This window comes from Bos taurus, chromosome 27 (genome assembly GCF_002263795.3).
Source record: "Bos taurus isolate L1 Dominette 01449 registration number 42190680 breed Hereford chromosome 27, ARS-UCD2.0, whole genome shotgun sequence".
Lineage (NCBI taxonomy): Eukaryota > Metazoa > Chordata > Mammalia > Artiodactyla > Bovidae > Bos > Bos taurus.
In genome coordinates this window covers 24,210,559-24,415,491 of record NC_037354.1, presented here as the reverse complement: position 1 = coordinate 24,415,491, position 204,933 = coordinate 24,210,559, and the positions used below count along the sequence as shown (strand labels likewise).

General features: G+C 42.7%; 1 protein-coding gene, 1 long non-coding RNA gene and 1 other non-coding gene across 3 annotated transcripts; 1 reads left to right on the top strand and 2 right to left on the bottom strand.

Annotated features, from left to right (window-relative positions):
• The first annotated feature begins 41,898 nt into the window (after positions 1 to 41,898).
• On the top strand, positions 41,899 to 147,774 carry LOC132344053 (uncharacterized). Its single transcript, XR_009493139.1, has 3 exons — positions 41,899 to 42,058; positions 144,718 to 144,991; positions 147,004 to 147,774. It is a non-coding gene; the product is annotated as an uncharacterized lncRNA (long non-coding RNA).
• Positions 133,672 to 179,720, bottom strand: LONRF1 (LON peptidase N-terminal domain and ring finger 1). Its single transcript, XM_002698692.7, is given in 13 exon segments — positions 133,672 to 135,018; positions 137,391 to 137,543; positions 141,781 to 141,943; positions 142,057 to 142,215; positions 144,672 to 144,793; positions 147,776 to 147,890; positions 149,700 to 149,796; positions 149,897 to 150,137; positions 150,674 to 150,823; positions 153,790 to 153,912; positions 155,160 to 155,278; positions 178,946 to 179,000; positions 179,002 to 179,720. Coding segments are annotated over 13 exon segments (2,322 nt in total). The 5' UTR covers positions 179,668 to 179,720; the 3' UTR covers positions 133,672 to 134,859.
• Positions 173,360 to 173,431, bottom strand: TRNAC-ACA (transfer RNA cysteine (anticodon ACA)). Its single transcript has one exon. It is a non-coding gene; the product is annotated as a tRNA-Cys (tRNA).
• Positions 179,721 to 204,933: the final 25,213 nt, after the last annotated feature.

Sequence of the window (204,933 nt, the reverse complement as noted above, 5' to 3'; positions counted from 1 at the left end):
GACCCCAGCCCTTTGTATTGTACACAGTCAGTGCTTAACCAATATGTTGATGGTATTGAGGACAATGCATGGTTTACAGTGGATGACTGGGACCGCTGCTTATGAGAAGCGATACCCCACTCATCATCCAAGGCCGTACAGCTAGCAAAGCACCTTCACGAGCCTCGTTGCATGCCAGCGCTCACCAGTGGTTCAGGATCTGCAAGGTCAAAGCACAGAGAGTTTAGAGAGACTAGGTGACCTGCCGGAGAGTACTTATGGCTGGGGAGTGACAGCACCCAGGCTGGAGCCACGTCTTCTGTGGTCAAACCCAGCATTCTCTCACCCACATTCCTGAAAAACAGCACACCCCAATTCACACAGGGACCCCCAAAGCCTCTGTCTTTTACACCTAAGGGTCTTTCTGTTTTTCCACTTCAACAGTGCCTATAGTGAGCTCCACAACTAATATCCAAAATTGAATTCAGAGCAACATTTTACAGTTTCTCAGGCATGTCACGCCAACACTATCTGTCTCTCTAAAATGTGTAGGAATGCGGTGGGCTGTAACAGATGCACACGAGTTTTGTGAGCACCGTTCTCCATTGAATTACCTTAGATGCACTCCCAGAATGACAGCACCCCCAGAGGAAGAGCATTCTATCTCCCCCACCTTCTGCTCAGCCCTGAGGTTGCCACGCTCCAACCCCTCCCCTGCACTGAGGCCGGGGAAGGGGAGGGGGAGAGGGGGTGACATGGGGAATGTCCCAGGCAGATACTCGCATTGAAATGACTGTGACTTCACATTCCCTCTCCTGAGGCGTCTTCCTCCCTCGGGCTTGTCAGCCTGGCACCCAGCCCCAGGCAGGACAACTGGTCAGAGAGAGCAGTGTGGTTTCTCAGCGAGAAGGCTCCAAACACCAAATTCTATCTCGTGCCCCGAACCAAGGCTCCATGGGCAGAAAGGAAGCACAAGCTTCACACCGCTCAAGCTGCTTATTGTTCACCCTGCATTGAGAGAGTTCAAGGCTGAGTCTGAATGTCACTGAGATGCCAGCTCGATGGCACGGAAGGTGTCTAACGTGGCTGTCCCAATATGCCCAGCACCGAACCTCTGAAATGGGACTCAGCCTAGGTGAGTCAGGGCTGCAAGGTTGGACACGTGGCATCTTAGCAGGACTCCAGGCAGTGCATTCACTGAGTTCCTTGCAATAAAGAATTTCATGGGACTTGGGTGTGGAGTGCACTGTTCTTCAATGCTTAGGGAAAATGTAGGATGAAATTTAATGAGAACCACCTGAATTCGTAAGTGTACATAAGTTTACAAATCATTTGTTTGTGGTAGTTCTACTTTTAGTTCTTAAAGGAACTTCCATACTGTTTTCCAGAGTGGTTGGACAAATTTATGGATTCCAAGAGGGGAAAGAGGTAGGATGGACTGGGAGATTGGATTGGCATATACACACTACTATGCATAAAACAAATAGCTAATGAGAACCTACTGTATTACACAGGGAACTCTACTCAATGCTCTGTGGTGACCTAAATGGTAAGGAAAAGCAAGGAAGAGGGGATGTATGTATACATATAGCTGATTCACTTTGCTGTACAGCAGGAACACAGCTGTAAGTCAATTATGTATGCATGCGTGTGTGCTAGGTCACTTCAGTTGTGTTAGACTCTTTGCAACCGTATGGACTGTAGCTTGCCAGGCTCTTCTGTCTGTGAGATTCTCTAGGCAAGAATACTGGAGTGGGTTGCCATTTCCTTCTCCAGGGGATCTTCCTGATCCAGGGATCGAACCCACATCTCCTTTGCATCTCTCCATTGCAGAGAGGTTCTTTACCACTAGAGTCACTTGGGGATCCCCATAGAACAACTATACTCCAGTTTAAAAAAAAAGTTCATCAGTGATTTTTTTTTTTTAATGAATACACTTGAGCAAAAATTTCCTTGATGTAGTGTTCTGTTCAGGTTTCCCCAAAGTTGGACCAGCTTTAAGACACACTCTATTTCTTGGCAATGGCCCAAGGGTGCCTTCCTTTTGAGTTGCTTCTCAGTGTGATGTTCTTAGAACAGGAATTCAGTTTTCCAAAACAATTTCTCAGTCTTTCTTGGAAAAAGACTCCATAAACCTCATGAACCTAGCCTGCTCGAAAACCTTGCCTGGCATCCCTGACAGCTAAGCTCAGTGGAGTTCAGATCTCTGCCTGGGTTTCTGTTCATTTCTGGTCAGAAGGGTCTGTGAGTTCAATTCTCAGCAGATTATTTCATCGGTCTTAATAAGGGCATGTCAGGGCTCTGGCAGGAAGAATCTGGTTTCAGAAGCAACTTTCCTTTGAAAGTGCCAGGGAAATCGCTTCTACCCAAACCCATGAGGATCACATTGCAGGAAGCGAAAATGTGATAGCATGACATCTTGGCAGACAGGCTTCTTTCCTCTCCCCCCAAAGCCTCCAGACAAATAGCTCTCAGGGAGGGGGTATGGGGGAGTGATGTCTACATCAGACGCTGCTTGTCACTCGGTGGGTCTCCCAGATGGGGAAGTGTTTGCTTTGGCTGAGAATGACTATCTTCTCTGCATCCGGAGTCAGGGGCTGACTGCAAGACACTCTTTCTGGCTGTAGCTAGGCGGATTGTGGGTGCCATGCCTTTCCCCAGCTCCCCTCATCCAGAAAGGTCAGAGGAAGTTAATACAAAGGACCTAAGAAGAACTGAAGATCTCCAAAGTGGGCAGAGGCTCCCAGGTGTGCCATTTTAGAGATCATAAAACCTCTGAGTTGATAATGTCCAGCTCTTGGCAAAATCTAGGATCTTGCAGGATGCTAAAATTAGATTTTTTTTCTTTTTTCAAAGAACACATAGGGGCTTCCCTGGTGGCTTAGTGGTAAAGAATCCACCTGCCAATGCAGGAGACCTGGGTTCGAGCCCTGATCTGGGAAGATCCCAGGTGCCACAGAGCAACTAAGCCCATGTGCCACAACTATTGAGCCTGTGCTCTGGAGCCTGGGAACCATACCCACTGAGTCCACAAGCTGCAACTACCGAAGCCTGCATGCCTCAGAGCCTGTGCTCTGCAATAGGAGAAGCCACCTCAGTGAGAAGCCCACATCCTGCAACAAAGAGTAGCCTCCATTTGTGGCAACTAGAGAAAAGCCCATGAAGCAAAGGAGACCCAGCACAGCCCAAAATAAATAAATAAATAAAATTATATATATATATATATATATACATATATAGATGTATATATATATAAGAATGCACAAGAGGTAGAAACACATCCATCTCCTATTTAACTCACCCTTGCATCCATAGATCTCCTCAGAAAATTTATCTGCATTAAAAAAAGTCAATGAGGAACTTCCCTGGCAGTTCAGTGGTTAGGACTCTTCGCTTCCACTGCAGGGGACACGGCTCCGATCCCTGGCTGGGGAACTAAGATTGGGCATGCTGTGCAAAGTGACCCCCTCAAAAAAAGTCAACGAAGCACAAGATCTACCTGCCACAGTCCTGGATGGGAAATCACTTTTTCTCTCTGTCAATCACTGAGCTGTAATGGGATCCCCACTGGATGCCCTGAGCTTAAGTAATGTCCTCAAGTCATTGCTTTTTTGATTGATAAAAATGTATGGCACTATTCAGCTACTAAAATCTATGATAATCTCAGAAAGTTCCCCAAAGTCACTTTTAAATCCAGGTGAGATGCCCACTCACCTATCCAGCATTCTTATAAGGAACAGGGTAGCCATTTGGGGCGGGGGGAGGAGGCGGTGGGAAACAGAGTTCAAAGACGCGACCATGTCCTATGACTTTTATCCCTGAGACTGATAGAAGCCAAGAAAGGATTATGGGCTTAGGACAGGGATGATCAGGCAATGATGGCAAAATAAGTTAGTTCTGAGTCAGGGCTTGAAAAAAGTTATGGTTATTTTCTTAGAGCATTCAAAGGGCTGGAACTTGGATAATTGTGTATATAAAAAATATAGCATTTAAAGTTTGCATACCTCTTTCAAACACATCTTTTTAAAATCAGTAGTTTTCTAGGCACCTTGTCTTGCCGCTTCTTGTTCAGATTCTTCAAGGAGAATGACTTTGTGCATGTGTATATGCTCAGTCATGTCCCACTCTTTTCGACCCATGGACTGTAGCCCACCAGGCTTCTCTGTCCATGGGATTCCCCAGGCAAGAATACTGGAGTATGTTGCCATTCCCTCCTCCAGAGGATCTTCCTGATTCAGGGATGGAGCCCGAGTCTCCTACATCACTACATTTCTTATATCCTTCAAAACGTGACTCACAGGGCAGCAGCATCTGCATTCCTGGGAATTTGCTACAAATGCAGAATCTCATGCTCCACCCAGAACCTACTGAATCAGATACTGCATTTTAACAAGATTCCCACATCATCTGTGCGTTAAAGTTTGGGAAGTGCTGCTGCACTCCTTTTAGCCCTTTAGATCCCCAGTCTTGAAGCAAAATAATTATCATACGAATGTTTTACTTTTTAAAAAAAACTTTATTAAAATATAATTCACATACCATGCTATTCCCCCACGTAGAGTGTACAGTTCAATGTGCATGCATGCTAAGTTGCTTCAGTCATGTCCGACTGTTTGCAACCCCCTGGACTGTAGCCTGCCAGGCTCCTCTGTCCATGGGATTTCCCAGGCAATAATACTGGAGTGGGTTGCCATTCCCTCCTCCAGGGGATCTTCCCGACCCAGGCATCGAACCCGTCTCTTAAGTCTGCTGCACTGGCAGGCGGGTTCTTTACCACTAGCGCCACCTGGGTAACTTTTAGTAAATCCATAATTTTGCAGCCATCACCACAATCAATTTTACAACGTTTTTATTATTCCATAAACATACTCCTATAGGGCTTCCCTGTTAGCTCAGCTGGTAAAGAATCTGCCTGCAATGTGGGAGACCTGGGTTCTGTCCCTGGGTTGGAAAGATCCCCTGGAGAAGGGAAAGGCTACCCACTCCAGGGTTCTGGCCTGGAGAATTCCATGGAGTGTGTAGTCCATGGGGTCGCAACGAGTCAGACATGACTGAGCCACTTTCACTTTCAAAGATATTCCCATGTTAGCCATCACTTCTGAAGCCCTTGTTCCACCCAAGGCTGGGTAACTCCAAATCTACTTTCTCTCTTTATATTTGCAGTTTCTTAAAGCCTGGTTAAAACTATAGCTTTCGGAGGACTTCCCTGGTGGTCCAGTTTTAAAGATTTCACCTTCCAATGCAGGGGGTACAGGTTGGTCCCTGGCGGGGGAACTAAGATCCCCCAAAACATAGAACAGAAAAAAAATACTGTGACAAATTCAATAAAGACTAAAAATGGCCCATACCAAAAAAATTTTTTTTAACTACAATTTTTCTTTCTCTGTTTCTCAAGTCCCACCTCACTATTAGTAATCACTTACAAATATATGTATTTTTTAGTAATCAATCCATTTAAAATCTTTCGGGGAAAAATTTAGCCCACAGGTTACCTTAGAAGATAATCTGTGATGTCTTTTCCAGTTTTCTGGTTCTCGGGAGGCTATTTCCCCTTGAATAAACAAATGATGACCTCGTCTGTTTGGTAAGTAGTCAAGGTTTCCGTCCTTTCACAGATGTTAGGAACTTTATTATTAGTGCAGGCCCAGCACAGTACCTGGACATTTAGCCTGGGAATTCACCAATTTATTTTTCCTGTCAAATTTTAACCATGATTCTTCCTTTAGACAGTCCAGTGGTATGTTGGGGTCTGTCTCTTGGACAACTGGCTCACTCAACCGGAAAAGGCACTGGACATGACTACTGTCTTTAAGTACCAGCCAAACTCAGCTGAGGACTGTGCAAAGGACAAGCCTTCCTGGCTTCCTGAACCACTCTCATCAGAGGGACACTGATGGGAAATCAGAATCTGGCTGTTTTGGGCTGGAGCTCTCCCTGCAGTTCACGATCCTGGGGTAACATTTGAGTCGGCTTTATCTGTGCCTTGTAGGTGCTCTGAGGGCCTTGTCTTGGGAGCTATGAGATGGTTCATGATAAGCTGTTAATGACCGGATACAACCATTCTTTTAACTCATGATTAGAGTTATTAAAATGTATGAATGAGTAAGATCCTCTACAGCCACTACTGGCAGTTTGTCACGAAATCGGAGCCTCTATCCTGTTCTCCTTCTCACCGTCATTCCTTGGAATATTTATCTACAGTCTTTGTGTTTAGCTGAGGTATTTTTCTAAGAGTTTAAAGGTTTCTCAAGATGGCTGAAAGGAGAGACTCATTGAACCCTTAACATTCATTTTCTCCTTACACTGAGTCCCTCTGCACTCAACATCAGGTCTTTCTTAGTTCCTCTCCTCACATTACCTTTCTCGCTTAGCCTCTTTGGCTTTCTCTTGATTTTCACCTTCCATGAGTGGGGAGACAGTGCCACTTGTTAAAATACTGCCCTGAGAGGTCCCCCATCTGAAAGAATCTCCCAGCTGATCTACATCCACTGTTGAGGTGGTCAGCCCGCAGGGGACACCATTTAATTCCTTTCTGAGTCTGTCTACCAAGCAGAGCTCAGACCTGAAACCCTAACCCAGTAGTTAAAACCCAGATAGGAATTTCTCCACTTGGGTCTTTCCTAGGTACGCCATGCCCTACTTTGGCATAACTGAGCTCTAGTGATTTTTTTTTTTTTTTTATTATAATGCCACCACCATCTAAATGCTTATGTTCCTTTATGGTCTTATGAGTGATGGCAGGGGATACCATTAACTCCATTTTAAAAAAAAGGAGGGACCTCCCTGGCAGTCCAGTGGTTAAGACTCCAAACTTCCAACACGGGGGTGTAGGTTGAATCCCTGGTAGGGAAACTAAGATCCCACAGGTGCACAGCAAAGCCAAGAGTTAAAAAAATAAACAAAAGTTTTTTTTTTAAGAGGAAAGCTGAAGGGCCTCAAAGTCACCACATCACCTGGTTACAGTGGACTCAGCAGAGGCCTAAATCTTCGGCTTTCTTTGAAAGTTTCATCTGAACCACAAGCTTTCATTATGTCTTTGGGGCCAATCTACTCTTTTCTGTGGCTCCCCCGCTGAGGGCTCTTTTTTTTTTTTTTTTTCACACCTGAACTGGAATTTTCCACAAGGACCCCTGAAGATGGAGAAGAAACATTCACAGCACCTACACCCCACTGCCCCACCCCCACCCTCTTCCCCACAGTGCCCTTGGCTTTCCGGTGTCTTTCCCAGCCTGGCTGAAGAGGAGGGTCCCATGGCAGCCTCTGCGCCAGCGGCTGCCCTGGGACCCAGAAGGAGTCCTCTTGTTCCACAAATGATCGCTGCACGGCTCTGCACAAAGTCTCGCCTCCTGCCCTCCTCCGTGTGGACGGGCCGAGGCCTCCGGGAAGGCGCGACGGGCCAGCTCCCAGGAAAGGTGCCTACTCAGAGCAAGGGGGGCGGGCGGGGAGGCAGGTGGGAGGCTCGGGAAGCCGCGCCCGGTGCCCGGGCAGCGGGCGGGTCCCGGGTGGCTGCTGAGGTCAGGCTGGTGGAATGCTCTGGTAACACCCTCCAGGGCAGAGCAGGAGGTGAGTCAGAGGGATCCCGACCCTGAGACTGAAGACGAGAGCCAATCTGCTGCCCAGGGCCAAGGGAAGGAGGAAACGGAGCAAGCCCTCCACCTGCACCCGGTGCCCGGGGGGGGCCGGGGCGGGGGCGCGGCCCTGAGCGCAGGTTTCATCCACCGAGTCCCACGCATTCTCTTCTGGAACAAATGGAACATTGGCTTGCTCCTTGGATGGGTTTGCCTTTCTGGGGCCCTTCGGAATGAGTGGAAGAAAGCCACTCGCCTCCTCCAGCCACCTCCGTGAGGAAGGAAGAGACCTTTCTGTTAAGGACAGGGCGGGGCCCTGCCTTGTCCCAGCACATAGTAGGCCATCATCCACGTTTCCTCCCTAGGCCGAAAAGTGGGAGGTCTGCCCTTGCACCACTTTCTAGAAGTCTCCCCGCCTTAAGCAGTTACAGGGTCCCATTTTCTCAACAGAGTGAATGTGGAACTCAGGGCAAGTAATTCACTGACTTGGAAAAGGTACCCAAGGGCTCAGCACTTCCAAAGACGGGATCTGACAACTGGGAGAGGGCTGCAGGGGAAGTCTAACTGTGGAGCACAGTCTGTGACTGTAAATCAAGTAGCTTCCACAGGCCCTACTGAGACTGACGGGCCGCATGGACTTGAGGCCTGGAGCTGGGGCAGGTAGGAGCACTCCACAGCTAGGAGCACTGGGCTTCGGTAGGAGCACTCCACAGGTAGGAGCACTGAGCTTCGGTAGGAGCACTCCGCAGGTAGGAGCATTGAGCTTCGGTAGGAGCACTCCGCTTCGGTAGGAGCACTCCACAGGTAGGAGCACGGAGCTTCGGTAGGAGCACTCCACAGGTAGGAGCACTCCGCTTCGGTAGGAGCACTCCACAGGTAGGAGCACTCCACAGGTAGGAGCATTGAGCTTTGGGCCCCCCGGTCTGAAGGCTCTGAAGCCACTGCTGAGAGCAGGCAGCACGTGAAGGACAGAGTGCAGAGATGGAGAAAGAAGCCCTCAGAATGAAGCGAGGTTAACTGGCTCTTCCTGCCCACAGCACTTGATATGCTTACAGCCTGCCCCATTCTCAGCACCTCTCACCCTCCTGGGAATAGCCAGTTGCATAGTCAGGAAGGGTGAACAGGGAGCCGTGAACCTGACCTCAGGCCTGTCCAGTCATGAGGGTGAGGCGTAGCAGCCCTAGCTGAACCAGCTAGATAGACGGGGGTTCGGGGTGCAGCCCCATCAAGTGGCTCATTCACAGGAGGTGGACGTTGAATCCTTCCTAACAATTTCTTGTTCCCGCTGTTCTCCCTAACTTCTTACAATGTGGCAGCATTTTACTGTCCTAGGCTTACAAGGAGCTTTACTTCCGACAGCCCCTCACTCTTTACACATGGACAATCCCACCTCTTATCAGCTTTTCTCTCCTCTGTCTGCTGACATTCAGTCTCTCATGGAATCACCATTGGTTTGGTTTGGTTACCAGGTGCCAGGCCCTTGAGCAGGCCTGTGGATACAAAGTCCCAGGGCTTCCAAGGGCTCGTATTTGACTTGGAGAAATAAGCCCAGTTCATCAAGAAGACCCTAGTAAGTTCTGTGCTGGTGGTGACAGGAACGAAGAGTGGGGATAGACAGACAGGGCCCCAGTGAGGAAGACGAGGTGGAGGGGAGACTTCACAGAGGCTAGTTAGAACCACACTGTGAGCTGTGTTGGGAGCTAGAGGATTGTTTTTCCAAAGAGGGACATGGTCCTCATTTGGGGAAGAAGGAAGGGATGCACAAAGGCCTGGATTTGAGAAGCATGTCACGTTTGGAGAGTGACAGCAGCTGAGGGTGCTCTGAGCTGGCTGAAATGACAGGGGACCCGGTGAGTAGCAATAGGGCTGGGACTTCACTTCCTGACTCTCCATCAAGTCATGAAAGGCTCATACAGTTCCTGAATTGGAACGAGCACAGGATACCAGTCCTCTCATCCCCCCCGCCCCCGCCTCCTCTCCACCTTTGGGATAATTTATTCATACGTCTTGTCTTCTGGATCCTGCCTCACTTGTCACAAATCCGGCTTATCCTTGATTTGACTCTTAAGCATCTCCTACCCTTCCATTTTTGCCTAGGAAGGGAAGGAAAAGCTGAATGACATTAGTCTCTAAGTGAATGGGAAATCGGCCACATAAGGAATCCTAGCAAAAGCGCTAAACAAAAGCAGGAAGGATGTTTCAAAGGAAAATCCTCACATAGGAAGTAGGGAGACAAAAATAAAAAAGAGAAAGGGAAAAACAAACTTAGGTCACCTGTGAAAACCATTCAGTTAGCTAATGAAATACAGGATATGACCAAATGAATTACAATAAGCTAAGGAGATAATCACAGCCAACACTTAAATAGCAGTCACTCTATATAAGCCCTTTCTTAAGCATGAAACCGTTATTAACTCGTTTAAACCTCAGAGAAACCCTATGCATTGAATACTATTATTATCCCCATTTCATACATGGGGAGACTGAAGCACAGAGAAGTAAAGGAAGTGAAGAAGTAAAGAATGGATACATGCAATGGATAAAAATGAACAGTCTGCATATATTATAACAGAAGTTCACAATGAGTAAGTTTAAGAGGTTTGGGAAAATTCTCCCCTCATGCTCTTCCTGCTCTCCCTAGGGAAGGCTGCATTCTACAGAGCATGTGCCAGTTTAAGCCTGAAGTGCAGTCACCGCTCGGTATCCTTGGTGCCCATAGCAGACTGGTTCCAGAACACCCCTTGGATACCAAAATCCATGGGTGCACAAGTCTTTTATAAAATGATGTGGTATTTGCATATGACCTACATACCTCCTCCCATATATTTAAATCATCTTTCCATTACTTATAATACCCAATACAATGGAAATGCTATGTAAATATATAGTTGCCATGAGGTGTGGGGCAAATTCAAGTTTTGCTTTTTGGAAATTTTGAAAAAATTTTTTGGTAATATTTTGACCCAGGGATGCAGAACTCGTGGACACAGAGTGTCTTGGGTGGAGGAGGTAGAAGTGGATAGTGGGAAACCATGGCTTGGCAGGGAACAAGAGCACGGCCAGGACAATGGCAGCCGCAGCTTGGCACGCTCAGCAGGAGTGTGGCCAGGTGCCCAGTGCACACAGCATGGCACCCAGGGGAGGCAGCAGGTCCCAACCAGGACCCTCAGTTCAGTCCCTCAGTCATGTCCGACACTTTGCGACCCCATGAACTGCAGCACACCAGGCCTCCCTGTCCATCACCAACTCCTGGAGTTCACCCAAACTCATGTGCATCGACTCGGTGATGCCATCCAGCCATCTCATCCTCGGTCGTCCCCTTCTCCTCCTGCCCCCAATCCCTCCCATCATCAGGGTCTTTTCCAATGAGTCAACTCTTCACATGAGGTGGCCAAAGTTTTGGAGTTTCAGCTTCAGCATCAGTCCTTCCAATGAACACCCAGGACTGATCTCCTTTAGGATGGACTGGTTGGACCTCCTTGCAGTCCAAGGGACTTGCAAGAGTCTTCTCCAACACCAAGGTTCAAAAGTATCAATTCTTCAGCACTCAGCTTTCTTCACAGTCCAAATCTCACATCCATACATGACCACTGGAAAAACCATAGCCTTGATTAGATGGACATTTGTTGGCAAAGTAATGTCTCTGCTCTTCAATATGCTATCTAGGTTGGTCATAACTTTCCTTCCAAGGAGTATGCATCTTTTAATTTCATGGCTGCAGTCACCATCTGCAGTGATTTTGGAGCCCCCAAAAATAAAGTCTGGCACTGTTTCCACTGTTTCCCCATCTATTTCCCATGAAGTGGTGGGACCAGATGCCATGATCTTAGTTTTCTGAATGTTGAGCTTTAAGCCAACTTTTTCACTCTCCTCTTTCACTTTCATCAAGAGGCTTTTTAGTTCCTCTTCACTTTGTGCCATAAGGGTGGTGTCATCTGCACATCTGAGGTTACTGATATTTCTCCCAGCAATCTTGATTCCAGCTTGTGCTTCTTCCAGCCCAGTGTTTGTCATGATGTACTCTTCATAGAAGTTAAATAAGCAGGGTGACAATATGCAGCCTTGACGTACTCCTTTTCCTATTTGGAACCAGTCTGTTGTTCCATGTCCAGTTCTAACTGTTGCTTCCTGACCTGCATATAGGTTTCTCAAGAGGCAGGTCAGGTGGTCTGGTATTCCCATCTCTTTCAAAACTTTCCACAGTTTATTGTGATCCACACAGTCAAAGGCTTTGGCATAGTCAATAAAGCAGAAATAGATGTTTTCTGGAACTCTCTTGCTTTTTCCATGATCCAGCGAATGTTGGCAATTTGATCTCTGGTTCCTCTGCCTTTTCTAAAACCAGCTTGAACGTCTGGAAGTTCATGGCTCACGTATTGCTGAAGCCTGGCTTGGAGAATTTTGAGCACTACTTTACTAGTGTGTGAGATGAGTGCAATTGTGTGGTAGTTTGAGCATTCTTTGGCATTGCCTTTCTTTGGGACTGAATAAAAACTGACCTTTTCCAGTCCTGTGGCCACTGCTGAGTTTTCCAAATTTGCTGGCATATTGAGTAAAGCACTTTCACAGCATCATCTTTCAGGATTTGAAATAGCTCAACTGGAATTCCATCACCCCTACTAGCTTTGTTCGTAGTGATGCTTTCTAAGGCCCACTTGACTTCACATTCCAGGATGTCTGGCTCTAGATGAGTGATCACACCATCATGATTATCTGGATCATGAAGGTCATTTTTGTACAGTTCTGTGTATTCTTGCCACCTCTTCTTAATATCTTCTGCCTCTGTTAGGTCCATACCATTTCTGTCCTTTATCAAGCCAATCTTTGCATGAAATGTTCCCTTGGTATCTCTAATTTTCTTGAAGAGATCTCTAGTCTTTCCCATTCTGTTGTTTTCCTCTATTTCCTTGCGTTGATCGCTGAGGAAGACTTTCTTATTTCTCCTTGCCATTCTTTGGAACTCTTCATTCAGATGCTTATATCTTTCTTTTTCTCCTTTGCTTTTCACTTCTCTTCTTTTCACAGCTATTTGTTAGGCCTCCTCAGACAGCTCTTTTGCTTTTTTGCATTTCTTTTCCATGGGGATGGTCTTGATCCCTGTCTCCTGTACAATGTCATGAACCTCCATCCATAGTTCATCAGGCACTCTACCAAACAAAACCCACTGTGGTAGCTGAAACCAGTGGTGAGACCTGGCAGCTGCTGAAGTATCCAGCAGAGCTGTGTCCAAACAGAAGTGAAGTGCTTGTCACTCAGTCATGTCTCACTCTATGCAACCCCATGGACTGTAGCCCACCAGGCTCCTCTGTCCATGGGGATTCTCCAGGCAAGAATACTGGAGTGGGTTGCTATGCCCTCCTCCAGAGGATCTTCCCAACCCAGGCATTGAAACTGTGTCTCTGCGGCTCCTGCCTTGGCACGTGAATTCTTTACCATTGTGCTGCCTGGGAAGCCCAAGTATTATAAGAACAAACTCCAAGGAGTCCCTGAAAAAAAAAAAAGTGACAAAAGCAATAAGTACAAGTCATTACTGAATTTGTAACCTCTAATTAAAAACAAAAATCATTTAGCCTTATGGAGAAGTATTTGCATTGTTAACTTAGAATTTAACTTAGGGATTCCCAGGTGGTGCAGTTGGTAAAGAATCTGCCTGCCAGTGCAGAAGACGCAAGAGTTGCAGTTTCGATCCCTGGGTCAGCAAGATCCCCTGGAGGAGGGCACAGCAAACCACTCCAGTATTCTTGTCTGGAGAATCTCCATGGACAGAAGGGCCTGGCAGGATACAGTCCCTGGGGTCACAAAGAGTCCAGCGCAATTGAGCATGCACACGCAATTTAGAATTTAGGCAAAATCTGTGTTTTAACAGAAAAAAAATATTCGCAAATAATAGCTTCCCTAAAACGAAGAAACATATTTTAGGTCATCATGATACCAACCTAAAAAAGAGTTAGTATTTAAACAATCTTTCTTAGGAATGCTTGCTGTTGTTGGTTTCCTTAAAGTTTTGTAAATACGGATGCCTCTTTTCTATTTCCTATTGTTTGAATAATAGTAGTGTTTCTGTGGATAAAATCCAAAACTCGACAATACAAAAAGAAAGTTCATGGCATTTGGGTCAAGATTTGCTCCTCACCTCTCCCCCCGACCCCCGATTTTGATTCACTGTGGTCTTAGAGGCATGACCTTGTCTATTAATCTGAATTACATTCTGGTTTCTGAAAGGGCAGCCCTCTGAATGGCAAATAATAAGACAAAAGCATTTAATCTCTGTGGTCCACCTGTGTACCTGCTTCACTTTGTTTCAGGGGCTATGTGTGCAGAGATTATTCAGAGTAATCAGCCTGGTTATACCTAATGCAACAAATACTATCCAACTTTAACAAAATAAGAGTTTTACACTGTCTGGCTTGTTCTTAATTCTTCCCTAAGGGCCTATTTGGTTTAGCATCAAATATAAGCTTAAGAGACTCTAAACTTGAGCTAAACAGTCACTCAGGGGGATTTAGAGATGATCTCTTTACACAGCAGAGGGTTAGCATATGTCTGACATCCCCTGCAGACAGCACATCATTACACATGTCCTACACCCCTGATTCCTAATATTGATTATTTGAAAGCCAAATGAAAAACAGTGTTACTATACCCTCAAAAAATCAACTTGCCTTGTATAAAAGTTTTGGCAAGACAAGTCTTTATCGATTTATGCTGAATAAAGCAAAAATAGAGGATGAAATTTGTAGTGATTACATGATCACATCAAAGTTTGTGTGTATGTAGCCATGTACGTGTGCATACATAGGTTTATTTGCATCTATCTTAAATTTGCATAGCACAAGTGAAATGAGTTAACAGGAGCTCAACAGGAATCCCAAATTTGGTCTTCTAAGACCCATTCTAGTGCTCTTTGCTGTACCCTGTGTTGTACCCAAATGGTAGCAGAAACGTGCACAACAGAGGAGGAGAAAATACAGGATAATATTTATCAGTCTCAGTCCTACCCATTGACTAATGATTAAATATTTTTGCATAAGTAGTAAACCAAAAGATGCATTTTTTCATGTATTTAGACTTAATAAAATTGTTTTAACAGTTTTAAAGAGACAACAAGTTTAGAGAAATAGAGAAGGAGAAAGAGGTCCCTGGTAATAAAGATAAAGGGAATGAGGGGGAATAACTCTGTCTCTCTGTAGTGGAGCAAGTGGGCTCATTGCTGGTTGCATGAAGACCAGGCACCAAGGCAACGGTAAGACCATTCTCAGAGAGAGAAAAGGCTGTTTTGCAGGGCAGCCAAGCTAGGATATGGGGGCAATGCTGAGATCTATCTCCCTGATCAGATTTTGCATGGGGTATTGTGGTCATAGGGAGCAAGGAGGGTGGGCATGCTCAGAAACGACTGGTGGAAAAAAGAGTTGTCTGTGCAGGTGTGACTGTCTTTGCAATTTGGGGGTGGGGGTGAGGGTGTTCCATGTGTTCCATGCTATGGATTTTCAGCCCGTGACATCCGAAGTTCACTATGGGTTATTCTAGTCCCTCAACGTGCCTGCACCGTGCTCAGTTGAAAGGGTGTTTAGCAAGTTGCTTGCACTCCTGTGCTTTCCCTGGTACTCTTGGAGGCAGGTTTGAGGGTTTCAGTTAATCATTTTGTTTCTGCCTAATGTGCCTTGTAAGTTACAGGGTATGGTTTCATCTCTCTCTTTAAAGTTGCTTTTCTCCCAAGAGATAACAAAACTGTGTAAAGAGCTGCTCGATTCCAGACTGTGTCCCCATGAAGTTACAAACTGAAGAAGAAGGCTTAGAAACAAAGTGGGAAATGGGAGAGTGTGATTAGGAATGTTCAGGAAGACAGAGGACCATCAGCAACAGAAGGCTAGTGGACTAGATCTGGCTCAACTGGAAGGGTTTTCATGTCACTGTGAACCAGCAGAGGCAAAGTCACTTTCCCAATTTATTTCCATGCGCTTTTAATATTTGCTTCAAATGTGCTTTTTAATATTTGACTTATTGCTTTTGCAGGGTAAAATGCAAATATATGTATACATAAACACATTTAAATGCCAGTGATTGATGGTTACATTTTCTAGAATTAATTGTTTCTGTGTTCATAATGCGTGGGTTCATATCAAATTGTTAGGTGGAGAGAGAGAACAGAGGTTGTATACCCTGCTTCATTTACAGAGGAGGGAATGGATTTGGAAATCACATATGGTTTGCATATGCATAGCTTATGTAACATTGTATTTTTAAATGTGAGAGTGTAACTAAGCTGTTAAAAACTATTTAGACTGTCTTGGGGTTTTTGTTTTTTTGTTTTTTGCTTCTTCTAAGTCCTAAATTTTCTGCAAATGAAATTAGTAACCCTGGTTGCAACTTTATTTCCTCACAAATATGTCAGCTCTTTCACTAGGCAGACCTCTTGTCCTGGTAAGAAATGCTAATGATAGGGTAACAGCAACCAAATAAAAGATTAGGTGCTGTTAGGGAAAAAGTATTACTCATAACTCGGTATACATCCTGTCAATTATCCTGCCCTGATGAATAGTATGTGATGGGAAGCCAGGAAGTGATAAAAAACCTGCCAGCCTCATCTCCTTGAAGGGGAAGTAGGGCATTGAGTGATGGCACACAGGGCACCTTGTCCCCCACGCCACAGCGCCAGGACAGGGTCCATTCATCACCCCCACGGCCTTGGGACAGCCTCTGCTCTGTTATTAAATGTGGATATCAAAAGGTTTGACAGTCAGGTCTAAGTATATAAGCCAAGAGTATAAAGAGTCCAAAATGAATGTCTTGTCTCAAACCAAAATATTATTTAAGAGAGGAGAAGAATAATCATGTAAGCCAAAAGAGTAGCTCTGTTTAGATATCTTTTTTTAAGATATCTTTATTCCCTGCGACTTGTGGGATCTTAGTTCCCCTACCAGGGATTGAATTTGGGCCCTCAGCAGTGAAAGTGCGAAGTCCTAACCACTGGCCCACAGGGCAATTTCCTGCTTTGACGTCTTTCATGCACTCTCTTTTTCTAGTTTATAAATAACATGGTCTAATCAATGTACTGTGATTAGTTCCCCGCCCCCCCGCAAAGAATTCTTTTCACATCTCTAAGTGTGTAGATGGGCAGTAAGCAACAATCTTAGAATAGCAAACCCAGAATTGCAGATATCCTGATGGCCTTGACATCTGGGCCTCCCAGCTGGCACTAGTGGTAAAGAACTTGCCTGCCAGTGCAGGAGACACAAGAGATGTGGGTTCAATCCCTGAGTCAGGAAGATCCCCTGGAGAAGGAAATGGCAACCCACTCCAGTATTCTTGCCTGGAAATCCCATGGACATAGGAGCCTGGCAGGCTACAGTCCATAGGGTCACAAAGCATTGGACAAGGCTGAAGCAAAGCAAGCAAGCCAGCAAGCAAGCTTGACATTTAAATTCTCATCCAGTGAAGGGACGCCTATAATAACCTGGAAATGATCCAGATGCAGTTACTCTTTGAATATTGCCAGTATTATGGGCAAATCATGACCTAACCAGGCACATCATTCTGTTATCAAACAAATCTACTTATTAGCAAGTCCTTACAGGATGGGGCTGGGTTTTGAATACTGCTATGAAAATCTGCATGTCCCTCACCAAGTATCTGTGTGTACAAAGGAATGTGATGGGAGCTTTGTTTTGACCGAAAGAAGGAGGTAGAAAGGGGAGACAGAGCAGTGACCGTGCAGAGTTTCCCACGTGGCCTGGTGGGAGCCCCTCTGGAAATAACAGTTAAGGGCCAGAAAATGAAACAGTCATAGAGAGATTTCTTGTGGCTTTTCTTGGGAGAAGGGTTCAGTGTTTTAAATGAGTGCATCGCACACACAGCCATGCATCCTAAAATCCTTCCTCCCCATCCTTTGCCCCAGGGTCTCCGCTACCGCAGGCTCCCTGTCCCCCGCTCTGCACTCTTGCCCACTCCACCCGACTTTCTCATGACTCTTCCTCACTCTTCCTCCTCCTCCTCCCCTCGAATCTGTCCTCTTTCTTCCTGGCAGCGCCTGCTCGACGTTTCACACGTGCTGTAGAAGACAAAGGGAGATTGTGAGCACTCACTCCTTCATTTGTGGCGTGTGTTCATCACACCTTTTAGAGTCTCATCACAATAAAAATTTAAGTTTATGTGAGACAGCTTGATGACCCCATTTTGAGGCACACAGGGGAGCTCAGAGGGAAGGAAGAGAAGCACAGGGGCTGACACCACTGAGCGTGGTCCTGGGACGGCGCTTTATTCCCACGAGGTGAAATGGGCATCTCCTGTCATGGTTAGTCTGAGGTGTGAAAACGGTAAGATGCCTTGTTCTTGGTGCGTTGTGAGACTGACTGTCCTGTGGAAATGGGAAAGCATGTCAGATGATTCATCTACTAAAGGTCAGAGAGGTCGCTTTGTTGGAGATGGATGGCGTTTGTAGAGATTTGTTTGGAGATGGCTATCAGTGTGTTACAAGCTCTACCCACGCCTTTTACCTCAAGCGGCGGAAGGGAAGAGGGCATTTGAAGGACCACTCAGAACACCTGTCCCCCATATCTAGCTGGACAGAGTGGGCTTGGATTTGACTCATGGCTGAGGAATCTAAGGTCCAGAACTGCCTGGCCAGCTGTTTGGATGGCAGCGTGCACAGAGATTGCCAGGATGAGGGCTGGCTGCTCAGTTGTGGTGCGGAGTGTGGATTGATTTGTGAGTGTGTTTGCGGGCCTGACCTGGTGCACCTAGAGCAAAAGAAGGAATGAAAGCTTTCCTTAGGACCAGTTCAGACGGCCTCCAGGAAAGCCCTGGGCTTCAGAAGAGGAAATGTTGAGGGGCTCTGCTCTTTCCAAAGGCCTGAGAGGGGCATGAACAGCCACAAAATAAAGTCCTTTTGCCATGGTCAAGGGCAGCCCAAGGCTGGGGAGATGAGGGACTGGCAAAGTGAGGCCAGGCCTGCAGCCTGCAGTGCAGGTCTATGGAGCATGGCGCACTGCTCTTTGATGTGTTATAATGCAGATCAGTTGCGACAGAGACCCTAGGGCCTGCAAAGCCTCATACGCTTATTAATGCTACGTGGCCTTTTACAGAACATGTATGCTGAACCCTGGGAAAGAGTCTCAGAAACTCTTAGAAGTGCCTCAGGAGGGAAAGAGGGAACTCAGAGAGCGTGACACCGCCTTAAAATGTTACGGTTCAAGTGAAAACTCTCCACTGCCTTTTACTCCTTGCTGTCCCTGCACCAACTTAACCAAGTCTACATGCTTCTGATCATCAGTTCAAGGTGGGGGTGGGAGGGAATAGGGGATGGGGTGCATTCCAGACCCACAGGCAATTCTCCATGGCCAGCTGGGCGTCCTACCCGTCAGGTCAGCCCTGACTCTATCCACCTGGAAACAGTCGCAGATCACATAGACTGGGGGTTCAGTCCTACAAAACTGCCCGCCCCCCTCTCCCAGCCTCCAGCAGCAAGTCCAGTTTGTTCCTGTGCTTCTGACCCACCGGCTGCAGATCTAGAGTTCCAACAACCCCCTCCTTGGGTTCAGTTAATTCATTAGAATAGCTCACAGAACTCAGAGGAATATTTTACTTACCAGACTACCTATTTCTTATAAAAGAATATCCCTGGAGGAGGAAATGGCAACCCACTCCAGTATTCTTGCCTGGAGAATTCTGTGGACGGGGGAACCTGGTGGGGTGAGGTCCATGGAGTCACGGAGAGTCGGACACAACCGAGTAACTAACACACACACACATAAAGGAAAACAACTCAGGAACAGCCAGGTGGGAGAGATGTGCAGGACCAGGCATGAGGAAATGACTTGCAGCCTCCATGCCCTCTCCAGGTTCACCATTCTCCCCAAATTTCTATGTGTTCACCAGCCCTGAAGCTCTCTCTTTTGGGGTTCTATGGAAGTTTCATTAGATAGGCATGGTTGATTAAAGCATTGGCTTTTGACAATTGATTCAATCTCTAGTCCCGCTCCCTTTCTTGGGGTAAGGTAAGATGGGAGGAATGTGAATGCCCATCCTCTGATCACATGGCTGGTTCCCTGGCAACCAGCCCTCATCCTTAGTTGCATCCAAAAGTCACGTGATCAACATTACAAAAACACACCTTATCACTCTCATCATTTAGGAAATTTCAAGGGTTTTAGGAGCTCTGGGCGAGAACCAGGGATGAAGACCCAATATATATTTTGTATTATAAACCACAGCATCGCAAGGTCGACACCACTGCGGGAGGAGCAGAAAAGAAAGGAAATGACTCCGCCCTCCTTTCCCATTTGAAGGGGTCTGACCTTAGCAGGCCCAGCCTGGCTGTACAGCGAGGGGAAGGAAAGACAGTATGAGATGTTTACTCTAAGGTGGATTGAAGCTTTGCTTATTATGTAGGTCTGGACCCTGCAAATTACTACATCAAGAACCTGCTGATTAAAAAGTAAATGTATTTTTCTTTCAGAGGTAAGGGAAGAACTTCCACTGTGGAGCAAATATCCTGAAACAGTGGGAGACAAAAAATAAACTCAGCTCTAAGATAACATCCCAAGAGTCCTGCCTGTTCAGTATATTTTCTGGTTTTACACGTATTCCTGCAGTGAGGAAAGCCAGGCTCCAGATGTGGCTCTTGCATTATTTATATTGTACAGGGCAGTCCTCATTGTGTTTTTGGCATTCCTTTTTCTTATCTGTGAAATAAGGAGTGGACCAGCCCTAGACAAATCCTTTCAGCATTGGTAATCTGTAAATCCTTCATGATCAGTTCATGCTTATTTGTGACTCTTTAGCCATGTTGCACAGGATGCCTGCTGTAGCCTGGGGGTAACTTGTATATAAATGCCCGTGGAAATTATCCAGTGTGTCCCTTACCCTCACCTCTGAGAGTCCCTGAGTGCTTCCTGACTATCCATGCCTCTCTTTAACCCTTAGAAAGAGCTGACGATGAGAAACTAGGCATGAGAGTTTACATTTATATGGCTAGGAGCTGGGCTTCGTGGGTGTCTTAGTGGTAAAGAATGTGCCTGCAGTGCTGGAGACACAGGAGAGTAGAGTTCGATCCCTGGGTCGGGAAGATCCCCTGGAAGAGAGTGTGGCAACCCACTCAAGTACTCTTGCCTGGAGAATCCTGTGATCAGAGGAGCCTGGTGGGCTACAGTCCCTAGGGTTGCAGAGTCAGACACGAATGAAGGGACTGAGCGCACCCACGCACAGCTAGGAGTTAGATTCTGTTTTCTGTTTCCTATGGCTGTGGTGTCTAAGGCTAAAATTTCCTCCAGTGCTTTTGTTTTTGTCTTCCCTACTGTCTTTGGATTTCCCAAAGGCTCCTTAAATAAGGACTTGAGGCTTGCAGTTCTTAATCTGCATTCCCCTGTTATTACCCAGGAGCCCTATCTCGTGGTCACAAGGTATGGGGGAGGGGAGGCACTTATATAGTCATATAATTAGGTCTCAGTCTTTTACTGAGCCTGCCTTGGGTGTTTCCTGTCCCCCACATTGAGGACTAGAAGAGGCTGGAGATGGGTGCTTCTCTTCACCATGGTCATTGAGGCTTTGGTAAAATAGTTTCCCTTGAAGGCAGTCCTTGTTAAAGAGAACAGAATGTCCTGGTATCTTTCAGAATGCTTATTTGTCCCTCCACCTGCCACAAACACAGGGGGTTTTTCTCCAGTCTTCACAGGAGAACCTGGCAGAGCTCCCGGAGGTAAAATTCATGAAAGTGGGGAGGTTTTCCCTACGATTAAGACACTGGGAGTTTCTAAGCCTCACTGGGTTAGAAGGCACCCACACTGAACCTCCAGCAACTTGTCAATTACCCCGTCAAGCATTCTGCCCCATGTTGGCTGCAGCCATCTGCTCCCTCGCTTGTGTTCCAGGAGGCTGTGACCTACTATCTCCACCTGTCTGTCTTTCCAGTTTTAGTGGCGACAGCTGGCCTGTGACCTCAGTTCTCTGATGATCTAAGAACAGTTGTGACCCTTCACTTTGTTCAGCCTTTTTTTTTATTACTGTGAAGACAGGAGTGAGGACTTTCATGCTGTGCACATATATGACCAGAAACCATGAGCCCCCTCATTTATCTGGGTAAATAAACTACATGAAACTATTGCCAGTCAACAGTTTTGTTCTACAAACATTTTGTTCTACAAAATGGCAACATCTCATAGGTTCAACCAAACTCAAACAAATAAAGAAATGTAAGTACAGGAAAATTGCCAAATTTGAGATTCAGAGTGCATTGTTATAGGCAGCCCTGAAATTATTTTAAAGACGTACTATTATATTTTGCATTAAAATCCAGTTTTGTAAACCTTGAAAACAATTTTTCAAATACTGCTTCATAGAGAATCTCATTCTAAGTCCTTTAAGCGATACCTGACACATATTTCATAATTATAATCACTTCCAGAACTTTCACTTTGTACATATTTTCATATACATTTTCTCACAGGTGGGTACAATCGACATGATCTTTAGGTATCTAAGTCTCAAGAATCAAAACTTCATCATGGCAGTGGGGCCAGTACCATACTGCTATCCTGTGATAGATATTTGTGGAGAATGTGCATTTGCAAACCTTAATCTATGTATACATCCAAGAAATGTTATTATTTTCTTGTTGCTATTTAGTCCCTAGTCATGTCCGAGTCTTTGCGACCCCATGGAGTGTAGCCTGCCAGGCTCCTCTGTCCATGGGATTCTCCAGGCAAGAATGCTGGAGTGGGTTGCCATTTTCTTCTCCAGGGGATCTTTCTGACCCAGGGATCAAACCCGTGGCTCCTACCAAGTCTTCTGCATTGCAGACAGATTCTTTACCACTGAACTACCAGGGAAGCCCCAAGCTTGGGATTCCCATTCAGAGGGGACCAGCAGAAAGTTCCCCTTCCATCCATACAAGCGTCTCCGTCCCCTCGCCAACACACTAAGAGCCCAGGAGGCCTGGGTGGTACTTGGAAGGAAGAAGATGCACATGGGCCTCTCAGCAGCTCCTGGTGTCCCGTCACATAGTCCTCTGAGCCCGTGGTCCCTAGAAGGGAGCTGCTGCGCACACCCGGACTGGGAAGACCTCCTTCCTCTTTTGCCACAAAGCCTGGGGCATCTAGTTACATGAGACAGACTCCCCCAGAGGTGTGGAGGTGCAGATCTCCAGGACATTTGGGATGATCAATCTATAGGAAAATAGGGAAGGAAGGACCGAGGGGAGGAAGCAAAGAAGGGAGGAAGGAAAGAAGGAGATAGGGAAGAAGGGAGGAAGGAGCAAACAATAATAACAGAAAGCATCTCTCTCTTCTCTCTCTGGGACACAGAACACACTGACTTCAGTGAGCACCAACCAGCTCCTGCTTTTCGCTCTGCCCAACGTGGCCTGAGGGCAACGTCGGCATTCATCTTCTAGGAATACCTGTGGCAAACCGAAAGAAGAAACACATTGAAATGTTTCAGCGAATGACCCTGCCACACATCCAGTATGTCAGCTAGGAAAACCAAACCTACCCACAATAATGTCTTCATCTGATTTGAGGCAGTTTAATCTTATATGCAGAGTACATCATGAGAAACGATGGGCTGGAAGAAGCACAAGCTGGAATCAAGATTGCTGGGAGAAATATCAATAACCTCAGATATGCAGATGACACCACCCTTATGGCAGAAAGTGAAGAGGAACTAAAAAGCCTGTTGATGAAAAGTGAAAGAGGAGAGTGAAAAAGTTGGCTTAAAGCTCAATATTCAGAAAACGAAGATCATGGCATCTGGTCCCATCACTTCATGGGAAATAGATGGGGAAACAGCGGAAACAGTGTCAGACTTTATTTTTTGGGGCTCCAAAATCACTGCAGATGGTGATTGCAGCCATGAAATTAGAAGGCGCTTACTCCTTGGAAGGAAAGTTATGACCAACCTAGATAGCATATTAAAACGCAGAGACATCACTTTGCCAACAAAGGTCCATCTAGTCAAGCCTATGGTTTTTCCAGTGGTCATGTATGGATGTGAGAGTTGGACTGTGAAGAAAGCTGAGTGCCAAAGAATTGATGCTTTTGAACTGTGGTGTTGGAGAAGACTCTTGAGAGTCCCTAGGACTGCAAGGAGATCCAACCAGTCCATCCTAAAGGAGATGAGTCCTGGGTGTTCATTGGAAGGACTGATGCTGAAGCTGAAACTCCAATACTTTGGCCACCTCATGTGAAGAGTTGACTCATTGGAAAAGACCCTGATGATGGGAGGGATTGGGGGCAGGAGGAGAAGGGGACGACAGAGGATGAGATGGCTGGATGGCATCACCGAGTCGATGCACATGAGTTTGGGTGGACTCCGGGAGTTAGTGACAGGGAGGCCTGGCGTGCTTCAGTTCACGGGGTTGCAAAGAGTTGGACACGACTGAGGGACTGAACTGAACTGAATCCCTGAAAATACTTTCCTTAATTTCCTCAGATTGAATATTAATTATAGGAGGTACATGAGAGATGACACAACACGAATGAATCAGCAGAGAGATACTGAAGATCAGTGCGTGTCTTCTGGGGGAAGAAGTCATCTGAAGACAAGTGCATTATAACAACACATGATTCAAGGAAGTGGGGGAAATGTGATGAATGTTGCCTTGAAATTAAGACAGAGCTGTACACGTAGAATGATCTTTTTTTAAGTCAAAGGCACAATTTGGATAAAAAGAAGACTCCGAGGTGGTCTCAGACAGAAAGTGGCTATGAACATGAAAGCACTGAGGACAAATAGCAAGGAAATTAAAAAAGAAAAGGAGAGTGAAGTCTTCAGTATAACTCAAACAGCTACTTTACTGATGAAACTATTGATATTATACTGGAATTGGCATTGACTTTGAGTTTGTAGGGTTTGATAAACATTTCCTTAATCTGGATAGGAGCTGCTGCTGCTGCGGCTAAATCACTTCAGTCATGTCCGACTCTGTGCGACCCCATAGACAGCAGCCCACCAAGCTCCCCCATCCCTGGGATTCTCCAGGCAAGAATACTGGAGTGGGTTGCCATTTCCTTCTCCAATGCATGAAAGTGAAAAGTGAAGGTGAAGTCACTCAGTCATGTCTGACTCTTCGTGACCCCATGGACTGTAGCCTACCAGGCTCCTCCGCCCATGGGATTTTCCAGGTAAGAATACTGGATTGGGGTGCCATTGCCTTCTCTGATAGGAGCTACTTTCCACTATTTCAAGTTTCCATCGAATAATCTTACCTAGAGTATAAAGTTATCTAATACTGAGGACTTCCCTGGTGGTCCAGTAGTTAAGACTTATCTTTCAAAGCAGGGGGCGTGGGTTCAATCCCTGATTAAGATTCCCACATGCCTCGCGGCCAAATAACCAAAACATAAAACATAAGCTATATTGTAACAAATTCAAAAAAGGTTTTAAAAAAGCCTTTATCTAATAACACCAATCACAGCTAGTCATCAGTGATCAGTATTGCAGTGTTCCACAAGACCTAGGGACTTCTTTTCATGCCTTTATTTCTGTATTTGGCAGGCACTTACTAGTTATCATAATTACTAAATTATTCAGTAACCCAGGAATCCACTGAAGCATGTGATTCTCATCTTACATTTCCACTGGAAAACGGCCTCTGAATTCTTGCTACCAGATATGACAAAAATCCAGTCAAAGCAAAAATCTGTTTTGGAATGCTTTCAGGGCATCGGGGTAGGGTAGAAGAGAGGCTGTGAGACTGAGGCGGCCCAGCTGAGACACTGAAAACATTCTTGCAATAAGGTAAGGCTCTGTGAAGGGTTAGATTTCCTTGAGCAAGCTGATACACATTCACACACAAAACACAGAGACCAGACCAGCTCCATTTCTGGAACTATGGCAGACAAGGTATTCAGATAAACCTCTAAGTATAACTTACCTAAAAATGCTAGATGTCTATCAACATAAGCATATGTGTAAGAGTAGACAGGGACTTTCCTATTGATATTTATTGAGTTCAGTACCTGTCTATTTGGGCTTCTTCAGTGGCTCAGCGGTAAGAGAATGTGCCTGCAATGCAGGAGACGTGGGTTCAGTCCCTGGGTCAGGAAGATCCCTTGGATAAAGAAATGGCTACCCACTCCAGTACAATTGCCTGGGAAATCCCATGCATAGAGGAGTCTGGTAGGCTATAGTCCATGGGATCGCAAAGAGTTGGACACAACTCAGCAACTAAACGACAACAATGAATAGATGGATAGATGATTGCTAGGCATGTATATCCAGAGAAGGCGATGGCACCCCACTCCAGTACTCTTGCCTGGAAAATCCCGTGGATGGAGGAGCCTGGTAGGCTGCAATCCATGGGGTCGCTAGGAGTGGGACACGGCTGAGTGACTTCACTTTCACTTTTCACTTTCATGCATTGGAGAAGGAAATGGCAACCCACTCCAGTGTTCTTGCCTGGAGAATCCCAGGGACAGGGGAGCCTGGTGGGCTGCCGTCTATGGGGTTGCCCAGAGTCGGATAGAACTGAAGCGACTTAGCAGCAGCAGCAGCAGCAGCCATATATATCAATAACATTTAGTCTTTGGAAAGGTCTTTTTCCTCAGTTATGTGCCTAAGATGGAAAACTCAGTGATTTATTCTCTGAATTAGTGCATGTCCTCAATATCTTTCTTTCACCTTAACAGGTAAGCAACTGCAATGCCTGATATAGAATTCTTGGGAGTTTCTTCCAAAATCTAAAGGTACAAATTTAGATTTGCAGTGTTGCAGATAAGAAGTCCAAAAACAGTCAAAAAAGGAAAATCCTGGAAACTTGTTTTACCAGATTATGCCTAAGTGTGTGTGTATCTCCTCAATCCAGTCAAGAAGTCTGAGGCTTTTAACCCTAAAAACTCAAGTCTTTCTTTAGCTTAGGAAAATTTTCTAAGTTATTTAAAATGATTTCTTCTACTTCTTATGTTCTTTCTTTTTCTTTTATAATAGGTACTATTCAAATGATAGATGTCCAGCACCTATTTTCCAAATCTCTCTCCATTTCCCTCGTGATTTCCATCTCTTTGTGTGTTTTGCTCTGTGGTTTGTGGTGCTGATGGGCCCTAACCTTCCAGGCCGTGAATACAGTCCTCATCAGCTACCATCACTTTTTCTATTCATCCCTTAAATTGGTAAGGATTTTTAAAGCTCTGGGAAATCTTTTATTTTATCTGTTGTCCTATAATTTTGTTCTTAAGTACTCTTTTCAGTTTTGTTTTTTAGGAATCCATTTGTCTGCTGCAGCAGTTCTTTTCAACTGGGCATAAGATCTGAGTGTTCTTTCTGTGTGTCCTCTTTGGCCTCTGGACACCTTCAGAGCCAAGATCCTTCCAGATCCCCTTCCCGTGATCCTGTTGTAGAGGCTCCCCCTCTAAGGCATGGAGAGGAAGAATCCTTGATCTCTCCTCATCCTGAGCTCTCCCAGCACCTATGGCAGGGAAAGCTTGTCCAAACCTTTTTGTCCCTTTAGGGAATCCTGGCACACTCAAATAGGACAGAGCAGACCTTAGGGTTCCGCACAACTTAAAAAAAAAAAAAATTATTTATTTGGCTGCACCTGGTAGCTCAGTTGGTAAAGGATCCGCCTGCAGTGCAGGAGACCCCGGTTTGATTCCTGGGTCGGGAAGATCCACTGGAGAAGGGATAGGCTACCCACTCCAGTATTCTTGGGCTTCCCTGGTGACTCGGCTGGTAAAGAATCTGCCTGCAGTGAGGGAGACCTGGGTTCGATCCCTGGGTTGGGAAGATCCCCTAGAGAAGGGAAAGGCTACCCACTCTAGAATTCTGCCTGGAGAATTCCATGGACTTATAGTCCATGGGGTCGAAAAGAGTTGGACACGACTGAGCGACTTGCACTCACCAGGTCTTAGTTGCAGCACTTGGGATCTAGTTCCCTGACCCTAGAACCCAGGCTCCCTGCATTAGGAGCATGCATGGAGTCTTAGCCACCGGACCACCAGGGAAGTCCTAGTTCTGCACATCTTAACTGACAAGCTCTGTTCCTTTCTCCAAGTTCACCAAGCTCAGTACCACTTCTTTTGCAAAGAAGCGGGGCAGGAAGCGGTCCCCACAGAGAGCCCAAGCCCTGATTTACTTCCACCACAGGTCCTGGCTCTTGGCAAGTTCTTGGATTTGGGAGTGGAGGGGAAGGAAACCTCACTGAGATCACCATGTTCTGAAAGTCCTTGGCCCGGGGGTTTCTTTCTGTAAAATGAGGAAATTTAGACTCGTGTTAAATCATACTTAAGAACTCTTTCAGTTCCCCAAATGTATACATCAGAGATTAGATAAAATGTATTTGTGACTATGATAATTTATAGGATTAGAACATGTCATCAGAGAAACCCTTTAGGGTAACTGTTTTTAAGAAAGAAAAAGGTTTTGAGCTGTAATGTTTTTATGAAGAACCAGCCATTTGGAAGATAGGAGATTGAGCATGGCACTGGATGGTGAGATCCTCTGAGCTTTCAAATCTCTGATCATATATTGAACATAAAATGTTTTCCTCCTGTAACCTAGGATACAGATTGTCAAATGTACAAATCACCTACAGTGCAGACTTTGATTCAACAGGTCTGGAGGAGGGCTGGAGATTCTGTATTGCTTACCAGCGAGGCTGCCCACCCTTGCTTGTCTGTGCTTGACATTTCTGTAGCAAGGCTTGGAGGATTTGCAATGGTAAGTAGACCTCTGGTGGCTGTTAGGGGAAATGCACAATCATTTTGTCACACAGCTATAATTTTTCTGAGTTTCCCTGGTGGTTCAGCTGGTAAAGAATCTGCCTGCAATGAGGGAGACCTGAGTTCGATCCCTGGCTTGGGAAGATCCCCTGGAGACGGGAAAGGTTACCCTTTCCAGTATTCTGGCCTGGAGAATTCCATGGACTACAGTCCATGGTGTCGCAAAAAGTCGGACACAACTGAGCGACTTTCACTTTCACTTTGTAACTTGTCTGGGAATGTTAAAAAACTTGTTACCCCCCAAACTAGCAATTGATCTACCTCTAATTGACATTGTAAAGGCCAAGTCAAGATGGTTCATTAATTTAGACTCTATTATTCTGAAATTCTGTGTCATTCCAGACAGATCACGCTGTCAGCGATAATCAAAGAAGGGATGTATGTGTTTAGTCTATTAAGTCCTAAAGAAAATGCATCAAAAAATGAAGAAGCCAATGCGTTACAAATGATTAGTCTTTATTTTACTAAATTAAAAAATATTCTCTAAGTCTTTTAATTTGATTCTCCTGTCCCTGCCAAGGGTTGTCATAAATTACACTTCTTATGAAGTGCTCCCTGATTCAGACTCTTTTCTGAATCAGACAAGCCTACTCTTTAATTAGGAAAAATGAAAGCAGTTTTATAGTAGTTTTCAATTTCTCGGTCTTTTGGCTCCTTTCTGTCTATGCTTCTCAAGCAGAAAATAAAAAGTAGGGTGCTGTTTGACTAACTATTGTCAGAGGTTCAAATTAAACAAAAATCTACAAACGTTGAAAGGTATCCAGTTTGGGGAATCATTTTTTCTATTTTTTTTTTAAACTGTCTTATTTTGAATGTCAATAGACCCATTTCCTGGCTTTACTAAATAAATAGATAAATGTTCCAGAAATTATCTGTTGGGTTTTTTTATTTTTTATTTTTTTTGAGATAACAAAAGTAATATCACTCTAGGAAGAAAGATAAACATCCTACATCAACACATGTTTATTCTCACACTTGAAGCTCATCTCATGGAAACAAACTTGTAAATTTATACTAATACCAACTTAATATTGATATAAACCTCTGGCTTCATACACAACTCACTATCACTAGTCCTGCGCTGTTACTGGAAAATGGTCCATTGGCTCATGAAAATTTTCCAAGTCTGGTTATGTTCCAGTGTCCTTGCATTTGGACACCAAATGAAACCCTAAAGCTGGTCTTTTCCTTTGCTGGCTTCCATAGCACCAGCACATCCATTTATGTCGTAAGAGTTATACAGATCTTATCTATTTTAGGAAGTTACATATGATTATTTAAGCCTTTTATTAATCAGCTTTATAAAAACATCTAGAGTTATTACAACTAATGACCTAGACCTGGCAGAGCATTTCAAAGACACCTGTGGGGCTTTAGGGGCTGGGTAGGTTTTCTCAGTAAAGTTTTGGTGAGAAGTGCAGATAATGATTAATTACAGATATTTCCATATCCTTAGAGTCCCCAGAACCACACAAAATTTCATATACATCTCTGACTCAGGGATCCACATGTGGTTTGTATACATAACCAGACATCACCTGGCAAAGTCCCTGATGACTTCAATTCACTAAATGAAAGAAAAAAACTCTATTGTTCTGCTCTCTACTCACAGCACTTCTGACACCAGACATGTGGCTTTTTTTCCCCCCACATCAACCAATTCTCTGACTCCAGCTGGGTGACCTACAATTCAATTCCGGTCTGACACCATCTGCCTGGAGTCAGAGCCACAGGTGAAGGGACCTGTCTCCCAAGACAGACCCTACTTCAGATGCTCGTCTTAAGTAGTGAGTCCCCAGGTCACTCGTGCTCCTAGTCAACTTGGCTACAAATTGGGGGTTCCAACGATCCCCTCCTCAGGTTCAGTAATCTGCTATAACATCTCACAGAACTCATGGAAACACTCACAATTACTAGTTTATTATCTAACAAAAGAACTGGTAAAGGATACAAATGAACAGTCAGATGAAGAGATACACAGAGCGGGATTCAGAAGGGCCCCAAGTGCAAGAGCTCCTGCCCCGTGGATTTGGGGTGTGTGAAGCACAAGGTTGTATGACGCTCTCCTACATGGTATGCTTGTGTGTGTGTGTGTGTGTGTGTGTGTGTGTGTATGAGTCACTCAGTTGTGTCTGACTCTTCGTGCCCCCATGGACTGTAACCCACCAGTTTCCTCTGTCCATGGGATTCTCCAGGCAAGAACACTGGAGTGGGTTGCCATTTCCTTCTCCAGGGGATCTTCCCCACCCAGGGATCAAACCCAGGTCTCCTGCATTGCAGGTAGATTCTTTACCATCTGAGCCACCAGAGAAGCCCCTCCTATACGATAGTTCAGGGATTTTTATGGAGGCTTCGTCATGAAAACGTAATTGATTATTAACCCAGTTTTTCTGGCCCCCCTCTCTTCCCTGGAGGGTGAGGAGTGGAGGTGAAACTTCCAAGCTTCCAGAACCCTCCTCTCTAATTGTCTTCAGGGCGAGGCTGGCAAATACCTCAGCTGCGTCCTTCAGTAGGGATGAGGTAGAGTAATGAGGCTTCTCTGTCTCTGGAAGTTGTGATGCAATCACAGACAGGTAAACACGGAAAGTCAAGTCCCCGAAGGAATGCAAGTAAGAGCCAAAACCAACATTCTAAACTAGGTCAGCAACCCCAGGGGCAAGTAACCAGTAGAAACTAAGGTAAGGCGCCAAATGGGTTAGAAAAACAAAAGAGAAGAGCTGAATGAGAGTATCAGATTGTGCCCAAAGAGGCAGCATTTTGAGGTCAGGCTGACTGCACTGAGAAGCACTTAAATTGTTCAGAACTGGGACTTCCCTGGTGGTCCAGTGGTTAAGACTCTGTGCTTCCACTACTGGGGGCACCAGTTTGACCCCTGGTTAGGAAACTAGGATCCCACATGCTCTGTGGCTCGGCCAAGAAATGACAATAAATAAATTGTTCAAACTAACACCAACTCCCCACCCCCACGAGGCTTTCTCCTACAGGGTCTCCCTAGATTTGCCTGGAAGAAGGCTCTGGAGAAGCCTGGAGCTTGCATTTCTAAGGTGGTAGGAGGTTCCTGTTGTCACAGTGGATAAGCTACTGGAGCCCTTATTGGGATCAAATGCTCAAGGTCAGTTGTTGGAGGTGGACTGGGGGTTGCAGGAGAGTGGTCAGGATGTTTGCAGTTCATGGAAGCTGAGGACAGGAAGCCATGGCGTGTTGGCCTTTGACAGCTTTAAAGGCCCAAGTGGAGATCTGGTTTTTCCTCGGGTCTGGAAGATTCTGAAGGAGACCCAGGCATTTTCCATTGAGATGTCCTCTTTCAGGGATGGGCAGCTATCTATTTATGACTTATGTTGACCCTCAGCACACTGCAGGGTTTTCTAGAGAGGTCTTGTTAGGTGTCACAGCTCCTCCTGCCTCCCACCCCCGAGTCCCTGTCACTGGTCAGCCTGTGGTCAGAGTGTGGGGAAGTCCTGGGGAAGGAGCACAGTGGATTTTTATAGCAAATGCCCTTGAGTTGAGTTGAATTCCCTGGTTATTTTGGTTTCTCTAGAACTGCAGAAGCTTCCCCCTACTGCCCTCTCATCAAGTTAATATTGATTAATTATTTGTAGACTTCAAGCCCAGTAAAAAGTACTTGATGTGATTCTCCCTGAATCCTTCTTATGTTCTCCAGTAGACCCTCCCCAGCATCTAGCACCCTCTTCTCCAGAGCCCTGAATCTGTCAGGTCCCGCAGAGCAACAGTCATTGTGGATAATCACACAGCCCTTTACCACCTACTTGGAGTCGTCTGTCTTATTTAGGAAATGCTGTTTGAGTTTTCCATCACTCACAGCAAATCTAATCCATACCAACTAGCATGGTCAGCAGGACTAGGCTGTGAAAACTCTAAGATCAGGCAGTGAGAACACTTAATCCTGTGAGAATGCAGGAAATGGGACATTTCCCTAGCCTACTGCACTTGAAATTTTGAAGTTATTGTTATGACTTTGTAGGGAGAATTTCTAAGTTCTGCTTTCTATAGGGAGACAGGGGGTCAGCCCTGAAGAACTGGGGTACACTTGCCAGATTTGAATTGTACTATGATTAAAGGAGGGGGTGTTGGTTTGTGTACCTTGAGGGAGATGAAGCTGGGTGACTGTCCACGTGCTCATCTGGCTTATCTCATCAGATTGCTTTGATTGCAATGCTCACAAATTCTCAACTTGAAGCCCCAAATCATGTCTTGACCCCAAAAGTGTTTAGCATCAAAAATGAGATCTGGAGGCAGATTGTAAGGGCTGCTTAATATAAGGAATTATTCAAGTGAGGGAATGATATGACGAGTAGTTTATTTAATACATACATGAGTAACACAGGGTGTCCATTCCCACTAACATTAATGTATTCTTACATCAAATATTCATGTAGTCACTTTATTTGAGAAAAATTTTAAAAAGCATCCATGAAATTATGTTGCAAATTGTCTATCCTTTGACTGTATACCAATTTGGGTTTTCCTGTGTTATATCCTTTTGTGGGAGTTTTTTGTTTTTTTTTTTCTTTCTAAATTAAGGATTGTAACAGAATTAATTCTAATGCATTCTGATGCCATTCTTCATTGTTAGTCATTGTCAGAAAATTATAAATATTCTATGTTAGATACTGCCAAATGTTAAGCATCATAGTTCTACATGAATAATCTTTTGCTGATAATTACTAGTGAGGCTTATGCTTTACTGCCTTGCTGGGGTTCGTGGAGGTTTATTGACTTGGAGCTAATTAAATTGTTGCCTGCTGCTTTTGAGATTCCGCCACAGAAACATGCCTGTCATTAGTGCAGCCTTTGGGCAGGAGGCCTGAGTTGGACTGAGACCAACTTAGTGTTTGCTTAGTACCTAAGTGCTTGCTGGGGGTGGAGGTGGGGAAGTGAGATGGAAGCACAAGGGTGAAAGTCGTATACACTAAAAACCTAAACATAATATATGTGTGTGTGTGCTCAGTTGTGTCTGCCTTTTTGCAGTCCCCTGGACTGTAACCTGCCAGGCTCCTCTGTCCATGGGATTTTCCAAACAAGAATACGAGAATGGGTTGCCATTTCCTCCTCCAAAGGATCTTCCCAACTCAGGGATCAAACCTGCATCTCTTATGCCTCCTGCATTGGCAGGAGGCCACTGTGCCGCCTGGGAAGAGGCATCTGAAGTGGAGGTTCAGTTCAGTTCAGTCACTCAGTCGTGTCCGACTCTGCGACCCCATGGACTGCAGCAGGCCAGGTTTCCCTGTCCATCATCAACTCCCAGAGCTTGCCCACACTCATGTCCATTGAGTCCGTGATGCCATCCAACCATCTAATCCTGTGTCGTCCCCTTCTTCTACTGCCTTCAATCTTTCCCAGCATCAGGGTCTTTTCCAATGAGTCAGTTCTTCCCATCAGGTGGCCAAAGTATTGGAGCTTCAGCTTCAGCATCAGTCCTTCCAATGAATATTCAGGACTGATTTCCTTTAGGATGGGCTGGTTGGATCTCCTTGCAGTCCAAGGGACTCTCAAGAGTCTCCTCCAACACCACAGTTCAAAAGCATCAATTCTTCAGTGCTCAGCTTTCTTTATAGTCCAACTCTCACATCCATACATGACTACTGGAAAAACCATAGCTTTGACTAAACAGACAGTTGGCAAAGTAATGTCTCTGCTTTTTAGTATACTGTCTACGTTGGTCATAGCTTTTATTCCAAGGAGTAAGTGTCTTTTAATTTCATGGCTGCAGTCACCATATGCAGTGATTTTGGAGCCCAAAAAAATAAAGTCTGTTACTGTTTCCATTGTTTCTCCATCTATTTGCCATGGAGTGATGGGATCAGATGCCGTGATCTTAGTTTTCTGAATGTTGAATTTTAAGCCAGCTTTTTTGCTGTCCTCTTTCACTTTCATCAATAGGCTCTTTAGTTCCTCATCACTTTCTGCCATAAGGGTGGTGTCATCTGCATATCTGAGGTTATTGATATTTCCTCCAGCAATCTTGAGTCCAGCTTGCGCTTCATCCAGTCTGGCATTTCGCATGATGTACTCTGCATATAAGTTAAATAAGCAGGGTGGCGATATATAGGCTTGATGTACTCCTTTCCTAATTTGGAACCAGTCTGTTGTTCCATGTCAAGTTCTAACTGTTGCTTCTTGACCTGCATACAGATTTCTCAGGAGGCAGATCAGGTGGTCTGGTATTCCCATCTCTTTCAGAATTTTCCACAGTTTGTTGTTATCTATACAGTCAAAGGCTTTGGCGTAATGAATAAAGCAGAAGTAGATTTTTTTAAAAAATTCTCTTGCTTTTCTATGATCCAATGGATATTTGCAATTTATCTCTGGTTCCTCTGCCTTTTCTAAATCCAGCTTGAACATCTGGAAGTTCATGGTTCATGCACTGTTGAAGCCTGGCTTGGAGAATTTTGAGCATTACTTTGCTAGTGTGTGAGATGAGTGCAATTGTGTAGTAATGTGAACATTCTTTGGCATTGCCCTTCTTTGGGATTGGAATGAAAACTGACCTTTCCCAGTCCTGTGGCCACTGACAAATTTGCTGGCATATTGAGTGTGGCACTTTCACAGCATCATCTTTTAGGATTTGAAATAGCTCAACTGGAATTCCATCACCTCCACTAGCTTTGTTCATAGTGATGCTTCCTAAGGCCCACTTGACTTCACATTCCAGGATGTCTGGCTCTAGGTCAGTGATCACACCATTGTGGTTATATGGGTTATGAAGATCTTTTTTGTACAGTTCTTCTGTGTATTCTTGCCACCTGTTCTTAATATCTTCTGCTTTTGTTAGGTCCATATCATTTCTGTCCTTTATTGTGCCCATCTTTGCATGAAATGTTCCCTCAGTATCTCTAATTTTCTTGAAGAGCTCTCTAGTCTTTCCCATTCTATTATTTTTCTCTATTTCTTTGCACTGATCACTGAGGAAAGCTTTCTTATCTCTGCTTGCTATTCTTTGGAACTCTTTCCTTTTCTCCTTTGCCTTTAGCATCTCTTCTTTTCTCAGTTATTTGTAAGATCTCCTCAGACAACCATTTTGCCTTTTTGCATTTCTTTTTCTTGGGGATGGTTTTGATCACTGCCTCCTGAACAATGTCACGAACCTCTGTCCAAAGAAAGGAAGAAGTAAAATTGTCATTATATGCAGATGACATAATACTATATATAGAATCCTAAAAACTCCACACAAAAACTACTAGAACTTAAAATGAATTCAGCAAGGTAGCAGTATTCAAGGTTAGCCTATAAAATTGGTAGCATTTCTTTACACCAATGAAATATCAGAAAGGGAATGTAAAAAAAAAAAAAAAGTACCTTTTAAAATCACACACACCACCAGTAAAATACTTAGGAATAAACTTGACCAAGGAGGTGAAGGACTTATAGGCTGAGAACTATCAAAACTTTAATAAAGGAAATTGAAGATTATTCAAAGAAATTGAAATATAGCCCATGCTGTTAGACTGAAATAGTTAATATTATTAAAATGGTGGGAATATAAGTTGGTACAGCCACTATGGAAAACAGTATGGACTTTCCTCAAAAAGCTAAAAACAGTATATATCCAGACAAAACTATAATTCAAAAAGAAATATGGCAGTACTGTTCACAATAGCCAAGACACGGAAACAACTTAAATGTCTATCAACAGATGAATGAATAAAGAAGATGTGGTACATATTTACAATGAAATACTACTCAGCCATAAAAAGAACAAAATAATGCCATTTGCAGGACTGTGGATGCAACTAGAGATTATCATACGAAATGAAGTAAGTTAGAAAGAGAGAAATACTGTATGATATCACTTATATGTGGATCTAAAATATGGCACAGATGAATCTGTCTATAAATCAGAAACAGACTCAGACTTGGTGAACAGACTCATGGTTCCCAAGAGGGAGGGGTGGAGGGAAGAGGTTGACCAGGAGTCTGGGGTGGGCTTCCCAGGTGGTAAAAAATCTGCCTGCCATTGCAGAAGACACAAGGACCTGGGTTCCGTCTCTGAGTTGGGAAGATCCTCTGGAGGAGAAAATGATAATCCCCTCCAGTATTCTTGCCTGGAAAATCCCATGGACAGAAGATCCTGGCAGGTTACAGCCCATGGAGTTGCAAAGAGTGGGACCTGACTCAGCACACACGCAGAGAGATAGAAGCAAACTATTACATTTAGTATGGTTAAACAAGGTCTTACTGTATAGCACAGGGAACTAAATCCAATCTCCTGGGATAAACCATAATGCAAAAGAGTATTTTTACAAGATTGTATATGTGTGTGTGTAACTGAGTCATTTTGCTTTTCAGCAGACATTGGCACAACATTGTAAGCCAATTATTTTTGTTGTTATTGTTTAAACCTTTGAGAAACCTTAAGTATGGCCGACCATCCCTAACTCGACCTTAAGTGTGATAAGGGCCTTGACTCAGCTGAGCGTCTGCTCTCCATTGCAGGAAGGGCCCCGGGGGTCCCAGGCTCTTGTGGCCACCGAGCACCCACAGAAGAGGCGCAGACCCCCAGAAGGCCCGGTCTGCAGCCCAGCTCCTTCCCGGGATCATTTGGCGCCGACTCCCAGAGCACGCAGCCCACCGCGCCCACCTGCGCCAGCGTTCCCCGTGCGGGACGGGAACAGGAGTTAAAGCCGCCCGGGCGCCCAGTGCGCTCTGCCGGCCGGCTGCATCCACGCGCCTCGCGGCTGGGTTTCTTCGCTCTCTTAGCGGCCATGCGACGCCTGGCTCTCCTTCTGCTCCATGGGTCCGTGCTGGCCGCGCTGGGCGGACTGAGGGGGCTCTGAGACCGGTGAGTGGAGGCCCCTGGCGGGCGTGCATCTCAATCAGCCGACTGCGGGGCGGGGGCGGAGGAGAGCTTGGGGCCCCCTCGCTAGGTGTGCGTGGCGTGTCCCCCGTCCTGCAGTAACCTTTTATCCGGGAGGGCGAGGCTGGACTATCTGGAGGGCCCCGGGCTTCTCAGCCCTTAACTCCTTAGCAAACCTGCCTGGTGGGTGGGCTCAGCGGACAAACTGTGTGTCTTTTGCTTTCTGGCCCTCTGTGGGAATGGAAGGCCCCCTCGACAGCTTCTTCCTAGATTCCCCACGGTCCCGCGAGTGGGATTGGCTTTCTAGCCCTTGTCACTGATGGGCCCGCCGCCCAGGTTTAACCAGGCCTCTCCGGAGGCTTGGCACCTTGGAAAAGGGTGCTTACCTGCAAAACAGCCCTGGAGTTTGTTCCCAAGGGCGGTTAGCAAGCAAGTTGCGGCAGCACTTGTTAATACCACTCAGGTGTAGGCGGACCCCAAGGCAGAGAGAGCTGTGCCAGGTCCCAGGGTGACTGAGACACCCTCAGCTCCCGTAGGGTCGGTGGCTGGTGGCTGGTGACTTAGCTGGTGCAGGAGCTGCTCAACGTTTGTCAGACCACCTGGCCTGCCAGAGTGCGTCTCTCCTGACAGGTGCTCCTGTTTGGCCCTCGTGGATGGAGGCAGGCTTTAAATCCTTTTTTTTTTTTTTTCTTTTTTTTAACTTAGACACTTTCTTGGTCAAGGTACTCTGAACTCATTTGGAGGAGATGGCCCTTCATCTCTGAGTTGTTTGTCCTCCAGTAGGGATTCTAACCCTCAGGGGTTTTGCCTAACCTGCTGGAGCATCTCTGCTTGGCGGGAAGCTCTTACCTGGGATTTAAAGTTACTTGTCTTTTTCACTAAGCAGTGTTTCCCAAAGCCTTCTGATGGGAAGACATCTTAATGACGTCTGCTGTAGAACAGCAGGTGATCTGCTTTGTATATTGTACACAATATGCTTTGTATATTCACAGACTATGAGAAAGCTGCTGCTGCTGCTAAGTCACTTCAGTCGTGTCCGACTCTGTGTGACCCCATAGACGGCAGCCCACCAGGCTCCCCCGTCCCTGGGATTCTCCAGGCAAGAACACTGGAGTGGGTTGCCAGTTCCTTCTCCAATGCGTGAAAGTGAAGTCGTTCAGTCGTGTCCGACCCTCAGCGACCCCATGGACTGCAGCCCACCAGGCTCCTCCGTCCATGGGATTTTCCAGGCAATACACAAAATGAAAGTGATAGCTGCTCAGTCGTTTCTGACTTTTTGTGACTCCATGGACTGGAGCCCACCAGGCTCCTCTGTTCGTGGGATTTTCCAGGCAAGAATACTGGAGTGGGTTGCCATTCCCTTCTCCAGGGGCTCTTCCCAACCCAGGGATCGAACCCATGTCTCCTGTGTCTCCCACATTGCAGGCAGATTCTTTACTGTCTAAGTCACCAGATATGTTAGTAAAATTTTAACTTAGTCACAGCAAGCATGTACCTGAATCTGAAAACTAATGTTTGAGACTCATCTACAGATGGTATGTAGAATACGTGTGCACACTGGATCTCCAGACTGAGAATCCCCAGGGCAGAATAGTGTTCCAGACGGGACTCGCCTAGCTGTGCGAGTCTCTGAAGGTTGACTGCAGGCCTCACTGGGCTCCTTCTGGAAGGATCTGATAAAAGATGGCAAAAGAGTCCAGGAGCATATATTTGAGTTTATGCTAAGTGACTCTGGACTCATTAAATCCTTGAATTTTCCTTTTAGAAACACTTGTTCACTGGGGCTTCCCTGGTAGCTCAGCTGTTATAGAATCTGCCTGCAATGCAGGAGATCCTGGTTTGACTTCTGGGTTGGGAAGATCTGCTGGAGAAGGGATAGGCTACTCACTCCAGTATTCTTAGGCTTCCCTGGTGGCTCAGCTGGTAAAGAATCTGGCTGCAATGAGGGAGACCTGGGTTCGATCCCTAGGTTGGGAAGATCCCCTGAAGAAGGGAAAGGCTACCCACTCCAGTATTCTGGCCTGAACCACTTATTCACTAGCCTCACTTTATAGATAAGAACTGAGGCGATAAGTCTCTGAGGTGATATGTTAGTATGTGGTCTAACCAAAACTGCAACCTAGTAGTCTGACAGCTGAGCCTGGGATTGTTGACCTCACCTGCTTTCAATTGAAGGGTTTTAATAAAGTTAAATGGGATCACTTGGATGCTATGTGTGTCATTGGCAAAGTTGTTCATTAATAACCAGTACCTCCCAAGTCTTTCATTTATAATGCAATTTATAAGCCAGCCTTTTAAAATGAATTATTGAGTAACTTGCTAAAAGCACTATGCAGGTAAGGTCTGGTCGTTACCGAGGAAGGTGTAGTCTACAAGGTGGGCTTCCATTGTCAACTCCCATCATAGGACTTTCCATCCCACGTGTACACATTGTCCCTAGGTTAAGACTGCTGGGTCGTCACTGTGTCTTGTAGAGACTTCTACTGAATGAGTCAGGCAGTTTGTTTTCTCAAAACCAAGGATTGATTTTTTCTTTTTGGAAGTTTGGAATGAAATAGTAAACTAAATACAGTCAAGCCTTCCTGGTGTTTCCCTCTGAGTACCATACCCTTAACAGGCTTATTTTTGATCATTGATCATTCAGGGTTGATAAACACAAGTTCATGATTCGAATAAAACTGATAATGTAAATCAATGACCTGCAAAGAACTGAAAACTTATGTGTAACCAGGCTGCTAGAGGCTTTCTTATAAAGATGGCACACAGGACCCCAAACCCTAATTTCACTTGAAGCTATATCTACACGTCTAAAAGTAAACTGAAGTCAAGTGCTTTGAGCCCAGACCTCTAAGCTTGCAACTCTTCATACTCTGAGTCTTTAAGACTAAATCAGACCTGGAGGAAGAGTAGTCATATCTTTCTAAGCACAAGTGCAAGTCTGAGCCATTCTAAGAGGACAACAGAGAGGTAAATGACAGACCTCCAGTAGCAACTCCACAGCATCAGAAAGAACGGTCCCCAAGGCAAAAACTCCAGTATCAGTGGCAAATCTTCATGGGTTAGGGTACTGAACCCCCTAGCTTTCCCCTAAGTGGTAGTTGAAGGAAAGTTTTTCGAGGAGAGTGTTGACTACAACTTATCGCAAAAAGGTCTCCTGGACCCAAGGAAACCAGGAACTCTAATGGCTTTGCTTCTTGATTATCCAAAGCAGAGGAAATGCGGTGTCACATGACGAGGCAAGCTGCATGTGGTGGAGGTGCATTCCTGTGGCCTGGCTCTGCAGCAGAGAGCCGGAGTGCCTGGATGGGGCAGACGAGCAGTGCGGTAAGTGGTCTCACAGCTGTGCTGTGTTATGTATCATGCACTCACCCACACCTGGCCCTTATTGCTACATGCCTCGTTGACAGCTGTCAAGGTTTCACCCTCTTAGAGGTATTCTAAAATGTTTGGAGTTCTGGGTTGTCTTGATAATGTAATTCCAATGTCGGAAGTAGCCTAACCTTAGCAATCAAAGGAAAACTGGTTTAACTCTACTGTGTGCAGTGGGAGCTCGGCATCCCTCCAATTCCCATCAGATTTGGCCAGAGGAGCCTGGTATACAGCATTTTGGGGTCCCCTCTGGAGCACCCTCCACTTTTGTTGAATTGCTGAGCTTGTGGGTATCTGCACTTCATGTCCCCACCTATTCTTAGGTGCAGCAACACACATGCACTGCTCTTCGCCTTCAAATTCCTGCTCGTTCTTTATGGATCCATTCAGTTCTTTACCAGCAACTTCTGCCTTAGGAATTTCACTATAAATTCTAGGCTACTTGTCAAGGTATTTTACTTAGGCAATAAAAGTTCTATCTTTTGTCATGCTCCTAAGACTTTTCAGGAGAAAAAGCTAGGAAAGATTTATGAGGAAAATGTAACTTTTTAAGTAGATATTACCAGTTAAATTGTAAAATTATAAGAAATGTATTCAGTATATTTTATTTATTTTATACTTTAATCTCTTTTTTACTGAAAATTGTTTCCTGACAATTTTTTTAAACTTTTTCTCCATTTTTTTTTTGTTGTGGTACATTTTTAACTGTACAGTTCATTGGTATCAAATACATTCACAAATGCTACCATCACCATCATCCATCTCTAGAAAATTTTTCATCTTGTAAAACTGCAACTTTTACCCATGTTTCCCATCAAATTCTATATAACCATTTGCTATATCCTACAGTATATGTGAAATAATCTCAAAGTGGTAGTACAAATATTTCTACTAGTACTGACTATTGAATCATTTATGTTTTTGCTCTTTTTCCCCCTTAAAATGTAACCCACATAAGAATTTAAAATCAAAATATTGTATTGGAAAGTCATTTGAAATGAGTTGTTTTCTCTTTTAGTTATGTCACCAGAGTGATATATGGTTATATTCATTTATTTTAGCTTTTTTAAAAAAATGCTTAGTGATTAAGTTAATCTTATGAACATAATAAAGCAATTACATTACCAAGAATAAAAACTTTTATGAGGTATATTCAGAAAAATCCTGCTTCCATTCCTAGCCCCTCTTTTCTGTTTCTCTATCACAATGGGTAACCATATTTTAATTTAAAATTTTTGTTTTGTTTTATATACCTTTATAAATAAAGTATATAAATACACTCACATAAGAGGAAGTATAATAGACATACTCTACTTGGTTTTCTCCACTTAATGCATCTTGTATATGTCATATTCATATGTAGGAATCTATTTGGTTGTTTTTATTGCATAGTATACTTTTGTGTGGATATATCACAGTTTATTCAACTGGTCCCTGTTGATGAATGTTTTGGTTGTTGCTAATGGTTACCTTTATGAGTAATTTCACAATAATGTTGTTCATAAAAAATTCCATCCCTAAGGGAAATTCTATTGCTGTTAAAATAATTTATTATTTCACCTTGCTGGATGAATTAAGGCTCATTTGATTATGAGTCATAGAACCCAAATGAAGCTAAGGTAAGTAGGCTTAGTAACTTATTGTAAGGATACACTGGTTTCTAATGGAACTCAAAGAAGAATGGGACACCTGGGCCTTGGGACAGTGTCTTATAGTTAAAAACACCTATTTCTGGGGATCAAAGACAATTCCTCCAGAAGGGGAAGTCCCCATGAGTTGGCCAGACACCCTCAGAAATGTCTATAAGGTGACCGACTGAGCCCACAAGATCTGAGTCCATCTTCTCAAAGAGGTAAGAGTTCAAGTGCGTTATCAACTGTAGAACATATCACATACACAGACCACTTTGATGTGTAATTATTTTCAAATTTTTACAAGTCATTGTTTTACTTAAAAGCAAATACTTTTTAAATGTTTTATTTTAAAACTTTATCTCATTTTGGAGTATAGTTCACTTATAATGTTGTGATAGTTTCAGATGTACAGTAAAATGATTTGGTTATACATACATCTATTCTTTTTCAAATTCTTTTCCCGTTTAGATTATTACAGAATATTGAGTTGAGTTTCCTTTGCTCTACAGTAGGTCCTTGTTGGTCATCCATTTTAAATATAGTAATATGTATATATCAATCCCAAACTCCCAATGTATACACCCCCCACCAAGCTTTCCCCTTTGGTAACCATAAGTTTATTTCCCAAGTCTGTGATTCTGTTTCTGTTTTGTAGGTTCAGCTGTAACATTTTAAAATTCTTCATTGAAGAATAATTGGCTTAACAATAGTGTATTAGTTTCAGGTGTATATGTAGTGATATTTTTATACGTTATAAAATGATCACTCTAATAAGTCTAGTTATGATACATCACCATACAGATATTATACTTCTTGACTGTAGTCCCCATACTGTGACTCATTTATTTTGTACTGGAAGTTTGTACCTCTTAACCTGTCTCACCGATTTCCCTCATCCCAGCTACCCACTTCCCTCTGGCGCCCACCAGGTTGTTCTCTGTATCTGTGGGTTCCCTTCTGTTTTGTTTGTTCAATTAAAATTTATTGGAGTATAGTTTATTTACAGTGTTTAAGTGTACAGCCAAGTGAATCTGTTATACATACACATATATCCACTCTTTTGATTCTTTTTACATGTAGGCTGTTACAGAATACTGAGTAGAGTTCCCTGTGCTATACGATAGGTCCTTATTAGTTATCTGTATTTACACACAGTGTGTATTCGTCAATCCCAATCTTCCAATTTCTCCCTCCACCCTTTACCCTCCTGGTAACCATAAGCTCATTTTCTACATCTGTAACACTCATTCTGTTTTTGTAGGTAAGTTCATTCGTAGCCTTTTTTTTTTTTAAGATTCCACTTATAAGTGATATCATATGATATTTGTCTTTTTCCATCTAACTTTACTCAGGATGACAATCTCTAGGTCTGTTTATGTTGCTGCAAATGGTATTATTTCATTCTTTTTATGGCTGAGTATAACCATTGTATATACATACCACATCTTATTTATCCACTCCTCCATTGATGGATATTTAGGTTGCTTCCACGTCCTGGTTATTGTAAATAGTGCGGCAATGAACACTGGGGTGTATGTATCTTTTTGAATTATGGTTTTCTCTAGATGTACGCCCAGGAATGGGATTGCTAAATCATATGCTAGCTCTATTTTTAGTTTTTAAGAAATCGCCATGCTGTTTTCCATAGCAGCTGTACCAATTTACATACCCACCAACAGTATAAGAAGGGTCCCTTCTCTTCACACCCTCTCCAGCATTTATTGTTTGTGGACTTTTTGATGATGGTCATTCTAACTGGTGTGAGATGATACCCCGTTGTAGTTTTGATTTGCATTTCTCTAATATTAATAATTACTGATGTTGAATATCTTTTCTTGTGCTTTTCAACCATCTGTATATTTTCTTTGGAGAAACATCTATTGAGATTCTGATTGGGTTTTTTTGTTTGTTTGTTTGTTTTATATTGAGCTGCATGAGCTGTTTGTATACTTTGGAGATTAATCCTTTGTCAGTTGCTCTATTTGCAAATGTTTTCTCCCATTCTGTGGCTTGTCTTTTCATTTTGTTTTGGTTTCCTTTGCTGTGCAAAAGCTTTTAAGTTTAATTAGATTCCATTTGTTTGTTTTTATTTTCTTTACTTTAGAAGGTGGAATCAAAAAGATATTACTGCAGTTATGTCACAGTGTTCTCTGCCTATGTTTTCCTCTAAGAGTTTTATAGTATCTGGGCTTACATTTTGATATTTAGTCCATTTTTTCTTTTAAATTTAATTTTAGATTGAACTATAATTGATTTACAGTGTTGTATTAGTCTCAGGTGTACAGCAAAGTAATTCAGTTAGATATATATACATTCTTTTTCAGATTCCTTTCCCATGTAAGGTATTACAGAATATTGAGTAGAGTTCCCTGTGCTATGCAATAGGTCCTTGTTGGTTATCTTTCTTAATATATGTAGTGTAACCGTGTATGTGTTAATCCCAAGCTCCTAGTTTATCTCTTCCCTGCACTTTCACCTTTGGTAACCATGCTTTGTTTTTGAAGTCTGTGAGTCAGTTCCTGTTTTGTTAATAAGTTCATCTGTATCATTTTTTTAGATTCCACATGGAATTGATATCATAGGATATTCATCTGATTTACTTCATTTAATATGCTATTTCTAGGGCCATTCATATTGCTGCAAATGGTGTTATTTCATTCTGTTTTATGGGTAATACTCGATTGTATATATGTACCACGCCACCTTTATCCATTCCTCTGTTGATGGGCATTTGGGTTGCTTCCATGGCTTGGCCACTGAAAATAGCGCTGCTGTGAACACAGGCATGCATGTATTTTTTCGAATTATGGTTTTCTCCAGATATATGCCCAGGAATGGGATTGCTGGATGATATGATAGTTGTATTTTTAGCTTTTAAGGAACCTCAGTACTATTCTCCATAATGGCTGTACTGATTTACATTCCCACCAGCATTGTAGGAAGGGTCTCTTCACACCCTCTCCAGCATTTATTGTTGATAGACTCTGATGTCAATTCTGACTGGTCTGAGGTGGTAACTCATTGTAGTTTTGATTTGCATTTCTCTAATAATTGGCAATATTGAGAACCTTTTCATGTGCTTTTTGGCCATCTGTGTGTCTTCTGTTTTTTTCCCGCAGAGTTAAGAATCCTTTGTTATTGGCATTTGACTTAAAATGAGCTTCCACTGGTTTTTTAACAGACAAGTTAATACAAAGTAGTCCTTATCAAAGTATTCATAATTGGCAATTACACATCAGTGTGTATCTGACACTGTTTGCCTTTTAGCCTATAAGCTCCAAGAGCGCGGGAGTCTTCTCACGTTTATTCACTACTCGTTCTTTTCTGTTTGTCCCCATCAGATCTTTCCATCTTGATGCATCATTGGGTTCCCTTACCTTCTGTTTGCATTCAGTTACTAGGAGCACCAAGAGGATGGAAAAGAATGAGATACATATATGCACACCACACATAAATGCTGTTGCTATCTCAATTTACATAATTCCCTACAAGGCCTATACTTCCTTTTTTGATAACAATCTTGGCAGAACTTTTCCTTCTCATTAACAAACAAACCCACATATATGATTAAATGAAAATACAGAATCTAGTTCATTCCAATCCTCCAATAGATTTCCTTCCTTAGTTTACAAACAAACAGTAGTAAACTTTTGTAAGAAACTGTATACTGAGCGGTATTTTCTCTAGGGCTCCCCATGTGGCTTAGTGGCAGAGAACCCACATGCCAGTGCAGGAGAGGAAGATTTGTTCCCTGGGTTGGAAGGATCCTCTAGAGAAGGAAATGGCAACCCACTCCAGCATTCTTGGCTGGGAGATCCCATGGACAGAGGAGCCTGGTGGGCCACAGTCCACGGGGTCGCAAAAGAGACACGACTTAGTGACTATATAAACAACAATTTTCTCTAAATCTAACCAATTAAAACAATTAAATCCTTACTAATGATTGGAAAGAATCCAGTTTTGCTGGCAAATAAGAAGATCTTTTTCCTTTTGTTCTTAAAGGACTACTTGTTAAAGTATTTGATAAAGGAGCCAATGGTAGTACATTCCGTATTTACAGGTTTCAACACTGGTCACAACAGATAATCTAGTGAACATTATTTATAGTTTCAACTAAGGAGAATGTAAAACTATATTGAGAACCTATCAAAAAAGTAAAATAGGTACTTCACTGGCAGTCCAGTGGTTTAGACTCTGCACTTCAAATACAGGGGGCATGGGTTTGATCCCTGGTCAGGGAACTAGGATCTCATGTTCCTAAAAAAAAAAAAAAAAAAAAAAGGTAAACCAAAAAAATCCCAAAAGCTAACAATGACAACAAAAATCAATGATTCCTTAATTAGATGATGAACATCACCTTTTACTTAGAAAGTAAGTTTTCATGGAACAAAATTCAGGAAAGGAGAATCCATTTTAGACCTCATTCCATAGGACTTCAATTTCTAAAATACCCAAAAGAACTTATTTCACTTGTAGTAAGGTTCCACTTACTACACTTGTAGAATGGAGTCAAGTTAAAACAATAAAATGCATCAGTGCATGTGAAATAAAAAGCTGTATATTCTATATACATTCATAAAAGAAATTCATTGCAGCACTGTTTATAATGGCCAGGACATGGAAGCAACCTAGATGTCCATCACCAGATGAATGGATAAGAAAGCTATGGTACATATACACAATGGAATATTACTCAGCCATTAAAAAGAATACATTTGAATCAGTTCTAATGAGGTGGATGAAACTGGAGCCTATTATACAGAGTGAAGTAAGTCAGAAAGAAAAACGCCAATACAGTATACTAATGCATATATATGGAATTTAGAAAGATGGTAACAATAACCCTATATGTGAGATAGCAAAAGAGACACAGATGTGTAGAACAGTCTTTTGGACTCTGTGGGAGAAGGTGAGGGTGGGATGATTTGAGAGAATAGCATTGAAAGATGTATATTATCATATGTGAAACAGATTGCCAGTCCAGGTTCGATGCATGAGACACGGTGCTCAGGGCTGGTGCACTGGGATGACCCAGAGGGATGGGATGGGAAGGGAGGTGGGAGGGGGGTTCAGGATGGGGAACACATGTACACCCGTGGCAGATTCATGTCAATGTATGGCAAAAACCCACTACAATATTGTAAAGTAATTAGCCTCCAATTACTCATTTGAAAAGACCCTGATTCTGGGAAAGATTGAGGGCAGGAGGAGAAGGGGACAGCAGAGGATGAGATGGTTGGATGGCATCACCAACTCAATGGACATGGGTTTGGGTGAACTGTGGGAGTTGGTGATGGACAGGGAGGCCTGGCGTGCTGTGGTTCATGGGGTTGCAAAGAGTCAGACACGACTGAACTGGAAATAAATAAATTAAAAATATATATATAAGAAGTATTTTAGTTCCAAAAAAATTTTTTAATGCCTAATCTATGATTGGAATTACTGTGGGATTGTCTAGTAGTAATGCTTAGCTCTTATTGTATTGATACCATGAATATATATATGAACTATTAAAACAATATGATATAGTCAGTAGAGAGCTCTGTGATGCACTTGTGTTTAATAAAAACTGCTGCAATCAAACAAAGCCTGTAATGCAACTTGAACATCCACCATTCTGAAACAGTAACCTCCAGAAACATTATCGCTTAGGGCTCCACATTCTTCTGCCTGGTCTCACATTCTTCCTCTGTCATATATTCAGTCTTCTACCCCTACTACTTTGAAACAGTAGTCTTGCGAGACATTATCACCTAGGACCCCCTCTTCCTCTGCCTCGGTCTCCCTGCAACAACTTCCATTTTCTTAGATTTCATCTTTGGTGCCACATCTACGAGCAGTGTATCCAGAGGTAAATTGGCAGAATAAAATATTGAATGTTATTTCCTCAAATACTCAGTGTTTCCAGTTGTACAGGTTATCTGTTCTTCAGGGTCATTTTCACTGCTTTAAGGCGTGTATTCATGCTGACATCTACACCTGTGATTGTTCCATGGACCTGTGTTCCATTCTTTGATTCAGCGGTTACCCTTTCACGACTCAGTTTCATCAGAAATCTCATGAGCTTCATCCTAGCGGCACCCTCACCCCTTCGACCCAGCAGTGCGCAAAACCTGACCACCAAGTGCTGACTGCCTGGGAGTAGGAATAGCTGGAAACACTCCCTTTATGTGCACTTTGGAGAAGAGTCTGTTTTGATCTTCTGTTCGTTTTTGATTGGCTTGTTTCTTCTTTTTTTTTTTTTTAATATATATTGAGCCTGTAAAACTTGTTTTTATATTTTGGAGATTAATTCCTCATCAGTGGCTTTGTTTAAAAATATTTTTTCCCGGTCTGTGGGTTGACTTTTCATTGTGTTATGGTTTTCTTTGTTGTGCAAAAGCTTTTACGTTTAGCTCTCATTTATTTTGTCTTTATTTTCATTAGTCTAGCAAGAGAATTCAAAAAGATATTGCTGTGATTTATGTCAAAGGGTGTTCTGCTTATGTTTTCCTATGAAAGTTTTATAGTATCTGGTCTTATATTTAATTCTTTAGTCCATTTTGAGTTTATTTTTATGTATAGCATTAGAGAGGTTTCTTTTTTTTATTTTTTTTTGGTAAGGTTTTTATTTTATATTAGAACATAGCCAATTAACAATGTTGTGATCGTTTCAGGTGTGGTGTAGAGGGACTCAGGCATACATATACATGTATCCATTCTCCCCCAAAGCCCCTCCCATCCAGGCTGCCACATAACATTGAGCAGAGTTCCCTGTGCTATACAGTAGGTCCTTGTTGGTTATCCATTTTAAATATAGCAGTGTCTACATGCTGATCTCAAACTCCCTAACTGTTCCTTTCTCCCTTCACCCTATAACCATAAACTGTTTTTTTCCTAAGTCTGTGATTTTGTTTTTGTTTTGTAAATAGGTTCATTTGTATCATTTCTTTTTAGACTCTGTATATAAGGGATGTCATACAATATTGCTCTTTCTCTGTCTTCACTCAGATAACAATTTCTAGGTCCATTCCTGTTGCTGGCTGTAAGGGGCATTATTTCATTCTGTTTAATGGTTGAGTAATGTTCTGTTGTGTACATGTACAACGTTTTCTGTATTCATTCCTCTGTTGATGGACATTTATGTTGCTTCCATGTCTTGGCTATTGTAAATAGTGCTATGATGAACACTGGGGTGCATGTATCCTTTTGGACTATGTTTTTCTCTGGATATACCCCAGGAGTGGGATCGCAGGGTCATATGGTAGCTCTATTTGTAGTTTTTTAAGGAACCTGCTTACTGTTCTTCATAGTAGCTGTACCAATTTACATTCCTACTGAGAGTGAAGGAGTGTTCCCTGTTCTCCACATCCTCTCCAGCATTTATTGTTTGTGGATATTTTGCTGATGGCAATTTTGACTGGTGTGAGGTGATATCTCATTGTAGTTTTGCTTTGCATTTCTCTAATAATTCTTGATGTTGAACATCTTTTCATGTGCCTCTTGGCCATCTGTATGTCTTCTTTGGAGAAATGTCTATTTAGGTCTTTTGCTCATTTTTTGATGGGATAGTTTGTTTTTGATGGTATTAAGCCTCATGAGCTGTTTATTTTGAAAGTTAATCCCTGTCCATTGCTTCATTTGTAAATATTTTCTCCCATTCTTTGGTTTGTCTTTTTCATTTTATTTATGGTTTCCTTTGCTGTGCAAAAACTTTTAATTAGGTCCCATTTGTTTATTTTTGTCTATTTTTATTACTGTAGGGGATAAATCCAAAAAGATCTTCCTGTGATTTAAGTCAGAAAGTGTTCTGCCTACATTTCCCTCCAAGGGTTATAGTATCGGGCCTTTCATTTAGGTCTTTAACCCATTTTGAGTTTATTTTTGTGTAGAATGTTAGAGAATTTTCTAACTTCATTCTTTTACACGTAGCTGTTCAGAGTTTCCAGCATCATTTATTGAAGAGACTGTCTTTTTTTTTTTTTCCATTGTCTGTTCTTGGCTCCTTTGTCCTAGGTTAATTGACCGTGGTTGTGGGGTTTATTCGGCTTCCCAGGTAGGTGGCTCAGTGGTAAATATTCCGCCTGCCAATGCAGGAAACACGAGTTCGATCCCTGGGTCAGGAAGATCTCCTGGAGAAGGAAATGGCAACCCGCTCCAGTATTCTTGCCTGGGAAATTCCATGGACAGAGGAGCCTGGTGGGCTACCATCCATAGAGTCACGAAGAGTCAGACATGACTTGGCAACATGTATGCGTGTGGGGTTTATGTCTAGGTTTTGTATCCTATTCCATTGATCTGTACTTCTGTTTTTGTGCCAGTTTTTGTTGTTCATTGTTGTTGTTCAATCACTCAGTCATGTTCAACTCTGTGACCCCATGGACTGCAGCACGCTAGGCTTTCCTGTCCTTCACTATCTCCCAGAATTTGCTCAAACTCATGTCCATTGAGTTGGTGATGCCATCCAACCATTTCATCTTCTGTCGTCCCCTTCTCTTCCTGCCCTCCATCTTTCCCAGCATCAGGATCTTTTTCAATGAGTCAGCTCTTCGCATCAGGTAGCCAAAGTATTGGAGTTTCAGCTTCAGTATCAGTTCTTCCGATGAATATTCAGGGTTGATTTCCTTTATGATTGACTGGTTTGATCTCCTTGCTGTCCAAAGGACTCTCAAGAGTCTTGTCCAGCACCACAGTTCAAAAGCATCAATTTTTCAGCACTCAGCCTTCTTTATGGTCCATCTCGCACATCCATATTTGACTACTGGAAAAACCACAGCTTTGACTAATCGAACCTTTGTTGGTAAAGTGATGTTTCTCCTTTTTTAATATGCTGTCTAGATATGTCACAGCTTTTCTTGTAAGGAGCAAGCATCTTCATTTTATGGGTACAGTCACCATCTTCAGTGATTTTGGAGCCCAAGAAAAGAAAGTCTGTCACTGTTTTTTTTCTCCATCTATTTGCCATGAAGTGATGGGACTGGATCTCATGATCTTAGTTTTCTGAATGTTGAGTTTTAAGCCAACTTTTTCACTCTTCTCTTTCACTTTCATTAAGAGGTTTTTTAGTTCCTCTTCACTTTCTGCCATTGAAGTGGTATCATCTACATATCTGAGGTTATTGATATTTCTCCCGGCAATCTTGATTCCAGCTTATGATTCATCCAGCTTGGCCTTTTGCATGATGTACTCTGCATAGAAGTTAAATAAGCAAGGTAATAATATACAGCCTTGACATACTCCTTTCCTAATTGTGAACCAGTCTGTTGTTCCATGTCTGGTCCTAACTGTTGTTTCTTGACCTGCATACAGGTTTCTCAGGAGACAGGTAAGGAGGTCTGATATTCCCATCTCTATAAGAATTTTCCACAGTTTGTTATGATCCACACAGTTAAAGGCTTTAGCATAGTCAATAAAGCAGAAGTAGATGCTTTTCTGGAATTCCCTCGCTTTTTCTATGATCCAGTAGATGTTGGCAATTTGATCTCTGTTTCCTCTGCCCTTTCTAAATCCAGCCTACTGTACATCTGGAAGTTCTTGATCCATGTACTGTTGAAGCTTAGCTTGAAGGATTTTGAGCAATACTTTGCTGGCATGTGAAATGAGTACAATTGTGCCATAGTTTGAACCTTCTTTGGCATTGCCTTTCTTTGGGATTGAAATGAAAAACTGATCTTTTCCAGTCCCATGGCCACTGCTGAGTTTTCCAAATTTCCTGCATATTGAGTGCAGTACTTTAACAGTATCATCTTTTAGGATTTGAAATAGCTCAGCTGGAATTCCATCACCTCCACTAACTTTATTCATAGTAATGCTTCCTAAGGCCCACTTAACTTCACACTCCAGGATATCTGGCTCCAGGTACTATACTATTTTGATTACTGTAGCTTTGTTAGTATAGTCTGAAATAGGAAGTATGCTTCCTCCAGCTCCATGTTTCTTTGGATTGCTTTGGCTATTCAGGGTCTTCTGTATCTCCATACAAATTTAAAGATTTTTCTTTTGGTTCTGTGAAAAATGCCATTGTTAATTTGATAGGGATTGCACTGAATTTATAGATTGCCTTGGGTAGTATAGACATCTTGACAATATTGATTCTTATAATCCAAGAACATGGTGTATCTTTCCATCTGTTTGTTTTCTGAGTACTGGTCTTTTGCCTCCTTAAGTAGGTTTACTCATAAGTATTTTATTCTTTTTGATGTGATGGTCAGTAGGATTGTTTTCTTAATTGCTCTTTCTGATCTTTAATTGTTAATGTATAGGATTGCAAGAGATTTGTGTATTAATTTTGTATCCTGCAGCTTAACTGAATTCATTGAGCTCTAGTTTTCTGGTAGCATCTTTAAGATGTTCTATGTGTAATATCATGTGATCTGCAAACAGTGAGTTTTACTTCTTTTCCTACTCAGATTGCTTTTATTTCTATTTTCTTGTCTGATTGACTAGGACTTAGTCCTAGTGGCTAGGACTTCCAAAACTGTGTTGAACAAAAGTGGCGATGATCTCAGGTGGTTTTGACCTGCAGTGGCTTCAAGCCGGATCTCAGTTCCCCAACCAGAGATTGAAGCCAGGCCAGGGAAATGAGAGTACCAAATCCTTGCCACTAGATCAGGAGGGCCAAAGGCTAGTTACAAGTCTCTGAGTCATCTCCTTTGGAGAAAGGAATTTTGACAAAGAGACTGAGGTAGTGAAGCAAAGTGTTTGTTAAGAGGGAAAAAGAGTATGTGTAGATGGGCATATATAGGCAGGCTCAGAAAAGGGGTTATGCCCTCAGCGTAGTTGACATCACTTATACGGGGCAGTTCTTTGGCCAATCATCTCGCTTGCCTGGCTCTGAGTCCATATTTGGTCTACTTCAGGGTCTCCTTATACATACACATCTTTTAGCCAAGATGGATTCCATTGCAAGGGTTTCTGGGAAGAACATATTATGATCTGGTGCTCCCTGTGTTCTTTGATCTCTGAGAAGTCTTTTTGCACAGAAGTCTTTGTGTAGTTTGGGAGGTCTCTTTGACCTCAAGAATGAGAAATATGTGGTCTCTTTATCTTCTCTCCAAGCAGGACTCAGTCCTCCTTGCTCCTTCCATTATCTTTATCCTGGAGTATCTGTTCACGGGGGACAGACTTCAGCTGCTCAGCCTGGGGCCCATCTATTTCCTGTCTCAAATCCCTGTTGAGCAATGTGGACGTCAAGAAATCTTTATTGGGATGATGAAGGGCAAAAGTCTGTCTTCTGTAGCTTCTTTAGGTTAGCATGGAGCTTGCAGACTCTACCTATTTGGAGCCATGGAACTCTTACCCTATCTTGTTGAGGGGCCCCAGGGTGACTTCTGCTGTTATTCCAGAGTCTGTTTCAAGGAGTGGCTGGAATCCCTGCTGCACCATTATCCTGTTGTGCCCTAAAGGAAACAAACTAAATAAGTAGATTAGAGGAACATGAGCTAAAGACTAGTAAAAGACTATTATAATCAGAGACTCAAGCAGGGGTAAGAATCTGGTATACATGGTCAGCATATTTTTGTTAATTTCAGTATTAAAATTTAGCATATTTCTCTATTTCTTGGGCTTCGCTGGTGGCTCAGTCAGTAAAGAATCTGCCTGCAATGTGGGAGACCTGGGTTCGATCCTTGGGTTGGGAAGATCCCCTGGAGGAGGACGTGGCAACCTACTCCAGTATTCTTGCCTGGAGAATCCCCATGGAGAGAGGAGCCTGGTGGGCTGTAGTCCATTGGGTGGCAAAGATTTGGACATGACTGAGGGTTAAAATTTAGCATATTTCTTTATTTATAAAATGGAGGGTCCTAAACCTGTTGGTCTCAGGCCTCCTTCTTGAGCATAAAGGTCTTAGTTATAGATTTACAACAGTATGGAAGACAACAAAGAACTAGGTGAAATATAGCATAAATCAAGATGATTGAAAAGATAAGAGGGTTATGGGAAAATGGAAACCTTTTCTCTTGGATCAAGAGAACAAACTAGAGAACCAGTTTTCAGTTTCCCTGCCCATATTGAATAACAAGGATTGATGGTTAATTGTCTGCTGGAGAAGGTGATTTGTTGTTGAATATTTTCAGTGTTGCTTTCTACATGGGGAGAGGTGTTAACGTAGGTGCAACAAGAACTATTGGCAACTGCACAAATTCCTCCTTGTTCTGCCAGTAGATAATCCAGGGCCAGTCGGTTCTCAAGTACCACCTTGGCCAGGGAATCTAGAGACTTCTGTAAGTTAGGAAGGGATTTAGCAATCTCACTGGCTATGGTGAGTGTGCAAGGCAAGTTTCAAAGGACACATTGGTGGGCAGCTACTCTTCATCATGGTAACAATGCATACTCAAAGAAACAGGCATCTCCATCTGGGATATTTCTAGGTAAGTCTCAAGTCAATCCAGTGAACAGTTTTAATGAACAGGCTCAGTGCTTGGATTCATTTCAGGAGTGGATTGAGAAAGGTGAAATCAAAGTTCCCAGCATACACTGTGTGTATGGAATGATTGCATAGGCAGTTAGTATCCCAGAGTTGTTTATCTACCTGTCATATCCTTGTCAGCACAATGGACTAATTGGCCTAAGGTTTTAAAGCTTAGCCATCCAATCCTGTCATTATGGAAATATTTTTCAACCATACACCCAGTGCATTCCATCCATGTCTGTTCTGTCCATTTCTCCTTCAGTATGAATCCTTCTTCCATTGGGTAGTGGGTTAGGGTTTGAGCAAAAATGGGCAACTGGACCTCTGGCTTGAGTGGAGGGCATCATAAAATGCTGGGATGTCTTAATACCAGTTTTTCACTGCCTGCCCCCAACCCAGTTTTGACTTCAATAGTCTCCTGCTGTTGCTAAGGAGAAGTAGGCAAGAGACAAGAGTATTTTTTTGTGGAAAAATGAACAGTTTGACTCTGTACATCCCAGAACTGAATCTTGGGTCTTTGTTTTCTTGGTTTTTTTTTTTTTTTTTTTCAGGCAATGCTTTATGGGGTCCCTGCTGCAGCATGGGGTAGTGAGAACAAGTAATCGGTTCCCCTGCTTGCTTGCTTCCTGAGGTGGGAGTAACCTTGTTCCTTATAGGGGGTGGAGGTAGACATGTGCCCAGGGCTGGATCCGGAGGGGTGTCTTAGGTGGTTTGCCCATCCCTGTGGTGGTGCTGCATGCAGGGGGAATGCACAGTACCCTGCTTTTGCTCCCAACACCCAGTTTTTGCTTCTGGCTCTTCAGAAGTGGGTTTCCCTTGTGGCTCAGCTGGTAAAGAATCCACTTGCAATGCAGGAGACCTGGGTTTGATCCCTGGGTTGGGAAGATCCTCTGGAGAAGGGAAAGGCTCCCCACTCCAGTATTCTGGCTGGGAGAATTCCATGGACTACAGCCCATGGGGTTGCAAAGAGTCAGACACAACTGAGCGACTTGCACTTTCACTTCAGAAGTAGCAGTTGGGCTCTTCTGGTCTTTTTGTAACTTTTGTCCAGAATTTGCCCCAACCGTACATACACGTGATTATTTTTAGTCCCATCCAGATTCTTTGTATTTTGTTGCTTGAGGACAGGAGAGGTATGTCCAGGTACAAGCATTGCAGCACTGCAGGGAAGGGTCCCAGGTCTCAGCTTGTCTCATTCCTCCCTGAGAGACTTTACACCCTTCTTCTTCTTTTTTTTTTTTTTTTTAAACATTTATTTATTTGGCTGCACTAGGCCTTATTGATAGTTGTAGAACACAGGATTTTCATTGTGGCATATGGGATCTAGTTCCCTGACTAGGGATTGAACTTGGGCCCCGTGCATTGGGAGCGTGGGGTCTTAGCCATTGGACCACCAGGGAAGTCCCTATTTCCTTATTCTTAAGGGTTAACGGTCCAAAGGTCTCTTCTTCTGAAACTTCTTCCTGCTGGACAGGGGCTGAAGACCCTAGCCTATCCTCAAGGTGTAGAAGTTAAGTCCCTCGCTGACTGTCCCAAGGACCTGTAGGGACCTGGGCCGGTCTCCTCTGGGGTGGGCTGAATTCCTTGAGCCATCATGAACCTTACTTCAAACTATTGGAGCCTGGAAGACGCAAACTTAACCGGAATGTTAAACAAACCAGGGCCAAAAGGAACAACAACAGGAAGCCATGAAAAGGCCTAAAAAGGGAAGGAACCAGGTTAACTCTGGGGGGTGAGGTGGGAGGGAGGCTTCCTTACCTGTAGACCAGACAGGGGAGGCGATGTCTTGGCTATAAGAAGGCATTCTGCTTGTGTGTCTATTTTTGTTAATCTCAGGATTAAAGTTTAACATGTTTCTCTGTTTTTTGAATAGAAGATCTGGATCTGTTGATTCCCAGGTCTCTTTCTTGGACCAAAAATTCTGGGTCAGAGATTTACAATAATAGGGAAGACAACAGAGTACAAGATGAAATACAGCATAAATTAGTATCATTGAGAAAAATTGAGGGTTATGAGAAAATAGAAACCTCCTGCCAGAGAGGTTTGTATACCTTGTGGGATCCAAGAGAATCAACTAGAGAACCAGTTTTTAATTTCCCCGCCTGTACTGTATAGTAAGGATAGGTGGTTAACTGCTGAAGTCAAGTGACTTGAATTTTCTTAGTGTTGGTTTCTACCTGGGCATCACGGCTGTTTTTTTTTTTTTTTTTTTGCCTCTCCATCTGCCCTGTTGTTCCCTGGGGTAATTTGAGAATTTTCCTTTTGGTGCCCGCAGCAGTGAATGACTGCTACTGGCTTTGGTTTTTGAGCCACTTCTATGAGGTGTAATATCTCAGCCCCATATTTTATAGGAGAACTTTTTTTATTTAAAAAAATTTATTTTATTTTTTTTGGCGGTGCTGGGTCTTTGTTGCTGCCTGCAGGCTTTCTCTAGTTATAGCAAGTGCGGGCTGCTCTCTAGTTGCAGTGCTCCAGCTTCTTATCGTGGTGGCTTCTCTCGTTACAGAGCACAGGCTCTAGAGCACAGACTCAGTAGTTGTGGCCAGGGCATGTGGGATCTTCTCGGAGCAGGGATCAAACCCGTGTGCCTTGCACTGCAAGCAGATTCTCATCCACTGGACCACCAGGCAAGTCCTTTTTCTTTCCAGATACCTGAGTAGGCATGTAAAGCAAGAAAGGCATATTTTGAGTCTATATGTGTATATATAACTTCTCCTTCCTCAAGTTCAGTTCAGTCACTCAGTCGTGTCCGACTCTTCGCAACCCCGTGGGCTACAGCATGCCAGGCTTCCCTGCCCATCACCAACTCCCAGAGCTTGCTCAAATTCATGTCCATCGAGTCAGTGATGCCATCCCCTAAAGTTGGGGCTCCATTTCTTTTAGCTCAGTCATCTGGGTTGCAAAGGTTTTGCTTCTGTGATACTATGAGGGCTCACAGTAGTATCCATATGCCCTCCTGATTCCATCTTTAAAAACTACTGCCATCAGTAAGCCATTCTTCCTCAGGGTTTTCTATGGCCTGGTCTGTTGGATCAGGCCTATAGGTATAAACTTGGTCAGTGGTTTCAAGGCAGGAACGGGTTTGTTCTGAAATTTCAGGAGCATTGGTGTAGCCAGGTTGAGGGTGTTGAGGTTACCTCTGGGGAGATGGAGCAAAGCCTGGTACGTAGTAAGGTGGCCTCCAGTTAGCCAGAGTGGCCTTTAATCCCCAGAATCCCTTGTACTTGATGAGGGGTCTGGACATCCAGTGGCTGTCCAAAACTTAGCTCGTTAGCTTCTTCTGCTAAGGAAGCAGTGGCAGCTGCCATCCAGAAACAGCCAGAAGCACATCAGGCCTGGAAATCTAGTTATCTGGAAAAATAGCTAGTAAGCTGAGGAACTTCTCCTAGCTTTTGAATAGGAGCCCTGACAGCTGTCTCCTGTTTCTCAGTTACGTACAAGGTAAATTTTTTTTTATTTCAACTGGGGACACCCAGAGTAGGAACTGGTGAGAGACTGGTGGATATTATTAAAAGCCTTTTCTTGTTCTGCAGTACAACGTACTGGTTCTGGGCCTTTGGTGGCTTCAGATAGAAGCTTAAACATTAGTCTGAATCCTGGAATCCAAATTCTGCAAAATCCTGTCATGCCTAAGAAAATACAAAGGTTTTTTTTTTTTGTTTTGTTTTTTTTCGGTGAACAAGGCCTGCACTTTATTTTCCAAAGTAGTTTTTATACCTTAAGTTGTGCATAGAGGATAATGGGTGAAGGGGTAGAGTCATGCAGCAAGCCAGGCTTTCTTCCTGCAAACTTATCATATGCAAAAGCTTAGGTGATTTGCATCATCTTCTGGCCCGGAGGCCTGTTAACATTTTTTTTTTTTTTTAAACTTTACATAATTGTATTAGTTTTGCCAAATATCAAAATGAATCCACCACAGGTATACATGTGTTCCCCATCCTGAACCCTCCTCCCTCCTCCCTCCCCATACCATCCCTCTGGGTCGTCCCAGTGCACTAGCCCCAAGCATCCAGTATCGTGTATCGAACCTGGACTGGCAACTCGTTTCTTACATGATATTTTACATGTTTCAATGTCATTCTCCCAAATCTTCCCACCCTCTCCCTCTCCCACAGAGTCCATTAGACTGTTCTATACATCAGTGTCTCTTTTGCTGTCTCATACACTGGGTTATTGTTACCATCTTTCTAAATTCCATATATATGCGTTAGTATACTGTATTTATGTTTTTCCTTCTGGCTTACTTCACTCTGTATAATAGGCTCCAGTTTCATCCACCTCATTAGAACTGATTCAAATGTATTCTTTTTAATGGCTGAGTAATACTCCATTGTGTATATGTACCACTGCTTTCTTATCCATTCATCTGCTGATGGACATCTAGGTTGCTTCCATGTCCTGGCTATTATAAACAGTGCTGCGATGAACATTGAGGTACACGTGTCTCTTTCCCTTCTGGTTTCCTCAGTGTGTATGCCCAGCAGTGGGATTGCTGGATCATAAGGCAGTTCTATTTCCAGTTTTTTAAGGAATCTCCACACTGTTCTCCATAGTGGCCGTACTAGTTTGCATTCCCACCAACAGTGTAAGAGGGTTCCCTTTTCTCCACACCCTCTCCAGCATTTATTATTTGTAGACTTTTGGATTGCAGCCATTCTGACTGGTGTGAAATGGTACCTCATAGTGGTTTTGATTTGCATTTCTCTGATAATGAGTGATGTTGAGCATCTTTTCATGTGTTTGTTAGCCATCTGTATGTCTTCTTTGGAGAAATGTCTATTTAGTTCTTTGGCCCATTTTTTGATTGGGTCGTTTATTTTTCTGGAGTTGAGCTGGAGGAGTTGCTTGTATATTTTTGAGATTAGTTGTTTGTCAGTTGCTTCATTTGCTATTATTTTCTCCCATTCTGAAGGCTGTCTTTTCACCTTGCTAATAGTTTCCTTTGATGTGCAGAAGCTTTTAAGGTTAATTAGGTCCCATTTGTTTATTTTTGATTTTATTTCCAATATTCTGGGAGGTGGATCATAGAGGATCCTGCTGTGATATATGTCAGAGAGTGTTTTGCCTATGTTCTCCTCTAGGAGTTTTATAGTTTCTGGTCTTACGTTTAGATCTTTAATCCATTTTGAGTTTATTTTTGTGTATGGTGTTAGAAAGTGGTCTAGTTTCATTCTTTTACAAGTGATTGACCAGATTTCCCAGCACCACTTGTTAAAGAGATTGTCTTTAATCCATTGTATATTCTTGCCTCCTTTGTCAAAGATAAGGTGTCCATATGTGCATGGATTTATCTCTGGGCTTTCTATTTTATTCCATTGATCTATATTTCTGTCTTTGTGCCAGTACCATACTGTCTTGATAACTGTGGCTTTGTAGTAGAGCCTGAAGTCAGGTAGGTTGATTCCTCCAGTTCCATTCTTCTTTCTCAAGATCGCTTTGGCTATTCTAGGTTTTTTGTATTTCCATACAAATTGTGAAATTATTTGTTCTAGCTCTGTGAAGAATACTGTTGGTAGCTTGATAGGGATTGCGTTGAATCTATAAATTGCTTTGGGTAGTATACTCATTTTCACTATATTGATTCTTCCAATCCATGAACATGGTATATTTCTCCATCTATTAGTATCCTCTTTGATTTCTTTCACCAGTGTTTTATAGTTTTCTATATATAGGTCTTTAGTTTCTTTAGGTAGATATATTCCTAAGTATTTTATTCTTTCCGTTGCAATGGTGAATGGAATTGTTTCCTTAATTTCTCTTTCTGTTTTCTCATTATTGGTGTATAGGAATGCAAGGGATTTCTGTGTGTTGATTTTATATCCTGCAACTTTACTATAGTCATTGATTATTTCTAGTAATTTTCTGGTGGAATCTTTAGGGTTTTCTATGTAGAGGATCATGTCATCTGCAAATAGTGAGAGTTTTACTTCTTCTTTTCCAATTTGGATTCCTTTTATTTCTTTTTCTGCTCTGATTGCTGTGGCCAAAACTTCCAAAACTATGTTGAATAGTAATGGTGAAAGTGGGCACCCTTGTCTTGTTCCTGACTTTAGAGGAAATGCTTTCAATTTTTCACCATTGAGGATAATGTTTGCTGTGGGTTTGTGATATATAGCTTTTATTATGTTGAGGTATGTTCCTTCTATTCCTGCTTTCTGGAGAGTTTTTATCATAAATGGATGTTGAATTTTGTCAAAGGCTTTCTCTGCATCTATTGAGATAATCATATGGTTTTTATTTTTCAATTTGTTAATGTGGTGTATTACATTGATTGATTTGCAGATATTGAAGAATCCTTGCATCCCTGGGATAAAGCCCACTTGATCATGGTGTATGATCTTTTTAATGTGTTGTTGGATTCTGATTGCTAGAATTTTGTTAAGGATTTTTTCATCTATGTTCATCAGTGATATTGGCCTGTAGTTTTCTTTTTTTGTGGGATCTTTGTCAGGTTTTGGTATTAGGGTGATGGTGGCCTCATAGAATGAGTTTGGAAGTTTGCCTTCCTCTGCAATTTTTTGGAAGAGTTTGAGCAGGATAGGTGTCAGCTCTTCTCTAAATTTTTGGTAGAATTCAGCTGTGAAGCCGTCTAGACCGGGGCTTTTGTTTGCTGGAAGATTTTTGATTACAGTTTCAATTTCCGTGCTTGTGATGGGTCTGTTAAGATTTTCTATTTCTTCCTGGTCGAGTTTTGGAAAGTTGTACTTTTCTAAGAATTTGTCCATTTCTTCCACGTTGTCCATTTTATTGGCATATATTGTTGATAGTAGTCTCTTATGATCCTTTGTATTTCTGTGTTGTCTGTTGTGATCTCTCCATTTTCGTTTCTAATTTTGTTGATTTGATTTTTCTCCCTTTGTTTCTTGATGAGTCTGGCTAATGGTTTGTCAATTTTATTTATCCTTTCAAAGAACCAGCTTTTGGTTTTGTTGATTTTTGCTATGGTCTCTTTTGTTTCTTTTGCATTTATTTCTGCTCTAATTTTTAAGATTTCTTTCCTTCTACTAACCCTGGGGTTCTTCATTTCTTCCTTTTCTAGTTGCTTTAGGTGTAGAGTTAGGTTATTTATTTGACTTTTTTCTTGTTTCTTGAGGTGTGCCTGTATTGCTATGAACTTTCCCCTTAGGACTGCTTTTACCGTGTCCCACAGGTTTTGGGTTGTTGTGTTTTCATTTTCATTTGTTTCTATGCAAATTTTGATTTCTTTTTTGATTTCTTCTGTGATTTGTTGGTTATTCAGCAGCGTGTTGTTCAGCCTCCATATGTTGGAGTTTTTAATAGTTTTTCTCCTGTAATTGAGATCTAATCTTACTGCATTGTGGTCAGAAAAAATGCTTGGAATGATTTCTATTTTTTTGAATTTACCAAGGCTAGCTTTATGGCCCAGGATGTGATCTATCCTGGAGAAGGTTCCATGTGCGCTTGAGAAAAAGGTGAAATTCATTGTTTTGGGATGAAATGTCCTATAGATATCAATTAGGTCTAACTGATCTATTGTATCGTTTAAAGTTTGTGTTTCCTTGTTAATTTTCTGTTTAGTTGATCTATCCATAGGTGTAAGTGGGGTATTAAAGTCTTCCACTATTGTGTTATTGTTAATTTCTCCTTTCATACTTGTTAGCATTTGTCTTATGTACTGTGGTGCTCCCGTGTTGGGTGCATATATATTTATGATTGTTATATCTTCTTCTTGGATTGATCCTTTGATCATTATGTAGTGACCTTCTTTGTCTCTTTTCACAGCCTTTGTTTTAAAGTCTATTTTATCTGATATGAGTATTGCTACTCCTGCTTTCTTTTGGTTCCTATTTGCATGGAAAATCTTTTTCCAGCCCTTCACTTTCAGTCTGTATGTGTCCCCTGTTTTGAGGTGGGTCTCTTGTAGACAACATATGTAGGGGTCTTGTTTTTGTATCCATTCAGCCAGTCTTTGTCTTTTGGTTGGGGCATTCAACCCATTTACGTTTAAGGTAATTACTGATAAGTATGATCCCGTTGCCATTTACTTTATTGTTTTGGGTTCGAGTTTATACACTGTTTTTGTGTTTCCTGTCTAGAGAATATCCTTTAGTATTTGTTGGAGAGCTGGTTTGGTGGTGCAGAATTCTCTCAGCTTTTGCTTGTCTGAAAAGCTTTTGATTTTTCCTTCATACTTGAATGAGATCCTTGCTGGGTACAATAATCTGGGCTGTAGGTTATTTTCTTTCATCACTTTAAGTATGTCTTGCCATTCCCTCCTGGCTTGAAGAGTTTCTATTGAAAGATCAGCTGTTATCCTTATGGGAATTCCTTTGTGTGTTATTTGTTGTTTTTCCCTTGCTGCTTTTAATATTTGTTCTTTGTGTTTGATCTTTGTTAATTTGATTAATATGTGTCTTGGGGTGTTTCTCCTTGGGTTTATCCTGTTTGGGACTCTCTGGGTTTCTTGGACTTGGGTGATTATTTCCTTCCCCATTTTAGGGAAGTTTTCCACTATTATCTCCTCAAGTATTTTCTCATGGTCTTTCTTTTTGTCTTCTTCTTCTGGAACCCCTATGATTCGAATGTTGTAGCGTTTAATATTGTCCTGGAGGTCTCTGAGATTGTCCTCATTTAATTCGTTTTTCTTTTATCCTCTCTGATTCATTTATTTCTACCATTCTATCTTCTAATTCACTAATCCTATCTTCTGCCTCTGTTATTCTACTATTTGTTGCCTCCAGAGTGTTTTTAATTTCATTTATTGCATTATTCATTATATATTGACTCTTTTTTATTTCTTCTAGGTCCTTGTTAAACCTTTCTTGCATCTTCTCAATCCTTGTCTCCAGGCTATTTATCTGTGATTCCATTTTAGTTTCAAGATTTTGGATCAATTTCACTATCATTATTCGGAATTCTTTATCAGGTAGATTCCCTATCTCTTCCTCTTTTGTTTGGTTTGGTGGGCATTTATCCTGTTCCTTTATCTGCTGAGTATTCCTCTGTCTCTTCATCTTGTTTAAATTGCTGAGTTTGGGGTGTCCTTTCTGTATTCTGGCAGTTTGTGGAGTTCTCTTTATTGTGGCGTTTCCTCGCTGTGTGTGGGTTTGTACAGGTGGCTTGTCAAGGTTTCCTGGTTAGGGAAGCTTGTGTCGGTGTTCTGGTGGGTGGAGCTGTATTTCTTCTCTCTCCTTTCGAAGAGTTGGGTTGCTTTTCTGGGTGCCTGATGTCCTCTGCCGGCATTCAGAAGTTGTTTTGTGGATTTTACTCGACGTTTAAATGCTCTTTTGATGAATTTGTGGGGGAGAAAGTGTTCTCCCCGTCCTACTCCTCTGCCATCTTGGCTCCTCCCCCCCCCTTTTTTTTAATATCTCTGGGGTGCTTACACCTAATATAGCATGCTTTTTATTTAGAGATTACTATGTACTTTCAGGAATTATGTCTCAGATACTTACCTTGTTGCTCTGATATCTGTGCTTTGGAGATCATGTAACCCCAGGCCCCATGGAAATTAAAGACTTAAATGGTAGTTTTATCTGAGTCCCCCATGGTAGGGTGCATATTAATATGTCATCTACATATAGTAGAATAGCACCTTCTTTTAGGTGTATTTCTCTTAGTTCCTTTCCGAGGGCCTGGGTGACCAAATGTGGGCTATCCTGAAACCCCTGAGACAGTGCTGTCCAGGTATAGTATTACCTTTGGCCCAGTGGGGGCTAGCCCACTCAAAGAAGGGATGAACTGAGATGCAAAAGAAAGCATCCTTGAGGTCAAGCACAGTAAACCATTTGGCATCTCCCATCCAATATTATAAGGATTGGCCAAGAGGGGAACGTATAGAGACCACTGTGTCATTTATTGCTCTAAGGTCATGTACAATTCAGTATCCCCATTTGGCTTAGCAACTGGCAGAATAGTGGTATTACATGGAGACTGGCAGGGCATTAAGAGGCCATGTTTTAACCTGTTTTTGCTTCCAACTTTATGGGATACTGTCTCTTGTTAGGGTAAGTGACTTCTGGCTTACAGCTAATTTTTACATGTCGGGCGTTTATAGTCTTCCCAGGGGTTCCATTGTCCCAAACTTCAGGTTTGCTGTGTGAAGAATATGGCTAGGAAAGGGCCCTTGGTCTTGCAGCTGATTTGTCTTAGAGTCAACAAAAGGCACAGCTCAGGGTGTCCAAACTTTAATATGGCCCCACGGAGACCAGACGGTCTCTCCCCAGTGGTTGAGTGCGACCCTCAGACACAATAAAAGGCATGTAAGGTCAAACACTGTTCAGATTGGCAAGTGAGAGGCCCAGTGAAGAAACCAATTGAGGCTTTCTGTTGACACCAGTCCCAGTACAGCTTTTGCAGGAAAGAGGCCCAGTGTGAGAGATCGGACAGATTGTCCCCTTTATTAATTTGAAAATTGATATTCTTACCTGCCATGTCAAAGACCACTTGGGCTCTTTGGTGGAGTTAGATATCTCATGCAGGGAGCCTCCAGAATCTCTGGGCCACCTCAGTTGTCCAGCATGGCCACCTTGGGAGCAGGAACCCACCTGTCTTCAGGACTGGGGGCAATCCCATCTCCAATGACCTGTTCGTTTGCAGGCTAGGCATGGATGTGAGGGTTCTCTTTCACACTTTTGGGCTGGTTGACTTATATTTGAAGCATTCCCCCTTGCTGGTTTTACCTCCAGGTGATGGTTAAGCTTCCTTGGCCCACTTGGGTTGTCCTGAGGTTGCAAGGCATTGCGGACAGCTGTGGTCATAGCTTGAGCCCTGGCCTGCCTGTTTTCATGTCAGGATCTCTGTTCCTCCTCAGCTTGATCTTGATTATTAAATACCCCAAAGGCCACCTCTAGGAGTTGGGACATCAGGGTTTGTGGGCCTAATTGTAACTTTTGGAGTTTCTGATTCATATTGGGGGCAGACTGGCTGATAACATGTTGTCACAACAGAGATTGACACTCTGGAGTGGAGGGTTCAACGTTAGTAAATTTTCTACAAGCCTCCACAAGATGTCCCTAAAAGAGGGCTGGGTTTTCATTTTCTTCTTGGGTCACTCTGTTAACCTTTTCATAGTTAACTGGCTTTTTGTTAGATTTTCTTATCCGTTCTAATAACAAAGTGGATCACGTGTTGCATGGTTTCTGATCCCTCTCAGGAATGATAATACCAACAGGGCTCCTGACTTGGAGTTGCATCTTCACTCATAACAAAATATTCAGTTTGGTCAAGCTGGTCACTGTTCCCCTGGGCTTCTGCCAAAATTCTCTGTTTTGTTCTCAGGGCCAGAGCAAGTATTATAGATAGGACAGTTTGAACATCCTTCCAAGTTAAATCCAAGGCCAGAGTTAGGGCCTGAAAATCTGCAGCAAACTTACCAATGTCTTTGATAAACCGGCCCAGTCTTTGTTTGCACTGGGCTAACTCAGTTAAAGAGAAGGGCACGTGTACTGTGACTGTCCTGTCACTGTCCTGTCACCACTTCCCTTTGAGGGCATATTTTCTCTGATCCTGAGTGATAGGATGTTTGACTACCAGTTACCCCGGGGCTCTCATCTCTCTCCTGGGATGACGAAGGGAATATGGGACATAGGGAGGTGAGTTTGGGATTGGTCAGAGGGAACTAGGAAACTTGGTGGCTCTGGAGAAGCAGGGAGACTTGCTTTCACCCTGAAAATTGGGGGAAGTTAAAAAGGGGATCATCTAAAATGTTGGGAGTGCTTTTCCCAGGCTTTTGATTACAGGAGCCCAGTAGAGCAGGGTTTGGGTAAAGAACCATGAAGGCTTGAACATTCCCATCTTACAACAGTGAAGTTCCAGTTGCAAGATGGTTTTGCAATTTAGAGACTCATTTTCAGGCCATTTTTCTCTATCCTCCCAACTTATATAAAAGCCAAGTAGTGTTACAGTAGAATTTGTTTTTCCTGTTGAGCTCGTCTCTTTTTTAAATATCCAGATTCTAAGGATACATTCCAGAGGTGTTTCTTCTGCTTAGAAGAGGATCCTCCTATATTGAGTAACCTGTAACCAGGAGCACTCCTAGAAATGAAGTCTGGCATCCCAGGAGACATTCTGAGGACTTTTTACGGAAGGGAGTCAGAATGTGCTCTGAATTCTCTTCTTACCTAATGGAATTTTGAGGGTTCTCTACTCTCCCATAGATTCCTAACCTGATATCTCCGGTCAACCCAGTCCCTTGCGTGGAGGGTACCAAGTAGGGGACGTTTGAACCAGTGCCAGTGTGTTGCCAGGACTCTCCTTGAGGGGGATCTGTTGTCAATAAATCTCATGTCCTATAACCGTTTTCCCTGTGTTGGGGTGTATTCCTTGAGATTGAGTACATATAAAGCGTAGAATGTGGACTGCTTGGAAGTGGCCAGTCCAGTAGGTAACTGTGCAGGGACTGCCCAGTGAAGGAGTGAAGGGAGTCCTAGAGTGTAAAAAGATCAACTAGAGGAAGTGGAGTTGGGCTCCGTGGAAAATGCCACAGAGGTCAGAAAATGAGGATCTGGGGATGTGAGTTTTCCCACAGGGGGTTTTTTGGGTGTTGAGGAAGGTGAGAGACTAGACAGCAGAAGAACCCCAAACCCCTTCACCTATCTCTTGGGCTATGAGAAAATTAGAGCCTGGTGATTCTGTATGACACAGGCACAGCAAGTTTGGACAATGTTTCCCATGGAATTCAATACACCAAGTGAACCCAATTAGTTCAGAATCTTTTGGGGATGCTCCAGTGACCATTTGAAGCACCCCAAAATTAGCTGGCGGTCAAAAGAACTTTATATTTGGGAAGTCTGGCAAAAACCTCAAGAAGTTTTAAAATACCCATTCTGATAGAATAATAGGTCCCCATGAAATAATTATTCCTTCAGCTAAAGTGAAAAATAAATTTCCAAAGTAAACACAGACATTTAAAAGTACGGGAACTCACACAATCTGATATCAAAAGGAGTATTCCAGGAAAGCATTGTTCTCTTAGGAGAGAGAGAAACCAAATCCAGTCGTGCATCAGCCTACTCTTGATAAAATCCATTTATCTAATTCAATCCAACCTTAGAAAATCCTGACCACCTATAAAATTCTTTTCTGGATGTCCCTCCTCTGCGAACCTCATGCAGCTTTCTATAGCCATACGCTGTGCCTTATTCTTTCCATTAAGAAATAACCAGCAAATTACTCTCTTTCCTTTTAACAAGATACATTCCCATTTCTCACATATTCTTTTCTAAAAACACACATCCTGCTTTTCTTAAGCAACCATGAACTGTCTTCTCTATTCATGTTCTATAGGTTGGGAGCATGGCACCAAATATCTTGAGTTTCTTTCTTCACAAGAAGACAAAATAGGTAAACTTAGATCTGTTCAACAGTTAGTGGTACCAATATTTTGTCTTATTTGAAATGGCTTGGGTATTCAGTGATTTCCTATCATTAAACTTAATTTAGTTTCCATTTACCAAAATCATAGAGAGTGTTTTAGATGAACTTTTCCAAAACATAGTTATTGCCATAGAATTTACCAAGAAGTTCTAAGCTCTTAACATTTTCTTAAAGACTGAATTATATCAGCTTATTTTTCCTGTTCACAAATTTTATAACAAACAATATGCGCTTACTGACTTTCAGTAACCATAGATAGGATTAAAGTGTTATACTTAATGTTGATCACTCTAAAAACAGGTCTGTATTAATTAAACCTGGAAGCTTAAGCTAACTCTAATATCAGACATTAATTAAATACTGAACATTGCCCAAGTCACATGGAAAAGGTATTTTGGAGAGCCTCCTTTATATTTCCGAGAATGTATATAAGTGCTCAGTTTCCTTTAAGCCAGTTAAATAGAGCTCTTTTACAGGTTAATTTTTACCAAAAGACCAAACCAGAGATCTCATAGTTTTCGTCTTGAATATAAAATGGCCCTTCTCCCCCTTCAGTCTGGGGGAAGACAGAGAGTCAGGCAGGTCCTGAGAGCCCGGGCAGAATAGTCACAGTGCAGAGGAGAAATGTATACCTTCGTCAGGACTGTTAGTTAAACTGCAAAAGCAGAGGAGGGAGAATGGCAAGCTCTTGTCTTTACTTGTTCTCTAAAATCCCACCAAGTAACCCAAGGCTGGAGTATCGGGCGATGTGGGCTGCTCTCTCTTTCAAGAAGTAGGTGCGCCACCAGGCCCATGGAGTTGGCAGAGACTTGCATGAGCAGTTGGACAGGCAAAGCTATGTAAAGGAAGGATACCAGTGACACAAACTTAGACCCGAAGAAGTTTTCAGAATGAATGGTACTGCAGTGCAGGTATAAGGATCGGGGGAGAGGTAAAGGGAGGAGAGATGGAAAAGACTGAAAAAGAAAGAGGCAGCAGGGAAACAGAGTTGAGAATACCGGTACCAAAGGACTTCCAGCCACTACATGATACGAGGTTTGAACATCAATCACTCTTATACATCTCTGGTCAAGGAGAGCCTGCTGGACCAAGGTCAGTGCGAGGTGAGGCGAGCCTCTCCCGCCTCTGTCTGTCACCCATCAAGGGCAACAGAGAGCAGAGAGCCAGCCAGAGAGCAGGTCCCTCAAGGTGAGAGGGATGATGCTGTACCTGCCTGGGTCCACTGTCTTGGAAAGAGAAGACAGAAGAGAAGAGTGATTTCAGGAGAGGGAAGTGCACAAGTGGGAGGGGTGGGCATTGTGTGAATGAGAGTCCTGAGGCTGCCAAGGACCCGAAAGGCAGATTTAGAAAATGTGGTGACACTGAATCCAGAGATTGGGGGCCACTTGTCACCCACAGTGAAGCTGTGATCAGTGGTCTCGGAGAGTTCCAGATCCTCTCCCAAGAAGAGGACAAGTGCCCACATTGGGCGCCATAAATCTGATTCTGACCAGGGTTCTTGGCCTTCCTTGATCAGTTAAAATTGACTAGAGGCTAGACAGGAAATTCAGGCAAGGCCTTATTGGGACCCTGCTGCAGCAGAAAGGGAGCAAAACCCTGGCTGGCTGGCTCCAGCTTTCAGTCTTTGGAACTCCATGTTTCCTAGGAACTTGGTTAAAACTCTTTACTAGGTGGACAGTGGGGTTGCTGTCGTCAATGATGGGCTCATCTCTGGGTAAGCACATCCAGCATTCTGTCAACTGAGGGAAGGAAGCAAGAGTTTGAGCAATGGGAACCAGGGAGTTTTCTGTCCATTCTGGGGCAAGGGATGAAGTATAAAAAAGTTGAAGTAATGAATACCCTCGTAGTTGCACCAATCAGAGCTCCAATCATGAATGATGACTAGGAAGCAGGAACATTAAAACAAGTGTTGTAGTGAGTTCACATCGTAAGTGTGGGGTCCTGAGGCTTCTGGTGAGTCACATTAAGCTACCCCTCCTGGGCAGAGGAGTTCTGTCTGGGGTTTAGGTACAGGGCTATAGCAACACTCTTAATAAACTTCAAAAGCGGAAGTGAGAGCGTGGAGGACAATAATTATCTAAATCTACCAGAACCAGTTGTTTTGTAAGTGGACTGGAGTACAGGAAGACAGGAAGATAGTGCCTATGGGTACTTAGCCTTGGGTCTAATAAGTCTCTTTGTCCTTTCTTTTTTTAAAAACAATAATTATTTAACTTGCATATTTGGTCGCATAGGGTCTTTGTTGTAGCATGTGGCATCTTCCTTCTGTCATGTGGAATCTTTCACTGCAGCTCATGGGCTCTGAGCTGCATGTGGGATCTTACTTCCCCACGCAGGGATTGAATGTGTGTCCCCAGCCTTGCAAGGCAAATTCTTAACCACTGAACCACCAGGGAAGTCCCTTTTTATCCTTGCTGAACAAGAGCTTCAGGTCTTGGAGAGCCTCACTCATTCACCTGGATTTTTCAGGCTGTCCAGGGTCCTCTGTGTTCTGTGGAGTCTTGGGAGAAGGGAGAATCATGTCCCAGCTCTTTGTGACCCCATGGACTGCAGCAAGCCAGGCTTCCCTGTCTCTCACTATCTCTTGGAATTTGCCCAAGTTCACGTCCATTGAATTGATGAGGCCATCCAACCATCTCATCCTCTGTTGCCCTCTTCTCCTGGCTTCAATCTTTCCCAGCATCAGGGTCTTTTCTAGTAAATTGGCTCTGTGAATCAGGTGGCCAAAGTATTGTAGCTTCAGCATCAGTCCTTCCAATGAATATTCAGGACTGATTTCCTTTAAGACTGACTAGTTTTGATCTCCTTGCTGTCCAAAGGACTCTCAAGAGTCTTCTCCAGCACTACAGTTCAAAAGCATCAATTTTTCCGTGCTGAGCTTTCTTTATGGTCCAACTCTCACATCCATACGTGACTACTGGAAAAACCATAGCTTTGACTAGACGGACCTTTGCTGGCAAAGTCATGTCTTTGCTTTTTAATATACTATATAGGTTGGTCATAACTTTCCTTCCAAGGAGCAAGTGTCTTTCAATTTCATGGCTGCAGTCACCATCTGCAGTGATTTTGGAGCCCCCCAAAATAAAGTCTCTCACTGTTTCCATTGTTTCCCCCTCTAATTGTCATGAAGTGACGGGACTAGATGCCATGATCTTTATTTTTTGAATGCTGAATTTTAAGCCAGCGTTTTCACTCTCCTCTTTCACCCTCATCAAGAGGCTCTTTAGTTCTTCTTAGCTTTCTGCCATTAGGGTGATGTCATCTGCATATTTGAGGTTATTGATGTTTCTCCGAGCAATCTTGATTTCTAGCTTATTCTTCATCCAGCTCAGCATTTCACATGTTGTACTCTTCATATAAGTTAAATAAGCAGGGTGACAGTATACAGCCTTGATGTACTCCTTTCCCAATTTTGAACCAGTTTGTTGTTCCATGTCCAGTTCTATCTATTGCTTCTTGACCCGCACAAAGTTTTCTCAGGAGATAGGTAAGGTGGTCTGGTATTCTCATCCCTTTAAGAATTTTCTATAGTTTGTTGTGATCCACACAGTCGAAGGCTATAGTCAGTGAAGCAGAAGTAGATGTTTTTCTGGAATTCTCTTGCTTTTTCTATGATCCACAGATATTGGCTATTTGATCTCTGGCTCCTCTGTCTTTTCTGAATCTACTTATACATCTGGAAGTTCTCTGTTCACATACTGTTGAAGCCTAGCTTGAAGGATTTTGAGCATTACTTTACTATCATATGAAATGAGTGCAGTTTTGTGGCAGTTTGAATATTGTTTGGTATTTCCCTTCTTTGGCCTCAGATCATGAGCTCCTTATTGCAAAATTCAGACTTGAAGAAAGTAGGGGAAACCACTGTGCTGTTCAGTTCAGTTCAGTCACTCAGTCGTGTCCGACTCTTTGTGACCCCATGAACCGCAGCACGCCAGGCCTCCCTGTTCACCACCAACTCCCGGAGTCTACCCAAACTCATGTCCATTGAGTTGGTGATGCCATCCAACCATCTCATCCTCTGTAGTCCACTTCTCCTCTTGTCTTCAGTCTTTCCCAACATCGGGGTCTTTTCAAATGAGTCAGCTCTTCGTATCAGGTGGCCAAAAGATTGGAGTCTCAGCTTCAACATCAGTCCTTCCAATGAACACCCAGGACTCATCTCCTTTAGGATGGACTGGTTGGATCTCCTTGCAGTCCAAGGGACTCGCAAGAGTCTTGTCCAACACCACAGTTCAAAAGCATCAATTCTTCGGCGCTCAGCTTTCTTCACAGTCCAACTCTCACATCCATACATGACTACTGGAAAAACCATAGCCTTGACTAGACGGACCTTTGTTGACAAAGTAATGTCTCTGCTTTTTAATATGCTGTCTAGGTTGGTCATAACTTTCCTTCCAAGGAGTAAGTGGCTTTTAATTTCATGGCTGCAGTCACCATCTGCAGTGATTTTGGAGCCCCAAAAAATAAAGTCTGGCACTGTTTCCAGATCTACTTGCCATCAAGTGATGGGACCAGATGGCATGATCTTAGTTTTCTGAATGTTGAGCTTCAAGCTAACTTTTTCACTCTCCTCTTTCACTTTCATCAAGAGGCTTTTTAGTTCCCCTTCACTTTCTGCCATAAGGGTGGTGTCATCTGCATATCTGAGGTTATTGATATTTCTCCCGGCAATCTTGGTTCCCTCTTGTGCTTCATCCACCCCAGCGTTTCTCATGATGTACTCTGCGTATAAGTTAAATAAGCAGGGTGACAATATACAGCCTTGACGTACTCCTTTTCCTATTTGGAACCAGTCTGTTGTTCCATGTCCAGTTCTAACTGTTGCTTCCTGACCTGTATACAGGTTTCTCAAGAGGCAGGTCAGGTGGTCTGGTATGCCCATCTCTTTCAGAATTTTCCATAGTTTATTGTGACCCACACAGTCAAAGGCTTTGGCATAGTTCAGGGATGACCTAAATCAAATCCCTTATGATTATACAGTGCGAGTGACGAATAGATTCAAGACATTAGACCTAATAGACACAGAGCCTGAAGAACTATGGACAGAAGTTCGTAACATTGTATAAGAGGTAGTGACCAAAACCATCCCTACAAAAAAGAAATGCAACAAGGCAAAATGGTTGTCTGAGGAGGCCTTACAAATAGGTGAGAAAAAAAAGAGAAATGAAAGGCAAATGAGAAAGGGGAGGAAATTGAGAAAGGGGAAGATATATCCATCTGAATGCAGAGTTCCACAGAATAGCAAGGAGAGATAAGAAAGCCTTCCTAAGAGTGACAATACAAAGAAATAGAGGAAGACATTAGAATGGGAAAGACTAGAGATCTCTTCAAGAAAATTGGAGCTACCAAGGGAACATTTCATACAAAGATGGGCACAATAAAGGACAGAAATGGTACGGAGGTAACAGAAGCAGAAAGTATTAGAAAGAGGTGGAAAGAATACACAGAAGAATTATACAGAAAGGGTCTTAATGACTTGGAAACCATGATGGTGTGATCACTCACCTAGAGCCAGACATCCTGGAGTGTAAAGTCAAGTAGGCCTTAGGAAGCATCACTACAAACAAAGCTAGTGGAGGTGATAGAATTCAGCTGAGCTGTTTGAGATTCTAAAAGATGATGCTGTTAAAGTGTTGCAGTCAATATGCTAGCTGCTGCTGCTGCTAAGTCACTTCAGTCGTGTCCGACTCTGTGCGACCCCATAGACGGCCTCCTACCAGGCTCCTCTGTCCCTGGGATTCTCCAGGCAAGAATACTGGAGTGGGTTGCCATTTCCTCCTCCAATGCATGAAAGTGAAAAGTGAAAGTGAAGTCGCTCAGTCGTGTCCAACTCTTAGTGACCTCATGGACTGCAGCCTACCAGGCTCCTCTGTCCATGGGATTTTCCAAGTGAGAGTACTGGAGTGGGGTGCCAGCAAATTTGGAAAACTCAGCATTGACCACAGGACTCAAAAAGGTCAGTTTTCATTCCTGTCCCAAAGAAGGGCAATGCCAAAGAATGTTCAAACTACCGCACAACTGCACTCATCTGTACCCTTAGTTCCCCCTTGGTCTCATGCCCAGGTCTCTTTGGAAGTTGAGTATCAGAGTATATTGGTAGAAGGGGCAAGGGTTGGGGTCAGTGCCCTTTCTGTTATGGGCACCAGGGCTGCTGTCTTTGCTTCCCCGTGTGTCCAGTTGCTTCCTGGGGTAATCTGAGAACTGCCCTTTTGATGCCTGTGACAGTGAACAACTGCTGTGTATTTTGGTTTTGAGCTGCTGCTATGAAATCTAAAACCTCAGCCTCATACCTTGTATAAGAATTTCTTGTACTTCAAAGTTCTCTTTTTTCCTAATAGCTCCACTAGCATGTGCAGCAAGGAAGGCATAATTTGAGTCTGTATATATATTTATAATTTATCCTTCCTCTAGGGTTAAGGCTCAGGTTAGAGCTATCAGTTCAACCTTCTGGACTGAAGTGTTGGGAGGGAGAGGTTTTGCTGCTTTGACACTATGTGGACTCACAATAACATCCCCTGCCCTCCTGACTTCATGCTTCATAAAGCTACTGCTGTCAGTAAACCATTCATCCTCTGGGTTTTCTGTGGCTTGAACTGTTAGATTAGACCTACAGGCACTGGGCTGGTCAAGGGTTCTGAGGCAGGAATGTATTAGTTTGGAGCTCTCATCAGGCATAAGCGTAGCTGGGTTGAGGATGCAGCAGGTTTTGTGGGTGAGCTCTCAGGAGTCAAGGAGCATGGCCTGGTATTAGTAAGGCACCTTCAGTTAGCCAGTGGTGGCCTTTAATTCCCAGAATCCCTTATACTTAATGAAAGGTCTGGACATCCAGTGGCTGTCCAAAGGATGCTAGTTTCTTCCTGTAGTGAAGCAGTGGCAGCTACTGCCAGGAGGCAGCCAGGCCAACCTTGGGTCATGAAATCCAGTTGTTTGGAAAAATACCCGATAGAGTGAGGAACTTGCCCAGATATGAGAACACCCCAGAGCTGTGCCTTGCTTTTCAGCCACATACAGGATGAATGGCGTTTTCAGGTTGGGATGACTGAGAGCAGGGGTTCTGGTGAGGGCCTGGTTGATACCATTAAAAGCCTTTTCTTGTTCTCCATTCTAAATGGTTCTGTGTCTGAGCATTCATATAGAGGTTTAGCCATTAGCCCCAATCTTGGAATCCAGATTCTATGAAATCCTGCCATGACCAGAGAGGTAAAGAGATGTTTCTTTGTCTTTGTTTTTGTTTAGTCGCTCAGCTGTGTCTGACTCTTCTGCGACCCCATGGACTGTAGCCCACCAGGCTCCTCTGTCTATGGGATATCCCAGGCAAGAATACTGGAGTGGGTTGCCATTTCCTTCTCCAAGGGATCTTCCTGACCCAGGGATTGAACCTGTGTCTCCTGCATCGCAGGTAGATCTTTGTAGTGCTTATGCCTAAATATAGCTTGTTTTCTGTATGGAGAAAACTCTCTGTTTTGGGGGTTTGTGGTAAATCCCAGATAATTAACTCATCGATTTGAGATTTGTTGTGCCTTTGAAAGGCTCCGTAGCCCCAAGGAGATTAAGGACTCAATGGTGTTTTGATCCGAGACCTCCATGGTGAGGTTCATACTAATATATCATGTACATACCTGTTGAATAGCCTGTTCTTTTAGGTGTATCTTCCACAGTTATTGTCTAGGGCCTGAGAACAAGTATGGGCTGACCAGAAAACCCCGACGCCATACTGTCCAGGTGTATTGTTGCATTTGGCTTGAGTGGTGGTTAGTCCATTTAAAGGCAAACAAATACTGTGAGGAGTGATATGTTGTTTAGTGGCAAAGTCGTGTCTAACTCTTGACAGCCTACAGACTGCAGCCCATCAGGCTCCTCTCTGTTCATAGGATTTCCCAGGCACGAACGCTAGAGTGGGTTGCCATTTTCTTCTCCAGGGGATTTTCCCGAGCCAGGAATCAAACTCACAGCTCCTGCATTGGCAGGCAGACTCTTTGCCACTGAACCACCAGGGAAGCTGAGTGGTGGTTAGTCAGCTTAAAGGCAAACGAATATTGTGATGAAGGATATACCAGGAGGCAAAAGAAGGGATTCTTATAGCTGAGCATGGTAAAGCGTTTAGCATCCTCAGGAATTTGGGCTGATACTTTATAAAGATTGACCACAAGGGGGTGAATAGGCACCATGGCATCATTTCCTGCTCTAAGGTTTTGTATCACTTGAAATTCCCCAGAAGACTTCATAATTGGAAAAATAGGAGTGTTGCTTGGAAACTGGCAGGGCAACAAGAGGCCATGATTTAAGAATTTATCTTTGAGTGCTTTTAACCCCTTCTTTGCTTCAGATTTTGTGGGGTATTGTCTCTTGTTAGGGTAAGTGGCTTCTGGCCTAAGCCTAATTCTTACAGGTTGGGCACTGATGGCCCTCCTGGGTTCTCCTTGTTCCCAAAATGCAGGTTCACTCCCTGTAGAATATGGCTGGGAATAGGACCTTGCTCTCTGGCTGGCTCATGTAGGTCAGAGTCAGTATATGGGGCTGCTCCGGCTGTCCTAATTGTTTAATGGTTCCAAGGTCCCTTCCCAGTAGTGGGGTAGGACACTCAGGGACAACCAGAAAGACACGTGAGATCAAACACTGTTCAGGTTGTCAAGAGAGAGGACAGTGAAGTAACAGGTGGGAGATTTTCCATCGACACAGTCACTGTGCAACTTTTGGAAGAAAGAGGCCCAGTGTGAGAGCTCAGGACAGAGTAAGTGGCCCCCATATCCATTAAAAAGTCGATCTTACCTGCCATGTCAGGGACCATCCAGAGCTCCTCGCTGGAGATAGACCTCTCAGAGAGAGCCCCCAGAATCCCCGCATCAGTTTAGCTTGAGCCCTGGCCTGTCTTTTCTCTTGTTGGGCTCTCTCTTCCTCTTCATCTTGATCTCAATTATTTTCTACCCCAAAGGCCACCTCTAGGAGTTGGGTCACCAACTGTACCTTTTGTAGTTTCTGCCTAATATCAGGGGCAGACTGACTGATCAAATATTGTCACCGCAGGGATTTGCCCTCCAGATTGGAGGGTCCCATGTTAGTAAATTTCCCCAAAGACTCCACAAGTAGTCCCTTAAAGAGGACTGGGTTTTCTTTTTCTTCTTGGGACACTCCTTTAACCCTTGCATAATTAACTGGCATTTTGATAGATTTTCTCATCCCTTGTAATACATAGTGGGTCATGTGTTTCATGGCTTCTATTCTCTTCTAGAATTTAGAATTCCAATGGGGCTCCTGACTTAGAACTAGGACTCAACGCATAACAAAATGTTCCGGTCAGTCCCTGGCGAGCTGGTCACTGTTCCCCTGGGCTGCCGCCCAAATTCTCTGTTTTTCCTCAGGGCCAGAGGAAGTATTATAGATAGAACTATTTGGACATCTTTCCAAGGTAAATCAAAGGCCAGAGTTAAAGCCAAAAACCCTGCAATAACGTTAATAGTGTCTTCAGAAAATTGGCCCAGTCTCTGTCTGCCTTGGGCTAAATCAGTTAAAGAAAACAGCACATGTACTCTGACTGTCTCTTCACTGATTTTCTAAGTGAGGGCATTCTCTGATCCTGGGTGATAGACGGTTCCACTGTGGGTTACCCCTGGGGGCACCAGTCTTTCTCATGGGGTAATGAAGGGTATATGGGACATAAGGAGGTGAAGCTGGGATTGGTCAGAGGGATCTTGGATGTTCAGTGGCTCTGAGGAAGCAGGGGAGACTGGGTTTCACCCTTGAAAATTGGGGAAGGTTAAAAGGGGCTCACCTAAAATGTCGGGAGTGCTTTCTGAGTCCCCAGGCTTTTGATTACAGGAGCAGATAGATAAAGCAGCGTGTTGATAAAGAAAGAACCATGAAGACTGCAACTTAGGGAACCTCAGTCTATTTTCCCATCTTGTGACAGTAAAGATCCAGTTGCAAGATGGTATTGTAATTTAGATACCCATATTCAGGCCATTTTTCTCCATCCCCCTAACTTACATAAAGGCAAGGCTGTGTTACAGTACAGGTTAAGTTTTTGTCTTTTCAATCCTCTAGGTTTTTAAAATTTACAATTTGGGATGTTCTTGGTGGCTCAGATAGTAAAGAATCCACCTGCAATGCAGGAGACCTGGATTCTATAACTGGGTCAGGAAGACCCATGTAGAAGGGAATAGCTACTTACTTCGGTATGCTTGCCTGGAAAATTTCATGAACAGAGGAGATTGTGGGGCTACAGTCCTTGGGGTGACAAAAAGTCAGACACGACTGAGCCTCTAACCTGCAATACTACTAAGGATACATTCCAGAGGTGTTTCTTATGACTTAGAAGAAGATCCTCTGATGTCGAGTAAACTTCAGCCAAGAGCTCTCCTAGAAATGAAGTCCAGAGTCCTGGAGACATTTACACGGAGGTTTTTATCAGAGGGAGGTGCAATGTCTTCTTAATTCCCTTCTCATCTAAGAGGATTTTGAGCATCCTCTACTCTCCCATGGCTTCCTAACCAGACGTCTCTGGTCCACCCAGTCCCTCTCATGAGGGATCCCCAATAGGGGACATTTTAACCAGTGCCACTGTTTGCCAGGACTGTCCTTGAGGGGGATCTGTTGTCTATTAAGCTCATCTCCTATAACCGTTTCCCTGTGTTGGGGTGTATTCTGTTATATTGAGCATCTATAAAACCTAGGATGTGGCCTGCTTGGAAGTGGGCAGCCCAGTAGGTAGTTGTAACTGTAGGGACTGCCAAGTGGAGGAGTGAAGGATATCCTAGAGGTGCAGAAAGGAACTCTTGGGGGAATTGAAGGGCTTCTCTGGTGGGAAATTGAAGTTGGGTGCAGTGGAAAATGCCATGAGGGTCAGAAAATGAGGGCCTAGAGGTGGGAGTATTCTCATGGGATTATTTTGGACATAACATAAGGTAAGACGAGACATTAGAAGAACCCAGACCCTTTCCCCTATCTCTTGGGAAGCTGTAATAAAATCAGGGAGAGCCTGATGATTCTATCTGATACAGGCAACAGCAAGTTTGGACAATGTTTCCCATGTAATTTAACATAACAAATGAACTCAGTCTAGGATCTTTCTTTAGGGTTCTACAGGGGCCCTTTGAAGTACCCCAAAGAGGCCTAAGGTTAGAAGAAGTTTGGCTAGAATTTGATATTTGGGGAGGCTCTCAAAAATCGCAAAAAAATTTTTTTAGCAACTTTACTTTTGGCTGTGCTGGATCTTTGTTGGTGTGTGGGCTTTCTCTACTTGTGGTGAGCGGTGGCTACTCTGCAGTTTTGGTGCAAAGGCTTCTCGTTGTGGTGGCTTCTCTTCTGCAGGCCTGGGCTCTTGGGAGTGTGGGCTCAGTAGTTTGGACTCCCAGGCTCGAGGGCACTGGCTCAATAGTTGGCACAGGGGCTTAGTTGCTCCATGGCAGGTGGGATCCCCCCAGAACAGAGATCAAACCAGTGCCCCCTGCACTGCAGGCAGATTCTTTACCACTGACCCACCAGGGAAGCCCCTCAAAATGTTTTAAAACACCCAGTCAGATAGAATCATAGGGTAAAGTTGAGCTAAGATGAAAAAAATTTTCAAAAGTAAATACAGATCACTTAAGGGCATAGGAACTCATATGATCAGATATCAAAAGGCGTATTCTAGGAAAACTTTGTTCCCTTGTGGGAGAGAAACCAAATTCAATCTTGTATCAACCTTCTCTTAATAAAATGTGTTTATCACATACGAAATTCTTTCCGCAGTGTTCGTCTTTCACAAACCTGCTACTTTTTGTAGCCATAGTTTGCCTCTAGTCTTTCCCCATTCACAAAGTCAGTTCCAGGACAAAATCACCCTTTTCCCTTTCAACAAAATACATTTCCATTCCTCATACCTTCTTTTCTGGAAACACACATCCCACTTTCCTTAAGCCACCATGAACTGTCTTCTACATTAGCATTTCATAGATTGGTAAAGAACATCTCAAAGTGGCACAAAACATCTATAGTTTTCCTCTTACAAGAAAACAAAAGTAGGTAAATTTGGACCTGTTTAGCTATTAGTATTCCCAATATTTTGCTTTATTTGAAATGGCCTGGATGTTCAATGAATTTGTATCATTTAGCTTAATTTAGTTTAAATTTACCAAAATTTGAGAGTGTTTTTTTTTTTTAATATAAATTTATTTATTTTAACTGGAGGCTAATTACTTTACAATATTGTAGTGGTTTTGCCATACATTGACATGAATCCACCATGGGTATACATGTGTTCCCCATCCTGAAGCCCCTCCCCACCTCCCTCACCATCCCATCCCTCTGGGTCATCCCAGTGCACCAGTCCCAAGCACCCTGTATCATGCATCGAACCTGGAGTGGTGATTCATTTGATATGATACATATGATAATATACATGTTTCAATGCCATTCTCCCAAATCATCCCACCCTCACCCTCTCCCACAGAGTCCAAAAGACTGTTCTACACATCTGTGTGTCTCTTGCTGTAACAAAGTGTTTTAGATAATTATTGCCATGCTGCTGCTTCTAAGTCACTTCAGTCATGTCCAACTCTTTGTGACCCTATGGACTATAGCCCACCAAGCTCCTCTGTCCATGGGATTCTCCAGGCAAGAATACTAGAGTGGGTTGCCATGCCCTCCTCCAGGGGATCTTACCAACCCATGGATCGAACCCGGGTCTCCTGCATTGCAGGCAGATTCCTTACCACTGAGCCACCAGGAAACCCAAATTATTGCTATAGAGTTTAGTAAAATGTTCTTATCCCAGTTATATATAGTTAAAAAGTTAATCATATGAGCTTATTTTTCCTGTTGATAAATTTCATAACAGAAACAATATGCACTTACTGACTGTCACTAACCCTAGGTAAAATAAAAGTATAATGCTTAAAGTTGATCACTCTAAAGTTAGATGTGTATTAATTAAACCCACAAGCTTAAGCTAGCACTAATACCAGATATTAATTAAATATTGAATATTTCCCAGGTCACGTGAACCCAAAATGTATCCTGGTGAGCCTCTTTTATATTTTTGAGAATGTATACAAGTGCTCATTTTCCTTTAAACCAATTAAATACAGCTCATTTAGAAGTTGATTTTTGTATAAACATAGTTTTCCTCAAATTTAAAATGGCTCTTTTTTCCCCACCTTAGTCTGGGGAACTACAGATGAATCAAGAGAGCCCAGGCAGAATAGTTACACAGGAAAAGCAGAGGAGGGAAATATGCAAGAACCTTATTATCTTTTTGTTCTCTAAAATCCCACCAAGTAACTTAAGGCTGGTTGTTGTTGTTTAGTCGCTAAATCATGTCAGACTCTTTGCAACCCCATGGACTGTAGCACGCCAGGCTTCCCTGTTCATCACCAACTCCCAGAGCCTACTCAAACTCATGTCCATTGAGTTGGTGATCCCATCCAGCCATCTCATCCTATGTCGTTCCCTTCTCCTCCTGCCTTCAATCTTTCCCAGCATCAGGGTCTTTTCCAATGAGTCGGCTCTTCCAATCAGGTGGCCAAAGTATTGGAGCTTCCGCATCACCCCTTCCAATGAATATTCAGGGCTGATTTCCTTTAGGATTGACTGGTTTGATCTCCTTGTAAACATAGGAATGATTTCTATTAGAAGTACTTTAGCCACTTTAGCTGCCTTCTCTGTCCTAGTGGAGAGGCCTCTACTCATCCAGTGAAAGTGTCTGTAAAGACTAATAAGTATTGAAGCCCTGGAAAGAGGGTATGTGAGCGAAATCTATTTGCTAGTCCTCTCCTGGCTAAGTCCCCTGTTGCTGACTGGGCGCACAGGGTGGGGAGGCTTGATGTTGTCTCCTGGATTGTGGATGGTGCAGAGCATGCAGGCTCAGTAACACTTCTGGTTGTATCTGGGATCCCTTTCTCTGTTTAAAAAAAAAAAAATCAGAAAACAATTGTAGACATTGCATCTGTCCCCAGATGGAGAGAATCATGTAGCACTTTCATAATATTCCATTGGGAGAAAAAGGTATGAGTAATTTCTGATCGATGCATTACCAGCCATCTGTCTCCTTAGTTTCCCCTTGGTCCTGTGCACAGGTCTCTCTGGAAGTTGAGTGTCTGGGAAGGTTAGAAGGGGTAAGAGATGGGATCAATGCCAGTTCTGTTATGGTCATCAAGGCTGTATAGCTGCATGGGCATGTAGGAAGGACATTAAGGAAGACATACTTTGAGTCTGGGTATATATTTATAATTTTTCCTTCCTCTAGGGTTAAGGATCAGGGTAGAGCTCAGTTCATCCTAGGCTGAAATGTAGGGCAGGAAAGATTTTGCTGCTTTGACGCTATGAACGCTCACGATAGCATCCCCTGCCCTCCCGACTCTGTCCTTCATAAAGCTACTGCTGTCAGTAAACCACTCACCACTCCTCCTCAGTGTTTTCTGTTACTTGATCTGTTAGATGAGACCTACAGGCATACACCTGGTCAAGGGATCTGAGGCAGGAATGTTGGCTCTGGGCTCTGGTCAGGCATAAGTGTAGCTGGGATGAGGGTGTGGCAGGCTTGGAGGATAAGCTCTCAGGAATTGAGGAGTAAAGCCTTGTTCTTAGGAAGACAGGCTTCAGTCAGCCCAAGGTTCAGTTCAGTTCAGTCGCTCAGTTGTGTCCAACTCTTTGCGACCCCATGGACTGCAGCACGCCAGGCCTCCCTGTCCATCACCAACTCCCGGAGCTCACCCAAACTCATGTGCATTGAGTGAGTGATGCCATCCGACCATCTCATCCTCTGTCATCCCCTTCTCCTCTTGCCTTCAATCTTTCCCAGCGTCAGGGTCTTTTCAAATGAGTCAGCTCTTTGCATCAGGTAGCCAAAGTATTGGAGTTTCAGCTTCAACATCAGTCCTTCCAATGAACATTCAGGACTGAATTCCTTTAGGATGGACTGGTTGGATCTCCTTGCAGTCCAAGGTCTCTCAAGAGTCTTGTCCAACACCACAGTTCAAAAGCATCAATTCTTTGGCGCTCAGCTTTCTTTAGTCCAACTCTCATATCCATACATAACTACTGGAAAATCCATAGCCTCAACTAGACGGACCTTGACTAGCCCATGGTGGCCTCCTTCAATCCCCAGAATCCCTGTACTTGATGAGGGGTCTGGACATCAGCAGCTGTTCAAAGGTAAGCTTGTTAGCTTCTTCTCCTAAGGAATCGGTAGCAGCTACTGCCTGGAGGCAGCCAGGCCAACGTCAGGCCTGGGAATCTAGTTGTTTGGAAAAATAGCTAATAGGCTGAGGAACTTCTTCTAGCTTTTGAATAGGAACGCTGAGAGCTATCTCCTGTTTTTCAGTTACATAGAAGGTAATTTTTTTTTTTTAATTGGGGTCACCCAGAGTAGGAACTCTGGAGAGGGCTTGGTGGATATTATTAAAAGTCTTTTCTTATTCTCCAATCCAAAGTACTGGTTTTGTACCTGGGCTTTTGGTGGCTTCAGATAGAGGCTTAAACATTAGTCAGAACCCTGGAATCCAAATTCTGCAAAATCCTCTCATGCCTAAGAAAATACAAAGGTTTTTTTTTTTTGTCTTTGAGGTGCTTTAACTTAATATAGCATGTTTTTTATTTAGCGATTAACGTATACGCTCAGGAATTATGTCTCAGATATTGACCCTGTTTCTCTGATACCTGTGCTTTTTTCTGGGAGATCATATAACCCTGGGCCCCACCGAAATTAAGGACTTAAATGGTGTTTTGATCTGAGACCTCAATTGTAGTGAAGTGAAGTCGCTCGGTCATGTCCAACTCTTTGAGACTCCGTGGACTCTTTGCCTCCCACCAGGCTCCTCCGTCCAGGGGATTCTCCAAGCAAGAATACTGGAGTGGGTTGCCATTTCCTTCTCCAGGGGATCTTCCTGACCCAGGGATCGAACCCAAGTCTCCCACATTATAGGCAGAGGCTTTAACCTCTGAGCCACCAGGGAAGCCCTCTCCATTGTAGAGTACATACTAATATGTCCTCTCCATACTGTAGAATAATGCCTTCTTTTATATGTATTTCTCTTAGTTCCTTTCCTTGCGCCTGGGTGAACAAGTGTGGGCTGTCCTGAAATCCCTGAGGCAGTTCTGTCCAGGTGTATTATTGCATTTGGCTCAAGTGGGGCTTAGTCCATTCAAAAGCAAACAGATACTGAGATAGAAAAGAAGGCACCCTTGAGGTCGAACACAGTAAACCATTTAGCATCTCCCATCGAGTATTACAAGAATTGGCCACAAAGGGGAATGCATAGAGAACACAGCATTATTGACTGCTCTAAGGACATGTACAATCCCCATTTGGCTCAGCAAGTGGCGGAATAGCGGTATTCCAGGAGACTGACAGGGCACTAAGAGGCCACGTTTTAAGAATTTATGTATGAGGGGTTGCAAACCTGTTTTTGCTTCCAACTTTATGGGGTACTGTCTCTTGTTAGGGTAAGTGACTTCTGGCTTAAGGCTAATTTTTACATGTTAGGCATTTATAGTCTTCCCAGGGGTTCCATTGTCCCAAACTGCAGGGTTTATTGCATGGAGATTATGGCTGGGAACAGGCCCTTGGTCTTCCAGCTGATTTGTCTTAGAGTCAAAAAAAAAAAAAAAAAGGGTTACCCGGGACCTCCTAACTGTAATATGGCCCTGGGGGAGCCCAGGAGGTCTCTACCCAGTGGTGGGTGACAGCTAGGGACAATAAAAGCCACATAAGCTGAAACACTGTCAGATTGGCAAGTGAGAAGCCCAGTGAAGAAACCGATGTGAGGCTTTCTGTCGACACCAGTCACAGTACAGGTTTTGCAGGAAACAGGCCCAGTGTGAGAGATCGGGACAGATTTAGTGGCCCCTTTATCAATTAAAAAAATGATTTTCTTACCTGTCACATCAAGGACCACACAGGCTCTTTGATGGAGTTAGACACTTCGTGAGAGGGAGCTGCCAGAATCCCTGGGTCACCTTAGTCATCCAGCATGGCCATCTTGGGAGCAGTTCTTCTCCTTTAGAACTGGGGACAGTCCCGCCACCAGTGACCTGTTTGTTTGCAGACTGGGCATGGACATGCGTGTTCTTTGTGACACTTTTGGGCTCTGTGGCTGATTGATTTACATTTGAAGCATTCCCCCTTGCTGGTTTTACCTCTAGGCATGTGGTTAAACTTTTTGGCCTCCTTAGGTTGTCCTGAGGTTGCAAGGCATAGCTGATAGCTATGCCCATCAGTTTAGCTTGAGCCCTGGCCTGCCTGTTCTCAGGTTCTCTCTTCCTCCTCAACTTGAGCTCAAACATTAAATACCCCAAAGGCCACCTCTAAGAGTTGGATCACTGGGGTTTGTGGGCCTGATTGTAACTTTTGGAGTTTCCAACTCATATCAGGGGCAAACTGGCTGATCAAATGTGGGCACAGCAGGGACTGACCCTTGGGAGTGGAGGGTTCAGTGTTAGTAAATTTTCTATAAGCGTCCACAAGATGTTCCTGAAAGAAGGCTGTGTTTTCTTTTTCTTCTTGAGTCACTCCTTTAACCCTTTCATAGTTAATTGGCTTTTTGATAGATCTTCTCATACCTCCTAATACACAGTGGGTCACGTGTTTCATGGCTTCTGTACCCTTTCGGATTTGTAATACCAACGGGGCTCCTGACTTGGAACTGCGTCTCCACCCATAAACAGAATGTTCAGGTTGGTCAAGCTGGTCACTGTTCCTCTGGGCTACTGCCCAAATGCTCTGCTTTTCCTCAGGGCCAGAGCAAGCATTATAAATAGGACTATTTGGACATCCTTCCAAGCTAAATCAAAGGCCAGAGTTAGGGCCTGGAACCCAGAAAGAAACTTACTAGTGCCTTCAATAAACTGTCCCAGTCTCTTTTTGCACTGGGCAGTTAAAGAGAAGGGTGCGTGTACTCTGTGTCTTCTCCATTTGCCACTTCCCTAAAAGAGGGCATATTTCTTTGATCCTGGGTGCTAGGAAGTTCCACTCTGAGTTACGCTGGGGGCACTAGTCTCCATTCAGGGGTGATAAAGGGTGTATGGGACATAGGGAGGTGAGTTTAGGATTGGTCAGAGTCATCTGGGAAATTCGGCTTTGGGGAAGCAGGGGAGAGCTTAGTTTCACCCATGAAAATTGGGGAAGTTAAAAGGAGATCATCTAAAATGTTAGGAATACTTTCTGATTCCTGAGGCTTTTGATTGCAGGAGCCGGGTAGAGCAGGGTTTTGGTAAAGAACATTGAAGGCTTGAACATTCCAATCTTGCAACAGTAAAGATCCAATTGCAAGATGGTATTGTATTTAGAGACTCATTTTCAGGCCATTTTTCTCCATCCCCGTAACTTATATAAAGGCCAGGTAGTGTTACAGTAGAATTTGTGTTTCACTGTTCACCTTATCTGTTTGTAAAACATTCAGTCTTTAAGGATACATTCCAGGGGTGTTTATTCTGGCTTAAAGGAGGATCCTCCCATGCTGAGTAACCTGCAACCAATACCGCTCCTAGAAATGAAGCCCAGCATCCCGGGAGACATTCACTGAGGACTTTTACAGAAGGGGGTCAGAATGTGCTCTGAATTCTCTTCTTCCCTAATGGAATTTTGAGGGTTCTCTACTCTCCCATAGATTCCTAACTAGATGTCTCTGCTCAACCCAGTCCCTTGCATGGCGGGTCCCCAGGCGGGGACATTTGAACCAGCGCCAGTGTATTGTCGGGACTTGCCTTGAGGGGAATCTATTGTCTGTGAGGCAAATGTCTATACCACTTTCCCCTATGTTGGGCTATATTCCTTGAGATTGAACATCTATAAAGCCTAGAATGTGGACTTGGAAGTGGCTAGCCCAGTAGGCAGTCACGTGTATGAGCTGCCGAGGCCTGGAGTGAAGGCGGTCCTAGAGGTGCCAGAAGGTACTCCTAGAGGAATTGGAGTTGGGCTCAGTGACAACGCAATGGGGGTCAGAAGATGAAGGCCTGGAGGTGGGAGTATTCTCATGGGATTTTTTTGGACCTAGAGTAAGGTGAGAGACTAGACAGCAAAAGAACCCAAAACCCTTTCCCCTGTTTGGCAGGTATGATTGAATTGGAGAGGGCCTGATGATTCTGTCTGACACAGGCAACAGCCAGTGTCTCCCACATAATTTAACATACCAAATGATCCCGATTAGTTTAGGATCTCTTTGGGGGATGCTCTAGGGACTCTTTGAATCACCCCCAAATTAGCTAGAGGTCAAAAGAACTCTAGTTAAAATTTGATATTGGAAAGTCTGTAAAAAATCTCAAAAAGTTTTAAAATACCCAGTCTGATAGAATAATGGGTCCCTGTGAAAACAATTATTCCTTGAGCTAAGGTGAAAAATAAATTTCAAAAGTAAATACAGACACTTATAGGTAGGCACAGGAACTCACACAATGTGATAGCAAAAGGAGTATTCCAGGAAAACTTTGTTCTCTTAGGAGAGAGAGAAACCAAACCCAGTCAGCCTACTGGACTGCATCAGCTTACTCTTGAGAAAATCCATTTACCTAATTCAGTTCAATCCAACCTTAGAAAATCCTGACCACCGACAAAATTCTTTTCTCAATGTTCCTCTTCTGTGAACCTCCTACAGCTTTCTATAGCCATACTTTGTCTCTTATTCTTTCCACTAAGAAGTAACCAGCAAGTCGCTCTTTTTCCTTTCAACAAAATGTATTTCCATTGCTCACATCTTCTTTTCTGAAAACACACATCCTTCTTTCCTTAAGCAGTCACGAACTGTCTCCTATATTAGCATTTTATAGATTGGGAAAGCGCATCTCAGGGTGGCCCCAAACAGTGTAGTTTCTCCCTCACAAGAAGACAAAATAGGTAAAACTTGACCTGTTCAGCAATTAATGTTCCCAATATTTTATCTTATTTGAAATGGCTTGGATATTCAACTACTTCCTATCATTTAACCTCATTTAGTTTCAACTTACTTTAATTGGAGAGAGTATTTTAGGTGGATGTTTCCAAAACATAAATTATTGCTATACAGTTTATCAAAAATTTCTTATCACAGTTATATTTACTTAAAAATTTAATCATGTCAGCTGATTTTCCCTGTTAGCAAATTTCATGACATAAACGATATACTCTTTCTGACTTTCAATAACACTAGGCACAATGAAAGTATAATACTTAATGTTGATCACTCTAAAAACAGGCCTGTATTAATCCTTGAAATTTAAGCTAACTTTAATATCAGGTTATTTAAATATTTAGCATTTCCCAAATCTCATGAACTTGAAATGTATTCTGGTGAACCTCCTGTATATTTCTGAGAACGCATATAAGTACTGTTTCCTTTCAGTCAGTTAAATAGAGCTCGTTTACAAGTTAATTTTTTACCTAAAGACAGAGCCAGAGATCTCATGGTTTTCCTCTTGAATATAGAATGGCCCTTCCCCCTCTTCAGTCTGGGGGATGACAGACGGTCCTGAGAGCCTGGGCAGAAGAGTCGCAGTGCAAAGAGATGCAGACCCTCGGTCAGGTCTGTTCGTTAAACTGCAAAGGCAGAGGAGGGAGAAGGCAAGCTCCTGTCTCTGCTTTGTGTTCTCTAAAATCCCACCAAGTAACCCAAGGCTGGAGTATCAGGCAAGTGGGCGGCTGTGTATTTCAAGGTATAAGTGCACCACCGGGCCCACAGTGTTGGCAGAGACTTGGAGGAGCAGTTGGACAAACAGAGCTACGTAAAAGAAGGATCCCAGTGACAAAACTTAGACACAAAAAAAAAGTTTTCAGAATGAATGGTACTGGAGTGCAGGTGTAAGGATCGGGGAAGAGGTAAAGGGAGGAGAGACGGAAAAGGCTGAAAAAGAGAGAGGCAGCAGGAAAACAGAGTTGAGAATACTGGGACCAAAGGACTTCCAGCCTCTACGTGATACGAGGTTTGAACGTCAGTCACTCTTACAAATGTGTCATCAAGGAGAGCCCACCGGACCAAGGTCTGTCTACACGGAGTGAGGTGAGCCTCTCCCACCTCTGTCTGTCACCCTTCAAGGGGAACCTTTGCCATCCAGAGGGAGCAGGTCTCATATGGTGACAGGAGTAATGCTGTAGCTGCCTGGCGTCCACTCTCTTGGTAAGAGGGGACAGAGAGGAGAAGTAGAGCGATTTCAGGAGAGGGAGGAGGACAAGGGGAGGAGAAGGGATACTGAATGAGGGTTCTGATGCCCCCAGGGACCTAGAAGGCCAACTTAGGAAACGCAGTGATGCTGAAACAAGACGTTCAAGTGGTCACCTGTCACCCACAGGGAAACTGTGGTCAGTGGTCTCAGAGGTGCCTGGATCCTGTCCCCATAACGGGACAAGTGCCCAACATTAGGTACCATAAATCTGATGCCGACCAGTGTTTTTGATCTTCCTTAATCAGAAATCAGTCCTGAATATTCACTGGAAGGACTGATGCTGAAGCTGAAGCTCCAATACTTTGGCCACCTGATGCAAAGAACTGACTCATTGGAGGAGACCCTGATGCTGGGAAAGATTGAAGGCAGGAGGAAAGGGGACGACAGAGGATGAGATGGTTGGATGGCATCACTGACTCAATGGACATGAGTCTGAGTAAACTGGGAGTTGGTGATGGACAGGGAAGCCTGGCGTGCTGCCGTCCATGGGGTCACAAAGAGTAGGACATGACTGAGCAACTGAACTGAACCAGAGCCTGTCAGTTATCTTGCAAGTAGACTGGAGTGGTGGAAGGAAGAAAAGAAAGTTAATGGCTTTGGGTACTTAGGCTTGGGTAAGTCTCTTTGTTCTTCCTTTTTAAAATCTATTTATTTATTTAAATTGTATATTTGGCTGTATCAGGTATCTGTTGTGGCACGTGGCATCTTCATTGCGTCATTCAGGATCTTTCAGACACAGCCCATGTTTCTCCAGTCTCGGCACATGGGCTTAGTTGTTCTGCGGCATGTGGGATCTTAGTTCCCCAACCAGTGATTGAATGTGCATCCCCTGCATTGCAAGGCGGATTCTTAACCTCTGCACCACCAGGGAAGTCCCTGTTTATCCTTCCTGAATAAGAGCTTTAGGTCTTGGAGAGGCTCACTCATCCACCTAGATTTTTCAGGCTGTTCAGGGTCCTCTGTGTCCTGTGGAGTCTTGGGGAAAGGGCGGTGGGGGTGGGATTCACAGGAAGGGTTGGAATGTGGGTCTTTCGATTCCTATAACATATTAGTAGATGCGGCTGTCAACTAAAAAATATAGTCACAACGTGAAAGTAGAGAGTTATTTTTTTTTTGGTGGGAATGTTTAGGACTCCAAGCCCAGGAGATTGCATCTCAGTAGCTCTGAGAAAACTGCTCCAAGGAGGCAGGAGGGGGAAGTCAGGCTATATACAAGTGTGCAACTAAGGGAGCAGGGAGTCTGAACATCAAAGATCAGGTATCAAATTAAGGAATTTAGCCTTCTATACATGGGAAGATGCATGCTTCTGGGCTCACTGAATTCATTCCTTTCATATGCACCTCAGCTATCTGGGGCCAATCCTGTTCCCCGTTCACCTTAAGGAGTGGCAGATGGCTGCTTTTCGCGTTCCCCCAGCTCCTCAGCAATCAGCACAGGGGGTGGCAGCATCCACTGGATCGCAGTTTTGGGAGCCATCATTCACATTTGGAGGCCAAAAATTGCTGATTGCCGTGACAATTCTTGTTTATTGATATGGCAGGAGGTATTTTCATTTCATAGTTCCTCTCCATGGTCATAAATCTGACTATATTTGGGAGACATTTCATGACCTTTTTTTTTTTTTTTTTTTTCGTCCCCTGGTATCGGGAGGCTCATCTAAGATCAGGCGAAGGTCCTCGTTGATATGTCACTCCAGGTGTTAATTTCTGGATGATGCACATTGATAAGTAATAAAAGATGTTCTGGATCCTCTATCTTCTAACTTAATAGGATCCAGGAGGTATTTCCCTTATTGCCTCCTCCCATACCTAGAATAACATTATAACAATTATTCTATGTCATAAATGTGATCTATTTCTTCAAGATGTTTAGCCATCATTAATTTGGCCAGAGGCCTGGTTATACATAATACAGAAGACAACAATCTTAAAAGATTACAAGTAATACAGCTAATAAGGTGATTAAAGTTACAAGCAGGGATTTAAGCCATGGGCTTTCAGAACCAAACCATCTTCCTAAAACATCACCCATTAGAGGATTATCTGGTATGGAAGCACAACATTCAGTTTGAATTATAGCACAGGTGCTCCCTTGAGATGCTGTAAGGACATTAAGGGCCATATGATTGTGTAAGACAGCGTTTCTCCTTATAGAGACCTCAGAATTTAGTAGACTAATAGCCTGGTTGCTATCATTTAATGCCTTTTGAGTGAATGTTGTTAAGGCTTCAATGTGAGAAATAACATTTTCCAATCCTACTGAAGGTGTAAAATGGCTGCTATGTGATCATACCAGTGAAACACTGATCTCTTGGGTCATGGGACTCCTATTAATGGTAAATTTGCAGGAGTCACATTTAAATTTATACATAAGTGGTCTCGAGCCCCAGGGAATCCTAAAGTACATCTTTCTGGCTAATCTGGTGGACGCCAGGGTCATAGACTGGATCCACAAAGCCATTGATTCCAGTTAGGTACTGCTGCTGCTGCTGCTAAGTTGCTTCAGTCGTGTCCGACTCTGTGCGACCCCATAGACGGCAGCCCACCAGGCTTCCCTGTCCCTGGGATTCTCCAGGCAAGAACACTGGAGTGGCTTGCCATTTCCTTCTCCAATGTGTGAAAGTGAAAAGCGAAAGGGAAGTCGCTCAGTCGTGTCCGACTCCTAGCAACCCCATGGACTGCAGCCCACCAGGCTCTTCCATCCATGGGATTTTCCAGGCAAGAGTACTGGAGTGGCTTGCCATTTTGGACATCTAATCCAATCTGTCCCATATCAATCACTATCTTTAAAGAGAAATGGTACTTTGGCAGTTTTCATAAGACACTCAGCCTAATTTTCTAGTGTTATTTGGTTAATTATCTTTGGTATGATTGAATTGTTTCCAGCACAGGGAGCCTTTAGGCTTAGATGACCATAGCCTGGTGTTGGCCAGATAAATCCATCCCTTAAGTGAGCAAGTGTCTCTCCTAGTAGTCTAGAGTTTACTTTTTTTTTTCTTGACTAGAATTGCTTGTTGCTGTTACTGAGCTTGAGTAACCTTAGGGGAAAATTCATATTTATGGCCAGAATTAGTATGTTTGATTGGTCAAGTGAGTGGGTCCCATCTACTGATATCAGTAGTAGCCCAGACAGAACTATAATTCCTTTCTTCTAAAATAAACTAAGAGCCATCCAGTCAGAGCCTTGGAGGGGAGAAACCCATCAAGGTAAACCAGAAGTACTGGATGCAGGTAATTGACCACAAACCCAATAATTTTATTTCTAAAACTCGCATAAGATCATGCCCATGATAGACAAAACATTTGATTCATATGTAAGAGTCCAAGAAACTAAGAAGAAAATTTATGGACAATCATACAAGTGAGGTCCAGCATGTTGTGTTAGCTGTCTACTTGTAGTATCATCTTCTTCTTATCCTGGCCATGGTGTTTCCTTATTATTAGAGCATTGTTTTAAGGTGACTTTGAGGTCAGCAATTCTCTCTATAGACCAGTCTGGTACAGGAGCCCTTTTTAGGTGGGAAATGTGAATTCAAGGGTCAATTACCTTCAGTTTTGCTGTGCATGAGCTAGTCAAAAGAACCTAATAAGGGTCCTTCAATTTAGGTTGAAGGGAGTCCTTTAAGTGATCTCTTTTCCAATAAACATAGTCTCCTGGTTGTAAGTTATGGGACATCTGATCTTCATTTGAGGATCAGTTCAGTTCAGTTGCTCAGTCATGTCCAACTCTTTGTGACCCCATGAATTGCAGCACGCCAGGCCTCCCTGTCCATCACCAACTCCCAGAGTTCACTCAAACTCACGTCCATCGATTGGTGATGCCATCCGACCATCTCATCCTCTGTCGTCCCCTTCTCCTCCTGCCCACAATCCCTCCCAGCATCAGAGTCTTTTCAGGTGCGTCAACTCTTCACGTCAGGTGGCCAAAGTACTGGAGTTTCAGCTTTAGCATCAGTCCTTCCAGTGAACACTCAGGACTGATCTCCTTTAGGATGGACTGGTTGGACCTCCTTGCAGTCCAAGGGACTCTCAAGAGTCTTCTCCAACACCACAGTTCAAAAGCATCAATTCTTTGGCAGTCAGCTTTCTTCACAGTCCAACTCTCACATCCATACATGACCACTGGAAAAACCATAGCCTTGACTAGATGGACCTTTGTTGGAAGAGTAATGTCTCTGCTTTTGAATATGCTATCTAGGTTGGTCATAACTTTTCTTCCAAGGAGTAAGCGTCTTTTAATTTCATGGCTGCAATCACCATCTGCAGTGATTTTGGAGCCCCCCCAAATAAAGTCTGACACTGTTTCCACTGTTTCCCCATCTATTTCCCATGAAGTGATGGGACCAGATGCCATGATCTTCGTTTTCTGAATATTGAGCTTTAAGCCAACTTTTTCACTCTCCTCTTTCATTTTCATCAAGAGGCTTTTTAGTTCCTCTTCACTTTCTGCCATAAGGGTGGTGTCATCTGCATATCTGAGGTTATTGATATTTCTCCCGGCAATCTTGATTCCAGCTTGTGCTTCTTCCAGCCCAGCGTTTCTCACGATGTACTCTGCATAGAAGTTAAATAAGCAGGGTGACAATATACAGCCTTGATGTACTCCTTTCCCTATTTGGAACCAGTCTGTTGTTCCATGTCCAACTGTTGCTTCCTGACTTGTGTATAGGTTTCTCAAGAGGATAGATTACTGCAGTAAGGTTTAGAAACAAGTTTAGAATGACTTGCCAATAAGTTGATTAAACCCTTGCAATAATATATCTCCCTTAAGTAATGTCGGATCATATAGTCCTTCATCCAATCTCATTGGTCTCCCTGTAATAATCACAAAGGGAGATATATGATGTTTGCCAAAGGAGTGGATATGAGGTTGTAGAGAACCAATGGAAGGGCCTGAGGCAAAGGTAAGGAATAAGAAAGTCATAATTTTAGCCAACTGAGTTTTAATTGTTCCATTTGTCCTGTTCACTAACCTAGAAGACCCGGGCTGATAGACACAATGGAAATGTTGCATAATCGGCCAAAGTTTACAAATTTCCTTAACAGCGTGTCCAGAAAAATGGGTCCCTCTGTCGCTATGTAGTTCAGAGGAGATTCCCCAGATGGGAATCCCTCTAAAAGCAGCTTCCCTACTGATGGTGCTGTGGCCCTTCTGCATGGTTAAAGATTTAAGTACAATGCACTTAGGAAACTTGGATATTTTTGTGATGTATAACATCTTAGTATAATCACTAGAATTATGACTGATAATATTATATCAGGACATGTCAGATGTTAAGGATTCCATATATATTTTGGAATATCTGTATTAATGATATTTATTTATATATTACAACCTAAAGTTTGTTTTCAATCACTTGATAATGTTTTTAAATTAAAAATACCAAATAAACTTAGCTTAACGTTCATCTCTGAGGTTCCTCAGAGATGTTTCTTTGAAGCATCCATCCCAGAGTCAGCTGGAGGCTAAAAAGTATAGTTAGATTTTGATATTTGGGAAGTTTGTCAGAAATAGCAAAAAGATTTTAAAACACAGAATCATAGGTCCCTGAAACAATATCTATTCATTTAACCAAGATCACAAAGAAAATAAATGTAGATCATTTAAAGGCACAGAAACGCACACAAACTTTTATTGAAATTGACACTTAAAACAGACAGAAATAAAGTTTCCAGTCTTGTATTAGCTTAGTTAACTTCAATTTAAATTTAGTTAATCCTGACTATCTATAAAACTTTTCCCACAGAGTGCCTCTTTATAATCTCTCATCACTTTTTGTATCCAGCCTGTTTTTCACTTTTCATCCAAATAAAATCAACCAGCTCATTTTTTTTTTTACTAAAATTTAATTTCTCATATCTTCTTTACTAAAAACATGCATTTTATTTCCTACTGAATTTGAAAAGTTACTGTATTATTTCTAATAGCTTTAATTACATGTTTAAATTAGAATCCTCAACTTTTAAAACTTCAATTTTAGTAAAACTGAGAAATAGGCAACTATGTACTGTCTTTACATTAGCATTTTACAAATTGGTGAACTTAAACATCAGTGATAATTTTTAAAAACATTTGTTTTCTTGTAGAGAACAGCTTAAGTGATACCAAACATTTTCATTGGTATTTTCAAATACTTTTTTTTTAAGTAATTGAAGTCTTAATATCTTTAAAATAAATAAATTTTCATCACTTATCTTCAGTTGGCACAGCTTTAGAATCTTAAGTTGCCAAACATCTGGAAAGATATTAATTAGACATTTCTAAAATATGCTTTGAAGTTTTATTCCAAAGTTTTTATCTTATTTACGTTTATCTTGAAGTTTCATCGTGTTCAGTTATTTTATTGAAAGAGATTAGTAAGGTCTTATTTATTAAACCTAAGTACAGTAATGTATTATACTTAATTTTGATGACTCTTAATTGACCTCTATATTAATTTAGATCTACAAGCTTTAACCATTACTATCATGTATCAACTTAATATTGAATATTTCCCAGTTCAATGAACCGAAAGTCATCTGGCCAGTTTTTTTTTTTTAAATAAGCTCTTTTTATTAAAATTAGATAGAGCTCTTTATAAATTCAACTTTAATAATATCTTTTTGAAGTAGAGATATCTCATATGTATAATGTGCACACAGACATAACAAACTAGACATCTCATGGCTTTACTTTTAGATATGAACAAAGTATTCAGTTCAGTTCAGTCACTCACTCATGTCTGACTCTTTGCGACCCCTGGGACTGCAGCACACCAGGCCTCCCTGTCCATCACCAACTCCCGGAGTTTACCCAAACTCATGTCCATCGAGTCAGTGATGCCATCTAACCATCTCTTACTCTGTCGTCCCCTTCTCCTCCTGCCCTCAATCTTTCCCAGCATCAGGGTCTTTTCAAATGAGTCAGCTCTTCGCATCAGGTGGCCAAAGTATTGGAGTTTCAGCTTCAACATCAGTCCTTCCAATGAACACCCAGGACTGATCTCCTTTAGGATGGACTGGTTGGAACTCCTTGTAGTCCAAAGGACTCTCAAGAGTCTTCTCCAACACCACAGTTCAAAAGCATCAATTCTTTGGCACTCAGCTTGCTTTATAGTCCAACTCTCACATCCATACGTGACCACTGGAAAAACCATAGCCTTGACTAGATGGACCTTTTTTGACAAAGTAATGTCTCTGCTTTTTAATATGCTGTCTAGGTTGGTCATAACTTTCTTTTCAAGGAGTATGCATCTTTTAATTTCATGGCTGCAATCACCATCTGCAGTGATTTTGGAGCCCCCCCAAATAAAGTCAGCCACTGTTTCCCCATCTATTTCCCATGAAGTGATGGGACCAGATGCCATGATCTTAGTTTTCTGAATGTTGAGCTTTAAGCCAACTCTTTCACTCTCCTCTTTCACTTTCATCAAGAGGCTCTTTAGTTGTTCTTCACTTTCTGCCATAAGGGTGGTGTCATCTGCATATCTGAGGTTATTGATATTTCTCCCAACAATCTTTTTTTTTTTTTTTTTGATTCCAGCTTGTGCTTCATCCAGCCCAGTGTTTGTCATGATGTACTCTGCATAGAAGTTAAATAAGCAGGGTGACAATATACAGCCTTGACGTACTCCTTTTCCTATTTGGAACCAGTCTGTTGTTCCATGTCCAGTTCTAACTGTTGCTTCCTGACCTGCATACAGGTTTCTCAAGAGGCAGGTCAGGTGGTCTGGTATTCCCATCTCTTTCAGAATTTTCCACAGTTTATTGTGATCCACACAGTCAAAGGCTTTGGCATAGTCAAGAAAGCAGAAATAGATGTTTTTCTGGAACTCTCTTGCTTTTTTGATGATCCAGCAGATGTTGGCAATTTGATCTTGCCCTTTCTAAAATCAGCATGAACACCTGGAAGCTCACGGTTCACATATTGCTGAAGCCTGGCTTGGAGAATTTTGAGCATTACTTTATTAGCATGTAAGATGAGTGCAATTGTGCAGTAGTTTGAACAATCTTTGGCATTGCCTTTCTTTGGAATTGGAACAAAGTATTACAATATTGATGTAATTTTACTAGTTAACATTTAGAATACCTTAAGGTTGCTTGCTCAGATGATTAAGGTTTAGTATTAGTAAGCTTTGGCTGAGGGAACATTCTTAACAGTTTAGATTTAAAACTGCCTCTTTTGCCCCTTGGTTTGCAGGTCTGGCCTGCTTATTTGGGCCTAGTATAGGTCCTTGAGGCTTCTATTCATATTCTGGCATAGACATTTGTGAGACAAAGACAGTTGTTTAGTTGCTGAAATCAATGGCAAGATTTTTATCAAACTGAAATGTAATTTACCAAGTTCAATGTTTTATAACTTTCAGTTCTGTTCAGTTCAGTTGCTCAGTCATAACCAACTTTTTGCAACCCCATGGACTGCAGCACACCAGACTTCCCTGTCCATCACCAATACCCGGGGCTTGTTCAAACTCATGTCCATCAAGATGGTGACGCCATCCAACCATCTCATCCTCTGTCATCCCTTTCTCCTCCTGCCTTCTATCTTTCTCAGCATCAGGGTCTTTTCAAATGAGTTCTTTGCATCAGGTAGCCAAAGTATTGCAGCTTCAGCTTCAGCATCAATCCTTCTAATGAATATTCAGGACTGATTTCCTTTAGGATGGACTGTTTGGATCTCCTTGCTGTCCAAGGGACTCTCAAGAGTCTTCTCTAACACCACAGTTCGGAAGAATCAATTCTTCAGTGCCCAGCTTTCTTTATAGTCCAACTCTCACATCCATACATCACTACTGGCAAAACTATAGCTTTGACTAGTGGACCTTGGTCGGCAAAGTGATGTCTCTGCTTTTTAATATGCTGTCTAGGTTGGTCATCACTTTTCTTCCAAGGAGCAAGTGTCTTTTAATTTCATGCCTGTGGTCACCATCTGCAGTGATTTTAGATCCCAAGAAAATAGTCTGTCATGGTTTCTGTTGTTTCCCCATTTATTTCCCATGAAATGATGGGATTGGATGCCATGATCTTTATTTTTGAATGTTGAGTTTTAAGCCAGCTTTTTAACTCTCCTCTTTCACTTTCAAGAGGCTCTTTAGTTCTTTTTCACTTTCTGCCATAAGAGGGGTGTCATCTGCATATCTGAGGTTATTGATATTTCTCCCAGCAATCTTGATTCCAGCTTGTGCTTCATCCAGCCCAGCATTTCTCATGATGTACTCTGCATAGAAGTTAAATAAGCAGAGTGACAATATACAGCCTTGACGTACTCCTTTCTCAATTTGGAACCAGTCTGTTGTTCATGTCTGGTTCTAACTGTTGCTTCTTGACCTGCATACAGATTTCTCATTGTTATTTCCTTAGTGGCAGGTAAGGTGGTCTGGTATTCCCATCTCTTTAAAAATTTTCCACAGTTTGTCATGATCCACACAGTCAAAGGCTTTGGCATAGTCAACAAAGCAGAAATAGATGTTCTTCTGGAACTCTCTTGGTTTTTCTGTAATCTAAAGGATGTTGGCAGTTTGATCTCTGGTTCCTCTGCCTTTTCTAAATCCAGCCTGAACATCTGAAAGTTCTTGGTTCATGTACTATTGAAGCCTAGCTTGGAGAATTTTGAGCATTACTTTGCTAGCATGTGAGATGAGTGCAATTGTGTGGTAGCTTGTAACTTTAGAGTTTTAATTTATCATGTCTTCAAAGGTTTGTATAAAGCACTTAGCAAAGATTTTTCTGAGTTTATAAATTAAAGCAAAGTCACTTTAAAAAAATTAACCCTTGAATGTTAGTCCCCAGTTTACTTATTTCGTATGACTGAGGTAACTATTGGTTTCCTTAGTACATTTAGTTCTTATTTCCTTAGTGGCAATCTATACGCCTTGCTTGAAAGTGAAAGTCGCTCAGTCGTGTCCGACTCTTTGCAACCCTATGGACTATAGAGTCCATGAAATTCTCCAGGCCAGAATACTGGAGTGGGTAGCCTTTTTCTCCTCCAGGGAATCTTCCCAACCCAGAGATCGAACCCAGTTCTCCTGCATTGTAGGTGGGTTCTTTACCAGCTGAGCCACAAGGGAAACCCAAGAATACTGGAGTGGGTAGCTATCCCTTCTCCAGCAGATCTTGGAATTGAACCAGGGTCTCCTGCATTGCAGGTGGGTTCTTTACCAATTGAGCTATCAGGGAAGCCCATATGCCTCATTTATCCCACAGTATAATTAAATAAGAGCTGTTAACACATTATATTGGAGAAGGCAGTGGCAACCCACTCCAGTACTCTTGCCTGGAAAATCCCATGGATGGAGAAGCCTGGTGGGCTGCAGTCCATGGGGTCGCTAAGAGTCGGACACGACTGAGCAAGTTCACTTTCACTTTTCACTTTCATGCATTGGAGAAGGAAATGGCAACCCACTCCAGTACTCTTGCCTGGAGAGTCCCAGGGATGGGGGAGCCTGGTGGGCTGCCATCTCTGGGGTCGCACAGAGCTGGACACGACTGAAGCGACTTAGCAGCAGCACCTTATATAAAGACCATTTATATATGCCAGTTTATATTGTCGTTGTTCAGTCACTCAGTCACATCCAACTCTTTGCGACACCATGGACTGCAGCACACCAGTCTTTCCTGTCCTTCACCAAGGGACTTGCAAGAGTTGTCTCCAGCACCACAGTTTGAAAGCATCAGTTCTTTGGCACTCAACCTTCTTTATGGTCCGACTCTCACATCCATACATGACTACTAGAAAAACCATAGCTGACTAGATGGACCTTTGTCGGCAAAGTAATGTCTCTGCTATTTAATATGCTGTCTAGGTTTGCCCATCTTTCTCCTTAGTTGCTCCTTGGTCTCGCACACAGGTCTTTTCAGAGGCTGAGTATCTGAGTATAATGGTAGAAGGGGCAATGGATGGGATCAGTATCATTCCTATTATGGCATCAAGGCTGCTTTCTTTGCTTCCCAGTCTGCCCTGGGGGTTCCGTGGATAATTTGAGAAATTCCCTTTTGGTGCCTGTTTTGGTGTTTGAGCTGCTTCTGTGAAATGTAGAATCTCAGCCTCATATTTTATAGAAGAATTTCTTGCTCTTAAAAGTTCTCTTTTTCCCCTGATAGCTGTGTGGGCATGTAAAACAAGGACGGCATATTTTGAGTCTGTGTCGCCTTCCTCTAGGGTTAAGGCTCAGGGTAGAGCTATCAGGGCGTCCTTCTGGCCTGAAGTGTTGGGCAGGAAGGGTTTTGTGTCTCTGACACTAGGAGTGTTCACTGTGGCATCCTCTGCCCTCCTGACTGTGTCCTTCATGAAGCTACTGCCATCAGTAATGATTCTTCCCCAGAATTTTCTATTTCCTCAGTTAGATTAGACCTACTGGCATTAAACCTGGTCAGGGGATGTGAGGCAAGAATGTGTCAGCTCTGGGCTCTCACCAGGCATAAGCGTAGCCTGGATGAGGATGTGGTTAAGTTTTGTGGGTTAGCTCTCGGGAGTCAAGGAGCATGGCATGTTATTAGTAAGGCAGCCTTCAGTTAGCCAATAGAGGCCTTTAATCTCTGGAATCCCTTGCCCTTGATAAGGTGTATAGACTTCCTGTGGGTGTCTAAAAATAAGCTTGTGAGTTTCTTTTACTAATAAAGCAGTAGTAGCTACTGCCCAGAGGTAGCCAGGCCAATCTTGGGCCATGAAATGTAGTTTTTGGAAAAATACCTAATAAGCTGAGGAACTTGCCCAGTTTCTGTATGAGAACCCCAGAGCTGTGCCTTACTTTTCAGCCATATACAAGATGAAGGGCCTTTTCTGGCTGGGGTGACCTACAGCAGGGGCTTTGGTGAGGGCCTGCTTGATATCATTAAGAGCCTTTTCCTGTTCCCCTCATTCTAAAGTAATAATTTTGAACCTGAGCCTTAGTGACTTCATGTAGAGGCTTAGCCATTAGCCCAAATTTTGGAATCCAAATTCTGCAAAATCCTACCATGCACATAAAGGTACAGAGATGTTTCTTTGTCTTCGGAGTTGTTGTTACTGAGTCTCTAAGCTGTGTCCAACTCTGTTCATGGGATTTTCCAGGCAAGAATACTGGAGTGGGTTGCCATTTCCTTCTCCAGGGGATCTTCCCAAACCAGGGATTGAACCTGTGTCTCCTGTGTTGCAGGCAGATCTTTGGAGCACTTAGGCCTGAATATAGCTTGTTTTCTATATGGAGGTAACTGTCTATTTCTGAGGTTGGTCGTATAGTCCAGATATTTACCTCATTGCTTTGACATTTGTTGTGCCTTTGAGAGGCTCTGTAGTGCCCCCAAAATTAAGGACTTAAGTGGTCTTTTCATCTGAGCCCTCCATGGTGAAGTACATATTAATATATCATGCACATACCGTAGAATAGCCTGTTCTTTGAGGTGTATCTCACAGAATTGTTTTCCTAGGCCCTGGGGGATCAAGTGTGGACTTGCCTGAAACTCCTCAAGGCCATACTGTCCAGGTGTATTTTTACCTTTGGCCTAAGTAGTGGTTAGTCCACTCTAAGGCAAACATAAGGAGGGATAGACTGGATGAGGTTGAGCACAGTAAAGCCTAGGCATCCTCAGGGATTCGAGGTGATATTTCATAAGGATTGGCCACAAGGGGGTGAATAAGGACCACAGCATCATTTCCTGCTCTAAGTTTTTCTACCGCTCGATATTCCCCAGGAGACTTAACGATGGGAAAAATAGTAATATTGCATGGAGACTGTCAAGGCCCCAAGAGGCCATGAGTAAAGAATTTATTTATGAGGGGTTGTAAACCAATTTAATGGGATTATTGTCTCTTGTTAGGCTTAGGCCAGAAGCCACTTACCCTCATTCTTACAGGCTGGGCACTGATGGCCCTCCTGGGTTCTCCTTGTTCCCAAAATGCAGGCTCACTCCCTGTAGAATATGGCTGGGAATAGGACCTTGCTCTTCTGGTTGGTCTCGTGTAGTCAGAGTCAGTACATGGGGCTGGTCCAGCTGTCCTAATTGTTTAATGGTCCCAAGGAGCCCAGGAGGCCCCTCCTCAGTAGTGGGTTAGGACACTGAGGGACAACCAAAGACACGTGAGATCAAATCTGTTCAGGTTGTCAAGGGAGAGGCCAGCGAAGTAACGGGTGGGAGGCTCTCCATTGACACCAGTCCCTGTGCAGCTTCTGAGGAAAGGGGCCCACTGTGAGAGATCAGGACAGAGTAAGTGGCTCCCATATCCATTAAAAAACCGATCTTCCTACCTGCCACATTAGGGACCACCCAGAGCTCCTTGATAGAAATAGACATCTCAGAGGGAGCCCCCAGAATCCCCCCATGAGTGTAGCTTGATCCCTGGCCTGTCTTTTCTCACTTTGGGCTCTCTCTTCCTCTTCAGCCCTATCTCAATTATTGAAAATGCTAAAGGCCACCTCTAGGAGTTGGGTCATTGGGGTTTGTGACCTAATTTTATTTTTTTTATTTTATTTTTTTTATTATTTTTTTTATTCAATTTTAATTTAAAAAAAATTATACATGTGTTCCCCATCCTGAACCCTCCTCCCTCCTCCCTCCCCATACCATCCCTCTGGGCCGTCCCAGTGCACCAGCCCCAAGCATCCAGCATCGTGCATTGAACCTGGACTGGAATCTCGTTTCATACATGACATTTCACATGTTTCAATGCCATTCTCCCAAATCTTCCCACCCTCTCCCTCTCCCACAGAGTCCATAAGCCTGTTCTATACATCAGTGTCTCTTTTGCTGTCTCGTATACAGGGTTATCGTTACCATCTTTCTAAATTCCATATATATGCGTTAGTATACTGTATTGGTGTTTGTCCTTCTGGCTTACTTCACTCTGTATAATAGGCTCCAGTTTCATCCACCTCATTAGAACTGATTCAAATGTATTCTTTTTAATGGCTGAGTAATACTCCATTGTGTATATGTACCACAGCTTTCTTATCCATTCATCTGCTGATGGACATCTAGGTTGTTTCCATGTCCTGGCTATTATAAACAGTGCTGCGATGAACATTGGGGTACACGTGTCTCTTTCCCTTCTGGTTTCCTCAGTGTGTATGCCCAGCTCCCAAAATGTGACCTAATTTTAACTTCTATAGTTTCTACCTAATACCAGGGGCAGATTGACCAAATGTTGTGCCACCAGGGGTTGACCCTCAGGAGGGTAGGGGTCAATGTTAGTAAATTTTCTACAAGCCTCCACAAGCCGTTCCTGAAAGAGAGCTTTGTTTTCTTTTTCTTATTTGTTGTTATTCAGTCACTGAGTGTGTCTACCTCTTCGGGACCCCATGGACTGCAGCATGCTAGGCCCCCCTGTCTTTCACTATCTCCTGGAGTTTGCTCAAACTCATTTTCATTGAGTCAGTTATGCCACCCAACCATTTCATCCTTTGTATGCCCTTCTCCTCCTGTCCTCAATCTTTCCCAGCATCAGGGTCCTTTCCAATGAGTCAGCTCTTTGCATCAGGTGGCCAAAGTATTGGAGCTTCAGCTTCAGCATCAGTCCTTCCAGTGAATATTCAAGGTTCATTTTTTTTATGATTGACTGGTTTGATATTCTTGCTGTCCAAGGGGTTCTCAAGAGTCTTCTCCAACACCACAGTTCCAAAGCATCAATTTTTCAGCATTCAGCTTTCTTTATGACCCAGCTTTCACATCTGCGCATGAGCACTGGAAACCCATCGCTTTGACTACACAGACCTTTGTCGGCAAAGTGATGTCTGTGCTTTTGGATATGCTGCTTAGGTTTGTCATAGCTTTCCTTCCAAGGAGCAAGCGTCTTTTTATTTCATGACTGCAGTCACTGTCCACAGTGATTTTGGAACCCAAGAAAATAAAATCTTCCACTGTTTCCATTGTTTCCTCATCTATTTGCCATTAAGAGATGGGATCAGATGCCATGATCTTAGTTTCTTGAATGTTGCGTTTTAAGGCAGCTCTTTCATTTTGTTCTTCACCTACATCAGTTCAGTTCAGTTGCTCAGTCATGTCTGACTCTTTGGAACCCCATGAACCGCAGCATGCCAGGCCTCCCTGTCCATCACCAACTGCCGGAGTCTACCCAAACCCATGTTCATTGAGTCAGTGAAGCCATCCAACCATCTAATCCTCTGTTGTCCCCTTCTCCTCCTGCCCTCAGTCTTTCCCAGCATCAGGGTCTTCTCAAATGAGTCAGCTCTTCACATAAGCTGGCCAAAGTATTGCAGCTTTAGCTTCAACATCAGTCCTTCCAATGAACACTCAGGACTTATCTCCTTTGGGATGGACTGGTTGGATCTCCTTGCAGTCCAAGGGACTCTCAAGAGTCTTCTCCAACACCACAGTTAAAAAGCATCAATTCTTCGGCACTCAGCTTTCCTCACAGTCCAACTGTCACATCCATACATGACTACTGGAAAAGCCATAGCCTTGACTAGACAGACCTTTGTGGACAAAGCGATGTCTCTGCTTTTTAATACGTGGTCATAACTTTCCTTCCAAGGAGTAAGCGTCTTTTAATGTCATGGCTGCAATCACCATCTGCAGTGATTTTGAAGCCCCCCAAAATAAAGTTAACCACTGTTTCCACTATTTCCCCATCTATTTGCCATGAAGTGATGGGATCAGATGCCAAGATCTTAGTTTTCTGAATGTTGAGCTTTAAGCCAACTTTTTCACTCTCCTCTTTCACCCTCATCAAGGGGCTCTTTATTTTCTCTTTGCTTTCTGTCATTAGGATGGTGTCATCTGCATATCTCAAGTTATTGGTATTTTTCCTGGCAATCTTGATTCCAACTTGTGATTCATCCAGCCTGGCATTGCCCATCATGTACTCTGCATACAGGGGCTTCTCTCGTGGGCTAGTAGTAAAGAACCCACCTGCCAGTGCAGGAGAGGTAAGAGACATGAGTTCCATCCCTGCATCGGGAAGATCCCCTGGAGAAGAGCATGGCAACCCACTCCAGTATACTTTCCTGGAGAATCCTTTGGACAGTGGGGCCTGGCAGGTTACCTTCTATAGGGTCACATGGAATCAGACATGACTGAAACAACTTAGCACACAGACACACTGCATATGAGGTAAATGAGCAGAGTGACAATATACAGCCTTGACATACCCCCTTCCATCTTTGAATCAGTCTGTGGTTCCATGTCAGGTTCTAGCTGTTGCTTCTTGACCTGCATACAAGCTTCATGGGAGGCAGGTCTGGTATTCCCATCTCTTGAAGTGTTTTCCACAGTTTGTTGTGATCCACACATTCAAAGGCTTTAACATAGTCAATGAAGCAGAAGTAGATATTTTTCTGGAATTCTCTTGCATTTTCTATGATCCAGATGGTGATGCCAACTGATCTGTGGTTCCTCTGCCTTTTCTAAATCCAGCTGGTACATCTAGAAGTTCTCAGTTCACAAACTGTTGGAACCTGACTTGAAGGATTTTGAGCATCCCCTTGCTAGCATGTGAGATGAGCACAGTTGTGTGGTAGTTTTCTACTTAGGTTATGCCTCTGACCCTTTCATATTAATTGGCTTTTTGATAGGGCTTTTCATCACTTGTAATAACACAGTGGATCACATGTTTCATCACTTCTGTTCCCTCCTGGAAATTATAATTCCAGTGTGGCTCCTGACTTGAGACTACGTCTCCCCCATAAGAAAATGTTCAGGTTGGTCCCTGGCAAGCTGGTCACTATTCCCCTGGGCTACTGCCCAAATTCTGTTTTTCTTCAAGGCCAAAGAAAGTACTATAGATGGGACTATTTGGACATTCTTCTAAGTTAAATCAAAGACCACAGTTAGGGCCTGAAACCCTGCAGCAAACTTACTAGTGTTTTCAGTAGAAGTCTCTGTTTGCATTGGGCTAAATCAGTTAAAGAGAAGAGAACATGTACTCTGACATTTCACCATTTGCTACTTCCCTTCAAGAACATATTTTCTCTGATCCTGGGTGATAGGAAGTTCCACTATGAGTTACTCCAGGGGCACGAGTCTCCATTCAGGTGTGATGAAGGTATATGGGACATACGGAGGTGAGTTTTGAATTGGTCAGAGGGATCTGGGAAACTCTGTAGCACTGGAGAAGCAGTGGAGAGTTGGTTTCACCCCTGAAATTGGGGAAAGTTATGAGAGAGTCATTTAAAATGTTGAGAGTGCTTTCTGATTCGCCAAGCTTTTGCTTACAGGAGCTGGATAGGACTTGGTTTTAGTACAGAACCATGAAGGCTTGAACAAATACATTTTGGGACAGTAAAGATCCAGTTGCAAGATGGTATTGTAATTTAGAGACCCATATTCAGGCCATTTTTCTCCATCCCCCTAACTTACATAAAGGCAAGGCAGTGTTACAGTACAATTTGAGTTTTTCTTTTTCACTCTTTCTATTTTTTGTAATTCACAATTTGGGATCTTCCAGATGTTAAAGAATCTTTCTGCAATGCAGGATACCTGGTTCTGTCTCTAGTCAGGAAGATCCCCTGGAGAAGGGAATGGCAACCCACTCCAATATGCTTGCCTGGAGAATCCCATGGGCAGAGGAGCCTGGTGGTCTGTAGTCTGAGTGAAGTTGCTCAGTCGTGTACGACTCTTTGCTATCCCATGAACTGTAGCCTACCAGGCTCCTCCGTCCATGGAATTTTCCAGGCAAGCGCACTGGAGTGAGTTGCCATTTCCTTCTCCAGGGGATCTTCCCAACCCAGGGATCGAATCCAGGTCTCCCACACTGCAGGCAGATGCTTTACTGTCTGAGCCACCAGGAGAGCCTATAGGTCTATAGTCTATGGGATCACAAAGAATCAGATATGACTGAGCAACTAACACTACTGCTACTAAGGATACAGCCCCGAGGTGTTTCTTCTGGCTTAGAGGAAGATCCTCCCATGTTGAGTAACCTGCGACCAAGAGCGCTCCCAGAAATGAAGTCCAGAGTCCTGGAGACATTTACTGGGAGGTTCTTGTCAGAGGGGTTTGGAGTGTCCTCTGAATTCCCTGCTCATCTGATAGGATTTTGAGGGTCCTCTACTCTCCCATCAGTTCCTAACCAGATGTCTCTTGTCCACCCAGTCTCTCCCATGAGGGGTACCCGATAGGGGACGTTTGAAGCAGCGCAAGTGTCATCAGGACTGTCCTTGAGGGGGATCTGTTGTCTATAAAGTTCCTGTCCTATAACAGTTTTCCATGTGTTGGGCTGTATTCCTCGATATTGAGCATCTGGTAAACCTAGGATGTGGCCTCCTTGGAAGTGGCCAGCCCAGTAGGTAGGTGTAACAGTGTATGAGCTGCCAAAGCCTGGAGTAAAGGGGGTCCCAGAGGTGCAGAAAGGAACCTCCTAGGGGAACTGGAGTTGGGCTCAGTGGACAACGCCATGGAGGTCAGAAAATGAGGGCCTGGAGGTGGGAGTATTCTCATGGGATTTTTTGGACACAGAGTAGGGTGAGAGACTGGACAGCAGAAGAACCCAACAGTTTTTCCTCTGTCTTTTTGGCGGGTATGATAAAATTGGAGAGGGCCTGATGATTCTATCTGACGCAGGCAACAGTGAGTTTGGACAGTGTTTCCTGTGTAATTTAATATATCAAATGAAGCCAGTTTAGGATATATTTTTGGGGTGCTCCAGGGGCCCTTTAGGGTGCTCCAGCACCCTAAAGTAGGTTGAGGTCAAAAGAACTTGAGTTAGAATTTGATACTTGGGGAATGTGTCGGAAATCTCAAGTTTTTTTTTTTATAACTATTCATTTATTTTTATTTTTGGGTGTGCTGGGCCTTTGCTGCTGGGCAGGCTTTCTCCACTTGCAATGAGCAGGGGCTACGCTCTAATTGTGGTGTGTGGGCTTCTCACTTTGGTGGCTTTTCTTGTTGCAGAGCCCTTGGGAGCGTGGGCTCAGGAGTCACGGCTCCCAGTCTCTAGAGCACAGGCTCAGTAGTTGTGACACTGGGGTTTAGTTGCTCCATGGCACGTGGGATCCTTCCAGACCAGGCATCGAACCAGAGTCCCCTGCATTTCAGGTGGATTCTTTACCACTGAGCCACCAGAGAAGCCTGTCAAAAAGTTTTAAAACACCCAGATAGAATCACAGAGTGAAACTAAACTATTACTCATTGAGCTAAGGGGAAAAATTTTTTTTCAAAAGTAAATACAGATTACTTAAGGGCACAGAAACCCATATGATCTGATACCAAAAGGCGTATTCCAGGAAAACTGTTCCCTTGTGAGAGAGGGAACCAAATCCAGTCTTGCATCAGTCAACCTATTCTTAATAAAATGTGTCTACCTAATTAAGTTTAATCCAACTTTATAGAACCCTGACCACATAACAAACTTCCTTTCTCAATGTTCCTCTTTCACAAACCTTCTGCTAATTTCTGTAGCCATACTTTGTCCCTGGTTTTTTCCCCATTCAGAAATAGCCAGTTCCAGGACAAGATCACCCTCTTCCCTTTCAACAAAGTACATTTCCTTTCCTCATACCTTCCCCGAAAACACACACCCTACTTTCCTTAAACAACCGTGAACTGTCTTCTACATTAGCATTGTATAGATTGGTAAAAACAACTCAAGGGGACACAAATCATTTTTAGTTTTTCTCTCATAGGAAACAAAAGTAGGCAAATTTGGACCTGTTTAGCAATTAATATTCCCAATATTTCATCTTATTTGAAATGACCTGGATGCTCAATGAATTCCTATCATTTAACTTAATGTAGTTTCAGTTTAACAACATTTGGAAAGAATATTTTAGATAATTATTGCTACAGAGTTTGCCAAAAAGTTCTTATCCCAGTTACATTTACTCAAAAATTTAATCATATCAGCTTATTTTCCCTGTTGACAAATTTCACAACAGACACAATATGCACTTATTACACTCAGTAACCCTACGTATGATAAAATAATTGTATGTAATGTTGATCACTCTAAAGTCAGGTCTCCATTAATTACATGCACAGTTTAAGCTAACTCTAATACCAGATATTAATTAAATGTTGACTATTTCCCAGATCACATGAACCTGAAATGTATCCTGGAAGCCTCTTTTATATTTCTGAGAATGTATATAAACTCTCCTTTTCCTTTAAGCCAATTGAATACAGCTCATTTAGAAGTTAATTTTTACATAAAGACAAAACCAGGGATCTCATGGTTTTCCTCCTCCATTTTATATAAATGGCTCTTTTTTTCCATCTCAGTCTGGGGAACTACAGATGAATCAAGTAGTTCCTGAGAGCCCAGGCAGATAGTTACACAGGAAAAGCAGAGGAGGGAAATATGCAAGAACCTTACTATCTTTTTGTTCTCTAAAATACAACCAAGTAACTCAAGGCTGCTGTTGTTCAGTCGCTAAGGCAAGTCTGACCCTTTGAGTTCCCATGTGCTGTGGCTAGCCAGGCTTCCCTGTCATTCACTATTTCCTGGAGTTGGCTCAGACTCATGTCCATTGAGTCGGTGATGCTATCTAACAATCTCATCCTCTGCTGCCCCCTTCTCCTCCTGATCTCAGTCTTTCCCAGCATCAGGGTCTTTTCCAGTGAGTCAGCTCTTCCAATCAGATGGCCAAAGTATTGGAGCCTCAGCTTCAGCATCAATCCTTCCAAAGAATGTTCAGGGTTGATTTCCTTTAGGATTGACTGGTTTGATCTCCTTGAAGTCCAAGGGACTCTCAAGACTCTTCTCCAACACCACAGTTCAAAAGCATCAATTCTTCTGTGCTCAGCTTTCTTTATTGTCCAACACTCACATCCATACATGACTACTGGAAAAACCATAGCTTTGACTACATGGTCCTTTGTTGGCAAAGTAATGTCTCTGTTCACGGGCTATTGAGTTGTGGCATGTGGTCTTGGTTGCTCTGCAGCATGTGTGATCTTAGTTCCCCAAGCAGGGATTGAACTTGCATCCCCTGCATTGCAAGACAAATTCTTAACCACTGGACCACCAGGGAAGTCCCTATTTATCCTTCCTGAACAAGAGCTTTAAGTCTTGGAGAGGCTCACTCAAAAAATCCACCTGGAGTTTTCAGGTTGTCCAGGGTCCTCCATGTCCCGTGGGGTCTCAGGGGAAGTGGGGAATTCACAGAAGAGTTTAACGTGAGTCTTTGGATTCCTGTAACATATCAGTGGAGGCAGGTTTAATCCTGGACAGGTGAACCCAGCTAGTGGCTCCCTGCAGTGTCGCTGCTGTCCAGGGCTCAGCAGGACTTGGTCAGTTCGCTTTCATTTGGAAGTGGATGGTGGTCAGGGAAGTCATCTTTCCAGGTCTAATAGAGCACCCATTTCCCAGGGTTTACAAGTCTAAGCAAGGAAATTATATACTTCTTTAATTAGTTATTACAATTAATCAAAAGAATGCCTCAAGGTTGTAAAAATTTTACCAGACCCACTCCCACAATTTACGTTTTAAGATAACAGGATTAGTCAGAAGGTTTTCAGGAAGGATAAACTGTCCCCAAGCACGATACATTTTTGTTATATAATCCTTAGTACAGAGTTTAAACTGAGCTGTTTGTTGTTTGGTCATCAGTTCCTGGCTTAAAGAAAAAAAAGTTTTATGTGACTAAGAAATGTAGAGAAAAAAAGATGTTTGTCCTTTCCTCCTCCTTGAGAATTCCAGACCTCTATCTCCTCCTCGAGAGCCCTGGACCCCTTTTTCCTCCTCAGGGACCCTGGACTTCTTATCAACCTGCCTAGGGATTGACTGTCTCAGAATGGCCTTCCATAGGTTGTTTCAAAGAGGCTTAACTTAATGGTTGTTTTAGGGGCTGCTCTGACCCTTACCGGAGAAGGCAATGGCACCCCATTCCAGTACTCTTGTCTGGAAAATCCATGGATGGAGGAGCCTGGTAGGCTGCAGTCCATGGGTCGCAAAGAGTCGGACACGACTGAGCGACTTCACTTTCCCTTTTCACTTTCATGCATTGGAGAAGGAAAAGGCAACCCACTGCAGCGTTCTTGCCTGGAGAATCCCAGGGACAGGGAAGCCTGGTGGGCTGCCATCTATGGGGTCACACAGAGCTGGACACGACTGAAGCGACTTAGCAGCAGCTGACCCTTACAAGAGCTATTGACAGCAGGCTTTACCACAATTCTGATGTTTCCTGACAGAGTTTGCCCAGGGCTTTCTTTAGAGTATGATTAACCTGTTTTATTTTTCCTGAGGACTGAGGTCTCCAGGATGAATGAAGGTGGTATCTGTAAAAGCTGGTGGGGAACTTCTGCTGCAAATGAGGGTCCATTGTTGCTCTGAAGGTGGTGGGGCAAACCGAACCTGGGAATGATTTCTACTAGAAGTGCTTTAGCCACTTCCGCTGCCTCTGTCCTAGTGGGGAGGCCCTCTACCCATCCAGTGAAAATGTCTGTAAAGACTAACAAGTATTGAAGCCCTGGGGCTTGTGAGGGAGATCTATTTGCCAGTCCTCTCCTGGAGAAGTCTCTTATCCCTGGACTGAGCTAACAGGATGGGGAGGCTTGAGGTTGCCTCTTGGATTGTGAGTGGAGCAGAATCTGCAGGCTTGAGTAGTCGTTTTGGTTCTATCTGGGAGCCCTTCCCCTGTAAAAGGACAGAAAACAATTGTAGACATTGCATTTCTCCCCGGATGGAATCATGTGACCCTTTAATAATTTTCCACTGGGAGAAAGAAGTATGAGTGATTTCTGATGAACATCTTACTCCTTAGTTCCTCCTTCATCTCACGAGCAGGTCTCTTTGGAAGGTGAGTATCAGAGAAAAGGTTAGAAGGGGCAAGGGATGGGGTCAGTGCCATTTCTGTTATGGGCATCAGGGCTGTCTTTGCTTCTCAATCTGCCCTGCAGTTTCCTTGGATCATTTGAGAAGTTCCCTTTCAGTACCTGTGGCAGTGAATGAATGTTACCTGTTTTGGTTTTTGAGCTGCTTTTATGAAATGTAAAAATCTCAGCCTCATATTTTATAGAGGAATTTCTTGTTCTTAAAAGTTATATTTTTTCCTGACAGCTGCATGGGCATGAGAAGGAAGGAAGGCAAAATTTGAGTCTGTGTATGTATTTATAATTTTTCCTTCGTCTAGGGTTCAGGCTTAGGTGAGAACTATCAAGTCATCCTTCTGGGCTGAAGTGTTGGGTGTTAAAGATTTTGCTTTTCTGATACTATGAGCACTCACAGTAGCATTCCCTGCCCTCCTGACTCTGTCCTTCAAAAAGCTACTAGCATCAGTAAATCCTTCATCTTCAGGGTTTTCTATGGCCTAGTCTGTTAGATTAGATTTATAGACTAATCTAACAGAACAGGTTCAAGGGTTCTGAGACAGGAGTGTGTCTGCTCTGGGCTCTCATTAGGCATAAGCGTAGCCAGGACGAGGTTGTGGTAAATTTTGTGGGTTAGCTCTCGGGAGTGAAGGGGCACAGTGTGGTGTTAGTAAGACGGCCTTCAGTTAGCCAGTTGTGGTGTTTAATCTTGGAATCCCTTGTACTTGATGAGGGGTCTGGACTTCCTGCGGCTGTCCAAAAGTAAGCTTGTGAGCTGCTTCCACTAATTAAGTGGAGGCAGCTCCCGCCCGGAAGCCCCCAGGCCAACCTTAGGCCATGAAATCTAGTTTTTGGAAAAATATCCAACAGGCTGAGGAACTTATCCAGTTTCTGCATGAGAACCCCAGAGCTGTGCCTTGCTTTTCAGCTGCTTACAAGATGAATGGCTTTTTCAGATTGGGGTGACCGTGAGCAGGGGCTCTGGTGAGGGCCTGGTTGATATCATTAAAAGGCTTTTCTGGCTCTTGATTCTAAGTAATGATTCCTTATCTGAGCCTTAGTGATTTCATATAGAGGCTTAGCCATTAGCCCAAATTTTGGAATCCAAATTCTACAAACTCCTACCATGTGCAAAACAGTACAGACATGTTTCTTTGTCTTTGTTTCGTCACTAAGTCATGTCCGACTCTTTGAGACCCTGTGGAGCCCAACAGGCTCCTATGTCCGTGGAATTTCCTAGGCAAGGATACTGGAGAGGTTTGTCACATCCCTCTCCAGAGGATTTCCTAACTCAGGAATTGAACCCGCGTCTCCTGTATTGCAGGCCGATCTTTGCAGTGCTTTAGCCTAAATATAGTTTGTTTTCTATATGGACATAACTGTCTATTTCTGTGTGTAATATATCCCAGATATTTAACTCACTGCACTGAGATTTGGTGTGCCTTTGAGAGGCTCTGTAGCCCGCCCCCCCAAATTAAGGACTTAAGTGGTATTTTGATCTGAGGTGAGGTACATATTATATCATGTACATACAGCAGAATCGCCCATTCTTATAGTTGTATCTCCCATAGCTGTTTTCCTGGGGCCTGGGGGAACAAGTGTGTGCTATCCTGAAAGCCCTGAGGCCATACTGTCCAGGGGTGGTGGTGCATTTGGCCTGAATGGTGGTTAGTCCACTCGAAGGCAAACAAATATTTTGAGAGAGATGGACTAGGATCCAAAAGAAGGGCTCCTTGAGTTCGAGTACAGTAGAGCATTTAGCATCCTCGGGGGTCTGAGGTGATTTTTATAAGGATTGTGCACAAAGTTGTGTAGGGACCACAGCATCATTTACTGCTCTAAGTTCTTGTACCACTCAATATTCCCAGTAGACTTAACAGCTGGAAAAACAGGAGTATTGCATGAAGACTGGCAGGGCGCCAAGAGGCCATGTGTTAAGAATTTATCGACAAGGGCTTCTAACCCTTTCTTTGTTTCCAACTTTTTTGGATATTGTCTCTTACTAGGGCAAGTGGCTTCTGGCCTAAGACTACTTCTTTCAGGTTGGGTATTTAAGGCCCTCCTGGGTACTCCTTGGTCCCAAAATGCAGGTTCACTCCTTGTAGAATAGGCCTGGGAGTAGGACCTTGCTCTCCTGGTTGGTCTGATGTAGTCAGAGTCAAAATGTGGGGCTGCCATACGTCCTACTTGTTTAATGGTCCCAAGGGAGTCCAGAAGGTCCCTCCCCAGCAGTGGATTAGGACACTGAGGGACAACCAAAAGGCGGGATTGAAACACTGATCAGGTTGTCAAGGGAGAGGACAGTGAAAGAGCAGGTGGGAGGCTTTCCATTGACACCAGTCCCTGTGCAGCTTTTGGAGGAAAGAGGCCCAGTGTGAGAGATCAGGACAGAGTAAGTGGCTCCCTCAATTAAAAAAATCAGTCTTCTTACCTCCATGTCAGGGACCACCGGGGGCTACTTGATGGAGACAGACATCTCCCGGCTGCCTTAATTGTGCAGCATCTTGCGAGAGGGAGCCCCCCGCCCCTTCCCCTTCCAGACCAAGGGCAGTCCCTCTTCCAAAGACCTGTTTGTTTGCAGGCTGGGCATGGTTCAGGGGGCTCTTGCTGGCTTTCTCAGTTGTGCCAGCAGGAACTGTCTCTCAGGAGTGGAAGGGTCAGTATTATTGGTATCAGTATATTTTCTAAAAGCCTCCACAAGCCATCCCTGAAAGAGGGCTGGGTTTTCTTTTTCTTCTTGCGTCACTCCTTCAACGCTTGTATAGTTAATGGGCTTTCTTATACCCTTTCTCATCCCTTCTAATACACAGTGGATCTTATGCTTCCTGACTCTGTTTCCTCCCAGGAATGATAATTCCAACAGGGCTCCTGACTTGGGTCAGCATCTCCATTCATAACAGAATGTTTGGGAGGGCCCCTGCCAAGCTGGTTATCATGTCCCTGGGCTACTGCCCATATTCTCCGCTTTTCCTCAGGAGTACAACATTTAGATAGGACTGCTTGGACATCCTTCCAAGTTAAATAAAAGGCCAGAGTTAGGACCTGAAACCCTTCAGTCAACTAACTAGCATCTTCCGAAAAGCAACCCAGTCTCTCTTTTTGGAGGAAGGAAATGCATTTGAATGTCAAAATGGAGTAACTATGCCAGAACTAGGGCTTCCCCAGTGGATCAGCAGTAAAGAACCTGCTTGCCAACGCAGGAGCCACAAGAGACCCGGGTTTGATCTCTGGGTTGGGAAGGTCCCCTGGAGGAGAGCATGGCAACCCACTCCAGTATTCTTGCCTGGAAAATCCCACGGACAGAGGAGCCTGGAGGGCTGCAGACCATGGGGTCGCTCTTTGTGGACACAACTAGAGATTGAGCACGCAAATCAGTTAAAGAATAGGGCACACGTACTTTGTCCCTGCGCCATTTGCCACTTCCCTAAGAGGTCATATTTCCCCTGATCCTAGATGATAAGAAGTTCCACTGCGAGTTACCCCAGAGGGACCCGTCTCCTCTTCTTGGCGTAACAGCCAGTCTGCCCAATACTGGGCGGAAGCCCCCAAACTTATAGTTTGTCCACAAGCCCCCATGCCCACACTCCTAGAGGTGGCCTTTGGGGTATTTAATAATCAAGACCATGCTGAGGAGGAAGAGAGAATCAGGGAGAGACATAGGGACGTGGAGTTGTGGATGGGTCAGAGGGATCCAGGGAGGTGGGTGAGCCCAGAGAGTGAGTGCTCTGAAGAAGGAGGGGTGCTGTCAGGAGTACGGGGAGCTCAGTTCCCCCTCAGGAGTCGGGGGAATTAGAAGGAGATCATCTCAAGAGAGTTTTCTGGTCCCTTGGGCTTTTGATTACAAGAGTTGGGGCAGAATCTTGGCAAAGGGCCATGAGGACTTCAACATAGGGAATCTCAGTCCACTATCCTATCTTTGGGCAATAAAGACCCAATTGCAGAATGGTGCTGTAATTTAGAGAGCTATTCTCCTGTCATTTTTCTTCATTGTTGAACAGAGACCCAAGCAGTGTTGCAGTAGAATTTGTTTTCCCTCCTTTGTTTTTGTCCAGTCGCTCAGTGGTGTCCAGCTCTTTGTGACCCCATGGATTGCAGCACCCCAGGTTTCCCTGTCCTTCACTATGTCCCAGAGCTTGCTCAAACTCATGTTCACTGAGTCAATGATACCCTCCAACCATCTCAGCCTCTGTTGTCCCCTTCTCTTCCAGCCCTCAATCTTTCCCAGCATCAGGGTCTTTTCCAATGAGTCAGTTCTTCACATCAGGGGGCCAAAGTATTGGAGTTTCAGCTTCAGCATCAATCTTCCCAATGAATATTCAGGCTTGATTTCCTTTAGGATGGACTGATTTAATCTCCTTGCTCTCCAGGAGACTCTCAAGAGTCTTCTCCAACACCACAGTTTGAAAGTGTTTCTATTTTAAAAAGTTCCCAGTTCTTATGCATACATCCAGAGGTGTTTCTTCCAGCTTGGATGGGCTTCCTCCCATGCTGGGTAACCTGCAGCTGAGAACAAAGGAGCTCTCCTAGGCATGGAATCCATGCCCTGGGAATGTTACAAGGAGGCACCTGAAGGAGACTCAGAGCATCCTCTACATTTCCTTTGATCTTATTGCAGATGGAGTTTGGAGTGTCACTCCACTGATCTTATTGCAGATGGGGTTTGGAGTGTCAATCCACTGATTCCTACCTAGACATCTCTGGTCATCCTTGGTACTTTGGGCAGGGTGACCCCTCATGTGGCCAAGAGAGGACATTTGAATCAGTGTCAATCCGTTGCCAGGATTCCACTGAGGATAGATCTGTTGTCTATAGAGTTTATGTCCTATGACAAGTTTTCCTACACTGGGGTGTATTCTTTATGATTGAGCATCTACCAAGTTTATAATGAGGGCTTCTGGGCAGTGGCCAGCCCGATAGGCTGTGCATGGCAGTGTGCAGGCTGCCAAGGCCTGGAGTAAAAGGAGTCTAATAGATGCCGAGAAGAACCCTTGGAGAAACTGGAGTTGGGTGTTATAGATGATGACACAGGGTTCAAGACCCAGGAGCTGGGATGTAGAGAAATTCTCATGGTGTGTATTTGGACACTGAGTGAGCTGAAAGACCAGATGGCAGAAGAACCCAGAATCCATGACCCTACTATCTGGTGGCTAAAATAAAATCATCAGGCGCTTCCTAATTTCATCTGACACAGTGAGTCTGGCAGCAGCGGGGATGCAGCTTAGGGATAAAGTCCAGAAAATCCTTCCCTTAAAGCACTGCTGCTGCTGCTAAGTCGCTTCAGTTGTGTCCAACTCTGTTCGACCCCATAGATGGCAGCCCACCAGGCTCCCCCGTCCCTGGGATTCTCCAGGCAAGAACACTGGAGTGGGTTGCCATTTCCTTCTCCAATGCATGAAAGTGAAAAGCAAAAGTGAAGTCACTCAGTCGTGTCCGACTCTAGTGACCCCATGGACTGCAGCCTACCAGGCTCCTCCATCCATGGGATTTTCTAGGCAAAAGTACTGGAATGGGGTGCCATTGCCTTCTCTGGATCCCTTAAAGTGCATGGGGATATAAAGTGAGAAAGAGACTTGCTGTGCGAATACAGTGGGACAGAAAACCACAGACAGGGTGCCATATGGGCCAGAGACATGGAGAGAATTATACACACAGACCCCTTGGGCTCCTTCATGATCAGAAATCACATTTCTGTCAGCTCCCAAAGGACAGCATCAGCAGTCACCCAAGTGTTGTTCAGATCCACGTGGCCTGGGGGACATCCCTGGCCACCCTCATTTGACAGGAGTCATAACAGGGAGTGGACTGAGATCATACCCCGCGGGTCATGAAAATAAAGCGAAGCAGCGAGTGAAAGATGGCAAGAGCGAAAAAGTCAGGGGCCTTGAGCTGCAGCCGGTGAAGCCCACGGTTTACCTTGGATTCTCACCTTTTGGTACCAAAAATGATCTTGGGTGGCTTCCACCTGCCACAGCCTGAAGTGGGATCTCAGTTCCCCAACCAGGGACTGAAGCCAGGCTGCGGTAGTGAGAGCACCGAATCCTCGCCACTAGACCAGGAGGGCCGGTGGCCAGTTTCAAGACCCTAGATCATCTGCTTTGAGGAAAGAAATTTCAACAAAGAGATGGAAGGTAGTGAGACAAGTAAATCGTTTATTGGGCAGAGGGTGGGGTTGGGGGGTCAGGAAACGTACATGTGGAGACACGTGGGCAGACTCAGAGAGGAAGTTGCAGTCTTAGAGTAGTTCAGATCACTTACGTGGGTCGGTTCTGGGTTCCCTCTGGCCAGTCATCTTGCCTTGTCTAGCTCTGAGTCCATGTCTGATCCACCTCAGGGTCCTCTCCTCCTGCTTGCACACCTTTTAGCCAAGATGGATTCCAGTGCAACGGTTTCTGGGAAAAAGAACATATTATGGTCTGGTGCTCCCTGCTTTCCTTGACCTCTGAGGAACCTTTCTGTGTATGTGTAGTTTGGGAGGTCTCCTTGACCTCAAGACTGAGAAATGTGTGGTCCCTTTTTCTTCTCTCCAGAAAGGACTCAGCTCCTCCTTGCTGCTGCCATTATCTTTATCCTGGTGTATCTGTTCACAGAGGACAGATTCCAGCTGCTCAGCCTGGGGCTCATTATAACTTCTGCCTCAGTGAGAGTGGACATCCTTGTCTTGTTCGTGATCTTAGAGGGAAATGATCTCAGCTTTTCACCATTGAGAATGATGTTAACTGTGGGTTTGTCGTGAAAGTGAAGTGAAGTTGCTCAGTCGTGTCTGATTCTTTGCGACCCCATGGACTGTAGCCCGCCAGGTTCTTCCATCGAGGGGATTCTCAGGCGAGAATACTGGAGTGGGTTGCCATTTCCTTCTCCAGGGGATTGAACCCGGGTCTCCAGCACTGCAGGCAGACTCTACCGTCTGAGCCACCAGGGAAGTTGGTCATATATGCTCTTTATTACGTGGAGGCAGGTTCCCCCTATGCCCACTTTCTGGAGATTTTTTTTTTCCCATCATAAGTGGGTTTTGAGGGCCCTGGGACTTACTTCCCTGGTGGTCCAGTGGTTAAGAATCCACCTGCCCATGCAGATGACACAAATTCGACGCCTGGCTCAGAAAGATACCACGTGCTGTGGAGCAACTCAACGCATGTGCCGCAACTACAAAAGCCTGAGCTGCTAGAGCCCATGCTCTGCATGGAGCCACCACAGCGAGAAGCCCGCACACTGCAGCTAGAGAACTGTTCGCCACAACTAGAGAAAGCCCTCCTGCAGCAACGAAGACCCGCAGCTGAAAATAAATGAAAATAAATGGGTGTCGAATTGTTGGGTGTCGAATTGTGACAAAGGCTTTTTTGGCATCTGTTGAGACAGTCATATGGTTTTTATTCTTCCATTTGTTAATGTGGTGTATCATACTGATTGATTTGCTTATACTGAAGAATCCTTGCATCCCTGGGATAAATCCCACTTGATCATGTGTATGTTCATTTTAATGTACTGTTGGATTCGGTTTGCTCGTATTTTGTTGAGGAGTTCTGTGTCTGTGTTCATCAGTGATGTTGGCCTGTAATTTGTGTGTGTGTGTGTGATCTTTGGCTTGGCATCAGGGTGATGGTGGCCTTATAGAATGAGTTCAGGAGTGTTCCTCTCTCTGCAGTTTTTTGGAAGAGTTTCAGAAGGATGGATGTTAACTCTTCCCAAATGTTTGTAGACTTTGCCTGTGAAACCATTTGGTCTTGGGCTTTTGTTGGAAGTTACAAAATTACAGTTTTAGTTTCATTACTTGTGATTGGTCTGTTCATGTCTTCTATTTCTTCCTGGTTCATAAAATTGACTTTCGAAGTGATCATTTTTAAAGTCAAGTATTTATTCTAATAGTGTTGCCATGCTTAGCATATTTTTTCTGCACCCACCCTCTACCCCTCTGAGATATGTAATGAAATATTTAGCTGCTAGACAATATGTAGTTATTATTTTCATCATTTTATAGATTAGAGAAGTGAGGCTTGGAAAAGGTAAGTAACTGATCAAAGATTTCACATTTGGCAAATATTAGTAAAAATACTCATGTATCATTCAGGCTTTAAAGGCCATGGGAAATAAGCGTTCCCCTTCTAATATGGATGATATTTTTCTGGCATAGAAAAAAACACTTAAAAAACACTATGGCCTTATGTAAGAGCATATGTTTTTTCCAAATGAGAAATCCTTAAGAACGGCGATCCAACTCCTACTGAAGCAGAGGTGACCGGCCTCATTTTATCTTCAGATGCGGCAGCACCATCTAGTGGCGAAGAAAGACATAGCCCCCGTGAGTGGTTTTCCTTTTTTTTTTTTTAATGTCTCTGCTTTTTATTATTTTTTTAATTTTATTTTTAAACTTTACATAATTGTATTAGTTTTGCAAAATATCAAAATGAATCTGCCACAGGTATACATGTATTCCCCATCCTCAACCCTCCTCCCTCCTCCCTCCCCATACCATCCCTCTGGGTCGTCTCAGTGCACTAGCCCCAAGCATCCTCATTGGACAAAGTTAAAAAAGATAAGTCACTTAGTTGTGTCTGACTCCGTGTGACCCCATGGACTGTGGCTCGCCAGTATCCTCTGTCCAAGGAATTCTCCAGGCAAGAACACTAGATTGGGTTGCCATTACCTTCTCCAGGGGATCTTCCCGACCCAGGGATCGAACCTGTGTCTTCTTCATTGCAGGCAGATTCTTTACCATCTGAGCCACCAGGGAAGCCCCATTCTTTATTCTTCATTGGACAACTAACCCCATTTTTAAGGGTTACAGAGATTTATTTCAGACTTCCAATTCAAAGTAAAATGACCAAATATGTTAATCATTTTTACGTGGAAAAGTTTTGCAACAAATACTAAGAGGTGATGACTGAACAGAAGTTCAGGCCAAAGGCTTGCATGATGGGAGAACTGATAACTGAAGATGGCCCCAGGGGCCCAGAGCTGAGGCGGAGGCGGTCTGGTCTGTGAAGAGAGGCATGAGGCTGGGGGCTGGAAATGGGGGCATGGGGGAATTAATACCTGTGGGAGTCAGAAGAGTTACACTCAGGATTTGATCCCAAGGTGCCATGCACGTCAGACCCTATGTTGAGCAGAAGATAAATAAGGGGAAAGTGAAGAATAATCCAGACCCTGAACAATGAGTCCTCAATGTCATTCCCACACTTGGCACCTGCCTTCCGCTCTGGAGACAGGAAGGACCTTGGAGAAAAATGCAGCCCCACAAGTCCCTCAGGGGGAAGGCGGTTTGTCTGGTGTCTTCTGTGAAGGCAGTGTGGACCTGAGACAAATACATGGCTATTTCTCCAAAGATAGGTTTATTCAGGATCAGCAGGAAATTGCACTTCAGGGGCTGCAACCATGGCAAACAGCACGTGAGTCTGCCACATGGCAAGGGCAGAAGAGCACTTTTACAGGGGGGAGAACGCTGGGAGGGCGCCAGTAAACAGAGTCCACGGCTTTTCCTTTTTTGTCGTCCAGTCACTAAGTTGTGTCCGACTCCTTGCTACCCCATGGACTCCAGCATGCCGGGCTTCCCTGTCCTTCACTGTCTCCCGGAGTTTGCTCAGATTCATGTCAGTGATGCCATCCAAGTGTCTCATCCTCTGTTATCCCCTTCTCCTCCTGCCTTCAATCTTTCCCAGCATCAGGGTCTTTTCTGGTGAGTTGACTCTTCGCATCAGGTGGCCAAAGTATTGAAGCTTCAGCTTCAGGATCAGTCCTTCCAGTGAATATTCAGGTTGAGTCCTTACCAGGAAAGAAGAGATATTTCTTTTTCCTGTCAGAGTCTGCTCTTGTCACAGGACCTGAGAGCTCCCCTTTTTGGTCTCCATACTCTATTTAATAGAAGGTTCTGTTTATTTTTTATACCAGCCTTTAACAAGCCCAGGACATGGGGTCTCAGAGAGTCAGACATGACTAAGCGATGTCACTTTAACTTTTCACTTAACAAACCCAGCCCTACTTGTTTGAGTCTCTCTAAAATATGAATGGATGGCCAAAAGTCATCACATATTCACAGAAAAGCACTGGCATGAAAAATGAAGACCAAAACCAACAAATGGGGAAAAGAAGCTGAGTGGAAACAGGAGATGCAGGAAGGGAACAAAAGCTATAGTTAATAGTATCAGAAGAGAACGTTGCGGGGAAGGGGAAGGGGGAGAAGAAGAGGAAGGGGAAGAAAACAGAAAAAAGACTTTGAAATTTATAAAAATGGTAAGTGAAATAATTTGTGATTAAGTTTTGAAGGCTAATGTGGAAATTCCAGGTATGTTGAACATTAAGGGAAAAAAGGAGATAGAAAATAGACAAAAGAAAACTAGAAGTTGAGAACAAATCTAAGGGGAGAAATCCATCTAAAGGAATTTTCAGAGACAGAAGAGAGCGAAGAGAGGTGACTTGTGGTCCTCCCACGGTATCTGGGCAGGGCCTTTCCTATTTCTTATGATGGGTACTTAGTAGGTCTCTCAATAAAGCCATGGGTTATCCCATTCTGGGAAATGTTCTGGGGGGGCTCTCCATGTCCACAGAAACAGAGCTTATTCTTTTCAAATGCTTCGTAACATTCTGTTGTCTAGAACTAACAATAGTATTTTTAACTACCTGTTCTTCCATTGGTGAGCATTTAGGTGTTTCTGTGTCTTGGCATTACAAACAGATTACTCTGTAAGCTCTCTCCTTGCAGATGCTTGGCTATTTCTCTTAGAAATATACCTCAAGACAAGATTTCTAGATCACAGAATATGAGTATATTTTTAAGTCAAAATTCAAAGGTTGCCCCATATGGCACACCAATTTATGCTGTCACCAGTTGAGCTTGGGGGTGCCACCTCCCCACACCTAATAATGGATGCTAATGATTTATTGTTTTCTAACCTAATAGGCTTAAGATGACATCTCTTTATTATCTTTTTTAAAAACTTATTTTTGGCTCTGTTGGGTCTTCATTACGCACGGGCTTTCTCTAGTCACAGTGAGTGGGGGCTGCTCTCTGGCTGCAGCGCACCGGCTTCTCATTGTGGTGGCTTCTCGTCGTGGAGCACACTCTGGTGCAAGGGCTCAGAATTCGTGGCACACAGGTTTAGCTGACCTGTGCCATGTGGGATCTTCCTGGACCAGAGGAAGACAAACCCATGTCCCCTGCATTGGCAGGCAGATTCTTAACCACTGGACCACAGGGAAGTCCTCTTTATTATCTTAATTTGCATTTTCCTGACTACTATTGAGGTTCCACAGTTTTATGTACTAATGATTTGTATTTCTTCTTCCCTGAACTGGCCATTCATACCCTTCGAATATTTATATTGGATTATTTGCTTTTTCTTACTGATTTATAGGAGCTATTTATATATTCTGGACAGAAGTTTCTATCTCAGAAGGTGTCAGTATTTTATTCTAATCAGTTTTGTCTTTGAACTTTGTTAAACATCCGAATTATAAGGAGAACTTCCTGAAGGCAGGGACTCTGTGTTACTCATTTTTGTTGCCAAGCATCTGGCCGGACTCATTAGATGTTCATTGTGTGAATAAAAACGGAAGTGACTGTGGCTTCACAGCAGCCCTGAAGGGATGTTGACAGGTGGCTCTGCAGCCAAAGCTCTCCTGGGTCTCAGTGACTTCTCACATTGGGGGAGGGGGGGCAAAGACCGGCTTGAATTTAAGCTGTAAGTGGATCACAGGAATGCCAGTGACATACACGCCCAATCGTTAAGAGCCACAAAGAACCGTGATAGGTATGGATCGCTGAGAAAGCATTCTCTGGTTATCTTCCTCAGCCTAAAACCAGGATCTAGTCAATAGTCTAACACAGTACCAGAGGGTATCTGTGTGGTTTGACTAGCTTACAGAGATGCATATATCTTTAGGACCAGAGTCCTTATGGCTCAGACAGTAAAGAATCTGTCTGCCATGCAAGAGACCTGGGTTTGATCCCTGTGTCAGGAAGGTCCCCTGGAGAAGGGATTGGCAACCCACAGCCTGGAGAATTCCATGGACAGAGGAGCCTGGTGGGCTACAGTCCATGGGGTCACAAAGAGTTGGACACGACTGAGTGACTTACTGTTAAAAAGTTTGGTTTGACAGTGGACTCCTTGTCCCTTTTCATATTTCAACACCAACAGGAAGAAAAGTCAACCAAAGGGGAGATAAACTAATAAAAGATTGTGGTAAGGGTGAAAATTCACTACAGATAGTCTTTATGTGGTATCATTTTAATAGCATGAAGTTTGAGATTTGGCATTTATTCATACGTTAGTGTCAATTGTTACAAATTTTGAATCTTTGAAAGCTCATGGGTGGAATTTTTAGATTTCTTAATTGAGACTTATTTCTACAACTGAGGAAATGTGACAGATGGAGCTTCCTGCTACATTGTTGTTGTTTTTTTCCAATTTTCTTCTAATTTAGCTTGAAAAAACCTCCAGCAAGCCTCTCCTATCTAAAAACATGTCCAAACAGTGAAACAGAGCCCTTACGGAGCTGGAAAATTCAAATGCAAGGAAGAAATGATGAGGAAAATTTGCTTGTTGCTTATTATATGTATTACTTAATTGTCATATAAAAATGTGCTATATATTTGTAATTACATTAAAACCAAGCCACCAAAAACAATTATCTAAGTCTGTGTGGTAAGCAGTCAGCCTAACCCTTGCTTTTAAGGTTTGGGCAGTACTCTTTGCTGAATTTGCAAGTCTTTCTGGTAATAAGTGTGAGGTAGGAAAGGAGGTGTGAGCTTTGATATTTACAAGCAAGTCCCCCTATTTCCTCCATTTCCCCCCACAGAACTGTGCAGGGAAATGGTCTAGAATGAGACTTTCCTAAAAGCATGACATCTCAGATTGCAGTTATTTTCCTGGCCACCAGGGGACGCTTATGTGCCTCTACAGGGAAAAAGATTTGAGTTAACAATCTAGACAGAAATTTTTAGAAATTCAGGATATTTAACAAATCACAGGATTATCCCATGCAGAAGCGGAGTATAGGTGTTTCTTGACACATCTTCATGAATAGATCAGAAAATTTTACCTCGCTAAGAGATTGTTTTCTTCTTCATTAAGAAAAGCTGGCATTGCGTTTCAATCTGAAGATACCTGTATCTAAATTCTAAACTCATAGTTAAGATTGTAGGCATTAGATTAACAATCAAAACATGCAGAGTTTACACATATTCACCTCACTCCAAATCGTAGGTTGACCCCATGTTGGTAAAAAGTCAGACATCTCTCAGACTTGCCCGTGTCTACAGGATAACTGAAAAACATTTGCTTCCTTCCTAATCCTGGGTTACATTGCAAAGCAATATTCCATTAATTTAATACAACAAAATGGCACAAACCCCAAAGCCAACCAATCCTTGGGTTTTCCTAGTAGTCGAGAGTGATTCCAGCACGCCTAGCCTCACAGCCTTTTTTAACTTCCCCAGTGTATTTGTCTTCATTAAGATACATACACAAATGCATGACTCATAATAGCAAAAAAAAAAAAAAAAAAAAACACCTGAAAATAAACCATGTCTATCAATAGTAGAAAAATTTAAAAATTGTGGTAAGCTCATAAAATAGTATGACAAGGAAAATGAACAAGCTATAATAATCATCTTGATTGAAATAAGGCAAGCACAAAGAATATGTATCATGTGACTCCATTTATATAAATTCACAAACAGAATTGATCAATGGTTTTAGAAATCAAGGTAGTTTCATTTGGGGAGGAGGTGAGGTAGTAATAATTTGGAAGGAGAGCAAGAGGCATTTCTTGGTACTAGCTTTATTCTATTGCTTAAATCAGATATCTTCACTGTGTGATAGTTCATTAAAGCTTTACATTTTTGCTGTGTACACTTTTTAATTTTTATTTTATCCTGGAGTATGGTTAAATGTTGTGTTAGTTTCAAGTGTATAGCAAAGTGACTCAGTTACACACATACTTATCACCACTCTTTTTTTAGATTCTTTTCCCACGTAGGCCATTATAGAGTACTGAGTAGAGGTCTCTGTGCTATACACTGGCTTCTTATTAGTTATCTGTTTTATATATAGTAGTGTGTATATGTTAATTCCAAGCTTCTAATTTATCCTCCCCTCTCCCCTTGGGTAACCATAAATTTGTCTTCTACACCTGTCACTCTATTTCTGTTTTGTAAAGAAGCTCATTGGTACCATTTTTCCTAAGATTTCACGTATACGTGATAGCACATCTGTCTTCCTCTGACTTCACTCCAGATGCCGATCTCTGGATCCATCTGTGTTGTTGCAAATGACATAATTCTGTTCTTTTTTATGACTGAGTAGTATTCCACTTACACACACACCACATCTTCTTTATCCATTTCTCTGCGGATGGACTTTTTAGGTGGCTTCCATGTCTTGGCTATTGTAGATAGTGTTGCGGTGAACACTGGGGTGCCTGTATCTTTTCAAATTATGATTTTCTCCAGATATATGCACAGGCGTGGGATTACTGGATCATATGGTGGCTCTATTTTTAGTTTTTTGAGGAACCTCCATACTGTTCTCTATTGTGTATGGTGTTAGGGAATGTTCTAATTTCATTCTTTTACATGTAGCTGTCCAGTTTTCCCAGCACCGCTTACTGAAGAGACCGTCTTTTCTCCACTGTGTAGTCTTGCCTCCTTTATCATAGATTAGGTGACTACAGGTGTCTGGGTTTACCTCTGGACTTTCTGTCCTGTTCTGTTGATCTATATTTCTGTTTGTGTGCCAGAACCCTACTGTTTTGATTACTGTGGCTTTGCCTGTATCTTTTTGAATTACGATTTTCTATGGATATATGCACAGGAATAGGATATCTGGATCATGTGACAGTTCTTAGTTTTTTTTTAAGGAACTTCCATATTGTTCTTTTAAAATTATTATTGCTTTTAATTGGAGTATAATTGCTTTGCAGTGTTGTACTAGGTTCTGCTGTATGACACAGTGGATCAGTTGTATGTATACACATCTCCTCCAAGCTCATCACAGAGCACCGGGCTGAGCTCCGTGTGCCATACAGCAGCTTCCCTCCAGCTGTTTTACACCTTAGTGTATGTCAATCCTGATCTCCCAATGACTCACCCTCCCCTTCCCCCAGTGGCCACATGTCTGTTCTCTACACCTGTATATGTCTCTCTTCCTGTCCTGGAAAAAGGTTCGTCTGTATCATTTTTGTAGATTCCCCATATATGCATTAATATATAATATTTATGTTTCTGACTATTTCACCCTGTATGACAGACTCTAGGTCCATCCACATCTCTACAAATGACCCAATTTCATTCCTTTTTTATTAAGGAAAAAAATTTAAATTTATACTGGAGTATAGCCAATTATCAATGTTGTGATAGTTTCAGGTGGACAGCAAAGGGACTCAGCCATACATATACATGTATCCATTCTTGCCCAACTTCCCCTCTGATCCAGGCTGCCATATAACATTGAGTTCCCTGTGCTATACAGTTAGGACCTTGCTGGTTATCCATGTTAAATATAGCAGTGTTTACGTGTTTATCCCAAACTCTGTAACTATCCTTTCCCCCCAGCAATGTTCGTTCTCCAAGTCCATGAGTCTCTCTTCTGTTTTTCAGAAATCACTTCTTTTTAGATTCTGCAGTTAAGGGATATTGTATGACATTTCTCTTCGTCTGACTGACTTCACTCAGTAAGACAGTCTCTCGATCCATCCATGTTGCTGCAAATGCAATTATTCCATTCTTTTTAATGGCCAAGTAATATTCCATTGTGTACAGGTATCACATCTTCTTTATCCATTCCTCTGTTGATGGACATTCAGGTCGCTTCTCTGTCTGGGCTACTGTAAACAGTGCCGCAGTGAACACTGGGGTACGTGTGTCATTTTGAACTAATGGTTTTCTCAGTATCTGCCCAGGAGTGGGATTACTGGCTCATATGGTAATTCTACTTTTAAGTTTATTTTAAGGACCCTCCCAACTGTTGTCCACAGTGGCTGTGGCAGTTTACACTCCCGCCAGCAGTGTAAGAGGGTTCCCTTTTCTCCACAGTGGGAGGAGGATTTTCTTGTCCGTGTGTCTCGTGTTCACTGGCTCTTCTGAATGGATCTTCCATTAGATGCTTCTGGAGTCTTCAAGGCAGAATTATTTTGAGTCTTATCTGTTGATTCATCTTTAAGTCCCTTCCTTTCTTCGTTTCTGGCAATTTTACCTACAAATTTCCCAATTCTAGTTACTAGAATCAACTATGTCTAAAACAGGAAGTTTTCAGCCAGTTTCAGACCCACTTCCACAAGGCTTTTGCATCAGAATTCTTGTTGTCAGTCTGAATTGAATGCTGTATTAATGTCCTGAGATTGTGGTACAAAGCATCACGAACTGAGTGGCTTTAAACAACAGAAATCTATCGTCTACATACTAAACCAACAGAGCCATCTTCAGAGTTCATGATGGAGTGGGGCATCTCCACCGAGGGGGCCCAGGATAAGAGAGAAACCCCCTTATTCACCCGGCAGGTAAGCACTGAAAACTCATCCACTGCTAGGAACCCAGGCAGCTGGGAAAGCATAGAACACCAACATGAACAAAAAGCCTCCAGCAAACTGTTGTGATTTTTGTTAAATTAACAATTGTTAAGTAGAGCCTCGGGTACTGAGTTGAAGGATGAGCCATAATTTGATAGAGACGGAAAGGCAAAGTGAACCAGAGAAGGTTATTACTCACAGGTCCTGGCGGAGGTCCACGGCAGCCTCCGGGGGCCACTCAGAGAGGCTGAAGCGGGAGCAGGCAGACTGCCAACAGCAGAGGACCGGGGGCACGTGCCATTATTAGGGTCCACAGGCGCAGTGCTTTGCAAGCCCTGGGCTAAGGCTAGATCAGTTCATTCAAACCATAAACAGCAAGGTTTAAGTAAGCTCCAGGGGCTCTTGGGCACAAGTGGAGAAAGCTAGCAGGCAGGAGAGAATGTTTATCAGCAGTCACGTCAGGAACTTGTGACTCCAAACTGCTGTGCAGAGCATACACTCATGGGAGGGCTAGCATCTGTTCAAGGCCCCTGCTAGCCGCTTAGCCACACACAGGGATGCCAGTACTCCAAGTATTACGGAGTAGCTTAGTGAACCCCTCAACACAAACCAATGCCCAAACTTTAAGACAGGTCAAAGCAAATGATCTCAACTGAAACACCAAGAGGAAAGAAAGGGAAAGTACAACAGAGCATCAAAGATCTATGAAAGAATATCAATGGGCTAACACGCAAGTAATTAAAAAAAAAAGGGAAAAGAAAAATGTACATATGGAAAGATGCATGTGTGCGTAAATATATGTGCATTGATGGCACAGTTTGATAACTTTACAGTTTAATACTAATTCTGAAACTCTGAATAGAATTCACTACGGAGAGAACAGGGAAGTTATTAAAAAATTGGAGTGCCCAGGTAAGAATCTAGCTCACTTAACAAAAGAACAGAAATTGGATTTGCATTAGGCTTTCAGCAGCAACATACATGCCTGTGCCTAGAACAGGCTCTGGTATTTCAGAGGAACCCAATCGAAGGCTGCACACTGAGAGACCTGGTTGTCGCCATGTCTATTTTCACTTGCCACTTAACCACCCTGTCTTGGGCTTGAACATTTGAATACAAGAGGTAATTCCCGAGTCTCTTCTAACTCCACTGATGTGGAAACATTCCCGGAACTAGCAGTATGTTTTTCTTTCACTCACTGGCTTGCACAAGGAGTTATTAACACCTTCTACCTTGTCATTTTGCTTTTCTTTGTTGTCCTTGCTTAGATGTGTTCTAGCATGTTAGGCTGTTCAGCGATTTGTTTCTGTAGGTTGCCACACTGTTACTTCTCTGTCTTCATATTCAGTTTGTTAGTGATGAGAAAATTGAATTCAGGAATCTCACATGCACACTCCTTCCTTCCTCCTTTCCTTCACTCTTTGGAAGGGTCCATAGACTTATCTTGGCTAATTTCAGTGACTCTGGCTTACAGTTAAATCAGATGGATTAAGATTTGGGAATCATTGAATGTATGTGTGTGTGTTAGTTGCTTAGTCGTGTCTGACTCTTTGCAACCCCACAGACCGTAGCCCACCAGGCCCCTCCGTCCATGGGATTCTCCAGGCAAGAACACTGGAGTGGGTTGCCATTTCCTTCTCCAAAAGGAACTACAGAAAGAAAGAAAGTGAAGTCACTCACTCGTGTCTGACTCTTTACGACCCCATGACTATAGCCTAGCAGCTCCTCCATCCATGGAATCATTGAATACTTAGCAACAAAGGCATTTCAAAGAATAGAGATGATAAGCATGGGGTACATAAGTATATGAGATTTTCCCATTGTTCTGAGTTTTTAATTCGGGTCTCTGCTACTTGGAACAAGGTGGGATAAGAAGACCCCACAGTCTGACATTGGGTTGAAGATTGTTTTTCTGTAGCTAAGCTGTGTCTGACTCTTTGAGACCCCATGGACTGCAATATGCCAGGATTCCTTCACTGTCTCCCGGAATTTGCTCAAACACATGTCCATTGAGTTGGTGATGCTATTTCAACCATCTCATCATCTGTCACCCCTTTATCCTCCTGTCCTCCATCTTTCCCAGCATCAGGGTCTTTCCCAATGAGTCGGCTCTTCATATCAGGTGGCCAAAGTATTGGAGCTTCAGCATCAGTCCTTCCAATGCATACTCAGGGTTAATTTCCTTTAGGATTGAAGATTAAGAGCATTTTAAACATCCTTGATATACATACCCTGCAATACTACTTTCTAAAAAGGTTGTTAGCAATTTACACTGTTCCCCTAAATGTAGGGCTGAGCCTGATCTGGCTGTCTCACTATCTTGGTGAGGTGCTTAGACGCAAGTTCTAATGCCATTTCTGTAAAACGCACCCCTCCCCCGAGTGGAAAGCTTGTAAGTCAGAGTCATGTCAGTCACTTTCCGACCTTGTTTGTTGTCTCAGAACCTGATGTGGGGTTAAGGTCGAGCCAGACTGCCTGGGTTCAGTCAGTTCTACCATATATTAGCTGTGTGATCCTTTGGCAAGTTACTTAGCTACTTAGTGTTTCTGTTTCTTCATCCTTATAAGGACACTACTTCACAGGACTTTTCTGAGGATTAAATGTTGAGTGTCTACCACATTTTGAAATGAAGCCTATATGCTTTTCAATATCCTACTGTGACAAAAAAAATTTCCTCAAGGATACATTTAAATTTTGGTGAACAGCCAAGAAGTATTTGGAGTCAGGTCTCTAAGAGAACTCATTTATTAAGCTGGTCATAAATGTCTTTTTTTTTTTTAACGTTGGCATTTACATGTTGGCTTAGGAAGAAAATTCATCTTATTGAGCCCGTCATCTCCCTGTGGATCGATGAGCCAATTTGAGTTATTGCTATTTTGTCTGTTCTTAGTCACCTAAGTTTGCCTTATTGTCCTATTTAAATGAATGACCTCCATTCCCCAAGAAAGCCCATAGGTTATTTTATTACCCTTGAGTCAATTACTTGTCTTGTTTCTTCTCTGCTGGTCTTAAAGTTGTACAGATGGACATGAAAACTTAGAATCTCTCTGCCACATCTTGATCTCTCCCTCCTACCTTGCTCTACTGACCTCTGCACTGTGTTCTGGAAAGGACCCCAACCCACCTTCTGCCTCATTCCTTCATCCTGTGTCTGAATTCATTCTTCTGTTTAACTCACCTGCTTAGTGTATTTTTATGATTCATTCACTGGTTCAAAAAACTAGGCTCCCAGGTGATGCCAGTGGTAAAGAATCCACCTGCCATTGCAGAAGACACAAAAGACACAGGTCCCATCCCTGGGTCAGGAAGATCCCCTGTAGGAGGAAATAGCACCTCTCTGGAGTATTCTTGCCTGGAGAATCCCATGGAGAGGGGAGCCTGGCAGGCTACAGCCCATGGGGTCACGAAGAGTTGAACACAGCTGAGCACTTTCACTGCCTCTGCCCACCTCTGCCCTGTGTCCTAGAAAGGACCCCGACCCACCCTCTGCCTCATCCCTTCATCCTGTCTGAATTCATTCTGCTTAACTCATCTGCTTATTTTTATGACACTCACTGGTTGCCAAGGACTGTCTGAGGAACATATTTTAGATCCCCAGGTAGTTTTTGGAATTGCATGTCCTCCAATCAAAGGGCACTGGATTTGTCGTTTTGTAGAGTGTCTTTCCACAAATTCGTAGGAATTGACTGTCTACTCGCCTTTGTTCCTTACTGTGCCTTTGCTGGTTCAGTCCCAGGCAGCCTGCTTCTGCTGACCGTGAAGAAGGCTGGGACACAGCCTACATGAGGGAGGTTGGTAGCTTGCTGTCTGTGCCTGAGGGCTCGCCACCCCATTGGGGATCTGTGGCTATTTATGGTTTTGTGGTCTTCTCTGGCCCAACGCCCACATTCAGTGCTTTGGCCTGAGAACAGCTGCTGTTGCTGCCTGCTGCCTAGGCCAAGTGGGGACAGGCCAGACTATCCAGCCACCTCCCCAAGGAATCTGCCCGAGATTCTCTACCAGTCTGGGGCTCCCCTGTAGTTCTTCATTTCTATAAAGCTATGTTCTCCTCTGGTCTTCTATATCAGATCCTGTTTCCAAATCTCAGAAATTCCCCCAGAAAACACTGACTTTGGTTTTGCATCACCATTAGATTTCATTTTCTTTACTGTCACTGTTTTGAACTTGGGGAGGAAAACAAGACAAAGGTATTTTCTCAATCTAAATATCTTTATCCAACTTCCCTTTTTAATTGGCATGTATTTCAACTCTGTTCAGTGGTCAACCTATGTCTTGGAGATTACGTCTGTCTAAACTGCTAGACATTAGTCTCAGTACTCGAGAGGCTTTATGTATTTAATTCAGGTATCCCCCCTAAACGCTATAAGTAAAGTGTAAGGAAAGTGCTATGGATTCAGGGTTCTAGCTGAGTGAAGGTATTCAAGTTGACCTTGAGGAACAGGAAGAACTGCACATGTAGAGACAGGTGTTTAAGAAGGGAAGAGCAACAACCAGCTACCTTGGCTTGAAATATGGAATTCCTGACAGAACTTAGTCACTTAAAGTGACAAGAGAAAATGTGTCCGATTCTTTTTTTTTTTCTTTCTGATAAACTGAATGGGAATTATAGGAGGAAAAAGATTTCCAAAGATTTTCTATAGACATAGTAATTATCAGAGATCACGTACCACAAAACCAGGGTCGAATGATAAATAAAACCCATGAATTCCCATTAGAAAGCAGGTGTATATAGACAGAGACCATTTACTGCTGTGTGTGTGTAGACACACTGCAGAAATGTATCACAGATGTGGATCTAACACCAGGTAACGCCTACTGCCATGTGATACATAATTTGAGAACTATACAGGTAAACTCTTCATTGACACCACCCAGACACTACTTAACAGACATTAGATAGTTTATTACAAGAAAGTGCAATCTAATACTTCAGAAAACTATTCATATGGTACTTTTGGGAAACTGCTCATTCTTTGAACATTTTCTGTTCAACTATTCAAGATTCTTGAGTAGCATAATTGTGGGGACAAAGGGTGGCCCTCTATCTAGGCAGTCATTTCTGCCTTTTTGAAAAATAAAAACATTTGATATTAAGATGACTTATTTATATTTGAAAAATTCTAGCTGAGAAACTGGGGACCTAAGTAGTTAAAACTGTTTAGTCAAGAGGAATCAGTAAGAGTCTTATCTTTATCCTTAAGGGACATAGATATTTTTGAAAATTATTATTTTTAATTGAAGGATAATCACTTTACAATGTTGTGTTCATTTCTGCCATACATCCATATGAATCAACCAAAGGTATACAATATGTCCCATCCCTCTTGAACCTCCCTCCCACCCCGACCCACCCCTCTAGATTGTCACACAGCACCAGGTTGAGCTCCCTGCATCATATAGCAACTAGGGACAAATCTTTTAAGAGTTTGCAAAATGTGTTTTAGAGGATGGGCATAGAGCTTCCTTAAGACACTTCACTGTTTGGTCAAAAGAAGACCAAAAAAACATATTTCAAAAATATTTTGAAAGCTGTATTATTTACATCTCATAACACAAAACAGTACAGAAAACTCATGTTCTTTTTTTGACACTGACCTAATAATTAAGAAAAAAGTATTATGAATTTAGCTTTTATTCAAAATTAAATAAGCAAAAGCAAAATTTTTAAGAAACTTTTTACAAATTACTTACATAAAAGAAAGTTAAGAGGGACAGTCACAAGTCTGCAACAAATAATTACAAAAGTATCTAGGGCAGCATGAATACAGACCGTGTCACAGCATAGTGACCTAACTGTGATATGATAAGGCATAACTAACATTTGCACCAAGACCAGGATTAAAAAAAACAAGACATACTTTAAAAGCTTAGTTCTACATTAAGCTTCTTTTCCCTCAGATCCTTAATGGGTTTATACTATGTAATTTTTTTAAACAAACACATCATGTCAAACTATAAATTACACAGATGGGCAGTTAATGTGAAAAGCCCCCCCAAAATGTACAAATGAACTGGTACTGAACTGAGTTCTCCATTTACCTTTATGTACAGTTAAGTGTAAACCATATTTTCACAGTTTTAAGTGTTTTATGAATAGATGCACAGTACCAAGTCAGGTTTGCAGTTGTTCCTGAAAACTGGCTCTAGGTTCTGCATCCGACGCCCGTCGGCTATTGGGATGCAAGTATTTACATAAATAAGAAACCGTGTCATAGTCAATGGTCAAGACGGTTCAGCAAGAGCGGTATTTCCGACAAAGAGGGATACTCAATACCATAGCTTAAATACTTGTGCAAAGTAAGCATTAGGACAGAGAAATCTGAGGCAAATTCAATTTGCAAAAACTTGTATCGCTACTGTTGTAAACTTGGGCAATAAATGACCCTCGGCAAGTACTGCTCTCTATGGCTTTTTTTTTTTCTTTTAAAATTTTAAAGCCAGAGAAAATGCACTCATACTACCCACACGTGCAGAGACACACACACGCACGCACCCACCCCACATACACACACAGTTCTCATTTCATTTAGAGTATGGTACATAGTGCAACTTCATCACAATGTAGAGGTTTAACACACATTCAGTGTGTGTTTTTCTGTGCAAGTTCTTAGTGGTCTAAATCCTAGTTGAAGGTATTCGTTTGCAGAACCACATGACTCAGGAGGTTGAAGAAAAAGAAAAAAGAAAACGAACAGTTTCCTTACGTTTCTCAAACCAGCACTGGATGTGCAAAGGCAGCGGACAACCTGGCCGTCACCCCAGCCAGATTAGGGTAATTTCAGAGGAGGATCCAAGCAGTTGGTTACTTAGATTGGTCTCTGGAAAAATAAGTCAGTATATGCTGTATCTTTGTCAACCGTTCTTTCAATGACTTCATTGACAAAACCGACAGCTGATAGCGGGGGTCAACAGGAAGGACAGCAAGAAGCCACCAACACCAGGCCGGTCCATTAGGGATTGCCTAAAAAGAACCCACATCTTATAATGTTAACAAAACAAGTAGTTATGTAGACCCAGCAGCAACATACCACCACCAAGCTAATCTGGATTGAGCAGTTCACAGTGTTAGATTCTCTTTCTAAATAAAATCTCCCTACCGTTTTCCATCATGGCTGTAGCAACTTATATTCCCACCAACATTCCCTTTTCTCCACTCTCTCTCCAACATTTGTTATTTGTGGCCTTTTTAAATGATGGCTATTCTGACCTGAGTGAGGTAGTAGTCTTGATTTCCTCATTGACCGATTGGTTTTTTAGTAGCATACTGTTCAGTCTCTATTTAATCATTCTCACTTCTTTTCCTGCAGTTGATTTCTGATTTCTAGACTCTTATTTGTTGAATGAGGTTAGTTCTGTGTCCTAATATGTGCACTTGAAGAGAATGAACTTTTTTGGATGTCTATTTAGAAAAGACTTTTCATTATTTTTTTAGGATCGGTTTAGGAATTGCTGTATTCTTTTACTTTTTGCTTTTCTAAGAAATTGTCTTTCCTTCTATTCTAAATGATAATCTTGCTGGGTTGAGTATCCTGGGTTGCAGGTTCTTCCTTTCAGGGCTTCGAATATATCTTGCCACTCCTTTCTGGCCTGCAGTGTTTCTGTAGAGAAATCAGTTGACAGCCAAATGGGGCGGGGTCCCTTGTAATTAACTCTGGTTTTCTCTTGTTACCTTTAGAATCCTTACACTTTCGCCATTTTAATAGTAACATGTCTTGGTGTAGGTTTGGGATCCTCTGTGCTTCCTGTACCTGGAGATGTGTTTCCTTCTTTAGATTTGGAAAGTTTTCAGTCATAACTTCTTCAAATACATTTTTGATCCCCTTTTCTCTTTCATTCCCGTCTGAAATCCCCATTATGCATAGACTGGCCCACTTTATTTCATCCCATAGGGATCTTATATTGCCTTTTTTTTTTTTTTTTCCATTGGGCTTCCTGTCTGCTGTTTTGATTGGGTAATTTCCATTGTTCTGTCTTCCAGAACACTTATTCTTTTCTTATTCTCTCATGATTCATTCTGCTATTCATTGCCTTCAGCTTAGCTTTCATCTCAGCAAATGAGTTTTCTAATTTTTCTCAGCTCCTCTTTATAGTTTCTAGTTCCTTTCTAGAACAATCTGCATTTATGTTGATAGCCCTTTTTAATTCCTTCAATTATTTTCACTGCCTCCTTTTTGAACCTGCTGTCTACTAGACTGAAGAGGCCTATATTTCATTGTTCTCTTAGGGAATTCTCTTGGGTCTGTTTACTGGGAGTGCCTCCTCTGCGTCTTCATTTTACTTACATTTCTCTTACTCTGGGTTTAGGAGAAACAAGTAGGCACTGTAGTCTCAGACGGCTATTTACAAGTGGGAGCACCCCTGCACAGCTTGTGTGGGTTTAATAGATTTTGGCCAGAGTGCTATTTGGTTTGGACACCCGCTGCCTCTTTCCTCAGGCTGCCTGGTCATCGCCCCTCACTGGGGGCGTGCAGGCACACGGCTCGTGGATGCTTCTGGAAGGGCGGGGGTTGGCGCCCACTCAGGGAACCCTCGGCAGCGAGTGAGGCCACCTCCGGAGTCCGGGACGGCGGTCACGGCTAACACCCCCGGAGCTCGTGTAGTCAGCCCCCTGCTGCCTGAGAGAAGCTCCTATGGTGGTCCTGCGCCCCCAACAACGGCGTCCTGCCTCTCTGGCGGCCCAGGCTTCTTTCCGTGCTCCCCCAGCAGGGAGCACCACACCCCAGCCCCTTCAGGCTCTCCCCCGGCAGCCAACCCCCCTCCTCCCAGCAGGGTCTGACCTCGGAAGCACCCCCTCTTCCCCGCTGGCCTCCCTGCCAGTGAGGGACCTCCCAGGAACCGTTTCTCCGTCATGGCTCCCTCCCAGGGGCGCAGGTCCCATCCCAATTCCCTTCTCTCTTTTTTTCTTTCCTGCCCGGTTATATGGAGATTTTCTTGCTTCTTGCAAGTCTGAGATCTTTACATCAGCGTTCAGTAGGTGTTCTGTGAGAATCGTTCTGTAGGTACATATAAGTTTGATGTGTCTGTGCGATCTTGATCCGACCTCCTATGTCCCACATTTAACTCCTTATCCCTCCTTCTGAAAAATCCTCACTAGAAGGGCTTTCTCCTTCTCTGGCACTAACTTCTAACGGACAGCTCAGCTCACACCTGTTTCCTTTCTCTTCCTATATAAGATGCAGTGGGTACCACTGTGCTAGAAATATATGGTCATGAGTCTAAGGACCAGACAAAGGAAATGTTGAATGAAACTCTAAAGATGAAGAAACTTAAAAATCTAACAATTTGGGTTTACACACAGAGTGAAACTTGGAAACAGTATCAAAGCCATCGTACCTGCAGGTTTTCCTCCCGCCCAGGCATTGATCCAAAGTGCTGAAGAATCTGGCTTCGAAATCTGTCTCTTAAATTCTGAAACCAGCTGCAGGCTTGAGAGTAGACCAAATCATGAAGTTGCCGGAGGTTCTCTATTTCATCTTCATTCTCAACCTAGAAATACAACAGTAAGATGTCTGTGTTTAGTCTTCCCATCCACACTACCAACGTTATAGAAGTGGAGGAAAAAATATTTAAAAAGGAATACCTGTCCCAGTGCTGGATTAGAGTGTTTGTGTGACTGACTTCACTCAGCAAGAAAATCTCTAGGTCCATCCATGTTGCTGCAAATGGCATTATTTCCTACTTGTTAATGGCTATGTAATATTCCCTTGCAGATATGTACCACTCCTCTGTTGATGGGCATTTAAGTTGCTTCCATGTCTTGGCTATTGTAAACAGTGATGCAGTGAACACTGGGGTGTATGTATCCTTTCAGACCATGTTTTTCTCTGGGCATATGCTCAGGAGTAGTATTCTTATGAACACAGTAAACCCCATACATTTCTGCCTCACATAGTACCAATAGGCCAGACTCAGACAGCAAGGCCTGACCTCCCAGCACAGCTAACCTGGCCTTGCTGAGTTAGCAGTCCAGCTGGGAGGGGCAAGATGGAGAGTGAGTTCTCAGATAAAGGTCTACAGGGACTGGGAATTCATCTCTATGGATCAAGGGCCTTTGAAAGCAGTGGAACAAAAAAGCAGAAGAATACAGTTGCTACAATGAAAGGTAAGATTGGGGGAGGTCTCAGGTGCAGATCTGCTGTGGCAAAAGTAGGAGGAGCACAGAGGAAAAGCGTAATTACAACTTTTACCAGGGAGTTGGGTCAAAAAACCAAAACACGCAATAACTTAGCATAATAAAGCCAGAATATCAAAAGATAGAGAATACATTATGCAGTGATGAAATTCTGCTGTAAAGTCCTACCTCAATCCCCTCTGCACGCTCTTTGGACTACTGGTTCATCAAACTGCAAATACAAAATTAAATGCTTCAGCCTTCCAGCCTAAGATCCAAAAGACTAGGCACATAAAACACAGGTGGGAAGACTGAGCATTAACTCATCCATCTGATATTGATTTCTTTAACACACACTCATATCCCACTCGCTCTGTGCCAGAGAGGGCTATATTTCACATACATTAATGCATCTGAACAAATACTGCCTTAGTCAGCCTTTCATATGTCAAGAATGACTCAGTATAAAGACAATGAGACTCTAAAAAACATCCTGATATATAAAAGGTAAGACTATAGTACACAAGAGACAAAAGAACGTAACTTTTTAATTTAATGACTTGAAAAATAAAACTGAAGATGAAAAAGCATCTGCTTTTTCACAACAATGTGGATGTGCTTAATGCCACTGAGAGGGTATTGGTACAAAAGCAGACATATGGATCAATGGAATAGAAATGGAGAGCCCAGAAATAAACCCAGAAACCTACAATCAATTTTTGATAAAGGAGCCAAGGGGTATTGGAAAAGTTGGACAGCCCCATACAGAAAAATAAACTCAAAATGCCTTAAAGATTTAAACCTAAGACATGACACCATAAAATTTCCTAGAGGAGGTCACAGGCAAAACATTCCCCTAGGTTTTCTTAAGTCAGTCTCCCAAGGCAACAGAAATAAAAAGACGCTCATCACTGCTAATTATTAGAGAAATGCAGATCAAAACTACAATGAGGTACCACCTCACACTGGCCAGAATCGCCATCATTAAACAAATGCCAGAGAGGGTGCAGAGAAAAGGTAACCTAAGTTGGAACAGCTACTATGGCAAACTGTACTAAAAATAGAATTACCGTATGATCCAGCAATCCTACTTCTGAGCATACATCCTGATAAAACTGTAATTCAAAAAGATACACACACCCCTATGTTCACAGCAGCACTGTTCACAGTAGCCAAGACACGGAAGCAATGAATGGATAAAGATGTGGTACACACTGATAATGTGTAACCAACAAGGTCTTACTGTATAGCACAGGGAAATCTACTCAATATTATGTGGCAGCCTGAATGGGAAGGGAGTTTGAGGGGAAATGGGTATATATAGCTAGGGCTGATTCCCATTGCTGTCCACTTGAAACTATCACAATATTGTTAATTGGCTATACTCCAATATAAAATGAAAAGTTAAAAAAAAAGATGTGATACATACAATACTACTCAGGCATAAAAAACTTTAAAATGCCATTTGTAGCAACATGGCTGCAACTACAATGAAGTGAAGTAAGGCAGAAAGAGAAAGACAAACACCCTATGATATCACCTACATGTGGAATTCAAAATACGACACAAGTGAACCTATGGAACGGAACCCCAGATACAGAGAATACACGGGTCGTCGCCAAGGGAGAGGGGACTGGTGGAGGGATGAAGGGAGAGGCTAGCAGGGGTCAGCAGATGTAAGCTTTTTATATATATAGAATGGATAAACAAGGTCCTACTATATAGCACAGAGCACTATGCTCAGTATTCTGTAATAAATGAAAATGGAAATATTTACATTTTTTAATATTTTATGTATAAATGAATCACTTCACTGTTCAGCAGAAATTAACGCAACACTGTAAATCAACTATACTTCAATTTTAAAAATCTTGATTAAAAAAATAAACATGATACTTGTTAAAACTATTACAAAAGAAAAAAGTATCTAGTTTCCAGCCTTTTACAATTCAAGGGACCAAACCATGAACTTTCGTAAACAAGGAATGATAAAAATCATGAGTCTTGGTTAGAAAAAGGAGCTAAAAAGCTGGCAGAAGTTTTAAAGTTATGGAATTTCCTTGCAATAACAGAATCTAAAATGTTATTGAAAGACAGAAAACAGAATTACAACACCAAGGGAAAAAAATAACCTTGATATAAAAAACAAATTTGAGAAGCTTTCCCAGAATGAACAAGAAATCATTACACAAATGAGGCGCTAAGATGAAGAAAAATTTAGACATTCCTAAAACTACAACATAGAGAATTCAGTTCTAAACATCAAATCCCTAATACTTTCAATATTCTATCATACTGTCGTATTTATATGTCATATATAGTCAAGGAATTTTGTCAGCAAATCCAATATATGGAGATGTAAATTTACACAAAACTAAAGTTTATTAGTTTTACAAAGAATATCACCTTTAGGAAATAAGTCTATTAATCAAATATGCTAAGGCACAGACTATGTCAATCAACTCAAAATTCCAACTCAATACTTCTAGCTCACTGCACAAAGTTTTCCATAGCATCTTTATAATAAAATAGGATAGGCAGTGGCAGATTTAATGAAGTTCATCAGCAGAGAAGCTTGTCAAGAGTGCAAGATAAAACATAGCACTCGAAGCCAGAGAGCTGGCTTTAAATTATCATCTTGGCAAATTATTACTAATTAAAACTCCTGAATCCTACTTTCCTTACCTGCTATCTGACTTTTGAAAATTCAGTGAGCTACTGTTTGTAAAAATGCCCAATGCTAACAACACTCAGTAAATGCTGCTTGGGATGATCAAGCAGATCAATGAACAAGTGATAATACAAGATTTTCTTATTTTTCTAATTTTCTAATGCCCTTCCAAAGAAAATTGCCTTTCATTTGATATTTATAGTATCTCAAATCATTTTTCTGGTAGCTAAACTAACTGCAGATGCTAAAGCAGGTACTAGAAATATCAAAATGGTAGCATTAACCCTATTCAAGAAAATTATCACACTAACCCTCCCCAGGTAAGATACCACCTATAATTATACTGACAGTGCTGTATCTGTGATGCTCTAGAGTTTGTGTGTATGTTATCACTGAGGTTATCTTAGGCATATATATAGACCCATTCAAGGATTTCACGTTTACTTTTATACCAAAGTTCAATCTACTGCTGACTGTATCAGCTTTGACTACTAATTAATTTAAAAGGGAAGGAATTAGCAGGTTTCATAACTTAGGTTGGAAGTTCAACACCTGCTTTTGTTAAATAACTACCATGCAGCTACACATGACTAGATTCTAGGCACGGTGGTGGTTGTCAAGGCAGTAGAAATGAACAAAGTCTGGGTTGTGGCCTCCCAAGTTCTCTTGGAACTCAATAATTAAGAGCAAGATGATATAAAGGTCCACCTGAAACTGTCACAACATTGTTCATCAGCTATTCTCCATTATAAAATAAAAATTTCAAAAAAAAAAAAAAAAAAAATGAGAAGCAGGTCATTAATGGAGCTAATTTGCCTAAGTATTGATGAGGGTCTCTGACAGGAAGAACTGGTTAATGTGCCTAGAAAACTGTAGCCTTCACGCCTATACAATGCCTAGGACAGAGTACACCAATGCTGAAAAAGGGTAGGTTTTAATACCTTAATATCTTCCAGGTATTCAATGTCTGCGGTGCAATATCCATCTTTCATTCCTCTTTTTAAAACCCTAAACCGCTTTCCTCCAACGGTATCAACCACAGACCTTCCATCAGGCAAGAAATGTACATTTCTAATTTGTAACATACAACCATAGTCTGCAAAACTAGAAGAAAAACTCTAGTTAGTACCAAAAGTTCAAGCCACAGGCATGCACGTTCTCAGCAATATTCACAGAAAACTCAAGAATCAATAAAAACATTTAGACAAAAAGCATACCTATTCTGTGTATCACTGACGCACATCCCAAACTGTTTAGTTCCAGTCTGTATACTTCTTCGAATCATCAATCTGTATCTTGGCTCAAATACATGAAGAGGGCAAGGCACAGTGGGATAGGCCATAGTGCAAACAAATATTGGAACATTCTTGGTCAAGCTGAAGAAGAAAAAAACTGCATTAGTATACATCAGAAGATACAACAAAAATGAGTAAAACTTTCAATAAGTAATAGAAAACAAAAATTTACTCTAAAATCAGGTAATTTTCATTCTTGGCAGGAATAAGAATCAGCATCCCCTTCATTTAAGCTTATGTTGATACAATATTAATCCTAAAACTGTCTGTAAATTCAAATTTACTTGTAAGAGGATTGCAAAGTTGTCATATAGAGCTATGCACTTTTATGAATGAAAAAGCAATTGATTGTAATTATTTTATATTAAAATGTTTAAAATATTTGTAACATGACAGAGTTATTATCTTCTATCCATAAAACACTCTTACTCTTAGACAATAATAAGTGAGTTCCTGCAAAGGACAAAAAACACCTTTAAAAAAATTTTAGTCACTAAAATATTTCCTAACAAAAGCAGGTAATTCAATGGCATACAATTTTTTCCAGATAATTAAAATATTTTAATTCCCAGATTGGCAGGAAATATGAAGGATAAAGGCAGCACTCAGTTTCTCATTAATCTAAAGAAACCCTTTGGCAAGGGTATGGGGAAAAACTGGCAGTTGATGGGGGCAGTTTGAAATAGTACAACCATACCGAAGAAGAATTTGGCTATATACATCAAAAATTTTTTTAAATATTCATATCCTTTGAACCAACAGGTGTACTTTTTTCTGCAAGTATTGTAAAAATGTTCAAGTGTACAGTTGCCAAAACTTAGAAGCAAAAAGAGACAACCAGTAAAATAAATTATGATGTAATCATAAAATGAGATACTATATTTAGACTTTAGATTAATGAGAAAGGAAAGTATTGAATAATGGGAGTAAAATAATCCCATCTTTGTTTATAATGTATTTATATATATTAAAATCAGGAAGGATATACATATTAAAATCAGGAAGGATATATGCCAAAATGCTAGTGGTGATTACCTTTGAGTTACAGATTCTGGCTCTCCCTGCCCACCCCCAACTAATATTTTCTACTCTTTCTTCAAAAAGACCACAATGTGAAGTCTATATGTAATACATGTTTAACATACAAGTCCTAATTCCTCTACTTTTAAAACTGTGTCTTTTACCATCACTAAGCACTCTTATGAACATAAAAACAAGGGGGGGTGCACAACCCAGTATATCTTTTAATTAGCAAAACTTGTAAGTACCAGAGAATGAGCTACCCTTAAGAAAATAGCCCAGTTAGTACATAGCAAGATTCCCGAGGCTTCTCTGCATCACACGCAGCTTCCCTTGCATCACTACTCCTGTCATTCATGAATTCCAGTCTGTGTGTGTGTTGGGGGCGGGGGGGAGGTCTGGTCCTGTCATTGTGTTGAAGTATTTCAAAAATAAATCTGAAGCTTTCTTGTATCCAGCTTTTTGCAGCGTTGGTCCAAAAGGTTTCTAATCCACACATTAGAATATTTTCTATCACAAAGTCACAATAAAATATCAGTTCCATCAGAAGACAAACCACTATCAACTTCTATAAAGAAAAGATAGAAACCTTTCTTCTATTGAAGGCCACTGACCCGATGACAACATTTGGTGGACACATACTAAAAACAAAAAGTCTGTAAAGCAGTTATTTTTCTCTTAGAAAATGTTTTAATTTATATTAAAAAAAAAAACAAAACAAAAAACAGCATGTAAAAATTACAATTTTGGTCTTCAGTGTCCAGTTAAAGTGGGAACAGGAAAGAGTTAAGAAATTAGAAACCCAGTAAAGAAACTTGGAGACTGAAGAAAATGGTGAAAGAGGTCAAGTCATGGAGGGAAGAGAAAAGAAGAAAAGTGTGAGAAAGCAACACACAGAGCAACAAAATTACCCAGCCCTGATGAGCTTTTTATGTGCTCTCAGTAGTACCCTGTACCACTGAATCCCAAAGTTACCACCAGGTTTTTCACCTTCCTGATACTAAGTCAATTATGCGAACAGTCAGTATCTTCATTGAGATTTTAGCCCCTAAAGTCACCCCTTCCAATTTGTCTCAGGTCTCAAGGTCCCACCCCCTTGCAAACCTCTGATTGGCTACTCCCCCTGCCAATCCAGGCCACTTACCCTCTACTTTCTCCTATGGGCGGGGGCTGATAGTTGAGGGCGGCAGTTCCCAGCAACCACCTCCATCAGCCTGATGTCCCTGGAGGAACACCCGGCCCTCGGCCGCCCCCCCACCAGCTAAAAGACTGGTTCAGTGTGGAGAGCTGTCAGGACGTCACTCCCAACAGAACATCTGGAAGTTACCAAATAAACCTGAAAACCTCTGAGTGTTGAAGGCAGGGGAAATTAACCAATATTTGTTTACGATATGCCTTTGACTAGACTGGGTTGAACTACAGACAGAACCCAGCTGGCTGTGAGGAGGCTTCTCCTCATTATTTCAAAGGGTAGTAGTTTGATTTGATTATGTTAATTTGTATGAGAAGAAACTTACTGTGAGAGTTCAGCAGTTTCTTCATCATATATTTTTTTTCTCTCAGACAGCTCATCAGGCAGATACTTCACTATTAAATCTTCCAACAGCTGTGTGACACAGTACCTCCTATCTGCTAGATACTGAAAGACAATATTATTTTACATTCCAGCACTTTTCCCCCCTACAGTACAAAACAGGTAAAACAGTTTAACTCATATAGTAAAGCCTTTATTACATATTTACACAGTCGGTTCTGAATTCATTAGTGAGGGGGAACAATACAACAGATGACGCTAAACTGGAAAACCTGCCTGAAGCTTAGCTCAAGAGCATTCAAGGTAAGTCTGCAACCCGAAACAAGTTCTGTATATAAGACGACCCTTGCCTTGCTATGATCACACATCATTAACAGCAGTCAGCCCTGCTCCTGCCGTCTCCCACACCAAAGGTAAGTTCCTTCTGACAGTGCATGTGTATCTGAAACTAGCATTTCAATCGAGAAACAAAAATAAGGAATAAAGAAAATAATGCATTTGCCTTAAGAAAAGCAAAGTTGCTCCCTTTTTTTGTTCCAGATAACTTTTCTTTCAGATTTTTCTTCTGCTGTCATCCCACTATGACTACTGATGCCCATATCTTATCAAGAGGCTGCTTTTCCTATGTGAGTCACCCTCTGGGTAAGGTGGTACGTTTGTGCCACTCCATAATACTCTGAACGCTGCCACCCTGATACATTTTTGTGTTACTTTCTCTTCCAACTGCCAAAAGCCATCTGACTATCCTTCAAGGTCTGGCTGCAATTTTACCTTTTGTATAAAGTGTTCCTTATTTTTCTGTCTCCTAGGAATAACCTTTAATATATAGAAGGCAGCTACCATACCCTGCACTATATTAGCTGGACAGGGATATATTATATCTCTGTAACTAAACTAAGAACTGCATAGGGCCAAGGACCAGTTCAGAGTGTGTACACAGAATTCTGAACAAAACATGTGTGTGTGTGTGTATATACGTCCAATACCAATTTGCTTAATGAGGAAATGAGTAATGAGGAAACTCTTGTGAGACAACCACAAGACAAAGAGAAACCAGCTTTCCCCTAGATCCAGCAAAAATAAGGGCTTTGTCAGTATCTAATGAAGTACAGAGTAGAAAATATGAATGGTGGGCACATGGCTTATACTTGTGGTTTTTCAACTTCGGCAAGAACTGTGGCTTGTTAAAAGTGCAGACTGCTGAGCCCTCACCAGGTTCTGATTTAGTGGCTCTGGGGAAGGGTATGCGAATTCATATTTCTAACAAGTTCCCAGGGGATATAGATGCTGCTGGTTGGGGGAACATACCTTGAGAACAACTGGGCTATTGACTGCAGAGATGTACTCTTGAGCAGATAATATATACATATATATAGGTAACTTAAGAGTTTATTATAAAATTAATCAAATTAGAGATATAAAAGCAATTTCAAAGTAATAAAGACATTTTAAAACTTAAGACTCATGTATTAAATTTAGGAAATATGGTCTCTCTTCCATTACTGGTAAGAATCTAAATTTGTACATTACTTGAGACCTAGGCAATCTGGCAATTGGTTTTAAGAGTCTTAAAATATATGGCCTTTGATCCAGTAATTCTCCCAGGAATTTATCCTAAGGAAAGAGTCAAAGACACTGACCATAGTATACTTAAAAAAAAAAAAAAAAAGAACTGAAATGCTCCAAAACAGAAAAATGTTGTATCATTGGACTACTATGCTGCTATGAAAATCACATCTTTGAGATGCATTCAGATGAAAAAATGAGCAAAGTAAGTAGGAAGAGCAGAAAAGTAGAGCATATCTATTTTATCCGTGTAAAGGTATATTTAGACTTTACCAATTATACATGGTGTCAAGTCAGAACAAAGGATAAAGTTATTTTTAAACAGTATGTTAGTTAAGTTTTTAAATAACATCCTTACTTTGTTTTCCTTAGAACTTCAGACATTTAAGGTGCGATAACTCTAAATTTAAAGCATAGTAAATATATAAGCATATCGAAAAACTTTGTAAAACCAGGAAAGATAGCATGTTTCAGAGTACTTTATCTGAAAACAGAGTCTAAAAGTTGAAAATGTAAAAAACTCTTTAAAGATTTATTTTAGGTTTCCTGACTTTGTAAACATTCTATGTTTTGTGTTCCACTACATGTAGGGTTGCTATGTTGTATGAAATGTAACAATACATATATGCTATATGACATCTGTACAGAGCTATGCTTTCTACATAGGAAATAACTATTTTTAATAGCAAAATGATTTTCATCAAATTTTTACATTGTATTTTCAAGACACTTTTTTCCTTAAAATCTAGAGACAGAATCACTCTCCTGGATCAATGCTACCACTGCAACAAGAATTCTAAGGCTCTGGCCTCACCTTGGAGGACATCAAGCAGGACTGAAGAGGGTGCTGCCCTCCCACTGGTTACAGAAGAGACCCACCTGAGATCCAGCTGTTTTCCTAATGCAGGGTGATCTGTGCAGACCACCTGCCAGACAAGGAGGGGTGTGGGAAGCCTCCCTCTTCTTGCCAGGCTACCACTTTCTAGAACTGTGCTGTCCAATGTGGGAGCCACTACTCACACGTGCCTACTTAAATGTAAATTAATTAAAAGTACAGTCCCTCCCACACATGTGGCCAATAGCTACCATGTTGGACAGCATAGATACAGGGCATTTCCATCAATGTAGCAAGTGCTACTGGATGTTGGTCCAGACGTTAAGGGGATTGACTGAGGCCTGAAATCCAACCTAAAAATGGGGGTGGGTGGCAGGGCAGTTGAGATTCCCCAATACTGTTATTAAAGTCAACATATTCCTGACCAGATACTTGATCACACCTCATGTGTTTAAAAAATTAAGTATAGGGATTCGGTCTTCAGACTCTGCTTTCTCCCACCCTCTCCAAACTCACTTTCCTCCAATACTAGCAGATGGGTAATGAGACATGCATGATCCCTTTTGGTCAATCAGTATGTATAATGTAATTTATTCTGAACCTAATAATCATTATTTCTATGGCTAAATAGAAGTCAAACCATGTTGCTACACGTAAGAGCAATAAACAAATACACAAATGCTTACCTCTTTTAAGCTTTCTTTGCAAAGAGGACAATATGGTGTGTGATCTAAACAACGCTCAAGACAGTTCTTACAGAATGAATGTCCACAAGGGGTTGTCACTGGCTCAAAAAACAACCTGAAATCAACCAGAATACATGTTAGTTTTCACCATAAGCTGTGCACTGGAAAAACTGAACCAATAGTGTAACCGTAACACCAGCTTCTGTTTAGAAGAGGAAGGAGAGTTTGACAGGCACGAGAGGAGGGAAGGACCAGTGGTAAACGCCAGGTACAGCCTCCTGAACTGTTTAAAGTTCACCATCATCGGGGGTACCCTGCTTGGAGCTGTACGGACTGATATCACCACCATTCACAGGGGCTACTGCAGCCTCGAAACGGGGCTGGTCCAAACTGAGATGGGCAGTACTTCTAAAATACTTGCACCAGACTAGTGCAAGATTAACAATGTAAACTGTATTATTACTTCTTCATTTGTTTTTGTACACTCATCACTTTAAAACTGGTTTGCTTATAAAGCGCCTTACTATATGAAATTCATTCAAAATAATCCAATGAATATTACCATTGAATCCCAAAGAAAACTGATGCTCAAAACCAGATGTGATACTCAAACAATATGGAAAAACTAATTTTCCTTACATTCTAGTTATTTCCTGAAACACAATACTTTGGGAGTTCCCAGAAGTATTGTTAGATGTACAAGTACTTCAGAAATCGTCGGGGTCTGATCCCCTCACCTCAAGATGAAGCAGCCAAGGGTAAGAATCAAGGGACGTGGTTCAGAAATACCTGGTGTGGCCAGTTCCAGGTGCTTGACACACTGTTCCCTTGCCTCCACCACGATTTATATAAATGGAAAATGTTCTTTTCAAATTATCAGTCTTAGAATTACAAGCATTCATATAATGGAAATCCTTATCCAGTGTTACTTAAAAAGGATTTTGGAGTTAAGATACATAAACAAGATAGAATCACAAACACACAATACATCATTGTATTCTTACCCAAATCTAAAACCATGGAGTCTCAGTAATAACATGTATAGCTTTTATAGTACAATTCCTCAGATACTTTCTATATTTTAGTCATTTGATTGTTGTAAGACTTAAATATAGCATGGTGGTAAAGAATCTGCCAGCCAGTGCAGGAGATATAAGAGATGCAGGAAGATGCCCTGTAGAAGGAAATGGAAACCCACTGCAGTATTCTCACCTGGAGAATTCCATGGCCAGAGGAACCTGGTGGGCTACAGTCCACAGGGTTGCAAAGAGTCAGACACGACTGAAAGACTGAGCACTTGAGCACGTGCACATACACACAAATCCTGACACCACTTTCTAAGTGAAAAGTCAAAGTTAGTTCCTCAGTCATGGTAAAGAAAGGGAATGGGCCCACCAGGGAAGCCCCTTCTAAGTAAGGAAAAGCTAAATAAGGTTCAGAGATTATATTATTTGCCCAAGATGTGAAAGGAAAACCGAGGACTAAAATTCTTATCTTTTGATTTTTAATTCACTACTCTGTTACTTCACACTGCTTATGCTTAGAGTTCAGTTCAGTCGCGTCCAACTCTTTGCAACCCCATGGACTGCAGCACACCAGGCTTCCCTGTCCATCACCAACTCCCAGAGTTTACTCAAACTCATGTCCATCGAGTTGGTGATGCCATCCAAGCATCTCATCCTCTGTCGTCCCCTTCTCCTCCTGCCTTCAGTCTTTCCCAGCATCAGGGTCTTTTCCAAGGAGTCAGTTCTTCGCGGCAGGTGGCCAAAGTATTGGAGTTTGGGCTTCAGCATCAGTCCTTCCAATGAATATTCAGGACTGATTTCCTTTAGGTTAGACTAGTTTGATCTCCTTGCAGTCCAAGGAAGTCCAGTTCTTACAGAGTAGATTACCTTTATCTACTCATAAAATTTGACATACTTACCTCATGCAGAGAGAACACTCAAAATCTGAGACATCTATTAATTCTTCTGGGACATCACCGTAAGTTAATGAAAACGTACAGACTTCAGTGGGAATTTCTATTAAAACAAAGAGATGGGGTTATCTTTTTTAGGAAAAAATTTGGAAGCCATTCTGAAAAAATCAATGTGTTTTCTGTGAGTGTAGTGAAATTTTTACCTCCCTGTCTTTTCAGCTTATTTCTTCCATCTTCATTTACAATCACATCCTGGTCTAAAAGAGACAACTTTCTTTTCAGCAGAACACCTTTGCCTTGAATGCAGAGTGAGGGTTCCGAGGACACTCTTTTTAAACAGTCCTCTCTGGCAGGCATGTCTGTGGAATTGATAGCCTGTGCTGACCGAGCACGGTTTAGGCTTCCTTTGACAGGCTCTGAGGTGACCTCTGCTATTTCTTCATTCTACAAAAAAAATGCAACAAATAAGGGTAACTGACTGTATGTTTTTACTGTCCTTATTGCTCTCGCCAAGAACTAAACTGAAGTGAAACTGTGATGTCTTGAAAGCTTTATTTTATTGTTCATTTAAAACAAAACCAACTTTTAATTCTAAAACCCTGGCAAGAAAAGGATTTTTGCCAGTACTTAAGAGAGCCCTAGACATCAAGCTGACTTCTGTCATGATGAGGTTTAAGTAGTTATGCTAATATAGTTGTTTCTACTACAAGGAAAGTAAGATAAATACAATGTTCTGGTTTTTTCCAAGAGACAAACATTTCTGACATTCAGGTGATGTAACGTGATTAATGAGCAGATATTTCACATAAAAGTTTTTAGTGTAAAATAAAAGGTCACAAATGGAATCCTATTAAGGCAAGCCTTACTAAGTTGAAAGTACCTACATAGATTTTAGTATTAATATTTGAAACTAGGAAAGTGAAGATCTTGTGAAGAAAATGGAAACACTAAGCCTATGACCGTCTTCTCTCACCCCTTACCTGCTCTGGGCTCAGCTCACTGGCAGAGTGAGACTCTTCCATCACTGAAGGAAAACTGAAAGGTTTGTTTTTAATACATGGTAATGAACTCCAGGAAGAGTCCTTCAGGCCTTCTTTTAAGTTTTCAGGTGATAATAAATCACATAAAATCTGTAAGGAAGGTATCATAAAGAATAATGAAAAATATAAAATAGTTTATTAAGGATAATTTAGTTACTTAATATTTAAGAGGGCTTTTCTTGTGGCTCAGCTGGTAAAGAATCTGCCTGCAATGTGGGAATCCCTGGGTTGGGAAGATCCCCTGGAGAAGGGAAAGGCTACCCACTCCAATATTCTGGCCTAGAGAATTCCATGGACTGTATAGTCCATGGGGTCACAAGAAGTCGGACACGACTGAGTGACTTTCACTCACCTCACTCACTCAATATTTAAGAATTTCTGGAAAATTTCATATGGAGTATAAACTATAAAAATATCCAATCACTTTGTTGTACACTTGAAACTAATAATATTGTAAGTCAGCTATACATCAACTAAAAAAAAGAAAACTTAGAGCTAATATTATTTTTAACGGGCAGGGAAGGAACAGGTTAAGTAAAAAAAAACAAGGACTTCCATATTGATTTTAAAAGTCCTGCCAAAACCAAGGTGTGCCTCCAAGGGGGTCAAACCGCATCAAAGGAATGGTTCAAAAGGAGGGCTCAGGGGTGATTAGACTGGTGGCCTGAGAAGGTGCCCAAGGTAAAGGTTTACATGTATATATAAGGTTTGTAGAAAGACGAGATCTTAAGAGAAGTGGAAGATATTTACCTCTGACCATCAGCAAGTCCCATCAGTCAATATAGTTAATGGTTCATCCCGATGTATATTCTAAGGCTGAACTTAGACTGTTTGTGTGAACTTGGACCTTTAACCACAGAACTAAAATTCCATGTGTTTACAGTGAATTTAGCTTCTCCCTGAACCAGTGACCTGTACGGTCAGTCACCACCCCCGGTGTTAACGGGGGCACCCCATGGCAGCCGGCCCAAATGGAGGCAGCTGCTGTATCTAAACTCTGGGTGCTTCTCTCAGAAACACCAAGGGGATTACGACAGAGGAACAGACTGGCTACAAGGAAATGAGAGGGATTCAAATTTGTTTGCTTGTCAAATAAGCTGTGTGTATATGTACAGCATATACACATTTCTTAAAGTCCCAATTTGGAAGTTTGGTTTTTCAGCTGTTCTATCTCTCAAGGCACAAAAATCAGAATTTTCCATAAATCTTTACAATGTAAATAAAAAGGAAATATACATGGTATTAATGAAAGTGTGTGCATCTGTAGGTGCTCAAGCAATAAACCGTTTAATGAACAATCACTAAAGAATTTGGGTATGTTTTTACATTTCCCCTGATTAAAAAAAAAAAGTATTAAACATACCCCCACCCTAGAAGACTGTTACTTGACTCCTAGGTATTTACTGAAGAGAGATAAAAACATATGTTCACAAAATGACATGTAAAAGAATGTTTGTGGCATCAATTAGAAACAATCCAAATGAAAATCACCACTAACTGTGAATATCACAAACTGTGACATGTTCATACCACAGGATACTTGGTGAAAAAAGAAAAAAATGACTGGATGTGTCTCAAAAACATGTTGAGCGAAAAAAAGAGTATATACACTGTATGTGAAGGTTCAGAACAGGCAGAACTAGTCTGTGGCGCTAGAGGTCTGAGCAGTAGCTCCCTCTGGAAGCACAGAGAGAGGGCATCTGCTGCAGAGGAGATGAGGGAGCTTTCCAGGGTGATCTGCAATAGTCTGTATCTTGACTGGGGTGTTGTTACATGAATGTATAATTTCTCAAAACTCACTGAACTATAAAATGCCTTTTATTACATGTAAATTATACCACAATTTACTCCAAAAAAAAGAAAAAATATTTCAAGGCAGTAGGTATTTTGCATTCACCTGACCTTATTAACCAACAAATAATTACAGAAAAGTAAGGATACCCAGCAGCACGGAAAATGCAAAATTATAAGCCCTTATAAAGTCTGCAGTCTCACCAGGGAGATCACTCTAGCAAAGAGAACACAGCAAGAAAACACACAACAGTAAGCCGTGTTTTGTTAAATCAGTGGGCTGGAACATGCATGCAAACAAGCCTTATGGAGGATGTTGGCTTATTCATAAAGCATTTGGAATGCAAGAAAAATTCCAAAGTTCTCTTACTTTAAGGGACATAAGAATCTCCTGAAGTGCTTGTTAAATTATACTCTAATTCCAGAGATTCTAATTCCAAAGGTCTGTGGTGGGACCCAGGAAATCTTTGTGTTTACCATGCACTCAAGATGACTAACAAAAAGCCATGTTCTGAGAAACACTACAAACGCAATAAACGATGTGGCCTCTTTGGGGGACACTGAAGGGAACAACATGACTGGGCACTGAAATTGTATTAGGATAGATTTTCCTAAAACATTTTTCAGAGACTCTAGTCTTCCCAGATGTTCTGTGAGTAAATCTGGCAAAAGCTGAATGCTGTTGTCATGCTAGCAAAGCAAAAACTCTCGAGAAGGGCTGAAGAAATCTGTTTGACTGGTTTAACCCAGTGTTTCCCAGAGTCATTTGATCAGAGATCCCCTTTTCCTTTTAATTAACATCTACCACTGAACAAACTCTGGAAAGTGATGTATGGAGTACTGAGAAAACTAAGGCGAAATAAACTGAGTGGGCAGTACTACTGGCAACCACGGAAAGCAAGCAAAGTTGAGACCTGAAATGAAAGGCAAAGGAAGCCAATAAAAATTCCTGAGCAGGAACATCATGACAACAGTATTTAATTAAGAATGACTGGTCTGGCTCCCATGGAACAGACTATTAGAGAACATCTAAATTTAACTAGGCAAAAGTAATCCATTTAACTCTCTCTGAAATGTTCTGATTTTGGTAAGAACTCAATATGCTAATAAGTATATTGAACCTGAAAACCCCTTGTCAAACTGCTACTAAATCTGACTTATGGACACCCCTTATGTTCTTACCCCAAGAGTCTAACTGGCATTTGTAAAAAGACCTGTGTTGTCGGGAAACTGGCTGGAAGTGTTACAGTTGGTAAACGGATTACCTTTTCTACTTCTAGCTTTGCAGGTGCGAAATCTTCATCAAGCGCTAAGCACTGAAGAAACAGTTGTAAGGCATCACCTAAAAAACCAGCATCGTGGAGGACTTTTCCTTTCCTGAAGTAGACCTTTAATAAAAGCACACATACCCAACTTTTATGGATGGAATTGTTTTTTGAAATATCAATATCACATAAGGTTAAAAAAAAGTTCTACTTGGAAATGTTCATTTTGAAACTCTGAATGACTCTCAGGAGCCCAAAGCATTTTAAAGGCACATTTACACCCTATCCGGGAGAGGCACCTATGATTATGAGGTCCAGAAAATGACTCCAAAGCCACATTTCTAATTATATCCTGTCAATGATAAGTCCAGAGGGTTCTTTCCTATTTAATGGTTTTAAGAGCTTCCCTGGTGGCTCAGTTGGCAAAAGAGTTCTCCTGCAATGCAGGAGACCTGGGTTCGATCCTCGGGTTGGGAAGATCCCCTGGAGGAGGGCATGGCAACCCACTCCAGTATTCTTGCCTGGAGAATCCCACGGACAGAGGAGCCTGGTGGGCTACAGCCCATGGGGTCTCGCAAGAGTCAGACATGACAGCGACTAAACCACCGCTGCCACCAAAGCTGTCTGTACAAATCATTTTCCCTTGTATTCTTAACACTGATTTGACTTGTACCAACTGGTCATGTCATCATGAGATTCTGAATCATTTTATTAATTTATAAATTTTACAGCATCCTTACTATATAGTCCTCAAAGGCATAGCTTTGAATGCAGAAAAAAAAGTCACATTAAAAGATGACTTTTAACTTAAATAACATATATGGGAGATGGACTGATTTGCCTTGACAGTATTGGTAAAAAGGAGAATTTGTAAACCGATTATATAATATATACATGCTGCAGATCTTTTTTCAAAAGAGCATGGGCAAGGCCCCCATCTACCGTATTAAACGACTGCCTCATCACCCAGTTCCCATCACAATGCCTCAGTCAACTGTTCAGCCACAGAACCTCTTCTCTCTCCATTAATAAACCTCCTCTACTGACAACCTATTTGGGTCCATCTCCACAATAGGGCCAGATGTATGTCTTTGAGGAAATGCTGTATATTAGAGTTTGTTTGTTTTTTTTTTCCTGTGTGTCGAATTCAAGTTGTTCTCTAGTTAGGAAACAAACATTTCTTATAGTTTAAAAAACTGTCAGATGATATTCATCCACTCAAAATATTGACCTTAGACTTCCAGAACTATTCTATATATTTAAAAGAAATCACCCAATCCATTTCGTTGTAACTTACAATCATAATTGAAATGCATATTCCCTACAGTTGAAATTCTTAAATGTATGCAAATGTAAAACAGTAATTTTACCTCAGGCCAATTTGGCAGTTGAAAGAGAACTGCATTTAAATCTTCTATAGCTGCTTTAAACTCTTGGAGACCAGCATACGATTCAGCTCTGTAGATTTTCAGAGTCAAGTCGCTGGGCTCTGAAATCAATGTTATGAAGGTTTGATTATTTTTAAAAGATTAGTGTATAATCCACGGAAACATCATACTAGGGTAAGAACTGACTCCGCGATTCTAGTCAGTAACCACTGACGCAAAGGCAGTGAGCCAAGCACAGTACAGGTGCAACCCACTGGCATACTGACATTTCCCTAAGTTAGAGCAAATCCTCGGAGAAGGCAGTGGCACCCCACTCCAGTACTCTTGCCTGGAAAATCCCATGGGCGGAGCAGCCTGGTAGGCTGCAGTCCATGGGGTCGCAAGGAGTCAGACACGACTAAGCGACTTCACTTTCACTTTCATGCATTGGAGAAGGAAATGGCAACCCACTCCAGTGTTCTTGCCTGGAGAATCCCAGGGATGGCGGGGCCTGGTGGGCTGCAGTCTTTGGGGTCGCACAGAGTCGGACACGACTGAAGCGACTTAGCAGCAGTAGCAGCAGCATAGCAAATCCTTATGGTTAGATTATTTTAGTGGAGGAAACTGATTTTTTTAAAAAACTGAAAAATATTTGATAATATGATCACCCCTAAGAAACTGAATGTTTTCCTAACATAGGTAAAGATTTAGAAGATGTATCTTAGATGTTTAGAAGATTTGTCTTTTTGTGGTAAATCTTTTTTCATACCTGATTTTGAAATCTTTATAAATGACTACATGTGTAACTACTGCACATGGAATTCCCACAGTTACAAAGACTGACCGAGGCACGATCTTAGGAGAGGACACGGTGGCCCTGTTTCTGGAGGAAATGGGTTGACAAGAGTCAGGTTTCTTAAGAGGGAAAATTTTTTAAATTCCTTCCATTAATAAGAACAGGACTGGATGGCCCCAGAATGATTTAATTTCAAATATTTGAGGGTAAAAAGCTTTAAGTGATAATTTCACTATGCTGTCTCTACTTGAGAAACCAAACTAGTATCCAAAGGCACTAAAAATTTGAGACACTTAGTTGGTTCATTTATGATACTATAATCAATTACTACAGGTCATGTGGAATCTAGGAAAATGGTGCAGATGATCCTATTTTCGTACAGACTCGGACGCAGAGAATGGACATATGGACACCAGAGGGTAGAAAGGGAGGGTGGGACAGATTGAGAGGTCAGGATGGACATATATACACTGCCATGCGTGACACTGCTCATGGGAACCTGCCGAGCAGCACAGGGAACTCAGCTCGGTGCTCTGTAATGACCTGAGGGCTGGAGGCAGGCCCAAGAAGGAAAGGATTTTGTATACTTATAGCTGCTTCACTTCAGTGTACAGAAGAAACACACACTGTAGAACAATTATATTCCAATAAAAAAAGGTTAAAAAAAAAATTACTACAGGTACATAGATTCTGAAACTGAAGTCTAAGCCAGAAATCAATTTTCAGTATCTACAGATGACATTAACTTCACTCTTCTTTTTAAAGCTATTATTCATCTTTAAAGGCTTCCAAAATGTATGCTTATAAAATAAAGTATTTGTTGTGAGAAGGGCATAAAGACCTTACCACCCACCGTCCTGGGCAAACAAAATAAAAACTATAATAAAACTCCTTAATAGCTTCCTTTACTCTAGTTTTTAAATGATTGCTTGCTTCTTTACAGATAACTCTCGATTTAACAATTAGGCCTTTTCCAATTGCTGGTACTTGAGCACTCAAACTGTTACCTCAAATTTATACCAATGAAAAAATTTTAAGAATAAAATTAGTATTTCATGAAAATATTTCTTACTTCCTAAGCAGAAAAAGACATGTCTGGAACATTTCATCTTTTGTTTCTTAAAGCAATATAATTGTATATCATTATCCAAACAAAAACTCATAGAAACTGAAAGCTCCATGTGATTAATCAATCAAGAATGAGGAGTCTGAGCACCAAGCTAGATAGATGCTAGAGAGGTTTCAAAGATGTTACCTTCTCCTTGTCTCTGAGGAGCTTACAGTCACATTAGGAAATCCTATTTTCTTGTGAAATGGCATCATGTGGTCCTGACTGGACAAGCACAACCGGATTCCGGGAAACAGGGAGCAGCGGGTGCCCAGCCGGTCCAAGGAGTGGTCACCACAGCAGCATCCAGCTCCCTGAACTGGAGAGGATGGGGACCATGTCGGGCACAGCTGGGGTCCTGCAAACAGCACCCCTGGGACCCCCCTGTGCTCCGGCACCTCCAGAGAGAGGGGCTTCAGTCACAACAAGCAGCCCCCTCCACACTGGGATCCCTTACTGGACTGTTTTTCTTCTCACGTGTTTCCTTTTACAGCAGGTCCCCCCACACAACCCTGGAGGCAGTGCCCACGGGGACCTCATGAGTACCGTACCCTCTGATCAAGGTCCTTACCGCTTGGCGCTGCCCTTTACGCAGCTTCCCCAAGGCAGCGCTGCAGGAAGGGGCTGGGGAGACCTCTGTCTTTACAGCGCCAGGTCAGTCCACCACGCTTCTCCCCTCCGAGGGATGCAAACAAGGAGCTCAAGCTACCCAGGCTCCCTGGAAAGCTGGTGTCTACTGGGATGAGAAGTGTGGTGGACCCGTGAAGGAGAGGACAGGAGGGTCAGATCTTAAAACTCTTGTTTCCCGAATCCGTGCAGGTTTTGTTCTTACTGAGCATTTCACATGCCAATGGAATGGTGATTCTGACTGACTGTTGGGGAGCGGGGAGCCTCATCAGTTGCGTTCAAACTCCCACAAGAGTATTAAAGAGATTAGGGCCACTCCACTTGTTTCCTTCAAGTCCTTCCTAATTCAAAAAAAAAAAAAAAAACCAACCAATGCATGACTGAGGGTCTCTGAAATAGTATGAGGATACAGAACATCTGCCCTCTGTGTCCGCTTGTGGGAAAGGCAACTGTGAAAAAAATGCCATCAGCCAGCCTGTGTCATTACAGGCAACAGATATTCATGATCTGCTCCGTTCCGGGCCCCAGGACCCTGGGATGAACTGACCACCTCACTGCACGAGCCACCAGGGAGGGCCCGCCCCTCAGGCCACGGCTGCAGGCATGCAGTGCCTGGTGCACCACAGACTCGGTGTGTTGAAAAAGTGCAGAAATATAAAGATGTGTCAGGGCCGAGTGTCCTGGGCAGGATTTAATTCCTACCTCTTTTTTTCACCCTACCTCCAGCTGCATCAGATTTCCAACAGCCAGCTGTGCTTTTCCTCAGGCTCAGTCACTTTCCACACCTCCAGCACCCCCAAAAGGATATGTGTGCTGTATTCTGTTAGTAACACTGTCCAAATCAAACCTTTACCACAGTCAGCTTTACCTCCTCTAGTATTTCCCTAATCCATCCCTGGTCTTTTCCAATCCAATTGCTAATAACAACATTTTGAAAGCCAAAATTAAGCTAAGACTACTGTAACAGCCTGCTAACTGCACACCATGCCTCCAGTTTTACCTATACCCTCACCACCCACAGATGTCGTTATTTAGCACAACATCCACGTTCCTGCGTGCCTGGGTCCCACCCATCTCTCCAGCCTTATTTCCCATCAATATGAAATGTCCCAGTGAGTCCCAACAGGACCTAGCTACTCAGTCAGCCCCATGCACGCCTTTTCCTACTTCATGCCTCCTTCCTTTTCACAGAGCTTCCTCCTTGTGAGACCATCCCTACGCAACTCCCCTCTGTCTGGACAACTTTTTCTGATCCAGTAAGACTCAGCTCACCAAGCTCTTCTCCAAGGTGCTCTCCTTTGCATCTACTGCCACGTGGCATTCCAGAAGGATTCAGAGCCTGGAAGCCAGACAGCTTGGCTTCAACTTCTGCTCCTCTACTCACTCACTGTGAATTGGGGCAAATTACCTCTGTACCTCAGTTTCCTCAGCTATAAAATCTGAGTTTTTTTCCACCTATGGTCAATTAATCTACAACAAAGGAGGCAAGACTATACAGTGGAGAAAAGAGTGTCTCTTTAATAAACACTGCTGGGAAAACTGGACAGCTACATGTTAAAAATGAAACCAGAACACCACACATAAAAATAAGCTCAGAATGGATTAAAGGCCTGAATGTAAAGCTTCATAGACAAGCAAAAGCTAAGAGAATTCAGCATCACCAAACCAGCTGTACAACAAATGTTAAAGGAACTTCTGTAGATGGGAAACACAAGAGAAGGAAAAAACCCACGAACATACATATTGATAATTACCTTGAATGTAAATGGATTAAATGCTCCAACCAAAAGACAAGGGCTAGCTGAACAGATACAAACACAAGACCCATATATATGTTGTATACAAGAGATCCATGTTAGACCTAGGGACACATACAGACTGAAAGTGCGGGTATGGAAAAAGATATTCCATGCAAATGGGAATTAAAAGCAATACTCATATCAAACAGACTTTAAAATAAAGACTGTTACAAGAGATAAGAAAGGACACTACAGAATGATCAAGGGATCAATTCAAGAAGAAGATACAACAATTATAAATATTTATGCATCCAACATAGGAGCACCTCAATACATAAGGTAAGTGCTAACAGCCATAAAAGGGGTAGTCGACAGTAGCACAATAATGTGGGACTTTAACACCCCACTTACACCAATGGACAGATCATCCAGACAGAAAATACAAAAACACAAACTTTAAATGACACAACAGACCAGATAGACTTAATTGCTATTTATAGGACATTCTGGGGCTTCCCTGGTGGCTCAGACAGTAAAGAATCTGCCTGCAATGTGGGAGATCTGGGTTCGACCCTGGGTTGGAAAGATGCCCTGGAGGAGGGCATGGCAACCCACCCCAGTATTCTTGCCTGGAGAATCCACATGGACAGAGAAGCCTGGCGGGCTAAAGTCCATGGGATCGCAAACAGTCAGACACGACTGAGCGACTAAGCACAGCACAGGACATTCTACCCGAAAGCAGTAGAATATACATTCTTCTCAAGTGCACCCAGAACACTCCAGGATAGATCACATCTTGGGTCACAAATCAGGACAAAGAAAATTTAAGAAAACTGAAATAGTATCAAGCATCTTTTCCAACCACAAAGTTATGAGATTAGAAATCAATTACAGGGAAAAAAATGAGAAATTACATCTGACACTGCAGAAGAACTGTTAAAAAAAAAACCCACAAATACAGAGGCTAAATAGCGTGCTGCCAATAACTGAGAGATCACTAAAGAAATCAAAGAAAAAAAAATACACAGAAACAAATGACAAAGAAAACACAAGGGGGTTTTTCTGGTGGCTCAGTGGTAAAGAATGCACCTGCCAATACAGGAGACATGAGTCTGATCCCTGGTCTGGGATCCCACATGCCCTGCAGCAACTAAGCCAGTGCACCACAACTACTCAGCCTGTGCTCTTGAGCCCGGTAGCCACAACTACTGAAGCCTGTGCGTCTAGAGCCTGTGCTCCATAACCAGAGAAGTAATCACAGTTAGAAGCCTGTGCCCTGCAACTAAAGAGCAGGCCCCACTCCCTGCAACTAGAGAAAAAGCCTGCGCAGCAATGAAGTCCCAGCACAACCAAAAAAAAAAAAAAAACCCACGATGATCCACAACTTATGGGACTCAGCAAAAACAGTTCAAACACTTCTAACAATCTCACCTTAAGAAACAAGAAAAATCTCAGATAGTCTAAACTTACATCTAATGCAACCAGAGAAGGAAGGACAAAGAAAACCCCAAGTCAGCAGGAAAGAAATCATAAAGATCAGAGCAGAAACAGAAAAGAGGAAAATAATAGCAATCGATAAAACTAAATGTTGGTTATTTGAGAAGATAAAATTGATAAACCTTTAGCTTTAGCCAGATTCAAAGAAAAAAAGGGAGAGTACTCAAATAATAAAATGAAAAATGAGAAATAACACCTGACACTACAGAAATACAATGATCATAACAGACAACTACTACAAGCATCTATATGCCAATAAAATGGGACAACCTGGGAGAAATGGACAAATTCTTAAAAAGATACAACTTTCCAAAACTGAATGAGGAAGAATTTGAAACTATAAACAGAATAATCACAGGTAACGAAATTGAAACTGTAATTAAAAATCTTCCAACAAACAAAAGTCCAGGACCAGACAGTTTCACAGACCAATTCTATCATTTATTTAGGGAAATAACACCCATCCTGCTCAAACTCGTCCAAAAAACTGCAGAGAGAATTTGTTCCATGAGGCCACAATCACCCTGATAACAAAACCAGACAAAGATATCACAAAAAAGAAAATTACAGACCAGTATCACTGATGAACATAAATGCAGAAATCCTCAACAAAACACTAGCAAACAGAATCCACCAATACATTAATCAAACACCAAGATCAAGTGGGATTTATCCCATGAATGCAAAGATTCTTCAAAATATACACATCGATATGATACTCCGTATTAACAAATTAAAGAATAAAAAAAAATATGATCATCTCAATAGACGCAGGAAAAACTTCTGACAAAATTCAACATCCATTTATGATAAAAACTTTCCAGAAAAGTGGGCACAGAGGCAACAGACATCAACATGATGAAGGCCACGTACGACAAACCACAGCAAACATCATTCTCAATGGTGAAAACTAAAAGCATTTCCTCTATGATCAGGAACGAGACAAGAATGTCCGCTTTCACCATTTTTATTCAGCATAGTTTTAGAAGTCCTAGCCGTGGCAATCAGAGAAAAAGCAAGAAAGGGGGTACAAACTGGAAAAGAAGAAGTAAAACTGTCACTGTCCGCAAATCCCACCATACTATACATAGAAAACCCTAAAGATGCCACTAAAGAAATACTAGAGCTAATCAATGAATTGGGTAAAGCTGCAGGATACAACATTAATGCACAGAAATCTCCTGCATTCCTATACACTAATAACAAAAGATCTGAAAGAGAAATTAAACAATCACACTTACCATCAAAACAAAAAGAATAAAATACCCAGGAATAAACCTACCTAGAGAGACAAAAGGCCTGTACTCAGAAAACTATAAAACACTGATGACAAAAGATGACACGAACAGATGGAGAAATATGCCATGTTCCTGGACTAGAAGAATCAATATTGTGAAAATGATTATACAAAGCAATCTATAGATTCAATGCAATCCATCCCCAAAGCAATCTACAGATTCAATGCAATCCCTATCAAATTCCCAATGGAATTCTTTACAGATTTAGAACAAAAAAATTTACGATTTGTATGAAAATATAAAAGACCTCAAATAGCCAAAGCAATCCTGAGGAAGGAAAATGGAGAGACATCAAAAGCAGAGACGTCATTTTGCTGCAGAGTCAAAGCTATGGTTTTTCCAGTAGTTGTGTACCAATACAAGAGCTGGACCATAAAAAAGTCTGAGTGCCAAAGAACTGATGCTTTCAAACTGCGGTGTTGGAGAAGACTCTTGAGAGTCCCTTGGACTGTAAGATCAAACCAGTCAATCCTAAAGGAAATCAACTCTCAATATTCATTGGAAGGACTGATGCTGAAGCTCCAATCCTTTGGCCACCTGATGCAAAGAGCCAACTCACTGGAAAAGACCCTAATGCTGGGAAAGATTGAAGGCAGGAGGAGAAGGGGGTGACAGAGGATGAGATGGTTGGATGGCCTCACTGACCCAATGTACATGAGTTTGAGCAAACACTGGGAGGTAGTGAAGGACAGGGAAGCCAGGGTGTGCTACAGTCCATGGAGTCACAAAAAGTTGACTGAGTGACTGAAAAACAAGAACAACAACATGCAGCTCAATATCAAAACATCAGCCCAATCAAAAATGGCTGGAAGACTTAAACAGACATCTTTCCAAAAAGACATACAGATGGGCAAAAGGCACATGAAAAGACACTCAACATCACCAAATATTAGATAAATGCAAATCAAAACTACAATAAAGTATCAGTTCATACCAGTGAGAATGGCCATCATCAAAAAACCTACAAACACTGATTAGCTCTAGTAATTCCATTCACCATTAAAAAGAAAAAATAAAATATTTAGGAATATATCTACCTAAAGAAACAAAAGACCTATATATAGAAAACTATAAAACACTGGTGAAAGAAATCAAAGAGGACACAAATAGATGGAGAAATATACCATGTTCATGGATCGGAAGAATCAATATAGTGAAAATGAGTATACTACCCAAAGCAATCTATAGATTCAATGCAATCCCTATCAAGCTACCAATGGTATTTTTCACAGAGCTAGAACAAATAATTTCACAATTTGTATGGAAATACAAAAAACCTCGAATAGCCAAAGAAATCTTGAGAAAGAAGAATGAAACTGGAGGAATCAACCTGCCTGACTTCAGTCTCTACTACAAAGCCACAGTCATCAAGACAGTATGGTACTGGCACAAAGACAGAAATGTAGATCAATGGAACAAAGTAGAAAGCCCAGAGATAAATCCACGCACCTATGGACACCTTATCTTTGACAAAGGAGCCAAGAATATACAATGGAGAAAAGACAATCTCTTTAACAAGTGGTGCTGGGAAAACTGGTCAACTACTTGTAAAAGAATGAACTAGAACACTTTCTAACACCATACACAAAAATAAACTCAAAATGGATTAAAGATCTCAACGTAAGACCAGAAACTATAAAACTCCTAGAAGAAAACACAGGCAAAACATTCTCCAACATAAACCACAGCAGGATCCTCTATGACCCACCTCCCAGAATACTGGAAATAAAAGCAAAAATAAATAAATGGGACCTAATTAAAAGCTTCTGCACAACAAAGGAAACTATAAGCAAGGTGAAAAGACAGCCTTCAGAATGAGGGAAAATAACAGCAAACAAAGCAACGGACAAAGAATTAATCTCAAAAATATACAAGCAACTTCTGCAGCTCAATTCCAGGAAAATAAACGACCCAATCAAAAAGTGGGCCAAAGAACTAAACAGACATTTCTCCAAAGAAGACATACAGATGGCTAACAAACACATGAAAAGTTGCTCAACATCACTCATTATCAGAGAAATGCAAATCAAAACTACAATGAGGTACCATCTCACGCCAGTCAGAATGGCTGCTATCCAAAAGTCTACAAGCAATAAATGCTGGAGAGGGTGTGGAGAAAAGGGAACCCTCTTACACTGTTGGTGGGAATGAAAACTAGTACAGCCACTATGGAGAACAGTGCAGAGATTCGTTAAAAAACTGGAAATAGAACTGCCATACGACCCAGCAATCCCACTGCTGGGCATACACACCGAGGAAACCAGAATCGAAAGAGACATGTGTACCCCAGTGTTCAACACAGCACTGTTTATAATAGCCAGGACATGAAAGCATCCTAGATGTCCATCAGCAGATGAATGGATAAGAAAGCTCTGGTACATATACACAATGGAGTATTACTCAGACATTAAAAAAAATACATTTGAATCAGTTCTAATAAGGTGGATGAAACTGAAGCCTATTATACAGAGTGAAGTAAGCCATAAAGAAAAACACCAATACAGTATACTAACGCATACATATGGAATTTAGAAGACGGTAACGATAACCCTGTATGCGAGACAGCAAAAGAAACACAGATGTATAGAACAGTCTTTTGGACTCTGTGGGAGAGGGCGAGGGTGGGATGATTTGGCAGAATAGTGTTGAAACATGTAAATTATCATATGTGAAACGAATTGCCAGTCCAGGTTCGATGCATGATACAGGGTGCTTGGGGCTGGTGCACTGGGATGACCCAGAGGGATGGGATGGGGAGGAAGGCGGGAGGGGGGTTCAGGATGGGGAACACGTGTACACCCGTGGTGTACATCATGTCAATGTATGGCAAAACCAATACAATATTGTAAAGTAAAAAAAAAAAAAAAAAATCTACAAACAATAAATGTTAGAGAGGGTGTGGAGAATAAGGAACCTTCTTGCTCTGCTGGTGAGAGTGTAAACTGATATAGCCACAGTAGAGAATTAATTGTATGGAGGTTCTTTAAAAAACTAAAACTAGAATTACCATATGACCCAGCAATCCCATTTCTGGGCATATACCCTGGGAAAACTGTAAGTCAAAACGACACATGTACCCCAACATTCAGTGCAACAGTATTTACCATAGCCAGGACATGGAAGCAAAGCAAATGCCCAAGACAGATGACCCAACGTTCAGTGCAACAGTACTTACAATAGCCAAGACATGGAAGCAAAGCAAATGCCCAAGACAGATGAATGGATAAAGAAGATATGGTACATATATACAACAGAATATTACTCAGCCATGAAAAGGAATGGAACTGGGTCACTGGTAGAGGTGTTGATGGACGTAGAGTCTGTCATACAGAGTGAAGTCAGAAAGAGAAAAACAAGTATCATGTATTAACGCATACATGTGGAATCTAGAAAAATGGTACAGATGAACCTATATCCAGGGCAGGAATAGAGATGGAGTCATAGATCATGGACACATGGACATAGAGGAGAAAGGAGAGAGAGAGATGAGTTGGGAGATTCATTTTATTGTACAGCAGAAACTAATCTAACACTGTAAAGGAATTATACTCCAATTTTAAAAGAAAAGACTTAAATGTAAGACCTGGTATTAGAAAATTCTCTCAAGAAAACATGGGGAGAAAATACTCTGACATAAATCTGAGCAATACCTTTGTAGATCCGCCTCCCAGAGTAATGGAAATAAAACGAAAAATAAATGAGACCTAGTCAAACTCAAAAACTTTTGCACAGTAAAGGAAACCATAAAACAAAAAGACAACCCACCGAATGGGGCTTCCCCGGTGGTTCAGTGGTTAAGAATCCACTTGCCAATGCAGAAGACTCAGGTTCAATCTCTGGGTCGGGAAGATCCCCTGGACAGAGGAGCCTGGTGGGCTACAGTCCATAGGGTTGCATACAGCTGGACACGACTGAGAACCAAATCACCACCACCACCACGTTTGAAACAGATAACCAATAAGGACCTACTGTATAGCACAGAGAACTCTGCTCAATATTCTGTAATAAGCTAAATGGAAAAGAATTTAAGAATAATACATGTATATATATAATTGAATCACTTTGCTATATACCTGAAACTAACACACTGTTAACCTAACTCCAATAATATTCAAAGGATAATTGCTTTAGAATGTTGTGTTGGTTTCTGCTGTACAATGAAGTAAATCAGCTAAAGGTATGCGTATACTCCCTCCCTCTTGGACCTCCCTCCTCCCACCATCCCACCCCTCTGCTGCTGCTGCTAAGTCACTTCAGTCGTGTCCGACTCTGTGTGACCCCAGAGACCGCAGCCCACCAGGCTCCGCCGTCCCTGGGATTCTCCAGGCAAGAACACTGGAGTGGGTTGCCATTTCCTTCTCCACCCACCCCTCTAGGTCATCACAAAGCACATGAATTGAATTTCCTGGCTATACAGCTGCTTCCTGCTAGTTCTCTCTTTTACATACGGTAGTATGCATTTGTCAATGCTACTCTCTCAATTCGTCCCACCCTCTCCTTCCCCCACCCCAGGGTCCACAGGTCCGTTCTCGATGCCTGTGTCTCTATTTCTGCCCCGTAAACAGGTTCATCGGTACTATTTTTTCTAGATTCCATGTATATGTGTTAATATACAGTATTTGTTTTTCTGACTTACTTCACTCTGTATAACAGGCTCTAGGTTCATCCACCTCACTACAACTGACTCAAATTCGTTCCTTTTTATGGGTGATAAAATAAAAATTAAAAAAAACAAAAACAAAAAAAACCCCTACCCCCAAGGGAAGAACTGAACTAATTTTAAATAGACTTTTTAAATGCAAAAATATACACAAAGGAGCAAAGGGTAAGAATTTTAAATATGTGAGATGATAATTTTTTTCAGTTAATACAGTTATTTGGTAACAATAAAAACTATAAACTGTTCTAAATGATCTACAGCCTTCAGAACAATCCTATATGGGTCTAACATTGTTTGCATTTTTATAAAGAAACTGAGTACAGAGAGTTTAAGTATCTTGCCCAAGACCAAACAGCTTCTAAGTGAAGGATTCTAGGTGCTCCCTCCAGCCACCTGGATCCAGAGTTCCTGCTGTTCACCTCTACTAATAGCAGGGCTCACAGGGCTACTCAAGACAGAAGTAACATGTGCACAGTACTTACAACAGCGCTTGGTAAATTATAAGCTCTATTTAAGTGTTTGCTATTATGATTGCATTCCATCACTGTATGTGCGTAGCATATATTTAATTATTAAAAAAAAAACCTGTTTTTGAGCTACCTCCATTATTTACTGTCTCTGTATCCTCTATTCCGGCTTTGATAAATGTCTGCTGAAGCAAGGGAAATTCATTAAAATCTGTCCCCTTGGGCTCGTCAATCTTTGCCCTCATTCCCTCTTCTCTTCAACATGGTGGTATCGTGAGTACTTAGGTCAATAAAACAACTGAAATAAAATTCTGTTACACATCTGATGAAACTAGCTTTAAGTGGTCCAAGGTACCTCATGGGCTGTGGGAAGAGAGTTCTCCAAAGTGGAGACTTCTCAAAGAAATCGGTTTTCCAGGAGGTGATGGGTAGTAAGAGGTGTGTATACATCATTTATCTTCAAGAAACTTGTTTTGAATAACAAGTGCTATAAAATATTTACCTATAAACTTTGAAAAATACAGAAAATTAAGAACCAAGATCCTTTTCCTACCACAAAGCAATTCATTAAAATCTGTTGTCTTAAGCTCCTCAATTCATGCTCTCATGAACTAAGAAATAACCAGTGTTGGCATATAACCTGTACTTTTTTATCTGTGTGGGTAGATTACATTTTTAATGTATAGTTTTATAAAATGTACCATATATACTGTGTATAATCTGCTCTTTTTATCAATGTGATTATATCCACAAGATACTTAATGGTTGCAAAGTATTCCATTATATATACCATCTATGTAAAATTCCCTATTACTTCTAATTTTTGCTACTATAAAAAGTACTGCAATGAACACTTACCTATAAGCTTTTACATATCAGTTTATTTCCTCATTTTCTAGAAAGTTGAGTGTGTAGAAAGCTATGTAGATATATTATACAAAGTCTTCAATATATTCTGCTCACCCTCCTTTTATAAAAATGTTACAGTCCCAGAAGCTGTGTATTTTTGTTTTCTAGGAAAACAGGAATGAAGAAGGATGTGCGCTCATCTCCTCCTGTGAGAACACCAAAATCACAACTAGCTGTTGAACAACCATCGACAGGAGGACGCTGGAACCTACCAAAAAAGACACCCCACATTCAAAGACAAAGAAGCAGCCACAGCAAGACAGTGGGAGGGGCACAATCACGATAAAATCAAATCCCATACCCGCCGGGTGAGTGGCCCACAGACTGGAGAACCGTAAGAACTGTAATACCAAAGAAGTGCTCCTGCTGCTGTGAAGGTCCGGAACCCCACGTCAGGCTTCTCAGCCTGGGGACCAAAGGGACTGGGAATCCCCAGGGAATCTGACCTTGAAGGCCAGCAGGATTTGATTACAAGACTTCCACAGGACTGGGGGAAACAGAGACTCCAGTCTTGGAGGGCACAACAAAACCACGCGCACACGAAGACCCAGAGGAAAAGAGTAGTAACTCCACGGGAGACTGAACCAAAACCACCTGCTGGTGTGAGGGTCTCCTGTGGAGGTGTGGGTCGGCAGGGACCAAGCACAGGGACGGGACACTGGGAGCAGCAGGCTGGGAAGGTCCCCCTTGGTGTAAACCCTCTTGAAAGTGGCCAGCAACCCCACCATAGAGCTGAGGGCTGGGTCACCTCAGGCCAAACAACTACCAGGGAGGGAGCGGAAAACCCACTCATCAGCAGACAATTGGATTAAAGCTTCAATAAGCAAGGGCATCCCCACCAGAGCAAGACCCAGTTTTCCCCACCACCAGGAAGCTTACACAAGCCTCTTAGCCTCCTCCATCAGAGGGCAGGCAGAAGAAGCAAGTAGAACCACAATCCCACAGCGAGTAAAACAAACCGCATTTCAGAAAGTTAAGGACTTGCCTGGTGGCTCAGATGGTAAAGAATCTGCCTGCAATGCAGGGAGACCCGGGTTTGATCCCTGGGTCGGGAAGATCCCCTGGAGAAGGGAATGGTAACCACTCCAGTATTCTTGCCTGGTGAATTCCATGGAGAGAGGAGCCTGGGGCCTGGCAGGCTACTATCTATGGGATACAAAGAGTCGGACACGACTGAGAGACTAACACACAACCAGCATGAAAAAGCAGAAAGTTACATCCTAGATGAAGGGACAAGATAAAACCCCAGGAAAACAACTAAAACATAGTAGAGACAGGCAACCTTCCAGAAAAAGAATTCAGAATGACAGTGAAGATGATTCGGGATCTTGGAAAAAGAATGGCAACAAAGATTGAGAAGATGCAAAAAATGTGTACCAAAGACCTAGAAGAACTAAAGAACAAACAAACAGATGAGTAGTACACTAGAAGGAATTCATAGCAGAATAACTGAGGCAGAAGAACGGATAAATGAGCCGGAGGACAGAATGGTGGAAATCACTGCCACAGAACAGAAAACAGAAAAAAGAATGAAAAGAAATGAAGACAGCCTAAGGGATCTCTGGGACAACATTAATCAGACCAACATTTGCATTCCAGGGGTCCCAAAAGGAGAAAAGAAAAGACCTGAGAAAATATTTTAAGAGATAATAGCTGAAAACTTTCCTAACATGGAAAAGCAAATAGTCAACCAAGTCCAGGAAGCACAGAGAGTCCCAGGAACCCAAGGAGGAACACACCAAGACATATAGCAAATCAAACTGACAAAAATTAAAGACAAAGATAAAACACTGAAAGCGACAAGGGAAAAACGACAAATAACATACAAGGGAAAAACGACAAACAACATACAAGGGAACGCCCATCAGGCTATCAGCTGATTTCTCAACAGAAACTCTATAAATCCAGAAGGGAATGGCATGATATACTTAGAGTGAAATATAAGAACCAACAACCAAGAATACTCTACCCAGTAAGACTCTCCTTCAGATCTGATGGAGAAATGAAAAGCTTTCCAGACAAGCAAAAGAGAATTTAGCACCACCAAACCAGCTTCACAACAAATGCTACAGGAACTTCTCTAGGCAGGAAACAAGAGAAGGAAAAGACCTACCTACAGAAAATAACACCCCACCCCAAAGTAAGAAAACAGTAATCGGATCATACATATTGATAATCACCTTAAATGTAAATGAATTAAAAGGACCAACCAAAAGAGACAGACTGGATGAGCAGATGAAAACACATGGAAAACATGTGCACTTCCACTTAGCACATCACTCTGCTTGACCCCCCCCAAAATTGTATGTATTTATTTCATAGTTAGGTTAATCATGTTTCCATTATGGATTGCAATTGTAATTATCTTTTATTTTTTGTCTGGCTATTGATTGTGAGAACTGATAAACATCTTTTACTACTGTGATTATGTAACTATTACCCACTTAATACCACCGTATCATGATTGGTCACTAGAAAAATAGAATTCTGTATCACCAAAACTACCACTTAATAGGAAAACCTGTAATCACTTTTTAAAATCCAGACGCATATCATAATTATCATGGGATTTTGGGGGGAAAAAAATGCCCAGATATTGCTTTTTCTTTTTTGCCAGAGCTCCAGATATGTTTCTAACAAGCTGCCACTGCTGCTAGGTTGCTTCAGTCGTGTCCGACTCCGTGCGACTCTAGAGAGGGCAGCCCACCAGGCTCCCCCGTCCCTGGGATTCTCCAAGCAAGAACACTGGAGTGGGTTGCCATTTCCTTCTCTAATGCATGAAAGTGAAAAGTGAAAGAGAAGTCGCTTAGTCGTGTCTGACTCTTAGCGACCCCATGGACTGCAGCCTACCAGACTCCTCTGTCCATAGAATTTTCCAGGCAAGAGTACTGGAGTTGGGTGCCATTGCCTTCTCCTTCTAACGAGCAGCCATGTTTAAAAACAACTGGACTACATGAGGAGCTTTTACTTTTATTTAGTTTGTTTCACTTTTTCTATTTCATATTCAGTGTCCCATTTCATTTACTTTATGATTTCCAATTTCTCCATCTCTCAGAGCCTTTTTTTTTTGATGTTCTTTCTCAAGCGCAGTAGAAAAGCTTTAGTATACATATATATAAATAATATGTATAACATAGTTTAGAAAATGAATTTTTGCCTAATTAAAAATTTTTGACATTTTGATTCCATTTGTTCAACTTATTATGAATAGAATGCTAGATTTCTAATTTTAAAAAATATATACACAACAAGCAACAAAGGTTTACTGCATAGCACAGGGAACTACAGTCAATATCTTGTAATGGAAAATTAAAAAATAATATGGGTATATGTATAACTGAATCACACACCAAGAATTCTACTTTTTGAAATTTAGTAATGTTTATCTTTTTGTCCGTTTTTCTAAATCTCCTATGGACATCTAATAACAACATATGACACACAAAATGTTAAATATATCTGTGTAGGATATAAGATTATATACATTAATTAAACATAAATCTATTACAGTCAAGTTATTAATGATATCATTCAAGATGCTCTGATTCTTATTTTTTCTGCACTTCATAAAATATTCTTAGAGAAAAGTTAGTATGTCTCATTATGATTATATATTTTTCCTTTTCCCTTATATGTCTTCTGATGTATTTGTTTCTTTGTGTCTAATGGTTTACAATGTCTATCTTCTTTGTGAACTTTTTATCATTAAAAAATATTCATCTTTGTTTCATTTAAAATAAATTAATTTAAAAATACAAATGAAAAACAGCATCATTATTTTAGTGTGCCTTTTCTGAGTTTGACCTTAAAACTATTTATTGGCTATTTGAATTACTTACGTGCAAGTATAAAAATTCCCTGTTCATTTCCTTTATCATTCCTCTTGAGTGTCTTTTCTTTTTATATGTTCAGCTAGTTTAAGAATTCCAATGGTTAACTGAAATACCAAATATTTTCCATAGAACTTGGTTATCACAGTTAAACTAAGAGCTGCTGACAAGTTATTAGCGATTAATAAAGTCCAGGAATAGTAGTTTGGCATACTAATTAAGATCATAATCACTGGGTTCTGATTCACTTTTGACCATTTAACTCTTTGAACCTCTGTCTCCTTACCTATAAAATGCTCGAGGTACCTACATCTTAAGACTGCTGAGGGGACGTCCCTGGTAGTTCAGAGGCTAAGACTCTGCTCTCCCCACGAAGGAGGCACAGGTTTGATTCCTGGTCAGGGAACTAGATCCAGTCTGCCACAACTAAAGATCAAAGATCCTATGTGTGGCCACTAAGACCCAGCACAGACAAATAAATTTTTTTTTTTTTTAAGGGATGAATGTTAACAGTTAACACAAGGCCTGGCACATAAGCGCTCAATAAATAACAATTACTGTTAAAGTACAAAATATTTCAAAACAAGTTGATAAATAAATGAAATCAGTTCTTAATACAAGGTATTAGAAGAGTATTTTCTACATCTTTTACTCAAATAATCCTTAGCCAGGTAAGAAATATCTTTGGGCTTCCCTGATGGCTCAGAGGATAAAGAATCGGCAAGCAATGCCTGAGACCTGGGTTTGATACCTGTGTCAGGGACATCCCCTGAAGAAGGAAATGGCTACCCACTCCAGTATTCTTACTTGGAGAATTCCATGGACAGAAGAAATATCTTTAGGGATTAGTAATGCAGGTTGGACAAAAGGAGGGGAAGAAAAAAGAATGATCCTATTCTATTAATACCACAAGGAAAAAAAAAAAAAAAACTGAACAGAAACTTCTGCTTAGCATTTTAGAGTTCTCTTAAATCATTCACTTTCTATAGTAAAATATAATAACAATTTCAAAAAATATCTTTATAATGCAAGAGGCAGTAGTTAAAGTCGCTCAGTAGTGTCTGAATTTTTGCGACCCCATGGACTATACCGTCCATGAAATTCTCTAGGCCAGAATACTGGAATGGGTAGCCTTTCCCTTTTCCAGGGGATCTTCCCAACCCAGGGATCGAACCCAGGTCTCCCACATTGCGGGCAGATTCTTTACCAGCTGGACCACAAGGGAAGCCCAAGAATATTGGAGTAGGTAGCTTATTCCTTCTCCAATAGGTCTTCCCAACCCAGGAATCGAACCTGGGTCTCCTGCATTGTAGGCAGATTCTTTACCAACTGAGCTATCAGGGAAGCCATTAGAGGCAGAATACTATACAAATACATTTAACATTATAATTAAGTACATCTAAGCCTCCAGAAATATTTCACTAAATATAAAAACAATTCTGAGTAAACCAAAGTTTAATATACAAATGAGACATCTATGATAACTGAGCTTCGGTAAATCTTTCATCATGTGCTTGATGAATAAAAGGTAAAAACATAGAAATTATTTTAAACAGATCACTTAAGAGTTATTTATATAACCCCCTTTTTCATTTTCTATAACAATGAGAAAATGCTGTTATAATAGTGACCGTGAGGCACTGCAAAAATCCTAAAAGGGAACTTCTAAATTAAAGGAAAGATGAATCAGAGATATATACAGGATACACATTCAGTCTGTTAGAAATCAGTTAAGCAATAAGCCCCTTTTCTGACTATTTTCAATAAATACTAATTTGCTGCAACTTTAAGAGAAACAAAAAAATACAAACTCTCTTCAGGACAGGCACTTGATTTTATTTACCTCTATATTTCCAACACCTAAAACAAAGCCTAGTATAGAGCAAGCACTCAATAAACACTTGTTAATAAAAAGAACACTTAAGATTTATGTTTTATATGCTCATTTTAAAATCAGTCTTAGAAGCAATATCCACATGCCCAGTTTCTGCTTTCAGTTGTAACTTGGTTATTTGCTTGCCTTTAAAAAGTCACTTTCTTGGAGCCCTTTTTCTACATTCTATGAATTCGGGGTACTAATACATGTTCTCCTGTCTCGCGTGATCTTTGGTTAAGACTCAGTTAACGGAAGTGAAAATGTGTTGCAAAGTATAAACCACCATATAAATGTCAATGTTTGCTGTTTCAAGCATTTGGCAGAGTACGTTAGGGCATACATAATTTTGCACAGTTAAGTCACTTCAGTTGTGTACAACTCTTTGCGACCCTATGGAATGCAGTCTGCTAGGCTTCTCTGTCTATGGGATTCTCCAGGCAAGAATACTGGAGTGGGTTGCCCTGCCCCACTCCAAGGGATACATAAGATTGAAGTGAAGCGTAAGTGTCGCACGGTCTTGTCCGACTCTTTGAGGTGATAAATTAAATTCAAATCTCTTCATGTTAACCTCACTAATAAAATGTTAAAATACCTTTTACATTTTCTTTAAATGTATTCAGTATTTACCTATAATTTGACTAATCTTTTTTCCCTGGTGGCTAAGATGGTAAAGAATCTGCCTGCAATGCAGGAGACCGGACTTCGATCCCCAGGTCAGAAAAATCCCCTGGAGAAGAAAATGGCAACCCACTTCAGTATCCTTGACTGGAAAATCCCACGGACAGAGGAGCCTGCTGGGCTACAGTCGATGGGGTCTCAAAGAGTTGGACATGACTTAGCGCCTAACATACACATAATTGGACTAATCTTTTTATTAGAAAAGCCTTGCAGCATCTATATTTTATTGATGTATGCTAAAATGTTACTACATTGATGTAGGCTAAAATGTTACTACTAATTAACATATGTAGGCCAGAATCAGGATTTAACCCTCACTCTGTTAATATAACCTGGTGGCTCAGATGGTAAAGAATCCGCCTGCAAAACAGGAGATCCAAGTTGGATCCAAGAGTTGGGAAGATCCCCTGGAGATGGGAACAGCAACCCACTCCAGTATTCTTGCCTGGAGAATTCCATGACAGAGGAACTTGGCAGGTTACCCGCCATGGGGTCATAAAGAGTTGGACACGATTGAAGCAACTTAGCCTGCACACATGCGCTGGTAATATTAACGTGGTAGAGAGAAAAGAACAGGACTTGATATTGTAAGATTTAGATTTCAATTTTGGGTAAATCATCTTCTAGCTGGGGCACAAATTTTACATTTTAAGAATATTTTAATTAATATTTGCTGGGTATTTATCTGCCAGGCACCATTCACAGCACTTCACATGATTTGACTCTCTTAATTCTCACAACAGCCCTAGGCTGTTGTTATGATTGTTATCTATCTATGAGGTAGATACTCTGCTCACTTTTCAGATAAGGAAAGCAAAACAGGGAGGTAAGACACAGGCCCAAGGCCCGAGAGCAGGTGGAGACTGCACTGGGATTCAAACCCTGGCGTTAGACACCAATATGCACAGCTCTAACTACTGGGCTGTACTAGGCACCCCAGGTGCCTCAACTGCCCTGAGGATAATAGTACTCCATAGGATTCTTTGTGACAATGAAATGATATAAAACATTTTGAAATACCTGACAAGGAATACATAATTAATAATCAAAACAGAGACTTCCTGGTGGTCTAATGGCTAAGACTCTGCACTCCCAATGCAGGAGGCCCAGGTTCGATCCCATGTCAGGGAACTAGATCCCTACATGCTGCATCTACAGATTCCAAATGCCACAACTAAAAACAAAACAAAACAAAAATGAACCCACATGCCTCAACAAACACAGAAGATTCTGAACGCTGCAAATAAGATCTAGCATAGCCAAACATTTTTTAGTATTAAAAATAAAACTTTTCTCCAAGTATTTTAAATAAAATGTTCTCTTCCCTGTGACTTTTATTTACTTTCTAACCATTTCAAATTATAAATTATACTGTTCTGTTGGTCTTTTTTGTGGGGAGAGTGGCAAGTCAGTGTAAAAATTCATTAAAAATAAAACAAAGAGCATAGCTGAGTGGGATCATTTTAAGTATAAAGAACCAAAGCAGAAAAGATCTTTACATAATATTCTTGAATACTAAAAAGACAAAGTTATGAAACATCTGAAAGGTAATACCAAAAGATCAATGGATTAAATGTTATCTAAATATACTTCAACAGAAACTTATGTAATCTCAATGGGAACGTTCTGATTTTGGCAAAGGTTTTCTAGCTTTCCTTTCTTGTTGAAAGGGCTTAAATTTGGATGTGTGTGGGCTAACTGTAGACTGATTATTTTTTCTAGTTAATAGTATTTACTTGTTTCATTGTAAGAATTATACGAAGAAATTATAGTCTTTTTCCACTGTTAGCAATAATGAAGGTATCTGGGGTACAGCTGTCCGATTATACAAACACATTTCAAATGCCTTTCTAGCTAACTAGCTTTCAAAAAGTTAAACCTTAACTGCACAAGTAGATTTATAACTCTACTAAACCTTTTTATTTACTCTCATAAACTGTTAAACACATAATATCTGCACTCCATCAACTATAATTTGTTAGCTCTAAGATTTTTTTCTTCCTACTTTGTACTAAAGATTCAAAAGATGAAAAAAGTTATCCTCATTAGTACCAATCAGACACATTTTGGAGTATGGAATTAAAGATTTTTTCAAAGACCTAAAAATGAGGAGAAAATGGACAAAGTCAAAGGAGTCTTGGGTTCTAGTCCTGCAAAAGTAGAATGAAGCAGCTGAATGGACAAAATTCCCACATGGAGTCTACGTAAATTGAAAAAAAAAAAAAAGGAGAAAGAGTAGGTATTTCAGTCTTTTCCTGTTAAAAATATCCTCAATCCCAGGCCCAAAATCTTCTTTAATTAAAAAGATTATTGGTCATAGAACGCTAAGCTAGATCTTAATTAGTAAATACTCCCTGTTCTTCTGTGGATTAGGACCTGAATTTTTTCAAAATGCCTAATTTAAGAGGTCAAACCATTTAAATCAGTGGGAGTTAATAATGAATAGGGCTGTCAGTAAGTTTCTCCTTTATTTCACACTAGTGGCAAAAAACTTCCTTGGGAATTGATGCTACACATTTTCATTGGATGAGCCATAACGGTAGGATGAACCCTGATCCAACATTTAGGAGAACTGCAGGACACAGTGCTGCCTCCACACATCAGCTGGCTGTGTGACTGTGGACCAGTCATGTCACTGCCCCGGCTTCTGCTTCCTCATTTTCAGGAACGTGTCCTAGATGGTCTGTCCTTCGTTGACCATCCAAACTCGATTCATCCAGAGAGACTGAGCTGTTGAGGAATTTTGTATTCCAAATAGTTCTGTTTTGTTCTGGGTCTATCATGCTACTTCTATAACTGTTACTCCCCATATAAAGATACTGAAAGCATATGAAAGCATGCCAAGTTTGTGGTTTGAATTCTAAAGGTATTAAATGACTTAACATAGTGACTACTTCAAAATGACTGAGCGCTTAGGGTTAAAAATAAAAAGCCTCCAAGAAGATGCTTTCAGTTACAGTTTATAAATGCACCTCAAACCTCTCATCAGTTTATCTTCTGGATATCTACTTTCTTGGTGATTAATTCTCCAAGTATTATTCCATTCCATCTTGAAATATGCTTATTTCACACGAGGGTTAACAGGGACAAAACTGACACTTCGGGCCTTGATCACTGTGTGGGAAACTGTCCCGCGCATCACTGGATACTGAAGAGCCTCCGTGGCCTCTGCCCACTATTTGTACCAGCACCACTCCACTAGCACAAGGCGTGGCCACCAAAAATGTCTCTAGACATTGCCTCTGATAACGTCCCAAGGGTGGGGGTGGAGGGAATACCCATGGTAGAAAACCACCGATTTAAAGAACAACGCTTCATTTTACACAGCTAACTAACTCCGCCAAGGTCTCTTTCCACAGCCCCAAACCACCTTTAAGGAAAGTGGCTAGCCTAGGTTAGCAGGCTGAAACTGCTTCTTGGCGGCGAAAGAACAGACCAAAGATCTTCAGAGGCCCTTCGCCGCCACAGCTTGATCAAGAGCGTGGAAAGGCAAACACAAGCGTGCCCACGAACTCCACCAGAGACTACCTCTATTATCTTCACCGTGAGCTACGTGCATTCGAAAGGAAGCACACGCGTTTCTGAAATAGGCACGCTTTGAAACAGACAGGTGGGAACCATCAAGAGGCAGCAAGTCTCCGGGTGTTCTCATTTAAGACTGGGACAACCCTGGGCAGCTCCGACCGGGCCTCCGGGTGCGGGGTGCGGGCGCCCAGCTCCCGCCACGCCCACCCGACGTCACCCGTTACACAACGCCCTCCACCACCCCCACCCACCCCGGCTTATGCAATTCTGCCTCCCGCGGCTTCCAATTGCCCCGGTGACTTTTGCGGGAGACCAAGGTATATACGTTGCACGCCCAGCCTCGGCTGGGGATCCTCTTCCCCGCCCCGGCAAGGAGTCTCCCCGCGGCGGACCCGGCCCGGGCGGCCAATTACCGGAAAGAGCGCGGCAGGAAGCGAGCCGACGCTCAGGCTCGCCCAACTCCCTCCCCATCCCGCGCTCGCGCGGCCTCGCCCGGCCACCCGCTCCGCGCCGCTCCACTCGGGGCGCGCCCGCCACAGCGCCAGGCCGAGGCGGAGGAAACCCCGCGCCGCGTCACAGTCGGCTCCAGGGCGATCCCCATTGTGACCGAAGCACCTCGGGGCGCCGCCCCTTCCCACACACACACCCCCCAAAACACACACATCCCGGGACCCCAAGACGCAAGCCCTGGGCGGCAGCCGGCCTGGGGCGCAGACGAGCTTGGGGCCGCCCCGCGCTTCGGGGAAGGAAGGGTGCGGTCGCGGGGCCCGCGCGCTCACCTGCTCGCAGCTCCTCGCAGGCGGCGGCCAGGGCCTCCCGGTAGCGCCCCTGGTAGCAGCAGCTCCCCGAGCCGGCCGGCCGCCCGGGCTCGCTCCCGCTGGCCCGGGAACCACTTTTCGGCCAGGTGGTTGAGAACGACGCTGGTCCTGAAGCCGGAGGCGGCGATGGCGGTGGCCGGGGGCGGCCGCGGGGAGGTCCCCGGGGCATCGGGGGCCGCGGCGGGCGGCAGCCGGTCCCGGCAGAGGCGGCAGCGCGCGCGGAGCTCTCTCCGCAGGCAGCGGCGGCAGTAGCTGTGGCCACAGGGCACTGTCACCGGCTCGCTGAGGAAGCCCCGGCAGCCCAGGCAGCTAAGCAGCCCGCCGGCGCTAACGCCGCGGTGGGCGCCCCCCGCCGGGCTCGCGCTCCAGCCCAAGCCGTGGCGGAGCCGGTAGTTGAACACCAGGCAGTCCACCAGGGTGCCGAGGCACTCGGGCCTGACCGGGGCCCCGCGGCGCAGCGCCGCCGCGTACGCCTCCAGCGCGCCCTTCAGGTGGCCGCCCAGCGCCAGCAGCTCGCCCCGGCGGAGCAGCAGCTCCCAGCGCTCCGACTCCGCGGCCGCGCGCTCCAGCCGGTCGCCGCCGCCGCCGCCGCCCACTTCCCAGAACCGGCCCTGCCTCTGCGGCCGCGAGTCCACCTCCTGGCTCCCTCCCGGGGAGCTCCTCGCTACGGCCGGGGAAGACATGGCCCGCGGACGGCTGCTCTGCCGCCGCCCGCCGCCACGGTCCCGGAGCCTCCGGGGCGCGCGGCTCCGCACGCGGCCCGCGAGCAGGGGGGCGTGGCGCGCGGACACGGCGGGGCGGCGCGCGCCCGGGAAGCCCCGGGGGCGGGGCGCGGCGGGCGCGGGGCGGGGCCGGGCTGCGCGGCGGCGCCCGGGACTCCCCCGCACGGCCCGCGGCCGGGTCCTGGAGGAGGCGACCGCCGGCCCCGCCCCTGCCGAAGCCCCTCCTGGCGGGAGACGCGAGGTCAGATGATCCCCCGGCGGGGATCTAATTGGCTTCTCCAGAAAGAAGGGCCTGGCTTGTAACCGAACAAAGCACGGAGGGGCCCGAAGCTCCATCCCCGACCTGATTGCTCCGCCGGAGCCCTCACCCCCACCCCCCAGTCATAGATTCTCCCCTAACCCCTGCTTCGTTGGCACTTCTCCGCCGGGCAGCTGGTCTCGCTGGACTGAGGTCCAAATCACCATCCCTCTCCTGACATAAACGCCCACCTAAGTTGGGACCCGCCCCCACCCCGTTCCGGTCCCCTGGGATCTTCCCAGTGTAGTTTACCACAGGTCCGGTGCTCATCTGCATTTTTACTCGTTTATGCCCAACTTACAGATGGACACGTAGAGGCCGAGGTCTCGGGGACGCGCACAGTCAGTGGGACGACTCTGTGACTCCCTAAGTCTAGAGTAGGTCAACTTTAGGAACGAAATGTGGCTCAGATGGTAAAGAAATCTGCCTGCAATGCGGGAGACCTGGGTTGCCATGCCCTTCTCCAGGGGAGCTCTGGAGAATTCCATGGACAGAGGAGCCTGATCGGCTATAGCCCATGGGGTCGCAAAGAGTCAGACACTGAGCAACTAACACTCTACACACACACTACCTACCTGACACGACTCCCTGAAGAGTGTAAGACAATTTTGCTTGGTGCCAAATTCTGCTTTTCTAGTTTAAAACTCAGTCCCCCATATCGAGGGAGGAAGCCCACATGTTCCTCTCCACATTTCATTTACTACCGCACAACTGGCTAAGGCCTACATTTGGCATTTTTTAAAGAGAAAACGCCAGGATGAATGTTTTTCACGGGGCAGTTACCATATCACCGCAACCCAAGCAAGGTCTGCAGTTTTGCCCACAGGAGAAGGAAAATGATCTGGTTTTTGTATAATGGGTTATATTTCCTTGAAACTTGGTGGCAACCAGTTTAAAGCTCTCTGTTGAAAGTATTTATAGATTTGATTGTAGGGTACTAAATTGTTAGGGGCTTCCCCGGTGGCCCAGGCAGTAAAGAATCCACTTACAATGTGGGAGACCTAGGTTGGATCCCTGGGTGGGCAAGATCCCCTGTAGGAGGGTATGGCAACCCACTCCAGTATTCTTGCCTGGAGAATCCCCATGGACGGAGGAGCCTGGCGGGCTACAGTTCATTGGGTCAAAAAGAGTCAGACTACACACAGCACATGGCATAGATTGTTAAAGCTGTCCTGTTTTCAAAGGTTATAAACAATAGCCCAGAGAGGGAAAGCTATTTGCCCAAAATCACACAGCTAAAAATATACAAAGGTTTAAAATCACTTTACTCTTTCTGCTATTATTAGATCTTAAATAAAAATATTTCACATGAGATTTTCAAAACAGCTGAAGAGAACATTAACCTGAGCATGCTATGTCTGAACCTGGCTAACGTTCCATCAGCATCCCTCTTTATACAGAACAGGCAGTTAGGCTCAAAACTGCTTTGAGTTACACGTGTTTCTACTACACAACTAGCAAATCTCCCTGCCCACAAGGGAACAAGGAAAAAGCCGATGCGCCTGTTCCTATAGGGTGCAGAGTTCACTCATCATCCACACTGAACCTAAGCAAATTGGAGCTGAAACCCTAGGAGCAACTTCCAATCAATTGAGGTGGGGCTTATTACTATTGATTTACAAGCACAACCCTGAATCTGATTCCAGGCCCCTGAGTTACTGCCATCCTTCAATACACTGAAGAATGACATTAGTCAGATACCCACAAACTCATCTGAAACTTGAAACTGTAAGTAATAAAACAAATATCCATATGCCCATGGGCATTTACTTTTGTGATGTATTCCTATCCTTAACAGCCACAGCCACATGCAGAATATACAATAGTAACTACTTAACACATGGTGTTCATGATTACACAAAAAAGTGTAAGTTGATAAATATGCTTATATTTCTTATCAAATATAATTCAGGTTTAATTAGGGGATTTCCCCCCAAAGTAAAATATAATATTCAGAAAATAGTATGAAACATCATTTGTCCTTTGGAATTTCTTTCCCCAATAAATGTGACAAATAGCCACATCTGATTCTGGTGTGAAATAAAATAGTACAATTTTGATAATATGGGGGCGGGGGATGGGACTGTAGGAGGAGTCTTGCTGTGTTCTCCTTGGCATTTGTGAATGGTTATAATTCGTGTTTGCTGATTTATACATTTACATAACTGGTTCTCATTTATGTAACTTATTTATGTAAGAGGTTGTACTGCCTCTGCGGCCTTTGTGTGCTGCACAATTTCCCTCTGAGTCAGGAAGTCTGGGGCAAAACTATCACCAGCTCTAAGACAGGTTACTTGTCTATCATTCTGTGCCACCATGAGAGGGTATGTACTTTGATGTGGGTGCGTTTTCAATTCAAAGGAGAGAAAAATTAGTATCTTTCTTCATTCATTAAAAAAAAAAATTTGGACTTTGGTCTCTGACTCACCCAGCAGCCTGCCACAGAAGAGAGGGAATCCTGTGTGTGTGTGTGTGTGTGTGTGTGTGTGTGGTGGGTGGAGGGGGCGGTAACCTCCAGACCAAGAGGAATAGGATGGGGTAAAACTCTCCTTTCTTTCCCTTCCAGCGTTACTTGCTTGTGCCTTAGCTAACAAAGTAGTAAAATGATGAGATTTGTATTTCATTTCAGTTTTTTGTGTTGTCTTCTAAAATAGATCAGTTATGTAAGAGTACGAAGAAAAGCATATCTGTTTCCTAATTTGGAAAATGCTTATCACCATCATTCCCTGCGTATCCCAGCCCTCCCCCGCCCCCACTGTGCCAGAAGGAGCCTTTTCCTGATATAGTTAGGTAAACTATTTAAGCATCACGTAACACAGTGCTTTTCCTGTGCACGAGTCAGCTGAAGATGTGTATCTGAACCTCCTTCTTTCTTTTTTTTTAACTGTGGGTGAATTTACCATTTGTTTCTTCACATTCTTACCATTAAAAAAGAAGACAGACAGAATTTAAGCTTTAAAGAGCCAAGCAAAATTATGTCCTCTTCCTGATTCATTTCAGTTAGTAACATTCTGGTCAATGCACTGAGAACAGTCAATTCTAAAATGAAATATAGTCAGTGTGTAGCCAATAGCATATTGATACGTAAGGGCCAGATGGAAGGAAGTTTAGAGCCCACCTGGCACGCCCCTCGTTTTACAGCCATGAGGACACTGAGTCCCGAGGAGCTGCTCGCTTATGAAAGTCACATTAGAGACTCCACAGACGTGGACTGCGCCTGTGCCTCTGTGCCAGGCAGGAAGGCCCCTGGCTTTGCTGAGCCTCGTCTGCCACCTGTGAAATGCCAGAACTGGAACTCTCTTTCAGGTGCCTCCTGCCTCTGGAGCAGAGTCCTGGGGGTTGGTCTGAACACAGTGAGAGGAGGCAGATGGTCTCCCAGGCACAGGAGTGCAGCAACGTGGCACCTGATGAAAATGTAACAGCAGAAGGTGAAGGCTGAAAAGCGAAAAGGAGGGATGAGAAACACACTTGATGGGTGCACACCCAGCCGTGTCCTGAGGAGGGAGAACCAGCCCTGGGACATGAGCGTTTTCGGCCGGACAGAGATCCCCCACCACACACACCTCCTCGCCCCTTCTAACAGTCTCTGAGAGGCTGAAGGAAAGCCTGGGGGAGGGGAGCTGGTTACATAACTTGGGCATTTGTGGGGAAGTTTATATAAGATGCTAAAAATACAGTATATGATTGCAGTAATGGTGTTCTAAGTGAAGAGCCCTAATGAACACAAACTGAGTAGGTTAAATAGAGGTGATGGTAAGTAGATGTCTAAACCCAGTGGCCTGCAGTGACTACTGTCTCACCAAGTATTGCCCAGTATTAAAATAATGTTATCCTTGGGAGCTCAGTATGTAAAGAATCTGCCTGCAGTACAGGAGACCCGGCTTCGATCGCTGGGTCAGGAAGATCCCCTGAGAGGGAAATGGCAACCCACTCCAGTATTCTTGCCTAGGAAATCCCATGGACAGAAGGGCCTGGTGGGCTACAGTCTGTGGTCGCAGAGTCAGACATGACTCAGTGACTAAACCACCATCCCCATGGGGAACACCATCAAAGGGCTCAAGAGCATCATCCTTAATTCTTTTCTAATACGCTGAAGAACATAGAAATGCTAAGGACATAACCCATATTCTATTTTACTGGTAGTCAAATTGATAAAAGGAATGCAGTTCCCAGTATCAAGCTGTTAAATAGAAACAGACATAGGAATAAATCCCACACATTATTTAACAAGTTCTGAGAATTAACCACACACAAATCCCCTGGTATTGTCTATGCTCCTTCCTTCTCCTCTCACCCCTCACCTTAGCACTTACTGTCACCTGAAATTATATATATATACACACACACACACACAAACATAGAGAGAGAGAGAGTGTGTGTATGTCTGTCCTCCAAAATTGTAAGCTCCTTGAAAACTGGGATTTCTGCCTGTCTTGTTCACTGATGTGTCTCAAGCACTCAGGGCATTAGACAATAACTGCTGAATGAGTCACACACAAATTAATGCTATCACCTAATACTCTTCACCCTAATCAGAGATAAGAAGACATTACCATTAACACACTAGGACAATTTATATTCTTCATTTCTCGGCTGTCATACATCCAATCAGGCCTGCCAGAAAATCCTTCTAGTTCTGCTTTCAGAATATATTCAGACTCTGACTCCTTCTCTCTGCTCCCTCTGCTTCCCAACTCCCTGCCACCCCCACCATCACCCTGGGTCAAGCCATCAGCATCTCAACTAAAATAACATCATGGGTTTTGGTACTCTTTAGGTAAGAAAAAATTTCGCAGGTGAGAACAGATAAAAAGAAAATTATAACCAACAAAACATATGTATACATAAATCAAGAAAACAAATACCTAACAGTCTAATATAGCAAATAAAGCTTTAATAACTTGAAAACTATAAAGCACTACTCATTTGGATAGAATCTAGCATTATTACTACTACTGTTATTTGGAAATGCTTCTTAAACTCCTGGGTGTATCAGAAAATCTTTGAAAATTTGAGAAGATCTGCTGGGATGCGTATATGGGTCCAAAAATTCTCGGGAGTCATCCTCAACTCCTCTCTTTCACTCATACTTCATGAATGGTGGGCCAGAAAATCCTCTGGGTTCTACTTTCAGAATATATCCAGACTCTGACCCCATCTCGCTCCTCCCCTGACACCGCCCTGGTGCCAGCCACCAGCAGCATCTCGCACCTAGTTTCCTGCCGCTGGCCTCTGCTGTTGTCATGACACCCTTTCATTGTTATCAGCACCTTATAACACGAACCGTGTGCTCCTCGAAACACAGCAGTTATTTCTCGTTTTAACTCAGAAGAAAATCCAAAGACCCACCCATGACCCGGAACTTGGTCTGTCCCAGCCTCCAGCAAACCTTTAGACTTTGGATGAAATGGCACCTGTGATGTCTTGCCTAGTCTCCCTATCTCTTTTGCCAGTTTTTTATCTTTAGCTTTTATCACTAATATAACCGTTATGTTTTCTTTCTCTTATTTATTGTGTCTCCCCCAAGAGTATGAGTTCTATAAGGGAAACTTTATGTAATAAACTTGCTTTATTCTCCATTGGATTTTCAATGTCTAGAACACATAAATAGATCCTCAATTTAAAAAAACTGTTGTATGAAAGGATAAGGAAGGGGCTCTAGTGCTCCACACAGAGGGTGCACAGAGTGAACATACATGTGTGCTCTGGGGCTCAGCTTCTGCTTGTGATGGCTTTGGCTGTTTGTGCCACAGCTGGAAGTCTATGGATTTAAGGATACACAATGCAGAGTACGAGCCACTATACGAACACGGCTGGATTTAACGATACAGAATGGAACCTCTAACATGGTTTCTTATGACAGGATCTGACAAAATAATATTTGAGCTAGAGAAGTAGAAGTAGAATTGTAGCATCAGCAATACTTAAAAAAAAAATACCCAGTGAATTTACTCCTTGAAAGTTCATGAGTGGACCTTCAATCTGGTAAAGTCCCCAGGCCCATCAAATGCAGAGGAGCCTCTGCTCCCATCTCTTTCCCATGTGGTTTTGCTTCCTTTGTACATTTCTGAGGTTATACAGCGTGACTGGGCTGTCACCTGGTTTAGAGGATAAAGCCGTGCGGTGCACTTTTGCTTGACTCATTTTCAGCTTGTATGTGACTTTTTAAGAATCTGAGTTATTAGATAAATCATAAGGATTTGAGGTTGTAATTCATAAAATAATGAGTGGCTTGGATAAGGTGAATATTTGCAGAATTTCATCTGAAAGACTGGAGTATGTTAGCTATATGGGGAGGGCATTGGAGCTGGTGAAGGAGATGGAAGCATGTGAGGTAGTAGGAAGACATCTGTGACTGGGTTAGGGCAGTGATCTGTGTCCCAAGCGGTCCACAAGGTCAGTGTCACGAAAGGAGAGATGATGCCCTCAGATGATGGAAGAGTTCCTAGCCAGGAGGTGAACACATACAGATCAGAGAGTCAAGATGAGGACACAATGGTAGAATGAGCAACCAGGTTAGTTGTTAAGAAAGTTAAGAGAAAAAAGAGGAGAAGGAAGGCATGCAACACAGGTTAATATGCATTATAGGTGATCTTTATTCAATGTCTAGCACATGCTGCAGGTCAGGTTAGTTTAGGTAAATGCAATACAGAGAAGAATCTCTTTTTTATTTCTTTACCATTGTAACATATCTAGATGAGGAAACAGTCTTTAAAAACTTAAATGAGAATGGATGCTCTTTCAAACTTAAGTGAAATAAACAAGATAAAGAACTCTTTCAACTAGCATGAAACACTAGTTATCACAAAAATTAACAAAATATATTAAAAGGTTGTAAACAAGCTAAAGAATGGGTACATTAAAATACTACTAAAGGAGGTCAGACTCTTGCTCTTTAGTTCCTAATTCATGTCTGACTCTTTTGCAACACCACCAACTGTAGCCCGCCAGGTTCCTCTGTCCATGGAATTCCCAGAGAAAGAATACTGAAGTAGGTTGCCATTTCCTCTGCCAGGGGATCTTCCCACCTCAGAGATCGAACCTGAGACTCCTGCATTGGCAAGCAGGAGTTGTCAATGGTTCTTTACATTGGGCCACCAGGGAAGCCCAAGTGAGACTCTACAGAAATTTAATTTAGTAAAAAAAAAAAAAGAAAAAAAATGCTTTCCCAAGATCCAGCCTTTGAGTTTTCTGTTAGTAACAGGATCCTGGGCTGAATGGTCCAGGAATCTCACCCAGTAGGATAGCTCCCATATTCTTATGTCTCTCCTTAATTAATCCCATTGACTCCATTACGAAACCTAATCAAAAACACATGATAACTCTGAATAAAATGCCTTGTAATCAGAAATGTCTTGATCATAGCTCTAAGCAAAACATGAAACAGAGTATGTTTCGGTATACAGTGTCAGTGTGATGATCCTTCCCACTGCTAGCTAACTAGCTCCTAGGAACTCCCAGGATTCTGGCCCCTGATTTAACCTGTCTGCCTTCTGATGCCCTCTCTCAGTGCCTACCATCTTACTTGGGTTTCTCTTATCCTGGATGTGGGGTATCTTTTCACGGCTGCTCCAGCAAAGTGCAGCTGCTGCTCCTCACCTTGGCTGTGGGGCAGCTCCTCTCGGCCACCGCTCCTGACCTCAGACGTGGGGTAGCTCCTCTAGGCCATGTTCGTGCATTGTCGCAGCTGCCATCAGAAGGCAGACAGACTGAAACCACAATCACAGACAGTGAGCCAATCTGATCACATGGGCCACAGCCTTGTCTAACTCAATGAAACTAAGCCATGCTGTGTGGGGCCACCCAAGATGGACAGGTCATGGTGGAGAGGTCTGACAGAATGTGGTCCACTGGAGAAGGGAATGGCAAACCACTTCAGTATTCTTCCCTTGAGAACCCCATGAACAGTATGAAAAGGCAAAAAGATAGGACACTGAAAGATGAACTCCCCAGGTCAGTAGGTGCCCAATATGCTACTGGAGATCAGTGGAGAAATAACTCCAGAAAGAATGAAGGGATGGAGCCAAAGCAAAAACAGTACCCAGTTGTGGATGCAACTAGTGATAGAAGCAAGGTTCGCTGCTGTAAAGAGCAATATTGCATAGGAACCTGGAATGTTAGGTCCATGAATCAAGGCAAATCGGCAGGAGATGGCAAGAGTGAACATCAACATTCTAGGAATCAGCAAACTAAAATGGACTGGAAAGGGTGAATTTAACTCAGATGACCATTATATCTACTACTGTGGGCAGGAATCCCTTAGAAGAAATGGGGTAGCCATCATAATCAATAAAAGAGTCCAAAATGCAGTACTTGGATGCAATCTCAAAAACGACAGAATAATCTGTTTGTTTCCAAGGCACACCATTCAATATCATGGTAATCCAAGTCTATTGCCCCGACCAGTAACACTGAAGAAGCTGAACGGTTCTATAAAGACCTACAAGACCTTCTAGAACTAATACCCAAAAAAGATGTCCTTTTCATTATAGGGGACTGGAATGCAAAAGAAGGAAGTCAAGAAACACCTGGAGTAACAGGCAAATTTGGCCTTGGAGTACAGAATGAAGCAGGGCAAATGCTAACAGAGTTCTGCCAAGAGAATGCGCTGGTCATAGCAAACACCCTCTTCCAACAACACAAGAGAAGGCTCTATACATGGACATCACCAGATGGTCAACACCGAAATCAGATTGATTATATCCTTTGCAGCCAAAGATGGAGAAGCTCTATACAGTCAGCAAAAATAAGACTGGGAGTGGACTGTGGCTCAGATCATGAACTCCTTATTGCCAAATTCAGACTGAAATTGAAGAAAGTGAGGAAAACGACTAGACCATTCAGGTATGACCTAAATCAAATCCTTAATGACTATACAGTGGAAGTGAAAAATAGATTTAAGGAACTAGATATGATAGATAGAGTGCCTGATGAACTATGGATGGAGGTTCATGACATTGTACAGGAGACAGGAAGCAAGACCATCCCCAAGAAAAAGAAATGCAAAAAAGCAAAATGGTTGTCTGAGGAGGCCTTACAAATAGCTGTGAAAAGAAGAGAAACAAAAAGCAAAGGAGAAAAGGAAAGATATACCCATTTGAATGCAGAGTTTCAAAGAATAGCAAGGAAAGATAAGAAAGCCTTCCTCAGGGATCAATGCAAAGAAATAGAGGAAAACAATAGAATGGGAAATACTAGAGATCTCTTCAAGAAAATTAGAGATACCAAGGAAACATTTCATGCAAAGATGGGCTCAATAAAGGATAGAAATGGTATGGACCTAACAGAAGCAGACGAACTATACAAAAAAGATCTTCATGACACAGATAATCACGAAGGTATGATCACTCACACTCACCTAGAGCCGGACATCCTGGAATGTCAAGTCAGGTGGGCCATAGGAAGCATCACTACAAACAAAGCTAGTGGAGGTTATGGAATTCCAGTTGAGCTATTTCAAATCCTAAAAGATGATGCTTTGAAAGTGCTGCACTCAGTATGTCAGCAAATTTGGAAAACTCAGCAGTGGCCACACGACTGAAAAAGGTCAGTTTTCATTCCAATCCCAAAGAAAGGTAATGCCAAAGAATGCTCAAACTACTGCACAATTGCACTCATCTCACACGCTAGCAAAGTAATGCTCAAAATTCTCCAAGCCTGGCTTCAGTAATAAGTGAACTGCGAACTTCCAGATGTTCAAGCTGGTTTTAGAAAAGGCAGAGGAACCAGAGATCAAATTGCCAACATCTGCTGGATCATGGAAAAAGCAAGAGAGTTCCAGAAAAACATCTATTTCTGCTTTGTTGACTATGCCAAAGCCTTTGACTGTGTGGATCACAATAAACTGTGGAAAATTCTGAAAGACATGGGAATACCAGACCACCTGACCTGCCTCTTGAGAAACCTATATGCAGGTCAGGAAGCAACAGTTAGAACTGGACATGGAACAACAGACTGGTTCCAAATAGGAAAAGGAGGACGTCAAGGCTGTATATTGTCACCCTGCTTATTTAACTTTTATGCAGAGTACATCATGAGAAATGCTGGACTGGAAGAAACATAAGCTGGAATCAAGATTGCCGGGAGAAATATCAATAGTTCTTCACTTTCTGCCATAAGGGTGGTAGGCAGAAAGTGAAGAAGAACTAAAGAGCCTCTTGATGAAGGTGAGAGAGGAGAGTGAAAAAAGTTGGCTTAAAGCTCAACATTCAGAAAACTAGGATCATGGCATCCGGTCCCATCACTTTATGAGAAATAGATGGGGAAACAGTGGCAAACTTTATTTTGGGGGGCTCCAAAATCACTGCAGATGGTAATTGCAGCCATGAAATTAAAAGACGCTTACTCCTTGGAAGGAAAGTTATGACCAACCTAGACAGCATATTAAAAAGCAGAGATGTCACTTTGCCGACAAAGGTCCATCTAATCAAGGCTATGGTTTTTCCAATAGTCATATATGAATGTGAGAGTTGGACTATAAAGAAAGCTGAGTGCCAAAGAACTGATGCTTTTGAACTGTGGTGTTGGAGAAGACTCTTGAGAGTCCCTTGGACTGTGAGGAGATCCAACCAGTCCATCCTAAAGGAGATCAGTCCTGGGTGTTCATTGGAAGGATTTATGTTGAAGCTGAAACTCCAATACTTCGGCCACCTGATGTGGAGAGCTGACTCATTTGAAAAGACCCTGATGCTGGGAAAAATTGAGGGCAGAAGGAGAAGGGGATGACAGAGGATGACATGGTTATATGGCATCACCGACACAATGGACATGGGTTTGGGGGGACTCCAGGAGTTGGTGATGGACAGGGAGGCCTGGCATGCTGCAATTCATGGGGTCGCAAAGAGTCAGACACGACTGAGCAACTGAACTGAACTGAACTGAACTGAATTTAACCTGATTCTGACTCTGGTTTCTGTCTGTGAAATCTCTGACTCACATCTCAGGTGACAATACTTCTGATCCAGTGTGAAGAGAACCAAAGATTCCCACAGGCACATTTATGACCAAGATAATGTTGATACAAGTGCCTTTGGCCTTAGAAGATTTATTAATCCAGATATTACTATACTGCATCAATGTCCCCTATTACATCAACAGAGGTCTAAAATAATTAAGGTCTGTCCCTTAGGCAGGCTTCTTTAGATTGAGATCAAATCTTTCTGACCAGAAGAGGTATTCTGAATAACTAAACAGCTCCATTTTTGTTTCTCTTAAATTTGATGTAGCCAAGTTATCTGGGCCCAAATATAACTAGATAACTCAAATGCAGTCAGCAAGAGCTGAATTTATGAAGCTTTCATTTATATCTGTTTAGATAAGCAACTTGCTTTAACAATGTCTTGGAATTGTTTATATGACAAATCAAAGCTGCTTTGTGTTTCTCTGGGGGGAAAAACAGAGCCACTTAAACACGTAAGAGAAGTTTCCAACTGCCGAGACAGTGTGAGTTAAGACACTGCTGCAGGCAGTAATGCAAAAATCATTTTACCCAGAGGGTAAGCCACTCGAAGAGTAAGCTTATCTGGTGGCTCAGATGGTAAAGCGTCTGCCCGCAATGCGGGAGACCCGGGTTCGATCCTTGGGTTGGGAAGATCCTCTGGAGAAGGAAATGGCAACCCACTGCAGTAGTCTTGCCTGGAAAATTCCATGGACGGAGGAGCCTGGCGGGCTACAGTCCATGGGGTCGCAAAAGAGTCGGACACGACTGATTTCACAAGCCACTCGGACACTGCGCACCCATGCGCAAAAATTTCTCCAATTCCCAGTATGATGAGGGAGTTTGATATATAATTTCTAAGTTCCCTTCGAGCTCTGAGAGGCTGTAATTTCCACACAAATACACCCTTGCTTTTTTGATATTTTTCCAGTGGAAAACCAAGTCGTTTTGGTCCATGTGTGAAACCTTTTATAATTAAGGCCTCCACTGGGGCCCGCCCACAGAGGAGTGGGCAGTGCCCTATGGAGGCGGAGTCGATGCAGGCGCACCATGCTTCCTCCCAGGACGTCGGTGCCATCGCAGGGTTTGGGGTGGAGGGTGGGCAGTGGATAGTGTCCCTACCCCGAGGGCGAGGTGAGGGGTGGTTACAGGGGGGCGAGGACAAAAGGCGGTGTGACGGCGCTAGGTCACAATTGTCCAGAGGGTTAAAGGTGGCCCCCCGGGGTGTTTTAGGTGGGGGCTTGAGGAAGGCAAGCAGTTGAGCATCTCGGCCCAGGTTCAGGAATGAGAGGGTGAAAGGGCCTCTCTATGAGGCCGGGGGCGGAGGGGGGGGGGCCGGGGTGGTGGTGCGGGGAGGCCCTTCCTGAACGCGCCACCACGTCTCTCTCTGTGCCCTTGGATGCGCGTGGTTCGGATCCAGACCCCTGGCTCGTACCCAGCTGGCTGAAAGGGCCGAAGGGTGGATAATCAGCGCCCCCATCCCTTCCAAATTGCCCCTGCCAGGGTGCTCTGGAGCAAAAGGGAGGCCCTGCCCTCAGCCATCTGACCGCCAGGCCTGCCGAACACCCGGCAGCCTGTGATATGCGGAGCCATGCAGAGCTATATTGAAAACAGATGGCCATGAACTATGCATCCAGGTTACCGTATTACCCAGGGGAAAGCTGCATGCGGTAAGCGTGATTACCACCTGCACAGAAAGCTAGGCTGCACAAGGGAGGGTGTGCTAATTCAAGTATACACTGATCTTCAAGGGCAGCTCTAACCAGACCAGCAAGAGAAGTGATCAACAGACACACCATATGCAAATGCGGACTGGGAGCCTCCTATCCACCAGTGCCAGCCTTGCAAGACCTGGTGCTGTGCTGCTGGCCGGACCAGCTGTGAGGAGCGTGCCAGGTGTGGTGAGACACCCAGGGAAGCGGCGGGGCCCTATAAAGACCTTGGAGCTAACCAGGCAGCTTCTGCTGAAGTGTGTAAAGATACCCATCTACAGAACAAACAACAGCCCCACCTGAAACTTGGCACTGGCCACCCTTTTCCCCTTCAGCTGTGTCCCCGTCAGTTCTGAGAGATCACTCTACTCACCAGAAAATCCTTGTTTAGCCCCCAAGACCATCAGTGGAGCCTTACACTTGTACCCAGGCCGTCCCAGTTGAGGAACACAAGCAACTTACCTGTGTCTGAAGCCGAGCCCAGTAGCCATGGAGCTCCAGGGAGAAGGAGACAGCCCCCAGGTCTGCAGCAGCTGCCTTCCCATGGTGTCTGGGACCACCTCCTCTATTAACACTGAAGGTGAAGGAGTCCAGGATGCCGCCTGCACATCCTGTGTTCACAGAAGCACACCGTCTCTCCTGGTCACAACAGCTGTGTGCCTAACAAAGGAGCAGTGGTGTTAATGGCATCAAACCCAAGGTGGCAGAGGGGAGCGGGTGGAGGTCATCCCTTTATTCTTATTTTTCAGGTAATTACCTTGGTAAGATATACAGCATGCACCAGTTTACGGTTATACTGGTTGTCGAAAATATAGACATTAATAATATAAATATAAGTAAGTGTGCCATAAAATATATAAGAAAAGAATATTGTTTTTAAACAGTGAGTGGGAGAGAGGTCGTGAAGCGGTGGCTACATAAGAAAATTATAGGACTTCCCTGGTGTGTCCAGTGGCTAAGATTCCATGCTCCCAATGCAGGGGATCTGGTTTTGATCCCTGATGGGGGAACTAGATCCCATATGCCACAAGTAAGAGTTCATGTGCCACAGCTAAAGATCTGCATGCGGCAATTAAGACCCAGTACAGCAAAAAAAAAAACAACACACCCTAAAAACATAACTACATGTGATCCAGCAATTCCATTCCTGAGCGTTTATCTGAAGAAAATGAAAATACTATTAGAAAAGATACATGAACCCACCAATGTTCAAAGAAGAAGTATTTACGATAGCCAACATATGGAAACAAGCTAAGTGTTCATCAGCAAATGAAAGGATATGGAAGAAGTGGTATCTATATAAACAATGGAATATTACTCAGCCATAAAAAGAATGAAATTTTACCATTTGCAAGAGCATGGATGGACCCAGACCTTTGTAAAGTAAGTCAGACAGAGAAAAGACACTTATATGTGGAATCTAAGTATAAAACAAATGAATAAAACAAAATAGAAACAGGCTTACAGATACACAGAACAAACTAGTTGTTTCAGAGGAGAGAGGGATTAGAGGAGAAAAAAGGTAATATAGGTGATTAAGATGTGCAAATTATTGGGTATATAAGAAATAAGTTACAAGGATGTAATGTACAACACAGGGAACATATCAAATATTTTATAATAACTTTAAATGGAGTATAATCTATAAAAATATCAAATTACTAAGTTGTACACCCAGAACTAATATAATATTGTAGGAGATGGTGATGGACAGGGAGGCCTGGTGTGCTGCGATTCATGGGGTCACAAGAGTCAGACACGACTGAGCGACTGAGCGACTGAACTGAACTGAACTGAAATCAATTATATCTCAATAAATAAAGAAGACAGTGTGATGTTACCCAGTAACATAATCCCAGCAAGTAGCAGAGGGGAGGTCTTTAACCTCCTGAAGGCAGCATTGTGGTTGGGTGACTGCCTTTGCTCATGTTAGTGACAAATACCTTCAAGTACTCCCTTAAGTGAACCACACAACCTAGCTTATACATCATCAAATGCAACTGGGTATTCCCTTGTCAAAGTAGATGCCACTTATTAGCTACTACGTGACACAGGCATGTGCATTATCTCCTTTCCCTTAACAGTTTTTGAGACAGGTACCATTATCTACATTTTACTGATGACAAAACAGCACTGAGTAACTTTCAAAGTTGCACAGTTAATAAGAGGTAGAGCCTAGATTCAAACCCAGAGTTCTTAATAGCAACCAGGATGTATCTGGGCATTTTGGGGGGAAGAAGCTAGAGAAGGCGGCTACTCTGGACAATACAGAGATAAGTCACAGCTTTCATACAAACATAAACAACTTTGTTTTAGAGGTAAAGAAAACAAGCATACACCATTAGTGTCTAGGTAGAACACAAAGGATCCCTGCAATAGGAAGTAACGTCCAGTTAAAGATGAAATAAATGCATAGATTCAAAGCTATGGTTCCAGTAGTCATGTATGAATGTGACAGCTGGACCATAAAGAAGACTGAGCGCCAAAGAATTGATGCTTTTAAAATGTGGTGCTGGAGAAAACTCTTGAGAGTCCCTTGGACAGCAAGGAGATCAAACCAGTCAATCGTAAGGGAAATCAACCCGGAACATTCACTGGAAGGATTGATGCTGAAACTCAAGTTCCAATACTTTGGCGACCTGATGTGAAGAGCTGACTCATTGGAAAAGACCCTGATGAAGATTGAAGGCAGGAAGAGAAGGGGACGACAAGACGAGACGGTTGGATGGCATTACCGACTCAATGGACATGAGTTTGAGCAAACGCCAGGAGATAGTGAAGGATAGGGAAGCCTGGAGTGCTGCAGTCCATGAGGCCACGAATGAACAACTGAACGACAACCATGTTGTGTATTTTGATGCCACTCTCCACCTTATTGTGCAAACTTATTGAAACAGGATGTTGTGTTGTATATAAAGCACAATCCAACAGATGCATGCTCTGAAGGGAACTGACTACTAGCCAGTGATGCACTGGTTATGAGTTTATCTCTCCTTTCCTTACATAAGCATGTTTATGCAACATCAATACGCAGAGCAATAGCCAAAAGATGCCGTGATAACTGATGAGAACAGAGAAGTTCTGCCCAGCTCAGCACTTCCGGACAGTGCTGCCTTATGAAGAAGGTATCTCATAGTAAGAGATGTTCACCTTGAGAGCATACTTCCTAGAGATGCATAGTCGGTTTATTTATTTTTACTGCTTCTTTTGGATTGATGGTAGTCTTGTCTTTAATTTCTATTTATGATTATGTTTTTCTAATTACTTAACTGTATTTATTTTTGGCTGCACTGGGTCTTTCTGGGTGTGTGTGGACTTTCTCTGGTTGCAGTGCACAGGCTTCTCTTCGTGGTAGCTTCCCCTGTTGCCTAGAGCATGGGCTCTAAGGCACTCGGGTTTAGTTGCCCCGAGGCATGTGGAATCCTCCCAGATCAGGGATCGAACCCCTGTCCCCTGCATTGACAGATGGAGTCTTAACCACTGGACCACCAGGGAAGTCCTATGGTTAGGTTTTGATTTAAGGAATTGTCAAAGCTTAAAAACTTTGTCAAAGCTTAAAAACCTGACCTAGCTGAATACCTGGTCACCTTCCTAAAGGTCTCTTGAAAGAATTCTTTGTTAGGAAGTATTTTAGACATAATGATTTATAATGGTATTTACGGAGCTTAATGTTAGGTCTGAAGGATTCACTTGTAAATTATGTAGATTTGAGTTACATTCATGCTAATTGTGTTAGTTCAGAAAAGTGTTTATATAGACATTAAATCACTGTGTTTTGGGAGACACTGTTCCACTCGACCTGCCTGTGGTTAGACCTGATTACTTCAGTCTTCCTCACCACTTCAGCTCTTATTTTAATTAGTGTTTATGCGCACCCCATAAGTATATAATTATCTGTACATATCTGCTCTACACCCTCTAATTTGCTTTGACTCTTTTTTTTTATTGCGTTGAAAGTTTCTGTTTCAGTGTATATATATATGTCTTCCTCCTCCCCAAGCCTCAAAACTCCTAGCAAAATATTGTGAACAACAACAAGATTTTTGTCTGACAGTAGAGTTCCAAGTCAATTAGCGAGTTTCAAGTCTTGCAGCTTTGGAGATATCTCAAAGGAATCAAGCCTAAATGATTTCTCCCAGATACCAGTCATCTCTTGGGTGGTTTCTTGTCTTTCAATTACTTGTTTATGTAATCAAATGGCCACAGGCTCCTCTGAGAGCCCGTGTTAGAAGGAAATTCAACATCTAAACGAGCATTCATCTGTAAAGGATCTTACTGTCTAGAGGCTAAAAGAGTTTAAATGCACGTCTATTTCTATGTTATTCACTTCCTTTCTTATTCACTTTTTTCCAGGCTTTTCCTTCAGATATATCAGTAATACCTCATTTCCGCAACCCTGTGTCTTACAAGTGTCTTTAGAGCTCTTTTGCCTCCATCACTTACCTTCTTTGTGAAAACCAAATATTTTCCACTCTGAACTTCTCTAGTGGTTCAACTGGGAGAGTGATTACTTTCCATAGCAAAGCAGTCTTCACTTTACAAATGAGACCAAGGACCTCTCATCTCTTCTTTGTATAAATATTAATTGAGCCCATTTTGCAGGATGAAAAGAGTTCTGTGGATGGATGGTGGTGATGATACTACAATAATGTGCATGTACTTAATGTCACTGCAGTCGACACTGAAAAGTGGTTAAGATGGTAAAGGTTATGTTAGGTGTAGTTTGCCACGACTGTACAGCGTCTGTTCTTCTGCATTCCTGCACTATGCTCCACGCTGCGGCCACGACACTGAGTGACGCAGATACTATCGCTGCCCACACGTCCCGGCCTAGTGGGACAGTCTGCTCTACTGACCAGGTCGTGCTTCCAGTGTGGCACAGTGCTGTGCAAGGTGTGTAAGCTACGTCACTGTAACTGAAAACCTGGCAGTGGGCACCTAACTTACCTACAGGGACTCTGAGAAAGACTAACACTGAGAGGTGATGTTAACATGAGATGGGTCTGGTTATTTCAAGCTGGCAGGGAAGAGTTTCAGCACTGAGGGATCGGCCAAGGCAAAGGGTACGAGGTCAGGAATAAGAAGGAAGACCTGGCGTGGCTGAGGAAATTCATGGGAATAAAGTAGGGAAGGACAAGAAGTTGGAGAGGAGCCAGCATCTGGATCATTCAGGTAAAAAAAAGATTTGGATTTTACTTCTGGTAAAAGGAAAGCCACTGAGAGGTTTTAAGCAGGGGACTGGCCTGGTCTTATTAATAACAGAACACTCTGACTGCAGTATAGAGGCTGGGTTGGAGAGGGAAGAGTTGAAGCAGAGAGGATAAATAACAAACTTTTGAGAATAAAAATATAGTTTAACTTAAAAATGCAATGGGAGGGACTTCACTGGTGGTCCAGCGGCTAAGACTCCGTGCTCCCAATGCAGGGAGCCCCGGTTTAATCCCTGATCAGAGAACCAGATCCCGAATGGTGCACCTAGGGATCCCACGTGCCACGATGAACACTCGGTGCAGCCAAACCAATAAATAAAAAAATATATATTTTTTTAAATTACAATCGGAATTATATTTTTAGGGGCTACCTAAAGGTAATATAAATACATAAATGCAAAATACATCTATCAGTATTGGTTTGCTTTGCTGTAAGAATCTAAGCCTTTTCTTTGACCCCTTTGTATTCCTCTGTCAGTACACTTTAATTTGCTTTTCCTTGTATTGTCCCTGAATATACAGTGAGTGATTTTTGACCAATGAGAGAATTTATAATAAAGCTATCTGTAACCTGTCCCACATGTTAAAGCTCAACATTCAGAAAACAAAGATAATGGCATCCAGTCCCATCACTTCATGGCAAATAGATGCAGAAACAGAGGAAACAGCAGCAGACTTTATTTTGGGAGGGCTCCAAAATCACTGCAGATGGTGACTGCAGCCATGATAAAGACGCTTACTCCTTAAGAGAAAAGTTATGACCAACCTAGACAGCATATTAAAAAGCAGAGATGTCACTTTGCCAACAAAGGTCCATCTAGTCAAGGCTATGGTTTTTCCAGTAGTCATATATAGATGTGAGAGCTGGACTACAAAGAAAGCTGAGTGCTGAAGAACTGATGCTTTTGAACTGTGGTGTTGGAGAAGACTCTTGAGAGTCCCTTGGACTGCAAGGCGATCCAACCAGTCCATCCTAAAGGAGATCAGTCCTGGGTGTTCATTGGAAGGACTGATGTTGAAGCTGAAACTCCAATACTTTGGCCACGTGATGCAAAGAACTGACTCACTGGAAAAAACCCTGATGCTGGGAAAGATTGAGGGCAGGAGAAGAAGGGGATGACAGAGGATGAGATGGTTGGATGGCATCACCGACTCAATGGACATGAGTTTGAGTAAATTCCGGGAGTTGGTGATGGACAGAGAGACCTGGAGTGCTGCAGTCCATGGGGTTGCAAAGAGTCGGACACGACTGAGTGACTGAACTGAACTGAACTTGTCCTACATCACTCGTATGTAATGTATTACCATTGTGATTATTTAAATATTGGATGGAAAAGACAGTATAAGCAACATTTCACTGGCTGAAAAGATGTCCAAAATTATTGACTGCGGTCTGACCCTCAGAGGTTGGTATTGTCTTTCCCCTCCTTCTTAGTGAACAATCTTGATTCTTCCCTGGCTGATGGACTCTTCTGGAGTCTGAAAAGAAGGGACCTGGAGAAGGAGCGCATCTTTGGAGTGGGCCACATACTTCAAGAGGTGTCTGCTTCAGCACTAAAGAATTAAAAGGCTTGAATCACCCAAAACCAAGGATTGGCAGAAAACACACACAGAATGAGAGCAGATTTCCCATTGCCAACAGTGAAGATAAAGTTGCACTGATAACAATGTCACAAGGCATTCCTGGCAACACTGGGTCCTCAGTCTTCATCTCATGAAGCAGAAAGATATAAGAACATACTTCGTAACTGTGCCTACTTGCATGACTCAAAACCCTCACGGGCTGTTCAAACCAGAGAACCGGGACTCTGTGTCCCTACCCTCAGGGTGGTGATCTCAGCACCACCATCTCACTGGCAAACTTCCCATGCTCTTCTCTGTGGCTCACCAGCCCCATCCGCCTCTCCACATTGCTCTGTGTCTGTCCGGATCCAGTTACTCTCAGAAAATAACTGAGAACAAAGTGTAGATGGAGGGGAAGTGTTTACTGGTTTCAAAGATATTAACTGCTAAAACAAAAAAAATTCCCCTAACCTTTCAGTTAACGTAACGGTTTTCTCTTCCCTCACACAACAGTCTATACTGACTTGGAAGATGGTGATGAAGGGATGGGGTTGGATCTGCTGCACAGAGTCACTGGGGAATCCAAGCTGCCAGAGGCCCTGCCTTCGTACATAGGTGGCTTCTTGGGGAGGGAGTGGGAAATGGAAAGTTGTTGTTCAATAGGTATAAAGTTACGGTCATACCAGAGGAGTTCTAGAGCTCTGTACTATAACACAGTACCCCTCCTTAGCAATATGGTATTGTGCAATCGAAAGACCACATGGGCTTTTCTTTCCAACCACTGAAGCAACTCAGCACAAGGATGAGATACATTTCAGATTAGTTTTCATTATAGGTTATTACAAGGTATTGAATATAGTTCCTGGACTATATGGTAAGTCCGTGTTGTTTATGTGTAGTAGTGTGCAGCTGTTACTCCCATATTCCTCATTTATTCCTTTCCCCGCTGGTAACCATAAATTTATTTTCTGCATCTGTGAGTCTCTTGATTATAGATTAATTTGTATTATTTTTAGATTCCACATCTAAGTGAAACCATGTAACATTTGTCTTTTTCTGTCTGACTTGTCTTGCATTGGATTATTCTTTCAGAGAAGAATGTATGAAACAGACATTTGCAGCTCTAGTGAAGTGAAAATGAAAATTGCTCAGTCGTGTCTGACTCTTTGTGACACGTGGACGTAGCCCACCAGGGTCCTCTGTCCATGGGATTCTCCAGGCAAGAATACTGGAGTGGCTAGCCATGCTCTTCTCCAGGGGACTTTCCCGACCCAAGGATTGAACTCGAGTTTCCTGCATTGCATGCGGAATCTATTGCAGCCTTATTACTCTTAATTGCAGCCATGAAATTAAAGACGCTTACTCCTTGGAAGGAAATTATGACCAACCTAGATAGCATATTAAAAAGCAGAGTCATTACTTTGCCAACAAAGGTCCGTCTAGTCAAGGCTATGGTTTTTCCAGTAGTCATATAGGGATGTGAGAGTTGGACTATAAAGAAAGCTGAGCTCAGAAGAATTGATGCTTTTGAATTGTGGTGTTGGAGAAGACCCTTGAGAGTCCCTTGGACTGCAAGGAGATCCAACCAGTCCATCCTAAAGGAGATCAGTCCTGGGTGTTCATTGGAAGGACTGATGTTAAAGCTGAAACTCCAATACTTTGGCCACCTGATGCGAAGAGCTGACTCATTTGAAAAGACCCTGATGCTGGGAAAGATTGAGAGCAGGAGGAGAAGGAGATGGCAGAGGATGAGATGGTTGGATGGCATCACCAACTCGATGGACATGGGTTTGGGTGGACTCTGGGAGTTGGTGATGGACAGGGAGGCCTGGCGTGCTGCGGTTCATGGGGGTCACAAAGAGTCGGACACGACTGAGCGATTGAACTGAACTAAACTACTCTTAATGTCTTTTGACTCACTGGAATTGGCAATGATGTAAGATCTACAAACTCAAAACAGACTTTTAGTTACTGATGCTTATCAGACACCTGTATTTTAATTTTAATACCATGACTAAAATGAAGGAGAGTAAGGGGAATTCCCAGCACTCAGATGAAACTTCAGTGCTTCAAAAAACAAACTCTGATTCTTTGGGCTTTTTTTTTTTGGTAATAATTTTAAACCACTTTTATTTATGCTGTTGTTAAGTCCCTCTGCCTAAACCTACTGAATCAGAAGTCTTGTCTCAACAAGCCCTCCAGGTGATTCTGAAGAATACTAACATCAGAGAACCACTGCCTTAGAGACTAGCTAAGTGAGGATCCTTGGAATGCTGGTGTTCCACTTTTGATTGTCTCAATGCCAGCTGATTCTGACTATTAAGTATTTTCTGATTAAATGGCTTTATATTCACTGTGCCAATACTAAAAATCATATCTTTGGGAACTATTCTTCCAGATTCAATCCAAATGTCAAAAGAACTCAGAACAGATGAAATCATTACATTCTTCTTCAAACAATGCATGCAAAATGCCAGCGTAAGAAATGTACAAAAGTTGTAAATCAGCTATATTCCAATATAAAGTATTTTTTTAATAAATAAGGAAAAAAAGAGAAATGTACACAAGTGAAATGTCCTGGTTGTGATTAAAGGGTGATGGTGGTGGACCTAGAACCTTACTTGCTGACCTTCCCAAGCCCTAAATCTGTCACTCCTCTGGCCCTACAATGGCCTTGGAGTCACCTCTGTGGAGTTTCTGTAGGAAATTATTTTTAAAAAATTTTATTGGAGTACAGTTTACAATGTTCTGTTAGCCTCAGGTGTACAGCAAAGTGAGTCAGTTATAAATATATCAGTCTTTTATTATTATTATTTTCCCATATAAGCCACCACAGAGTACTGAGTAGAATCTCATGTGCTATACAGCAGGTTCTTATTAGTTATCTATTCTATTAATATATATTGCTTGCTTGTTCAGTCACTTCAGTCGTGTCCAGCTCTTTGAGACCCTATGGACTGTAGCCCACCAGGCTCCTCTGTCCATGGGATTTTCCAGGCAAAAAAAATGGAGTAGATTGCCATTCTCTTCTCCAGGGATCTTCCCTACCCAGGGATCTAACCCATGTCTCTTATGTCTCCTGCATTGGCAGGCTGCTTCTTTACCACTAATGCCATCTGGGAAACCCTTATTCATATACATAGTATTGTGTGTCTGTCAATCCTAATCTCTCAAATTATTGCCACCCTCCACCCCTTATTCCCTCGGAACCATAAGCTAATCATCCACATCTGTGACTCTTGTTTTGTAAATAAAGTCATTTGTACCATTTTTTTAAAGATTCCATATAAAAGTGGTATCTTATGATGCTTGTCTTTCCTCTGTCTGACTTAACTTCACTCAGTATGTCCGTCTCTAGGTCTACCCATGTCGCTGTAAATGGCGTTCTTCTTTTTTTTATTATTATTATGGCTGAGCACAGGACACTTGGAAAATCATTTGCTCATAGACTAGTCATCTGGCCCTTCGTTACATACTGCCTTGGCCTTGTATCCAAGCGTTTCACGTTCAATCGTCTCCTAGAACCATTGACAGAACTCAGGGAAGCTCTTTATTACATTTGTCAGTTTCTTTTAAAGGCTACAACTCAGGAACAGACCGAAAGAAGAGATTCAAAGGGCAAAGTGTGAGGATGAGGGAGGGGTATGGGGCCTTGCCCTCTCTCAGTTTGCTGCCCTCACTGAACCAAGACGCATCGCCCACGGGAAGTTGTCTGAACCCTGTGGTTTAGGGGTTTTTAGGCAGATTCCATTCTGTAGGATTAGATCAGTGAACTCAATGTCTGGATGTCCAGCCCCTCTCTTCTCTCTGGGGCTGAGAGTTCCAACTCTCCAATCACACAACCTGTTCCTCTGGCAACCAGCCCCCGTCCTGAAGCTACCAAGGGATCCACCAAGAGTCACTTCAATGGCATAAACTCAAGTATGGTTGAAAGGGGTTTGTGCTAAATAACAGAAGACACTCCTATCACTTCTACCCCTCAGAATATTCCAAGGGTTTTAGAAGATCTGTGTCAGGAACCATTGACAAAGACCTAATACATAGTTCTTGAAGGATCACACTTCTTATACTTCCCTTTTGCGTTATTTTATCATTGCCTTTTGTTGGTTTAATTTTTGCATGGACTCAATTTCTGAGTCCTTTAATGAATAAAGCAGAAGAAAAGATCGTGAAGCACTAAATGTAAAGGGCACACAGAGCAGACATACAATCAAAACCAATATAGCCAATAAGACAGCCGGGTAACTAAAGGCATGGGTTCCGTGTGCAGTGTATGTCCTGTATTTTTCATAGTTCTTGTATTCTTCCATGTCAACTAAATGGAAGAAGGAATACAACTGGCACATGGAAGACACAGCCCAGCAAGGTGGCAATGAGAGTCAGCAGCTATTCCATGGTTTTTTACTTAAAAAAAAATCATAGAGGACCTTTATTTTTCTCCAATGAACCTTATATTTAGGAAGATTTTATTCACTAGACCAACTTACTAAGTAATAAATTATTTCTCTGAATTTTCATCATGTAGATATAGGTCATATATTCTCAATGGGGGCAAAAAATGGTTTCCATGGAGTGGCTAAAAATATCTTCCTCTTCTTATATATAAAGCACAGATATATATAGACATAGATATACACAGTGCAGAAAAACATCTGTAATATATCTATGGTATTAAAGTGTCACAGGAGGGTTATTAGGAACAAAAATATATCTAAAGAGATTCCTCAGGGGATAATAATGGGAAAAAAGGTTATGATGGATGCATATAGGGCTTCCCAGGTGGCACTGATTGTAAAAGAATCCATCTGAGATTCAGGGAGACTTGGGGTTGATCCCTGGGTTGGGAAGATCCCCTGGGATCCCCTTGGGAGAAGGGACTGGCAACCCACTCCAGTAGTCTTACCTGGGAAATTCCATGGGCAGAGGAGCCTGGCAGGCTACAGTCCATGGGGCCACAAAAAGTTGGACACGACTGAGCAGCTGAGCACAGGCACTCATATAAATGACTTTCAATCAGAAGATTTGATCTGTGAGACTTACCTGTATTATCACTGGAATTCAGTTGGAATTCCAGTCAAAAGTAAATACATCTCAGGACTTCCCTGGTGGTTCAATGGCTAAGACTCAGTGCTCCCAATGCTGCAATCTGGGCTCAGTTGTTGGCTGGGGAAGTAGGTCCCACATATTGCAGCTAAAGATCTCATAAGTCCCAATGGAGGGGGAAGATCCCATGTGCTGCAATCAAGACCTGGTGCAGCCAAATAAATAAATAATAAAGGAGAATAGCAGGCAAAAATGGGGGTAGGGGGTCACAAAATCACATCACTGAGTAAAACAGGAGGCCTGTGAAGGGATTGAAGAGAGGAGTTCATGATGTGATTTTCACCTGCAGAGGTTGGCTGTCTTTTAGAGAACAGATCTTGGTTTGGTAAGCATGAAAGAGACCAAACCAACTGGAAGACTACTGCAGAGGTCCAGGCAAGACACAGTGGAGGCTGGACTAGGATA